The 277,102-nt window shown below is 38.1% G+C and overlaps 5 long non-coding RNA genes across 5 annotated transcripts; 3 read left to right on the top strand and 2 right to left on the bottom strand.

Moving 5' to 3' along the window:
* Positions 1-44,810: 44,810 nt before the first annotated feature.
* On the top strand, positions 44,811-151,382 carry LOC147369971 (uncharacterized). The gene is made up of 2 exons (XR_015168253.1): positions 44,811-44,865; positions 150,881-151,382. It is a non-coding gene; the product is annotated as an uncharacterized LOC147369971 (long non-coding RNA).
* On the bottom strand, positions 151,280-158,002 carry LOC147369970 (uncharacterized). The gene is made up of 3 exons (XR_015168250.1): positions 157,561-158,002; positions 156,792-157,048; positions 151,280-151,775 (listed from the first exon to the last, which is right to left on the bottom strand). It is a non-coding gene; the product is annotated as an uncharacterized LOC147369970 (long non-coding RNA).
* LOC147369969 (uncharacterized) lies at positions 156,803-182,982 on the top strand. The gene is made up of 3 exons (XR_015168252.1): positions 156,803-156,931; positions 164,828-164,963; positions 182,759-182,982. It is a non-coding gene; the product is annotated as an uncharacterized LOC147369969 (long non-coding RNA).
* On the bottom strand, positions 182,143-194,615 carry LOC147369968 (uncharacterized). Its single transcript, XR_015168251.1, has 3 exons — positions 194,398-194,615; positions 189,956-190,173; positions 182,143-184,713 (listed from the first exon to the last, which is right to left on the bottom strand). It is a non-coding gene; the product is annotated as an uncharacterized LOC147369968 (long non-coding RNA).
* A 5,087-nt stretch (positions 194,616-199,702) lies between these two features.
* Positions 199,703-266,319, top strand: LOC147369967 (uncharacterized). The gene is made up of 2 exons (XR_015168249.1): positions 199,703-200,006; positions 265,282-266,319. It is a non-coding gene; the product is annotated as an uncharacterized LOC147369967 (long non-coding RNA).
* The last annotated feature ends 10,783 nt before the right edge of the window (positions 266,320-277,102 follow it).

Raw genomic sequence — 277,102 nt, 5'->3', positions numbered from 1 at the left:
ATTATTGGACATGAGAAGTGTGTTACTTTTTCCATGTCTAAATGAGCAACGTCCAATAAGAGCATAAGATAGCGTTTTAATCACCAACATGTTCCAGGAAATTGTTCTTAAGCACAGAGCTTACCTACTTGAACAACTATCAAAGATATCAGAAATCTTTGAATATTCATTTGAAAATCAACAGCTTTTTTCTCCTTTGAAGTACAATACCAATATTTACATGACAATTCTTCAACAAGGCAAAATAATGATGTGCTATTTAAAAAATGAAGTGGGTTGAAATCCGAGGGAACCTCAACTATGCATAGAAAAGATTTAAATATTTATATTAACTTGACTATGCTTAAGTGCCTATTAAACTGTCTTTATAGAATTTATGGGTTGCTGTTGTTTTGTATGGTTGGGAAAAACACCCTATCCCTTTTACTAGACAGTGATTATTGGTTGAAGTCTTTTTAATCTTAGAAAATCAAAAGAATTTCTCTCTGTCTCTCTCTCTATTAACAGTGGCAAGTGACCCTATTGCTGAAGCATTTGGATGAATATGTTCTTTAAAAAAGAAAAATGCTCTGAGACTTTTGACCATAAGTGAGAAAACTCTGTATTTGCTTTGGTTTGGGGTTCAAGTTTAGAATTAAGAGGTCAAATTTAATCCAAAGCCACTTTAATGACTCTCTTGAAAGTTCAGCATCTTTATTTTCTTAAAAAGACTTGGTCTTTTCATTGAAGAAATCCGAACTGCAGAATTATAGAAAAGACCTCAAAAGCAGGAGTTTGTAGAGACAATTACATAATATATAATATTTATATATATGAATTCCTATTTTAATAAGTATATTCTTAACAGTGTTGCAAGATGAATATTCTAATTTATTACTGGTGACCCAGTTGCCACTTCTCTGGAAGGGCAATTTTATGGTATCTACCAAATGTGTTAAAATAACTGTACCTTAACAGAGCAATTCTCCTTTAACAAATTTTTTCTAAATGTAATTAAAGATACATGCCAAAATATCTTCAGTCATGCTCATAGTAGTGCTGCTCTAATAACACAAATTTGTATGCTACCCAGATTTTAAACAAAAAGGGATAAAAATCAGTCTAGCATATAAATCAAATTGTACCACACAACAGAATATTATATATAACATATTTTTGTGTAAAAGTATACTTATGTAGTGGAGAAGGCAATGGCAGCCCACTCCAGCCCACTTCTTACCTAGGAAATCCCATGGATGGAGGAGCCTGGTAGGCTACAGTCCATGGGGTCGCTAAGAGTCGGGCACAACTGAACGACCTCACTTTCACTTTTTTTCCACTTTCACTTTTCACTTTCATGCATTGGAGAAGGAAATGGCAACCCACTCCAGTGTTCTTGCCTGGAGAATCTCAGGGACAGAGGAGCCTGGTGGGCTGCCGTGTATGGGGTTGCACAGTCGGACACGACTGACATGACTTAGCAGTAGCAGCAGCATACTTATGTAGAAAGATGTTTATAATAAAATTTTCAGTGTAAGACAAAACTAAAAAACAAAGGGTTAAAATAGATATCCCTGGGTCCCTGAGTACATGGAACTAAGAAAATTCTTAATGTGATGCTTCTATAATAAGCATGTGTCAATTTTATATTGATATAAATAAACCAGATTATAATAAAAATGAGCTTTTAATTCCTAAATCTGAACATAATACAGTCAAGTTTCTATAGTTTAAACAAATCTTTTTGATGTTTAGAAAATGAAAAATATCCTAACAAAACATCACAGCAGATAAACTACAATCATAGTAGTCTTCTGATGTGGAATGTTTTCTCTGGCTTTCTCCTACATACCTAAGACTGACTCTGTATAGGAAATATTTGATGTTTGTTTGTTTTGTTTGTCTGAAGGGTAGTGGAATAATTAGGTGTAAATGTTTAGTTAGCGGTGTGCTGGTTAATGTTTAACAAGCTGCTCTGGGGTTGTCGGGTGGGGTGGGTGAAGGCTTTATTTATAGCGTTTGCCAAATGGTGTAAATACTCTCAGCATGGCCGATTTCAGGCTCTCTACGTGGCATCACTGAGTTGGGAAGAGATGGACACACTTGATTCTGAGATGCTGGGACCACTCAGCTTCAGCACACCACTGGGAAAGCCAGGTCTCCAGCTGGGAGGGTCTCTGTGAGGGTAGAATAGAACAAATTAGGTGCAGAAGCACTCTGGATTAAAAATTAAGCTTGGGAAGTTTAGGAAGTGGAAATTTTCCTAAGGTGTAGGAGAAAGAGGGTGTTTATAGACTAGTGATGTACTCAAAGATAGCCCATGAGACAAAACTAGAATTTTTGAGAGTGGCAATGATTGAACTTTTCTTGTTCAGAAGAATCAATTGCAGTACCTATTAAGCACAGGCATTTCCAAGATTCTCCCTAAGAGATATAGAATGTGGCCCAAGAATCTGCATTTTAGACTCTCAGAGGACTGCTGTCATTAGACAAGGAAGTCAGAATTAGACTGTACACACTGTGATCCCATATCATGCTTTGGGAGTACTAAACACTTGAGGATATCTTATAATTAGAGTGCATAATACAATTTATCTTCTAAAAGTAGGATAATTTTGAGTATGAGAGGGAGTATTAATTATTGCTTCAAATTAATAGATATAATTCAAGATGATCCTGGGAAAACTAAATAACTGACTCTACTCAAAAGTACTCCCAGAAGTCCTCAGGGTTACTGTAGAACATTAGCTGCAAAACCACGGGATGGGTGGATATGCAGCAATGATGCGGTGCTGTTCTTTTTTGCTCAGTCACGTCTGGCTCTTTGCGACTCCATGGACATGGCCCACCAGGCTCCTCTGTCCATGGGGATTCTCCAGGCAAGAATACTTGCAGTGGGTTGCCACGCCCTCCTCCAGGGGATTTTCCCAACCCAGGGATCGAATTCAGGTCTCCTGCGTTGCAGGCAAATTCTTTTCCATCTGAGCCACCGGGGAAGCCCTTGAATACTGGAGTGGGTAGCCTATCCTTTCTCCAGGGGATCTTCCCAACTCAGGAATCGAACCGGGGTCTCCTGTATTGCAGGTGGATTCTTTACCAGCTGAGTTACCTGGGAAGCCCGGATATGCAGCTACATGTATCTTATTTGGAGCAAACAAATTTCTGGTTCTTGCCTCAAACATGATGTGATGAGGATCACTGAGATTCTGGAGTTTAAGAACTCTTTTAGTACCACCTCATTCAGTGGAAGGGACTCTTTCCTACAATGAGTATAAATTCCTGTTAGTCTAAGGAATTCCTAATTCCTTAGACAAGAATTAGGAGAAGACAATGGCACCCCACTCCAGTACTCTTGTCTGGAAAATCCCATGGATGGAGGAGCCTGGTGGGCTGCAGTCCATGGGGTCGCTAACAGTCAGACACAACTGAACGATGTCACTTTCATTTTTCACTTTCATGCATTGGAGAAGGAAATGGCAACCCACTCCAGTGTTCTTACCTGGAGAATCCCAGGGACTGGGGAGCCTGGTGGGCTGCTGTCTATGGGGTCGCACAGAGTTGGACACGACTTAGCAACTTAGCAACTTAGCAGCAGCAGCAGCAGCAGACAAGAATTAAGGTCTATTTATACTTCTCTTGGTATTCAAATCTGCCTAATTTTAGGAAATAGCTCCTCCTAAAGAGACTTTGGTCAAACTTGCTAGTATGGAAAAATACTCACGTAAGACAATCTGAGATCTACTGAAAAGACTGTCTTCGCTGCCCTGCCTGGTATGATGCCTGATCTTCTCAGTATTGACCCATTATCAAATAAGTTTCAGTAGCTACAAAGAAAGGTCAGTAAAATGGTGGATAGGTGAGTGGACACCACAGTTGACAGGTGACATGGTTGGCTGAGATGACATTGAGAGCATTACCCTTGGGGAGGGTGAAATGCAGATTAAGCTATTGCCAGACCCCAGTTATTTCATAAAAACACCATGGTAGGTACTTCTGTTGGATGGAGATATTGATTTAGATCAGATTTTTATGGACTGGACTCATCAAATGCAGGAAGTACTAGTGCTAAAGAATCCTCCTGCCAATGCAGGAGACATTAGAGATGCAGGTTTGATCCCTGGGTCAGGAAGATCTCCTGGGGGAGGGCATGGCCACCTACTCCAGCATTCTTGCCTGGAGAATTGCATGGACAGAGAGGCTGGTGGGCAACAGTCCATGGGGTCTAAAGAGTTAGGCATGACTGAAGTGACTTAGCTCGCATGCATGTACCAAATGTAGGCTGATACCAAACGGTTAGTGCGAAAGATCTCTACTACTGTACACCGTGTGTTCTTGAGCAGTGATGTTGGAGACAGTTATTGCAAGTGGCTCAAATACATAAATACCAAAGTCTTATTTATAAAGGAAAATAATAAATCTATGCTGTCTTTAATCTATGTGTAGATGCTATTGTTATTACTGCAGTACTATTTTAAAAAAGACAACAAAAGTTTTACTGAATTCATGTACATGTTTATTTATGTGCACATATGGTTACACGTGGATTCACATTCACACATACAAGTGCATTTATATATATACACATACATATGTATAGTACTTTATACCTTTCTCAGGATAGTAATGTGAAATCAGTCATTCAAGGATAGATCAAGCTTTGGTAGGTTAAAACGTATCTTCTAATGTAAGATATTTAGGAACCACAGAACAAAAAAATATGATACAATCTAAATGATCTTGTCCAATCTCTGTGTGTACAATTGGCCTAGCAAACTTTGGTTTTTGGATTCTGGGGAAAGAGATATAAAACATGAATAAGACATGAGAATGATGGATAATGGAAGAGGTAATGGAGACAATGATTTTATTAGCTCAATGAAATGGAAATTATGGACTGGTCCAGGAGAAGGACCCTGGAGGTAAGTCCTGGGCCTTAGGAATTCAAGAGAGAATTGGTCAGGGGCAGACCTCAAAAGATTAACCTTTGGGGGCAATTTGCATTTAATAATCCTTTGGGCTATAGAACTATGCATTTTCCTTGCTGTGTATTTTCCTATAAATATCAGTGACATTGTAGTAATTCTGTATAATGAATCTATTATTCACTGTACCTTCTTTGATAGGACTGAATATTCCTACTGACCTCATTGTACAAAATGCCCGCAGCCTCTCCAAGCAACTGTCAGCGATAAAGGCAAACTTGTGTCCCTTTTCTTAGCCACTTACAAATTTGTGTCCCTTTTCTTAGCCACTTACTGAATTCAGACTCTTTGTCCATCTATATTGAGGATCAACAGCTAAATTTATTGCTAGCCTTGCTTACATCTTTACATTTACATTTTTACAATTTTTGCACATTTTTTTTCCCTAAGAAAGTTAGATTTCTGCCCTTGCAAAAAGGACACTATTTTCTCATCTCTTCTCGTATGGGTTTATGTAAGTTGACATTTGCTGTGCCTCGTCTCTCACTCTGAGCTATTTGAAAGTGCTTGCCCAGGGTCTCCTTGGGGACCTGGTTTCCAGACCGAGGGCTGGTGTTGCTTTCAGGGTGAAGCCTCCCAACCTCTTCAAAGAACAGACAGGTTTGACCCTAGAGCCCTTATTTATAACAGCTAGTCACAAGGTGGCCGTCTTACATGACCTATGGCATGTGCCTGGCACTACTCTCAGACTCCATAGACCATGCTCAAGGGCAAATGACACATTTCCTGATTAGGAATGAATTCCTGAAGCAACATTATTAAATATTAAGAGCCACAAATAGAGCCATAGAATGGTGATGTGACCCAGAAAGAATCTTTTAGCAGTACGTTTGCATACTTAAAATCAACAGCACTGGAAGTTACTGAGGAATTGAAACATTTCTTTAAAATGTTTGTTTTGCTTGTTTTTAACTATTTGAGACACCTGGAAAGGATAAATATGGAATCCTGAAAATGCAAAATATGTTTATTTAGGAGGTGAATAGCTGGGAGCTTTTTTTTAACCTTCTAAATCTCAGTTCAGTGTCTGCATCTGTTAACAAAGACAATTTTAAATCATGCAGTGAGACTGGAACAAGAACGGTAAACATGAGTGCTATAGATGTTTGGGTCATAGTTAGGTCTTTATTTTAAATGCATATTATCTCAACAGCATAATAATTTCAATGGGCTTCCCTGGTGGCTCAGTGGTAAAGAATCTACCTGCCAAGCAGTAGATGGGAGTTCAATCCCTGGGTTGTGAAAATCCCCTGGAGAAGGAAATGGTAACCCACTCCAGTATTCTTGCCTGGGAAATTCCATGGACAGAGGATCCTGGAGGGATTCAAGTCCATGGGGTTGCAAAAGAGTTGGACATGAGTTAGCAACTAAACAACAACATTCTAATTTAAAACACATTAATTGAATCATTTTGAATTTTTATAGCTCTGTAACGTAACAGCAAAGGGTAGAAAAAGTTGAGAAAAAAATTCCATCCAAATGCTATTTCATTTATACATTGTCAGACAACAGGTTTTTTAAATTTATTATTCAAGTGATTCAAGAAGTTAGTTTTGGAAATATTAATGTACTATATGTACATATGATATTTATGCTAGAAGGATTTACTGTATTTTCAAATATAAATTTGTGGAATTTGCCAATCAGCTATGAAAATGCACTTGAAAGATCAGTCCCCAAGATGCAAGGAACATGATTGATGTTTTCTTCCTGTAATCTGAGGATATTCTGTAAAACCTCAGTTTGGATATTTAACAGAAATCACATAATTCAAATTTTCTACATATTTTTTAAAAATAGGGATTCACAAACTTAAATTTTCTTAATTGAACCAGAGAGTTAATGTACCTAGATGTATTTAGTGGACCTACCAGTTCCACCAACTTGTTACTGTATGAGTAACAACTACAAGAGGTTCAGAGTCTTCTCTTTGAGTTTGAATCTGCCACTCCTTGTGTGGTAACTTCAGAGACTTCTCTGTATCTGTTTAATGTATCTGAAATAATCTGTCCATCAAATCAGATGAATTCTCCTGCTCCGCCTCTTCACTTCTTCTTCCTTTGGGCAAGGTAATGCTCAATGGCACCCCACTCCAGTACTCTTGCCTGGAAAATCCCATGGCTGGAGGAGCCTGGTAGGCTGCAGTCCATGGGGTCGCTGAGGGTTGGACACAACTGAGCAACTTTACTTTCACTTTTCACTTTCATGCATTGGAGAAGGAAATGGCAACCCACTCCAGTGTTCTTGCCTGGAGAATCCCAGGGACGGGGAGCCTGGTGGGCTGCCGTCTATGGGGTCACACAGAGTCGGACACGACTCAAGTGACTTAGCAAAAAAAAAAAAAAAAAAAGGTTATAGAAGAAAATGATGATTTAATCCTGTAAGTATTTGAATTCTAATTGCTGATTTTGGCTACAATACCATACACTGCTTTCACATTATGTTCTCAGTAATCATGTTCTCTGATATTGTGCATAGATTTATCTTGTTCTAAACCAAATTATTCTGTTATCTGCCCAGAAAAAAATTATTTTAAAGAATTATGCCTTCTGAGAATCCATGGAAACTTCAGGGAGGAGTTAAAGTATATCAGAGCAAAGATATATTTGGGAGCAAGAGGGTATATTGCAAAATATAGTCCATATTAAAAGACATGATGTAAACTAGGCACAACTTATCATGGAACTTCTACCTTTAAGAACATAAAAATTCATTTCCAAACAGGAAACAGAGACAGGTAGATGATCTTAGAAGATTCTAAATGCTCCATTATTTTATTTCAATTACTGTACATATGAAATTTGTTTTCTCCTATAGGTATATGGACATAATGTGTTCCGGATCAAAAAATGCTTTTTTTTATAAGGCAACATAGCTTTATTTAAATAATATGTTGAATAGCTTTGAATGATTTAAGAGCAATAAATTTTCATGACAATGTAATAATTCCTGTCATTATTTGATGCTGGCAGTTCTAGTTAACTCAGTTTGTCTCAAGACATTTCCATGACACTTCAGGAAAAAAATAACATCCAAATAGTATGTCAACCTTTCTTTCCCTCTGTTCCCTGACCCATTTCCACCCCCTGCCACCCATCACTGTAACTTTTTTCTGAAGGACCATTAAATCCTTGGTAGAATCCAGCCTGACCTCCGTCAGGCTCCTTTATCTGAAGTGTACACTTTAATATGATAGCTGCCTATACACCTTTTTTAGATGAATAATGCCAGGACTATTTGTGCCACTACAGTTAGGGGTCTCTTAACATTTCCATTCTAAACACCTATTTTCAAAGGTTTATAACTCAGCTATAAAAGTGTGCTCCAGGCTGAAATTTAGCTTACAGGGTCCTAGCCCAGGAGCAATCTTTTACTCTTTTATGTATTAATCTTGAAAAAAAAAATGGTGTGACTGTATTTTAAAGAACTGAAGAGTTCACAGTAATATAAGTTAAGGATCTAGGGTCTAAGGGAATATCACATGGCACCAAGTCCCCCTCATCTATAATAGGTTGATCTGAAATTCAGTTTCATAGCATCTCCTTCCTGCTTTTCATTCTCACTGCTCAGAAATAAATCTAATTTTATTGCTTTTATTATTTGTTTCAATAGTCTCATTTGTGGAACTTGTTTAGTAGTTATGCCACCTTGATCTATGGTCCTCGCCATAGGTTTGAATTGACCACTCCAGGGCAATATCAGATTTGGGAGGCCAGGGTGCCATGATTATTTGTGTTTGCTGTTGTTGCTGTTGGTGGTGGTGGTATTTAAATGTGAAAAAAAATGACAAAACATATATTAATTTTTGTTGACTGTAATTAAAAATGTATTGAAAGCTTAATAATAATAAAAATAACTAAGCCTTACTTTTCAAGATTGCTTCCCAAGACATTTACTTGGATATTCAAACTTTTCTTCTAAATCTTAGTGTTTCTTTCTAAATTATTAAGTAGATGGGCTTTTCCACTCTGCATATAGTTCATTAATAACAAATAAATGGAATTGGTGATGATGTGTTTTTCTAACCATCTGATAATTTGATTGCTTTATCCTGATTTCTATCTCTGAAAATAATCTTTGGGTTTTCATATCTAGATGACTTTAGATTTTTTGGTATCTCAATTACGTATTAAAAAATAATTGATGTAGTTATTTAGTCACTAAGTTGTGTCTGACTCTTTTGCGACCCCATGAACTGTAGCCTGCCAGTCTCTTCTGTCCATGGGATTTCCCAGGCAAGAATGCTGAAGTGGGTTGCCGTTTCCTTTTCCAGGGGATCTTCCCAACCCAGGGATCGAATCTGTGTCTCCTGCTTGGCAGGTGGATTCTTTACCACTTAGACAGCAGGGAAGCCCCCCAATCATTGAAGAGATCTTCTAATTATTATTAATAGTATTTTTTCCTAATGTATCTTATTCCTAGATAACAATATTGTTTCTTGGATGTTTTTATCATCTATAATAGCCATGATAACATTCATTATTTGACGAACAAAAAGGACTTTCTTTAAATTCAGATTATACAGAGTGCTACTGAAATATTTTCAAGGCATACGACTTTATATTCCGATCATTAGCAACTATTTTGTGAGTAATAAAGTATCACAGGTAGAAAAACTGACAGACAACAGACAAAAATGACCACTCTTTCCAAAGGTGTTAGAGGGAAAAACCAACATGCATGTAAGTCAAAGCAGGCAAAGACAAGATGGGAAATATGGAGTGCTTGTTTTTTTTCCTTGTGAAATTTGCTGCACGTCTTAATCTATGATTTGATCTTACAGATGAACATTGGGAAACTCATTAGCTGTCAGGATTGGTTAATAGGGGTGCTTTATAACATTTGCTTTTTAAAAACATATAGACCAGTGTACTTTCTAAGCCTTTGAGACTTCATGGCCCTTCTGTACTCCCTACCCTCTCCAATGGCACCCTTTCCAGTTTGCCTTCTCTGATCATGGGAATTGGCAGGGTGGGAAGATGAAAAGTGACAGGCTTGGTGGGGCCAGGAAGGCAGAAGCGAGGCAGAGAGGATGAAGGAAGATGTGTGAGCGCATATGTATCCTTCAGGATTCTCAGTTATTCTTTACCATCTGTCCATAGTGTGAATCCCTTAATAACTATTTCAGAATGTGTAACACTTACTAAGAAATTCACAGATGTATTAAATTACAAATATATTTTAAATCAAATATAATCAAATTTACTTTCATATTCAATGTATTATATATATGTATATATGTAAATAAATACATGTATGTATACACACATACACTCATTCATTCATCAAACATTCATTGAGCATCTAGTCTATATCCAGCACTGAGATAGAAGCCAAGAAGGCTTGTACAAAATGGGCTGGTTTTTAGAGAGTGAGGAGAAAGCCTTAGAAAGAAATAATTATAATGTGATCACTGTGAAATGATAATTAGAATACATTGTGATGGCATTCTATGAGTGAACAGAGAGGGAGAGACTCTTTCTGAAAAGGCAGGGAAACGGCTCAAAGAGATTGGGGTCTTTGTGTTGGGTCTTGAAACATGAGTAAAAGTTTTGTAAGAACATGTGCCGATGTCAAGGCAGAAAAGAACTTTGTAGATTTTGTAAGCAAAGACTAGTCTGATCTAGGATGGACAGTAAAGTATGTTGATGGACAGTAAACTATGTTGATGGAAAGTGATGGAAGATACTGCTAGAAAGATGAGTAGGAATCAAGTCTTGGAGCATCATCTATGTTATGTGAAGTTGTCTATTCTTGACTGTGTAGGTGATGAAGAGGAACTGACGATTTTAAGCAGTTCCATAATGTGATCTGCTCAGAAAGCTATCTCTGGTGGCATTGAGGATGTTAGGTTGGGAGGGGTGAAAACTGGGTGAAGAAGGACAGATTTCAAGGGTTTTTTGTCATAATCCAGGAGAGATGAGAATCATTTGTTAACCAGTTTTTCAATATATGTTAGGCACTGGAGGTAGAGTTGGAGAAGGCAATAGCAACCCACTCCAGTACTCTGGCCTGGAAAATCCCATGGGCGGAGGAGCCTGATGGGTTGCAGTCCATGGGGTCGCTAAGAGTCGGACACGACTGAGCGACTTCACTTTCACTTTTTGCTTTCATGCATTGGAGAAGGAAGTGGCAACCCACTCCAGTGTTCTTGCCTGGAGAATCCCAGGGATGGGGGAGCCTGGTGGGCTGCCGCCTATGGGGTCGCACAGAGTCGGACATGACTGAAGCGACTTAGCAGCAGCAGGAGGTAGAGTACTAAGCAAGATATAATCCTCATCCTCATTTATGAAGCTTAGGTGGAGAGAAAGACAATAAAGAATAAAATGCCTTTCAATGTGGTAAGTCCATAAAGGGATGCGTGTACAGTGACGTAAATTAGAAATGAAACAAGAAAAGGGTAGCTAACCCTTTCTTTCAAGGCCGGTGAGAAGGGTCTCAGAGTTGGCTTTCCCAAGGAAGCTATGACTGACCTGGGATCTGAAAGATGAATAATATTGATTAAGGTGATAAGTGACAAAATCAAGATTGATCAATAGTAGGTGCAAGTGGGAAGGTGGAAAAAATTGCTTGGGGTGAGCATGTAGAGTTAAAAAAAAAAATGAGACCAGGATACAGGGAGGATGGATTCCTGGGATGTCAAGGCAAGGTTCGAGGTACAGGGAAAGGAAAAATTACCCAGCGCAGGGTGATGCAGAATCCAGACTGGTGATGGCGTGAAAGTCAGGAAGGAGAGAGTTCTCAAAAGTGTCAGATGCTGCAGGAAAGTGAAAAAAGAAATTTCTAATAAACTTCAATTCAATAAATATTAAGCACCTACTTTCTACAAACTATGCTAGGTACTGAGACATAATGAGTGAACAAGACAGACACAGTTCCCACTTTGAAGAGACTTGGAGTCTAGTGTACTAAAGACACAAGAGGTGTTCCTAGGGATTTGGTGAGTAGGACAAAGTAGTAATTAGCTTCGATCCCTGGGTCGAGTAGGAAATAGCAAACCAGTCCAGCATTCTTGCTTGGAAAACCCCAGGGACAGAGGAGCTGGGCAGGCTACAGTCCGTGGGTCACAGAGTCGGACATGACTGAGTGACTCACTTTCACTTTCAGTGATTATTCCCGTTTTCCCTGCTTCCTGCTTTCCTTGGATCTGACACCACTTTTCTTTCTGTCTTTACGGACTTATCTATTCTGGATAATACATATACATAGAGTTATACACAATGTGTCTGACTTTTCACTTGGCATAATGTTTTTGAGGTTTATCTCATGTAGAGTGTATCAGCACTTTGTTCCTTTTTAGGGCTGAATAGTATTCCATTATATGGATATACAGCATTTTGTTTATCTGTTATATTAGTTGATGGACATGTGGGTTGTTTCTCCCTTTAGCTATTGTGAATAGAGCTGCTATAAACTTTTGTGGACAAATATTCATTTAAATACCTGTTTTCAGTGATTTTCTATTGAGGAAAGAAACTGGTTTTTATTTATAATCAATGGGGAACGAAGCAGTGGAGATGAAGAAGAAATCAACAAATAAGAGTAATTGATGGAGAAAAGTTCTGGAGACAGGAGAGAGATGAAGACTAGAGTGTTTCCTTGGAAAGTGATTTGAGTAATAAGAGGAAGAAACATATTTCTTGTAGCTATCAACTCTACTGAAGACCTTGCTGAATGTTGGATATTTTACTGAGTGGTGATATTTTGCTAAATGTCAGATGTTTTACTTTAAATGAGGACATTAGTTTTTCTAAGTGTGGTTTGTATTACGAATATGGAACAAATCTTGGAAAGATTTCTCTGTAAATGAGGCCCCCAAATACCAGAATATTTCAAAGTATTTCTAAAATCTTCATTAACAAGTTTAATAGAGATACACATTGGTCACTGTGTAATAGAGGCATTTAATTTGGATCAATTTCCTGCAATGCACTTAGCAGACTTTAAAATCCATTTTGTTGGGACACCTCTGAGACCCCATGCTAGATAATAAGGATGGCTGGAAGCTGATTTCATAATTTCTATGTGCAACTGAGGTAGAATTAAAGTGCAAATGCAATTTTTGAAGTGCTTGACACAAGAGAAGTTGTAAAATTGCTCTTTGCTCTGACTTGTTTTAATTTCTGTATAAATGTTTTATACAATAGTCTTTTTACTGTTTTTCAAGTCATGAGCAATTATATTTGATGACAGGGCAATTATCACACATAGAAACTCAGCATTCCAGAAGCTATTAAAATCCCACCACTAGACTCTACCTCTCCCTACCATTCCAATAGGCTGAAAAAATTGTAGAAACTTTTGATTTTGAGTTTTAACTCAAATGATTGGAGATGGCAAATTGGGATATTTTTCTAAATATAGGAATAATCTCATCTTGCAAAGTAATGATATAATTATGCTTTTGTTGATTAAATATTAATATTGCCATGGTTTTATAGTTCCAATCCCTGTAGCTTTACTTCCAGAGGTTCTATTTATTCTACTGGAGGACAAATGACGAAGCAACACGTTCTGCAGGTGTCAGCTCAAGCCTCACTGTGGTACTGATTAAATGCATGGGGTCCCAAATGTTCTTTTTTGAGTCTTGGACTCATTGAGTCACTCTCTGCCTCTGACTTGTTCTCTTCTCATTTAAAATTAAACATAGAACCATTGGCAGTTTCCAGGCTTGATTTTCATCCCAGGCATAATGGCTTACAGGTGGCAAATTTTTTTCCCCCAATGACAACAGCAGACTTTCCCAAGTCAATCCAGGGGTAGTGCCAATGAGAACATTATAGACAAAGGACAGGGAAAGGGCCATTTCAAAATAAATACATAAAACCCTTTGTACTTTTTTTTTTTGGTTCCGTAAAAGCTCTCCCTCACCCTCTGCTTTTTTATGTTTGATATATAGAAGTGATTCCATTTATAACTTGAGCTCGTTTGCTCTGGGCTCTCTGTACTTAAGCCTCACATCTTTTGATGTTGTTTAACTGTTACAAGGGCTTCCCGGGTGGTGCTAGTGGTAAAGAGCCCATCTGCCAATGCAGGAGAGGCCAGTTTGATTCCTGAGTCAGGAAGATCCCCTAGAGGGATGGCAACCCACTCCAGTATTCTTGCCTGGAGAATCCCATGGACAGAGGAGCCTGGCAGGCTACAGTCCATAGGGCAGAGAGTCAGACACAACTAAACTGACTTAGCACACACACATGCACAATTGTTATAAACTGACCAATATTCTGGAGAGACTTATCTGTGAAACACGTTCAGCTGCTTGCCTGTTTTGTTTCTCCCTCTTCCTCAGAACTTACACTCAGCAATAAGAAGATTGACTATGAGTTATTCTCAATGAGTTTCATGACATATAATGTGACCTCTGAGTAGGTAATAAAATTGTATTGTCAGTATGTTCCTGTTTTTTGAAACACTGCAGAGTGGTGGAAGTAGGTGAGATTCAGTGAAAAATATTGTGATACACATACTTTCAGTGCAGTTGTCACTAAGGAAACTGTTTCATATTTAACGTGATATCTCCCTAACACCTCCGTGTTTCAGAAGTCAGCGGTTTTGATGTGTTGAAATCCTTTACAGGAAATAGTAAAGAACGTTGAGACGATTAAAGCTTCAAAGTGATTTCAAACATTTTGAAATAAAAAGAAATGTTATTGAAGGTAGGCTGACATTAGTAGTTTATTAATATTAATAACATATTAATAAAATAAATCCATGAATGGTGCAATAGGTGTTTTTTTTTCCTAACAGAGAATTTATTGTTTATAAGTGAGTATCTGAGATACGATTTAAGAAAAAAATCACCAGTCAATAGTGTTTCCTGAGTATCTGTAATTGGATTTAAATGTTTTAAATCAGAATATATTCCTTGACTAACTCACCACCTTTTATAAAACTTGAGTTCATGTCAACAAGTACTGGCATATATATATTAATAACTGATTTCTTTCCAAAAGGCGAGAGAGCTAGGAATAAACTTGCGTGTTATTTTAGGAGAGAAATAGACTTGTTGGCCTATATAATGTGACTGTTATTTGCATATAAATTACTTCACAGGTATAATCAAGAAAGATATTTGCAAATAATAATCATGAAAATAAAAATATTGTGAAAGTACAAATATTCATGTGTTTCTTGTCTGAGTCATATATGTATATATCTAGATTGATGCATATGCAAAGAGAAAGAGAAAAAAACTTTACATAGTGACAGGACATAATATGAGGTGGATGGATTTGTTTTTCATGAATCATTGCCTCATTTTACTGTAGACTCCTTTTCCAATCTATAGTCAATTTGCACCCCGTGTGCTGAGCTACTGCACCCTCTCTTCAGTGAGGTGGCCACCCAAGCCCACAGTTCTTAGGAAAAATCTTTCTTTTGACCTTTCCCTAGCATACATGTCTTAATTCCATTTCCTCAGAACCATGCAACTAATAAACTAATTCACACCAAAGTGGAAATGAGTGACAGATTCCCCAGGGAACTTACATTTGAGTATCATCATTAACTCTCAAAAGATCACAGCTATAACCCTATAAAGTAAGTGGGGATTTTGCACTCCAGAACAGCCTCTTCCATGAAATATTTTGGTATAGTAGACAGATGTTTGATCCCTTTTCTATTTCATCTTATAGATTAATTTTTATTCATCTTAAATATTAGGACTGTCCGTCATAGGCGTGTAGTTCCACACATGCTTAGATAGAGAGGAGAAAAAAAAAACCAACAACCCATATTTGGTCAATATAAATTAATAAGATAACCATAATTAGTGATCTTTTTTCTATGTAGATTTTCCTGTATTTTGAGAAAGATCTGAAGTTGATTTCTATTTTTACAAGGAGACTTTTTAAAAAATTTGTCTGTAATGCTGACCCATGATTCTGTGTGTGTGGTAAATTCTAATCAGATCTAAGAAATTTATATTGTGTAAGTTAAACACAGAATCGAAGAATGAACCTGTCACTTGGGGTTTTGATCTGATGAAGGAGAATTGTCAGTGACTCTACCAGGAAAAATCCCCAAACTTTCTGAGATAAAGATCTTGACCTTCTTGTGAGAAGCTTGGAAAGGCTAATTTAAATCAGGTTTCAAACAAAGTGGAAGTTCCTTGGAAACACAACAGAACAAAATGTATTTAAAAGCGTTCTGCTTAACCGGTTAGAAGGAACCTTAGGGTTTTGATTCCATTATAAAATATAACACAACAATGGAAAAGTCTTGTCTCTTGGAAGTATGTTGACTTGGAGAGTGATCTGAGGCTCAGGACGTGGGTTGACACATTAAAGCTACCACAGCTTTAATTTGCATTTGTTTTTCTGAAATCTCCAAAATGTGGTGGGATGGGATGGGAAAGAGTTGGTGCTGTTAGGTATTTCTCCTTTTATTACTTGTTTTGGCCTCTGATTTGTTGAGATCATTTTATTTGAAAAAAATTTCCTGGCATGGGCGACTTAGTGGAAGAACTCAAAATATTCTCGGAAAGCTTCCTATGCTGCCATTTCCCTAGATCTCGATTCTAAAGCAGTCTGTATAAACCTTAATTAATTTATAGTTTAATTTTTGGCTGCACAGTGCAGCATGTGGGATCTTAGTTCCCTTACCAGGGATCGAACCCATACCCCCTGCATTGTTAGGTAGAGTCTTAACCACTGGATTGCCAAGGACGTCCTTGAACTTTTACTTAATTTAAATGAAGTTACATGTGGTGTCATTATTATTCATGAGAATTATGCTAAACTCTAGGATGCATGGATACATATACTTAAAAATAAATCTTCAGAAAAACAAAAGAAGAATCTTTCTTCAGAGCTTACTCACTGGCCTCCAAAAGATTCAACTGTTGTTATAAGAGGCTCATTGTTTCTTGCATGTATCTTAGATTTTATTTCCTGTCAGCTCTGGCAAGACCTACTAAGAATTAGTTTCACCACATAGTAAATAAATGCGTTAATGCCCTGCATTATTGTTTATACTAAGCTTTGTAGGCACTTAAGCCACAACAGATAATTGTCAAAATGATGAAGCACTAAAATCACACACAGCCAGCAGTTATAATGTTGATGTTGTTCTAGGAAACAGCTAATAAGACTTGGAGCTTACATTTTTTTAGTTGGTTAAGAAAAGCAGTGATTTATGAAACTGTATTTTAAAAAATGTAGGGAGAATAATTTTGGACTCCACGTACCTTATAAGATTTATTTATCTATGCTTTCGTATTTTCTCCCTTTATCTGGTTTATTTTGCTTAAATCAGAAATTGGTATAAAATCCTGCGTTAAAAGGACCTAGGAGAGAGAACTAGGTGATCAGGTATCTTGAACTAAGCCTGTATCTTTTGTGGTAATTCTTTTAATTTTAAAATTAGCACAAGTTAAGGACACAGTTTGCAATTTCTAATCTGAAAAAATAGTTTCACCACACAAACGCAATTTTCATTCTATTACTTTCAGAGTTTTATCAGCTTTTGATCCTGGGCGTGGGGAAAGAAAGTGAGATCTGTCTGCTCAGGCAGTTTGAACCACAGAATGTCTGGATTGCTCGTTTTCTTTAACAAGGGCGTCAGTGAAAGCTGCCTTCTGTCTGTGGTGATGTATCTGAGTGCAAACAGGACCCTGATAGCCATTATGTACCTATTAGTCCTGATTACCTTTTGATAGCTCCTCACCAGGTGGTTTCACTCACTTTGACAGATCTAGTACTTTGTTTAACCTTTAAACCAGTAGGGCAATAACACAGCTGACAGAAGGGGAGAAATAATTAAGGAAAACTTAGCTAGGACATTTAAAAAAAATCTCTAACAAGACAGATATTTCTGTTCAGTTTGAAAACTTGTCAAGAGATACATACAATTCCCCATAATTGCTATAGCAAAAATGTTTTAGAATTTTTGCTAGTTTCAAATTAATTTTAGCAATGTAGCTTAATCAAATTACTGTGTCTTCCTTTAAAAATATCTATGATTTACACTTGCAAGAAGCAAGTTTTAATATTTCAGTACGTCAATGAATAGGAGGAGAGTGCAATCCAAGAGAACTTCATTTCTGGAAAAATCAGAAAGGAAATGTACTTAAAAATATTATTTAAAATCTTCCAACAGTCTGAGTTCTACATTTTCTGAAATGACTGATATATGCTTTTGGAAAATATTATAAGTGATAAAGAATATCTGACTCCATAACATGAACAACTCTAGGCATTTAAATGTGGTCAACAGTGACTGGAAGAAGAAAAGACATCCTGAACTTCGTTGGCTTATATTTCCGAGTACTTTTTGTGAGCAACTTCAGAAAGTGTCTTGCTAGGGAAAGAGTCAGTACTGTGTCCTCTACTTTTTCTCCACATTCTATAGCAGTAACCCCCCCGCCCAAGGCCTCACCCCATCACCATACTTGTTTCCCTTTGGAGCCATCGTAGTCACTTCTGTAAAAGGGTGCATCCGAACTCTCTGGCTAACCCTCCCATTAATCCACAGGCACGAAGCAGAGAGCTAGAAAGAGTGCTTCACGGTTGCATGAAGACATTTAATTAAAGTCGGAACAACTTCTAAATGAGAAAGTGCAAATAGTCTCTCCAGGTCATTAATAATTTGGCAGTTTATAAGACATTAAAATGTAATGTGTTCATTATTTTCCTTAAATCTATTGAGAGCATTACATAATTCCTTTTGCTTAGCTAAATCCTTTTTGGCGAAGATGCTATCAACTAATATAGGTGTCTTATCCTTGTCAGAGATAAGATATTGACATGAAGAAACATCACAATTGTCTTCTAATTATGTCAGACAACAAGTCTAATTTAGCATTCTTTCATACATCATTTATCATAAGTCTTAGTGTTCCTTGTTATCCATTCTTATGTTAATTGATTACTATCATGTTTTCCACTTCATGGTTGCATAAATATTTCTTACAAAACAAGCCTGGCATTTCCAATAGTCGAAAAGTCCCAAATCACACGAAAACAACAAGATTCTCAGTCACGCAGCTATATACCATATTATCATCTAATTCTAAATAGGATTTCAACAAAACAAGTGAAATAGAATATTATTTTAAACCTTATTGTTATTGCTGATCACCTCAGTAGTATATATTTTATACTATAAAGTATATTAAAGGCAAGATCCCTTCTTTTAAGGAATTTCAGTGACAGAAGGAACCTCCACAAATTAAAGTAAATGTAATCGACCACATTTTATGTTACTGTCAGTGCTAAAATGATCAGCATGGCTTAATCTAAAAGCTTGTATGGGGGCAGTTTGGGGAGAAGTCTTAGAAACCATCAGAACAAGGTGAGTCTTTGAGGATGGGAGGGTGGGAGAAGATCTGAGATGCACATGTGACATCCTTGAAGATCCAGAAGTGAATGCATTTCAGTTATGCAAGGAGTAACATTTTTTTTTTTTTCCTGCTTGGGTCAGACAAATTTGGAAATATATAAAAGGAAATCTCTCAATTGAAAATGAGAGGTTTTTGACCTCTGTAAATCAAAATTTGTTCCTACTTTTGTGATAGAAATTAGAAACCACTAGAGGCTCCTAATATGTAGTCATCAACATAATATTAAGGTGAGATTTGGGGGTTTTTTGATGCAGGAAAGCTGAACTTAGGAAATCAGGCTAGGAAGAAATAACCCTTCAGGTCAGTGAGGTTAGGATCTCTGTCATAGACACAGCTATTAGTTTTCTAAAGGAAGTGACACATAAGCTGGGTCTCAAAGGATGAGTGTGAGTTAGGCAAGAGGAGAAACAGTCCAGGAAGAAGGAATGAAATATGAAAAGGCCATAAATTAAAAGGACATAGGACTTTGAAAGAAGTTTAAATAAAGTTCATGTGACTGGAATTTAAAGGGTGAGGTTGTGAAGGAGAGAAAAGAAGCCATGAGACTTCTATGCCATTTAAAGGAGTTTGAACTTTATTGTGTGAAAGGTGGGGAGGGTTTGGAGAGATTTAAGCCAAGGATATGCCTCATGATCAGGTTTGGAGTTTGGGAAGATTGCTCTGAGTGTGGACTGTCAATGGGAGGGGAGCAGGACTGAAAGAAGGAAGCTAAAGAGGGGGTCATGGAGTGTCCTTGACAAGGTGGCGTGTGGTCTGGTGTAGGCTGGTGGCTGTGGGAACAGTCATAGCTATAAAAGGTATTTAGGGAAAAGAATTGTTCACCTTGGCAACTGAATTAATACTGGAGAAGAGGAGAGGGAAGAGTCGAGAATGAGACTGAAGTAATGGACTTTGTGAGAAGCTAAATGGAAAAGACCGAGGGGGAAAGAAAGAGAAAGATGACAAGATTACAATGGCATTTTTTTTACAGAATTAGAACAAAAATGTCTACAATTTGTATGGAAACACAAAAGATCACGCATAGCCAAAGCAATCTTGAGAAAGAAAAACAGAGTTGGAGGACATGCTCCCTGACTTTAGACTGTACTGCAAAGCTACAGTAGTCAAGACCCTATGGTACTGGCACAAAAGCGGAAATATAAGTCATTGTAACAGGATAGAAAGCCCAGAGATAAACCCACACACCTATGGTCACCTAATCACAAAGGAGGCAACACAATACAATGGAGAAAAGACAGTCTCTTCAATAAATGGTGCTGGGAAAACTGGACAGCTACATGTGAAACAATGAAAGTAGAACATTCCCCGCCAACAGACACAAAAATAACTCAAAATCGATTAAAGACCTAAATGTAAGGCCAGGCACTATAAAGGTCTTAGAGGAAAACATAGGCAGAACACTCTTTGACATAAATCACAGCAAAATCTTTTTTGACCCACCTCCTAGAGTAATGAAAATAAAAACGAAAGTAAAGAAATGGGACCTAATTAAACTTAAAAACTTTTGCACAGCAAAGGAAACCATAAGCAAGATGAAAAGATAACCCTTGGAATGGGAGAAGATATTTGCAAATTAAGCAATTGACAAGGGATTGATCTCCAAAATCTACAAACAGTTCATGCAACTCAATATCAAAGAAAGAAAAAGCCCAATCAAAAATATGGGCAGAAGACCTATCTAGACCTTTACCCGAAAAAGTCATACAGATGGTCAACAAACACATGAAAAGATGCTCAATGACACTAAGTATTAGAGAAATGCAAATCAAAACTACAATGAGCTATCACTTTACACCAGTCAGCTTAGCCATCATCAAAAAAAATCTACAAACAACAAGTGCTGGACAGGGTGTGAAGAAAAGGGAACCTTCTTACACTGCTGATGGGAATGTAGGTTGGGGCAGCCACTATGGAGAATAGTATGGAGTTTCCTTAAAAAGCTAAACATAGAACTACTGTATGGCCCAGCAATCCCACTACTGGCCATATACGCAGAGAAAGCCGTAACTCAAAAAGACACAGATACCCCAGTGTTCACTGCAGCACTATTGACAATAGCCAAGACATGGAAGCAACCTAAATGTCCATCAACAGAGGAATGGATAAAGAAAACATGGCACATACAAGCAATGGAATATAATTCAGCCATAAAAGGGAATGAAACTGGGTTATTTGCAGAGACATGGATGGACCTAGAGACTGTCATACAGAGTAAAGTAAGTCAGAAAGAGAAAAACAAATGTCATGTGTTAACACATACATGTGGAATCTAGAAAAGTGGTATAGATGATCTTATTTGCAAAACAGAGACAGAGACATAGAGAACAAAGGTATGGATACGAAAGGGGAAAAGCAGTTGGGAAGAACTGGTAGATTGGAATCGATATATGTACACTGTTGATACTATGTATAAAATAGATACCTAATGAGAACACGCTGTATAACACAGGGAAGTCTACTCAGTGATCTCTGGTGACTTACTGCTGCTGCTGCTAAGTCGCTTCAGTCATGTCCGACTCTGTGCCACCCCATAGACGGCAGCCCACCAGGCTCCCCCGTCCCTGGGATTCTCCAGGCAAGGACACAGGAGTGGGTTGCCATTTCCTTCTCCAATGCGTGACAGTGAAAAGTGAAAGTGAAGTCGCTCAGTTGTGTCCAACTCTTCGCGACCCCATGGACTGCAGCCTACCAGGCTCCTCCGTCCATGGGATTTTCCAGGCAAGAGTACTGGAGTGGGGTGCCATTGGAAATCCAAAAAAGAGGAGATGCATTATTAATACACATATAGCTGATTCACTTTGCCACACTACAGAAACTAACACGACATTGTAAAGCAGCTATGTTTTTGTTGTTCAGTAGCTAAGTCGTTTCTGAGTCTTTGCAGCCGCATGGACTGCAGCATGCCAGGCTCCTCTGTCCTCCACTCTCTCCTGGAGTTTGCTCAAATTCATGCCCATTGAGTCAGTGATACTATCTAACCCTCTCAGTAACCATCCTCTGCTGCCCCCTTCTCCTATTGCCTTGTCTTTCCCAGCATCAGGGTCTTTTCCAATGAGTCAGCTGTTTGCATCAGGTGGCCAAAGTATTAGATCTTCAACTTCAGCGTCTATACTACAATTAAAGCAACTATACTCCAATTTAAAAAAAAGATAACAAGACTTAAACAATAAAAGGCCATGTTATATGCTTTAAGGAGGGAGTTGGTGATGATATACTGGTAGAAACAGTGTAATAAAAATGATCTTAAAGGAAGTCAAGAGGGAATATTTTACAAATGGTGACAAATATGAACCCAGGATCCGCAATGGGACACTGGATAACTAAAATTGTTCACAGAAATCCAGAGAGCCAGGATTGAACCTGGTACAACGTTATGCGTAGTTGCTCGGTCATGTCTGACTCTTTGCAACCCCATGGACTGTAGCCTGCCAGGCTTTTCTGTCCATGGGGATTCTCTGGGCAAGGATACTGGAGTGGGTTGCCATGCCCTCCTTCAGGGGATCTTCCCAACCCAGGGATCAAACTCAGGTTTCCCACAATGCAGGTGGACTCTCTGCCATACACTGTTAAGTGACCATTATGTTAATATTAGCAGGGTCCCTTGAAGGAGGTGGAACAATTAGCAAGGAAACCACAAAAAATATAGAAAATGATCTATCAGTGGTTAAAGAAAAGTCAAAGAAAAGAGTGTTACCTATGTGAGAAGATTGATTTTAAAGGAGCTATTCTAAACCAAAAAAAAAAAAAAGAAAGAATCTGGATGATTGCAAACAATTTGTTAAAGTAATTTCTTTGAGCTCGCTCTTTCTTAAAGTAACTGGTTTATCACTCAGCTTTGTTTTACTTTTACAATTCTACACCTGTTACTAGTGACACTTGTTTTTCTCTTAGACGAAATGTCATGACTGCATTTTAGCTCTATTTATTTTCTATAATTTATGGTAGGGAGTGCTATCCATACTTTCTCCAGATGCATGGTTGACTGGCTGGCCCTTGAGCGGGCCTGAGTGTTTCGATGCCCGTAAAGAGATGCTTTCTGGCTCCAGTTTCCTCCTTTGAAGAGACGGAGCTGAGAGGTCAGCATAGACATGGCCTGGGGTCAACTGTTGAAATGCTCTTGGCACCTTATGACTGCAGAATCTTTTTTTTTTTAAGTTGTGACCCGGTGAAATGTCATAGGGAACCTCAGGAATTTATGGCCCATTAAATAGGAACTTTTGCCCTCTTGAAGTATTTGGCAGAAAGCTTCCCTTCCATTCACCCTCTCCCACAGAGCCGGAGGAAAAAAAGATCACTGAGCACACGCACCTCCACCTTTGGTTTCCTCTTAGATCTCCTTCTGGCCAGAGATACAGTTTCTTCTTTCCTGTTTTACTGTTGGCAGAGCGAGCCTTCTCCAAGCGGGAGGTCAACAGTTGTGCAGCTGATCTTCCTGTGATTCCGTGAGATATCATGACACAGAGGCTTACAAGTAGGAAGCTCATTTATACGTAGTTCCAGACTATGTTTCCCAGCACATTTTTTCAGCAATAAAAATGAAACAAGTACCGTCTTTGGCTTCAACCTGCAAGATCGCAATTGTTTCTGAAAAGAGAGAGTTGATTAATTAGTATCAGAAACCCCAACAAGAGCAGGCTGAAAACTTTGTTGCACCTAAAATTTAATCTTTCATGATTTAAAATTTAGAAAGGCATCATTTATAAATTGCCTCACTTTTAATTGAAAAGCCTTAATAATACCTCCTTCGCTGCTCTCTCTCACTGTCTCTCACACACACAGTAGAAGCAGAGTAGATGAGTTGAATAATGTAGTTACTTTGCATATTAAGTTTGTTTCCATTATGATGACACCCTTGGGTCTCTAGGAATCCTAAGGAAGAAGCACTATGTGCCACTCATTCTAGTTCATTCATTTATGTAACAAATATTGAGCACCTACAATGCGGCAGAAACTATTCTAGGTGCTTGGAACATGCCAATAAACAAAAGAGAAAAATATGTCTGCCCTCCTGGAGCTTATATTTTTGCAAGGAGAGATAGGCCATGAACAATACACATAATGAATACATAATTTATTTGGTATGTTGCAAGGTGATCCTTGGACTACAAGGAGGTCCAACCAGTCCATCCTAAAGGAGATCAGTCCTAGGTGTTCATTGGAAGGCCTGATGCTAAAGCTGAAACTCCAGTACTTTGGCCACCTCATGCGAAGAGTTGACTCATTGAAAAAGACCCTGATTCTGGGACGGACTAGGGGCAGGAGGAGAAGGATGAGAAGGATGAGAGGATGAGAAGGCTGGATGGCATCACTGACTCGGACATGAGTTTGAGTGAACTCCAGGAGTTGGTGATGGACAGGGAGGCCTGGAGTGCTGCGATTCATGGGGTCGCAAAGAGTTGGACATGACTGAGCGACTGAACTGAACTGAAGGTGATAAATGCTGCAGAGCATAAGAAGAGCAAGGAGCAAGTTAAAGGGCGCAGGGCAATTTGTGGTATTCAGTAGGGTGCTAAGAAAGGTATGTTTGTGCATGTATACAGCATCAAGGGGAGGGAGGAAAGTGCTAATGAAAAGGAAGTCACATGGACGCAGGAGTTTATGGTGTTCCTTCATGGCAGAAAAGAGTGGGCAAGTCAGGAACTGATTGCCCTCACCAAACATGTACAGGACACATATCTTGCTGTTATTGTAGCCCCTCACTGCTTTTATTCTCATTGTGCTCAAAATGTCTGAAGGCCAGTTTGTATTGTGAAGGTCAGTGACGAAAGAGATTATGGGTGTAATGGAAAGAATCCAGGATTAGTTTTGAGAGTCTTACAATTTAGCCTTGGGGTTCTGCTTCAAACTGCTATGAGACGTTGGACAAGTTTTAATCTTAATCTTTTGGGCCTCAATCTCCTTCCTCTGTAAAATGAGTCAGCCATATGATCCCACTCAACTCTCTTCTAAGAGTCAATTGAGGTAAACAGGAAGATTGAGAAGGAGTAAGGAAAAAAAAGAGATGGGGAAGAAAAACAAAGGCAAATAAAACAGGAGTGGCATATTTGGGCAAAGGGAGAAAAGGAAAAATGATAAAGAAGGAAAAATAAGTAAGCCAAACCTAAAAGTGGGTAATAAGTATGCTGATATAATGCAGTTATAACTAGACATCTGGTCAATCACCTTTTCTCCACTGACACTTCTAGAAAGCTATGTTTGCTTAGGTGTAATAGAGGACATCCTGCTCATCTCCTTTGAGGGGCTATTAGCCCTACCTGTGGGTTTCTAGAGTCTCAGATGGTATTTGGAACTCCTTTTTAGGGCCTAGTTATTAATTTTTATATTTTAGATGTAAAGATTAAAAAAGCTTTATAGTACTTTGGTAATCTATCCACCTTAGATAACACTCTTCTAATGGAGAAATGGGATCCTAACAATGAGGAGCATATTTTTACAATCCTACTTGTTGTCTGTGTCATAATTAATTTTGACATCCTAGAGTACCGCTGTTTTCAAAGAGATGAACATTTACCATTTGCTTATGTGGATTGTGAAAGTGTTAGTCATTCAGTTGTGTCTGACTCTTTGGGACTCCATGGACTGTAGCCCACAAGGCTCCTCTGTCCATAGGGTTCTCCAGGCAAGAATACTGGAGGCGGTTGCCATTTCCTTCTCCAGGGGATCTTCCCAACCCAGGGACTGAGCCCAGTTCTCCTGTGTTGAAAACAGATTCTTTACTGTCTGAGCCACCTGGGAAGCTTATATTTCATTTTATAGGTTTCTCTTGATAAACTCCTCTCTCCCTTTCATTTTCCTCCCTCGTGGTCATTTCTCCATTTATTAGCACCAACTTCCAGAGAAAAGATATTTCCTTCTGTTTCTACAAACTGTTGGGAAAACTGGCAAATGGTAGATGTTGAAAACAAAGGCTGAGTGGTTTAAGTTCCAGAAGAGATAAGATAAGGCTTTACCTATTTTGTGCATTATAATTTTTATGAGTTCTACTTAGCAACTCTGCATAGACAGAGAATGGTGTAAATAACAGGTAGAAGAGTTAGCCTTGGAGAGGATTAGGGCACTATTTCTTAAAAAGTACAGCAAGGAAAGTGAAAAATGACAGATACACAGTTTACCTTGAACAACACATGTTTGAACTTTACAGGTCCACTTATATGTGGATTTTTTCCAATAGTCCCACAGACTATGGGACTTGAGAATTTATGGATTGGATTTTGGTGTCAAGGCAGCTCCTGGAACCAATCTCCCATGGATACTAGGGAACAGCTGTATGTTGAGATGGGGGTGGGTCAGATTTTGAGGTACTTTATGCTCATTGAACTCTCTTCTGAAAAAGAAGAGGCATAACCATCTTCTTAAAGAAAATTGGGCAGGGGAAGTCTGAAGAGAAGGGGAAAGAGTTGTATCAGCTGGTGTGAGGACTGGGAAAGGAAGTCAAAGATACAGTCACCATGGATAGTGTTGCAGAATTAGTGGGAGTTCCTAAGTTTCAAAGATTAACAGCACATAATAATAAAATATTATAATAACATGTATTATCCATTGATATTATATATATATATACTATTATATAATAGTATAATATTATGTTATTATAATACTTGGAATTATACTACTATTGGAATTATAACATTATATACTACAAACAAAGCTAGTGGAAGTGATGGAATTCCAGTTGAGCTATTTCAAATCCTGAAAGATGATGCTGTGAAAGTGCTGCACTCAATATGCCAGCAAATTTGGAAAACTCAGCAGTGGCCACAGGACTGGAAACGGTCAGTTTTCATTCCAATCCCAAAGAAAGGCAATGCAAAAGAATGCTCAAACTACCACACAATTGCACTCATCTCACACTCTAGTAAAGTAATGCTCAAAATTCTCCAAGCCATGCTTCAGCAATACGTGAACCGTGAACTTCCAGATGTTCAAGCTGGTTTTCGAAAAGGTGGAGGAACCAGAGATCAAATTGCCAACATCTGCTGGATAATCGAAAAGGCAAGAGAGTTCCAGAAAAAACATCTATTTCTGCTTTATTGACTATGCCAAAGCCTTTGACTGTGTGGATCACAATAAACTGTGGAAAATTCTTAAAGAGATGGGAATACCAGATCACCTGACCTGCCTCTTGAGAAACTATATGCAAGTCAGGAAGCAACAGTTAGAACTGGACATGGAACAACATACTGGTTCCAAATAGGAAAAGGAGTATGTCAAGGCTGTATATTGTCACCGGGCTGGAAGAAGCACAAGCTGGAATCAAGATTGCCAGAAGAAATATCAATAACCTTAGATATGCAGATGACACCACCCTTAAGGCAGAATGTGAAGAGGAACTAAAAAGCCTCTTGATGAAAGTGAAAGAAGAGAGTGAAAAAGTGGGCTTAAAGCTCAACATTCAAAAACTAAGATCATGGCATCTGGTCCCATCACTTCATGGGAAATAGATGGGGAAACAGTGGAAACAGTGTCAGACTTTATTTTTGGGGACTCCCAAATCACTGCAGATGGTGACTGCAGCCATGAAATTAAAAGACTCTTACTCCTTGGAAGAAAAGCTATGACCAAACTAGATAGCATATTGAAAAGCAGAGATATTACTTTGCCAACAAAGGTCCATCTAGTCAAGGCTATGGTTTTTCCAGTGGTCATGTATGGATGTGAGAGTTGGACTGTGAAAAAAGCTGAGAGCCTAAGAATTGATGCTTTTGAACTGTGGTGTTGGAGAAGACTCTTGAGAGTCCCTTGGACTGCAAGGAGATCCAACCAGTCCATTCTAAAGGAGATTAGCCCTGGGTGTTCTTTGGAAGGAATGATGCTAAAGCTGAAACTCCAGTACTTTGGCCACCTCATGCGAAGAGTTGACTCATTGGAAAAGACTCTGATGCTGGGAGGGATTGGGGGCAGGAGGAGAAGGGGACGACAGAGGATGAGATGGCTGGATGGCATCACTGACTTGAACATGAGTTTGAGTGAACTCAGGGAGATAGTGATGGACAGGGAGGCCTGGAGTGCTGCGATTCATGGAGTTGGAAAGAGTTGGACACGACTGAGTGACTGAACTGAACTGAACTGATACCACTATAATTATTATAATAGTATATAATTTAATATTATAATTCCGAGTACTGTCAGCAGCCTGTGAGCAGGAGCTGACAAAAATGGACAGAGGCCTTAGAACCTGATAAGGGTTTTGCATGAGGTTTGTAGCAGAAGAATAAGAGGATCTGGGGAGAAAGAAATTCATCTGAAGAAAATCTATCTGCATTACCTCATTAAATCAGCAGTATCCCCTGGAGGAGGGAATGGCAACCCACTCCAACATTCTTGCCTGGAGAATCTCACCAACAGAGGAGCCTGGTGGGCTATAGTCCATAAGGTCACAAAGAGTCGGACACGACTGAGTGTCTGAGCCACAGATATATTGTTTATCAAACAGAATATGTGTTACATGTTGAGTCCAATTTATAGGTGAATGAAGTGAGGAATAGCAGCTTTTCCAAAGTAAAGTCAGACTCTGAACCATGTTTCTCTGATTCCACAAAGGTGTTCTTTGCCACCATACTTTACATGTAGAGGGGGTCCCTGATGGCTCAGAAGGTAAAGCATCTGCCTGCAGTGCGGGAGACCCGGGTTTGATCCCTGGGTCAGAAAGATCCCTTGGAGAAGGCAATGGCAACCCACTCCAGTACTGTTGCCTGGAAAATCCCATGGACAGAGGAGCCTGGTGGGCTACAGTCCATGGGGTCGCAAAGAGTTGGACATGACTGAGCAACTTCATTTTCACTTACAGGCAGAGAGAGAGTGAATTGAGGGCTTTGGTAATACTGTCATTAAATTTATTAACAGAAAGTGAGGTAAATGGAGTTGGGAACTAAAATATGCATGGGTTGAAATATTGAAGAACTTACTAAAATAATCCACTCAGAGGATGGTTTCTCCAACTACTCCACAAATCTGTAATCTACCTCTCCTGTGACAGTGTCAAAACACTCTCTTTGAACTCAGTAAGTTCCTCACTTACCAACTGCTTCTTCCTGACAGGCACTTCTCTGATCCTTTCTCCACATTCAAACTCTTGTCTCTGTAATTCCATCCACCGTCCACCACTGGCCTAGATCTTGGCATTCCTTGTATTCAAAGCTCAGCTTTTTTCCTAATAAATTTTTACTGATGAGGCTGTATCTTTTGTAATCTTCCCTTGTATCTTGGGGGTAGAAATCCCAGCCCTACCTTTTACCTGAAACTAGACCCCTAATTGAGGGGTTGGTGGGCTTGGTGGTAAAGAATCTGCCTGTCAATGCAGGATATGTGGATTTTATCCCTGGGTTGGGAAGATTCCCTAGAGGAGGGCATGGCAACCTACTCCAGTATTCTTGCGTGGGAAATCCCGTGGACAGAGGAGGCTGGCAAGGCTACAGTCCATGGGGTTGCAAACAGTTGGACACAACGGAGCACCTGAACATGCACACAAACACACACACCCCCCTAATTATGAGGTAGAGAATGGTGTACCTGGAGGGTTGGAGCTTCCAAACAACTTCCTTTGAAGTGGCAAAACAAATTTGGGCTGATTCAGAACAAAGAGTGCCATCTATTGAAAGACCACTTAGCTCTCTAGTAAGTTATTCAGCAGTATGAGTTATCATGAAATAGGCTCAAAATAGCATTCTGGAAAATGGAGATGGGAGAAAAACACATGAAATGTTACAACAAGGTGACTGTAATATGTGTAGCTGGAGGTGGAAGGCAAGGTCCACCCTGAACCACAGAGAAGAGGGACTCTGAGATTGTTTTTCTTCCTATAAGAGTGTATGAGAAGTTTCCCACAGAGAGTCATCTACAAGGAGGAAATAGTTTTTTATTATTAAGGGTGAATATTTGATAATAATTGTTTGGAGGAATAAGATGGTTTAAAGTGACAAAATGGACCAGAGCGTACTGGGGATAAAATGGGAACGAGAGGTTCCATGAGAAGAGGCGAGCAATCCTGTTCCTGGACAGGATGGAGCCTGAATTCATAATGTACAGTGGTCCAAGCAGATTGGTTAGAGAGCAACAACCGCATGCATTTTGCAGAGAGTGTCTCTCACCCTGTTGCCACTTTTTTCAGTGCTCCATATGCTAGATTGCAACTACAGATTTAGCCCTTTTGCCCAAAGGCATCTGAACCTGTGAAAAGCCTAGCTGGGGCACTGTCTATTGTTCATTGACAACTTGTCAATTTACTTCCAGGCAAAATAACTCATAAACATGATAAGTAAGGCAGATAAAACAAGAATTCTTTCACACTTTGCAACTTTACTGCAAAAATGGCTTATTTTCCATAAATGTGTGAAATCTCCCCTCTGAATTGTGACTGTGCATTGAACTTTAAAACTGTTTAGAGAAAGCACAAGCATTTCACAATTCCTGTCTGTAATAAGATGAATGTTAAATATTAAACATGCATTAAAGGTGATAAAATAAAAGATTTTCAAAGGTTCACTGGCATCACCATATTTTTCTTTGAGTCCTCGAGTTAATAAAAGTTAAGTTTAACAGCACTCTCTAAAAGACAAATGTTTAAATATACCATCTTCTCAATTTGACATTTCATATATTTATATTTGTTGTTATCTAAATCCTAATGTCAGTTAAGAAAAAAAGAAACAAATATATAAACCATATCAGTATTAAATTCAAAAGCCAGTATGTGGTGTGTTAGCATATGTTTATAGTGTAATGAAGTGGCTTTTATTTCTGATATTTATAAACATTCCATTTCTAATGTACTGTTTAAATATTGAAAGCTAATTGTGAATTCTTTTAGGTAAAATATTTTAAGTAGATAATAATTTTGAAATGTATTAGTCTCCAAGGCAAAGCAGTCTGTTTATGTGTTATTTATAAAGTCATACTTTTTAATGAAGTCATGTTCCCTGGATTCAATTCCCTGGTAATGAATTTGATTTTAAGCTTCTTGCTTACTGTAATATCATCACAGAGTTATACTTGGTGCCCTACCGGTGTTCCCCAGGTGATCCTCCCCAAAGCATCCTGATTTTGAATAGACTGAAAATAGAGGGGAAAACAGGTTGGATGGATTCCAATGGTACAAGATGAGATTCAGCATCCCAAATGGGATGCTGCCTCTTATGACCTCTGCCTCAGACATAGAGTGTACTCCCAACATTTCCAGCTCAAGGGTTTGAGGGTCCTAGTCACCTCTCCCCATCACTTCCCCATATTTCCTTCACTTACTGTAGAATATCTATAAAGAGGAACACATGTGCATCTGTTATGTAACAAATGACTTTTGGGAACTAAGTGAGAGAACATGAGAAAAGACATTTAAAAGACTGTAAAATCAGGGAGTAAAACAAATCTGTGATAATCAGGAAGGGCTCAGAATAGGACCTGTTTTTCAGGAAGCAGTATAGTTCAGTGGTAAGTACCCCAAACTGGTGGACCAGAGACGTGGGTTCAAGTAGTGTTAGGGGCACTAAGTTCTGACCCTCAGGAAGGCCACCTTTATTCCTGACCTCAATTTGGGTCAGATTTTGTCTCACAGGGAAGAAGGCATATGCCGGCTTTGCTCCATACCTCCTACCAGTTTTTCTCCCTTTGAATACAGAGTTCCTATAAGATTTTAAATTAAAAAGTCTTCCAGGAAAAAAAAAAAAGGAAGGTACTCAAAGCCAGATCTAAAATCATATTTATTATGTGAATATTATAGTCAGGAGATATAATAATAAAATTATTCATAAAAACTTTCTCCAAAAGAAACCATATAGATTGCAAAGGACTGTTGTGTGCTTTAAAACAAGAAATGAATATAAGAACTCCATCACCTGATTTTTGGGTGAACACAGAGAGTATACATACCTGTACTTCTGAAAATTCATATTAAGCTCTTCATTTCTGTTTTTTTTCACCAGCAATCTTATCACATAAGCTGTGCATTTCTAATTTTCTTTAAAAGTTTCTAATTTTTCTTTAAAAAAAAATCTTAATAAGTCTAATGAGTTAGAGATTGTACTTTTTTCACATGGCCATACGATGTTCTAATTTCTACATCCTGGTATCTTGGGTTTTTCATAATGAATTTATCATCCTAGCTATTGGCTGCATGAAAGTTGGTCCCCTTCCACCTACTCCACACCCATGGTAGCTAACCATTACTCTATTTGTTCAATGTTCGTCTCCCTTTAGTGTGAATGAACATGTATTTTCTCCCATGAAACTAACTGTTTGTGTGCCCAGTTCCCTAAACTCTCAAGGTCATTTTGAATTTTGACTTTTTTGTTTTTTTAAACGCTGTTCATTCCACCCAATCGGCCATCCTTGGCATGTTAATGAGCACATCATCCATGATATGACTAAGACTGCTGAGCTGGGAAACCTAGGGAAGATGAAGAGCAGTAACCTAGGAGTAACTTGTTCAGGATTGTCAGAGGCACAGAGTATTTGTTGCAGAAGGTTCCCTACGGCCAAATATTGTAAGAAGTGAGAAGAAAAGCAGTGAGTTAAAATTAAGAGAAGGCAAATAATAGAAGCACGTTAAGTGTCAGGCATGTGAGAGAGGGAACAAAAAGGAGGACAAATAACAAAAGACACATTTATACCTTTAATATATACAATTTCTATTTGCCAATTATATCTCAATTAAGCTGGGAGAAAAAAGAGGGAGAAATAAAGACACGGACTATATTCTGATGACATGAAGATACAGAGTCTGATATTGAATAGGCAAGTTGAGAATGCATTTATTTAATTTGAAGCATGTTGTTTCATTCAAAATCACAGCAAAGGGGCTGCTTAGTGCTGGACGTCAATTAATATTCTTACAAAGGACTGGCAGGAAGCCACGGTGGACGTCTAGTCAGAGACAGTGTGTCACACTACTGTTGACTGTAAAATTAATTACCATTTCTAAACAATAACTCTGTGATGCATATTCTTCCAGGCATTCTATACTGCCCTCCTGGCGTTAAAGGTTATAAATAATTATACTTTTAAAAAATACGCCCTTTAGAGAAATCACAAGCAAAAATACCAACAATCCTAATAACAATGATGAAAAAGAACACCCGTGTGTGGTGGGGCAAGTCGACATTGTGAAGACAGGATTGAATATTAAGAAGTGTCACCTACCTAAAGTAAGTGTTAGACATTCGCATGATGGCATCAGCTGCTATCTTATGCATCTGGAGCGGCCCTGTCACTAAGGCATAGCTAACCAAGGCAGAGACACAGACAAAGCTGCTTCATCATTAATGTCAGTAAAAAGATCTGGAGGAAAAATAGAGGGTCTCTGGAGACCTTGTCTGGACTTCTTGGAGCCTGGACAACAGTTCTTTCCAACAACAGTCTTTCCCACCCCAATAGCAGCTGCAACAAAGGAAAAAAGGAAGGCATTGACTTGAGTTGTCATTAAGTTCAAAGAGGTGAGAATTGTAGCCCGTGATGAACCTTTATAGCCCGAGTTATTAATGGGGAGTTCTTTTTATGGCTTTTTGAAAATATCACATTTATGAACAGTGCTAAATTATCCTGGGTTATTGTTTGGCATATGTTGACCGGTCAGTTTTAAGCTGCTAAAATTAAAAAATCTTTTCTATCTCCGTGAGAGAGAAGAGTACAAAAAAATTCCTTCCTCGGGGTTGTAGCATATAGATTTAAAATAGCGCTATCAATCTAGGGAAATACAGCTCTGGCTCTTAGTTGGGTACAGACTGGTTCAAGGATCATATTCAATGAGAAGTTATTAATGTTCCAGAGGCAACCTAAAAGGACACATCAAATGATGTTCTGCAGGGTCTGTCCAGGGTGGTAATATTTAACATTTTATCAGTGACTTGGATGATAATATATGGAACATGATCATAAAGTTTCATGGAAGACTCTAAGTTGGGAGAGGTAACAAGAACCTTGGAAGATCTACTTATAATTCAGGATGACCTTGAAAAATCAGGGGAGGAGCTATTCATGATCAGGTTTATGTGGATTAGATAGCTTAACAAATGAGGTTTGAACAATGGGCAAAATGAGAGGAAAATGACATGGGAGGTCAAATATGAAATGCGCTAAATACAAGTAACCCAGTAAATACAGGTTCTGCTGGAAAGGATCACGTACGATATCGGCATGAGTAAATGACATCATACATAGGATTAGGGAGTAGTTTGATGCTCCATGGTTTAATTTAAGAACAATATAAACAGACCAGTAACTGTTCAATAGAAACAAAAACTAAGAACTATCATGATAATCGGAAAAGTGAATGCCTATGGTTTCTGAGCAATGGAAACTGAGATCAAAGTGTGGCCTGTTTATAGTTCATTGCCAATAACTCTTGCTTTGTCAAAATGATGCAGGCTTATTGTTTACTTTGGATGCAGTTCGTGAGTCTCCCTTCCTAATTGCTTTCCTTCTGATCATTCTTCGAGTTTCATTTTATTCAGGACTTATTCATATGGTTTATTCCACTTACCGTCCATTTGATTACATGTAATTTTGTTATTGTTACATTTATATCTTGTTGTTGAAAAGATTCACCAAACTAATATTGGTTGGTGCTGCCAGGGAGATGTTTGACTGGTCAGTGCAGAAAGTAACCTTTGGGCCATAACTGAGGCTCACTCTGAGATTCTTCAGAGGAATAATATTCAACTAACATGTTTTGTTTTCACCAAAGCACTGGCTTGCATATCTTATTCTTTCTGATGCTGCAGAAAAATGTGCAAAGTGAAAAAGAGTAAGACCCTGTTCTTAGACAACAGAGACAGGCAGGCATGGAAGAGTGTGCTTTGGAGGGGAATAAACATCTCCAAGTTTCAAGTAGCAGATTGAGAGTAATAGCAGAAGAGTCATAAAAACCCAGATGTTGAAGACTGTTCAATGTGTGAACTTAAAACAATCGCAGAAAGACTTGAGATTTTCTTTACGGCTTTTTAATTCCAAAGAAAGGAAAAAAAAAAAATCCACTTTGTATATGTCTTTATAACAATATTTCTCAACAATTGGATACACATTGGAATTGCCTTAGCTACTTTTAAAAAGACTGTCTGCCTGTGTCCTAAATCCGAGATTATGACATAGGAGTCTTGGGTGATACCTGGGAATGGGGATTTTAAAAGTTCCCCAGCTGATTCTAATGCTTAGCCAGTTATAAACTTCTGGGCTAAACCATGTCTCACCACACGTGGCCAGGGGCCAGTGACAGAAAGCTACTGGTGGCAATATTCAGAACTTCCTATAAAGCTCCTGCCCTCCCTGCGTGCTTCTAGATGTCTCCTTCTTGGTTTCTAAGCAGCTTAGATTTATTTACATGTGTGCTGCCCTGCTCTCACCTGAGTATAACATTTCACTTTACTTTTCCTGATTTTCAGCTTAGGTATTTCCTCTCATTTTATTCAGCTCTAAAACACTGGCACTAGACTTCTTCACCTGCACCTTAGCTTGGCTTATACATGGAGAGTGAGACCAAACAGTGTCAATATTCCAAAACAAGACAGTGTAGAATGATGTGGATTTAGAGCCACACGTCTGGGTATATTTACAACTGTTAGTGAAGGAAATGAAACAGGAGGGTGAAATGAGGAAAGTCTTTGGACAAAACCTCCATGGAGATGTATGGTGAAGATTTTTACTTCCTTAATTAATGCAAATAAACAACAATAGAATAATAATCTATATTATTTGGGGTTTTCTTACATAGCTATGCTTATGGAAACCCTTTAGCTAAGCACAGAATATTTATTTCATCGTATTTTATTTGTCGTTCTTAACCAACCTATTAAAAAAATCACTTAAAAATTCACATTTCATTGTCATTATGGTTTGTTGCTGCTGCTGCTAAGTCACTTCGGTTGTGTCCGACTCTGTGTGACCCCATAGAGGTCTGTGCAGCCCACCAGGCTCCCCCGTCCCTGGGATTCTCCAGGCAAGAACACTGGAGTGGGTTGCCATTTCCTTCTCTAATGCATGAAAGTGAAAAGTGAAAGTGAAGTCGCTCAGTCGTGGCTGACTCTTAGGTGGACACAAATGATAATTTAGGTCAAAGTTCCAGCATTTGGAGTTGCAGACCAGAATGAAACATTCATTAAACAATGACTTCTCATCAAGGTTTGTGCCTTCCTGGTTGTATCATGTGGCATACTTGCATTTTTGTTAATACATTTTAACAGAAACATTAATAACAGTCTCATATCACACCAATAAGTTTGTAGCTTCTTTGGTTCAAATATCAAATCAGCTAATACTTATTTGATGTCATCAACAATGCTTCATTCAATACAATCTACATAATAACTGCCCAGTAATATCTTAATTTCTTAACTTGATGGTTTCTCTGGCGGTTCAGGTGTTAAAAGAATCTGCCTGCAATGCAGGAGAATCAGATTCAACCCCTGAGTTGGGACGATCCCCTGGAGAAGGAAATGGCAACCCACTCCAGTATTCTTGCCTGGAGAATCCCATGGACAGAGGAGCCTGGTGGGTTGCTGTTCATGGGGTCGCAAAGAGTTGGACATGACTGAGCCACTAATACTAATAACATCTTAACATTTAAAAGTGCCTTAAAATTTGAGTTTCTCCTAAATTATTTCCATTCTACTTTCATCCTTTTTTCAATCTCTACTCTTTCTCCTTCCATGATATTGTCACCTATTGACTTATTTGTTTATACTCTTTCTGGTCGAAAGGGAGAAGTTTGACTGATATCCTTAACATTTCAAATAGTAACCTCGGGAGACAGGTTCAGCTTCTTATCTTCTTGAGTGAACCATGGTAGTTCAGTAAAATTATCTCCTTTATCTCCTTATATGATCAGTGTTCTAGATTGTTGGCTGCCTGCTTATCTTGCCCTAATTCATCATCAGGGAAGATTCATTATGTAGTAGATAAGTCAGCTCATTTATCTGGCACAAAATCTGGGATTCAAACCTTTTCAATTACTAACATAGCTAAGTGAGAATTGCTCTATTTTGATCTTTATATGCCGTATGAGTTTTTACCCACAAATTTTAGTCCTCCATTAGGCTATATTGTGACTGCAATAGATTTTAACATCAGCATCAGGGTTGTTATCTGTGACCAACCCTCAAAAAGTATCCAGTTTCTTCAAAGGATTGACCTTGGCAAAAAGTTAAGGTTAAGTATGAATAAGGTCTTTTGTTATCTCCTGGGCTAGTCCAGAGTGAAGGCAGAAAATTTCTGTTATGATTTTTCTCTTGTAATTTCTGTGACTTTTCTTTATTGTTATTATTATTATGGCTTAGTTTTTTTTTTTTTTTCTTTCCTTTGTGCAATAAGCCACTGTCTTCTGTTGACCCACACTTTCAACCTAGAAGATAGGAGTCTAAAAAATGATTTCTGTGAAGAAGTTCAGTTTAGGATAATATCATTCCACAGAGACATGCATCTTAAAGGATGTAGTTATCGCAGGCATCCTTATCACAAAATATGGAAACTCTAAAAGAAAGAATGTGAGCTACTGTGGTAAGGACTGTGCCCAGGGGTCACTGCTCAAGTAATACTGTCATTTCGTCCCTTCAGAAGGTGGAACCATCCTAACAAGAGTCTTACTTGGGCTTCCGGTGGTTTGGAGGACTCCAAGGTTGGCAAGAGCATGCAGGTGTAGAATTATTCTATTGCTCCTGGTTTCTGCTACAGCTTTGGAACTCTCTGGGGGGTGTTTTACACCTATTAATAAAAAGATAGGACAAGATTGAATAATGGTGTCTGTTTCCATAAAAAGGAAATAAGCCCCAATGGGCCCTGTTCCCAAAGTGCTTTCATAAATAATAAGAAATTAATGCCCACCACTAATTTTCTAGTCTTTCTTTTTTTTAAAGACTAGAATCATATTTTCCAGTTAATAGTGACCTATTTTTGAGAAAGATTCTCATCTTACTCGAAACCTTTAGGGAGATAATCAGCACACAACGGGATCTGTATTTTTAGCAAGCTGAGGAAGCTGTCCTCTGTGATCATGAGTTTGCTGCGCTGCCTGCATTTTTTGTTATCTCTCTGCACTCCTTGCAGCCCCTCTCTGGTGTGGCTGCTGAAGGTGCCCCACAGAGGATGAGAGTTTTTTTCTCTTGGCTGTATCAATAGCTTTGGTTCGTGCCTGTGTTGCTCCCTGAAGGTTCATCTGTAAGCAGTGCTTTACAAATGTACATACCCGCTGGTCATGGTGGACACACATAGATAGCATGCACAAAGAGGCTGCCATTGAACTTGAAAAAATTATAGGAAAAGCACCCTAAAAGTAAGATAGCCCAACTGTATAGATCTGCAGATCTATAGATCTGTAATTTTTGTATACAGTAAAACCTATTTTCCTTGATGATAAATAGGAAGTCTGCTTTATTTCATTTAATTTAAATCTCTGAAAGCAAAATAATCTGTACTGTTTCAGCTTATGAATGATGAGGTTTGTTTCTTTTAGGAGTAAACTTGGGTGAGAATTACCTAGGGATGTTATTTTTCTTGCAAAAGTGCTTAAAATACCTACTTCGTATGGTACAGGTTGGAATGTAGTGTAAATGCATAGACAATGGTAAATTGGAATGGTAGCGCTTGATCGTTATACAATTAAATCAGAATTCCCAAAGTGCAAAGGGCATGGGACTCAAAATAACAATGATTATAAAGCGAAAGCATTGTGCATTACTTGCCTGTTGCTGTTAATAACATTACTGCAAACAGCAGTTAGCAGAACAGTTTTAATCTCACAGTTTCTGTAGGTTAGGAAGTCTTCTCTCAAAATAGACATTATAGTCTATGCAATTTAACCACACATACATGATCATGTACCTCTTGACCATAAAAAAACAAAAGTCAGAATGAACTCAGCAGCAAGGTGAATAAAGTTATACACGTTAATGACTGTTCATCAAAAATGCTCAATAACTACTTAAACAGATAAAGATCTTGTTGCAGATGCATTTCTAAGTTAAATTCTTAAAAAATCAGCTGAGGCATATGTGGCCTATGAAACAAATGGATAAAGAGTGGATTAAATTAGTGGGTCTCAAACTTTTCTGATCCTAAGAACCTCCTAAATGTGTTTGTTAAACTACACATTTCTAGGTCCTATTCTTAGATATCATGATCAAGTAGTTATGATAGTAGTTGGTGATTATGATCAAACAACTTTGGGAAAAAACTAGTTTAAGTAAAATGGAACTTTATGTAAAGTTTTTAAAATTTAGAAGCTTTCTGCAAAGTTAAATGGGTAAAGAAAATTAGAATATAATTAACCACGATTGAAAATGAATTATTAAGTATGTTGATTTGTGGGTATCACTTGAAATCCGGAAGAAGTCTATATGGCAGAATGTGAGGTGAGATAACCTAGTTCCTTATCGGTTGGTAGGAAGATGAGGGGAAGAATGATGGGAATGATGGGTCCTCTCCTAAAGGAGGATGTAATTGTTTAATTATATATATATAAAAAATCAGCTGGGGGCAAAAGATTTAGCAGAGGAAATACAGAGAAGGAAAGCTGAGGCTTTATACACAGAAAGATGAATACAGGTATCTCGATGTAGTTAATAGAGGAAATGAGGCATGGATATGACAAGACTGAATATCAGGGAAGGGGTATCAGAACACTGATCCGTGTGATGGGACAGGCAAACTGAGGGGGCAGAAATGAAGCCACAAGTCCACTTGGGAAACTCCCGGTTGGCTTATTTTGAATTTCGGGAATATCCTCTCTGAAGAAGAAATTGAGCATGGGCTGAACAAAGATGATTGTAAAGGCTGTAACTTGGTGCTGGCAAAGAGCTGACTGTTTCATTCACTCAAAATGTTGAGAAATGAAATCAAGTGAGAACACTGCAGAAAAGACTTAGACGTCTTTAAATTCAAGACCACACTGAACACAATAGTATTTTATTATAGTCCTATTGTTTGTAAAGATAGGCTTTCTCTGTTGCATTTGAAAATAAGAAAAATATGTCCTTATTCTTCCAGACATTTCTTTCTTCTTCTTTTTTTAAATATACTGTATACGGCAGGTTAAAAGGGCTGAGCTGTGCTGATTAACTATCCAAATGTTTAATCAATACAGCAATAGCAAGATGCATTCTGGCCGTGAAAGACCTTGGAAAGGCCCCACTTGCCTTATTTCTACCCCCAAGCGGGACATCAGTGAACTATTACATGGTCCCTGCATATCAATGCAGTAGGGCTTAGACAAATACAATGTTAATGGATAATTGTGGGTCACCTTGTCAAAATATGTTAAATGCCCCTTGAGTAAGTTTTTTTTTTCCCCCTATTAAAAATGACAGTAAACTGTGACCTTGTTGATATCATAGATGCTTTCAGGAAGCAAATATTATTATTCAATCTGTAACAGGTTCATTGATTTATGAGTCAAAAAATTCATTAGGACTAAATTATAAAGCACACTTTCTATGTTGATACAACCCACGGTAATGCTGTGACAAAGTGCTCAACTGTCTTACTTTGGCTTAGGCGAAATCGTTTCATGAACATTCATTCAGAAAACACACATAGAGGCAGCTTCTAGCAGAATGACTCACAAGTGAGGCCGGTGTCCCTGGATGTCTGAGATGTCGACATAGCACAGAGTCAGGGGAAGTTCACTAGGTGACCAAGGTCCTGGGACTCTGGCCAAGTCCATGCCATCTGTCAGCATGGTGGTACGCGCCGGAAGCCTTAGCCTTTAGCCCCCGTCCCCCCACTTGGGCTATTCACAATGACACGAACACCCACTCGGATCCTCCACTGTTTCTGGTGCTGTCGGAGGACAGAGGCGTACTTGTCATCTGGTGTCATGAGTCACAGGGAGACGGATTGTGGCACTCGGTGCTTCTAGAGTCCAAGTGCGCTTCAGCAGCATGACACTCATAATGGAATGGGTTAGATTGGCAGTCATGTCTGAGGTTTTCTTTTTTCTCTTCTGAAAAACATTTCTTAAGAGGCTGGTAAAACGAAGATTCGATGGCCAAGAATGTAGATTATGCAGGGAATGTCAGAATTTATTTGTCATTTTATCATTTGTTACTACTAAGCCTAAGATAATGCTAAGTTGAAACTGAGATAAAAATGACATAATTGGCCACATTTTTTTCTTTACTACAAAACTCATTTTTTTCCCCTCTCCAAGAGAGAATGCAAAAAAATTTTAAAACTATAGGTTATGGACTAAGAGATGCATGAATATAGAAAGCATTATGCTACTTTAATGGGTCATGGAAAGAAAATATGTTGTACAAATATAACGCACACGTTCAGAATGTGTAATAAAGGCTAGTGTCATCTTTAAAAATGAAAGGAAACAGCATAAATAACTAAAATGAGAACCCTCTTAACATGTCAGTGATTTTATTAGAGAAATAGTTTCACTTTGTATACACATCTTCAATTTACCTCTGGTCACTCGAGTATAAAGAAACAATTTTACACATTATAATGAAATAGAATAAATGCCTCAATTTACAAATTCACTATGTGGTGGGAATTTATTTCAGCAGAGCACCAAGGTAAGCTACACCACTCTTTAGTGCATGTAATTTGTTAGTACGGATGCATAAGAACACACACATGCAGTTCTGAGAGTAGAAGAATCACACAACAGTCCCTTTAAGGACCTAATTTATTTCATTGCAATATTCCACCTTTCACATGTCTTTGGTTGCTTGTCTGACTCCTCTGAGAGAGAGAAATGAACACATAAAAAAGAGCCATTCTTATGAGATAAACTGTGCAATGACTACCAGATTATTCTTCCCTAAGTATCATAGACAAGTGTATGTTTAGAGTTAGAAGAGACCATAGAAGTCAGCAAATTGAAATCTGTTCCTTTCTAGATGAGAATAATGAGGGGCACAGATGTTAAATGACTTACCCAAGGCCACACAGCATGGTAATGGCAGAATTGACAGATGAAAACTCACATTTTTTCTGACTCCACTATATTACGCTGCTTTCTTCAAAGATAGCCTCCCTTCAACTAAATCATATCAAGTTCCATGAAAGTGGAAATTACGGCTGCTGCCACCACTGACCACTGTGTCTCCTGCTTTAATTTTGCTTTTGCTTTGTTAGCTATGATCTGTTGAGGAATTACCATTGGCCATTATTCTAAGGGTTCTATATATATAACTATTTAATCTTCAGATGAGGCTATTATTCATTTTTCATAGATGGAGACCTATCATCTACGTCTTATCCCTCCTCCTCTTTTTTTTTTCCTTTTTTTATGGAAGAGGTAACCAAGGCTAAGATAGTCCACAAATTGTGCAATGCCACAAACTAGTAGCCATGAAATGAAAAGATGTTTGCTCCTTGGAAGAAAAGCTATGACAAACCTAGACAGCATACTAAAAAGCAGAGACATCACTTTGCTGACAAAGGTCCATCTAGTCAAAGCTATGGTTTTTCCAATAGTCATGTATGGATGTGAGAGTTGGACCCTAAAGAAGGCTGAGCGCTGAAGAATTGATGCTTTCTGTGATCCTGGAGAAGACTCTTGAGAATCCCTTGGACTGCAAGGAGATCCAACCAGTCCATCCTAAAGGAAATCAGTCCTGAATGTTCATTGGAAGGACTGATGCTGAAGCTGAAACTCCAGTACTTTGGTCACCTGATGAGAGGAGCTGACTCATTTGTAAAGACCCTGATCCTGGGAAAGATTGAAGGCAGGAGGACAAGGGGAAAATAGAGGATGAGATAGTTGGATAGCATCACTGATTCAATGGGCATGAATTTGAGCAAACTCCAGGGGAGATAGTGAAGGACAGGGAAGCCTGGTGTGCTGCAGTCCATGGGGTTGCAAAGGTCAGACATGACTTAGCAACTGAACAACAATAACAACAAACTGGTAAGGGATGGCCCTGGAATTCTGACCCAAGACACTTGGCTTCAGAGACTATACTGTTCATCATCACATCAATGAAGTTTCCCTTCCTCCAGCAGATGGAGAAAGTTCAGTTCAGTTCAGTTGCTCAGTGGTGTGCGACTCTTTCTTGTAGTTGGTCTTGTAGTAACTATTACTCCCCAGCACTATTAGTCAAAAACAGCAGAAAGGAAAACATCAATAGCAGCAGCTAGTACTTCATCCCTAAGCCCCCTGCGTGAAGCTCTGTTGAATACATTCCCTTTTACAGAAGATCCCTGGCCCATTCTTCTCTGTTACTAAAAGTTACCTTTGGATGCAAGATGTGTGATATATTAATTGTCCCACCACTGGCTCCCAAACTCACTGGCCTTTTCAACAGATAATAGTGTAGCTGATGATATTTAAATGTTATTTTTATGGAGTATTAAGCATTCTAAATTAGTGCTGGTAAAGTATTAAAAGAAGTATTTTTTTTAGTTTCTCTAATTTTAATTCTTGCAGAAAAATACCTTCCTTAAGTGTGTCCTTAACTCTTTTAAGTAAGTTCAGTTCAGTTCAGTTCATTTCAGTCGCTCAGTCATGTCTGATTCTTTACAACCCCATGAATCGCAGCACGCCAGGCCTTCCTGTCCATCACCAACTCCCGGAGTTCACCCAAACTCACGTGCATCGAGTCCGTGATGCCATCCAGCCACCTCATCCTCCGTCGTCTCCTTTTCCTCCTGCCCCCAGTCCCTCCCAGCATCAGAGTCTTTTCCAATGAGTCAACTCTTTGCATGAGGTGGCCAAAGTACTGGAGTTAGTATGCTTAAATTTGAGAAGGTTGTGTGGTCACTTATATCATTCAGAGTTTTATCAGGAGCAATATTTTACTGTTACTGACAATTGTTATATTCTATCAATATATAGTTGGGTTGGGATTAAAACGATTAAATTGAGATACCTGAGAAGTTAGGTCTCCTGCTGGCAAAACCACTCAGAATAGTGGTATGAGAGTGGATTCCAGAATGGAAGAAAGAAGCTGTTTTTTTTAGAGGTGATTTTTAGAGTGTTCTTTACATTATATTTTTAAATAGATGAGATGTGATAATGTTATCCCTGATAAAATTATCAGTCTTTGTGGCTTTTTTATGGTATTTTAACCATTTCATTTAATTTTTTCCAGTACTCTCTATGCAGAATTTCTGTTTTCCTTTTGGTGAGTTCTTTCTCTTTTCTCACCTTCAGTTGGTCAGAGAATCATAATAAAATCTCCCAGAAATTTTAATTTCCCATCATTTCTATGTTAAATAATTCAGTTACTTAATTATTTGAGACTTATATGGTGCTTTTTGTTGATAAAGTACTCAACAATCATATCACTAAAATAAAATTATTCTCACTAATTTCATTACTTTTGAATATCAGTCAAATAAGAGGAGTGGCTTAGTGACTAAATAAGAACAACAACAAAGAGGAGTGGCGTTTATAATATATTAAAATTTAAATTGTTTATATTCATCAGAATTAAACAGAAAAGGCTACATGATTCAAGTTGTATAGTATTCAGTGTGAGTTTGCTGAGCAAGTTAATCACAAGTTAATCACATTGATTTATTAGTATGCATGCAATATTGATATATGTAACTATCATTCTCTGCTTTTTCTTGATAGAGGGAAACCACCAAGAAAGAAATATGGAAGAAAACGGACTGAGCATCTGTCTAGTATGTATTTGCAGACTTGACAACAGTTTAAGGAAAATAGATTTGCAAACTCACTACTTTAAAAAAAAAAAGAGAGAACCCTCAAGAATAGACAAACCCTGCACCCCCCCTACCCCCAACATGTCCTGGATTCCTACCTCAGCATAGATTTGAGCTGACTTCTTGCAGTTACTTAAGGCAGTGGTCCCCGGCCTTTTTTTGACACCAGGGACCAGTTTCATGGAAGACGATTTTTCCATGGGCTGCAGGTAGGAGAGATGGTTTTGGTATGATTCAAGGGCATCACATTTATTGTGTACTTTATTTCTATTATTATTACATCAACTCCACCTCAGATCATCAGGCATTAGATTCTGGATGGGGGGGACCACAGACCTAAGCTATGGAAAGCAAATGTACTGCTAGGAAGAGGATTTTTACTTTTTCAACAGCAACAACAACACAATCCATAAAACATTTGCTCTGTTCTGTTTAATTAGTATTATATTTAACACATAGATGCATGTGACTTTCTACGTAAAAATGTTACTACAGACGTGAACCAACAGTGAATTGGCTTTATACATTTGCATGGGTGACTTTCTGTATATTACTGACTTGCTCAGCTATGTTTTGTATGAAAAGAATCACAGAACTACTTGCAAAATATTTTTGCAATTCTTCATTTTTCTCTTTCCCAACTTTTTCTCAACAAAAAAGTAATTTGTGATGTTCTGCTTTCACCTTAATCAAAGCTTTCAGTGGAAGAAGCATAAGAAAGTAATGCTTTCAAAATACATTCCATTTATTTTCAAGAAAGCCAAATGCTTCTGTAGCCTGCGTTTTCCTCTGTCCTCTTAACAATACTCAAATGAGAGGGTAGTCACTTCTTAGTGTTTTATGATTGGGAGAATAGGGTAACAAGAATATAAGTGATCAGCAGCAGATACTGCCCAGAATGCATGGTTTCAGCTTTGTCTCCATCAAGCAACCTTTGTCATTCCCCAGGAAGGACCTGAGTGGTGATGTATCTGATATTGTCACTGTTACTATGAACCAGAGAAGGATACATGAGCCCCCTGTTTATCTTGAACTGAACTTTCGTCATAAGTAAAGCATGTGGGTTCTTCTAGACTTAGCCAGCCAGGGATTAATGTTAGAAAGTGATTCTTTCTTTCCCAATACTTCTGTTAGAATTAATAAGAGTACTACAAGAAGATGGGTAAGGGTTGCACTCAGGAGGGGCTTCCCTGGTGGCTCAGTGGTAAAGAATCTGCCTGCAATACAGGAGACACAGGTTCAAGCCCTGAGTCAGGAAGATTCCCTGGAGGACATGGCAACCCTTTCCAGTATTCTTGCCTGGAGAATCCCATGGACAGAGGAGCCTGGCGGGCTGCACTGAAGCTATTTAGCATGCATGTATGCAGTTAGGAGAAGTGGGGCGTCTTAGTTAAAATATTTGTTTGTTCCAGATGCTATGGAAATGTCCTCTTGTAAGTTTCTTGACTCTTTCCTTTTTCACCTTTCAAATGGTAGAGGAAATAAAACTCTCCAACTTGTGTCTATCCCATAGGCTTTCAGTGGGAAGTATGTAACCTGCAGTAATATTTCTTAAAAGTTGTATCAGTTTTACCAACCTGAATTCTTTCATGTTTCCCTTTATCCTACATGTGTAACTACTCTGTGTTATCAGTCCCCAGAATGAAAGATAATATCGAGTTGCTCTGTGAGGTGAAACATTGTTTTCCTCAGAAAAAATAATTTGGGTTAGAGCTGTAGAGAATAAATGTTGTGCTTTTAACATGGAAAAAAAAGATCATGGGATATGATTTCCTGTGCAAAGACCATTTTTTTCCAGCAATATATCATGCCCCTTTTCTTCTGTGTGTGCAAAAGGACCTTCCTTCGTTATATGTTAGAAGGTGCATAACTCCAAAAGAGATGGAGTTAGATGAAAAAGAGCTATTCTGAACTCCACTGATTAAAATAAATGTGCTCATAAAAAAGGCAGGAGAGTAAATTACTACATCCCCAGAACAGCAGTAACTTATACACCAACAAGTTATTTTCGAGTTTGCCAGAGGAAATAATCTGCTATCAACAAGGGGTAATTGCCTGAGCAAACTCATCTTTACATCTCACACACACTGTCACCTTGTATAAAAAAGGAGGAATGCGCTACATATCAATTCAGAAAAGATTTTCTGAAATATTTTTCTAAAGATTTCTTCCTTCTCCTAGGCAACTGAAAAGAGAGACTATGAATACAGTTCAGAACACGTCTAATCTCTGCTCCTGCCTTATCAACTGAACAGCATCAAGGGAACACATAGCAGATACCATATACCTCAGAGCCTAGGGGCAAGATGAGAAAGGATCCATTCAGATTGGAATAGAAATTCCAATCAGAGATTTACCTACCACAGGTGAAACATGTTAGCTGAGAAACCTCCAGGAATAAATGTTGCTATCATGAGGAAGAAATATCTATGTGATGTAATGTTCGGTTTTACACAGAATAGCAAAAGCAGAAAAACAGAGGCAGGAGAGAGGAGGGAGATGATGCTTAAGTAGGAAAAAAAGAGAAAAGTCTCCTTTTGAGAATAGTATTTGGGTTTGCAAAGGACAGGGGAAGATTTTGATGTGTATTTAATGTGGTTGACATTCTTCAATCCTGCCTTTGGTACATTCTATTGGATTTGGTATTTAAAATCGTAATATGTGAGCTATTTTAACATCTGTGCATGTGGGTTAAAATTGCTAAGTGTGTTAGTTGCTCAGTCATGACCGACTCTTTGTGACTCCATGGACTGTAGCCCACGTGGCTCTTCTATCTGCGGAATTCTCCAGGCAAGAATACTGGAGTGGATAGCCATTCCCTTCTCCAGGGGATCTTCCCAACCCAGGTCTCAGCATTATAGGTAGATTCTTTACAATCTGAGTCACCAGGGAAGGATAATGGGATGTGTGACCTTGTGTGAGTTGGTAGGAAACCAAAGACAATTGGCTCCAAGCATTTTTCCCCCCAATTCTCATTTTGTTGATAAGACACTTTGAGAAGAATGAGCTAAAGGTCTCTTACCTAGGGTGATTTCTACTCACTTGAGAAAAATTATTTGAATGTGGGATTTGAAAATATGCATACATTGGCTTGTATACCATGACTAGATTTTGGCTGACTAAAATCCACTTCACATGACCTACTATTATAAAGATTTACGTTGCATTTTAAAGAAAACATCAGTCTTCTCTTTAAATTACCAGATGTATATTGGAGAAAACAAAGTGTTACTATGTTTAGTATTCCTATAAAGTCTACATATTATTTTTGGTAAATATAAGGCTGTATCAATTTTTTTCCTCACAAGGGAGAACTTCCAGTCCATATACACTTCTCTGTAATGTTTCATGAGATTGTTTTCCAGGATAGGTGATAATACCATAAGTAAATGACATTTAAAGAATCAGTGTCGAAAGACATTTTACTCTTTTGGTATTTGTTTAAAACTTGACATCTTGGCCACACAGTCCTTGCAATCTTCTCTTGCCTTCTTGGACGTCACTATCTTATTTTCTCATCCTTTGACAATTTCTCCTCCATTTCAGTCATGGTTTTCTCTTCTTTGCCCCACCCTGAATGTTGACATGTCCCCTGAAAGGGTGAAAGTGATAAGTGTTAGTTGCTCAGTAGTGTCCGACTCTGCAACCCCATAGGTTGTAGTCCACCAGGCTCCTCTGTCCGTATGATTCTCCGGGCAATAATACTGAAGTGGATTGCCATTTCCTTCTCCAGGGGATCTTTCTCACCCACAGATCAAATGCGGGTCTCCCACACTGCAGGCAGATTCTTTACCGTCTGAGCCACAGACATGTCCCATGGCCTCCCTCTAAAACCTTAGCTCTACTTTCCCTCCATTAATGACTTTGTCTTCTCCCACAGTTTCAGTGATCCTTTCTTTAGTGATCCTGGTCTTTTATCAGTTCAGTTCAGTTCAGTTGCTCAGTCGTGTCCAACTCTTTGCAACCCCATGGACTGCAGCACACCAGGCTTCCCTGTCAATCACCAACTCCCGGAGCTTGCTCCAACTCATGTCCATTCAGTCGATGATACCATCCAACCATCTCATCCTCTGTCGTCCCCTTCTCCTCCTGCCTTCAATCTTTCCCAGCATCAGGGTCTTTTCAAATGAGTCAGTTCTTTGCATCAGGTGGCCAAATTATTGAAGTTTCAACTTCAGCATCAGTCCTTCCAATGGATATTCTGGACTGATTTCCTTTAGGATTGACAGGTTTGATCACCTTGCAGTCCAAGGAACTCTCAAGACTCTTCTCCAACACCACAGTTCAAAAGCATCAATTCTTCAGCACTCAGCTTTCTTCATAGTCCAACTCTCAAATCCATACACGACTACTGGAGACACTATAGCTTTGACTAGATGGACCTTTGTTGGCAAAGTAATGTCTCTGCTTTTTAATATGCTGCCTAGGTTGGTCATAACTTTTCTTCCAAGGGGCAAGCATCTTTTAATTTCATGGCTGCAGTCACCATCTGCAGTGATTTTGGAGCCCCTAAAATAAAGTCTCTCACTATTTCCATTGTTTCCCCTTCTATTTGCCATGAAATGGTGGGACCAGATGCCATGATCTTAGTTTTCTAAATGTTGAGTTTTAAGCCAACTTTTTCACTCTTCTCTTTCACTTTCATCAAGAGGCTCTTTAGATCTTCTTTGCTTTCTATCATAAGGGTGATGTCATCTGTGTATCTGAGGTTACTGATATTTCTCCCGGCAATCTTTATTCCAGCTTGTACTTCATCCAGCCTGGCATTTCACATGATGTACTCTGCATATAAGTAAAAAAGCAGGATGATAATATATAGCCTTGATGTACTCCTTTCCCAATTTGGAACCAGTCTGTTGTTCCATGTCCATTTCTAACTGTTACTTCCTGACCTGCATACAGATTTCACAGGAGGCAGGTCAGGTAGTCTGGTATTCCCATCTCTTGAAGAATTTTCCACAGTTTGTTGTGATCCACACAGTCAAAAGCTTTGGTAATCAATAAACAGAAGTAGATGTTTTTCTGGAACTCTCTTGCTTTTTTGATGATCCAACGGATATTGGCAATTTGATCTCTGGTTCCTCTGCCTTTTCTAAATCCAGCTTGAACATCTGAAAGTTCATGGTTCATGTACTTTTGAAGCCTGGCTTGGAGAATTTTGAGCATTATTTTGCTAGCATGTGAGATGAGTATAATTGTGGGGTAGTTTGAACATTCTTTGACATTTTCTTTTTTTGGGATTGGAATGAAAACTGACCTTTTCCAGTCCTGTGTCCACTGCTGAGTTTTCCACATTTGCTGGCATATTGAGTGCAGCACTTTCACGGCATCACTTTTGGGATTTGAAATAGCTCAACTGGAATTCCATCACCTCCACTGGCTTTGTTCGTAGTGATGCTTCCTAAGGCCCACTTGACTCCACATTCCAGGATGTCTGGCTCCAGGTGAGTGATCACACCATTGTGGTTATCTGCGTCATGAAGGCCTTTTATTGTCATTAGGAAATGCCATCTTGTGCCCCACACTCATAACTCTTGTTGCTTGTGAATTTTTCTCTTGAATATCATTCATGAAACAAAAACCAGCATCTTATTTCCTTGATGACTCCTACAGCCCACTGAAACAAGGCTACCCATGGCTTCCTCCTGCATGTTTTTATCTGCTCTTGAAATTTTGTGCTTTATTCAAACTTTGCCTAAAATACCACTGTATTTCTACTTATTGAAATACTTCTCATTAAGGTCCAACTTAATATTCACCTTGAGACTCTTCTTTGCAACTTAGTTATTGTGGGGCTTTGGAAAAATACTTAAACTATTTGAACACTTGTCTCTTCACCTGTAAAATGGAAATAATAATTTCAGTGCTTAACAAGTGAAAATGAACTACCATGTAAGCATGGTGCTATGGTATAAATGTTTGTATGCCCTCCTCAAACCCACACATTGAAAACCTAGTCTCCAAGATGATGGTAAGGCCTTTGGCAGAGCCCTCATAAATGGGACTGTTGTTGAATCACTAAGTCATGCCCAACTCTATTGCGACCCCATGAACTGTAGCTTGCCAGGCTCTTTTCTCCATGGAATTCTCTGGGCAAGAATACTAAAGTGGGTTGCCATTTCCTTCTTCAGGGGATCTTCCTGACCCTGGGATCGAACTCACATCTCCGGCATTGGCAGGTGGGTTCTTTACCACTGAGCCACCAGGGAAGCCCCATAAATGATATTAGTGCTCCTTTAAGAGAGGCCCCAAAGAGCTAGTCATGTGAGGGTACAATGAGAAGCCTGTGTTGACTAAGTATTAGTCACAACTTAAAAGTCGAGAGTTATTTTATTTGGTGGGAATGTTTAGAACTCTAAGACCAGGAGACTGTCTGAGTAGCTCTGAGAAACTGCTCCAAGGAGGTGGGAGGGGGAGCCCGGCTATATGCAAGTTTGCAACAAAGGGAGCAGGCAGTCTGAACATCAAAGATCAGTTATCAAGTTAAGGAATTTAGCCCTCTAATGTAGGGAAGATGCAAGCCTCTGGGCTCAGTGGATTCATTCCTTTCATATGCACCTCACTATCTGGCGCCAATCCTGTTTCAGTTCACCTTAAGGAGTGGCAGATGACTGCTTCTTGCATTTCCCTGAGCTCCTGAGCAACCACTGTGGGGGATGGTGCCATCTTCTGGATTGCAATTGTGGGGGCCCTCATTCACATTTGGAGCCCAGAAATCTCTTTTGGCTGTGACATTTCTTGTTTATTGATATGGCAGGAGGTATTTTCATTTTGCGCCTGCAATTAAGAGGAGAGCCAACCTCCAACACTCTCATCTCAGACCTCTGACTCCAGAACTGTGAGGAATAAATCTGTTGTATACGAGCCTTCCTTCCAGTCCCTGGGATTTGGGTTAGAGCAGCCCAAATGGGCTAAGACACATAGGATATAGTTGTTACTGTGACTGAGATGATCAAAATATAAGACCTTGACCAACAAGTATAAGGAAAAGCAAACTTAGGTGGGTCTTAGGCAAATTCCTGCTTCAGTGGAAATTAACCCACGTGAGATATGTTTATATGGGCCATTGATTGTTAGTTTTCTTTCTTAATTTTCATTTCATTCTTTCACTGTTATTTGACACTTGCAACATAGAATTTTTTTGACAGAGAGGAGGGGAATAGCAGTTCAGAGTATGGACTTGTGGACCAGACTGCTTGAGCTCAGCTTTGTTTCTATCATTAACCGTTCTATGGTTTCTAGACAAGACGTGTTAACCGAGTAGTGGTTCCTTCATAAGTGTGATGGGGATTAAATGTATTAATGTCAGTAAAGTGCATGAGGTATAGTCCTTAGTAGGCATTAGATATTATTGCTATAATAGTTATTTGTGGGTTTGTAATATTTTCTTCACTAGATTATGTGTTCCTTAAGAGAATGACATCAAGAATGATTTGTACATTGTTCAGTTCAGTTCAGTTCAGTCGCTCAGTCATGTCCGACTCTTTGTGACCCCATGAATCGCAGCACACCAGGCCTCCCTGTCCATCACCAACTCCCGGAGTTCACTCAGACTCACGTCCATCGAGTCAGTAATGCCATCCAGCCATTTCATCCTCTGTCGTCCCCTTCTCCTCCTGCCCCCAATCCCTCCCAGCATCAGAGTCTTTTCCAATGAGTCAACTCTTTGCATGAGGTGGCCAAAGTACTGGAGTTTCAGCTTTAGCATCATTCCATCCAAAGAAATCCCAGGGCTGATCTCCTTCTGAATGGACTGGTTGGGTCTCCTTGCAGTCCAAGGACTCTCAAGAGTCTTCTCCAACACCACAGTTCAAAAGCATCAATTCTTTGGTGCTCAGCCTTCTTCACAGTCCAACTCTCACATCCATACATGACCGCTGGAAAAACCATAGCCTTGACTAGACGGACCTTTTTTGGCAAAGTAGTGTCTCTGCTTTTGAATATGCTATCTAGGTTGGTCATTGTTGGACCTCCCCAAAGTCTAGTGCAGTGTCTAGAACAGTGACTTTTCCGTAGTTGGTGCTTAGTAAGCATTTGTTGAATCAAAACTAAGTTGTGCACTTCAAATTATTAGCTAAAATGTTAGCATTTTCATTTAATGACTTCATACAGAATATAGTAAGAAAAATTTTGTACACCTTCCTTGAGCTTCCCCTTAACTACAACTTAGACTATCTAGTTTCAGAATTTTATTCTGTGAGTTCCAAGTTTGGCAATTCAATCATGGATGGGTCATCTAGAACAAGGTCTTTTTGAAAACTGTTTACAGACTTGGTGGCTCAGATGGTAAAGCGTCTGCCTGCAATGCCAGAGACCTGGGTTTGATCCCTGGGTTGGGAAGATCCCCTGGAGAAGGAAATGGCAACCCACTCCAGTACTCTTGCCTGGAAAATTCCATGGACAGAGAAGCCTTGTAGGCTACAGTCCATGGGGTCGCAAACAGTTGGACACGACTGAGAGACTTCACTTCACTTATTAAAAAAATGCTGTTTTAGTACCTTAAAGTAGAAGGATTCATTGCTTTGAAAAGCTTCTGTCTTTATTTTTACCCCTTCAGTGAATAGGGAAAGTAGGAAGGTTTCTATTTGAAATACCCAGGATACTAGATGAATGCTCCCATTATAAAATTTTGAGGAATATAATTTTGGTGTGAGATCTCAGATTTTGACAGTTCATTGTGTGTTCTCCCATAGAACTTTGATTTCACTTATGAATGCCTCAATATCTCAGTTTTGTCGCCTAAACTGCTTTTGTCATTAAATGAAGGATCATTTGAGCAGCAGTTCCATCTACTCAAAATCATTTCAAAATACTAGGAACCCCTTAAGATAGCCCGATAAATAGAACAAATGCTCTTATTACAAAAGTGCAGGAAGAAAAGACAATTTGACATTTTTGGAAGTCAGGCGCCTGCCCTTGTTCTGGCCTTAGATCTGTAACTTTCACGATTTTTTTTTCTTTTGTGCTCATGTTTCTCTAGGTTCCTAACCACTAAGACATTTTTGATGCAAATTGTTTTATTTCTTCCTACTCATTCCAAAGAAAAAGATCCTTGGAATCGTCCTAAGAGTTAAACCAATGAGGATCTTAGTCCTCATTAAATGATATAAAGTCAACAAAACGTAGGAGAGAGAATTAAAAACAGAGGTGTCTCTGAAGGCCCAGGGCTGCTGCCATACTTAGCATGTTATAAATGTTCTGAAAATAGAGCAAGCAATGAAATCAGGTAGGTTTAGAGAGGATATTTAGCTCCTCAGTGTTCTGACAGACCAAACTGATGAGAACGAGCTCTACCATAGTGTGCCTGACAAGTGGCAGATGAGATTGCCGGGGGCCAGTGTGAGGGTGAAAGGAATCACAAATATCTTCCCACATAGAGCTGAGCCTCTGGACTTTTGGAAATGTCCATTTATGGAAAATGAAATTTCTGTGATGGGTTATTTCCTGAATGCTTCAACTCCACATTGGCTTAATGTGACCTTGGAAATAAAATGTGGACTAGTCTAAAAAATAAAATTAGTAACAAAATAGAAAATAATACTTTGGTCTTTTGTAAAACAACATGTTGCTTTTATACTAATAAAACTGTATCAGCTCTACTTAGGCATTTATTTTTGTATTTGACAAATGCTTTATTTACTGCTTATTGGTGCAAGGACTTTCTACTAAGTAAAAGTATATTTTATTGTGTTATATTATGCAGTTATATAATATAAATATGCTCATGTACTATTGAATAAATTATGTATTGTATTTAATTATATTCTATTAATTGTATTATAGTTAATTATATATTATGTTATTTATTATGTACTATTATTTATATAAAATATAGTACTACAGAAGTTAAGTACTGCTTTAATCCTCAATTTAAAAATGAGGGAAAAGAAGCAGAAAGAGGTTGAATAAAACATGAGATGAAATATCCAGAAAAATCATAACTAACTATGATGGTAGAGGAGTTTTCAAATGCTTATAGATTGAAATATATGGTACTCCATGTTAAAAGGGAAAACTTAGAAAAAATATGGTAAAAGAATAATGACAGAATAAGATGAAAATTAAGGCTAGTGGTTTCCAAACTATTCTTAGTAGGGTGCTAAGATTCTTTGGAGGCTCCTAGGGAGCTGGGAGAGCCTAGAGCGAGGGTCATTGTTGTCTGTCTACTTTATATATTGGGATCTGCTCAGAAAGAATGTACTCTGCTGTTAAAAGGTTTGAATGCTGTTGGTATGGATCAGACTCCCCTGTGTGTATTTGATCATGCTATTAACATTTTTCCAAAATGCTGCTATTTAGCGGGGGATGACACTTTGTGACATAGGACTAGAACACTAAGTAATATGAAGATGCATATTTACCAAAATCTCTCTCTTTTTTTGGATAACCAATATAAGCTACAACTGTACCCCGAGATATCTAGATACTCCAAGAAATAATGTATGCTAAGTATAGTAATAGGTGTAAGTGGAGCTTCCGTTTTTTAGATAAATGCATAGTCACGTTAGCTGACTGCTAAACAGCGCTACTGCAATGATAAAGCTGTCATTTATCATGTAATATTAATGTAAGTAATAGTAGTAGCTCACTATTCAGAAAACAAAGATAAAGCTGGGTGATAGCCAATAGCCAACAGGCAATCTTTCTCTCTATGTGAATATGCTCCAGATTTAAAGATGAGCTTAAATAGTCTATTTGTGGATCTATTCAGCTCCACATGTTTAAAAAATAAAGCAAAAACCAAGGACAAATGACAGAAACCTAGTGGAAAAAAAAGGAATGCCTTCCCCTCATGCTACCCATTTTCAAATGCTTTCTCAGCTTCAGAATACAAAAAAAAAAAAAAAAAAAAATCATAATATGATAAGCAATCATAGTTCGCAGTGGCTCCATTTGATAATTAAGTCATTTAAAAATAAACATTTGAAAAGAAGCTGAAGTAGGGGCTTTTGTCTCATAGGCAATAAGGCAGACTCACCAATACAGACAAGCGTTTAATTGAAAATACTTTTAATTACTGTGAATTATCTCTTTCTTTATGGGCATACCTCCAGGAAAGGCAGTTGAACCAAATTTTCATCTTATATTTTTGCTGAGGCAATCTATTCTTGACTTGTTCCACAGTTAAGGAAGGACCCCTAGATGTAGTAAAATGTTTTCCTAAATGTATTTTTACAATATGAACAAAATAACACCCCCCCTCAAATCAAATGCCTGTATTTATTTGTGAAAAACTTGTGAAGTTATCATTTCACCGAATATCCAGTTGCTAAAATCCTATCTCATATAAAAAGAGTTGGATGAATTTATAATTTTCTATAATCTGTAGATTTCAAGTCATCTTTCATCTTAATCTTTGTGTTTTCTTAGAAAAAATAATTTCTCTCTTTGACTCAGAAAGGATGCTGGTAATTTACATATGAGATGTATTTTATTAAGATGTTTTTATATTTGAAAACTCTATTACCTTGAGAAACACAGGTCAAGATTTATTGACTTTTGTCTCCTTATATGTGTTAATCAGTTTTAAAATGGTAGAAACATGCTTTTCAGCTTTCTATACACTGGGGAACAGTACTGACTGCTTAAAATCCTTAAAACGTTTAACCTAAATCCAGATCTAGATCTCAAAAAATATAGCATGAGAATCTGTCTCATATTTGATATGGTTACAAGAAAAACAAATTTAAAACTGACCAATTAATTCTGCACTAATTCCCTCAAGACTCTATCCCCTTGGGAAAATAATATGAGTATAATTTTACTTATTTGAAATAGGTTGTGTTAATATTCCTGAAAATTGTCCCATTTCTTGGATTCATTTAAAATTTTTTTGTTGGCATAGCAACAGATTAAAGATTTACCACAGTTGCCACCACTTGCTTCATTCTTAAGAAAACAAAGTATATGTTCATTTTGCATTTGATTACATCCTTTCTGTCCTCATCTATCAGCCTATGCTGCTGCTGCTAAGTCACTTCAGTCGTGTCCGACTCTGTGTGACCCCATAGATGTCAGCCCACCAGGCTCTCCTGCCCCTGGGATTCTCCAGGCAAGAACACTGGAGTGGGTTGCCATTTCCTTCTCCAATGCATGAAAGTGAAAAAGTGAAAGGGAAGTTGCTCAGTCATGTCCAACTCTTAGCGACCCCATGGGCTGCAGCCCACCAGGCTCTTCCATCCATGGGATTTTCCAGACAAAAGTACTGGAGTGGGGTGCCATTGCCTTCTCTGATTATGCATGTGACACTAATTTCCTCTCTCATTCCTCTAAGACATTCAGTCCTATAGTATAAGTTTATAATTCAAAATTATCATGCTAAAACAGCTATTTGGGAAAAAAAAATGTTTCACTGAGGTAGTTACTAGGTCATGTTTCTGTTGTGAAATGTTTATATGTAAGTCACCAAGCACTTTTAGTATCTGACCTGGAAAAAATATCTCATTGATTTTATTTACAATGTGTGTATGTGTGCTGTGCTCAGTCATATCGGACTCTGTGTGACCCCATGGACTGTAGCCCACCAGGCTCCTGTGTCCATGGAATTTTCTGGGAAAGAATGCTGGAATGTGTTGCCATGCCCTTCTCCAGTTGATCTTCCAGACCCAGGGATCAAACCTGCGTCTCTTGTGTCTCCTGAATTGCAGGTGGATTCTTTACCACTGTGCCACCAGGGAAGCTTTTTTATTTACAATACTGGATTTGAAAGTTTCTCTCCCCAGGTGGCTTAGTGGTAAAGAAGACACCTGCCAATGCAGGAGATGCAGGTGCCGTGGGTTTGATCCCTGGGTCAGGAAGATCCCCTGGAGTGGGAAATGGCAACCCACTCCAGTATTCTTGCCTGGGAAATCCCATGGACATGGGACCCTGGAGGGCTACAGCCTGTGGGGTTACAAAGTGCCAGACACGACTGAGTGACTTACACATTCTCTTTCAGAAGACACAAGACTCCTGGATCAGAGCTGAGGAACTGTATGTCAGAAATAGTATTTCCATAGAGCAATGGAAAGACGGCCATAGGACATCTGTGCATACAGTTGATTGTGTTATAGGAGAGGAACTCTAAACTTTGCAAGCCCAAATCCCTGTGCTTGGCAGTAAGCATGCTGCACCGTGTTTTGGATGGTGATTACGGTATTTATTACAGATCTTCCAAGGCAAGCTTCCAGAAAGAGACACTATCTCTGCTTTCTAAGGTTGTTACTATAAAAACAACCTGAAGAGAGAGTCTGAAATGAAGTGCAATCAATGACTTGCTCACTGAATATTCAGAATCTTGAGACCTAATGCAGAATTTTCTTCCAACATTTTCTATCTCCGAGGATTCTCAGAGACTGCCTCTGCTAGGGTCAGGTTTTCCCACTTAACATGTAAACTGGAGCTTTAGTTTCTTCTATTAGTTCTGCTGTTGGCATAGGTTATAGATGCTACTATTTGCTCTTTTCATCCCAAATGGTTTTTGGAAGATGATGGTAAATCAAATTTAGGTGGCAAGCCATTATCCTACAGAAATCTGGTAACTCTGTAATTATTCAATTTCACAGTAAAAAAGAAAAATCTACTTAATAACAATAATTATATAAATGTTATATATTGTTTTCAAATTTTTGAATCCATCTGTAGACAAAATGTGGAAATCAAAAATAAATACAGAATAAAATGTAAATATCATAGACTTCAGCAATATGAATAAATGTTCAGCCAGTAGAAGTTGGGAGGAAACAGGTGGCAGCGATGGAAATGTAGATGTGCTAATTTCCTCATCTTATACAGTGCCCTGTAAACAGCTGTTATCTAAGAATAGGGAAAAGACTAAGTAGAGGATTGAGGTTACTATTTCATGATAAAATGTAGCTACTAGAAAAATATGTAAAATGTGACCAACAAACCAAGAAGTGGAAGGAGAGTGGTGAGAGGTATATAATTGATTAAATTCTTTATTCTTCATATTGGGATGTTAGTAGAGACTAACATCTTTATTTATCAACATATTTATTAACATAAAGTAATAAAGACATAGAATAATAAATATTAAATTATGGTACTAATCACCATAAAATGAGCTAAGATAGAAATCATTGAAAGAAGCTGTCTCTGGTAATGGAATAGGAGACGGTTAGGGAATGGAACCTTTAACTTTTTATTTTTTACTCTTCTGTTGTACTCTGAATTTTTATTTTATCAAAGATATGTATGTTTTATAATTTAAAACTACTTTCTAAACTAAGAAATGAAGGGCTAAGGATTTACCTCTAACAAATAAAACAACCAATGGAAAAAGGTCACTAGGAGTTTAGAGCCTTCTCTGTAGAGACCTCTAGATTATAATTTGCTGTACTACAGAATCCACAAGTTGTTGGCTCAGAACACGTTGTCAAGGCCTGAATGAGACATTACATTTATGGCTTTAGGCTAGAGAATGAGCAATTGAATCAAAACCAAAGCACAGTGTACAAGCAGGTATGCCATTTCCTAGGCTCTTGTAAATGCTGCTCTGATTCAAAAGAAACTGACACTCTCACCTGCTTTGAGGATGTGTAAGGCTAGAGGCACCCAATATTGGTATCGTGCAGCTTAGATATGGAGAGAGAAGATAAAATACTATACTCAGTAGATCATATTTATTTTTAATTTCTGGAGTTTTATCTTCAGCCCCCACATGCTTTATCAAATGAAGCCTCATCTCTCTTTAGTAGAGCATTTTTAGAAAAGTGTAATAAGCAGACAAGGATATATGTCCTATTTATGTTTCCATTTCAGTCTATTCTCAATTCTTCTGCTACTTAAATACTCTTGGTGCTAAGTTACTTCAGTTGTGTCCAACTCTGTGCAATCCTATGGACTGTAGCCCACCAGGCTCCTCTGTCCATAGGATTCTCCAGGCAAGAATACTGGAGTGGGTTGCCACACCTTTCCAGGGGATCTTCCCTACCCAGGGTTCAAACCCGAGTCTCTCACTTCTCCTGCATTGGCAGGCAGTACTTTAGGCTTACCTTCTCCGCTACCAAATTGCAAATGATAACCTTAATTTTACAGGGCTGTTTTTAAAAGTTAAAAGAGACAGTAGACCCATGCCACTGCTTTCTTAGCCTGACTTTGGAGTAGGAGATTCTGTATTGTTAAAATTGGAATATTGTGAGAACATTCATTCATTTTTCTAATTAATATCTATTGCAGGATTCCTATGCCCTTCACTTGGCACTGTGTTAAGAGCTGGGATACAATTTTGAGAGAAACAGATAAGATGCCCACCCTCTAGTATCCCATAACAAATTGCAAACTGACATGAGTGCTATGAAGGAACTAAGTTCTATGACAGTGGGGAGCAAAGAGACAAGGTTTAAACTAAACAGGAAAACATTTCTGGAGAAAGGGATAGTTAAACTGAATAAGAGAAACTAATAAGAATTGTATAGAAAAATAAAGTTTTATGGGAGGTGGGACAGTATGAGGGAAGGTCACAGGCAGAGGAGCAAATTGTGACAATGTCACAGGAGCCTCAGTTCAGTTTAGTCACTCAGTCGTGTTTGACTCTTTGCAACCTCATGGACTGCAGAGCACCATGCCTCCCTGTCCATCACCAACTCCTGGAGCTTGCTCAAACTCATGTCCATTGAGTCGGTGATGCCAACCATCTCATCCTCTGTCACCCTCTTCTCTTCCTGCCCTCAACCTTTCCCAGCATCAGGGTCTTTTCCAGTGAGTCAGTTCTTTGCATCAGGTGGCCACAGTATTGGAGCTTCAGATTCAGCATCAGTCCTTCCAATGAACACCCAGGACTGATCTCCCTTAGGATGGACTGGTTGGATCTCCTTGCTGTCCAAGGGAGTCTCAAGAGTCTTCTCCAACATCACAGTTCAAAAGCATCAATTCTTTGGCACTCAGCTTTCTTTATAGTCTAGCTCTCACATCCATACATGACTACTGGAAAAACCAAAGCTTTGACTAGATGGACCTGAGCCTAGGAAGGTTATATGACTGGCTTGGAGTGTGAGGGGAGGACAGTGTGGCTGGAGAGAAGAGTACTCTTTTTGGTTTCCAAGACACCTAAGAACTTTGCTCTGTAAATGTTTGATATAAATGTGGTGAAAATAATAATCTCTGGATTTTTTACCTGTACCAAATCATATAAATTCATCAACTCTCAAAACACTCTTGTGAAGTAGCCTCCTCCCTGTTTGACTAGTGAGGGAGCTGCTAGTTATGTAGTGAAGCTTAGATTAGAAGCAAACAGTTGCTAGGGTCCATACTGTTAGTCACTATACTGTAATTGACACTTTTTAGGAATGAAGGCGTGAATGAATGAATGAAATCACTTTGATCTGAGATCCTGCAGACTGAAATGTGAGCATGATTTCTTTGGACTGTTGTCCATTAGCTTGATAACTTTTTGAATTTGGTGAGTGCTCTATTTACAGCTGAAATAAGGACCGCTACTTAGCACTTATATGCCGGGTAATATGCAAAGACTATTCATGCATCATTTCAGTTATCTGTTTACTTGCCCATAAACCAAGTTAGCCTGTGAACTCACTGAGGTGGGAGCCTTGGCTCATTCGTTTGGTACCAACCATGCTTGGCTTATTGTTTGTCTTCAGTGAATCTACTTTTCCCTTTCTGTCATTTCACTCCGTATTTAAGTGCAATTTTAATTGCTTAAGTGCAGGGAGAAGGAGTAGGTGACCTTTTAAGAACTTCCAGGAGCTGTAATTCTGAATGTCCAATCAAAGTGCTGTTGACTCAAACTACTTTTAGTATGTAGCAGCAGGCCCAGTTAATTGAAAGATTGTCCTTAAATTCAAAAAAAGCTGATGCAGAAAGATGCTTATAATTTTCAGCCAAATGTACTTTCCCTAAAATGTGCTTTCACATGCCTAATGAAGTTGTTTACTCTGATACTCTACCCGCATTGAAAAGAAATGGAAATATATATTTTTAAAGAGGAGATACTGTTGCAAGACTTTTATGATTATTTATCTGGGTTCTAATCCACCTTAAATGATTCTCTCCTCAGGCATGCCTCAGGCCAAAACAATGTGAGGAGAGCCAGGGCTGACCACAACTCCTAGCCCTCCATATCCTTCTATTTATAAAACTAACATCATAAAGAGATGTTACAAAATATTGAGGTTAAAAATTAGTTCCAACAAAATAAATTCTAAACATATAGTGGGTCATTATAAAAAGAGATTGCTACGAGTCAAATAACCTACAGTTAAATATATACGTATTATATATATTTGTAAAGCTATTAATCCAATTTAACAACATCCAGGGAATTTATGTTAAGAAATTGCCAACTAGCACTAAGTAAAATTTACAGAGATGGATAAAAAGCATAATTATGAAGTAGACTTGGGATATTCCAGTTGGTAAATGAGGCTGTGAAATTGCCTTTTGTTAAAAAGCAGTATTAATGACTGTGTTAGTACTTGACTAATATTTTATGATACTTAATCTGCTATTTTGTGAAATGTTTCATACATCATCCTATCTGATAGCTTAGAAATAGTTTTAATGCCATTATTTTATACATTGCTAGTGAATTAAAATCTGTTGATACTGAACATCAGTTAGACTGATTTAAAAATGCAATATGTTTGGTTAATGTTGATTGAGAAATTATTGAAGCTTGTACAATTTCTTTTAATCAGTGCACTCTGTGCAAGCTTTGGTGAATGTGTAATATCTGATCAGATGGAAAATTTTGTAACCTAGTAGTCACCAACACACACTTAACATGCCAAGATGCAATTTGATAATAACATGATGGAGAGGGCAAGAGAAACTTGATGTCTACCAATATTTGCTTTCAGAGAAGCTAAATTTCGAGTGTAAAAGAAGCACACACAATATTACTTGCAAAGAGAAACACTGTAAATAAATTTGCTTAAAATTAGACAAGAAGGTTATGTTACATTATTCCTTCTATGGTTCTCCACAAGGTAGTCTGTCTCCCTTTGCTTCCTCTGTGTGGGTTTATTCTACGATTTAGCTCGTAGACCTCTTTGGTCTCTTGTTATTTCAGCTGCTGTGAATTTAGGGATTACATCTATGCTCACATCTTTAACTTTCATCTTTATGTAAATAATACTTAGATCCCACATCTTCAGTCTTGGGCTTTAGAACTTCAATATCCTACCCCTTGACTCTAATGGAACATTTCAGCTTTACTCTTGGATATACCTTCAGCTTACCCAGTGTCTAAAATTGCATGCGTCTTTCTCCCTGGCTCCTCTTCTAGGCATCCCTATTTGTCAACAACTCCCAAGCTGTCATTCCAGCCCAGTCCTGGAGTGCCTATTTCTGTCAGAATGGCCCCCTCTCTCCCACATCCATGTCTTAGAATGTCAGGATATCTGCTTTGCCCAAGCAGTGAGTGATTCCCTGATGGCTCAGCTGGTAAAGAATCCGCCTACAATGGAGGTGGGGGGTGGTGGGGAGGAGGGAGCGGAGACCTGGGTTTGATCCCTGGGTTAGGAAGATCCCCTGGAGAAGGGAAAGGCTACCCACTCCAGTATCCTGGCCTGGAGAATCCCATGGACTGTATAGTCCATGGGGTCGTAAGGAGTCGGACATGACTGAGCAATTTTCACTCATAAGGACTTGATACTGTGGTAGATGCTGGAGATAAACAGTTGAATAAAACCTTTACTTTTCTCTCAAGGATCTCTCAAATGACCTACATGTTTGTTTTTTGCCTGATGTCATCAACCCTGTTAGACTCTAGTGTGGATACTAGGTGAGCATGTCCAAAGGGCTTCAAAGGTTTGGGGCCTGGAATTGCTGGAAGAATTCCATAAGAAGAGATCCCAGGAGAGTCTAGATTCATTCAAGTCTGGAAGGCTAAGATTCCCATAGAGGAGAAATAGATGGAAGATTTTACAGACAGAGAGAGATTTACGTAACAAGAATTATATTTTCTCTGTAATTCGTCTTGTATATTTTCTGTCCTCCCTATATACTGTGAAAAGTTATATGCTCATGACTGGTCTCAGCAATTAAAGTCCTTGTTTTAGGCTTAGTCTTCCTCATTCCAACCCATGCAACATGACAGATAAATCAATTTTGCAAAAACCTGTTTATATTCTATAATGTCTTATTAGAATAAGATTCAGAAACCTTACCCTGAAAAGCAGTGTCTTTACAGTCTGATACCGTGCTGTGCTGGGCTCAGTCATGTCTGACTGCTTATGACCCCATGGACTGAGTAGCCTGCCAGCCTCCTCTGTCCATGGAATTTTTCACGCAAGAATCCTGGAGTGGGTAGCTAGTTCCTACTGCAGGGGATCTTTCTGAACAAGGGATCTAATCCACATCTCTTGGATCTCCTGCCTTGGCAGGCAGATTCTTCTACCTCTGTGCCACCTGGGAAGCCCTTCTCTGACACTAAACATCCATTATAATTTTTTCCCCCTACTATTAGGATGCAGTGAACAACAAATTAAATAAATAAAATAATAACTCCAAGAAAATTTATATTTTCTCCAAAATGGACCTACTTATTATTTTCTAATGATGCATTGGGGATAGTGTAGCATGTACTTCTGAGTAAAGAGAGGCGAGTTCAAATCCTGACTGTGGGCACCGAACTAATTTGTCACCTCTCACTGAATTAGGGTTCTAATTTGCAGAAGGAGATGATACTCTTCATAAATACATGTTGTGTGTGACTCTGGACCAGCGATTGTTTCGGGCACTAGGGCTGGTCTGGTGGAACAAGTTTCAGCCTTCCGGTGGCTATCATTAAAGAAGTAAGTTATGTTTTGATAATGAAAGTGTCATGAAGAAAATGAATCAGAGTGATATGAGACAGAAAGAGAGAGCAAGAGGAAGGATGGCAGTGGTGGGAAGCTGCTTTAGGTACAGTGGTCTCATAGTGGCGCTAATCTCATAGAGTTTTGTGAAGATTACAGGCGCTAACAGTGCCAGGCACACAGTAAGCCCCCAGGGAATCTTAGCTATTATATTATCTTTGTTTTTAACTCCTCAGTATCTTGACTCATACTATTCTCCCCATCTGGAATGTACATCTTCTGATCGGTTCATATCTTGCAACTTCTTCAAGGCACGTTTGAAGCCCTGCCTCCTTCTCAGCTTTGTCTCCTTCATACGCTTGCATTATGCATGCCCACATCCCAGGAATCAACAATGCTCTGATTTAAAAGTATTTGAAGATATTTGGCATTCAATCACGTGCAGCTTTGTGACCTCTCTTGACACATTAATTTGAATTTTTGTATTGTGATTTAACTTCCCATAGATGAATATTTGTTCTTCCCAAGTAGTACATAAGCCCTCCAAGGACAAGGCAAGACCTGTGCTTGGGACTTTAAGAAAAGGGAAGATTGTGTATATTAAAGAGATTTCATAGATATTTGCTGATACATTAACAAAATACTTTATAACCTTGACTACCAGTTTCAATATAGAAGGAATTATTCTGCATATGGAGTTATATGGCCTGGAGACCTAAAGACTGGTATGGGCAGTTTAGGTCAATATTTAGATTGCCCTTCAAAGTTCAAGGATAACAGTTCACAAGAAGTCTAGATTGATGATTTGTTCTCCCTGTGAAAATGTTGCCTGTTTTGCAGCACTTCAATCAAACAATACTGCATAAGCTTATTAAAATATTGCATTACAACACAAAGATGATACCATATATTATGTGTTTAGGAAGATTAATATTTACAATCCTAATTTAAAATACAGTTTATTTAAAGAACATATATACAAATTAAAGAGATTGGGAGTTCAGGACTGTACATTATTGCTTTGCTGCATGTAATAGAAGCTGGAAAAAAATGGCAGCCACAGCACTTAGAGCTATCATCTAGATGAAGCGATGGTGTGTGGTTCATTTCCCAAATTGGGTAATTGCAGCCATGAAGAAACACGGAAGTTTCCTAATGTCAAGGCGTCAATAACATCATCTTTGTATACAAAGTGAAGCCCACAAATGCTAAAGTTTCTTTGTGTTTTTCTGTGTAACGCTCTTCACGAAATGAAATCTGAACCCCCAGAGCAAACAAACACTGCTTTTTCAGATACACAACCAGGGAAGGGCAAGCGGTTGTTCAGTTATAATCTGTTTTTTTTTTCAAGTATTTGTCCAGATTTTTTCTTTCTTCTTTCCTTAGTCTTTCTTAATAAGCAAAGCAAAAGCTTAAAAAAAGTAAAAGCAGTAAAATTTTATGGTAGAAAAGGAAACTAATGGAGAAACCAGAGGGTCTGAAATGAAAGCCCAATATCCAGAAATAACCATTAATCTGTTACTGTATGTTTGCTCACATTCATTTCTATACATGTATGTATATTGTTTTATAAAAGCTGCATTGTAGTCAAAGTGTTTGTGGCCTGCTTTTCCATTAATAATGTACTGTGAACATCTTCCATGTCACCAAGTACGCCTCAATACACTCATTTTTATGGCTACTTGCATCTCTTATGCAGTTGTACCTGAATATATTTAGCTGGAACTTTGTTTTGTTTATTTCTTATACTTTCAGTTTTGTTCTATACAATACAACATAGTTTAAAGTTTAACATATTCTTAATTTTGCTTCTGTTCTTGACTTTTTATTTCAGTTGTGTGTGTTCATGAACACACACACACACACACATATACACACACACACACATTAGGTGCAGCTCCTAAGTAAATACTAGCATTCAGTTTATAAAGTTATCAATCCATGATCCTTTATATGAAAACTTTGCTCCAAATGTGCTATCAAAATCTAGAATTTTTAACATTTAGGGAGTGCATGTGCCATGTATAATGCTCATAGCCAGTGAAAGCTTGGGCAACGTCAGGAAATCACACTTACAAATATTTCTGAAGTAAAATGCATGAGTATTCACGCTAAGTAGATAAATAACCTCATGTAATTTGAATCAGATTTTGCCACCAGATGAGTTTTGGAATTATCTTATGAAAAGTTTTTGTTTTTTAGATTAGTTTGGATTTATAATTGTGAATAAAGGATTGTGAACCTTTTATTACTGATAAAATGCATTTTAAATACAGACTGATATTTAGAGTCAAATGATGAAACTATACTGCATTTCACATTTTACACTTTTCTATTTCAATAAGGGCTTCCCTGGTGGAGAAGGAACTGGCAACTCACTCTAGTATTCTTGCCTAGAGAATTCCACGGACAGAGAAGCCTGGTGGGCTACAATCCATGGGGTCGCAAAGAATCGGATGCGATTGAGCAACTAACACACAATTTCGATAAAATATTAGCATTAACAATTCCTAGAAGGGTAAGCGACTTAATACCTCTTTTCTTTTTCTCTAAATTTGCTCTTAGGAAGGAGCCCAAATCCTTCTTGGTCTAAATCTAATTGAAATTACAAGAGCTTCTGAGCTTCTTAAGCACACTCTTTTGGCGCATGGGGGCTGGGAGTGGCAATTAGCCCTAATCTAGTATAATTGGATTCTGTATAGCACATAAACTTTTCAGAGTAGGAATTACGATATGTAAGCATACCATGCCAAATAAAGATGAATAGCAGGTAGGAGAACTGAACACCCAGTTGAGTGTTATCCTAGCTGCCTGAGTTGTCCTGAACAGGAGTTAGAGGGAGAGTACTACCCATCAGTACTGTGGATGGAGCCGCCGTCCTTAACAGGAGGCTCACACCAGTGGTCACACAATATTGTGTCTACTGGGGCACCCTACAGGATCTGAAGACAGGGATCCTCTAGCTGCTGGGGTAATGATCCCAAAGAAATGCCTATAACCACAACGTGAGACACCCAAGGTGCAGCTCTTTTGAGCATCTGCAGTAGCAGCAATAACGTGCGACGAGCAATAGGCTCTAAGATGCTACTTCATGGAGCATGTCCCCGGTCTAGCCTGCAGCAGCAGAATTAACTTTTTCAATCCCAACAGAAACAAATGGAGATCCTAATGCTCCTAGGGATAAAGAGAAGGAAGATCAAATGGGCAAACAAGGCATTTTATTTTATTTTTTATATATATATGGACTGGGAGGATTTGGTTACTACTTTGCACTTAGAAGTATACAGTGGAAATTCCATGGATTTGGAAGCAGCTTCACTGTTTCAAAATAACCAGTTTGGAACATCAGTACCTCTGTCTAAAAGCTTCTAATGTCTCATGAAAAAATAAAGAATATTGCAGCCCAAATATCTTAAATCTCCTCAAGGAGTGACCTGTTGCCCCCAAGCCAAGAATTATGAATTGTGGTTAATAAACATAAAAATCTTAAACCAAATGTCAATGAATAGATTGCATTTCTCAAAGGGAAAAATAATGATACAAATGCCATTATATTATTAAAATATGTTAATATGTTATATTATTATATAATTTCATCCATGCGTGCTCAGTCATGTCTGACTCTTTGCGACCCCATTGACTGCAGCCCACCCAGGCTCCTCTGTCCATGGGATTTCCCAGGCAAGAATACTGAGGTGGGTTGCTATTTCCTACTCCAGGGATCTTCCCAACCGAGGGATTGAACCCGAGTCACTTGCGGCTCCTGCATTGTCAGGCAGATTCTTTACCACTGAGGCATCTGGGGAGCCCCATATATTATAACTGTTAAAGTATAACCCTTTTTCCCTTGGCCAGGACTTTCGGTCCATAACCATGATCAGTTCTTAAAGCAGAAGGGACTGCAGCTTGATGACAGGTCAGGGGTCCTGTCCTGTCCATGTCCCAGGGGACATGCTCCATGAGGTTCTGGACAACAGACGTGAAATGAAAAAGAAAAGAAAATTCATTTCTTTTTGGCCTTTGTTCAGTCATGTACATTGAAGTCTGTAAGCTTTCCAGCGTGCACGTGTAACTTTCCTAATAAAATTTAGATGACGAATCAATATGTTTAGCACCTTTCTTCATAGGAAGTGTGTGGTCATTTTTGCAGAGGGAAAAAGGGGAAAAATAAACTCAATCAGTTAAAAATAATAGTAATATATGATTAGTATATAAGTACATAAGTTATAGCATGAGTAATGCTGCTGCTGCTGCTAAGTCGCTTCAGTCATGTCCGACTCTGTGAAACCCCATAGACGGCAGCCCACCAGGCTCCCCCGTCCCTGGGATTCTCCAGGCAAGAACAATGGGGTGGGTTGCCATTTCCTTCTCCAATGCATGCAAGTGAAAAGTGAAAGTGAAGTCGCTCAGTCGCGCCCGACTCTAGGCGACTCCATAGACTGAAGCCTACCAGGCTCCTCCGTCCATGGGATTTTCCAGGCAAGAGTACTGGAGTGGGTTGCCATTGACCTCTCCATGAGTAATGCTGATCCTAACTAATTATCTTTGAAATTCAGTCAGGGCAACTCTAGTTCATGATTTTCTTCTGGGACTGGGAATATGAAGAGAGTCTCAAGAGGAGTTCAGTTCTGTTCAGTCACTCAGTCGTGACCGACTCTTTGTGACCCCATGGACTGCGGCATGCCAGGCCTCCCTGTCCATCACCAACTCCCGGAGTTTACTCAGACTCATGTCCTTTGAGTTGGTGATGCCATCCAACCATCTCATCTTCTGTTGTCCCCTTCTCCTCCTGCCTTCAATCTTTCCCAGAATCAGGGGCTTTTCAAGTGAGTCAGCTCTTCACATCAGGTGGCCAAGGTATTGGAGTTTCAGCTTCAACACCAGTCCTTCCAATGGATATTCTGGACTGATTTCCTTTAGGATGGACTGGTTGGATCTCTTTGCAGTCCAAGGGACTCTCAAGAGTCTTCTCCAACACAATAGTTTAAAAGCATCAATTATTCAGTGCTCAGCTTTCTTTATAGTCCAATTCTCACATCCATACATGACTACTGGAAAAACCATAGCCTTGACTAGATGGACGTTTGTTGGCAAAGTATTGTCTCTGCTTTTTAATATGCTGTCTAGGTTGGTCATAATTTTTCTTCCAAGGAGTAAGCATCTTTTAATTTCATGGCTACCGTCACCATTTGCAGTGATTTTGGAGCCCAGAAAAATAAAGTCTGACATTGTTTCCACTGTTTCCCCATCTATTTCCCATGAAGTGATGGGACCGGATGTCATGATCTTTGTTTTCTGAATGTTGAGCTTTAAGCCAGATTTTTCACTCTCCTTTTTCACTTTCATCAAGAGGCTCTTTAGTTCCTCTTCACTTTCTGCCATAAGGGTGGTGTCATCTGCATATCTGAGGTTATTGATATTTCTCCTGGCAATCTTGATTCCAGCTTGTGCTTCATCCAGCCTGACATTTCACATGATGTGTTCTGCATATAATTGAAACAAGTAGAGTGACAATATATAGCCTTGACAAATTCCTTTTCCTATTTGGAACCAGTCTGTTGCTCCATGTCCAGTTCTAACTGTTGCTTCCTGACCTGCATACAGATTTCTCAAGAGGCAGGTCAGGTGGTCTGGTATTCCCATCTCTTTAAGAATTTTACACAGTTTATTGTGATCCACACAGTCAAAGGCTTTGGCATAGTCAGTAAAGCAGAAATAGATGTTTTTCTGGAACTCTCTTGCTTTTTCGATGATCCAGAAGATGTTGGCAATTTGATCTTTGGTTCCTCTGCATTTTCTAAAACAAGCTTGAACATCAAGGGAATGAGGACTGGATATTTTAAGGGTGTGGAGAGGAGAGAGAAGTCAGGCCAGGCATAAGGAAAGGAAAATGTTGGTTATCTAAGGCTAGTCTCATTCGACATGAGCTGCACACAGTTTACAAGACATCAATAATTTTATGCTTTCTACTGAAGCTGTAACTTTGTTGAACATGATTGGATTTGATTCCATCATTTTTGGAGACAAAGTATTTGTCAAAAGGCACACCAATAACTTCAAATAAGGTATTAAATTAACTGTGTATTGTTTACTGCAAGTGTATTCCTCTAGTATAAATCTGCCTAATTTATGCAGCAGGATGAGATAGAGTTTATTGCCTTTATATACTATTTAGGGTTGAGAGTTACAATCTGTCACAGTATCTCTTTGAGTCTAGATTCTGGCTAATTAATTCTTTTTGTGGTGATAAATTTTACTTTGTGCTTTACTTGTATTATATTTTATCTCATAAAATAGAAATTTAATGAATATAAAGGTAAATGAATGTAATAAATACATATGAACAAATTATGATTTAATTTCATTTTATGATTCAAATTTGAGTCACAGTTTTTCTGATAACATGTTAGCTCTTCTAATATTTATTTTTAATAAAAAATATGAGATTGTCAAGTTGATTATGATTAAGTCTTGGTACGGTATTTAAGAACATATCAGAATGGCTTGGTTTAAATACCAGATCCACCACTTTGAGCTTAGGCAAGTTATTTACCTTTCCAAGGCTTCAATTTTCTTTACACAATTAACAATAGTACACTACATAGGGTTACTATGAGGATTAAATAAGATATATATCGGCCTGCAATGCAGGAGTCTGCCTGCAGTGCAGGAGACCCGGCTTTGCTTCCTGGACCTGGAAGATCCCCTGGAGAAGGAAATGGCAACCCACTCCAGTATTCTTGCCTGGAAAATCCCATGGACAGAGGAGCCTGGCTTTAGTCCACGGGGTGGCAAGAGTCGGACACGACTTAGCAACTAAACCACCACAGAGCATTGCCTGCTGATAATGTATTTCTAATAAGTACTGACTATTTCTACTATTATTCTGAAGGTGTTGATAATGATAACTTTATTTTAACGCCTATAGAATCTAGTGACTGTATAAACTATTGGACTTCTTTGAGTCACGTTTTTTCCAGTTGTATGGTTTTACTAGTATGTCTCTTAGTTTCCTTAGCTGTAAAGGTCTATGAATACATTCTGAATATCCATAAGCCTTGAACAAAATGCTAAGTGAAAAGGAGAAATTACCCCTAAAAACATAACAAATATGTTTTGACTTTTGCTATTTTTTTTCTAGACTAAGAAACATGATTGGAAAATAATTAAAATCGGAGTAAAAGTAATAAAAATGTAAACTCTAAGTATGTGTGAAGAAATTGTTGTTAGCAATGTTCTTTGCAAGTTGTCCTAATTTGTTAAGAATCTAGACATTCAGAATTAACTATATAATATCTTGAAATGACTTAGTTCAACCAAATTACTCACTGCCATTTTTATTATAGAAAGAACTCTGTCCATGGAATTCTCTGTCTATGGAATTCTCCAGGCCAGAATACTGGAGTTGGGTTGCCATTTCCTTCTTTAGAAGATCTTCCTGACCCAAGCATCGAATCTGGGTCTCTTGCATTGCAGGCAGATTCTTTAGTATCTGAGCAACCAGGGAAGCCCCATAGAAAAAACTACCCGTATGTTAATACACAAAACTTTCATTGGGAGCTAGGTTGAGGAGTGGCTTTTTAAACAAAATCAGTCTTCACATTGAAGAGCAAAGCTTCCATCACCAGAGTCAATAAGCTTAATGGGTGTATGTTTGAACTCTGGAGCCACATTTCATAGGTTAAGTTCACAATCATCACTTACTATCACTTTGGTTGTGTACTTCCAACCAAAATACTTTGGAAAGGTACTTCTCTGTACCTGTCTAAGGAATATTGTACTTGTCAGTTTAATTCAGTCCAGTTCAGTCGCTCAGTAGTGTCTGATTCTTTGCAACCCCATGAGCTGCAGCACGCCAGCCCTCCCTGTCCAACACCAACTCCTGGAGCCCACCCAAACTCATGTTCATTGAGTCAGTGATGCCATCCAACCATCTCATCCTCTGTCGTCCCCGTCTCCCCTGCCCTCACTCTTACCCAGCATCAGGGTCTTTCCAAATGAGTCAGCTCTTCACATCAGGTGGCCAAAGTATTGGAGTTTCAGCTTCAACGTCAGACCTTCCAATGAACACCCAGGACTGATCTCCTTTAGGATGGACTGGCTGGCTCTCCTTGCAGTCCAAGGGACTCTAACGAGTCTTCTCCAACACTACAGTTCAAAACCATCAATTCTTTGGCACTCAGCTTTCTTTATGGCTCAACTCTCATATCCATACATGACTACTGGAAAAACCATACCCTTGACTAGACGTACCTTTGTCGGCAAAGTCATGTCTCTGCTTTTTAATATGCTGTTAGTTTGGTCATAACTTTCCTTCCAAGGAGTAAGCGTCTTTTAATTTCATGGCTGCAATCACCATCTGCAGTGATTTTGGAGCCTCCCAAAATAAAATCTCTCACTGTTTCTACTGTTTCCCTATCTATTTGCCATAAAGTAATGGGACCAGATGCCATGATCTTCATTTTCTGAATGTTGAGCTTTAAGCCAACTTTTTCATTCTCCTCTTTCACTATCATCAAGACAGTTAGTACTTTTATGGCTGTCTATACCTATACCTTTCTTGCAGAGAGGGAAGAGAAGAAGAAGAAAAAAAAAAAAAAAAAAACCACTCAAAACAGCTTTATTGAGATCGAGTTCACGTACCATACAACTTGCCCATTTAAAGTGTTCAAGTCAAGGGCTTCCCTGGTGGTCCTGTATTCCAGTGGTTAAGACTCAGTGCTCCCAAAATAGGGAGTGTGGGTTTGGTTGCTGGTTGAGGAATTAAGATCCCTCATGCTACAGTCAAGGTGTACAAGTCAGTGGTTTTTAAGTAAATTCATAAAGTTGTGCAATCATTACCACAACCAATTTTAGAATGTTTTCAACACCTGAAGAAGAAAACCCATACCCATTAGCTGTCATTGTCCATTCTCCAAAACTCGGCCGTGTTAGGCAACCACAACCTTACAGTTTTAATAGATTTGTCTATTCTGGATATTTCATATAAATGAAATCATGCAGTATGTCACTTTTTTGTGTGTGTCTATTTCTTTCACTAGCATATTATATATAAGATTCATCCATGGTATAACATGCAACATCAGATAATTCCTTGATATTGTTAAATAATGTTCCATTAAATGAATATACTATGTTTTACTTATTCATCAGTTAATAGAAATTTGGGTTGTTTCTACTCTTTGGCTATTTATGAACATCTGTATAAGTTTTTGTGTAAACCTCTTGTGTATATGATTCGGAGTTTAATTGTGAGACCATACAGTAACTTTGTTTTTCACCTTTTAAGGCAATGCCAAAATATTTTCTAAAGGAGTTGCACCATTTTGCATTCCTACTAGCAGTGTATGTGGGTTTTGATTTCTTCACATCCTTGCCAACACTTGCTAATATTTGTCTTTTTGATTATAATGATAATAGTGGTGTGAAGTGGTATCTCATTATCTTTCTAATCTGCATTTTCCTGATAGCGTGACCTTATTTTGACCTTATTTTTATATCTTGGCCTTATTTTGTGTTCTTATTGGCCGTTTGTATATCCTTGAAGAGATGACTATTCAGATCCTTTGTCCATTTTTTAGCTGGGTTGTTTCTTTATCAGTTCAGTTCAGTCGCTCAGTTGTGGTCTTTGTGACCCCATGAATCGCAGCACGCCAGGTCTCCCTGTCCATCACCAACTCCCGGAGTTTACCCAAACTCACGTCCACCGAGTCAGTGATGCCATCCAGCCATCTCATCCTCTGTCGTCCCCTTCTCCTCCTGCTCCCAATCCCTCCCAGCATCAGGGTCTTTTCCAATAGTCAACTCCTTGCATCAGGTGCCCAAAGTATTGGAGTTTCAGCTTCAGCATCAGTCCTTCCAATGAACACCCAGGACCGATGTCCTTTAGGATGGACTGATTGGATCTCCTTGCAGTCCAAGGGATTCTCAAGAGTCTTCTCCAACACCACAGTTCAAAAGCATCAATTCTTTGGTGCTCAGCTTTATATTATACCACAAATTTGGGGAAATTATGCAAGTACATTAAGTATTTAGAACACTGTCTGATATGCAGATGTGCAATAATATTAAGTAGTAGTATTATAACCTCATTTAAAATCATGCTATTTCACTGAAAAATCTACAAAACTTAAAGGGTTTATTTTGAGAAAAAGAGATGACTAAGGGAACTCAACTGCAAAGAGGAAATGAACTTGATTTTTTATTGTTTCTTAGTCAATGTTTAATTGTTTTCTCCCCAGGGATTATTGTAATGGCTTAATTCAAATAAATTAATAGGAATTTTTGTACTCTTTTTTCTCTAAAATAGATCCAACTTAGTAGTTGAAAGCCATCCTAAAAATAAACTGTTGCTATATAGAATAGAGAAAAGCAATTCAATGGATAGATTTGTTAATCATGATAAAAAGATTTTTAGTAATGGAGAGGAAATGCTCACTTTATGAATATATGTTAAAAAATATGAACTTTTCTGAGGGTAAAATGTTTCACTTTAATAATTTCAACAAGCCTTTTTCTTACTAACTATTCTAAGTTATAAAATGTTTTACTTCTATTTTATGAACTCTGAACAAGATTCTTTTTAAGAATGCTGACACATCATGGAAGGCATAGATTAAAGTCATGTTTACAGATGCAAGTTCTATCATTTTTAAAATAAAGTAGGATATTTTCATTTTTAGCAAAATCATTTCCTGTACAACCATGATGATCACAGAAAAGAAGATGGAATGAGCATTTGGAGTCATAGAAGGTAAACAGGAATAGCCATTAGCTACTAATGGAAAAAAGTTCAGCTGGGGCATTAAATCTGTATTACAAAGCCACCAATTTGTATTTTATCATATTGATAATGAATGCCAACATTACCGTTGAAATGAAACTAGGCTTTCTCCCTTTAATCCCAGTAGGGAATTTAAATCAATAATGCCCACATTATCCATCTACGTGGATATCTATATATGCACATGTACTTTCAAACTACAAAATCATATAATGTGTTTTACTTTCATTTCAGATCTTTAACACAGTGATGTACTTCTCTATTCTTCCAATCAATTTATTCTGTTAGTGTTTTTCAGCATTTTAAATCCCTGAGCTAAATCAATAATGTTGCTTGCTTACCATAAGCACTGTAAATGCTATTCTAATACAGGTTATTTGCAATTTGACATTCTCATCTATATGCATTATTCTGCTAGGAAAATTAAATGAAATCCTTGATTTAGAATCTGAAACACTTAGAAGTAATGATCCTGTTTACTGATTGACTGAAGTTGTGGTTTTTAAGCACTGCTTAATAGAGGAAACAAAAAGCAATATTCAAATAAAATGGAAGTACCTGAATTACTTTAGGAAGAATTCATAGTCAAGATATAATACGCTTTTACTTTTTTCCCTGTTTATGCTTTGGTGCTACTTAGCCAACATTGTTACTCAGCTCAATATTACCTGTTTTTTGAGATACATGTTCCTTCCAAATTTAAATTTAATGAATCCTGCTACTGCTAAGTCACTTCAGTTGTGTCCGACTCTGTGTCACCCCATAGACGGCAGCCCACCAGGCTCCCCCATCCCTGGGATTCTCCAGGCAAGAACACTGGAGTGGGTTGCCATTTCCTTCTCCAATGCATGAAGGTGAAAAGTGAAAATGAAGTCGCTCAGTCGTGTCCGACTCTTAGCGACCCCATGGACTGTGGCCTACCAGGCTCCTCCATCCATGGGATTTTCCAGGGCAAGAGTACTGGAGTGGGGTGCCATTGCCTTCTCTGTCTATCAGCAATTCCAAAATTAGACCATTATTTACATAAATCAAGTTTTCTGTTACATATTTGTTTAAAGTACATTATTAAAATCAACTTTAAAATATCTTTAATATATATATTGTAAAGGGTTAGGTTTATTTATAATCTATTTAATATATCTATTAAAATTTTATGTGTATGAGAGTACAGGGGCATTTATCACAGATAACCTTCTGAGTTAAGTGAAATACCATAAAATAATGTTTATGGATTTTTGTAGAAATTCTCAAAAAATAAAGTTGCTGAAAATCCTTCTATGAAAATTGAGGCAACATTTATAATGCTTTAGCCTACTTTATCTTTTATCTATTTAGTTGGTCTCAAGCTTCTATTTTAAATGGGAATATCCCATAAAGTCAATCACATTTAGCTGCTTCATGGATGGTTGGATATTTAGCATTAGATTTAATGTTATGCTTATATTTAAACCAGGAATGGGCAGACTTATTTCAGAGAAGAAAAAGAAAACTAGAGCTCCAAAGTGTAGTATTTTGAGTTGAGCAAAATGTATAAATGAATAACCGAAGAAATAATAAAATAACTGAGAAAATTTTTCTACTTGGTTCTAAATAATTTCTTTTATGAAGGATGAACCTGAACAGAGTTGAACATTTTTTACTGATCTTTCCAAATAGTAAAATATTTTTCATCTCTGAGATAAATATCCTCTAGTTGAAGTACATTAGACAAAAAAGAGTATTCTGCACTATTTTGGATATACACTGCCATAAAAAATAGGTAGACTATTGAACATTTGAAATAATTAAAATACTAAGAGTTTATTAAATGACAAATATAGAAGTCCTCATTTCCAGATACATGATATTTAGTTTATGAAGTTTTAATTATTTTGGCTATCAATTTTGTTAATTTTACTTCATTAAAATATATATATTTTTAATTAACAGCTTTATTGTCAGTAGAGCCAGGGTAGAGATAGTGTAGCATGGACCTGCAATCACAATCAAGCTTGCTGCCATTTGCCCTAAATCTAGACATATATCCATCTGCTGGTGGAATATTCTGCAAGGCAAATACTTAATCTACTTAGCTTCCTGGCTGAACAAGAAACCACTACCCTTCACTCGTCAAGAGTCGAGAGTAGGGACACAGTGAATGAAGCCACACATATACTTGGTAAATACATGTACACTCCTTTTAAATTATTTATTTATTTATTTTCATTTATTTATTTATTTAACTTTATAATATTGTATTGGTTTTGCCATACATTGACAGGAATCCACCATGGGTGTACATGTGTTCCCCATCCTGAAACTCCCTCCCGCCTCCCTCCCCATCCCATCCCTCTGGGTCATCCCAGTGCACCAGTCTCGAGCACCCTGTATCATGCATCGAACCTGGACTGGTGATTCATTTCACATGTGATAATTTACATGTTTCAATGCCATTCTCCCAAATCATCCCACCCTCTCCCTCTCCCACAGAGTCCAAAAGACTGTTCTATACATCTGTGTCTCTTTTGCTGTCTCGCATACAGGGTTATTGTTACCATCTTTCCAAATTCCATACATATGCGTTAGTATACTGTATTGGTTGTTTTCTTTCTGGCTTACTTCACTCTGTATAATAGGCTCCAGTTTCATCCACCTCATTAGAACTGATTCAAATGTATTCTTTTTAATGGCTGAGTAATACTCCATTGTGTATATGTACCACAGCTTTCTTATCCTTTTGTCTGCAGATGGACATCTAGGTTGCTTCCATGTCCTGGCTATTATAAACAGTGCTGTGATGAACATTGGGGTACACGTGTCTCTTTCAATTCTGGTTTCCTCAGTGTGTATGCCCAGCAGTAGGATTGCTGGGTCATATGACAGTTCACTTCCAGTTTTTTAAGGAATCTCCACATTGTTCTCCATAGTGGCTGTACTAGTTTTCATTCCCACCAACAGTGTAAGAGGGAAAGTAATTGCAATCTGTTATGGAGACATGGAAACAATTCATGTGACAAATATTTACATTTTGGCAAAAAAAAATAATTGTGTGTAGATTGTCCTTAGGAGGATATGTCATAGTGAAATCAAGGGTTTTAACTTAGAGCAGATAGATAGTAAACATACCTCCTCTTTGTCATTAGGCTGTGGGAAGGATTAAAGGACAAACTTTAATGTGAAAAAGTAGAAAATTAAGTCAAGGAGTGATCTACAAAAGTTGTCCTTGAACTTACCTGTAATGCATAACATTGGAAAGATCTGAAGAGTGATTTTGCTTTGTGTTTTAATGTACTACTTGTACATTTGGACAATCAAGCGATATATCATATTAGAGGGAGAAGCTAGAATTTAAAGCACAAGCTGTTAAAGCATATATATGTATGTGTGGATATATATTTAATATTGAAAATGTTAGGTCAGGGAAATAAAGACTTAGAATAAATTAGTCAAAGCTTTCTAAAATAAATCTAAAGTTGAACAGTGTATATTAGGACATACTTTACAGACATGTACATGGATAGTATTTTTCAGTTTCTAAAATGAAGGATTAGTATGAATAAGTCAAACCTTTCTAAAACAATTCAGAAGGTATAAACAGACTAAATTAGGACATGCTTAGGTCATGATGGCAAGTATTTCTTTTCAACACTATTAATGGGGAAAAAAAATAAGATTAGGAGACCCCTAACCACTGCACTTCAGGCTTTGAAGTGGAAATGCCTGTAGGGGTTCTGTATTATGTTAAGTACTTAAAGTTAGTCAACACCCTAGACAAGATAAGGAGATTAAGTCCTGATTAAACTCCTATCAGTAGAATTCTAATACATGAACTGGCAGGACAAGAGCCCTAATCAAGTGCTCTTGTCTGTCTGTCACTGGCTCAATATGAGATACAATCAGTCACCATTTCTTCTGTTCCAAACACAACAACTCCTTCAACTTTGGTTGTTTATAAATTAATTTCAAAAGTCCTCAGCTACAGTCAGGTATATGGATTCCATTCATCTGTACTTAGGTGAGATTATGGCACTGAATTATAAGGACTAACATTAGGCTAGGAGATGTCTATAAAGATTAAGCTATTTCCCCCCTTTCCCAACAATTAGCAGCACTAGACTGTTTAGCAGAGATCAATTGTAATTGAGGAACTGAGAAAGGGCAATAAACAAATTACTAGTGCTTTCACCGAAGTCTGAGCCTGTTGGTTTACAGAACCTCTGTTATTTAATCCAGAAGCCCTGTAGGTCGTAAATTATCCATTACAGTTGTCACCTTAAACAGAAGTTATGTACTAGTTTAAAGACACAGGAAAAGAGAGTCTCCTGGTCTTTGTCTCAGATGAAACAGACTACAGAGAGTTAGATCAATTTAAAATGTAATGCTAAGCTTTTTGAGTAATGTAAAAAAGTTTAGAGTGTTCTTGCCTGGAGAATCCCGGGGACAGGGGAGCCTGGTGGGCTGCCTTCTATGGGGTCGCACAGAGTCGGACAAAACGGAAGCGACTTAGCAGCAGCAGGATAAGAAAATATAACTGGGGCTGTTTAGTTCTTGTAACAAAAGATCTGATATAGAAGCTTCTAAAAAATGTTTGATTTTGACCGATTCCATGATTTTATGATTTCTATGCCCCTAGGAAGAAGATAAATATACATTTTAAATTGTTTAAAGATTGCAAAATCTCAAATTCTATATTAACTACAGGAAGGAGATAAAAGAGATATTAATAATACATATCAAAGAAAATATTTTACTTTTTGGCTTATTTGAGGAAGAAAATATATATAAGCATATGAAGAAATAGAATCTGAGGGTTTTTAATCTGAAAATTTGGTTACCTTGCTATTTAAGCTCTACAATGTGCAACTAAATACACAGGGCATAAAAAGAAAAGCAGATATGAGTGTGTTTTCAAATAACATTTTTAATAAACAACCTTCTAAAATATATTCAAACAAAGTAGGGTAACAATAATCAATTTTTCTTATGTTGGAATAGTGCCATCTAATTTGAAAATAGGTAAAATGTTTATCAAGTATGTGATTTTCATGACAAGCCTTCTTATAGAAACTATCCAGTAAAAGCATATGAATCCTAAATAGGAAGATTCAAAATTTTAGTAGAACAAATATGTGACTGTCACATATTGTGTGAACCAGAAACCACAAAATAATATCTGATTGCTTAACACTCAAAAACATCTAATGACCAAAATTAAGCATGAATAAGATTGAAGAGATAACTGAGAAGCTGGGGAAAAAAAATAATCACCAGTATTTTCATTATGGTTCAGTTCAGTTCAATTCAGTCACTCAGTCGTGTCTGACTCTTTGCAACCCCATGAACTGCAGCACGCCAGGCCTCCCTGTCCATCACAAACTCACATCCATCAAGTCGGTGATGCCATCCAGCCATCTCATGCTCTGTCATCCCCTTTTCCTCCTGCCCCCAATCCCTCCCAGCATCAGAGTCTTTTCCAATGAGTCAACTCTTCGCATGAGGTGGCCAAAATACTGGAGTTTCAGCTTTAGCATCATTCCTTCCAAAGAAATCCCAGGGCTGATCTCCTTCAGAATGGACTGGTTGGATCTCCTTGCAGTCCAAGGGACTCTCAAGAGTCTTCTCCAACACCACAGTTCAAAAGCATCAAATCTTTGGTGCTCAGCTTTCTTCTCAGTCCAACTCTTACATCCATACATGACCACTGGAAAAACAATAGTCTTGACTAAACGGGCATTTGTTGGCAAAGTAATGTCTGGTATTGGACTTTCTGGTGATTTTTTTTTTTTTGTAATAAATGTGTATCATTAAAAAAGAGTGATGTTATCTGTAGAAGGGATGAACAAGTTTTTTTTTCTTTTTCATTTTGTTTTAACCTGTAATTTCAGGGAGGTTTAATTTGATTATTGTTTAATTTTTCATACGAAATATTTCATAGAATAGCTGCCATAAAACAGCAAACTAAAGGCTCTTTATTCTTAATGGAAATTTGCTTTAGCTGAAGAAAACATATGACAACTAGTTCACTTAGTAGCCAATTTTCCCTTTTACTGACCAAAGCTTCATTTTAAGAATATTAATTCTTAATAATAATTTAGAAAGGAGAAAAGAACTTGGATTTGCATTTGCCTGATCTTTTCAAGATAAATAGGCATGCTCCTTAGAAATGTGTCCCTAATCATAATTGTCAAATGAGAAGATTTCCACAAATAAGCAAAATGGGCATGCTATTAAAATAGATGGAGAAGGCAATGGCACCCCACTCCAGTACTCTTGCCTGGAAAATCCCATGGATGGAGGAGCCTGGTGGACTGCAGTCCATGGGGTTGCTACGAGTCGGACACGACTGAGCGACTTCACTTTCACTTTTCACTTTCAGATAAGATCTGTAGCATTGCTCAGCATTCTCCTTCCGTGTTCCATAAAGTAAAACTTGGGATGTTGCCTTTCTAAGTCATCAAAGAGCTATCTGTCATCTCCAGCAAGTTTTGCCCTACCCTTTGCTTTTATTTCCCTGGCAGATCTTAATAGAAAAAACAATCCATGAAATGAGAGAAAACTTGGTGACAGAAACAGTCCTCTGGAATAGGAGGCAAAACTCCCATTCTCCAATTTGCACTGCGGACTTTTTTTTTTTTTTTTTAGAACCTGTGCTTTTTATTACATATCTTTTTCTCATCTAATATGCAGACTTGCCGTTTTATTGAAGTGTTAGTTTTATTTGTTGAATGGATATTGGCACAATTGAGAGCCACAACATAGTCTAAAAAGTTACCCTGGGAATAGACAATACAAAGTATTACCCACAGCTTGCAATATAGATTTTTTTTTTTCAATTGCAGCAGAATAGAATAAGCAGTAGAAAGTAATATTTAAAAAAAGAAATTTCTGTGCTGTGTAATGTTGACTATGTCTGGGGGAAACATGCAAATTGGAGGCCAGCATGGCAAAGAAGGCAGTTTAACCACCAGGGATTTCAATGCTTATAAGGGACTCTTAATGTTACATTTAGGTGAGGTGGTTGTGTGGATTATTAGGAAGATGGTTGCTTGGATTATGTGAACAGAGGGGGACACTTTTATTCTAATCATGTATGCATTTCTTCACTGGATCAGTGCAGGTAGCCCTTTAATTAAATTAACCACATAACTGCCATTTTCCACTTTGGTTGTACTATTTGTCCAAAATAATTAACAGATGGTTTCAATGAACTGAAGAGTCTTAGAAAGAGATAAGATGCATATGTCAATGGAACTACTGATGAAAATCCTTTATAATTCTGGACAAAAATGAAAGACATCTTTCTCTCCTTTTTTTCCCTCCTTGGTCTCATCATTCTCCTTTTCCTTTCTACAAAAGTAATAATAATGATAATAATAATAATAAACAATAGTAGTTTATCTTTTAAAATAACTGAGGTTCTATTTCCATTTAAAAGAGATAGATTATCTTCAATTGCATCTACTTTGGAAAATATTTTTCTTAGAAAAATGGCAATTTTGCCAAATAAATAGTTTACTTGGTAGAGTTCAAATAGCTGAAGAAGGAATTTTGAAAGCAAATGCTTGTTTTATTGGGACATGCTTTGAGTGGAAATAACATTTTTGATCATTGTGGCAAAAGACCATCTTGCTGCGAGAGTATGATAGATGGTCCCTTGCTGTTAAGGACTAGACACATGGTCCCTGTGAATTGTTCTTATGTGACAGGAATGTCTTATCCCTAGAAATTAGGCCCATGTCTAGTATGAGTTTGCCTGGTAGGAGTAAACAAATATTTAAAACACAGAAATCTTCAAGAACATGCTCTGCTTGTCCCTCCTGACAATGCTCTATTTGGCAGTGGCTAAAGATTGACAACATCATATCTTCTGAATAAAACAGCTTGACAGTGGATTCTCCCTGCCCCCTTTTTTTAAATTCTAAGAGAACTTCTGGGTGGTGTAGTGTATATACTAAATCATCAAGATGTCTGGATCACTTTGGTCTTGTGGGGAGACACCTGGATAGAATATCAGATACTGTATTGTTATCTGGTAATTTTGTGCTCTGTCTTCAGAAAGGAAAATATGAAGTACGTGGCTGTTACTTACATATAAAATAGAGATTTATGTGGGATATTATCTTCACAATTCAATCTTTCAGTTGAAACAGCTACAGTAATTAATAAATTCAAGGGAATTGAATTCACCCGGTTGTCATTCCACTAAACTATTAACAGTGGCTGATTGTCGAATTTAATTCTTAGTACTATTTTTAGAACTTATCCATAATTATCATTAACTGAAAATGACATAAATATCAACAAAGGAGAAAGGGATATGATTTCACTCATTTTACCATGATTTTCTCTCTCTCAAAAGGAGAGAATTGCTAGTGAAAACAGGACTTCCCTGATGGCTCAAATGCAAACAATCTGCCTGCAATGTGGTAGACCTGGGTTCGATCCATGGGTGGGGAAGATGCCCTGGAGAAGGAAATGGAAACCCACTCCAGTATTCTTGCCCGGAGAATCCCATGGGCAGAGGAGCCTGGTGGGCTTCAGTCCATCGGGTGGCAAAGAATCAAACACAACTGAACGACTGAAACACACACTTTAGTAAAAACAATCTGAGAACTGGGAAAATTTTGTGTCGATCTGTGAAGTACGTTTTAAATATTTATTTATTTTTTAGTTGGAGGATAGTTGCTTTACAGAAATTTGTTCTTTTTTGTCACTCCTCAACACGAATCAGCCACAGGGATTGTGAAGTGATTTTTAACGACTTTATTATATATCCCAAGTGCCTTCGGTTTTTGGTCAAGTCCATGATTTTTAGATTAACAATATGATTTCAAATTCCAGGAAAAGCTTCATATTGCATAAAAAGAAACTAAGGAGACTTTGTTAAGCTGTTTCTTTCAGATCAAGTGAGATAGAATCAATTATTTGCCTTAAGCTGGAGAAACTCTGGAATGTCACTTCTCACAATCTCATGACGCTGGAAGAAGGAGCTTTCCCTTGACATCTATGGTCTGAGAATCTTCTCATATATTACAGACTCTGATTTAAGAATTTAAGAATTCTTTCATTGTACTCTGATTAATATGAAGGGTGTCTCCTTGGGACGTTTTCAGTGAAGGGGTTCCAGAGAAGATGTGGATCTGACTACCTAGAAAAGAGCAGCCTAGACATGAACCCTGAGCAGCTTGAGGACATTTTCAACTATTGTGGCCTGATGTTAATGGGGAAATCCCTGTTGTTAGTTTACTAGGAAGAGATCAGAAGTGTTCTGGTGGATAGGGGATCCAGAGTTAGCCCTTGAAGAGCCAGAGTTATCTTTAACCCTCTAGGACTCAAATTCTCTCTCAAACAGAAGACACTGAACCCCTTGGAAGTATCATCTTTAGACTCCCCAGTCACCTCTTTGGAAGACTTTATGGATTGTGTTAGGCCTGGAGAATGTAGGGGGCTTCCCTGGTATCTCAGATGGTAAAGAATCTGCCTGCAGTGCAGGAGATCTGGGGTTGGGAAGATCTCCTGGAGAAGGGAATGACAACCCGCTCCAGTATTCTTGCCTGAAGAAGCCCATGGACAGAGAAGCCTGGTGGGCTACAGTCCATGGGTCACAGAGTCGGACATGACTGACTAACACTTTCACTTTCTTACGGAGAATGTAAGCACAATTTCTTCCATCTACTGACAAAGTCTCCAATGATACCTGTGCATCTAAATGAAAATGAACAGGCATTGAGATCTAAGATAGATGTTCCAGAGATTTTCTCTGACATTCTGGAGAAAGTGAGGGTTGGTACCTGAAACTTCTTTATTAACTTCTCAAACTACAGTCAAAATGTTGAGCTATTTAACTACGGTCCCCTAAAAGTCTATACCCCAGGCAGATGATGGCCCAGCTGCAGAGAAGACCAGAGAAAACTGGGTAAATCAATTAAAAGGTATTAAATATCTACTTGATGCCATCCACTCACTAGGCTAGGTAAATCTCACAACTCTGTCAAGTCTTCATTAAAGAGGGGAGGAAAAAATCAAGGCAGTTTATTACTGTAATAATAACAAACAACAAAAACACATTTGATGTTAAAGGAAATAAAAATAAGTATCTCACACTAAAACTCTTAAAACCTTTTCTGAACATGCATTGGTCAGGAATTTTTTAAACTCCTGTCATTTTCCTGCTTATAGTTACTTTAGCTCATAAGTTGAGCTTGAGACGGCCTATGCAATCCTGATTGCGCTGAAGTCCTCATGGAGCCTTTGCTCTCTTTACAGAAATAAGAGAGAGCTTGTTGAGCCTGGAGAAAAGTCAGTGGTATGTCAGAAGTCTGTAAGAACCCCAAGGGTGAAGATGCAGCATCTTACTTGGGGAACCTGGAGAGGCCGATTGGGTACCACTTCTAAAATTAAGATGGTATCAGACAAAGCTGAGTTGGGTGAAGCCTCCTCTGAGATTATTTAGTGGTATTTTTAGTATGAAATTGGCAACTAACCAAACTTGGATGAAACAACTCTCTCCTTAACAGTAAACCTTTGCACTTAGGAGTTGCTGTGTAAATAATGGATAAAGCAGTGCATTGGAAGATAGATTGGATCAGGAGCTGGGCAGAAGAGACACCCTCTCTTAGGGTTTTTGATTCTAGATGGGCTGCTAGTTTGAGCTAGGAAACAAATCACCAGAGATAAGGACTTCCACCCTCTACCTCGTCACAATTTCTGTTGTGATATTAGTGCAAAGCCTATTTGGCCACTGGGAGAGCAATGAGAGACTCTAACCTGTGGACTGTGAAAGGACAGTATGACAGCATTAATTCTTTACTGTCTTAATTTTGAACCAAAGAAGGGTTTATCTTCACATAAGAATACCTGAAATTATTAAAAATGAAGTCCATATTTTTTTCAGTGTTCTTCTGCTATAAGATAGTAGACCATTGGACCATGTTTATTGAAGAGAATGTCAAAATTAAGGCAGAATTAGTACAGAACAATCACTTATAAACATTGTGATCTAGGGAGTCAGCCATTTCTTCAGCCCATTTGATAGGGTTGAGTACATAATCACTCCCTACCTCCCTGATCACATTTTAGATTTGGGTATCATTTGCATAATTTATAAGCATGCAGAAAACCTCCCAGAGGGCAAATAAACACATCAAGAATGAAAGAGAAGAAATATTATTCTTTGCTTCATTTTACTCGTCTTTTTTCAGGTCTATTTTGAAATGCTAGTTAAGGAAACAAATAACTTTTCTCATAAGCACTTTAGTATACAGAGTGTGTTTTCTATTTTAATGTCTAATCCAGTTACTTTTATTCATCTATCATTTGTAAATTATTCCATGAATTCCAACTTCCAGAATATAATTTCTAGTGTTTTAAGGGAAGTTCCATGGGAGATGCTTCAAAATGAACATATTGTTTCAAAGCATTTATATCTACCAGTTTATAGAAAATGTAATCTGCTTAGTTTTTAACCATTCTTATTAAGAAGCACAAAAAGAATGCTTAATTAATCCTGACTGTTTTTGAAAATGTTACCACATTTTTCTTGCATATATTTCGAGTTTTCAATCCATAGCGTGGTATCACTTTTTTGTGTGTGACCAAAATTGTAAGTAAAAATTTCTTAACTTAAAGAACAAATAAAAATAAATAGTAGCAACCAGAGGTCTGTAGACTTTTTGCCAACTGGGGAAGGATAGAAGCCAGAGAAAAGAATATTTTAAGTGCAAATCCTTAGGCAAGTAGTGACAAAATCCTTGTCCTTGAAGCTTATATAAATAACTTTCCAGTGTTTTTTTAACCTTTTCTCTCCCCTCCCCAGTCCCCTCAGCAATGAGGCATGTCACTCCACTCGTTCACATCCATCTTTTTTTATTGATGTCCACTTTGGTGTCTGTACAGGTCATCAATTTTGCTGCCTCTTAGGCAGCCAGTGGGAATGTACAAGTTAAGTCACCGGACTTTGTGTGTTGAGCTTGAGGAGGAGGGAAGGGGAGGAAGTGTCAGCTTTCTTTAGCACTAACAGTCCCAATCAGATACTGGCTCTGGGCCTCATAAATCTTGCGGCTGACCCAGGTGAACCCTGAGCCTCCGCCGCACTGAAAGCTGATCAGGCCTCTGCTTAGTTTAACAGGCCATTCTCAGTGACAAGTGAGGGGTTCAACAAATGCACAAAACAGATATATATTAGTTGAAAAACTAATGGCTTCTAAAAGAATGTTTGACAATTGTTGGAGGCTGTCTGTAGATCCATTACACTGATAAACGACTGCCTTGGTGTATGCTAAAGTGGTGTTGGTAGGGAGGACACCGGCTTAAAGTTGGTTTTTACTTTCTCTTCTTTTCCCCTCCTCCTTTGGTCATCTAGGGGTGCACCCCCTGAGCAGCACTTCCAGAAAAACCTAGGAAAGTACCTGTGCTGTGGCAATTTAACCTTGCAGCCCAAGTGGAATTAAAAAGACTCGGAGACTGCCCTCAGTGACCTGCAATTGACCGCTTGAACTTCTAAGTTAGGGTCAGCTGAGGCTCAGAATAAGAGGTCAAAAGCTGGTCAGCTTTCCCTAGCCCTAACACGATGAATAGGAAGACTTTACTGCTGTGATTTACGCAGTTTGCCGAGACAGGTTAAGGAGACCTTAAAACACACCATAGGGCTCACTTGCATGGGGACACCCTCCTCTTGGAAAATAAATTCTGATTGTCCAGCTGGAAATCTCTTAGGGATACGCCTTGAAGTATTTTACCCTCTGTGTCTACAGATTCATTCCCACACTCGACCTCTGGACGTGACAGGGTTAGTGTTTCCAGATTTATTTAAACAATGCAAATGCACCAAATGAAGCACTTTCAAACCTGATTAATTGCAAAGGCAGAATAACCATTGGTAATGAATTATTTGGGGGGAGCAGTAAACTCCTACAAAAGTTAACTCTTAAATCAGTTGTTTCAGAGGTCCAACCATAGTAGAAACTACAATATTTAAACCTTTCTGAAAAAATGAATTTGCCATTTGTTTTTGTCTTTGAAGCTTGGTTCTTGTGAACTGTATCAAGTCTTTTTGGACAATATACTTGAAACTCATTCCATTTTTACTGAAGAGTAAATTTTAGAGGTCTGACAAATATGTTTCTGTTCCTAGTTTGTGCATAGTGAGTCAGAAACCAATCAGCACTCGTGATTTCCACTTTTACAGAAATTTGCAATATATAGCTACCATTCTTTGCTCGGCTTCCACGTTTCTAGTCAACCAACAGTGTGGCTTCTGTGCCTCAAGTCATGATATAGTCATGAATGTCAGTTTTACTATGGCTAAAAGCAAAGTATTGAACCCAGGTCTTTCACAGAGAAAAGGCTACATGGTACTATAAACCTTTAAGCTACCTTTCTGCTGTTTCACAGGGCATTTAGAGCTTCTGGGTGCATTTGCCTCTATAGCTCAAATTGGCTCTGATCTAATAAACGCAATTCTCAAGGTACTAGTCTGTACTGTAGTCTAATTTCATTTGGTAAATGAGAGAAAAAGGTAAAACTGAAAGATATTCACTTTAAGAAATGGCTAGTGTGTAATATTCAGCAGTTAATTGCCATAAAGTTTTAAGACACACTTTAAACAAAGGGGATGCATGCCCCAAATAAATGCATTTGTGTGGGATTGAAACGACTCAGTCAATGAGTAGTTCTATCAGTTTGTCAAGTAAATAACAGCCAACCAATCATGTGTATAATAAACTTATGCAGAACAAGCTCAAAGGTTATAAGTTAACAAATGTTGTGGAAAAAAAATTTTGTACAAATATTTAGCTGATTGATTCTGAGTCTTTTCTGTTTTGTCAAGGTCACACTGACTTTTCTTCCCCCTCTTTAATGTGGCCCAGTGACGTATTTCTGGAAAATAGGACCTAGCCATAAAAGATATATTTCTAAGTCTAGAAAAGATTTTTATATATTTTTTGAAAAGTATTCAAGATTCTATTGTGTGGGCCAGAGGGAAGGAAAGGACTCTCCCATCTTGCACACCTTATGATAATGCTTTCCTTCCGGTTGTAGAAAGTGGACTCTCATCCAGGTTAGAGCTCCTGTAGATATGAATGAGACCTGTTGAGAATCACCCAAAGAAAGTTAAGGAGAGGACTAGAAGCTTCAAGCAAGGCCTTTCTCCTCAAATCAGACTGTCATAGCCTTTGTATTCTCACCAGCTCAATTGACAAACCCAGCTTTTGCCAGTGGGTTCCCATGCTTTAGTGTGGTTAAAATGCTGTTTTCCTGCTGCATTTAATCTGTTGTAAAAAGGGTATCTTCATTCTTGAACAATAAAAATTAAAGCTAATGTTCCCAGTTCACTGTAAATAGCTTTTTGGAAACTCAGTTAATTAAATCTTCCATTATGAAGTATTTTCTATTACTAGAAGAAATTAAAAGTAGACAGGGAGCACAGGACAGCCATTAATGAGGTTGCTGAAGATCCAGAGGGATGGTGCATGATGAAACCGATTCCAGAAAAAAATCTGTGGTGTAGCAAATCCCTAAAGAAATGAAGGTTGGCTGCACCAATGATCACTATTGATCAGTAGGTATTTTTGAAAGTTCTTGCAGCAGTCAATGGGCTGTTTTGTCTTTTGCCCTTGGTACTCACTGTTGATTGATTTATGGATGATCTTGTTAAAAGAAATAAACTGATTAATATTGAAAACTTGTTAGTAAGTAATACATTAGGAATTTTTAGTGTTCTCTATAGCACAGCCCTTTTAGAACCCTTCAGTCTTTCTCATTCTGCATGGACAAAACCTCCTCAATGTTTTGTAATCCATGTATGTGGGATTTCATCATCACTTGTGCTCAAAACCATTTCTATGTTGATGAATATTTGGGAGAGTTGAATCCTTTTCAATTGCCTTTTCTGCCAACTCTGTGGGCTTCCCTGGTGGCTCAGAGGTTAAAGCATCTGCCTGCAATGTGGGAGACCTGGGCTTGATCCCTGGGTCGGGAAGATCCCCTGGAGAAGGAAATGGCAACCCACTCCAGTATTCTTGCCTGGAGAATCCCATGGACAGAGGAGCCTGGTGGGCTACAGTCCATGGGGTTGCAAAGAGTCGGACACGACTGAGCGACTTCACTTCACCAACTCTGTTGGGGTTTTCTCTCTTTGGGTTAAAACTAAAATATAAAAATATGATTTTGATTTCTTATCATCACCAATAATTTTTACAATCTTAAGAACATTACTTTAGGTATCAAGTCTAAATTTGGACTCAAACAACATTCCCTCTCCCCCCGCCCCCTGCCCCCAACCAGAATGCAGTCAATATAACTTTACTGACCTAGAATGGTCGTCTTCTCAGTGAGCCATTAGGCACTACAGGCAATAAATAATTGACAGTCATGTTCCAGACTGAGACACAGCAAGTTGCTTACCCCTGTGCGTGGCAGTTGGCTTTATTCAACAAGCTGCAGGTCCCCAACAGGGGCTCTAAGGATTGCCTCTCTTGATACCTTAAGAATAATTTCTCTTTTTGTGTATTTCTTAGCTCTGCAGTTTTAGGATTTTACATTTAACTTGTCTTGGGAAACCTTTGTCTATCAAAGGAAAAAGTCCTTAAACTGATAGGAAACTAATTTTGAAGGCCTATAATCACAAAGAAGATAACTCCACTCTTTCTTTATGGACAATAGGTTGATAAACCTTTCATCACTTAGTTTTACTAAATAATAAGAACTGACGTATTAAGGGTTCACTATGCTTACTGAGGGGCTCCTGGCTGGTGCTAGTGGTAAAGAACCCTCCTACCAATGCAGGAGATGTAAGAGACATGGATTTGATCCCTGGATCTGAAAGATCCCCTGGAGGAGGGCATGGCAACCCACTCCAGTATTCTTGCCTGGAGAATCCCATGGACAGAGGAGTCTGGAGGGCTACAGTCCATGGGGTTGCAAAGAGTTGGACACAACTGAAGTGACTTAGCATGCATACACACATGCTTACTGAACTGTTTTTATTTACATTAACTCTTATAACAACACTATTAGATAGGTTCCACTATTATCTTGATTGAACAGATGAAGGAACTGAGGCACAGAGATGGTAAAGCTTAAGGACAGATAGTAATTGGTGACAGGATTTCCACCCAAGAAATTTGCCCTTGGAACCTAGTTTATGAACAGGCTATACCGCCTCAAACAATTAAGGATGATTAGATAAAGTTGAAACTGGGCCAGCTCTAGGCAAGATCTTGCATCTTTGCATCTTAGTGTCCTCCTGAGAAAACTACTGGACATCTTTTCCAGAATCCTTCCCTTACATTCAGAAGCAGTCTTTTCCATATCTCCTTATTCTCTAGCACCATTCACACCTTATGTAGAAGAAAGATAGTATTCATTATTGATGCATTGACTAAATCCATTCACACTGTGACATCTTCTTTTAAGTACTTTATATTCATACATTTACTCCACGAATATGTATTGAGGCTTTATGGTATTCCCAAAACTTCTTTCTCTCTCTTTCCCTCTTCCTTCTTCCATCCCCTCCTCTCTCTTTTCTTTCTTTTTCTTCCACTGCCCTTAATGCCCTTCCTTCTCTCTTAAGGAAGTATAGCAACCAAGTGAAAGAGATGTAAGGTCTTTGTGCTCTTGAAATTTTGCTAAACCACAGACTGGCCTCAAGGTAAGCCTTCATTAACCATTTTGGAGAGAAGAAGACCAACAGGGTCAGAAAGTCACTCAGTCCTCCAAAACCAGAGAGTCCTAATCCCCTGGAGAAGCTTAAAAAATACACACAGACCATTCTGAAGCCTTTACTAATTCCTCTTGATTTTAGGGCTTAGGTTCATAGACTTAGCAGGCAAGCATTTCATTCGAAGTGCTCCAAGCACAGTGATCTCCCATTACAAACTGGCAGAGCATTTGCCCTAACTTCTTCAGGGAAAGGTGATGGGGCATTTTTGTTTAAGCGATGTAGTAGTTGAGTTTTGCTCTCAGCTGTGTGTTTTACATGCTCAATTTCAAATGAAAAGTTAATTGGGACTATCATATTTAACCTAAACTTTTATGGCAGCTATCCAGAGCATGAATCACATCATTTGAAATTGCAATAAGATTTGTACTTTTAATGAGCCTAAACCATGGGTTTAATGCAGAACCAATTCAGTTAAACTTCAAGCTTTTTCTGATTTTGCTGTAAATTTTTTTTAGCGTTCTAATGTTTAAGGGACTTTTGTCAAACTTTTTGGTGACAACTAGATCAAAAAACCCACAGTTATTTGGCTCTATATCTCTCCAGAGCTGGCAGAAGACAGGATTGCAGAATGCAATTGGCAGAGCCAAATACACACAAAGACAATGCAATAACATTTCAAAAGAACAATTCCATGGAGTTCTTTGTTGAAAGTATTATTTTGTCTGCTTTCAATGATTTACCGTGGTTTTTTTTTTTTTTTTTTCCTTCTAGATTTCATTCCAGAGCTTAGAAAATAACCGAATTAGAAATGAGAAAAGAAAAATATAATTCTCTATATGTTTCCTAGACCACAAGACACATTCTAGGATAAGACTAAAATACTAAAAAAACTAACACTGGAATTTGTTGAAATGCTACATTTATGTGACTTTATTTTGTATTTAATTTAACTTAGGCATTTTTACTTACACTTGTTCCAGAAATGTCTTAAGTTTCTTTAATAACAGAGGAAAAGCAGCATGATATCATAAATTTAAAAGAGGCCACACACACACAAAAAAGGAAAAGCAAAAGTGGACATGTAATAAGAGTTAAAATGACCAAAGAAAATATGTGCTTGAAAAGATGTGCAATATTCTTAGCCTTTAGGGAAATTCAGATTAAAATTTCACTGAGATATTACCACCCATCTATTAAAATGGCTTAACTAAAAATACAATACTGAGTGCTGGTGAGACTGTAATCCAAATGGAACTCTCACACATTGCTGGTGGGAATGCAAAATGGTATATCCACTCTGAAAAACAGTATAGCCATTTCTTGTGAAGTTAAATATATATCTATGGTAGGTGTATGAATTGGCAATATCACTCCTGATATTTATCTGTAGAAATTATACCTTATGTTGACATAAACGCCTATGGATGAAGTTGATAGTGACTCTCTTATGTTAGTGTCCCAAACTGAAAACCATCCAAAGTCTTCTAATGGATGAGTATACAAACTGATATACCCATCCATGCAATATTACTGAGCAATAACATGAAACACGATGTTGACATGCATAATACCTTAAATAAATCTTACAAACAATGCTATGCTGGCTGAAAGAAGCCAGTCTCAAAAGATAACATACTGTATGACTCCACGGCTTCCCTGGTGGCTTGGATAATAAAGAATTCACCTACAGTGCAGGAGAACTGGGTTCAATCCCTGGAGAAGGGAATGGCTACCCACTCAAGTATTCTTGCCTGGAGAATTTCATGGACAGAGGAGCCTGGGATTGCAAAAAATTGGACACCATTGAGTGACTAACCGGAGAAGGCAATGGCACCCCACTCGTACTCTTGCCTGGGAAATCCCATGGACGGAGGAGCCTGGTAGGCTGCAGTCCATTTGGTCACGAAGAGTTGGACATGACTGAGCGACTTCTCTTTCACTTTTCACTTTCATGCTTTGGAGAAGGAAATGGCAACCCACTCCAGTGTTCTTGCCTGGAGAATCCCAGGGACGGCGGAGCCTGGTGGGCTGCCGTCTATGGGGTCGCGCAGAGTCGGACATGACTGACACGACCTAGCAGCAGCAGCAGCAGAGTGACTAACACTTTTACTTTCAAATGACATTTTAGAAAAGACAAAAATAGTGGTGGAAAGCAGCAGAGGTTGCCACTGTTTAGGTAGAGAAAAGGTATAATTGTTCTGTAGGATGATTGTGCTGGTGGTCACAAAAATCTAGACATGTGTGAAAATGCATAGATTGTACAACAAATAGAAAAAAATAGTAAGTATTTAGGTATTCAAAGCTGGCTCCAGGTTTTATAATGGGAAAAAGAAAATTTGTTCAGTTACATAATTTGCAAGATACATAATGGAGAAAAAAATAGTGGGAACTCTGAGGAAGTTCAACTACTATTTATGTTGATACCAGATGAGTCTTCACAAAGGAGACAATGTGTTAATCACAGGATAAAGTCCTACATGAACAATGATGAGTTTCACTGAAATGTTTCATTTTGGGTGACTTGGTATAGGCAGATGGCATCATAGCAAAGCACAGCTAAGAAAATTTAATTTGAGGTATGTCAATTCCATGTAATCTAAGAAAAAAAAATCCTTATTTTGCTCAATCCAGAGGTAAATTTTAACATATCCTTTGAAGAATCTTATATAGAGCTTAGCTTTCAAATAATATTGATTTCTAAAGACTATACTTTTCATGATTACAAGCACAAACAATGTAAAGCAAGGGTAAAAGAGGTATGGACATAAAAAGACAATATTAATTTTGTTGCATCTGTATCATCTCATTGTAATCATACAATGTGTGTGCAGGTCTAAAATATCAATTTTCAATAGCATTTTAATGTCAGCAATTTTAAATCAAAGAATAATATTCTGTATGAGTCACAAATGTTCAATCCAATTAAATAATTTAATTCCCTATTCATTCATGTCACTTCAAAAAAGCTTAATTTACAAGCTTAATCTAGGAAAACACAATAAAATATATTTTAAAATTAACTGCTTTTTCTTGTGTTTTGGTTACACTGGACAGAAGAGAAAACCTCTCTGGCTAGTGTTTGAGATAATCTAAGTCTTGAATGCCATTGAAAGACATAAATATGTGTATATTCGTTGTCATGTCTGGGGAAATTCAGTACTTACTTTGGTAGAGGCAGTGTTGCTTAGACTAAAAATAAATTGAAAAAAATTACATAAGCCACACCAAGTCTCTTGGAATTATCAAAGAGATAATGAGACTATCAGAAGAGGTATATTATATTACTACAGTAAAACTCTAATATACATATGTACACATTTGAAAATCATATGACAATAGCTGAACAGTTTATGAGTATTATATTTAAGAAATGTTCAGTAAATATTCTTTCCTTTGAAAAATATCTTAAAATATTTATTTAAAATGCCATTCCCTGAATGCTTCAGTATATATCACTGCTATTTTACCTAATGCATTTGAAGTTATTTAAAGATCCTTCTTTCTTAAAAATGAGCTCTAACTCTGTCAACTGTGTTCAAGGTAGCAATTTTTCGACTCATAGATTATTCTGATTCTAATAGTTGAGAGATCTACATCTTCAATGCTATTTTGTTTAAGGCTTACTATTGCTAATTATGACATTCCTTAAAAAAAAAAAAGCTCAAACTTAAATATTATCATTTTTTTGAAGAGCCTAACCATAGGCACAGTTTGCCTACATGCACTAAACAGACACACAATGGTATTTTGTCTAATTGACATATTTTTTCAAGCAAATTCTTCCCTGGCAAGTGAATTGGACAATGCTTTCAGTTTACCTTAGTATCAATTGATAATGCTGAAGAAGTCATGTAATCTTGCAGGATAATATCAAGGTATTGTATGTTGGATATTTTTATGCGTTGGATCTAGTGTTGTTTAGTCACTAAGTTGTGTCTGACTCTCTGTGATCCCGTATATTGTAGCCCTCTAGGCTCCTTTGTCCATGGGATTTCCCAGGCAAGGATACTGGTGTGGGTTGTCATTTCCTTCTTCAGACCCAGGGATCAAACCCGAGTCTTCTGTTTGGCAGGCGGATTCTTTACCACTGAGCCACCTGGGTGATCTAGTGTGGGCCAGAATAAATTTAAAAATGGTTGCCTTACTAATTCTGGACAATGACAATTCAGAGTGAATGCCAATCTAGTTGGTGAAGTCAGTGAACACATTACCAGAAATATGTAAACCATTTAATAACTAAGCTGGGAATATAATATTTCCTAATCGTATCAAAGAGTCAAATCTTATCAGTTTCCCTATATCTTCCCTTACACCTTATTCAAAGCCTTATAACGGTATAAGATTTCCTCTAGAATCTATGTCCTGGTTACTTCTGTAGTCTAATCATGCCTTAGTTCCCCAACACTACCCCATGCTGTAGTTGCCCACACCATCTGAAGGGGCTGTTTCTTCATGCAGTTTTGTTTGCCTGAAATACTCCTTCTCTGTCTGCCTGGCAAACTCTTCCATCAGAACTAGCCACTTTTGTCATTTTTGTACAGCCTCTTCTATGGCAGAGTTAGATATGATATTTGTCTTGCTCCACGACATTCCGCGTCCAGCTCTATAGAGAAGCTGCGACCCTGTTTTCATCAAATCACTTACCTGCCAGTTGCTCTCATGCCACTGGATTTTTGGAGAATAAGGATTGAAGTTTTAAAAAATCTTTGTCTCTTATCAGACTCTCCGGTGTATAGTTGATACTCAATAAATATTTGCTGACTGAATTACGTGTGTGTGGCCATGCTAAAGAGGGAGGGAAATGAGCCGAAGATGAGGGAGAGGAAAGGATCACACGGAGCAGCTTTCCTTCTGAGCACCAGTTTGAGAAGACGCAAAACACAACGTGAGGAAGATACTGCAGACGAGACTACTGACTGCAATTTATGAACTGTGCCTGGAGAACAGCAGGATTTTAAAGGCTGTATGGACATAAGTGTTCCATAATGTTTTAGAAGTGAAAACAAAGAATGAGGAGTCATTAGCATGTCCGTATCTTCCGGTTTGAGTCTTAAATTAATTTGCCCATTTTCTTTCTTTTTTTTTTTTTAAAGCAATTTACCCTGGATGAACTGCTATGAAAGTTCTCTGTGACCTTGGGAAAGTCATTTAATATTGCTGGGCCTTGAAATGCTTATCAAAGAAATAAAAGGGATTAAGTATTCACACTAAAACAACATTTTGTTCTTCATTGACATCTTAATAGTTTAACGAAAACCATATTTTACAGGCTTACTACATAGAATCTGACTTCATTCCCTGACTTAATCGATGGGCTGCTCAATAATCTCCTGACCCAACTTGTTTTTTCTCAACAGCTTATTACAATATTTAAGGTTCCCACCCAGGTCTGTTTGGGTTCAAGTTTACCTCTATAAGGATCTCTTTAAAATGCCATCAAGCTGTCTGGAGGATAGACATGTAAACTCGTCAATACATATTCAATATGGATTAATGATCTTCATTTTTTTCATAGCCATATAATCTAACTTAAATCTGATTGGATCATTGCCTTACTTAAAATCTTTTGGCAGCTTCCCAGTGGGCTTAGGATAAAGAGAAACTTCTTATTGTGGTCTTTGAGCCCCATGAGTTCAATTTTCACCTTCCTAACACTGATTTTATTATCTTGGGCTCCAAAATCACTGTGCACAGTGACTGTAGTCATGAAATTAAAACTTTTCTTCAAGTTTCTCCTTGGAAGAAAATCTATAACAAACCTAGACAGTGTATTCAAAAAAGCAGAGATACCACTTTGCTGACAAAGGTCCATATAGTCAAACCTATGGTTTTTCTAGTAGTCAAGTATGGATGCGAGAGTTGGACCATTAAGAGGGCTGAATGCTGAAGAATTGATGCTTTCAAACTGTGGTGCTGGAGCAGACTCTTGAGAGTCCCTTGGACTACAAGGAGATCAAACCAGTTAATCCTAAAGGAAATCGGCCCTGAATATTCATTGGAAGGACTGATGCTGAAGCTGAAGCTCCAATACGTTGACCACCTGATGTCAAGAGGAGACTCATTGGAAAAAGCCCTGATGCTGGGAAAGATTGAGGGCAGGAGGACAAGGGGGTGACAGAGGATAAGATGGTTGGACGGCATCATCGACTCGATGGACATGAATTTGAGCAAACTCCAGGACATAGTGAAGCAAAGAGGAGACTGACCTGGTGTGCTGCAGTCCATGGGATCACAAAGAGTCAGATGCAACTTAGTGACTGAAAACAACAACCACCCTCTCCAGACTCATCCCTATTACTCTCCATCAGCTCTTTTAGTTTCGAAAATTACCCTGCTATTCCTTGCTCTTCCCCTGACCACTTTTCCCTGACAGCCGAGTTATTACCTACTTATCTGTGGCTTGTCAATGAATTGCTGCTCTGCTGGGATAGTGTTCCCTGACTGTCAGGACTCAGTCACCTCTTCCTGTTCCACACTCCCAGAGCACTTCTATGATGATCAGATTAGTGTCTGTCTTCCTTTCTAGATCATAAACTCCCTGAGGACAGGGATTACACCTGCTTTTGCTTACTGTTGCCTATTTACTATCATGATCCCTGATACAGTATTATACCCTCTGTTAGATATCTGTTGAATGAAAGAAGGGCTAAGGGATTAAATAAATAAGTAAATAAATATATCACCAAACAAATCAGCTCTGAGTCTTAACCAGGCACAGAAGTTTGTGGAATGAGATTAAAGGGAGATTAAAAACCCAAACTTCCCAGTGGCAGACTGGAATCCCCATTCCTGCCTCACTCAGCCTGTTTCTTTTCTCTCTCTCCTAGGCCTCCCCTTCTTGTTCATTCTGTTTCAGCCACAGTGGCCTTCCTGCGGTTCCTCAGATTCACTGGGGCCTTTGAGCATTGGCTTTTCCTCCTATGAACTCTACTCCAGACTTCCTCAGGGCTCATTGCAGGTTCCTGGAGAGCTTCAGTGAAGCCCATTTTGAAAGTACAATCTTCTTCCTGCACCCAGAACCCCTAAAGGCCTCATCTTCCTTACCATGCTTTACTTTTCTTTTCGGCATAGCCATATATCTATGTCCTATATAATTGACTCATTTATTTTTCTTTTTTGGTTTCCCTTCTTATAATGTAAGCTCCTTGGGGCTGGGGACCTCTGCTTGATTCATTGATATAACCCAAATACCTACTTGGAGCATTGCCTGATTACATGTGTTAGCTCCACAAATATCTGTTAAATGAGGGGAAGGACATGGGCAGGAACATGGTCTATGTGAAGTGTAGAATGAAAACTACCAGGCCATCAGTAGTCACTAGATTCTTGATGAAGGGCAACAAGAGGAAGGCAGGATTTTAAAGACAAAGTTATCCACTCCTCCATTTTGCATTAGGTCCAACTCTGCTTTTAAGTTAATGAACATTTATGGAGAAAGATTGTAATCTACTCCATGTTAATTTATATAATAGATAGGCTTATGGGAATGGCTATGATTTTGACAAATGAGAGATTTCTGCCTTTCAATTCTCCTATATAAACATGGCAGATGGTTATATAAACATAGTAACCAAGAACTGTATTTGGCAAAGAAACAAGAAATATTCTTACAGGGACATTCTGCTCTTTTCTTTATAAGAACTAGGGAATTGTATAAAGGCACGAAGTTCCTTCTCTCCAGTTTGTGAAAGGTATCTATTACCATGTTCACTCACCTCAACAAGATTTCCAAACTGATCAAGCTTTATTGCTTTTATTCTAGTTGGATAATATTGATAAATTTGATGTTTATTACCTTTATACTTAGGAGAAATATGTTTGTGCTTTATTCTTTAATATTGACAATGTACTTGATATTTAATACATGGAAATCTGAATTCTCACAAAGTATAGAGAGGAAAGAAAAAATAATGGGAAGGACTCCAAAGTGTTTTAAGTAATATAACACCTTTAAGAGGGAAATTTGCTGAAATTTTCTGTTTAGTGGAAAATCTTAACTAAGTTGGGTTTAAAAATCAGTTGTATCAGACTGAGAGGAGGTTAGATAATTTTTAAGGTCAAACTTGAAGTTATAAGGAAGATAATACAGACTTTATTCTCAAGAACAGCTGTGGGAATGTATTTAGCTCATTAATAAACAGATAAAGAAGGATCTTTTGTTTCTTCTCCTGTTGCTCTTGCTCTTTGAGTCCTTACATGATTTCTCTGCCCACACTTCCTCTAAGCTATTTTCTCCCAAAAGATGGTTTTACGTGGTGGTTTGCCTCCTACATCCCTCCCCCCTCAGGCTTTAGTCTTTTTAAAAGAATAGGAAGAGAATTAACCCTGTGATCTTAATGAAATTATTTAGGCTACTGAAGTTCTCTCAATTCATGTTGTAGTTGTTTTACATTACATTACATTTTACATTACGTTACGTTTTCTTATGACTTGTGTTATGTTGGCATTTATGTTCTTTATTTTATAGGAAGATTTCTAATTGAAGTCCAGTGGTCTAGATTTCAAGTATCTAGGCAACGACTCTTGTTATATAATGGATAGTTAAAGCATTACATCATAAAAAGACCAAACCAAACCAAACAAAGTTGCAGGTAGGTGGGGTCATAAGATATGTGCCTTGAATCCAAGAGCTGCAAAACATTGTTACTGACAATACTGGAGAGCTGGGAAAGCTTCATTCTCTCCGAGAATTTTAAAGAGTGAACGAGCTTAACCCACCAAACAAAACACTGAAATGTTTCTAATTCCCTTACTATCAATGAAGGTAGACCAGAGAATGCGGAGAGAATTTTCCCTTAGGGAAATGTACCGCTGTGCATTTGCAGTAACTGTGTAGTTCGTGTCTGCCTCTCTGCTTGGAAATTAACAGCACGTTAACGGGACTGTTGCCTACACTGTGGCACTGTCTGCTTAGGATTAGGCCATTAAATATTGATGAACATAATTGTTCCTGCACTTGAACATCAGAAAGATGGAACTAACAGTAGTTTAACTGGCATTTGCCTTTCTGCTTGGTAAATGGGCTGGATTTCAAAGTAGAAAATAGGCATTACCATGTACTCAGTTCCGTAGCCAAAGCATCATTGACCAGAAACTGTGGTTTGTAAAAATGTTATAGTAAAAGTTAAATGATACAATTTAGTTAAGCTTTGTTGGAATTTACTGAAATAGAATGTGACAGAGCTGTGCCTTCAAAAGACGCACGCAGGATTTCTCGTCACTTATCTAATAATTTTTAAATTTTATAGTGATATTCACAAGTGTTTTGGTAAGAACAGCTATAGTATTTAGTGTATTTTATAGTCTAAAGAATTTCTTATACTTTTACCAAGTAATACCTTAGACAGCCTCCTGCTGACCAAATAAAAGTCTCTAGGACTTTATTGCATTACAGTTTGTCCTGCGTCTGTCTTCCTGACCAGTCCGTGAATTTCTTGAAGGATTATTTCCTGTTTATCATCCTAAACTCAGTGCTCAGCGCAGTGCTAAATACATCCTATGTAAATCAATAAATACAAATTCAATTTAGTGTGCAGATTCGTCCTTCCTCTTGATATTATTACCTGGTTATAGAAATACCTTATCTAACAGAACTGAGGATAACTGGCTTTAGATACTCTACCAAGGTTTCAGGACGTAGTTTAGATTATTGTAAAAACATGGGCCTTCCTGACAGGCACGTTTGTGTTGGGACTGAGGCTCTATCACAAACTAGCCTGTGATTTTGGCAGAGTATTTAAAATTTTCAAAATATTTAAAATTCTCGTCTTTTCCATTAAGACAGAAACAAAAATTTCTACTTCTTAAGCTGTTCTGACAATAACTGAAATAATGTGTTTAAAAGATCTATCCACAGTGCTCAGATCACCAAAAATGTTTCAATGGCAATAATTTATTTTTGTATTACATATAAAAATAATTGGGGATACTTTAAAAATCTTTTCAATGAGTCTGTCTTTTTATTAAAATGCATCACACAGCAACAATGCTGGGAGATTATTTGTTTACTTATTAATAAAATGACTTTCAATATTGTCTCTTTTATGGCTACATTTTATGTATGTATTCTATCTATCTATCTATTTATTTACCTTTAATGATACTGGTCTGTGTGCCACTAATGGCTTGCTGGATAAATTGAGCCAACCCCATATCTCATGGTATGGTGAACACGGTTGTTAGGGACTGAACTAAGTTCCCTCAGAATTCATATATTGAAGCCCTGACCTCTGGACTTCAGAATGTATATTTGGAGCCAGGACCTTGAAGGGATAATTAAGTTTAAATATTAGGGTGTGTATGAATTAATTTGATTTTGGTGTCTTTTTGTGAGTAGCGGCGTAGGCCCCTCAGAAGAGACTCAAGGAATTCACATTCACAGCGTCAAGTCTACATGAAAGCCCAGTGAGAAGGGGGCCACCTGCAAGTCAAGAGCGAGGCCGCAGAAGAAATTAGCCTTGCTGACCCCTTGATGGTGGACTTCTGGCCTCCAGAACTATGAGAAAATAATTCCTGTTGAGTCACCCAGTTTGTGGTGTATTGCTCTGACAGCCTGAGCAAACTAATACAACTATACACATGAAACTCAATTCAATTCAAATTTAATTGGATAGAAACTGAATCAAACAAATAATTTAGAAAATTTACTGAAAGGAGCAAATTGATTAAGGCTGATTCTATGTGCATTCTGGCATATATGAGGTGGAGTATTACAGGCGCATTTCTTCTGGATTTTTAAAAAAAAATCTTATCTACTGGTTCTCCGGAAAGAGTCCCCATTGCTCGACATACGAGAGCATAAATATTGTGAATGAAGTCTATGAAAATGTTCCACATGTCCATCTTAATAGACCCTCATGGTGGAATGAGTCATATTCTCACTCATCTTTTTGTTACATTCATTGACTAAACTAAAACTGTTGCATAAAATATATTAAAGACAAATATTAAAAACTAGAAACCATTTTCTTTTAAACTTTTTTGAGAAATGCATAATGCCAATTCAATGTTATAATTGCTCTTTTTCCCCAAACGACCCCAAATTTCTACTGTCAAAGCTAGAAAACCTCTGTAGAATTAAGAGAGCTAAAATTTTACTTTGAACTTTCTCCTAAGTAGATAGAGTTTCATTCACAACCAGATAAAGATATCTTTGTATCCTACTTATTGCAATAATAGACCGGATGGATTCTTGGTAAAACCTGAATATTTTTAAATGCTCTATATGTTCTAGTTCTAAATTGCATGTTTTAAGCATATTGCTTTGAAATCCTGAAAAAAATGCATACTGAATTTTGATGTGTTCTAAAACAGTCATGAAAATTAACATCTTCCCTCAGCCCAGGGCCAAACAGATTTTTTTGTAGGGCCAAATTAGAATCTGCCTACAGGCTTCAGATAAAAAAAGGTAGCAAGCAGGCAACTTTTTAAAGTCAAAAAAGGCAAAGTAATCTTACATGGCTATCTTTTTTGGTAATCTAAGTAGTGGGGAAGGGAACAATCTTTTAACTTGGTCTTAACCCTTCAGAGTATGTGGATGGTAATAGATCTTTTACAGGACATAAGCAAGCATAATGATACTTTACATCCTATTGGCAATGAATTGTTTTAATATAGAAATATAAATTACTGGAAGTGAAACATATAGGGCATGTTAACTAGGTACTTGCCTTAAATGTTTTTGTTAGCATTTACATTTGAGCAGGTCTAACTTGTCATATGGAATTGGGAGGTCAGAAACCAGAATCATGGATTACTAACTGCAGATTGCTATTCTACTAGCTTGGAAATTCCCTAGGTAAAACTCCATAGATGATAGACATTTACTCTTCTATTAATATCTCCTGCAGATGGAAACCCTTCTGGTAGAAGTGATTTCCAGCATTATGTTCCACTGGGTCCTTTAGCGGGTCACTTCTTGGTACACTCTGATCAGCTCTTTCACAGTTTTACATTCCTTTTAAGTCTGTTGAAGAGTGTCTTACAAGGAAATTCTGGAAAGAAGTCAACCAGCCAGCCAGCCAGCCAGGATGTTTCCTATACAACAGTATTTTATGGTCCTTTACAAAGCTGCTAAAAGGAGAATCATCCTTTTGCAGTTCTCCCATCAGATTACAGTTTTAACACCTGGAGTGTTGGCATATCTGAATCCAGAGACCCTTAGAGTTATTAAGAATCTCTCACTTCTCTGGAGTCCCCATTGATACTGGCCTGCAGGATGGTCATTTACCTGGCTAAGTAAGAAGTACTGAAACCTCACTGCAGTTTTTTCAGCTTCCTTTGAATCCTTTTCCAGGGCAGTTACCTCTAGCAGGCTAAGTTCTAAGGGGTTGGTAAAATACCCTGCTTGTTCTCCAATAAACTCCTTGTATTTGATGTTCTGACACAGTCAAAGGACCCCTCAAAGACATCCTGTTGGCTGCAATTTCACCACCCCACACCCTGGCCCCAGTCTTTGTATTTTCCAAGTTGCTTTAAATCTTTGAGGAGTGAGTCCTAGGGGAAAATCAGAGTTCTTAAATCTAGTAGACTGAGATTACACAAAAAACTGTAATTATGTCATTCTTGGGTTGAAACTGGGCAAACATGAAATTCTTTGTCTAGGAGTACTCAGATTATGATTATAATGAGCTGTAGTAGAATCTCATGATCTGTCCATCAAGGCCAACATTCTAGGTGTGCCAGCTTCTGGAGGGATTTTATGAGTGCCCAGATCCAGTTTATCAGGAAAGGCGCAGCACACATCTTTGATTTACAGTCCACTTGTTAGAAGTTTGACTGTTTATTAACATCTGTGTTAATGTGTCTGATGAACACACTCCCTGGATTAAACGCTGAAGGAGGTGGGTTATATTTTGCTCAATTCAGCTGAGTCGCTAAGTCGTGTCTGATTCTTTGCCACCCCATGGCTTCCTTGTCCTTCACTGTCTCCTGGAGTTTGCTTAAACTCATGTCCATTGAGTTGGTGTTGCCATCCAGCCATCTCATCCTCTTTCATCCCTTTCTCATCCTGCCTTCAGTCTTTCCCAGCATCAGGGTCTTCTCCGATGAGTTGGCTCTTCACATCGGGTGGCCAAAGAATTGGAGTTTCAGCTTCAGCATTGTCCTTCCAAAGAATACTCAGGGTTGATTTCCTTTAGGGTCGACTGGTGTGATTTTCTTGCTGTCCAAGGAACTCAAGAATCTTCTCCAACACCACAGTTCAAAAGCATCAATTCTTCAGTGCTTAGCCTTATGTTGCTAGTTCTACAAAATAAAAGGATCTCTACGGACTGCCCTAACTCATCCCTGATCCACTGAATGCATTATGCTTGAGAGATGTTAAGGGAAAAAAATTCCTTTAAACTTCTTGAAAGTCTCTTTGGAAAACTCTACTTGACCTAACTTATAGTTCTATGTCTGACAGTGCTCAATGCTGAATACAAACAAACACACAAACCTTAGATAAATGCTTAGGACTGAAAAAAAAGGAGCACACATTCTCTCTTTCTCCCTCCACTACCCCCTTGGTCTCCTTTGTTGAATCCAGATTATGAAGAAAAAATATTTAAATGAATGAACATTTAACAGCAGTGCATATTAAGCTTATTCACTATGTGACATGAACTATGTAAGGAGCCAAAGAAAGAAAAGAAAGACACTGCTTTTGCCCAGAGTCTAATGGAATAGATAGAAAGAAAAAGAGAATGTACCAGAAAGGATATAATGTGATGAGTAAGAAAATGAATAAATCAGAAACCATAATGGAAATGTAACCATGTGGAAGGCAAGGAAGTTTTCACAAAATACTCTAAAAATATAGGGAAAAAAATTGATTTTTTAAAAGCTTAGAACAATTCATAATGAGGAAAATTGTATTTTTTGCCCTATAAAAAAGCTTGCAGTTCTAATCTATTATAGTAGGACATGTGTTGTTTGCTAGCTTTTGTTTTTATTTTTATAAGATAATGAATTGTACTCATCTCCCTTGTGATTTGGAGCATAAGGTTTTATATATGTGGGATGTAACAGTAGAGTAGAAATATTAGGTGTTCTAAACAGAGACCATCCTAGCAATGTTGGTCTTATTAGCTCAGAATAATAAATCCAAACTGTAGAAACAGTAAAAAAAAAAGAAAAAAAGAAAAAATTGAATTGAAATGAAGCTAAATAAAATTCCACTAAGACATGTTCTTTTTGACCACTGATGTTAACTTGCAGGCTGTAATCCACACTATCTTATTTCTACCCAGGGCCCCATTTTGAGTCGTTATTTTATATTATCTACAGACAGATAATCATGGGCAGAAATATGACAAAGTGTGACGCTTTCAAAATTTGGAAAAGAAAGATATGGTAAAGAGGCATTTTCTAAAGTATTCAAAGCAAAGATCTTTCAATTGCAACTCAGCAGAAAAATAGTTTCTAATAAATCTCTTACAAATACATTGTAAACACATATTAAATTTGGGTGGCAAATGTTATTAATTAGCTTGCCAATCACTTCCCACACCACTTCTTTGGAACTCAGAATACATAAAAAAGCACACACATATTCAAAATTCTGGGTGTATGATAGCATTCACAGTATAGTATTGATGATGCTCAACCCTTACCAATAACACATTCATTCATTCTTGTATTCATTGATGTATTTTATGTGGTACTATACTTGAGGATCCAGAGAGGAATATGGCACAGTTCCAGATCTGAAGAAGCCATAACCTTTTAGAGGAGATGACATCACCATGACTTTCCATGCGCTCATTCCCTTTCATTATATGTATACAAAATATGGAACAATGGATAAGAAGGTTTGGAGGTTGGAAGCCCTGTCTTTGAGTTCTTCTTCTTCTACTGGGTTAATAGCTATGTTCACAGCAGGGCAGATTCCCATCCATAAAATGAGATAGTAATTTGCTCATTGAGTTAAGGAGATTATATGAAATAGTCCCTGTGATTCACTTAGCACTAGCTCTGGCACATTCAAATCGATAAATATATATATATATATATTAGCTATTATTATCATATTACTTGACTCTGGACAAGAATGATTTTCTCTTTTTGCCCAGAAAAACACCAAGAACTTATCCATGAATCACAGATCATAGGTGAAAATACTGGGATTCAAACTCAGGTTTCAGTGCTGAACTATTTACATGCATAGCATTTTTTTCTTTCTACTACATTAGCTCTCTTCTGAAATAGCTTCATTTCCAAGACTTCCTTGAAAGGATAACACTTATAATTAATATGGAAAAATCTTCCATGTAGTTTTCTAAATCTTCTTTTCTGTAGCCTATTTTGCTAAATCTTCTGTAAGGGTTATTCTTTTTACTTTCTCACAGAAATATTTATAATATTGCAGCATGATACTCATTACTAAATAATGAATAATCATTATAAAAAGAGTTATTCACTGTTGCCCAAGAAAACATCACATATAGGCCTAGCAACTTCAGACCCTTGATTAACTCTTCTTTTGTAGCTACTAAAAGTAGTTTTTTAAAAACAAAATCTTAAAAAAAGATGTCAAGCATGTACTAAAGCTTTGTCAGTTCTGTTTTCAGGCAAGAGTTTTTTTTTAACTGCTAAGTTATACACCCCATTGGAATCCATTACCGTGGCAGGTTTTTCTAGGCAAATAGCACACCAGAGGGAAGTTTGGCTTTGAGTTTTCTTCTTTCTGATTTAGTTTATTCTTTGGTTGCTAATTTGCATTTTTCTCTGAAAAAGATTAGAATTATAATACATATGCAAAAGCATAAAGCGAAGAAAGACAACCCGTGGCACCCCAACAGTATGAGTTTGGGCAAATTAACATCACCAATTCCGGCTCGGTTTAAACATCTGTAACAGGGGGGTATTAATCTCTACTATAAAGGTCTGTTTTGAGGATAAAATGTGATGATGTGCTGGAGCTGGCCAATTGTTAATTATTCAGAAATTTTGTGAGATAGATGTTAAAATCTTGGTAGTTTAAAATTGGCATGGGGGAGTATTTACATAATGGAAATCAGCAAATTCTATAAATTAGAGCTTCCTTTTCCTTCCTGGAGAGCAGGTTTAATAGTACATCTCTGGGTCATCCTTGTAATCTGCCTACTAAAGTTCTAGACCCACATTCAGAATTCAATATTCTTAGTTCTTAAAAGTATGATTATGGTGTTAATTCAGAAATCTGCATAAAAGCATTTCTCTTCATTATCTCACCAAAGGCTTGTACCAATTTATACCTTCATGATAACAATAGAGATGTCAAGATGTTTGTATTTAAAAACCTACCTCTTAGTACCTATACATAGGAATCAATTAAATAAGAATATAAGGGATTCCCTGGTGGCTCAGATGGTAAAGAATCTGCCTGTAATGCAAGAAACCTGGGTTCAATCCCTAGGTCAGGAAGATCTCCTGGAGAAAGGAATTGCTAAACACTCCAGTATTCTTGCCTGGAGAATTCCATGTACAGAGGAGCCTGGTTCATGGGGGTCGCAAGAGTCAAACACAACTGAGTGACTAACCAACACTTTCTTATGAAATAAATAAATAAGAATATACTGAGTTGCATGAGAGAAAACTTCTCATTAGTTGATAACCAAGAGGCCTTAATGAATGGAAATGCAGAAATACTGCTGGTTGCCGGTCATTGTTAGCTTCTTATATTATTCCATCTTTTGGGTGGCAATACGCAAAATATTTCATGGATTAATTTGAGCTAACATTAGAAAACAAATATTTTCTAAGCATAGCCTGCCACCTCATCACTGTATTCATCTGTGAGCTCTATTACTTTTGTTTCTTCTACGCAAAGGATTTTGCTTACCTGAAAATAAAGTATTTGAAAAATCAAATACAAATTAAAAATGTGTTTTTAATGATAGGTCCATGGCTTAGTTCTGCAGAAGGTATCTGTATATCAAATACCATTATGGTTATGGCTTGCATTTTATCTGGACACAGGGAAAGCAAGATTCCAGACAGAAAAGAGCAGTTTCCCAAACCATTTGTGCAAGTGATTAGAGGTGGCTGTTTGAATTCACATTTCAGAGGGTAAGCTCAGAAATGGGCCACATTTTCAGTCCGATTGCTTCTATGAGAAAGGATGAGGGAATCTGCTACAGCTAGACAGCAGATGTTGGGGAGAGAAAACTCCCCATTTAGATATAGAAGAAGGGATACAAAGAATAAATAAAGTGTATCAAAGGATGTTGCTGCTGCTGCTGCTGCTGCTAAGTCGTGTCAGTCGTGTCCGACTCTGTGCGACCCCATAGATAGCAGCCTACCAGGCTCCCCTGTCCCTGGGATTCTCCAGGCAAGAACACTGGAGTGGGTTGCCATTTCCTTCTCCAGTGCCTGAAAGTGAAAAGTGAAAGTGAAGTCGCTCAGTTGTGTCTGACTCCTAGCGACCCCATGGACTGCAGGCCACCAGGCTTTCCCGTCCATGGGATTTTCCAGGCAAGAGTACTGGAGTGGGGTGCCATTGCCTTCTCCCAAAGGATGTTGAAGGAATATTTATAGTCAATATTGGCTGACAGAAAAAAAAATAATTGATCAAGGCAATTTTATTTTTGATTAAGTGTCTAAGAAAGTTGTTTCTCAGATTCTGTTACAATTCTTTTATCTTCCTGACATGCTATTGGCCTATGCAGTTTTATCCTATAAAAATATATAAATTGAATAAATGTATAACATACAAATGTATATCCTCACAGTGATTTTCACTGATTGTGAGTGTTTTATAATTTAATGTAAAATTTTAAGAAATGGAGAAGTGTGTAAAGTGTAGATAATTTCATCCTTCAGATGAAACTGTTAAAATTTTGATAATAATCTTTTAAACTTTTAAAATCAAACTCATATATTCAAACATATATATACTCATGTACATAAGCATACACATATATTATTGCTCATTTGCTTGTTTGTTTATTTTGAATATGGGACTATTCTATTCTAAAAACTTGCTTTTTCATCTAGTATAGGATATTCCATAGCATGTAGACCCTTTCCATTATTTTTATATTTGTATAGTATTCCACTGATTGTATATTCCATCATTTTTATAACTAACATAATGATAGAAACTTAGGAGTTTAACTTTAAACAATAAAACAATGGCCATTCCTATGTATATCTCTATCTTATATATAATTATATATTTATGGGTATGTTTGTAGAATAAATACTCCAAAATGTATTCCTAATTTCTGCTTTTAATTCTCAAAATAACCTGGCAAGGCAAGGTTGCTATTCTTATACTCATTTTACTGGTGGGTGAACTAAAGAATAAACAGGTTAAATAGCCTATCCAAAGTCACGCTGCTGGTAAGGTAAAGAGCTGGGTTGCATACTTGTGCGGTACTCGCACGGTCTGACTACAGAGCTCTATACACGTGTCATCATTTCTGATTCTTAGCGTTTCATTTATTCTCATATTTTAACATCTCTGAATCTAGAATCCATCCCCACACTGATGCCTTTTGTCACTGTCAGCTGGATAGCACATGATATAGATGTCATTGCTGACATATGTGCACCTAGATTGTTATTAGTTGTTCCTTGACTACACCTCTAACCCCCAAACAAGTCATTTAAGGACTTGACAGTATGGATATGAGACATGGTTGTTGTCTGAAAATCTTTTTAAATCTACATTTAAGTAAAAAACAATATCAGTAATAAAAGTTGCCCAATGGGTGTCAAAAGCCTGTAAGAAAACTCTAGAGGTTAGCAGAGAATTTTTATAAAGCTATATTGCATCACCAACAATCTTAATGGGATATTGGATAATATTTTGCAGAAAAATGCAGACATTGTTAACTCTAAGTCAAAAAGTATTTAAGAAGAATTGGACCACAAGTGTAAAGAATCTCAACCAATTGATTTAATTTATATATTCGATGTTATTCATGCCAAGGAGTGATATGTGATAAAGTACAGATCTAAATGTAAAAGAACTCTTTGAGTAAGTAAAAATAAAAATTATAGATGGCAAGAAAATGTTGTATTGTACATGTATATTGTATATGTACAATTTTGTACATATACAAAAACTGTATATGTACAATTCACAGTTATTTTTTTTTTGGATATACATAATGTAAAGGTACCCCTCATAATTAGTAGCTTTTTAGGATTTAGTGAAATATATTAATACCTTATGGAATTGTTTTAAGAATGACTATACATGCTTAGAACAGTGCCTAACATATAATGAGCATGTGATAAATGATAGTTATTAAACATTTTTAATAGAAATTGCAAACTTTTTCCCAAAAGAGTGAATCAACTTACAATATCAATTTAGCAATTTTATTATGGTACTTCATAACCTAAAACATAATTTGGTATAACTCTTTATTAAAAAAAAACCCAACTATTATCTCAAAGCTGTCATATGTGGCCATGTATCTTCTGTGCAAATAAAAGAAATAGTTAAGTTTGCTGAAAGTCTAAAAATACCCCCCAAATATACCATCTATAAAGTCCATAATCGTTTAATTCTTACCCATTATTTCCTCAAATAGAAGTTTAAGACTTCTGGGTTATATATGGAAATGAAGATTGAACTTTCACCAATGATTCTTTGATAATAATAATAATTGCTATTTTTCAAGAGATACCATTTAAACATTTTTTTAAAGGAAATTTCTTAGAGACTCATATTTTAAAAAAGCAGTAAGAACATACTGTATAACTGGACTCAGGAATATTTTTCATATATACTAAGTCAATTAGCTTTCCCATGCAATGAGGGTTTTTTGGGGTGGGGGAACCTTGATCCTTTATTGATTCAGTTTCCTGATCAGTGCAAACTTGACATTACACTTTGACCTTAAGATATTGGAGATGTTTTGCTCTACTCAGTTTATTTCAGAATGTAGAAGTGTTAAATTGCTCTAGGGGTAAATTAGAGAAATGAAGTTTCTAAATAATTATAACTGAAATCATTCTACCTGTTATTTGTTCATGGGGTCTCTCCTACTTGAGGTCACATTCCTATGATATTTTAGAACCAGGAGTTCCTGATTTCCTAACTTTAATTATTTTGAACCTAGGAATCATAGTCACAAGAAGATGTGGCAAGAAAGATTCTAAATCTCCTTAACTTTCTACGAATACTTTTCATCTCCACCTATTAATTTAGGATATAAAATATGGCTTCCATTTCTGATATAGAAAATTGATGGCTTTCTCTTTCCATCAGGGAACATTTGCGAACCTTTTGGGATCACCGAAAGGTTTGGTCTTTATCGTTCTTAGCAGACATCTGTTCAGGCTTTGTGTGAACCACGCCACAGGCACTATCAATAATCGCTTGGAAGGCCATGGCCCACTTGTAGGGCTGACACACTTTCACTTCAAGATCCTTGAGAGAATGAATGAAACTTAGTTCATCTATGTCCATTTGCCACACAGCTTCTGCAGGGCGCAAACAACAGTCTTACAGGCACAGGTGACTTTCTAGAAGAGTCAGAGCAACTCAGAAGGAAACTTCAGTTAGAGACAAAGTTTATTTTCTGTATAATTTGTCTTCCATAAATCTCATAAGAGAAGTTACATAAGCATTCATACTTACAAAACAATTAAAAAAAAAATCTGTACCTGTTGTCATCTCCAGGAAAGTCAGAATTCTGTTGGGAAGTACAGAAAGTATATTAAAATGTAGTGTTCACCTCTTAGATATTCACCACTTATTGCAAATATACACAGGAAACTTTATTTCACATCATGTGTTGAAGTCACTTGCTGACATAAGTCTTTCCATTCAGTCATCTCTTAAACCTCTCCTCTCAGAATTGTTAGTAAACTTCCTAAGTGATGGCCAGGTCTAATTCTAATTGCTGCAAAATTACTGCAGTGTGAAGCTTTTAGTTGTTTCTGGGGCTATCTGAGGAAGGAATTTAATGTATCTTCATGAGGCAGGCCAACAATTGGATTATCCTTAGATGCCCACATCAAGTCCAAGAAATTACCATACCTACACAGAGAAGTGTACTGCTTACCTGAGTAGGGATATTGAGGCTGAAAATGTTTATGCTGAAAATGTATCAGGCCTCATGCCAGCGTATCCAGTACAGTAGTTGTTAAGATAGGCGAACAATTGTAATTGAAAGTGGAGTCAAGCATTTAGAGGCAGAAACACTAATTAGAACTAATTGACAAGTGTTATAACACTCACCAGGGTAGCTCTTTACATAGGAAAATGATAGTTATGTAAATACAGTGATTAATTGTATTCGCTTAGCCATTATTTTTCTTCTTGGCATCAAGCATGACCAGAACTTGGCCATTGATTATACCTTCAAATTTATGGTAGATTTTTCAGGGAACATTTCTATTTCTCAAGCCAGTGTTTCTTCTGTCATTTATATACATGTGTGTGTGTGTGTTTCATCGCATTTCTATGTGTGTGTATTTTACAATAATATCTCTGTTGGGTATAGAAACATTTGTAACTATCTTTAATTTCTGTTGAAGAAGCTACTCTCAATCCATTAACATATTGAAAAATTGTTCAATGTGGGTAATCATAAATACAAGTATTTTATATACTTGTGATTTAAATATTCTGGTAATAATTTGAAAATAAGTTTTCAAGTCTGTCAATCTAACATCTGCTATACACACTATAATTCTCTTTAAAAAAATGTTACATTGAATGCATTGTTTATTTATTAGTACATTTTACCACATTTAAAATATAATTTGAAGATTCCTAAAATAGAGGTTTCGCTAAAAGCAAAATGAAAGAAAACACATTTGACTACTTCTTATAACACAAGAAATGGCAAGAAAAATTTGTTAATGTCTGATCAAAGCCAGACACCCCAGATGGGAGCTACGGTGGAAGGGCAGTATGGGTCAGAAAAGCTTAGAGACCTGGGTTCAAGCTATGATTCTACCGCTAATTATCTGTATAACCAAGGAAAGCCACTTGAGTTCTTTTGATCTTAGTTCTCTTGTCTTTAAAATGAGGAAGAATGAAGCAGATGTTTTCCAAGGTCCCTTCTTCCTTTGAAAAATTGGTCCATTTCAAGTTATTTATTTTGAAATATTTCCAAGGTAAGTTCAGTCAAGTAAATTTTAGCCCATTTTCATGGAGAGTGAAAGAGCTGCTGGTGATAATGATGGCTCAGACCTGGGATTGGGTTCCATCTGTTTTATGACCCTTATGGACTTTACCTATTTCCTTGGGGATAGGGGTGGGAATTGGGTAGAAGTAAGGGGATCTGATATCCTTGGATTGGATTACTTTATTGAGTTCGCCTGTTTCCATTACACAGGTATTCCAAACTATCTTCTGATTAAAAAAATAATTTTAGGGCAAGAATAAGGGCAAATTTGAGAGTTGATTCATCTATACATAAAATCATATTTTTAAACAAATCTTCTTTGGGAATACGTTTGACTTTTGCAACCAAAGTCATTACAACCTTTCTTACAACTCAATCTCAGAGGAATTTATTATAAAGAAGAATTTTATTGTTATATCAGTTTCCCAGGGCTGCCATAACAAATTATTATAAATTATGTAGCTTGAAACAGCAGAAAATTATTTTTCCATAGTCCTGGAGACTATATATCTGAAATCAAGTGATCAACTGAGCCATATTCTTCCTGATACCTCTAGGAAATGTCTGTTTCTTGCATCTCTCTTAGTTATGGTGGTAGCTGACACTCTTTGTCATTTCTTGGTTTATGGAACCAGTGTACTAATCTCTGTCTCTGTTGTCACAGGGTATTATCCTGTGTGTCTCTGTCCAAATCTCCCTCTCTTTACAGGGACACCAATCACTGAATTTAGGGCCCAGCCTAATTCACTTTGACTGCATCTCATGGGTCTTCCCTGGTGGCTCAGATAATAAAGAATTTACTTGCAATGCAAGAGACCCAGGTTCAATCCCTGAGTCAGAAGATCCCCTGGAGAAGGGAATGGCCTTGACTAGATGGACCTTTGTTTACAAAGTAACGTCTCTGCTTTTTAATATGCTATCTAGGTTGGTCATAACTTTCCTTCCAAGGAGTAAGCACCTTTTAATTTGATGGCTCCAGTCACCATCTGCAGTGATTTTGGAGCCCCAAAAAATAAAGTCAGCCACTGTTTCCACTGTTTCCCCACCTATTTGCCATGATGGGACCAGATGCCATGATCTTCGTTTTCTGACTGTTGAGCTTTAAGCCAACTTTTTCACTCTCCTCTTTCACTTTCATCAAGAGGCTCTTTAGTTCTTCTTCACTTTCTGTCATAAGGGTGGTGTCATCTGCATATCTGAGGTTATTGATATTTTTCCCGGGAATCTTGATTCCGGCTTGTGCTTCATCCAGCCCAGCGTTTCTCATTATGTATTCTGCATATAAATTAAATATATGATGATCAGGAGAATTTTAAATTTGATTTAATTTTCCCTCTTTTTTTCAAAAGAAAGTTTTTAGCAGTTTATGGATAACAAAATAAAATAAATTGAAAATAAGTAATAAAAAAGTATCAGAAAAAAATAAAGGTAGGAAAATTAGAGGAGGCCACAAGTGAAATTGGTTAACAAAATGTGCTGCTAGTAGGTTTCATTTGGTTGCATGAAGTGGAGTAGAAATAGTCTCTAAGCTTTCTAACAGCAATTATGAGGTGGGGAATACCTTCCCTTTTAACAGGGCATGGAGTTTCCTGTTTTGTTAATTGTCATATTCCTAGAACATTTGATGCATAGTAGCTATTTAATTAGTGTCTGTTGAATAAATGTGTGAAATTATTTATACATTTTAAGGGATTTTTATTGAGAATAATTATTTGCCTTAGGCAAAATTATTCAAATGTTTGGTATATATTCTTTTTTCTAAGGACATTGATATTTAGTGGATTCAGTTAGCTACAAAATGTTAATATCATCTTCATATCAGGGAAGGGAGGAAATCTAGGCTTTCTTGAAATAGTTTTTTTACACTTAAAACTGGCCTGTTCCTAGATCCTCCAAAATGGGTTTGTTCATGAGGCTCTCTTTTATGAATGGTCTTGGTCATAGCTGTCAAAGGAGGGTACTTATTCTTATCAGGTTCACAATTAAGGGAGATAAGAAAGAAGATAATTGGACTTTAGCTTCCTCTAGTTTTGAAGGCATACAGGAATGTAATTCTCTCAATCTTGGTAAAAGTTGCTTCCATTGTATCAATTTACTATTTTTTATGAGCATGCAGCCAACCTCTGTGTCCTTTGGGTTTCCTGAGAAATACAAAAGAAGCCAAATTCAACTGATACTAACTTCGGGCTGGTTAGACATGGAGCCCACTTAGAATAATGAAACAAATCATGACCACAGAATGACTTTGTAGTATCCTGATTTGTTTGAGAAGAGTGAAAACATAATCAGTTTGTGTTAAATGCCTAAAATTTTTCTGTGAAGATGAGTAAAAAGACAGCCAAGTTTTCACCTGTCAGAGACACAGAGATCTTTACCAGCTATTATAACTGCCCACGAGTCCTGGGACATTTCTTTGGCATCTTTTCTTGCATCCAATCTTCCCACCCTCACTCACCTGCCTTCCAATACAGAGACAATCTCTCTGCAGTTTCAAGTTTTTGTGAATTGATTTCCTCAGGAAACACCAAAATAGAGGCTTTAGCAACACCAGAGGAGGGAGTTTCCTCTTTGTTCTACTCCTATCAAACTTTGAATCTGTAGTCCTGAATAATTCCTAAAGGAATCAATCCTGAATGTTCATTGGAAGGAGTGATGTTCAAGCTGAAACTCCAATAGTTTGGCCACCTGATGCGAAGAACTGACTCATTTGAAAAGACCCTGATGCTGGGAAAGATTGAAGACCGGAGAAGAAGGGGATGACCGAGGATGAGATGGTTGGATGGCATCACTGACTCCATGGACATGAGTTTGAGTAAACTCCAGGAGTTGGTGATGGACAGGAAGGCCTGGTGTGCTGCAGTCCATGGGGTCGCAAAGAGTCGGACACAACTGAGCAACTGAACTAAAATAAACTAAATAGTCCTGAATATCTGCTATAATTCTTTCTTTCTACTATTCAGCTTCATGTCTTACCCTTGTCATTTGTTGGGCCCTTGAAAGAATAGGGTAGTGAAGAGAAGGCAACATTGAGCACCAAATGCTTTCCCAGGATTCTCACTGCACCTGGTCCATGGTAACACTCTTGTGGTCATCCCGTGTAATCATTTATTTGAAAGTACAAATAACTATGCTTCATTCTTTCACACAGTCCCATTGCTTCCTACTTTACATTGGTCTGTGTCATTCATTAGGCTTCACTGCTCCTTACTGGGAGACACAGCCCAGCTTTACAAGAGAGTTTCTAGATGCCTGTTCTCCTTTATGTAAGATGACTGATCAAGAGTCTGAATTATCACAAGTCTTGTGATTCTCTTCAACCTGGAAGGTGTGTTGAAGAAGATAAACTTCATAGCACTGTTATGTGTCTAAAAATCTTAGTTCAAACATAATATGGATAATATTTTAAAAATATTTTCAAATATTTTGCTGTATCTTATAGCTCTATTTTCTCTGAGACTTCCCTCCCACCCAACAATGCTTTGAGTTTTTGCACTGCAGGGGGATAAAGACTGTATATAGTCTCTGGAACAAGAAGATCTTTATTCAGAATGTACTGTCTGCTTAGATTTTCATTTGTGAACATATCGAGAAAGCCATTCTTTGGAGAAGAGGTATAATTCTGTAAATTTCTTTAGGAAATAAAATGGAGCCTTTAGAATCCAGATTATAAAGTCTATTCTATAGTATAGACATGATATTCTTTCTGGATAGAGCTTTCTATCATGAGATTGACAATGCTGCAGTGAAAAGAATAGGTGGAATGAGAGAACTGAAATGTGCACCTTGCAGCCTCCAGGGTTTATGGGCAACGGAAAGTAGAGAAGAAGAGAGAAAAGAAAAAAGGTGGTAGTTCAGGGTTCATTTGTAAGTGCTCTTCATCCTTACCTCAATCATCATTGAGTCTCAAGGGAGAAGGACATCTCTATGGGGAGCCCTAGAAATAGGAACTAGTGATATACTTTTATTGGCGTCCTAGCTGTATGCTTTTACAGTCATGATGCTGACTTTTAGGAGACACCTCAAGCCAGCCCAGTTCCAATATGGCACTGAAGGTGAAGGAAGGGGCAAGATTAATTGGCTTTGAATGGTTGCTCCCTCTCCATGCCTAGTTGCCTACTAGGCAGGTACAAGATGAAGAGGTCATCTTGTTTGGAGAATTTTGACTGCACAATGTCAGCACGTCACACTGAGAAGGCTGGATGACCCAGCAGCTTCTCAGGCATCACCGGTCCAGGGAACAGCTTGTCCATCCATTCTGCAGCCATAGACTTGCAAAGACACTGAGGGAGTCATGCACATTGAAAAATCCTTCTCATTCTCTACCCCAACACACGGGTGCATGCCGACGCTGCCCTATATACCAAGATGCCGTCTCAGAGAGGAGTAGGGGCGGAGAGTAAAACTTCACGAGACTGCACATTTTCTAGTGTTGCCCAGTCAGAAACAGTTACTTTAAAAGATTGTTTTAATTATTAGAGTTGGACTAAGATTACCTAATTGGACTAAATTATAGTCACTTCTAATCCTATCTTCATTATCCAGAAGGATGAAGAATTTTTAAGGTTAGTTGTTATAAAAAAATAAAGGCATTTTCTTTCCAGATAGGCATGTAAGTGTAGTTGAGACCCTGTTATAAATTATATCTTACCTTTGTCCAAATAATTAAGAAGTGGAAAAAATAGAGAGGGCAGTTTTTATTAATATTATGCTTGACCAGTGTTGCATACTACACAAAGGCCTTAGGATCATGGAGCAATTAGTGTGGTTGATACTATTCAAAAATTCTAGCCCATTCATTGTTTCAGAAGGTCTACAGTGAGAGTGGATTTGGCTTCTACTTTCAAAACAATTCCTCAAGGAAGCAAAAAAGACCTGGTATGACTGTGAGTATAAATTAGCCAAAAAAGACAGTTCTTCCTCTGGAAGAAAATACTATGTCAGGGTGTCCAACTCTCATCAGAACCACAGAAAGCTCCATCTTTATTTTGATGGACGAAATGAGAGATTAGTTTGAACAGCTGATTTTTATCTCAGTCATTCTACAAACTGTCAGAGTTTGTTTGAGATTTCTTCCGAGTAGGCTGTTTATCACTCTGACTTTCTTTGTTCTTGCTGGCTTTGATCTCCGTGGACCAGATTCTTGTCCTAAGTAACTGTAGGGGAATTCCAGGACAAGGGCAGCACTCTCTAATCTGATGCTTGGAAGCAGTGGTGTTACTTTCTCCATCATGTTTTCACCTCTCTGTGTGGCTCTTTTATTTTCTTTTTTCCCTTTAGTTCATTTCAGAGTGCAGTGTATCAGAGAAACAAGAAGAGGATGGGTCTTCTGCAGAGGTTCTCTTTTGGATTGATTTTTCAAAGAGCTTCAGAATAGCAATAAATGCCTTGCCCTAGTTCTGCCACATGGGAATCAATCCAAAGACAAGTGTTTATTTCCTCAGTGAAAAATAATATTTGAGCCTGTTTGTGAGCGGTGGTTACAAGTATAGAATTGCATTAGCTGATTATCGTTAAGGCCTAACTGTTTCTAGACATTTTGTTTGATTATTGTGAAATATTTTCAAGTCACAGTTCATTTTTGGCTCATTTGCTATTGTTTTTATATTACTTATGTATTTTGGTTGTTTCTGACATATATATATATGTACTTTCAGTACATACACATAAATATTAACCATAAATGTCATTTTTCCTTTGAAGAGTCTCCGTCCTTAGGAAAAGTATCCTTTGTACATACACTAGGGGTGCCTGTGAATCTGAATTTGTTCCAAAACAACTTGAAATCAGTATCCTTTAGAGAGTCTAAACACCTATTTTGCATATATATCACACATATATGTATATGGAAAGTGAAAGTGTTAGTCGCTCAATCGTGTCCAACTCTTTGAGACATCATGGACTGTAACCTGTCAGGCTCCGTTGTCCACTGAATTCTCTAGGCAAAAATACTGGAGTGGGTAGCCTTTCCCTTCTCCAGGGGATCTTCCCATCCAGGGAACAAACCTGGGTTGTGGGCAAATTCTTTACTGTCTGAGCCACCAGGGAAGCCCCTATATATGTATATATTTAAGGTCAAATAAAAATTGGTCATAGACTTAAGATGATTTGAGAAGGCTAAGTCGACATTTTAGATTGTTATCTTGGGTCAGTGCAGTACAATTATCAGAATTGCATAAAATGTATTTCTTTCTTTATATGATTATTAACAAAGGAAATGGGAATTCATAAAATTGAGTTTCACTTAATGCAGTATTTTAGAATTCAAAAATCTTCCAAATACGGAGAACAATAGAAAAAGAAATAAAAGGAGAGACCTTGTATTTGAAAAGGTGGAAAAACTAAGATTGAGTAACAGATGCCATCTGCTCTGAAAAGCCTTCCTCCAGGGCCCAGTGCATTCAAGCAGTGTTACTCTTTGGATGAAAACAATGACACTACTTTGATAATAACATTCCTACAACAGGGTATAACTCTTTTTAATTTGGTCTTAGGGCTTCCCTAGTGGCTCAGTGGTAAAGAGTCTGCTTGTAATGCTGCAGATGCAGGTTCCATTCTTGGGGAGGGAAGATCCCCTGGAGAAAGAAATGGTGACCCCCTCCAGGTATTCTTGCCTGGAGAAACTCATGGACAGAGGAGCCTGGAAGGCTATAGTCAATGGGGTCTCAAAAGAGTTGGACATGAGTTAGCCTCAAATAGCAACAAAAACTTGGCCTTAAGAAGACCCATACTTAGAGCCAAAGCTGCAAAATTTGTCATTACAGGACAAGTCAATGATGATAAAGAAACTGTAGAAGACGAAGTGTCTCTGAGTGTGGCAAGCAGCATTCACTTATTATCCATAATAAGCTATGTTTTTTTTCCCTATTGTCCTATATACAGAATTAATTACCTTTTATATAAATCCCTAAAACATGTGAGTCTAATTATTGTATGTGTGCGTGCTCAGTTGTTCAATGCTCAGTCGTGTCTGACTCTTTGTGACCCCATGGACTGTATCCCGCCAGGCTCCTCTGTCCATGTAATTTTGCAGGCAAGAATATTGGAGTGGGTTGCCATTTCCTGCTCCAGGGGATCTTCCCAATCCGGGGATTGAACTCGTGTCTCCTTGCACCTCTTGCATTGGCAGGCAGATTCTTTACCACTGTGCCACCAGGGAAGCCCCAATTATTGTATACATAAAACTTTATTCTTTATACGTTATGAGCTCTCTGCATCATTCCCTCCTCTTATGGCTCACATGAAAGAAAGATGTAGGAAACAGTTCAATTAGTTTGACTCCTTAGAGAATCACTAGTTGGAGGCATTTTCATAAAAAGGAGAATGAAAGGCAAGTCTGGGAATAAGTCTTCTCTGGAGATTAGACGTCTTAGCCCATAAGTGTACTCACTTCCCATTTGTGACATACAGGTCCTTGTCCTTCAAATTACCAATATAAATTACTAATTTTTTTCATGTAGGAATTTTCCTCAGCAAATAATCTTCTTGTAGTCTCATTAAATGTATTACATTCTTACTGAATTTTCAAATCAGATTTTACTAGTCAGTCAACTAAAATGTTGGTACAAGTGTATACTTTATGACCTTTATGTCTCAGCTTACAAGTTAACACAACACAACGTAACATATTGATGGCAAAATGTAAAGCTTCACATAAACAGAAACAAAGGCAAACAGATGGAAGTTCAACACACAGGAGAATAGCTGTGGGGGAGAGAAAGTGTATTTCTTTCTTACTTTCAATTAGCAGTCTACATTGTGAAAGATTTGGCAATTATATAAACGTGGGACCAAAGTTTTGAATGAAAAATAAGACTATTAAAACTAATTTTCATAAATTAAGAAAATATTGTAGGTACTTTACAATGTAAAATTGATGGATTTGGTTTCTTGACATTAGAGAAGCCATGCTGATAGTGCCCAAATTCCTGTCAGAAAGTTCAGCAAAACCACACACCAGAAGAATCTAGAAGTATGGCTTAGTTCTAAGAAGACTAGATCATCTCAAGGCAAAACCTGGATAATTTCAGGGTTTTAATATTTCTTAATTCACCCAAATATGGACCTGCTAAGCTAAGTCACGTCAGTCATGTCCGACTCTGTGTGACCCCATAGACGGCAGCCCACCAGGCTCCCCCGTGCCTGGGATTCTCCAGGCAAGAACACTGGAGTGGGTTGTCATTTCCTTCTCCAATGCATGAAAGTGAAAGTGAAATTGAAGTCGCTCAGTTGTGTCTGACCCTCAGCGACCCCATAGACGGCAGCCCACCAGGCTCCTCCATCCATGGGATTTTCCAGGCAAGAGTACTGGAGTGGGGTGCCATTGCCTTCTCCGAATATGGACCTGAGCCACATGGAAAAAAAAAATGATAAACCTGCCGTTCAGTTCAGTTCAGTTGCTCAGTCGTGTCCGACTCTTTGTGACCCCATGAATCACAGCATGCCAGGCCTCCCTGTCCATCACCAAACCCATGTCCATTAAGTCAGTGATGCCATCCAACCATCTCATCTTCTGTCATCCTCTTCTCCTCTTGCCCTCAATCTTTCCCAGCATCAGGGTCTTTTCAAATGAGTCAGCTCTTTGCATCAAGTGATTTCAGCTTCAACATCAGTCCTTCCAATGAACACCCAGGACTGATTTCCTTTAGGATGGCCTGGTTGGATCTCCTCGCAGTCCAAGCGACTCCAAAAATTTACTGAGCCCAGAACTACAACTAAAATGTGCTTCTTTTAGTATAACACGGATGAAAATCAATTCAAAATAGAGCCAAACTAAGATAATGAGTGAGCACCAAATATTCTTAAATTCTAAACCGACATTAATTTAGAACCATGACCTTCAGCCATGTGGCTTAAACAAGATTTATATGACTCCTCTAACCTCCTCTAAGGACAAATCTTTTTCAGTCTGGAGATTTGGTTACTGCATGTTGCCAACAACCATGCATTTGGAAGAGAATTTTAAAAGGCACTTTTCTGAATACTAATGCATTATTCAGAAACTTGGAGGAGTCTAGTGAAATCCTGTGCCTAAACAACTCTTCTTCCATCTACACATATTTTCCTTTTTTCTTTTGTATTAGTTGCATATTATTTTTTTCTCTTACCAAACTATGAGTCTCTTTGAGCCAGAAAAGTGGTGTACAATATCAGATTTATTTCTCTCCATGCTCTTTTTCCAGAATCTAATGCTGATATCCTTGCACACATTAGTTTCTTAACTCATGCTTGCACGTGGAGGACACGAGTAAATAGAACTACTGAGATCTAAATATTTTCTTCACTGTGTAATTTTATCTAACTTTTTTTCAGAAAAAAAAGTTAGCAACTTGAATAAACTGATTCATAGCTACTTATGTTTTATACTAATTTTATAAACTTAATGGAAAATATCAGCTAACTCTGTTGTACTGTATATTAAATATATTTGAAATACAGTCAACTTTGTAAGCTAAAATTTATTCGACTAACATTATTTATTCATTCAACTAACAGTTGTCAGCCAAAGTATCATTCAAAACTAAGGGGAACCTGAAGATTTCTTCAGGCAAATAAAACAGTGCATTTATTCCTGCAGACACTTTCTGAAAGAATTTTGGAACACATCTCAGTAAGAAGTATATCACACACAGAAAGATGGAATGAAAATAATAAAAACATTGATGAAGAAAATCATGAATAAACATATGATGACAATCATGTAAGAAGATAAACATTTTTGGAGGATGGGATAAACTAAATGAGAGACTTGGGTGATAAACAATAAAGTGGAAGATGGAAGTAAAAGCTTTAAGTTCTTGGTAATGTTAGTAAAGAGGTTAGATATATTGTCAAAGATGGATTTGGTGTCAAAAATGTAAGATAAATGTTTAAGGCTGTAATTAAAAAAAATTAACAACTGACATAGTCAGAAAACAGCCAGTCATAAAGGGACACTGAATAATTGGAAAGGACAGCCTCTGAAAGCAACCAGCACTGTCGTTCTGATGTCTAATAGTTAAATAACAGCTAATTCAAAGATAGTCATTAAAGTAATGAATGCATACTTTCAAAAAATGTAAATGGACAAAAAGGAATACAGAAACTTTTATCAATTCTGCCTGAATAAGATACTGTATAAGTCACTCAGTTGCGTCCGACTCTTTGCCACCCCATGGCCTGGAACCTGCCAAGCTCCTCTGTCCGTGGGATTTTCCAGGCAACAGTACTGAACTGTGTTGTCATTCCCTTCTCCAGGGGATCTTCCTGACCCAGGATCCAAGCCAGTTCTCCTGCATTGCAGGCAGATTCTTTACCATCTGAGAGTAAGATACTGAGGTCTAGAGAAGTAAAATGATTTTCCAGGATCACATCGTGATCTCGTAGACGAAGTTAAGACTTAACTTTTAATTATATCTGGTGTTGCCCTACTGTTTTTGTGCCCACAAATTTAATTTTCAAATCAATATTTTAAAAGCATTACTACATTTATTTTCTCATTTCAGTCATATACATGCTATTGTTATTGCTGGTTCATATTTTAGTGATTTTTAAACATCTTCATTTATGCTTTATGGAGACTTATCAACATGTGCTCCTCTAAACGACAATGTGCTTAAAAACATTACCTACAATTTAAACTTCAAAAAATGTATGTATTCTTTGTCAAAATTTATTGAATAGGAAAGTATTGCTACCTCTATTAAAGTCATGAGCAAATGGCTGTTGTTCAGAAAAGGAAGGATTTATTCTATGTATTTACAACAGTACTTTATTTCTGTGCATTTATAAAAGTACTTTACTTTCATCGCTTCAATTTTCCTGAGGGAAAGATACATTATTTAATTAAATATTTCTTTGCAACATGATTCTAAGGGTAAACTATGATCTTCTTGATTAATTGATTTGTAGTATCCAAAGCAACAAGTTGAAAGCTAAAAAGGAAAGAAATATGCAGCTAGAAGTGGTTCTCTTACGTTAGAAGCTTTTCCTTATCTTACATTTATTCTTTCACCCCCAAATACTCCAATAGCAGGATAATTTAGCCTTCTTTTTCAATAGAAAAAATAAAAATGAATCTTTAAGAATCCATGAAAATCTTTTGATAATACAATGGAGAATTGCTATTAAGGTTCAATAATGGTAAAACTCTGGTTCAGATGCTATTCAAGCAGATTTTAGCTACTGTCATTTAATAAAGTCCAGTTAAGTCACACCAAATCATTAACAATTGAATTCCTGTTATCTAACAGAACAACGATTTTGAGCCTACTGAAAGCTGACTTACTTTTTAACATTTTGTATTATAACAGATAGCTGATATAATATCTAATAGTATTTTCCTTAAACCTGGTGCCACCTGAACTTATATGGAAGTGAAGACAAAAGAGAACAAGTGGAGTTTTCTCAGACACAAAAAAGAACCTTCTGGATCAGAAATCCAGTTATCATGTTAGATCCAAGTTGGCCATTATCTGCAGAGGGCCCTGATAGAAAAATAGTTTTCTATTTGTGAGTCAACCCAGCTTTAGAGAAAAGAAAATATTGTAGGATGAATATTAATAGTGAGGGACCAGAGAGAAAGCTGCTAAATATCTTTGAGCACAAAAATAAAGGATTAGCTTGTGCAGGCATGAGGGATTAGACCTAGAGCTACTGAAATTAGGCTTAGTAAATTCCTGAAACCCTGTGAGCCAGGATTATTTCAATGCCTTCTCCCTTAGTTTCACACTCTGCTTTTCTTATGTGTGTGGGATGAGACATGTGTTTCTTCTGGAAAAATGAAGAGAAGTCTAGCCTCCTCAAAATGATTTCCAAGGGTGATGAGCCCCTACCTCTGGCCACCAGCACACATCTCTCCGTCACCCTGCACGTGTCCGACAAGACAATAGGCACAGCTGCAACCATCAACAATAATGTGCATCGGAGATGTAAGCTGGGATTGGCCCTGGGTCTTGGGTCACCTCTGAGGATGATGTCATGTCATCACGCTCCATCATGTCTCGTTATTAATCCTTCTCTTTAGACTTATCAAAGAGAGAGGCTGCAGGGCTTCTGTATGGCAGAGCCACCAGTTTTGGAAGAATGTTGTGTTAGTGATGCAGACGACATTGAAGCTATGACATTACAAAAATCAGCTTACAATAAAAATTGTACTTTGTCAGGAGTCTGGCTCAGTCAGAGGATGACTCATCTGTACACAGATCACCCTCAGCTGTAACGTAGAGTATATGGCTTTCCTGACACTAGGAAAAGTTTTATTCAAATGCATCATCGTGATTTTATTTCTGGATCTGGTCAGAGTCCTGTTAAATTTGAATTTTACAGTATCTTTATGTTCAATTTGATTTCCTCAATTATAGAGCTTTAACTCTGCTATCAGTAGTTCCATTACATCTTCACACTCCAAGTTTACCAGAAAAATTCATGCCAGTTATTATTCTTTTTATGAGTTTATACACTCAAATATGAAACATACAAAATAGGCTAGAATTTATTAACATGAAACATTTAATACAGAAAGAGATAGGGCATTATACAGTTATATGTCACAAACATATTGAATGTGCCCAATTGCTTTTAAATGTCTAAAGTATAACCATTATGTGCTATTAAAGGGATTATAAACTATATTGAAGTAATATATTCAAGCATCCAAAAATCAGAGTAAATAAAAATAATTCTGCTCATTGGCTCACAGTTAGGAAGGAATGAGAGTAATAACAATAAAATAATAATGTGCAGGGAAAGACAAATCCATCCCGTGGCAGCCTGAGCTGCAGCAAGCCCTGATTCAAGGGAGGGAGCCGGAGGCTTCCAACTCGTAAAAATGAATATTTGTCTGCCAAGGAAAGACGGCATACATCTCTTTCTCACTCCAACCCTCCAGGGGCCTGTTTTGACCTCCCTTTGTCCCTGTTGAGAGGAGAACAGAGGGTATGAAAACGGCTCAGAGCATTTCACTCCGGGAGCCTGTGACTCTGGCAACAGCACAGTCCCTGCATCTCAGGGGGGTGATTTAGCACCCGGCTCACACTGACCTTGTGGAGTGGAGTCTGTGATGAACATCTGACTTGAGCCATATCTTAGGGTTTGTTCTCATTAGGAGCTAAAGTGAGGGACCACTGCAAGTCTCATCATTTAGCAGATGGGAGAGCTGTGGAATAGATAGGTTAAGTGATAGCTTATTCCACTTTAGTTTTTTTTCCTGGACTTCCCTGGCTGAAACCCAAAGTGAAAGAGATTGTCCATGCTGGCAACTGGAGGCTCATTTTCTCAAGAGCATGGGATAGGCGTGGATGTTCAGTGTTGATGGTTATTTGCTCTTCTCATCCTGGCTGTCTTAACCTTGCTCGTTGTGAGGCTCACATGTACCACTAACCCTTGGAGCCTCACCTTAGGGGTGAGGAGGGAATCTGGGGGGAACAGGGGAGGCGGGGCAGAGAATGCTTCCTTGTCAGCCCTTGTTAGTCATGGTCAAGGCAGTACGGCAGATCAAGCTTATTACAAGGAAACTTTTTTTTCTTATGGAAAAATGTATGAAAATCTTAAAGGTCAAGCTGTATGCTAAGAACTGTTGAAAAGCATTGAAGCATTTGCTAACTGAATCATGAATTATAGTGTATGTTAAAAATGATTATGTTTAAATATAAGGCACATATGGAGTTGAAAGTGACTTTGAAATTCTCCTCTTCCATGTACACATGTGACCTCAGAAAAATATGGTTCAATTTTTATACGTATTTTTAATAAATTTGCTATTTTAGAATGGTTTCAGGCTTACGGAAAATTTGCAAAGCCGGTACAGAGAGTTTTTTCCCATACATCCCAGACATAATTTTCCCTATTTTAAAATATTAATATATTTGTCACAAAAATGAATCAATATGGATACACTAACCAAAGTACAAAATTTATGCAGATTCCCTTAGTTTTTACCTATCATTCTTGTCTTCTTTTTCAGGAATCCATCCAGGAAGTAATTTGCATTCTCCTAATGACAAATTGTGTGAATTGACCTTTCATATGCTTACCTGTGGCCTTCCCTGGTGACTCAGACGGTAAAGCGTCTGCCTACAATGCGGGAGACCCGGGTTCGATCCCTGGGTCAGGAAGATCCTCTGGAGAAGGAAATGGCAACCCACTCCAGTGTTCTTGCCTGGAAAATCCCATGGACGGAGGAGCTTGGTTGGCTAATGTCCATGGGGTCGCAAAGAGTTGGACACGACTAAGCGACTTCACTATCACTATTCTTACCTGTCATTATATGTCCTCTCTAGTGAGGAGTCTGGACCTTTTGCCCATTCTTAGATTCACTCTCTCTCCTATTGCTGAGCCTCAGGTGTCCTCTTCTGATACAATTCCCCTGCAGAAATGTGTTTTGTAAATATTTCTCTAAGATATGGCTATTCTCCCATACTCCCTATCCTATCCTTCAAAGGGCAGTTTTTAATTTTAGCAAAATACAATCCATTAATCTTCCTCTCATGGATGTGCTTTCCATGGTGTATCTAAAAACTCATCCAGATCCAATCACCTGGAGTTTCTCCCATGCTTTCTTCCAGAAGTTACATAACCTTGAATTTTGCATTCAAGGTTTTATGATCTACCATGAAGCAAGTTTTATGGAAGCTAAAGGTCTGCATCTAGGTTTATTCATCTAAGTCTGCATCAGTTGTTTACATGAATGCCCCTTGTTCCAGCACCATTTGGTGAAAAGACTCTCTGCGTTGAATAGCACCCTTGTCCAAGATCAGTTAAGCATGATGTAGCTCTGTTTCTGGGTTTTCTATTCTATTCCACTGGTCTTTAAATATTTCACTCCACTCTCTTCTTGCTTCCTTGAATTCTGGTGGGACGTCTACTATAATTGTTATCCTCATTCTTCTCTAGTTCAGTTCAGTTCAGTCGCTCAGTTATATTAGACTCTTTGTGATGCCATGGACTGCAGCATGCCAGACTTCCCTGTCCATCACCAAATCCCAGAGCTTGCTCAAACTAATGTCCATTGAGTTGGTGATGCCATCCAACCATTTCATCCTTTGTTGTCCCCTTCTCCTCCCACCTTCAATCTTTCCCAGCATCAGGGTCTTTTCCATTGAGTTAGATCTTTGCATCAGGTGGCCAAAGTATTGGAGCTTCAGCTTCAGCATCAGTCCTTCCAATGAATATTCAGAACTGATTTCCTTTAGGATGGACTGGTTAGATCTCCTTGCAGTCCAAGGGACTCTCAAGAATCTTCTCCAACATCACAGTTCAAAAGCATCCATTCTTTGGCACTTAGCTTTCTTTATAGTCCAACTCTCACATCCATACATGACTACTGGAAAACCATAGCTTTGACTGTATGGACCTTTGTTGGCAAAGTAATGTCTCTGCTTTTTAATAAACTGTCTAGGTTAGTCATAGCCTTTCTTCCAAGGAGGAAATGTCTTTTAATTTCATGGAGGCAATCACCATCTGCAGTGATTTAGGAGCCCAAGAAAATATAGATAGGGTGTCTTTTCCTCTAGTTTCTTAAAGATTTTCTCTTTGTCTTCAATTTACTGCAATTTGAATGCAATATGCCAGGTAGGCTTTTTTTTTGTTTGCTTTGTTTAAATCTGTGGTTTCAAGCCTATCATTAGTCTTGGCAAATGTATTTCTCTTGCTTTTTTCTGTCTTTCTTGTTTAGAGATATTCCATTAGATATATGTCACACTTTTTGAAAAATTTTCACAGATCTTGGATGTTTTATTTTAACTTACTTTTATCTTTGCATTTCAGCTTGGGAAGTTTCTCTTTATCTATCCTGAAGTTCACTGATTGTTTATTTGGCATATCCCATCTACTAATGAGTCTATTGAAGACATGCTTAATTTCTGTTACAATGTATTTAATTCTAGCATATTTTATTAATTCTTTCTTAAACTCTTTCTTAAGCAGAGTTTTCACCTCTCTGCTTACATAAGGCACCTGTTCTTGAATGCTGTTTATTTTTCAATTAAAGCTCTTAGCATATTAATCATAATTATTTTAAATTATTTGATAACTCCAACATCTGTATCATTTCTTTTTCTTTTAAAAAACATTTATTTATGTATTTGGCTACACGGGGTCTTAGTTGTGGCACGTGGGATCTAGTTGCCTGACCAGGGATTGAACCTGGGTCCCCTGCATTGGAAGCAGAGTCTTAGCCACTGGATGACCAAGGAAATCCATTTGAGTCATTTCTGATGATTGCTTTCTCTTTCCCAATTGTGCTTTTTTCTCGCCTTTTGTTGTGCCTTGTCATTTTTTTGAAAGCTGTATATACTGTGTTGGGTAATAGCAACTGTGGTAGATTGGCTTTCGTTGTGAAGATTTATGGCCACCTGACTAGAAATCGACTGTGTGTGACATGTGCTGTAGTTACAACTTCCAGAGGCTTTAAATTCCTCTACCACCCTTATTTTTTCTCCCTCCTTGATATTAGGCTTCTCTAATACTCTCTGGGGAATCTAATAAGATTCCATCGTAGCTCAAGTCAGTAAAGAATCTGCCTGCAATGCAGGAGACTCGGGTTTGATCCCTGGGTCAGGAAGATCCCCTGGAAAAGGAAATGGCAACCCAGGCCAGTATTCTTGCCTGGAGAATTCCATGGGCAGAGGAGCCTGGTGGGCTACAGTTCATAGGATCACAAGAGTTGGACACAAGTTAACAACTAAACCACCAACACTCTCTGAGGGAGAGAGCTTGTGTCTTGCAGCTCTTCCAGGTGGAATGCACTTTTATTTATACTGGCATCCTTTTGGTGTGGTAGTAAGATATACTATATGGAACAGTAAGATGTGGGAAAAGTGGAGTGTTTTATTTTTTCCAATTAAATCTTCATGTTTTAGTGGGTCTGTGTCTTCAACTGGCTGACTCCCTACTCTGTTGTCATTCCTGAGAGCAGAATTCCCAACTTGTCTACTGAGGCTCTAACTCCTGTTGAATATGATTTTTCCTCCTTAGATAAAACAGAGAGTCTATATGGAACAGAGAGTAGAATGATTGTCCTGTCCTCAACCGGGATAAGGTTTAGTAAAATCTATCTCCTTGGAGCCTCGGCCTTTTTACAGAGAAAGCTCTGGGACTACTTCACAATGATTCGTCTTCCCCTTTCAGAGGCAGGGGAGGCTCTTTCCTAGATCTTCCCTGTGAGAACCTAGTAGGTTCCTGGAAGTAAAGCTCATGAAAGTGTGAGGCCTTACTTGGGACTGTGGTTCCCAGGAGTAGCCTTATTTTCATGCAATACAAATTCAATTTGTAAAAATTAACCTTGAGTGATCCTAGCAGATTATGGCTCTAGCAACTTCTGCTCCACATAAGTGCATCTTGTTTGAAATATCTAAGGATGCTCCTGTTCTCCAGATTTCAAAGGGAGTGGTTTGCCCTGCAACCTCAGTTATTTTCAAAGTCCGAGAAAAGTCATCAATTTTCAGGTTAGCCAGCTTTTTCCTTGCTGTATGATGGGGTGATGACTTATAAGCTCTTCACATATTGGAGCTGAAACCAAAAGTCTGTATCTATTAATTTTATTTTTTTCTGTACATAGCTTCAGGTATACATTCTATATTTATATCATCATTATTATCTCTACTCTTGTGATTTCTCACTTTTTTTCCTTCCTCTTATTGGACACAGAATATCCAATCATGAGACTGTTCATAAGGCTCAATTCCTTTATATTGGAAGTCTCTTCAATTGGTAATATTAACCAAAAGCTAAATTAATTCAAGGCAATTGAAAGAAAAAAATTGGAGTAAAATTTCTACACTAGAAGAGCTCAAGGTCTATTGGTGTCAACAGACAAAAGCTAGGACAAATAAAAGGGCAGGATGCTGAGTGTGGAGAGGAATACGAAGCAGACCCCAGGTCAGAGAAGGGATCTGGGAGAAACTGATGGGATCAGGAATAGCACGTAGGTAAGTGGAATGGAGATTGAAGAGAAGGGAAAAAAAATCCAGCCATAGGAACACCATGTGAAACATGAAGGATTCATGGAGTAGCTTGCAAATCTCTAAGTAAAGTGTGAAGAAGAGTACTTTTTGTGGAGGAGTCAGGGACTCTGCTAAGGCATTTGATTTTGTTCTCAAATCTCTATGGGAGCTATTGAAGGATCCTGAGCTGCAGTATATTTGGATTTGCATTCTATATATATGACTTTGTCCGTAGAGGGAAGATAAGGTATAGCATCTGAGACAGATAGCAGAGAGGAAGGTTAAGGATCTAAAGCATTTGTGGAAGTGAGCACTTAGGAGACTCTCGATTATGGCAGTGATGATGGGGTGAAATAAGGAATAAATATGTAAGATGTTAAGGTGCATTTATTGTAAATATATGTGTATTGTGTATGTGAGCGGATTTAAACATTAAGGGAATTCTAAGTGTCTGTGATTTCAATAATGGGGGATATGATAGTGTCATACCCTGAAATGGAGGAGGAGGAGCAGGTAGTATTTGGAGAATGAGAGGGAAAACAACAGTATCTTTTTCTATGTATTTCAAAAGTATACTACGCATTTCTTTTTAAAGTATTCTAGGCTGTATGTTGTCACGCTGCTTGTTTAACTTATATGCAGAGGACATTCATGCGAAATGCTGGACTGGATGAACCACAACCTGGAATCAAGATTCCCAGGAGAAATATCAATAACCCCAGATATGCAGATGACATCACCCTTATGGCAGAAAGTGAAGAACTAAAGAGCCTCTTGATGAAAGTGAAAGACGAGAGTGAAAAAGTTGGCTTAAAACTCAACATACAGAAAACTAAATCATGGCATCTGGTCCCATTACTTCATGGCAAATAGATGGGGAAACAGTGGAAAGAGTGACAGACTTTATTTTTGGGGGCTCCCAAATCACTGCAGATGGTGACTGCAGCCATGAAATTAAAAGACGCTTCCTCCTTGGAAGAAAAGCTATGACCAACCTACATAGTATATTAAAAAGCAGAGGCATACTTTGCCAACAAAAGTCCATCTAGTCAAAGCTATGGTTTTCCAGTAGTCATTTACGGATGTGAGAGCTGGACTATTAAGAAAGCTAAGAGCTGAAGAATTGACGCTTTTGAACCATGATGTTGGAGAAGACTCTTGAGAGTCCCTTGGACTGCAAGGAGATCCAATCAGTCCATCCTAAAGGAAATCAGTCCTGACTATTCATTGGAAGGACTGATGCTGAAGCTGAAACTCTAATCCTTTGGCTAGCTGACTCATTGGAAAAGACCCTGATGATGGGAAAGATTGAAAGCAGAAGGAGAAGGGGATGACAGACGATGAGATGGTTGGATGGCATCACCGACTCAACGGACATGAGTTTGAGCAAGATCTGGGAGTTGGTGATGGACAGGGAACCCTGGTGTGCTGCAGTCCCTAGGATTGCAAAGAGTCAGACACAATTGATTGGCTGAACTGAACTGAAAACCTACTATAAGGAGAAGAATAGATATTAAAAGAAGTTGCTGCCATTATTTTGGTAAATCAGATTGTGTAATTTTTCATTTCTGAGCAGAATTTAGAAATAATTATGCTAGTTAAATTTCAAAATCAAATGCAGTCTTCTTTCAGGTCATACACTTTCATAAAGAGGTTATGTCATACTCAGCTATGATAACTCCAGCAAGAATGTTTTTTTGCTTTTTGGTCTATTATACAACTAATTACTGGGTAGAGAGACCCAGTTGAAAAGATAAGAAGAAATATGATAGAAACATAGCTACAGATTAAACATTTTCTTTAATCACTTCCTGAGTGATTAATGAGGAGTTATCCTTTTGAAATTAGGTAAAGAAAGTTCCAACTTCTATAAAAATTCTGTTATAGGTGCAACTACACAAGTAGTTGTTCATAATCATGAAAAGTTCAACTAGAATTCTGGAAGAGAATCAAATCTATAAAGACGGGAAAATTATTTCTTCTGATTAATGAATCAGATTAAATAAGTACATTTCTTCATGTGTGTGTGCTCAGTTGCTCAGCTGCGTCTGACTCTTTGTGACCCCATGGGCTATAGCCCCCAGGCTCTTCCGTCCATGGAATTCTCCAGGCAAGAATGCTAGAGTGGGTTGCCACGCCCTCCTTCATGGGATCTCCCCAGCCCGATATCAAACCCTGATCTCCTGCATTGCAGGAGGATTCTTTAATGTCTGAGCCACCAGTGAAGCCCACATTTCTCCATAGTCAATGACAGATACGTTTTCTACTCACTGATTTCTCTGATAACCAACATTGTAAGCAGTCTTTCAACTCCTTTGAAGGTCTATGGCATTGCCCATATAGCACTTGAGCTTTCTTCTTTATTTTATGGTTATTGTAACATTATTTTTATTTTTAGATTGTGAGCTCCTTAGGAGCTGAAGTGAATAACAGAGTAGCTGCTCAATAAAAATTAATCTTTCAACAAACATTTACTGAGTGTTTATGATATGCCTAAGAAATAGGATAGTATCTGCCTTTAGGAAATGGTGTGTTAGTGAGTAAATATAGACTGCAACTTTTCTGAATAATTCAGATCTTTTCTGAAAGAAATTACATTAAGTAAAGAATTAAACAAGACTTTTGTTCTTGGAAATTAAAAGAGAAAATCATCACTTGGTTGAGTATGATTCATCAGAAAAAGCAGATAATTTTGGTTTAAAAATAAAGATATGTTTTGGTGACAAAAGTCAAACGGAAGCATATAACGCATTGCTATAAATATGTAGACCAAACTTAAAACTTGAGTGTACTGATACTGAAACACATAACATTTAGTCAAAGGAGAAGTCCCTGAAATCGTTAGAAGTCTTCACATAGCGACACAATACAGTTTCAGTTAGAGATATACTTACACTTAAAGTTCTAGATATTTTGCTACCATAACGAGAACTTACATGTCTAATATTACTTCATATTTGTCAATGATATGAGCTCCCTTTCACGTTAAGCTATGCTCCTCCCGAAACCCTGGATCTGTAAGGTTTTCCTGATATTCCTTTTCAGTTATGCATTGGCGAGTTCACCTCTGCTCTGTTCTATTCACAGAATAAATGGAAACCAGGAGCCAAGCATATACTGTGTTAGTTAAAGGTTTACCAAAAGAGTTCCCATGGTTTCCTTTTCTCACTAAATGCATTCCCGCATGCTGGAAAAGATCTCTGAAGCGGAATGCATCCTGGCCTTTAGGCCTGAGGGGACATTATTTCAAGCATATCAGGCTGCCTGGTCTAGTGCCTTTTACATGGGAAACATCTAAAGACCCTGTTCCCTCACAAAGATCTCAATAAAAATCCAAATGAAATTGATTCCTCCTTTGGCTTTGTTTTGATTTTGGAGATAGACACTCTGGCATGTTTATTCACTTACATTGTTTTAGCTCCCACAGCTAAACACAAGGAAGAGGAAGCAACCACAAATAGTTTGCTTACACAAATTGACATTGGCTTTTTAAAATCGTGTGCCAGATTTCATTTTATTAAAAAAAATGTTATTGCAAGTCCATTAGTAGGGGCTATTTGTAAGCTCTATTGATTCCTAAAATTAATATAAAATAAAAGGAATGCTTTCTTGCAAATATTGAAAGTGTCATAATTTCACAGGATTAACTTAAGTGAGTCTAAAGGTGGTGCTCCATAAATCAGGTAAAAATCACATGCCAACTTCTAATCGGTAGAAAGGCAGGCTTGTTGCTTTATTAATCCAAGTGTGATATCAGGCCATAGAAGTGATTTGCCCCCTTTGGGAATGTCATTTGGTGATTTTCTAATTAATGCACTACCGTGAGCGAAGGTGACGGGTTAACCATAGCAAGAACGAGAACACGCTCAGTTTTCACTGAAACTCTCAAACGCTGAGTCACATGCAGTTTCATTTATTTTGCATGTTTGGCAATCTTTCCTCCCCAATGGAACAATAAACATTAACTCGTTACTCTGAGAGAAGCTTATAAAAACATAGTTGACACAAAGTTACTATTAATTTTTTTTTCCTTTTACAAAGCCTGTTTCCCCTTTTGCAACATGATAAGAGTTGTGTTTTATTTTGAAAAGAGCATGTTCAAACTTCCCCACAAATATTTCAAATTTGTGATGGGCCACTAAAATGCCAGATCTTGGATAGTTCTGTTAATTCATTTTTTTTCCCCCAGGATGATAGATGAGACATACTGGGGAGTGGGATATATTATAATCTGGAATTTATTACTTGAAAGGAGACTTTTTAATGGTACTAAGATGACTTAAGACAATCACAGTGTGTTTTGTTCCAAATTTGTTTTCCGACACCAAACTTTCTCAGAAACACTTAAATTATAAATTCGGTGTCCTTGTATTTACAACCATGATAATTTTAATATGGGTAGTTCATGCTACATTTTCCCTTTTCCAGTTGACTGAAAATACAGATAAGATCAGTGGACACTCTCTGCAGGCTTTTTAGAGGCAAAGCTGACGTCCGGGAAGGCTTTGGTGGGCGGGTTCTGCTGTCGAGTCCCCCTTGTGAAGGAACCTTCTGTCCTGCAGTGGGACTGCAGCTTCTTGGAAAGGGGAGCCATTTATCACAGTCCTAAATGAAAGCATTCTTTAAACACAAATGTCTTTTTCTCCCTTTGTCTAATTACTGAGAGGAAAAGTGAGAAGGAAATGTCAAAACAGAGAAACAGTGGTGTATAGAGAGAGCAGCCACTCTGGAGCTCAACCGGCTTTTGTGAGGGTCTGGGCGATTTGTCAAATGGTTGTGGCATAAGTCAAACTCTGAGGTTGAAAGGTCTTGACCTAAGGAGTCCTGGAATCAGACAGTGTAAGCAAGGGGTCTGCTAGAATTTTCAGCTGTAGTGGAGATGAACAATGATGGGAGCTGGACATCACAAAACCTCATTTGCATAATTCAGGTAAGTAATTTTATTGAAACTGACAAGGATGTGACAGGCTAAGAAAGAGAAGAGAACACAGTCTTGCTGGGAACCACTAAGGCTCCTCAGTTAGGTATGTGAAAATAAATGACAGCTAATCTCTTCACTAAAAATCTGTAAACAATGCTTTTTTACCCAGGACTCACCCATGACCTTTTGTAGAGCCGGCTATAGATTCTTTAGTCTAGTTTTCCTGAATATAGAAAGCAGAAGGGACTAAATTCAAATCATGTTTTAGATTTTAACTAATAATAATTACTTCCCTCGATAGAGGCTCCTTCCAAGGCCTCTACATTAAGAAATAAGGTCTATATTAAGAAATAAAGAGTAGAGAATTTTTAAAGTGGATAATCATCAAAGGTTTGAGATCAATGCTAAATAAAATCTTATTTCTTAAGAATGTATTTTGGGGGGGAAGATTTTACCTTGAGTAAATTGTACTAAGAACCTAAAAAGTGAAATGCCTTTAGCACTTGAGGTTGCCAATATGTGTATAAGAGATCATATTAATATTTGCTGGTTAATTTTTTTTAGCTTTTTTTTTCTCTTTATATTTCAGAATGTGGATTTAAACAAGGCATACATTTAATATTGTTGCATATATTTTAAAAATGAAAATATTCAATTCCTAACAAGTATATGTTGTTTTGAATTCTGATAAAATCTTATAGCATCAGCAAAATCTCCAGATTAGATTTTATATGGCTTGAATATACCTGTCCCTAAAAAAGCAACAAAAATGATAAGATTATCAGTAAAAAGATTTCCTTATTAAGAAACTAAATTCTTAAAAGCACTCTCCATGTCCTTTATATTTGGCTTCACTTGTATGTGTGGCTCACCAGGAGACAGCTACATATCTTTTACAAATCCAGGCTGCTCACCAGTCATTGGTGACTTTTACAGGCAAGGGCAGTAATGGATGGAAACAGTAATCAGCCTAGAGAAGAATGCTACTCAAACCTAGTTTGCCAGAAGAGAACCATGTCTGCTGTGCCCTTCAAACATGCAAAAAATATGAAAGTGACTTAGTCAGACACAAGTTGCAAAATCTCCCAAGCATTTTTGGGTAGCAAATACACAATTACTCCTTCTGCAGTGTATGGAACACATATATAGTTTGGTCGACAAAATGTGGATCATTCCATCGAATGGGAAGCAGTTGAGAGTTCTGGCTAGATCAAATGTGGATCTCAGTATTATAAGCAGTCTAATGCATAATTCATGAGGCTTAATGAATATTCCAATTCATGACAGCCAACTGGCTCCATAGGTCACACCTCCTAGTCTCATATAAATAAAGAATGAGATACTGGAAAGCATACCAGCTGAACCAAACTGAGTGCCAAAAACATGCATATTAATGAGGCACTATAATAGATACTTGACTCTTTGGAAGTGCCTATATTGGTTTCCAGCTACAGAGGGAAAGAAAGTTCACAATGTACCTTTAAACACACCATACTGTGTACCATAAAATACAGCTCTTTCTATGAAATATGGAATCAAATTATACTGATGTGATTTCAGATTCAGTCATTAACTCCATAACATCCTCTGACACTTCCAACAACATTGAAACATTCTGGAAAGAACCCCACCCCCTGCTCCCATATTCCCTTGCAAGTCTCAACTTGGTAACTAGGGAGAGGAAGTCCTTCAACAGTGCTGTTCTTTTATGTGTTCTGCTTAGACCTTGGATCAGGATGAATGGTAGCTCAGATGAATGCATTTGTGCCATTTTTCTTGGCCCCAGACTATGTTTCCTCACTACCATGACATCTGAACAGAAGGAGAAAACATCTCCCCTTTGTAGCAGGCTAATTTAATTTGTACCTTCCACCTAGGGGTAAATATGTTTGTCTGTCTGTCTGAGCTTTTTGCCTACTTTCTTTTCTCACGGGAAACCCTACTGAGTCGAAAGCAGGAAATTGCTTAGTGCTCTAACTTTATTTTAAAGTAATTTAATTTTAAACCTTCTCACACCCACCCTAAAGTGAAGCAACTGTTGGAAGCCCCTCGGGATACCCTTAATGACTTCTGCATGTCTCCTGTGTCACAGATGTCAAAGGCTTCTTGTTTGGAGGTATTGTATCTTTCGGAATAGATGATTTAAAAGAGACTGCTTTGGGCTGTTTTACCCACAGAAGATGTGCATTCGTTTTAAAATAATGAACAAAATCTTGCAGCTTTTACATTGACCCACATCCTTTCAAATCCGTATTATAAATCATTGATTTTTATTTCATCTTAACTTGATTTGGGGCATTATTTGTGGCTTGACCTTGTTTGATATAGAGAGTTCATCGAAGATTCAAAAATAACAGCAAACATATTTTCTCCTAAGTAAAATAACGGTAATTCATTACACAAAAGCTTAGAAATATCTAGGCATGTGATCTAGATATTGGTACCATTTCTCAGGGCACTGCAGACATCTCAGTCCATTTCAGAGTGGACATCATAAATTAAAATTTCAATGAGTAGTAGTCTACTTATTAATAAAGGCCTATATAGAGGGGAACTTCTCTTTTACCTGAGATGCACTTATCAAAATGTAAATTTGTTTTTCCAAATTGTTTTAATAATTTTCAGATGAACTTTAAGAAAAGAAATTGTTTCTTTTTTCTCAGGTTTGTGAAAACATTCAAATTAAATTCTCTTTTGTGGTACTTACATTTCCCTACATCACTTTTATTATTCTGAGATAGGGAGCTTCATTAATGCACATTACAAAAAATACACATGACTTGTTTAAAAGAAAAAAATAATTTTATTAGAATTATTTTATTAATTCCTATTTAATGTAAAAGACTATTCTAGAATATATTATTGGCTGATAATATGGAAATCTTTAACTGCTTATGGCCAGATTGATTCTATTTTTTAGTATAGTGCTGTCATAGATTTCCATGCATACAATTTGAAAAGAGAATCAATCATAGTAATAGTGTTAATGATGAAGTTTATTAACTGAACCTGAATTCTGAACAATGTAGTTAGTTCACAAACAAGCTTATTAAAAGAATTTTATGTTACTGGGTAAATACATTTACAAATTTCTTAGCTTAAAATACCCACATATTCTCATGCGAAGCCACATATTCAAAAACCTATGGAGAGAGATAGTTTTTTTTCTGAAGAAGAATAATAGGAAAGAATATTACAGTTGGGTATAAGAATTTTTCAGTACTTCCACTTCAAATCGATGTTCCTCCAAAATATGCCAAAAGATTGCTCAATACTAAAAGTATCATCAGACGACTTCACTCCTAAAGCATTTCTGTTGATAAGGAAGCCGAATCTAGTTAGTGTGATTTAAATTAACTAGAAATTTGAGCATTTGACTTGTTGCTAGGGAAATTTTCCATCTTTTCAGTCTCTAAATTGACACAAATTGACTGCTGCAGAAGACGAGACCTATCTTTAGTGTAATAATGTGGCATTTCCAACTGAATCCAAAATTGCACATTAAACCTCACCATTAGTACGCTAGAATCTAAACCTGGGATTGGCAAAGTATTTCTGTAAATGGCCAGATAATAAATATTTTAGGCTTTGGGAGCTACATATGGTCTCTCTCATATATTGCTCTTTGTTTTGTTTTACAACCCTTTAAAATTTTAAAAACCATCCTTAGCTTGAGGGCCATACAGAAACAAGTCATGGGCCGGATTTGGATCACTGACCCTAGTTTATTAACCCCTAATGTAAGCTTTTAAGACATTGTTTAATGTAGCAAAACATCTGCTTATCCTCAGTCACATTGTTATATAGATGATCATTTTAAATTCAGAATGTCTTTATTTTGTATTGTGCTATGATTCATGAAAGAATATCTGGCCTTAGAGATATTTGTGTGTGTGTGTGTATATATATATATGTATTCTAAGTGGTGTTAAAATTTTTAATTTACAATACTTACTCACAATATCCCAAGAACTGTTATCTTATATCCTACTCTACATGATACTCTTATTGGAAATTGAATTTGTGATAATGATTGTAGTGGGGGTTTAGACAACTTTCCACAAAGTATTAGCTTTTCCACATTGCTGCAAAGTGAATGATCCTATGTAAACATTTCTTCTTTTAGGTAAAATACTACAAAATGTATTATACTCTTGGAATTTTTGTTCAACACACATTTAAAGCCAAAGTCTCTTAATTCTAAACAACACAAGACTTCAAAGAATTCAGGGTATTATTTCAGTAATTTCTTCAAATATATCAGTAAAATACAGTGAATCTAAACTTTAGACTAAAATGACATAGATTTTCTCTGACATACCCCGAATAGGATGTCTGAAAAGGCAAAACTCTCCTCTTTGTAAGAATGGCATTCTTTAAATCAAAATATTTGGATGAAGAGAGGATTATCTTTAAAATATCAAAATGTATTATTCAGTCCTCTTTCCTCAACTTATTCATCAATGCAGTATATATTTAATGACAGTGCTTTGAGCCAAATTTTCTTTGCACCCACAGCCACAGATTGTTCCTGCACTGTCCATTTTTCCTAGGTTCTGCCCTCATTATCTTCTCTGGGTTTTTGTTCACAGTGCCTGGGGACGGGGCTACTCACCCAACAAGTGCAGAATGTGAAATAGAGATTTATCACTGCGTGATGAGGGGAAGAGAATTTTGCCTTTAGGCAGGTTGTTATTTTAAAGCTGTGCCAAAGATATGATTTCATTTTACAGCAATACTTAAGGTCTAACATTTTGTCTTAAAACAAGAGATCATAATCTAATGGCCCCAGGATTGATCCCTACCACCAGTAGGAATGCAAAGGCTACTCAGACTCTGCCAGAGGCAGTTGGTAATGCAGGGGCGCCTTTACCTTGGAAGTGTTGTAAGAACCATTTAGCATCAGACAAAGAACTGGAAGGATGAATATTTGGTGGCTTATTCATGATCTTTGCTTTTTTTACAACAAAGGCTATTTTACATCTAACATGTACAAGCCAGGGATTGCTTCTGGCCCTAGGGATATAACATGAAGACTGGCTTGATTCTTAAGTGGGCTTCCCTAATGGCTCAGGTGGTAAAGAATTTGCCTGCAATGCTGGAGACCTCGGTTTGATCCCTGGGTGGGGAAGATCTCACTCTTATCTCAGAATCATCTTTTCCTTCTTTGATTGGCCTTTTTTTTTTTTTTTTAATTTTCAGATCATTTTTCTAAAGTCATCACAAAGCAGTCAAAATCTTTAAAATATGAGTAATTTGCTTCAAGTCCTGTAAATATCCTGGTCTTGCAGGTAACAGCACTTGGGGTAATATCATATGTGAACTTGATTGTCCACTAAACTACCACAGGATTGAAAAATCCCTGATCTATATTTAAAAATGTGTGTAGGTCCACATGTGCACTATTCTGTAGAAAGATATGTAGCTTCTTTCCGTGTCTCAGAATTCCATAATCCAAAAGAAATTAAGAAAGACTGCATTAGACTCTGCATTTCTCAAAGCAGGGGCTCTTCCACAAAAACTGGAATGCCAGTTTACTTATTCATCATGAGAGGTATTCTTATAGAGAATACAAGTTTACTGCATTCTTATACTGTATGCATATCAACTAAGAAAGTCTAATTATAATCATTCTCTCTCTAAACTTTTGTGTCCTCGGCAGTCTCATTTCAGTCTTTTCTTAGTGACTTAGTGAGATTTCTGATGTTTTGTAGGCTCATCTCAAATTGTATTTTACTACAGAAGTGAAAAAATAGTATAAAATTCAAATTGTCTTTGAAAGGTGATCCTTTTTTTTAAAATTTTATTTATTTATTTGGCCATGCAACTTGTGGGATCTTAGTTCCCTAATGATCCTTTTTTAAGGCCCAAGAAATATTTGTCAGTATGATGAGAATAGAATTAAAAAAAAAACAACCATGGCACATCATCAACTTTTAGCATTAGTCAGAGCATAGTTTCCCTGGAGAAAGAAATGGAAACCCACTGCAGTACTTTTGCCTGGAAAATTCCATGGTTACAATCCATGGGGTTGCAGAGTCAGACCCCAACTGAGCGACTTCACTTTCACTTTCTAAGGATCAACACTACATACATCTCTGTAATGAAACAGAATTTGGACAGGATCCTACCTGAAAACGGAGAAGGCAATGGCAGCCCACTCCAGTACTCTTGCCTGGAACATCCCATGGATGGAGAAGCCTGGTAGGCTGCAGTCCCTGGGGTCGCTAAGAGTTGGACACGACTGAGCTATTTCCCTTTCACTTTTCACTTTCATGCATTGGAGAAGGAAATGACAACCCACTCCAGTGTTCTTGCCTGGAGAATCCTGGGGACGGGGCAGCCTGGTGGGCTGCTGTCTATGGGGTCGTACAGAGTCGGACATGACTGAAGCAACTTAGTGGCAGCAGCAGAGCATAGTTTTAGACATTAACGCTTTTTAGAAAGTGATGCTTATGAGCCCAACATGCATTGGAAAGAAAGAGAGCAAGCCCTTTCATTGAAGGGTAAGCTCTATTGCAGGGTGGGGGACAGTATTCTCCTCATTTTTGTAAGCTCGGTATCTAGCACTGTATTTGACACGCAGTAGAAACAAAACTTTTTTTTTTTTTGACTTACAGAATGAAATAATAAATGAAGAACTTTTGAACAAAAAATAAAGGAAGGAATGGAGAGTTTGGGTGAATTTTAAGTTCCTACAGTGAAATCTGGGTCTTCATTTGAAGGAGAATAAATTTTCTAGGATGTTATTATACTCCATGACCTCCGAATGTAAAATTTACCTTTTATTGACACTTTTTATCTACAACCTTCTTAGAGTTGTAGCAGTTTCTCAATAATATCTCACATGGATATAACACTCTGAGTTCATCAAGTATTTTTAAATTTACTTCTAGTTTGATTCCTCAAAATAAATAATTGATGAGAGAGATCCTACTTTAAAGCAGAAATAACTAATCCAACTGGTTAAGTGAATTTTTTTTAACACAGTCATAATAAACACTCTTAATAACACACTCTTAATAAACAAGAGTGAAGATTTGAACCCAAATCTTTGAACGTCAAGTGCAAAGTGCATTTTTCTTATATGAAGCCAAAATTAATGTTAGCTAGATCAATGAATATTTAAATACAGTCACCACAATACATCTATAATTAATGGATGTGGTACTGAAACCAAACATTTGATAAGTCTTCTACACAATGGGGTGGAATGGGAGTGGAGCAGAGACAAGACCGAATATTATACAGACAACATAACATCCCACCCTAAAAGACAAAACTGTCTTCTTACATTATCAAAATAACATTACCATATCTAATAAAACTGAAAATTATTCCTGAATATCATCTCATGTCAGATCCATTTTCAGTTCTCAAATGTACACAAACTGTGTTATGCAAATCTAAGTTGTTGCTCAGTAGCTTTTTGGTGATATCGACTTGCTGAATGGCCTTCAATAGTAGAGACTTCCTGCGTTGGTGGCGAAAATTCTGCTTTCCCCTCAGTCCTTGTGTGAAAGGATTATTTTGAATTAATGAAACGATCTTTCAATAACAGGATCAGCCAACTTTTTTTTTTGTCAGATAAAGCATCAAATTCATCTGTGGTAGGAGTGGGTCACTGAACCAAACAGATCTTTGGGACTACAAGGCCACCTATCCTGAATTCTTACATTTTTTGTCCGCAAGATGTTTGTCCAAAGTGACTGAGGGTAGAGTTTGCGGACTTCTCTGAGATTACCAAAGACAGGACATATGACTGTTTTTGTGCCTCCTTTTAAATAATTATTTGATATATGATAGATACTGATTTAAACTTGCTTTCCCTACAGCATTCTACTTAGCAGAGAGGCTATGAAGGGAAAAAATGAAATAAAGATTTGATTTATTCATTTTATCTCAACCTTCTTTTAGTGTAGATAATAAATATTTGACTACATCAATACCAAAATCCATGTACAGAGCATGAAAGAAGCACATAAGTGAATATAAAATTACTCTCAGACTTTCTTTTCAATGCCAATGAGTACTGGAATTATTTGGTCAGACTAATAGAGCCTCACACAAACAGTGTGTAGAGACTGATAGATTTTTAGATATTGGCATGTGTACATTTATAGCTATTGACAAAGCTTAACTCTTTTCAAGAACATTCCAACTATTATTGGCATTCTGTTTTATCCGTTGACACTCAACATGATGTACTGTGGAAGACTTTAAGACTTGCAGTGTTTGACTAAGCTTTACAGTCATTAATGTTTAATCACTTACAATTCAGTAAGCATTGTGCTTTCATTTTTTATGTGGCTTGTTTATCTATGTAAAGTAAATCAACAGTGCCTTTCTGATAGTCTCCCAGTACATTTATAATCAGTTCCATTCAGTGGTAAGTGATGAATATGAATACAGTGACTATTTGGAATTACTTTATCACTTATATAGGTTCTAAGTTCAATCTCCCCTTCACAAAATTATGATAAAAGTAAATATCAGTCAAACTCTCCAAAGCTATGAACATTCTGGAGTAGAGGTTGGGAAGAGACAAAGATAATATTATCTTTTTTTCCTAATGTACTGTTTAACGTGTGTAGTATGACATGGACCATGTCTATACTAGAAATAAGAAAAATGGCTATATTAGGCATTGAGAGGGTCAAAAGTCTGTAGTGTCCATCCTTAAGGACAAGTGGAACTCACTCCCTCGAATAGTTGCCCCAAGGAAACAATGAGCGGACCTTGACCCATAGTTCTGCATATGCCACCACCGTGAATGCACCATTGTATCATCATCTTCAGGGCCCTGGTGAGCAAGAAAATGCACTTGGCCAAGGCTGGGGGAAATGAGGACACAAAGAACCCAATTCAAGCAAAGAAGAGTGGGTAGAGGACACATTTGTTGAATTTTAAGAGACTCCTGGCGTTTGTATTTACTTTTCGTTTACATTTGGGCTTTTACAGAAATGCTGAAGTGACTTTGCAAGTCCTCTTTGTATATTGAAAGGCTGAAAATACAGATAAAAGCACAATTTGTTACTTAAGAAAATTTATGAACATTTTCAGAAATATTTTTTTTAAACACACTAAGAAACAGTTGAAAACTATTCATATAACAAATAAAAATGTCATTTCCTTTTTAAAACAGCTCTTCAAATGGAAAAATACTGTCTTTTCTCCTTTCGTTAAACTGGCCCAGAGTGTGAACGAACAGGTCATGATCAGGTTGATAGACCTTTATTGCTGTCAGAGTCCCCTTTTGTGTCACAATCACCATTCACCTATGACAGCAAGAAAAAGAATTCTCATGTGTAGCTGTTTTAAAGTCGGAATTTGCTCTTTATTCTGTAGAGTTTGAATATTGACATACTATTTGAATATTGACAATGCATTTCATGATCACTGAGGACGACAGAAAGACGTAGCAGTAAGCAGAGGTTCAGAAAATTGGATCCATTGTAACTTTTAATAGAAAAAGGCAAAAGGCATATTTTTGAGGCCAAAGCATGTCTATGCTGACCTGAAGGGTAGCCCTGATGGAAATGCCCGCAGGAGAATGGCATAGCTGGTCTCCTGCTGCCCTGATTAAGTTTGGCTGGTGACTATTCTCCCCCTGGAATTTGTCCTATTGTGTCCACTTCAGCCTCAGTGCATAGACCTGCCTGGGCAGTCAGCTTTCAAGGTTTAACATATAGTCCATTCTTGGAGACCATTCTAGGGCTGATTTTCCAAGGGCCTTGATAAGTGGCAATCCCTTACTTCACATGCTTGCTTCTTTGCAGATTGTATTTCTGAAGCACATCTATGACTCCTGATGTGTTGGCATGGATTAATTTTTCTTTTTGCTTCTGCTGGGTCAATGAGTCTCCAACTTATGTGTATCAGCAAATCTTTGGAGCTTGTTACAGATTCAGATTTTTAGGCTCAAATATGTCTGGATGGAAATCCAGATTGTCTCTGGGCTCCATATTTAGAAATCACCACTATAGTAATTGAAGTAAAGAAATAGAGATTTCTTTTAGATTTTTCTTTTTGAATTAATCAGTAAAAGTAGTATCAGTTATCTAAAATATTGGAAAATGACCCAGATAATAATTAAAGTTTTATCCAATACAGATTAAAACATTGATAATCACATTAAATTAATTTTGTTCTACATAATGGTAAAGTTGTGGAGCAACTCACTTTATTATTCAGAGAACCCTGATTTGGTAAGACATGTACATTTAAGACGGAGAAGGCAATGGCACCCCACTCCAGTACTTTTGCCTGGAAAATCCCATGGACGGAGGAGCCTGGTGGGCTGCAGTCCATGGGGTCGCTAAGAGTCAGACACGACTGAGCGACTTCACTTTCACTTTTCACTTGCATGCATTGGAGAAGGAAATGGCAACCCACTACAGTGTTCTTGCCTGGAGAATCCCAGGGACGGGGGAGCCTGGTGGGCTGCCATCTCTGGGGTCGCAGAGAGTTAGACACGACTGAAGCGACTTAGCAGCAGCAGCATACATTTATGAGAGATCTGAAACTTTCTAAGAAAATACTTTGTATGTCACCAGGTCATGGCTGTTTCTCTAATCACTCATTAGCACTGATGATGAGCGGTTTTTTTCCTTATTTTTTTGTTCAGTTGTTAAGCTATTACAGAGCTTCATGGTTGATTTATTATTTTTTTTCCTTTTACTACTAGAGAAAGTAAATATTTCTTATGTCAACTGGTCACATATTTTTGCTTCTTTAGATTTTCATTGTACAGAATTTTCCCTTTTTTTTTTCTTTCCCATAAGAGGTTTTGACTCTTACTTTGAAAGAGGTCTCCATATATTAATTACATTAACCCTTTATTATATTGAAACTTTTTTTACGTTAAAAAATTTTTAAATGGCATAACAGATGTTGCTAAATAAACCAAAATGAAGGTTTGGAATCATTTTTAGCACATCAATCAGGCTGCAACTTCAAGAGAAGACTTTTTACACAGGCTGAGACCAACCATTTACAATTCCTGTGTATAGTTGAAATTTTTGTGTGTTTTTTTAAAATTGGATTTGTAATTAAGTAGTACTTTTTAAAAATGTGCTTTAAAACTGTTGCTAGTTTTGAAATTATTTCTTTAAAGAACTCTCTGAAAAATCACTCTGACCCTGGAGTCTTGTGGGATATAAACATTCTGTATCCGGTAACTGCAAGCCGCTTAGACGCTGCAGGTGTACTTCTTAGTTTGCTGTGTCTGTTGACAATTGTTTGCTTCTGCTTTTAACAGTACCACGTTCCTGGTGTTACATCCCTGGGCCTACTTTAAATTAATTTGATTGTCTTCTGTGTTTAGATGGGACACAGTTAGTGGTAGTTTCTGGAGACATAAAACTAAGTTAATCGTATATAGACATAAAAATTAAAATTCTCAGCTTCAAAACTTAAGAGTAGAATTTTATTAGACATCTCTGTCCATCTAGACATACTGGCCTCTTTGCTGTTCTTAAAATAACCTGAATCCACTTCAGCATCAAGGCCTTACAGTTCCTATTCCCCGCTCTTAGAATGACCTGACCCTCAACTTTGCATGCATTGTTCACCATATCATTTCACTGAAGCTTCTGCTCAAAGTTGACCTCCTTAGAGAGTTTAAAAAAGAATCTCTCTCCCCGTAGTATTCTGCTTCATTTTTCTTAATGCTATTTTTCATTACCTAGAAACTCTTATATAATATGCAATTTATAATATTATATGTGTAGATTTATCTCTATATATGTTTCATGAATATTACAGCTCCTAAAATACTTGTTAAGGTAATATACAAGTAAATCTAAAGTAATAAAATTAAATTCTATATAGATTTCTTTTCAAATAGCTTTTATTTTCAAATCTCACCAGTGCGAGATAACACCAACAAAATAGAGAACTGGGCAGTAGGAATGGACATTTTGAATATAAATTTATCTTTGTGCCCTGAAACTCAACCAAATTTTGTATAGTAAAAAAAGTTAATATTGTCTCAATAATTTGTTAAGTCTACTTAATGTGATCTATTGGCCAATGATTTTTTTTACTCTTCATATGCATAAACTCCTCCTCAGTTTGATGTTCTGATGCTCTGGGCACTAAAAGAGGCTATTGGTTATATAATTATAGCCCAACTGTTGCTTCTGTTTAAAAAGAACTCCACTTCCCCTATTTCTTATTGGTATCAGCTTCATTGGCTTGATTAATTTCCCAGAAGCAAACGGAAATGTAATACTCGACACTGGGCTTCTGAGGCTACTCAAAGTCTTGCTTTATGATTTTTATGATTGACTTTTTAAGCTCATCAAATAGAAATTTATTTCCTATAATTCCTTAGTATTTATTTATTTTTTAAATTTTAATTGGAGGCTAATTACTTTAAATATTGTGGTGGTTTTTGCCATACAGTGACATGAATCAGCCACGGATGTACATGTGTTCCCCAGTCCCAAACCCCCTTCCCACCTCCCTCCCCACCCCATCCCTCAGGGTCGTCCCAGTGCACTGGCTTTGAGTGCCCTGTTTCATGCATCGAACTTGGACTGGTGATCCATTTCACATATGATAATATACATGTTTCAGTGCTGTTCTATCAAATCATCCCACCCTCAGCTTTTCCCACAGAGTCCAAAAGTCTTTTCTTTATTATCTGCTTAGTATTTAGATAATGGTGAAATGGCTGTGTTTTCAGACAGCTTATTGTTTATCTTTGTTGTATGGGTGTGAAGTTGTAGATAAAAATATTGAAGAAATTATCTCTCTCTCTAAATATATGATTGTGTGTGTGTGTGTATATATATATATATATATATATGCATGTATATCTCCTAGTTCTGCCTTTTTATCAGATAATGAATGCTATAACTATTCTATTCTATGAACTCTCCTTTAAACCCCCTATTTGATTGCCTTTATTATTCATTTGATACTTAATTGTCTTGTGTTAAATATATTCCCCATGTATCATTTTAACGAGATAGTTAGTTCTTTAGGGCAGACACCATACCTTATTCTTCTAAATTGGTATCCCCCAGTGCCTAGTACAACAGCTAAGACAGTGCTGACCATGTGCTAGGCAGTAAACAATTTTCTTAAGAGTCTGACTTCTTTGAGTTTGATCTATAGTTTTGTGTGACTGTGACTCTACCCTTTCTGCTACTGATTAGTTACTGTTCGTCATATTAAGGACTTACTTTTGACTGCTTACTCTCTTCCCAGGTTGTACCAAATGCTTTCGATACATTTTTTTTTTTAAAGTCTGAATGTCACACTGACTTTATGACAAAAGGTCATTTTACAGGTGGGAAGATCAGCACTGATAACTTAACCTGCAAGTCTTGGTCCAGCTCTGATTTGAATTCAAAGGCTAACTGGCTTCCCCGGACTGAACATCCAGGTCATCTATCTGAGCAGTGAACCCTGTACCTCTAACAAGAGACTAGACCAGTGAATAAGGACCTTGACATGTTCCTTCTTTTCATGACAGCCACCAACTGTTCCTTTATCTTCTCTCTTTGTCTTTCTTGTGAAACAGAAAAATATTATTTCATATCTTGAGACTAATCTGATATATAAATTAGAAAAATGAATAAAAGGTAAAGATACAAATCATAGTGTGATCATGAACATTAATAAAAGCTGATTTGAAAGTTAAGCCTTTTCCCCAAACCCTTACAGTGGACTGGGTAAAATTCTTTTAAAAAGGATTCTGTTTAAACTTTTACCCTGTTGGCCTTTTTCATGAAATACCCACAAAATGAGATAGAACAAAAACAAATATAAACAAAACAAGTGGGCTTCTTTATATCAGTTAACTTATTTAAAATGTTGCCTTTATTGTTGAATGCAGTGAAATATCTTTGCATTTTTCCAACTGTGTTTTTCCTACCCCAAGGGAAAATTGCTTTGAAGAATGCAGCAAATTATTTTGTATACTACATCCAAGGCTACTGAACCAGAAGAATAAGGACATACTGCTTGTGAGTTCAGCTGGATCAATAGCTCAACCCTGGGATTTGCTCGTCTGCTGGATACTGAATGAAAAGCACTAAGCTGCCAGTTTGTTCCATGGATATAGAAGACCTCAATGCAGCCAAGAGACATTTTTCATAAGACAGAAAGCAGCTTACCTGTAAAAATGTTTAGATATATGAGCACACAACATACAGAGACTATGAAATGTACTTGCAGATATTGTACGAAATTCTCCCTTCCTGCCTATTACTCAAGAGAAAGAACGTGTAAACACACACACGCACGCACGCACACACACACACAACCATATACAGAAATATGTATTTGTAGAATGCCTTTATTCCAAAGACCTCAAAGCACTCCACGACATGATCAAATCCATTCCTGCGTCTCTGTGAGTAAAAAGTAAGTGTTTGTGATTACCAATTGATATTTTTTCCTGCTGGGGCGCATCCCATAGCTGGCCAACCAAGTTCAGGAGGCAGTTTTCTCTCTCTCTCACTTCTCTCAACTGCACTCTTCACCATCATAGGTTGTCTGGTTGCATAATGTATGTGAAATTTGATGAGATATCAAACCGGAGTTCTGATAAGGAATTGTTTTTGTCTGCTTTTCTGCCAGTCCTAGTTTTTCCTCAATAAGCATCTGTATTGTTCCTGGTATCATAGCAGCAAGATAAGCAAGCAGATCTATTAGATGGGAGGAAATCGGGGAGAAGATATTCGGTCCAGGCTTTCATGCTCAGCTTGAAATCTCTGCAGTTCTGTCAGTGTTGTGAACATAAAGGCTCTCTGAAGTGGTATTTAGAGACTGCCCTGAGAAAAAGGGTAATACAAACAAAGCAATTAAAAAATGGAAAAATAAAAGTCATCCAGCTAAAAAATGGATCTGCACCAAGGCAGTAAAAAGTTTCTGGCAATTGGCTGTACTTATTATTCGTTCCCTCTTGTCCATATTTAGAGTAGAAACATGCAACCCAGAATCATGGGATAAGAGAAAGCTTTCAAAATCCCATTAGGCTCAATTGTCATCCTGCGACTCTAGGACAGCCCACCAGGCTCTGGTTGGGGCCCCACGAGGAACTGCAAGAGAAGTCATCTCTTTGTCCTTGCCTTTGGCATCTCCCCTGACTTCAGCTTCTGCTTTAAGCAGTGGTACAGTGACTAAAACTATAGAAATCATGGCAAACAAAAGTGTAAATAGTTTGATAAGACAAATCCTCCCACTGTAGTAAAAAGGTAAATTCTGCTTTGATTTCATAATTTATCTGCTCATTTGGCTCAGGACTTTGAGTCTGATCATCAACCCAGGAAGTGAGGAGGAATTTTATTTTTTCCTTTCTTCTCTCCTTCCTTCCTTTTATCCTCCCTTCTTTCCTTCCCCCTTCTTTCTCCTCTCATCTTTCAAAATAATGTTTCTTTGACTTTTTTAAAGAAGTGAGTAGTGAAAATTTGCTATACCTGTGCTGAGAATGTGATCTAGGGTCAGCTAAGTGTTGATCTCTCTCTTTACTCAAAGTATTCTTTCTAGAAGAAGCACAACCAAGTGGTCTAAAGTGCAGTTTAACTAATGGCTAATATACCACAATCTTTGCAATTAGTCAAATGTAGGTCCAAATTTCTGCTTAACCTGCTAAATTGTATGTCCTTGGGTAAACTGCATAATGTCTCCAGGCCTCAAATTTCTCCACAGTAAATTACTAGTAATAATGTTTATGTTGTAAGGTTGTGCTAGGGATTGCATTAGATATTATATATAAATGGCTAATTTCAGTGCCAAGCATTAACTAAATCCTTAATGATGGGTGTGTGACTGGTAATTCTTGATGGTCCCAACTTTTCCTTTTTTCTTACCACCAATAAAAACTTTCAAATAAGTGGACTGTCAAAAATTGGTTTGCTTATGGCAAGGACACATTGATATGGGTACTATGGTTATTTGCATGGATTTCTTCTCACATCTATGATTTATGTTGACATTTGCATGCTAATTCTGAACAGCATAGTCTATTTTGTTAGGAAGCAAAGAAAGATACAAAGACAGACCAGAATTGAGATGGAAAAGGCCAAATTGAAAGACAGAATAGGAAAGAGGAAGGCCACAGTGTAATAGGTGTATTGAAGCATAAGGTGTAGAGGTTAAAAACTTCTGTATTTAGTGTTAAGGGTCTCTGTATTTAAGCTCAACTAGTTTCAAATTTTCCTCTGCCACTTACTATTATTGTGGCCATGGGTAAAGCATTTAACTTCTCTAAGTTTTTTCTTTTTTATATTAGAAATATAAATTTTAGAATATTAACTACTTCAGGGAGCACTGGACGTATTAAACAAGGATAATATATCTCAATAAAACCAAGAGCTTTTTTCATCTTCTCTATTGGAATAACACAATTGGAAAAATACAAGCTGGAATCAAGACTGCCGGGAGAAATATCAATAACCTCAGATATGCAGATGACAGCACCCTTATGGCAGAAAGTGAAGAGGAACTCAAAAGCCTCTTTATGAAAGTGAAAGTGGAGAGTGAAAAAATTGGCTTAAAGCTCAACATTCAGAAAACGAAGATCATGGCATCCGGTCCCATCACTGCATGGGAAATAGATGGGGAAACAGTGGAAACAGTGTCAGACTTTATTTTTCTGGGCTCCAAAATCACTACAGATGGTGACTGCAGCCATGAAATTAAAAGATGCTTACTCCTTGGAAGGAAAGTTATGACCAACCTAGACAGCATATTCAAAAGCAGAGACATTACTTTGCCAACAAAGGTTCGTCTAGTCAAGGCTATGGTTTTTCCTGTGGTCATGTATGGATGTGAGAGCTGGACTGTGAAGAAGGCTGAGCGCCGAAGAATTGATGCTTTTGAACTGTGGTGTTGGAGAAGACTCTTGAGAGTCCCTTGGACTGCAAGGAGATCCAACCAGTCCATTCTGAAGGAGATCAGCCCTGGGATTCTTTGGAAGGAATGATGCTAAAGCTGAAACTCCAGTACTTTGGCCACCTCATGCGAAGAGTTGACTCATTGGAAAAGACTCTGATGCTGGGAGGGATTGGGGGCAAGAGGAGAAGGGGACGACAGGATGAGATGGCTGGATGGCATCACTGACTCAATGGACATGAGTCTCAGTGAACTCCGGGAGTTGGTGATGGACAGGGAGGCCTGGTGTGCTGCGATTCATGGGGTTGCAAAGAGTCGGACACGACTAAGCGACTGATCTGATCTGATCTGATTGGAATAACGTTACTAAACACCCTGTGTAATCACATCATTCACACCATCCAATATTATAGAAAGAGATATACATAACACAAACAAATAATGGGCTAAAGAAAAAAGTTAGACACTCTTAGTGAAAACTAAATTATTTAAATAAAATCTTAACGTCTTGTGCTCTATCACTTACACAAATTCTCCCAAACAACTGAAGCGTTCAGTTCAGCACCAGATCTGAGGGCGCCTTTCCAGTCCTAACCATGAGCACATTGTAGTTTTACTAATAGAATTTAAAGTCTATTCAAAACAACTAAGGTATTTGTACCAACACCCACATCAACCACCTTTGTTGGCTAATGATGGACTCCTGACTGATTCTATTGAGACCTTCAGGAACAACCACTTCTATCAATACTACATAACACTATTCAAGTGGACAGCAAATTGTGCTGAGCTCAAATACTATTTAGACCAGTAAACGTTCTATAAAACAAAGCCTTCTTGTCATCTTTTCAAATATCTGAGGGGAAAATACTATAGATAATAAAATATTTTAAATGGGATTGAAAATGTTTACCTCAGCCCATGCTTAAAGAATGAACCCTAGAAATAAGAGTGTTACAAATAGACTTTATTGTTTGGCTTTATGGATAGCACAGCAGTTTTTTTTTGATATATATATATATATGATATATATATAAAATGTATATATATATATATTGATATATATATAAAATGTATATATATAGATATATATATATAAAATGTAAAACTACAGAAAATGGCCACTAGCATTCTAGTGATCTCTGTTACCTGTTGTTTCTGGAAGTGCAAAAACTTTTCATAAAACTGCTGATGTAGGTATAGCTTTCAGGCATAGGAAAATGATTAGGAAGGATTATAAAAATCAAATTGCTTTATTCCAGTAAAATATTTCTTGGATCTTACACTAAATAAAAAAACTTCTTAAAAAATAATTTTAGGTTGATATGGGAAAAAAATTTTTCTGCTTTTCTTTTGTCTCCTTAATTAAACTTTGAATTGATAAGACATTTTTTAAACAACTAGCAAAATAACACAGGAATATTACATAAAGCCTTCCCGTATAGTTTAGTGGTAAAGAATCCACCTACAATAGCAGGAGATGCAGGTTCGATCCCTGGATCAGAAAGATTCCCTGGAGGAATAAATGGCAACCCACTCCAGTATTCTTGCTGGGAAAATCCCATGGACAGAGGAGCCTGGTGGGCTATAGTCCATGGGGTTAGAAAGAGTAGGACACAACTGAGCATTATTATCCATTACATAAAAAAGCTCTTTTTTTAATTAGTAGAAAACATTGTAATACTATAGAATTTATTTTGGAAATTTTAAAGCAAATGTCCTGGTTTGGTTTAAATTGGCATCGGATATACCTTCATTGGGTGGAGATTGGGAGTATTTGTTTAGATCAGTTGATATTTAAAATAGATAGGGAAATCCAAAAATAAGCCATAAATATTTTATAACATAAAGAAACTAGCTTTTCCCAATTCTTTTAGGTATATTGCTAGTTCATAGGAAAGTGATTAATTGTAAGTATAAATGACTCAAGCATACATGAGGTTTCTATAGCCATTAAAGTACAAGCCTTTTCAAAATGTCAGGATCTTGGAATTCAAGCACGTATTATGGCTAAAAAAGGTGACTGGAAGTTTTCAACTGGAAACTTACCCATGTGTCAGGAGAGTTTCTATGACCTCATATCCCTGTTCTCATGCTTTACGTATTTTATAAGAAAACCTTCTAAGGTTCGTCTCCCACATCTCTTGTATTTCTACTGCTACAGGAATCCTAGTCTGTTACTGTCACTCTATAAAGATGATGTATTTCAATATAAATATTTAATGAGCCATTTTAGAGTCATCTAGTGAGACCTTTCCTTCCACCAGTGATGTTCCGTCCTTGATACCGTGGGTAATCATTAGTTAAATTCATTTCACCTGTAGCCTGCCTTGACTAATCAAGGTCGTTTTAATTGTTGCTACAGAAGACTTGTAGGCTTCCCTGGTGGCTCAATGGTAAAGAACCTACCTTCCAAAGTAGGAGACATGGGTTAGATCCCTGGGTCGGGAAGATGCCCTGGAGAAGGAAATGAAAACCCACTCCAGTATTCTTGCCTGGAGAATCCCCACGGACAGAGGAGCCTGGCGGGCTCTAATCCATGGGGTTGTAAAGAGTCAAACATGACTTAGCATGAGCACAAGAGTATTGCATGTCCTCAAGTGGCACAAAACCTAAACAAGATGTTTTCCAGAATTATTTTCCAGGAACTGTAGCCAGCTATGTCTAGTTCAAGCTGAGCTGGTTAAGACTGGATAGGATCACCAACTCACCTTCCAACTGGGCATGTGTGAATGTCCTGTCTGTGACCTTTAGACATCAGAGGGCTGAACACTCCACCCTCAGATCATACTAAGGCCCTCCACGTTTGACCTAGCAGAGGCCTGTAGCCTATTACACCTGCACAGGTGATTACCACATGTTCTTTCCAATTATCCATCTGGAGGCCCCCATATGCTCCCCATATCCGCCATGCCTCAGGGGGCCCTGCCCGTTTATTCATTATCCATACATACCCGAGCCTCTTGCATGGAGGGAGGGGTTGGGTCCTTGAGTTTTCCTCCTTTCTCTGCTTGGCTGCTTTGTTGATCAGTCCTGTCTTTGCTGCCAGGCTTGGCGCCTCACATTTTGGCTTGGTGCCTCACATTTTGGCTTGGTGAGCTTCAGATCAGTGAAGCTGGTTCTGCTTCCTGGCCCTTGTTGTTGTTCAGTCCTGTCTGACATTTTGAGACCTCATGGACAGCAGCAGGCCAGCCTTGGTCCTGGTGGGATACTAAAGAAAGGGAGAGCCTTATCCTTCAGAATATCTGGGGTTTCTGTAGTGCCCTATCACAGTGAACCCCCCACCTCCTCATTTTATCTAGATATTTCTATAAGCCCCTGAGTGGGGAGCCTAACTTTTAATCTTGATCTCATAATTTTTCTTCTCTCTCTAGAACAGAAGTAACTATTCCTTTTGCCTTCTCTTTGGAGAGGACCTTATCTCTTTCTTCTCCTTTCCCTTTCTTTGGAACCACCTTTCTTTGAAACCACTCATTTCTTTGAAACCACTTTTCAGTTTAGTCACTCAGTCATGTCTGACTCTTTGCAACCCCATGAATCGCAGCACACCAAGCCTAGGGATAAATAATTCTCAAAGCTTATTAGTAGCAGAACGTGAACTGATTTCATGTTTTCAAAATCTTATTCCCAGAATATTCTAATTGTCAGGTATTGGGCTAGATTCTGGGAAACCAGGATGAAGAAGCACATTTCCTGCCTTCAAAAAGCAGACAGTTTACTGACCAGACAAGATGGGTTGAGAACAGAAGAGAAGCCCGGGGTGGGGAGGGGTGGCAGGGGAACCTTTTCAAGAGTATCATCTGAAGTAAAACCTAAAGGAGTTTTCCCTAAGTTTGCATTCTCGGTAGAGTAGAAAACAGGTTCAAGAGTTCAGAAGATTTTAAAAGAGCATAGGGTGTATAGGAAATGAGTCTACTATGGCTGGAGCCTAAAAGGGTGAGGGAGAAATAATTGGAAATGAGTTTGTATAGTTGGACAGGGTCATTTCATTGTTACTATGTCGTGGAGCCTTTTGTCATTGGAAGCCACCAAAGCTTTTAGGGCAGCCTGTATTTTCACACTGGAAAGATCACTCTGATAGTAGAGGAAAAGAAATTGAAGTGAAGGTTGGGGTTCAGTGGAAAGAAAAGGCAGGAGGCTACTGAATAGCCAGTTATATGCTGATGGCTATCAAAGGCAGAGCACATGTTGAAATTTTGGGGAAGTGGAATTGATAGATTTAGGGGTTGATGAGATGTAGAGGTTAGTCAAAAATTAAGGAATAAGGCTGATTTCTGAGTTTCTGGCTCAGCAACTGAGTAAATGTCTTATTTTCCCCTTAAGATTTTGAATAAGAAGGGAGTTTTGGGGCAGATTTGGTGGAAGAGAAGAATGAAATCGAATGAATTTGGCCTTGGATCTGCAGAATTTGATATGCATGTGGGAGAACCCAGTGGAAATCACTAAAGTATTAAGTTAAATGGGCTTCCCAGGTGGCACAGTGGTAAAGAATCAGGAGATGCAAGAGAAGTGGGTTCAATCCCTAGGTCGGGAAGAACGGATAAAGCTGGACTCAAAAGTATTTAAAAGTTGTGTGTAATGGACTGCAAAAGCAGTTCACCCTGGGTTAAGGTAATAAAAGGAGCATTGTAGAATTAAAAATGAAAACAAAGCTAATTTAAAGTCAGTCTGCACTGATACTGCAGAATAATGCCAATGAAAAAAAGTTCCTCCTTGAAAACATCTTTTGTCTCAGCTCCAAGCAATTTCTGTGGTTACTGTCTGCTTTATAAATCATGGTGCCCATGCACCAGGAAACTACAATATTACCCTCAGTTTGGGTTGTGGAAATTCAAAATAGAATAAAATTTCTGAAATTGGAAATTTAATTAAGGGTGTTACTAGGATAATAAAACAGTATTAGAACACAAGTATGGGAAGATGTATGCTGAACTGGGGTATAATGGAAATATATAAAAATCGTATCTATAGATAAATTTGAATTCCATATATTACAGTACTATACAAAGGTCTACACAACCTGATAGCAGGTCATCTCTCTGACTTCATGGCCCCCCACTCTCTCCACCACCATTGATCACTTCACTCACATTGGCTTTTCAGTGTTCCTCATAGCCTGTCACCTCAGGGTTTCTGCCTTTGATCTTCCCTTTGCCTGGAATGCTCTTCCCTCATATACTTGCAGTTTATTCCTCAGTTTTCTTCGGGTGAGCCAAGTCTCACCTCCTTTTAGTATCTGTTAGACCAGAAATTTTACATAAATCATATAATCTCTCTGAACCTTAGTTCGCTGTAATGGATCTAATTCCTACTTCACAGGATTGCCACAATGTCGGTACATGTTAGGTACACAAAACATAGCTGTTAACAAAATGAAACAGATTGGGAAAAGATGCTTTTTTCTTTTTACCTGATGATTTTGATATGTAAAGCTTAATTTTTTTTTCTGTGTTTATACATTCTTCCTGTGATACTCTTCAGAACTCTTCAAATGCATGTGACAGAAACCATTGAAAAGTGATTTTAGGAAAAATACATAGGCTGGTGTGACCAGTTAACTCACGGGTGGATTGGAATTCACACATCCTTCTCTGGGTCTCTCACTCTCCAGCTCCAGCTCTCACTCTACCCGGATCTGTTTCTTGCCAAGTGACATTCTCTCCTGTGCAGACAGACATCCTCCATTTGGCTAAGGAACTCGCTCACCACTGGTTCCAGGCTTCCTCTTTCCAACCTAACACAGTGGAAAGAGCTTCTGTCTCCCAATACCCATCATGAAATATTCTGGGATTTATCCCTCACTCCCAATCCAGCCAGTTTTCCCAGGACGACTCCTAAACCCAAAGGCATCCATTGATGTAATGAAATGAACTTGTCTTTTTTGTTTCCAGAAAGGTGCTCATTTTGTTGCTTGAATTATTTTCTGAGTCCTACAGCTCAGAGGAGGAACTTTGGTTGAGAAAGTCTGGATGCACGTGCGTGCTTAGTCGCTCAGTCACATCTGACTCTGCAACCTCATGGACTGTACCCCACCAGGCTCCTCTGTCTATGGGATTCTCTAGACAAAAATACTGGAGTGGGTTGCCATTTCCTTCTCCATTAGATCTTCCCATTCCAGGGATTGAACTTGCATATCCTGTGTTTAAACTGCATTGCAGGCAAATTCTTTACTCACTGAGCCACTGGGAAAACCTAGAAAGTCTGGATGTAAGGTTTGTAAATGCTCAGGCCAAGATTAGAGAGGTGATCAGAAATACAGGGTTGGGAAATTGTGGTTACTCCCAGAAGCTATACCAACCACCTCTGCTTAGCTGATGACTTTAAGGGGAACACTGTCTGTGTGCTTGGAAGCACATTGCTAAGCCTGTTTCTGTGGTGAAGATCCCTGTCTCCCAGGGCCCTCCCCGAGGCTCTGGAGTGAAGCTGTTATCATTGCCACCTTCGGGGGCCCAGAGGAAGCAGGATTGTGCCAAGTGTATTCTTCTGGCTGGCTTCCCGGGTCGTCTTCTTGAGCTCTTTATTGAAGCGCCTCAGAAAGTGGGGGGGAGAACTTTCTGAAGTGAAAAAGTGGTAAATATTCTCTTGGTTGCTAGAGTAACATTCAAGCACTGCCTCAAGATGTCCCTCGGTGCCACTGTCAGAGCCATAATAAGGCTCGTTTGTCAGTTCCAGTGTGACATTGCATATGTTTCTATATAATGCTTCTTAGATTACAATCCTTAGACAATAATCATTGTCAGCGGGATAGTCTTGGAAAACAAAGGCGAACAGGAGCATCCGGAGCCCCCGAGTCTGAACGGAGCCTTTGGCTCTCAGCAGCGTGCGCCTGCTGGGGTCTAAGATGGCTGCCGCCGTGTCAGTTTAGTGAGTGACGCTTGACTCGCCTCCTGCTATGAAAAAGGCCCAAATTTCCCTTCCCCTCCTACGACTCTTTGATTTGGTCTTGGTTTTTTCCTGTGTGTGCAATTTTTTGCCCAGAAAGCTATTTCTCCTTTGACTTTTGTATTAAAGGTTACAGGACACATTCATCTGTGAGGATTTTGTTGGTTCTTCAGTGAAGAACAGTCATGGCTGTTTGGTTCCCTTCATGGATGGTCACATGCGTTTTGACAAATAAGATGCTTTAGCTCAAATTATGTTGTCTTCCTTAAGTTTTTATCTTATTCTTTAAAAATCTCAATTTTAGGGTTGTGAAAATCCTAGTAGAAACTGAGGTCCTCTCTGTCAGCTAGCAATTTCTAGTTTATGTCTAAATAAGTTTTCAGTCTGTGAAGACTGAGAAAAGCAGAAAAAATGAATCCAGCACTAGACTCTCTCATATATACAGAGCCTCTTTTTATGTAAAATATCCAGCCAAGTTGGACTAATGCTTTTGTGTGGATATTAATTATTCAGATAATTTCCTTAATTTGCGTATGGAAATACAGCTACACCTAAACGGGGTTGAAAGTTGGGAATATAGCTCAGTGCTCTCGGTTTTGTTTCATTGCTTTTACAGAATATTAGTTTCTTCAGTCCTCTATTGTTCTCAGTACATTTTTATTCCAGTCTAATTCATTTTTATGCCCCAAATTGCACCTCTGTGTCAATAAAGTCTAAATTGTGGATAATTTGAATTGTCTTCTCACACATCTATTCTTATCTTTCTAGTTGACTAATTGCCATTCCCATTTGACCCTTCACAATCTCAACTGCTGCATACCTAAAATGAAGATGTTCATCTAAAATCACATTACATTTTTTTGACCCTAAAACATCCAGCCTGCCTGCCCTCTCAGTGGTACCAACACTTTCCTTTCCAACTACTATCCCTGTCTCCTCCGCCCCTCACAGCAAAATTCTCCAGAGCTGTTTATACTTGTAGTTTCCTGGTCCTCTCCTCTCTTTCTATCTTGAATCAAGTCTAACCAGGCATTTGCCTCTCCCTGGCTCAGACGGTAAAAGGTAAAAGGTAAAAGGTAAAAGCGTCTGCTTGCAATGCGGGAGACCCAGGTTTGACCCCCTGGGTTGCGAAGATTTTTTTTTTTTCCCCTGGAGAAGGAAATGGAACCCACTCCAGTATTCCTGCCTGGAAAATTCCATGGATGGAGGAAACTTGTAGGCTACAGTCCCTGGGGTTGCAAAGAGTCGGACACAACTGAGCGACTTCACTTTTACTTTTCCACAGAAACAGCTGTTATCACTGGTAACCTCTGTAAACTCAGTCCTCAAATCCCAACTCTCATTTTACTTGAATTGTCATCAACATTTTCTTGTTTGTTTTTCAGTGCAACGCATTCTTCTCCGTGCTCTGGTGTTTTTCTGGCTGATCCTGCTCCATCATTTTTTGCTGGTGCCTTGTCACCTGCTGTCTACAGTGTAGAACTGTCTTGCGGCTCAGTGCTTACACTTCTTTTCTATTTTTGCACCATTTGAAAATATTCTCTTTCAGTTTTATGGCTTCAAATACTATCCAAATGTTGGTTACTGTAGACCTGTATCTCCAGCCTGAAACCCTTCTTTGAACTCCAGACATCTCTACTTGGATGATTAATAAACATCTCAAATTTTATGTGTTCAAAACTGAGCCTCTCTGACTTTCCTCTATAATTCTATGCCTTCCACAGTCTTCTGCATCTCAAAAAACCCATTCTTCTAACTATTCAGCCCAAACACCTCAGAGTAATCATTGACTTTTTCTTTTCTCTCATAGCCCCAGCTCCAGTGCATAAATAAATCCTGTTATATTTACATTCACAATCAGGACTGCCTACATAACTTGGGAGGCTTTACTGTAAAATTAAAAAATGTGAGACCATTTATTCAACAATTATTAAGAGTGTTAAGACCACAACAGTAGAGCATTCAACCAAGAGTAGTGTCCCATGAGACTGCCTAAGATGCCACCTATGAAACCTGTTCACAATATATTTATTCTAGCTACTTCTCACCTCTTCCATTCACATTAAACCCAAGCCACCATCGATTTTTCTTGAAGTATTTAAATGGGGTCCTACCAGGCCTTCCAGTTCTCCCCTTTGACCCTCTCAAAGTATTTTCAAATGAGCAGTCAGAGACCTGTGGATAAATCAGATAATGTCACTTCTTTGCTCAAAACCTTCCAGTGACAGCCATTTCACTCACAGTAAAAATCTCCATTTTTCTTTCCCCATCTCTCTTTTCCACACCTGGGTTATTGCAATAGCTTCTAAGTTGTCTTATACTTCTCTCCTGATTTTTATCCCCCTGCATACTTTAACAAGGTCAATCTTTATGAAACACAGTTTTTTTACCACCTCACCTCATAACACACTATCTTCATCTCCTATAGTTTCAAGTAGAAACTCCTCTGGCTCTTAAAACCCTCTGCAGTCTATTCCAACTCTATTTTTAAAAAACCAAAACTACAACAAAAACCAAAGACAAACAAAAAAAATCCATTGTCTATTTTTTTTCCTCTAAAAAGCTCCAATCACTTTAGTCAAGTCGGGCTAAGATATTCTTTATATTCACCCATAATACTGCTGGCATCATTTCCTTTAGTAGGAAGCACAATTTTTTGTTGTTGTTGTTCTATGCCTGTCTTGATCCTCCCAGGCTTACATTATTTTCTCCTTCCTCCCTAAAGCTTTCTCCAACTATCCCAGTTCTCACTGATTTACCTTGAATTCTAACATCTGTTGAAATTAGTTTTTCTACTACTCATTTTTACAGAAAGATATGCTCCCTGGCCTTGGTAGCAGGTTTTTTCACCTAAAAGCACCTTTTGGACAGGGTCCATATCTTTTTCGTTACCCACTGCAATGCCGAGCCCTGGGAGAATGTTCAGCACACATTTATCTATTGACTGTAGTTTCCCAGGTGGTACAGTGGTAAAGAATCTGCCTGCCATTGCAGGAGACGCAAGAGATGTGGGTTTGATTCTTGGGTGGGGAACATCATCTGGAATTCCTGTATTCTTGCCTGCAAAATTCCATGGCCAGAGGAGCCTGATGAGGCTGCAGTCTATGGGGTCGAAAAGAGTTGGACACAACTGACCAACTGAGCACACACACGCATAGACATCTTAGTATTTAATAGTTACTGACTTATGGAACATATGTGTTAACAGGCACTAAATGTTAAATCAAAGACTTTTTTGGAGTGTACCAGAGACAGCACCCATGATACCCAGAATAATGAGAGTTACCATGTATTGAGCACTTGGCAAGCATTCTACTAAGGGTTTTGCATAGTCCTCACAAAGCCCTATGAGTTAGATATCATTGTTATTCTCATATTAACTGTAAGTAACTTGAAGTTCAAAGGGATTGAAGGCAGGAGGAGAAGGGGACGACAGGATGAGATGGTTGGATGGCTTCACCAACTCAATGGACATGAGTTTGAGCAAGCTCTGGGAGTTGGTGATGGACAGGGAAGCGTGGCGTGCTGCAGTCCATGGGGTCTCAAAGATTCACATATAACTGATCGACTGAACTGAAGGACTTAAGGACGCAAAGCTAGAATATACAAAACTGTTTCAAATACAGGTAGTTGAAGAGCTGAGCTAAATTGCCTCTTGTAGGTCTGCTTATTGGAAAATTTTAAGGCCCTGGACCACAGTAATTTCAATACAGTTTCCAATATACTTTGCTAAAATGCAAATAATGTTTTCTGTGTCAGAGAACTATATAGACTTTGTATTTTTTGTCGGATATCAGAGAAAAATAGCCAAATATACACCTATTTTCTCAGTTATGCCTACTTTGTAAATAGCTCTTGGCAACCTGGGGGCCTACACTATGAGTGCATAGCACTATCTTTCAGTCATTCCATCACTGGGGCAAGAATTCCAAGGGTCTGCCAGTCTTACAAATTCGTCTTGGAAAGATTTGTTTTTCAATAGTTGAGTTTAAAAACATTCTAAATTATATTTGCTACAGTTTGTCTGAAGTGTTTTATTTTCCCCCCAGCCTTTCTGAGTTGCAGCTTAATTTTTCACTGTCTCATTTTAATTTCTCTTTCTTTCTAGATTTCATCCTCTCATTCATTATTCTTTGTCTCCTCTCTGTTGCTGGCTTTTCTTCCTGCAGCTGGGCTCTGGTTAGAAGGGATGGACGCAGCTGCCCAACCGTTTCCACATTCTTCACTGATATGATTTCCTTGAGGTAAAACATCATTTAAGAAGTATTACTCAACAATTAAATGTGTCTGTCCTCCTCAAATTCCGTGTCTGAAAGTCTGCCAGTAAGGCCCTTTGCAGTTGTTTGTATTGGTTTGGATCCCTTCCTGTTATGTTCTATTTTATTTATTCTGTGGTGCTTTGCCTTTTATGTCATATTTTGTTATAGCTCTAATTTCCTCTTTCTATCTAATCACAACCACTGTCTTAGTTCCTCTGTTAGCTGTCTTTTTTTCAGGGGGAGAGGGTTCATTGACCACTTTTCAGTGCTTTTTAGACTAAATGTTTCATCAGTTTGATGGGCCAGAGTTCACAGGGCATAGGAGTAATTTTAAAGGCAGGGGTTAGATTCTTGCTAAGCCTTGGAAGATTCTAACTTGTCCACTATGCTCCTGGCTTGAAACAGGAATAATGTATATGATATCACTAGTTAAGGACACAAAGTTATACCCATAAGACAGTGATTTTGGGGTAAAACCTGAGACTATCTGATTTGAATGTTATTTCTGAAAAGAAGTATCTTTTAATCTTTCAGCTGTTATCACAGACTTTTTCAAAGTAGCACTCTAGAGCTGAGTTTTCAATGGAATCATTAAGTATTTAAAAATGCAATTCTTATTAGTTCATTGGATATACCTTATTCATTATACCTCATTTATCTTCAAATAAATAAAGATTTATCAGGGTACCTGAATCAAATGCTGCTCTTTAACATTTATAGAGGGAAAAGGGAAAAGTGGATCCAGGGATAATGTTAATATATTTAACAACCATGAACATCAGTGATCAGGATGGAAGCCAATCTTAAGAAGGGGTTGGGTCTTGGAGACTACTGACAGTCTAGTACTTAAGCCTTGGTTGCTGAATTATTGGGAGACTGGGGTCCCAACACAGGGCACCAGGAAGTGCATGTGGGGGACTTGAGCTAGTATGGAATTACTTTAATACTTTAATTAGTAGATTACATCTCAATCTGGGGTTAGAATGTACTCACAGTTGATTTATTTTCATTCAGTTAAAGTCATCCCTTTCCAACATATACAATATGACAGGTAGACTCAGAGAGAGAATTGGGATGACATGTGATTTTTTTTTCATTGTGGTTGCTAGTGAAATGTGTCCTGGTAAATTTTAGATCTTTTAAAGTTGAGGCTTTCAGCTCTATCAGAAGCAAAGCCTATCTTTGTCTATGTTTCAAAATACACTAAACTTGGGATTGAGTTTTGACTATACCAGTTATTAAATGTATTTTTGGGAAGATCATTTAGTAACTTTGATCTTCACCCTCCTCCCTTATATGTAAAAAGATGGGAATTGCATAAGATGAACTCTAAGTTCCCCAGGTCAGTAGGTGCCCAATATGCTACTGGAGATCAGTGGAGAAATAACTCCGGAAAGAATGAAGGGATGGAGCCAAAGCAAAAACAATACCCAGCTGTGGATGTGACTGGTGATGGAAGCAAGATCTGATGCTGTAAAGAGCAGTATTGCATAGGAACCTGGAATGTCAGGTCCATGAATCAAGGCAAATTGGAAGTGGTCAAACAAGAGATGGCAAGAGTGAATGTCGACATTCTAGGAATCAGCGAACTAAAATGGACTGGAATGGGTGAATTTAACTCAGATGACCATTATATCTACTACTGCGGGCAGGAATCCCTCAGAAGAAATGGAGTAGCCATCATGGTCAACAAAAGAGTCTGAAATGCAGTACTTGGATGCAGTCTCAAAAATGACAGAATGATCTCTGTTCGTTTCCAAGGCAAACCATTCAACATCACAGTAATCCAAGACTATGCCCCAACCAGTAATGCTGAAGAAGCTGAAATTGAACGGTTCTATGAAGACCTACAAGACCTGCTAGAACTAACACCCAAAAAAGATGTCTTTTTCATTATAGGGGACTGGAATGCAAAAGTAGGAAGTCAAGAAACACCTGGAGTGACAGGCAAATTTGGCCTTGGAATACACAGTGAAGCAGGGCAAAGACTAATAGAGTTTTGCTAAGAAAATGCACTGGTCATAGCAAACACCCTCTTCCAACAACACAAGAGACGACTCTACACGTGGACATCACCAGAGGGTCAACACCGAAATCAGATTGATTATATTCTTTGCAGCCAAAGATGGAGAAGCTCTATACAGTCAACAAAAACAAGACCAGGAGCTGACTGTGGCTCAGATCATGAACTCCTTATTGCCAAATTCAGACTTAAATTGAAGAAAGTAAGGAAAACCACTAGACCATTTAGGAATGACCTAAATCAAATCCCTTATGATTATACAGTGGAAGTGAGAAATAGATTTAAGGTCCTAGATCTGATAGATAGAGTGCCTGATGAACTATGGAATGAGGTTCGTGACATTGTACAGGAGACAGGGATCAAGACCATCCCCATGGAAAAGAAATGCATAAAAGCAAATGGCTGTCTGGGGAGGCCTTACAAATAGCTGTGAAAAGAAGAGGAGTGAAAAGCAAAGGAGAAAAGGAAAGATATAAGCATCTGAATGCAGAGTTCCAAAGACTAGCAAGAAGAGATAAGAAAGCCTTCCTCAGTGATCAATGCAAAGAAATAGAGGAAAATAATAGAATGGGAAAAACTAGAGATCTCTTCAAGAAAATTAGAGATACCAAGGGAATATTTCATGAAAAGATGGGCTCAATAAAGGACAGAAATGGTATGGACCTAACAGAAGCAGAAGATATTAAGAAGAGGTGGCAAGAATACACAGAAGAACTGTACAAAAAAGATCTTCATGACCCAGATAATCACGATGGTGTGATCACTGACCTAGAGCCAGACATCCTGGAATGTGAAGTCAAATGGGCCTTAGAAAGCATCACTACGAACAAAGCTAGTGGAGGTGATGGAATTCCAGTGGAGCTATTTCAAATTCTGAAAGATGATCCTGTGAAGGTGCTGCACTCAATATGCCAGCAAATTTGGAAAACTCAGCAATAGCCACAGGACTGGAAAAGGTCAGTTTTCATTCCAATCCCAAAGAAAGGCAATGCCAAAGAATGCTCAAACTACCGCACAATTGCACTCATCTCACATGCTAGTAAAGTAATGCTCAAAATTCTCCAAGCCAGGCTTCAGCAATACGTGAACTGTGAACTTCCTGATGTTCAAACTGGTTTTAGAAAAGGCAGAGGAACCAGAGATCAAATTGCCAACATCCGCTGGATCATGGAAAAAGCAAGAGAGTTCCAGAAAAACATCTATTTCTGCCTTATTGACTATGCCAAAGCCTTTGACTGTGTGGATCACAATAAACTGTGGAAAATTCTGAAAGACATGGGAATACCAGGCCACCTGACCTGCCTCTTGAGAAATCTGTATGCAGATCAGGAAGCAACAGTTAGAACTGGACATGGAACAACAGACTAGTCCTAAATAGGAAAAGGAGTTCGTCAAGGCTGTATATTATCACCCTACTTATTTAACTTATATGCAGAGTACATCATGAGAAACGCTGGACTGGAAGAAACATAAACTGGAATCAAGATTGCTGGGAGAAATATCAATTACCTCAGATATGCAGATGACACCACCCTTATGGCAGAAAGTGAAGAGGAACTAAAAAGCCTCTTGATGAAAGTGGAGAGTGAAAAAGTTGGTTTAAAGCTCAACATTCAGAAAACAAAGATCATGGCATCTGGTCCCATCACTTCATGGGAAATAGACAGGGAAACAGTGGAAACAGTGTCAGACTTTATTTTTTTGGGCTCCAAAATCACTGCAGATGGTGACTTCAGCCATGAAATTAAAAGACGCTTACTCCTTGGAAGGAAAGTTATGACCAACCTAGATAGCATATTCAAAAGCAGAGACATTACTTTGCCAACAAAGGTCCGTCTAGTCAAGGCTATGGTTTTTCCTGTGGTCATGTATGGATGTGAGAGCTGGACTGTGAAGAAAGCCGAGCGCCTAAGAACTGATGCTTTTGAACTGTGGTGCTGGAGAAGACTTTTGAGAGTCCCTTGGACTGCAAGTGGATCCAACCAGTCCATTCTGAAGGAGATCAGCCCTGGGATTTCTTTGGAGGGAATGATGCTGAAACTGAAACCCCAGTACTTTGGCCACCTCATGCGAAGAGTTGACTCATTGGAAAAGACTCTGATGCTGAGAGGGATTGGGGGCAGGAGGAGAAGGGGACGACAGAGGATGAGATGGCTGGATGGCATCATTGACTCGATGGACGTGAGTCTGAGTGAACTCCGGGAGTTGGTAATGGACAGGGAGGCCTGGCGTGCTGGGATTCATGGGGTCGCGAAGAGTCGGACTCGCCTGAGTGACTGAACTGAACTGAACTAAACTGAAGTTCCCTGGAGATCTAACACTCTTTAATTCTATGTAAATATCAACAAGAAAGCTTCTTTGGCCTGATGTTTAATAGAGGATTAAACAAAAATTAACTCCTCTTCTAGGATGTATAAGAAAGACACATTATGACTAAATTCAGGGTGCACAAGCCACTCCAAATAATCACTTATTTACATCTTTCCACATGTATTTCCAACAATGTTTAAAGACTATCTGGTTGAAATCTTTTTTCTTCTTTGATTTTAATACAAAAGAATATGATAACTATGACTTATAAAATGGCCTTTTCTCTATAGTATTCAATTATACTCTGAAACATTACCATATCCTTTTTGCTTTGAGAGCACAGAATTCTTCTTTTTGCCTTACATGGAAGACATAATTATTAATTGCTTATTTCAATTGATATGAAGAAGACATGTTAGTCGCTCAGTTGTGTCCAAGTCTTCGCAACCTGATGGACTGTAGCCTACCAGGCTCCTCCATCCATGAGATTCTCCAGGCAAGAATACTGGCGTGGATGGCCATTTCCTTCTCCAGGGGATCTTCCCGACTCAGGGACCGAACCCAGGTCTCCTTCATTGCACCAGGGAAACAATTGAAAATCTCAATTGAAAATGGGTTGAATTTTATGAAAAGTGTTTTCGAGATAGCATTTGTTATTTTTGGAAACTTGCAGAATGATCTGTGTTTTACATGAATGACACATATGTGGTAAGTCAGAACTAATAATATGTGTTATAAACAGTCTTTACCACAAATCGAAGAAGGAAACCAGAAAAGGTAATTTCTTCTTAAACCTTAAAAGCTAATCAGCAATAACCGGAATCACACACCAGGATTATGTTAGCTTTTGATGTGTCCGCGGGTCTCTGAAGGTCAAAAGCAAAATTGTTTAGGTCATGTGGTTCAATATCTACACTGATGACCTGTTCTACAGACAGTAGCTTTCATCCCTAATGGTCACATTTTGACAATGTTCTTATTTAGAAGCTAAATCATGATCTTTCACACAAAACTAAACATAGTCCCCTTAAGGTGAAGACTAATATTTTGCCTGTTCTAATTATAGTATCTGTTGTCATGCTATAGGTTTAACTGGAATGTATGTGCTTATTAAAGATTGTAAAATTAAATAAAGAGTGAAACTAAGAATTACAACTAGAAATCAGAAAGGGGAATTATGGCAGGAAAGATTCAGCCTGATGATATGGCCATCTACTTAACCATTCATCTTTAAAGAAATGTTTATTCAGGATCTCACTTTCTAGACAACGTGTTCATTTTTTGATAGTAAAGGTGAACAGACCTTTATCTCAACAAATTTACCTTTTTCTGGATACAGTAAAGATATAAACTATTGTACTCAAGTTGTGAAACTATAGAAACTTACAGAAAGTACAGTGATAACAGTAAAAAAAGTTATATGTCAATCTATATCAGGCAATCATCTAAGCAATTCATATTTAATCTTTATGATACTAATTATGAGGTAAGCATTGCAATTATCATTCTTATCTTACAAATTGGAAACTAACATACAGGAGGTTATTTATCCAAAGTCACTCAGTGATTCTGGGTCCACTGAGAGGAATCACTTCTCAGATGGGAGACTGAGTTTTTTTAAAGAGATTTTATTAGCTCCAGGGAACAATTGCAAAGAACCCTGTATACGGCAGTTACTGAGCCATGTAGGTCCTTCTAAAACCATGCTCTATAGAGAGAGAGTGCTATCCAGAATACCTGGAATATTTTATCCAGAGCGTGTATTACACTGCTGAACAAGGCTGCAGTGGGCACGAGTCTTGACATCAACATTTCTTCTTCCAGTTCCATGTATGTCACAATGAGTCATCATAGCATGAAATTCTATTTATTGAAGACTTCACCAGCTGACAAATTTCCTCACTTTCTCATCTTAATCAATACTGTGGTAGGGGTATTAGGCAGTTTGTATGTATATATACAACATGATATCTATATCAATATTTATTTATTGTGAAGAATTAGTGAGGCTTGGAAGCTCACAACCCGCCCCCTGTCAGCTGGACAGCCAGTGGTACCGTTCCAGCCCCAGATGGAAGGCATAGAACCAGAGCGCTAATAGTGTGAGTGCCAGTCCCAAAGCAGGAGCAGCCCCAAGTCCTACCTCAGTAGTCAGGCAGGGAATAACTTCTCCCTCTCTGGCTTTTTTGTTCTTCAGGCCTTTCAGAGACTTGCTGACACCCACCCACACTGGGGAGGGCAATCTGCTTACCCCAGACAATTGGTTCAAATGTTAGTCTCTTCTGGAAACATCAAAGACAAACCTGAAAATAGCATTAAATCAAATATCTGGATGCCCTGTGACCCAGTCAAGTTGACATAAATTCACCATGCATGCATATAAGTCACTTCAGTCATGTCCGACTCTTTCTGACCCCATGGACTGTAGCCTGCCAGACTTCTCTGTCCATGGGATTCTCCAGGCTAGAATACAGGAATGGGTTGCCATGCCCTCCTCGAGGGGATTTTCCAGGCCCAGAGGTCGAACCCGAGACTCTTTTAACTCCTACGTTGGCAGGCAGGTTCTTTACCACTAGCGCCAGCCGGGAGGCCCCAAATTAACCATCATGAAGTCTCTGATTAGCATAAAAGTATCAGAGGCCCACGGAAAGAGTCCCATTGCTGCTGGTTGGGATTCAAATACTTCAACTGACAGACCACATGTCTCTCCCTTTGCCCATGTTACAGTTTACTGGCTCCAAGGAGGACTAACTAGATAAACCCACTCTGCCAGTCAGTCGTGAGAAAACATATTAGGGAAAAAGCAATTCATCCAGTATATGTGAAACCCTTTTTTTTATAATGTTTGAAATATTACATAATCTATTTTCCACCTAAAGTAATTAGAGAGATTATACCCAGTTTTGTTGAGAATGTAGGGAAATGAATTCACTTATCACAGTTACAGGATTGTAAATTGGCACAATCTTTTGGGAGGAAACTATGCATATATTTTGACACGATGAGATATAATAGAGGTTCAAAGATAAATGAACAGTTGTTGTCAATTGTGGACACTTTATTGTAAAAAAAATTGGGAAAATTTACCTGGTGTTGGGAGATTGGCCAGATAAATTATATCTAAACCATGGGATACTATGTAGTCATTTAAATATCACATTGTGGGAAGATTATTTATGGAAATAGGGAACACCTGATACCAAATTTAGTCTTAAGTGAAAAAAACAGACTAATAATCCAGTAATATATTGTTCAGTTCAGTCGCTCAGTCATGTCCAACTCTTTGTGATCCATGGACTGCAGCATGTCAGGCCTCCCTGTCCGTCACCAACTCCCAGAGTTTACTCAAACTCCTGTCCATTGAGTTGATGCTGCCATCCAGCCATCTCATCCTCTGTCATCCCTTTCTCCTTCCGCCTTCAATCTTTCCCAGCATCAGGGTCTTTTCCAATGAGTCAGCTCTTCACAACAGGTGACCGAAGTATTGGAGTTTCAGCTTCAGCATCAGTCCTTCCAATGAATATTCAGGACTGATTTACATTAGGATGGACTGGTTGGACCTCTTTGCAGTCCAAGGGACTCTCAAGAGTCTTCTCCAACACCATAGTTCAAAAGCATCAATTCTTCGGCGCTCAGCTTTCTTTATAGTCCACTCTCACATCCACGTGACTATTGGAAAAAACATAGCTTTGACTAAATGGACCTTTGTTGGCAAAGTAATGTCTCTGCTTTTTAATATGCTGTTTAGGTTGGTCATAACTTTTCTTCCAAGGAGCAAGCGTCTTTTAATTTCATGGCTGCAGTCACCATCTGTAGTGATTTTGAAGCCCCTCAAAATAAAGTCTGTCACTGTTTCCACTGTTTTCCCATCTATTTGCCATGAAGTGATGGGACCAGATGCCATGATCTTAGTTTTCTGAGTGTTGAGTTTTAAGCCAACTTTTTCACTCTCGTCTTTCATTTCATCAAGAGGCTCTTTAGTTCTTCTTCACTTTCTGCCATAAGTGTGGTGTCATCTGCATATCTGAGGTTTTTGATATTTCTCCCAGCAAACTTGCTATCAGCTTGTGCTTCATCCAGTCCAGCATTTTTCATGATGTACTCTGCATATAAGTTAAATAAGCAGGGTGACAATATACAGCCTTGACATACTCCTTTTCTTATTTGGAACCAATCTGTTGTTCCATGTCCAGTTCTGACTGTTGCTTCCTGACCTGCATACAGATTTCTCAGAAGGATGGTCAGATGGTCTGGTATTCCCATCTCTTTCAGAATTTTCCACAGTTTGTTGTGATCCACACAATCAAAGGCTTTGGCATAGTCAATAAAGCAGAAATAGATGTTTTTCTGGAACTCTCTTGCTTTTTCCATGATCCAGGAGATGTTGGCAATTTGATCTCTGGTTTCTCTGCCTTTTCTAAAACCAGCTTGAACATCTGGAAGTTCATGGTTCACATATTGCTGAAGCCTGGCTTGGAGAATTTTGAGCATTACTTTGCTAGCGTGTGAGATGAGTGCAATTGTGTGGTATTATATTCATTGTGCAGTATTATATTGTTAGTAGTATATGTCAAGTATGTTCAATACACAATTTTTATAAAGGTCAGTATTTATTTATGTATATGGGCTTCCCTGATAGCTCAGCTGATAAAATAATCTGCCTGCCATGCTGGAGACCTCAGTTCGATTTCTGGGTTTGGAAGAATCCCTGGAGAAGGGATAAGCTACCTACTCCAGTATTCTTGACTGAAGAATTCCATGGGCAGAAGAGCCTGGCAGGCTACTCTGGGGTTCCATGAGTTTGGCAGTCCATGGGGTTGCAAAGAGCTGGACATGACTGAGGCACTTTCACGGTTGCTCTATATGTATATAATATAAAATATATGTATGTAATAGTATTTATATAAATGTATACTTTATAATTTATAAAAGTATAAATGTATATATAGACACATTCTAGAAGATTATAAACTAATATTTCATTAGTAGTGAAATTAGAATTTAAAAAAATATATATTTTTTGCACTTAGCATGAGTTGTGTAATTAGGAAAAAACTAGTACCTATTATATAGGATAGTGTTATAAAGAAATCCAGATATAATACAATTTATCACTTTCTCATTAAATTGATTTTTAATTATTTTTTTAAAATAAACCTGGTCCTTCTCCAGACTTGAACTGTACCTTGCTCACACCATTTCCCTGTTTTGGGCTATGAACCTTCCTAACATCTTTAATAAGGATTATTATAAGCGTTTTCTTACTTGACTTAACCAGTCTACATTTTTATCATCATTTTCACATATAAGAAAAGAGCTCATAGTTAATAAGGGGCAGTGTTTTGGTGTTTGCACTAGTTTTATTTCAGTGTATTCTAGGTTAGAAGTCAGCCTAAGGCTTGGTCATAGGTGTTTGAGCTTAGTTACCATAGTTTCCTCTAAGATGTAAAAGACATAAGCTTTTTCACATGCAAAAAGTCAGATATGGGAATTTTCTTGAAAACTAGCTCTCATAACTCAGAGTTTGAATTCCTATCAGATAGTAATGAGCCGGAGATGAACAGCTACTGTCCTTTGAAAATGGCACACAGCATGCAGCTTGCCATGGTTCCCACCACTCCACGCTTATTCCTGGCTGAAATTCCTTACCTGGATGTATAGACATTTTGGTTTGCTATCTATTTTTAAGTCATCCTTATTTTCATTGTTTTTAAGGATAAGGATGAAAGAACTGAGAAATGAATAGTATAATTTTTTTAACTCTCTTAAGTAACATCTCAATAGTAATTGAATCTATAATTTCAGGTTAGGTTTCCTTTATTTTTCCAAAAAGATGAAAGGTGTGGGCATGGAGAGAGAGGGTCAGAGGAAGAGAGGGAGAGAGAGGGAGAGAGAGAAAACAAACTACATAAAAGGTATTTGTCAGAGGAAAGCATGAAATGTCAAGAAAGTTGGTATTTGTAAGATTTTGTTTCTTTTGGTTTATAACTTTATCAATGGCCATACAAAATTACTTTTTGTATTTGAACAGTTCAATATTTATTCACTTTGTGCTTTAAAGTAAAGGCCTTTTTTCCAACTGCCTTTGTGTGTATGAGCAGAAAAATAATGGAACATTAAAAGGAAACTAGCTTTGCAAATTTATTGAAATGGAAAGCAAGAGAAGCAGATTATCTGGGAGTACTCCAAGGGGGCAATGATTCTCTGGCCTGTTAGGACACTGGGGCATCAACCAATGTGCAATTAAAAAAATAAAACCTGTGAAGATGCGATACGGGAGAATAAAAGCCTATTAAAGCGCTCCTAAAAGTTGAGACTCTTGCCAGCAGAGCCATCTGTCAAGAGATTATGGAGAAGAAAATTTCTGCAGCAATTTTCCCTTGGGACCAGAGGAAGTGCCAAGAAAAGGTGTGTGGCATCAGGAGTGAGCACAAACTCTGAGTCTTCCGCAGTGCCTATCACAGACAGAGCGGGAACCATCAGCCCACTGGGTCTCAGAGAAGAGAATAGAGGGCAGTCTTTGTATTGCTTTTGACCAGAGAACCTAGGTCATTTTGGCAAGAGTTCATGAAAACCAGTCTCTTTTAAGGTAAGTTAAACTTCGTTGCATTGATTCCTAAGAGTTCTCTCTGATTCAAAGACTGTAAAGTACTACATTGCACTTTGCCTACTAAGGATTCTAATACAAAAATGAATGTGAAATTTATGTCAAAATGCAGAAGGTGATCCAAAATACTTGAGCCAAAATTAGAATGTCATTATTTTTTAACTTGGATCTTTGGAGTTTGTGAAAATATCCAAGACATTTACTTATATGAAATGCTGAACCAAAATGCTGTTTTCACTTATTTCTTTCAAGTAAATGCTGGGTAACATGTAATCAAAATGGACTCATGAGTATTTGCCTCTAGAGAATTCAGTTCATACCGTGCTGTGAAATAATTAAAAACCATACAACCATGAAAGTTATAAGAGTTTATAATAGGGACAAATATTTTGCAAAGTTCCTGGAATCATTTCAGGAAAAGATACTTTAAATTTTAATTCTAAGTAAATCTCAGTTCAGTCCCTGACCTATGTTCCCATATAGTACTATTTTGTGGTTTTAACAATAATTATTCCCCAATTTGCTTTGTGGTTGACTTTATTTTTCATTCTTTTTTAAGGTAAGAAAATATGTTGATTATAAAGTTGGAATAAAAATTACAGATTTATGACCTAGATCACAAAGATAAACATGCATTTTTTCCTTTCAAATTTTTCAAGTCAGAAAAAGAGTTTCCTCCTTAAATGACAAGAAAATAAACATGTAAGAAGTTAAGTCTCATGCTAATTTAGCAAGTATTTTTAAACCTATGAGAAATTGTTAATCAGAAATTAGGACTAACTGTAGCTTAATTCAATTTTATTTTATCTTGATCAAAATAGAGACATTTTGTTTAACATATTGGTGACTTAGAGAAACGGATATGAGCAGACATAAGTATAAGTGCTAAACAGTGGTAAGAAATAATCTTATCTTCTGGGAAAGAACACAAAGTCCAAGAAAACAGTGCTAATTTTGAAGGCTTCAGTGCTCATGCTGGCATGGTGCCCATTTCAGATTCTTGTGCCTGTAACTGGAGAGACATTATCTTGTGATTTTTAAGTCAAGTTATCCTGTGAGTTCAATTATAGTGGACAATGAATTTTAATAACCCAGGCCTTTGAATCTTCCTTTCTCTCTTACTAAAGAACGGTTTGCCTGCATCACCAGGATAGTGTTTACATTCCTTTATATTTCATTCATTCTTCCATTCACTCATTCATTTAACCAATATTTAGTGAGCAGTGTTCAAGTGGATAGCATACCCGGGCTTGGCATTAACTAATGAATGGATGTGGTCTCTCCATACTCTCAAAGGCCCTACAGTCCAACACGTGGCACAGAACTTCTCTTTTCAGCTTCAAATAATTTGAAAACCAAAACTTAAATATTATTCCAACAACATGTATTTAAGGCTAACAGAAGTTCAGTGATAGCCTTTGGAAGTGCTTGTGCTAATTGCGTCATTCAAGACTTCCAGTGCATTGATTTTATTTGTACTTCAGAATTTACATTAAAAAAATTATTCAGTAGTAGGTACTGAACACATTATTTGCTCTTGGTTTTTCATTAAATATAGTTTGAGATTCTTTAAAAAATGTGGAACAGGTTCATTTTGGATGTAGAAAATGGTAAAAATTCCTGTTCAATAAATGTAGACAAATTATTCTGGGAGATTGACAGATACTGCATCTCATTTGTGGTCAGTCTTATTTAATGTATATATCTCTGTATGTTAAGTGTATTTGAAATTAAAGGACAGATTCTTACCTGCTATATCCATTGTTCCTAAGATTGATTGTGGGGGGAGGGAGGTGAGCATTTCAAGCATTTTTGGCGGTATTACCATAATTGGTCCTGAACAAAAATGATATTTAAGTTCTGAGTTATGGAGATCCTTCCTGGGATCCGTGCCAGAGATAATGAAGCTCTTGCTTGGATGAATGGGTCTGGAAACTGTCACCTCAAATAAAATGGGTTTTATACTAGAGTACTACTGCCATATCTTTTCAAAATAATGAAATGCTAAGTTCAAGAGTCAATATTTTGATAATGCAACATTTTAAACAGTAATATGAATATAACTTTTTCTTTTTCATAGAGAAGGTGTTAGTCAAAAGGAAGCAATTTGGGAACAAAATCTGGGGTATTAAAATCATAGTTCAAATGCCCATGAGCAAAGAAAGCAACTGATTGATTTGACTTTTTTTTTTTTTTTCCTTCAGATAAAACCTATAGTAGATTTCTAGTGAGGAGTTTGATGTTTCAAACCTTTGTTTACTGGTCACAAATCATGTTCTTATATCATATATTTAAAAACGTGTGTCCCCTTCTGTCTCTGCTGAGCACCTAGGGATGGAGTACTCATCATTTTGGGGGCTGCGTGATTTCTGAGCGAGTCCTTCCCTGTCTCACTAGAACTGGTGTGTGCTTTGTCGCTTCAGTCATATTCAACTCTTTGTGACCCCATGGACTGTAGCCCACTGGGCTCCTCTGTCCATGGGATTCTCCAGGCAAGAATACTGGAGTGTGTTGCCATGCCCTCCTCCAGGGGATCTTCTCGGCCCAGGGATCGAACCCACATGTCAGGTCTCCTGCTTTGGCAGGTGGGTTCTTCACCATAGCACCACCTGGGAAGTGCTGTCGCCTGCTTGCTTTATACCTGGAATGTAGTAGATGAACTTCTCTTCAGATGCAGTGACTCATGTGAAGACGCGTGAAGTTATGATTAAGTATGAGGGTCTAATAGCAAACATCCTGGGTTTCAGTCTTGCTTTTCTAGTTACTACTCTGTGAGGGCAAGTCTTCTATCTACTTATCCCAGCTGTAAAATGGGGCATAAGAAGGACACTGTTGTTATTGTGTGGATCAAGTAAGATAATGTGTGTACTGAGCGTGCCATATTGTATATTCTCACAGATGATGATGGTGATAAGAGTCTGAAGAAATTCAGACCTTCCTGGTGCCATGTTTGAATTTTTGCATTAGCCTCTGTGTCCAGTTTGGCATATCTTTATTGCATCCTATGCAAGTTGCCAGATAACTTTCTCAAAAGTACAAATCTGATACTGTTACTTGCCCAGGTGACTCTCCACACTTTGGCTAAAGATCCACACGTCCTAATGTGGACTTTGGGCTTCCTCTCTCTCTCCCTGCAGTTTCTCACACCTCTGAGTCTTGGCATGTGTTGGTCTTCCTGCCTGGAACACTTATTCCTCTTCCTTACCTGGCTAATTTGAACTTAACCTTCAACATTAAGCTCAAGCTGTCAGAAAGACTTTTCTGCCCCCACCTTCACCCACCCCTCTTTATCCTCAGGATTGTGCAAGGTGGGTCTGTTGTTGTGGTTTTTCAGTTGCTAAGTTGAACAACAATTGTTGTTCAGTTGTCCAACTCTCTGCGACCCCTTGGACTGCAGCACGCCAGGCTTCCCTGTTCTTCACTATCTCTTGGAGGTTGCTCAAATTTATGTCCACTGAGTCAGTGATGCCTTCCAACCATCTCATCCTCTGTCATCCCCTTCTCCTGCCTTCAATCTTTCCCAGCATCAGGGTCTTTTCCAATGAGTAGGCCCTCTGTTTTAGGTCACTAAAGTATTGGAGCTTCAGCTTCTGTCCTTCCAATGAATATTAAGGGTAGATTTCCTTTAGAATTGACTGGTTTGATCTCCTTGCTGTTCAAGGGACTCTGAAGAGTCTTCTTCAGCCCCACAATTCAAAAGCATCAATTCTTTGGTGTTCAGCCTCCTTCATGGTCCACCTCTCACATTTGTACATGACTACTGGAAAACCCATAGCTTTGACTATATGGGACTAAGTTGGCAAAGTGATGTCTCTGCTTTTTAATATGCTGTCTAGATTGGTCATAGCTTTTCTTACAAGGAGCAAGGGTCTCTTAATTTCGTGGCTGCAGTCACCATCCACAGCAATTTTGGAGCTCAAGAAAATAAATCTGCCACTGCTTCCACTTTTTCCTCATCTATTTGCCATGATGTACTTGAATCTAATGTGGCTCTAATTTTCTTGTCTGTCAGCTTGTCATTTCCTTCAAAAGACTGTGAATAATTGGAAAACAGGGGCTATATCTTTTTTTTCATCAACCCAGAATTTAGTACAATCTCTGTCACCTAGAAGGTGTATAATGAATGTCAATAGGTTGAATGAATGTTCTGGTGGACACGTAAGGAGCAGCGATACTACTTTTATGACTGTGTTTATCTTCTAAGTACTGATGTCATGCAGAGATGCTGAAGTAAACACAGGGCTCCATGAAAGGGAAGGCGAGCATGGCATAAGTACACTCTGAACATACTTCTGCGTCTCTCAAAAGAACCTTATTTTATCCTTTTTGCTGCAGAGCTGGAATAAAAGGGCACGCTATTGTGCTTTTAATTTGAAATACAATTTTTCAACTGTACACTGACAGTAAAGAATGAATTTTGTTGAAATTTTTGATCAAATGATTTGGGCTAGTGTATCACCAAAGTATTGGTCGGAAATGTCTGGATCTTTACTCACTCTTCTCTTTAGCTTTTGTTGAATCTTGTATTTGGAAGTCGAGATTGCAATAGTTCTTAGACTGATTCTATCTGTCTAGATGTGAAGATGTGGCCTTAGAAAACAAGATTCATATCCAAAAATACTATATAATGCTATTAGTGTTATTAGGAATGCATTCAAAATATTTACAGAAGCACTTGAGCTGTTTTATGAGACTCACTCAAGTTCTGTTATTCTGACATCTTGACAATGAATTCGGATTTTTACTGTGATTTGTGCATTTTTGAGTAAGCAAATAGAGGAGACTCAGGTACAATCGCTCTTCCTTCTTCAAAGAATGAGCTGCTTCTAGAAACTCCAAATTTGCATTTCCTGCACTTTGAAATGAACTGTCTTCCATCTAGAGCAAGAGCCTCCATCCCCAGGTTCTTTCCGGCCCTTTCCTCTGGCACCTGTTGGGGGTCTCTGCCACTGCTGACATGACTAGAAAAGCAGAAGAAGGAAGGTTTCTCATCACAGGCACGTGCTCACGGCTGCATCGCTCACTCTGCTGCTAGCTTCCACTCATCGGCCCCTTCTCTCTCTTGGCACTGCTGTGGATGTGACCCTGTTGGGAACCTTGCTTTCAAGGCTCCATATCCTTAGCACAGTGCAGTGAACCAAGACTCAGCCCCAGTTGGTTGCATAGGTCTTGTCCTAACGTGAAACTTGGCAGGTAGCTGTGCTATCTCCGGGGTTTTCTTTGTGGGTCCTTAATAGGAAAGCAAGTTGTGGCCAAACTGGTTTGGACTGAGAATATCACAGCCTCAAACCTAACTGCTCTGAAAATGACTTACACCAGAGTAATGATGAGTTATAATCAAACTGTACTACCTTCTGATGTAAGCACTTCATTTTCCTTCTGTTCCTTTTGCTTTATGATCTACTCAGAAAGGGGCCATGGACCATTTTATATTTTTATTTTTTTCTTTCAACATTAGGGACTGAAGGTCTACCATGCAGACTAATACTTTAACATTTTACTCTTTGGGTAAATGAGTCCACATCTGAATTCTCTAATTGCTTCTTTGTGTTTCCAGGACCTGGCATAATCCTTGGCACAGAGTAGATATTTACCTTTTGTGAATACTTGAATGGGACACTCACCACAATTAGAGTACCTGGTATATGGAGGCAACTTGGAGAAACCATGTAGATTCTCCTTAACTTTTAGGAAGACTGGCATTGAACTGGCATCAGAAAATAGCTGAGAGACCATTCTCAGATCACTGGATTTCTCTGAGAAGTTTGTACAAAAGGACAGTCATAGGAAGGAGCCCTTAAGGCCCATTCTGGGACCTCTCAACCATTACTTTTTAAACTTTGATTCTAAGGTTATACATAAACATAACTGTAAGGGGAGACCACGAAATTCCATGGACTACAAGTCAATATGCCTAGGCAAAATACCTAATGTTTAGTAAAATAATAATTTTGAAACTGTTTTATGAAGTTGAAGCCCAGATTAAGAGAAAGAACAATCAAATGAAAACCGAATCAATTGACAAAATTTCATCTTTGTATGTAACTCAGTTCCTATTTCCATTTTTGCTTCAATAGCAGTTTCCTTGGTGACATTCTTCACAACAGCGCTGCAATAAACACCTTCTTGTCTGAGATCTCCAAAGTTCTGTACAATATGATTTCTGGTGCATGTATGTACGGAATTTTTTGTTGTTACTAACAATGAACACAATAGAAGTCACATTTATGTAATAGTTTATATTTTATTAATCATAAATGTTAACAATGTAAGGGGGCTTAACAGATCTAAACAAATTCACTCATTTCACAGATGAGGGAACTGAGTCATAAAGTGATTAACTTATTTTTCCCCCAGGGAAAAATTAACCAAAATTGTCATTCAAAGTTATGTTTTCTATTATACGAAAAAGTGATTGTCAATGAGACGCTCAAGGTCAAGGTTGATATCTGGCTTCATCTTCTTTTAAAAATGAATTTAATGACTTCATTAAAATCTAGGGACGTATAAAAGGCAGGAATACTATCACTCTGTTAACAGAGATTTACTTATCAGAATTTCAAACAAGGAATTCATCAAGCTAAAATTCTTTCCAAAGAATAGAACTGTCCTATATTCAAAGAGCGGGAGGCCCATATCTCCTGTCATGCCCTTGAAAATCCTGACAGCTTACTCTAACGTGGCTGCAAGAGGCTGCTTCCTGTCTCAGCTGGCTCAAGGAACAGGAGCTCTTCAGAGGGCCAGTATGCTCAGAGCATCCTGGCATGTCTATTGTGAATCAAACTTCTATATTCCCAGGTTAGCCTATCTAAATATTCTTACGGCTGTTTATCCTTCTAGGGGTCCTGACGGCGGAGAACTGGCCTTTAGAGTAAAGTCCTCTCCCACAGTGGCTCAAGACCCAAGGCTATTCAAGAGGAAAAGCAGAGACAAGTACAGGAGAATAGTGACTAAGACTTCAGCACACACATACATACACACTCACATGCAGCAATTTACAGAGAGACATACCCTGGCAGTGACTTCTTTATCTTGAATAAAGAATTGAGTTCTTTAAAGAAAAACGGCATAATTAGAATCTATTGTTCTGTCAAATTGGTCTTTCTGAGCCTCCAACTTGCCAAACTTGTCTTCGTCTCCAGACCTTTGCACCAATTATTCTGCTATTTGGAATGCTCTCCCTCTATTTTCATATGACTGACTTGTCATTATTTGTATTTTTCAGCTTAAATCTAAACCTCAGAGAGGCTTTTCCTGACCAGTCTAAGAAAGGCAGCCAATTACTCATCTGTCTTCATTCTTTGCATTGCATCATGCTCATCGATACCTTATATTTTTGTTGTTCGTGTTAAAATGTATATTAGATCTTCACCCGCACCTTGGCAGAATAGAAGACCCTATGAGTGCAGGGTCTTGCTTGTTCCCTCATATCCCTTTGTTGACACATAATAGATATTCAATAAATATTTACTCAGTGGATAGCTTTGTCATCACCAGAGATTAAAAAGTTGCTTGAATTATAACTAGCGTTTAATAAAAAGTTGTTTAACTGAGTTTGAGGACTAATAATAGTAGGGGAAGCAATTCCAATAAAGTTATCGCTAACTTTCACAATTTTCTTTGACACTTTCTTTCCATTTACTAATTTGGGATAAAATGTCCTTGATAGTTTGTCTTAGCTATGAAAATAATTAAAATACTTGATATGAATTTGGGCGAGATTTAGCATTACACTGAAGCTTGATTTTAAGGCTGAGATGGTTTCTACATGTCTCACAATTGATTAAACAATCAACCAGAATACACTGAAGGATCAAGTTTATAAGATTCCTTTACGTTTTATCTGTTATGTAAGCTTTTAGATGAAGAATATGGTTAGACTAAAAATGTCATGCTGTTATTTTTTCATCGTGTGGCACATTGCTGTTCTCTTTAGTTTTGTTATTTATATTATTTACTTCTATTGTTAGACAATGACAAGAGGTACATCACTATTTTAAAAGAGTTTAGTTATGAAGGTTTTGTGGTGATAAGCAGGATCAACAACAAGCAAACTAACTTATTTTCATGTTAAACTGAATTACAATTGCCAAATATTTGTTTTATTTTTGGGGGGCAAGTCTAGTAATCTTCTAAAATAATGTCAGTTTGATTATATTCTATTAAGAGCACATCAAGAGCACGTTGTGACAACTGATTTGAAAAAGCACTGAGTAATTCACTTTACTGAATGCTGACAGCAAATCTGCACCAGTTTATGAGAACACTGGATGCAGACGCAAGCCAGGAAATGAATAGGGCGTTTTTCAGTAACTGTAACAGACCCCATGCTCAAACCTGAGACTGAGATTGGCACATAGTAAAAACTGTTGCTAACTTTTAATCTACCACTCCAGCAGGTTTCAAAAACTTCCATAACCAACAACCTGGTCCCCCCAAACATACTTCCCAGTCTGTTCCCTGTCTTCCTAAAACATGCAATGTGTCTGTGACGTGGTCCTGATGCGTGGTTTTGTTTGAGCTTGACGAAAAACTGTGTGAGATGCGTCTGTCCTCCACTGCATCCCGGATCCTGTTGTCTTGCCGGATTTCGCTGACATTAAACAGAGTCTTTAGGGTTCAGAAAGGCTGGCCAGGTGCATCAGACACATCAGAGGCAAATGTGTAACAACGCGGGGCATTTCTGCTTGGCCTGTTGGGTCTGACGTGCCAAAAGAGTCCAGAAGGAATACAGTGCCTTTTGAAGTAGCTGAGATGCTTCCCTGATGTCACTTCTCTGAGCTGTAGATCAATGCCTGGAAGATGAATCGGAACATGTGAGAAGAGTCACCGAGGGGAAATGTGTTGGAAAGGTTGCAGGAGTGAAGCACCCAAGCCCAGAGAAAAGATGGGGTGAGATGTGCAAGCAGGAAAAACAAAGGGCTGAGTCATTGGAGGCCTAATTGACAATGGCACAGCTGTGACAACAATTTGCCGGCGGCCTGACCTATGTGATGAAAGGGCCTCCGCTTTCCTTGGAACCTCAGAGTTGCCGCGGCTCACAGGAACACACCACTCATGTTTCCAGCTGGCTCAGCCTCATAAATACCTAAACTCACAAGATGACGTTTTTAATGCTCGATTCCGCATTTATATTTATTGCAATTCAACATATCCATTAGTGCATCTATCACTGATGAGTTTGTCACTGTTTCAGGAAAACAGTCTATCAGGCTGCATCAATTTCACTTTACAAGCTATTAATGTGCTATAATGCAGTAAACAATACCATGTGGATATATTTGATCAGAGAGGTGCCCGAGTCAGATTGAACTGAGGCTTGCAAAAGGACCCAAAATCTTAATTTATTTATTGTGAAGAGGAACAGGCTTGGAGCACAGTGAACGTGCTAATATAACAGGTGTATCTTTTTCACTTTCTCAAAACAGGCACGGAGAAGAACAAATTTAAGCCATCTATTTTGACTCAGTTTGAAGCACAGCAGACTTACAATATCTTGTTGACACTTGACATGTTTATTCTTTTAGCAGAGTCATGATCATGTTTTAATATTTTCTGCATGCAATTAGCAGCTTTATTCAAGAGACAATGATGGGGAGTATGAGGCCAGGAGATAGAACCAATTATGGCCTTCTGAACTGGGGTAAATAAGAACATTAAAACAGTAAATAAAGCACAGATTTTCAATATACGATGAGATATTTCTGGATGCTGCAACAGTTTCTGTTAAAAATAAAAACAAAAGGCACCTGCACAACAAAAAATGTAAAATTGTGTAGAAATGAACAGTGCTGATGAGAACGGACAATATGCTTTCATTCTACAACTAGACTCTGGCAAATCACTGGTATCTGTGGCCTCCAGAGGCTGAACTAGCTCAGGACAGGGAACATTTCTGGCCATAGCAAAATGCGTGAGCCGCTTTCTAAGTCTTATAGTATCAATTACAAAATATAAAGGGAAAGACATTATGTACTTGAAAATCTGTTTGTGAAATATTATGAAATCCCTCCATGAAAATTTTCTAGAGGGGTTATACATAGATAAACACTGGAGTCAGGCAGATACGCCCTTGAACCCTTACAGAGTTACTTTACAACTTGTGGCATTGAGAAAGGTAATAGTGTCTTTAAACCTCAGTGTTCCGTAGGTTTAATGAGGAAGACTCATGCATAGCATTGTTGTTAGAATTAAATGAGATTCAAACCGTGGTACATCCACTCAATGAAATACATGTAGCTGTTGGAAAGATTTAGATGACCCTGTATGGAATGTTATGAAATAATTTCTAAGAACTGGTTAGATCTAGATTGAAACTAAGACTGAGTATTATAGATATTATGTAAAAACATGATATATAATATATACACACAGAAAAATTTTGGTGGGATATATGAAACATGGAAATGTGTGATAAGAGTAAGATTTGCCTTTTATATTATGTCCTTTTGTACTGATGTCTTTCTATCTGTTCATATTTTATGATTAAACACATAGTTTAATTTTGTGAAAGGATATAATTCATTAAAATGATTATCTGGCATATACAAGAGCTCAATAGATGCTGGCTGTTTCAGTAATGCTAGTAACTAGTGTGCCTTTTCCCCATGAGGTGTAACAGACATCTTTGTTCCTGCTTTAAGAAGTACAGTTTGACTCTGAGGCTACATGAGGAGTTGGCATGAGAATAGATGGATTTTCAAGGTCCATGTGATAAATGTCTCCACGTGTGGCTATGTAGTAAACTCAGGAGGCACCAACAGGATGAGGGGCTGCTTAGAAAGACCGCCAGCCCCTTCGAGGACATCTTTATAAACACAGTGCACAGGATGAGGAAGGAAGCTGTCCCTGGCTCCTCTTCCCAGGAACCCGGTGCTCCGTGTGGGCTTCCTATTTTAGGAGAGATGTGACAAGTTCGAGGATGTGCCGAGGAAGAGGCCCAGGACAGCGCAGGGAGCAGAGTGCACACCAACAGGAATGGTTCATGGAGCTGAGGACCTGGGGAAGTACATGAAAGGGGCCCCTCTAGTGACAGTTCAAGGGCTGCCACACAGAAGAGGGATTCAACTTCATCTCTGTTCGTTCCTGAGGGCAGAACTGGGACCACGGAGTAGAAGTTAAAAGGAGATGTATTTCAGCTTTCAGCCGCAGCTAAAACCCAGCATGTCATGATTTATAGTAGCAAATGCCACCCTAGGCAGGGATAGATTTCTCTGTTATTCTGAAGCTAAAATGTACCAACGCATCTGGATTCTCCCAAGGATAATGCCCCAAACTTCAACTAAATAAATAATCCCCGCAGATACAGCTTTGCAAAGGTTAGATACATCCAGGGGATGAACTTGTGTCTGGGGTGGAGCTCCCCGCCCTCCTTGGCTCCAGCGCCTCACTGCCCCCAGCAGTGGTCAGTAACTCACACTATCTTCTTGATTCTGCTTCTAGCCCCCCTTCACTGCATTCTGATATCATAGCCTACAGGGTTCAGATACTGGACATCACTGCTTGGTGAGGCTGGATTTGTCTCTTTGCCTTTAAACAGTGCCTCCCCCCGCCCTTTTTTTTTATCCTCTGTGATCTCCTGGTCTTCAATTTATACTTCTGTTGTATTTTGCTTTTGCCTCACATTAACATTAGTTGAGGGATACTTGTTTCTTCTCATTAAAATGTAAGCTTCTTAAGGGTTGACACAATAAATTTTTGTGCCCTGCTATCTGAGAAGAAAGCAAGCCTTGTTAGATTGAAACATACCCCTTTAGGAAGAGTAAATGGGGTATGTGGGGTATTTACAGATTTAAATGTAAATTTAAATGTTTTTAGCAAGCCATCCATCACCTCTTTCTGGCCCTTAGTTTTGCTAGAGATCATCTGTCTCTGGTCATTAGCAATGAGGAAATATAAAGCACAAAATCAGAAGAGGACTTTTAGATAATGGAGTGTATGAAACCTGTATCACAAATCAAGGAAATCCATAATAAAGATGTATACTCTTCTTCAAAGTTTTTGGGCTTCAGCTTATGGATACTTTCATATTTGTCTATGGATGAGTCTTTAAATATTTTGCAATTACAGTTGCATAGGGATGGACGACTCCCTGGTAGCTCAGCTGGTAAAGAATCCACCTGCAATGCAGGAGACCCCAATTCGATTCCTGCGTTGGGAAAACCCCCTGGAGAAGATACAGGTTACCCACTCAAGTATTCTTGGGCTTCCCTGGTGGCTCAAATGGTACAGAATCTGCCTGCAATGTGGGAAACCTGGGTTCAGTCCCTGGGTTGGGAAGATCCTCTGGAGGAGGGCATGGCAACCCACTCCAGTGTTCTTTCCTGGAGAATCCCCATGGACAGAAGAGTCTGGTGGGCTACAGTCCATGGGGTCACAAAGAGTCTGACACAACTGAGCAATTAAGCACAGCACAGAATGGGGATGGACGAATATTGTCTTTAAGGCTGGAGTAGAGTTCAGACGTCCACTGTTGCACTAGGCATTAACTCTTTGTAGAAAACTCATTTGCAGCCCTGGAAGCTCCAGAGAGCAGAGGCAAGCCTCTGGACAGCATGGGGATATAGCACTAGCTTACATTGTGTAGTCAAACTATTTAGCTAAGAGTAACTGCTTCTTGTAGACACATCACTCACTCTTTCAGGCCAGTGGAATCTTATAGGTGTCAGACTTTTCAACAGGCAGATTAATTTTTCTCCCTGACTTCCTGTACCCTGTTCAGAAGTGTGTTCAAGAGTTTTAAATAACAAACACAGGTTTCATAAGTACTTCACTTAAAGTGAAGAAAGCAGGATAAGATTGTAGCCTAAGCCTCAAAAAGAGTGGGGCCTCTGAATCAGGTTCATATGTTAGAGTGAACTACACTAAATGTTTGCCCTAGATTTCCAAAAATACACCTCAAGACTGAAAAACTAGCACATTAAAAATAGTCTGTATGTCTTAGAAATATTAGGTTTTCTTTTTTTAATAAACTTTTAAATATTTACAATTCAAGGAATGAAAAGCAAATATCCTGATGGGAAAGAAAAGATATCACTTCTAAAATGTCTCTAAAATGTAAATTTTTCTTCCAATTATTCATGCAATCTTATTGTTGTTCTGATACTCATTAGATCAATTTAGTAAACTATTTAGTAAGTATCTGTTCTGTGCCAGCCAGAGTCCCAACTACTGCTGAACATTATATAGTCAGTCTAGATTGAGGGGCTACAACCTAAGCACCTGATATTGCTTCAAGACACCTAGATGGGTTGTAGTTTTCACAAAAGTTTAATTTTTAAAATATCTGTCATCTGAGCTTTGACTCCAGGAAGGCAGAGGCTTTCCCATCTTGTTCTTTAACAAGACAATGCCTAGCACAGTGAAGGCACATGATAGGCATTCAAGAAAACTTTGCTGAATAGGTGAATTAAAGAGTGATTATCCTATTTCAAAATAGAGTAATAAAAGTATTGTGAGAAAAGGACCCACAAAGCCCTGGGATCCAAAGATACATCTTTGGTGAGATGTGAATGAATGAATATGAAATTTGTGTTACTTGTGTAGAAATTTGATCAGATGGAGATACTGCATCCACCTCCATCCCAATACATTCGAAATGAAGGTTTTACATTCCAGTCCCTAAAATGTCCCGTAGGGTGGGGGAGGGATATATAAAAGACAATGCTTTTTTGTTACCCCAACTTGCACCTGCCTGCATGAGCATGTTTGGGTATCGTCCCTGTCCTTCCTAACTTTGGGGAGAGGGAGCAACCTTTGCTAGTATTTGCAGATGACAGAGCTGAAGGTATTTCAAGCCCTGTGCATGAGTGCAGACCGCAAGATCAATGGAGCCCTGTGGAGAGTTCACAGGCACCTCGTAATGACTTAGTCCTTCCTGTCCTGGGAGCTGCTGGTGGGGAATCCTTTTGCTGTTAGAGTCCCACTTGCATGCTCACTCTTGAGCAGTGTGACATGGTTTCTGTGGTGTTAGCCACCCCCATTCTGCCCACGGGCACTCCTGTCGCTACCCAGAAAATGACAGGTTTTCCACATTACCTCCGGTGGTGCCTCACAGCATCCCGATCACCTGTGATCAGCAGCTTTAGCTCCGCTTTCTGCAGTCCCTTTGGCGTCTGTCTCTGTTGGTTCTCTGCACACTGTTAGCCTGGCAGTCTTTGGTGCCAATGGGCCGGGTTTTGAAGTCGGCGGGCTTGCAGAGTAGGAACTCAGCACTGATGACTCCTTCTTGTCACTGGAGGTTACACACAGTTTATCTGAGAAAATGAACACAGGAGATTCCGGGCTGGGGTATGACTCTGGAAGCGTGCCATTCTTTGCAGGGCTGGTCCAATCAAGAAATTTAGGGCAATTCTATTTGCTAAGAGTTAGTATGGTACCCTGTGTATGGAGGCATCCTTTGAAAGAATTTCATTAGGTCCGAATGGCCTATAGATAGGCTGAATACAGGGCTTCCTTGGTGGATCAGCTGGTAAAGAATCTGCATGCAATGCGGGAAATCTGGGTTCAATCCCTGGGTTGGGAAAATCCCCTGGAGAAGGGAAAGGCAGCCCACTCCAGCATTCTGGCCTGGATAATTCCATGGACTACACAGTCCATGGGATTGCAAAGAGTCAGACATGACAGAGCGACTTTCACTTCTCATGGTGGCCCAGACAATAAAGAATCTGCCTACAGTGCTACAATGTGGGAGACCTGGGTTTGATCCTTGGGTCAGGGAAGATCCCCTGGAGAAGGGAATGTCTACCCACTCCAATATTCTTGCCTGGAGAATTCCATGGACAAAGGAGCCTGTTGGGCTGCAGTCCATGGTGTCACAACGAATTGGACAAAACTGAGTGGCTAACACTTTCACTTTTTTTTTTTCATGCTGAATATATGTTAATTCTCTCATGCATGTAGGTTTCTGATTTAGGGATCATCAATGTCATGTAGAGGTCATTATTCATGATTACAGATTAATTCTTCTTTTTGAAGGTTGATCAATATATATTGATGGCCATTGAACTTTAGAAATTCACAACCTAATGATATGAAAGAACACCTGATGAATTTTCAAGTGGCAATTCTATATTCTTTATTATATCTTCTAGCATAATCAACTAAAAGCATACTTCATTTTCTCGTGTCGTTTTCATATCAAACTTAGGGACCACACTATATCTAAGTCAGAAACACAATACCATTAACAGCCGGAGTGTCTAATAATATTGGCTGGACTTATACATAGATACGTATATGTGTTTTATATTTACATTTTTCTTGAGAATATAATTCTCATTTTATAATTCCTAATGACCTCTTATTGATTAAATCCCCTTTCAATCATAATAAGCAGTTAATAATTATTAAAAAGTGAAGACTGATTATAAAGATCAGGTCTACACACTTTTCCAGAGAATGTTAAAATTTTCTCAACTTTCTTCTTTTCTACCTGAATGCAATAAACTATGCAGTCGTTTGGCGGCTGACCATTACAGTTGCTTTGCCTGTTAAGAGATGTTCAGCTTGGGAAAGAGTCAGTATTCATTCCAAAGGCCAGCTTTTGATTTATTTCACTGAGCCACACTTTCTCTTTAGTATCTAACTATTAACATAAGTAAAATTGTGGAAAAGGCTAAATGTACAGTATTTTCATCTACTTAAAGTTCTTCCTTTGATCTCGATGTCTTATATTGACCTTGCATGTCTTATATTAGTTAGGTGTCTTTTGGCTTTAAGTCTAGTGGGTGCTCTTTTAATATATCTCCACTTAACCACTGCTCTAGATTAATAGATGCCTTCCAATTGCTCTATAAAATGCACTAATGCCTGCATCATGCTAAATGCAAGAGTTATTGCAAAAATGGTTATTCTCTATCATGCTTGAGCACTTTTTCCTCTTACTGGTGAACTTAATGCTTAATAAGAGCAAGGTATGTTTGTTTTGTTTCCAAACTGTTATAGTATTATAATCATGTAATTTAATATTTCCTGATGACATAGTGAAAGAACTGTTGTGGGTGCAGTAATTAAATTAAATACTTGGGAAAACTTGATAAGGGCAATCTATTAAAGCAACATTGCTCAGCGATCACATGTTTTTAGACAAGTATGAATCAGGAAAAAAAAATCGGTAGAATTTGAAGTAATTGTGTACCCAGATTGCTTTACTACTAGCTTAAAACTCCTATTTTACTTTGAAGAAGCTTAAATTAGAACTCACAGTTATTGATTTTGGCTGTGGTTTTTACAAGAATAACAGTAGAAACTCCAATCAGCAGATCTAAAAATAATTGGAAAACATCTATACATTTTATATCTTAAAGAATCTGAAGTATCATCACTTTTATGGTTTCCCACCTGAAGAGCTTTTTTCAACTAAGCAACCATCTCTTGGTCTAGATCCTTTTGGAAAATAGTTTCCTCCAGTAACAACAACAAAAAAAAGGCTCTAGCTCGTGACTTACTGGGCTGTTACTGGGATGATAGTGGGGAATTCATCACCTCCCAGGGTGAGCTTCCCCAGGACCTCAGGGGAGGGGGCAGCAGTAGGATCTCGGATCTCAGAGGCAGAAGTGTGGTTTTCGCCTGCATCCCCCGCCTCGTCTCTGTTTGCATCAGCTCTGGCACATCTCAGTCTGTGTCTCTAGATTTTAAATTTCAAGTTTCTGGGAAAGAGAAGCTGATGCTACCAGCTTGGATTAGCTACCCTTGAAGTAATCACCTCTCCTGAATCAATCATCTGTATTCCAGAGAAAGAGCCTGGGTTTATGGTCATGCAAGGCTATGGTTTTTCCAGTGGTCATGTATGGATGTGAGAGTTGGACTGTGAGGAAAGCTGAGCACTGAAGAATTGATGCTTTTGAACTGTGGTGTTGGAAAAGACTCTTGAGAGTCCCTTGAACTTCAAGGAGATCCAACCTCCATTCTAAAGGAGATCAGTCCTGGGTGTTCTTTGGAAGGAATGATGCTAAAGCTGAAACTCCAGTACTTTGGCCACGTCATGCGAAGAGTTGACTCATTGGAAAAGACTCTGATGCTGGGAGGGGTTGGGGGCAGGAGGAGAAGGGGACAGCAGAGGATGAGATGGCTACATGGCATCACTGACTCGATGGACATGAGTTTGGGTGAACTTCGGGAGTTGGTGATGGACAGGGAGGCCTGGCGTGCTGCAGTTCATGGGGTTGCAAAGAGTCGGACATGACTGAGGGACTGAACTGAACTGAACAAAAGAAAAAAAAATTTTTTTTAGAAAGAGAGAACCATTGTGAATCATGGACCTGCCCCCAAGAAGGATGTATTTTTCCCTTGAAATTGTTTGAGAATTAGAAAAAAATCCAAAGAAGTTTAGTGATTAAATATATAATGAGGATGAGGAGTTTTATCCAGAAGAATTCTGCGCAAATGCTCCTAGAATTATGAGAGCTAAGAGCTGTGGGTCAGTATATAATTCCTGAAGACACGACAGGCAGAGAGGTCTACATATAGGAACGATGGGACTTTCCAAGAGGAATGGTATAAGCAGCAAGGCTAAAAGGAGGAAACAAAAGGGAGAGCAATATGAAGCTAAATGGTTAGCACGCGGGGGGCGGCGGTGAAGGGGTTGGAGGGGAGAGGGGATGGGATGGGAAGGTAAAGACCAAGGGAGTGAAGAAGAGAGGAAAGGAGGGGAGAAGAGAGGGAAGGAGGGGAGAAGAGAGGGAGATTTTGACACCTGATTCCTATATGGGATTTGGTTACAGAAAAGATCTAAAGGAGTTTACAGAACTTTTGCACAGTGAAAGTGAAAGTGAAAGTGAAAGCCACTCGGTTGTGTCCGACTCTTTGCAACCCCATGGACTGTATAGTCCATGGAATTCTCCAGGCCAGAATACTGGAGTGGGTAGCCTTTCCCTTCTCCAGGGGATCTTCCCAACCCAGGGATTGAATCCAGGTCTCCTGCATTGCAGGTGGATTCTTTACCAGCTGAGCCACAAGGAAAACACCACATAAATACCTACACTCTTCATTTAGAGAAAACCAAAACAAATGTCAGCTTTATTTTTTAAAGATTTAGTTGTTGGAATGGACAAGCAAAACAAGTCTCAGCAAGGCATCCAATAATTATTCACACTAAAATATCAGCTCAGTTTTGCTTCTGGAAAGCATTCCTATTCTCTCTTTGGAGGAAAAGAGTTGTATCTAAACTCATTCATTCCATGTATAGCAAAACAGACAACTAGAAACTCAGGTTCTAGTCTTTGTTTCTCAAATTAATAGGCCTAGTATTTCTAATCCTCATTTTTTCTGACTCATAAAATGTGGTTGATGGATATGAATATCAAGTAATTTGACATGTACAAATGTGTGCAGTACAAAAGCCAAGTATTATTCCAGCATGAAATTATTAATGGCTCATTGCTCATATACTCTTATTCATTATGAAACCTAGAATCCTAGAAAGGTAGAGACAGAATAAAGCAAGTGTCAATAAATATTATTGGTAAAGGAACCTTTACCTTTGCTCTTCTTTGCTTTATTATTTCTTCTGAAAGACCACAAAGATCACTCCTCTTTCTTTTTTCTCCAGCTGCCCCAGCACATTTTGATCTTCTGAAGTCCTTCCCCATCAGCTTGCCAGGTCTGTGAAATATGACATAGTCTCCCAGTTCTCCTCCTTCATGACCCTGAAACCAACGTGAAGGCCTTTTGGTTTTGAGGGATTTCCTAATAAAGGCTACCTGGAAATAAATACCAAATCAAAACCCACACACATTAGAGAAGTTCCCAGTTCTCCAGATACATCAGTATATTTTCCGCGTATTTGGCCCTGCACCATGTGGGGGCATCCGTGTGGCTGGCCCTTCATGAGTGCCCATTACCTCCTCCTTTATTTTATAAGGTTTAGGGTATGGTGTGTTTTATGCCTTTGTTTCAGGTTGAACTGCCTAAGATCTTCCAGTTCTTGGTTTAAGTAACCTCTGGCTGTCTTCCTCTCTCTGTCCCCATGCGCTTTCTGTCTACAGTAGAGAACCCTCACATTATGGACCATGATCTGAAACACCGATGCAGACAAATTAAGACATCCCCAGGCACTCAGTGTCAAGTAGATCATTTGTAAATTAAGGAAACTCTTGACAAGTACCTGCAATTTTAATATTCTTCTGCTTCTCAAAGGAAGAAAAAATCACCTTAGGTCATTTCCGGCAGATAAAATTTGGATCTCCTGTATATACTGGATGAAAAGGGACATGTATGAATTAGCTTTTACTGCACTCTATATTGCAAAAAGATTATAGCTTGCCATAAACTTAACTCATAAAATGACATTCAGTGTAAGTTATTTCTTTTCAGAGAGATTCCCATGGAATGCCTGTAGTTTTAAAATAGTTCTCATTGTTTATTGAACTACTTGAAAGAAATCAAAAGTGATTATGCTTATGTTTTCTTAAAGAAGAAAAAAAGTTAGATTTTAATCTCTTCATGCTCCCTCTATGAGAGTATGTTCCAGCTGAGAAATGGGACAAAACAGGAAATACTTTATGATTTTTTTTTATGTGAAAGGGGGACCATAGCATCACTTCTGTTTAGTTTATAATTTTTCAAGTGTTGCCAGCCTTTCATCCCCTCCTGATGGGGTACTTCTTAACTTTCATCATACACAGTTATACAAATGGGTACTAACAGAGGAAAAATTACATGAATTATTTAGGAAAGCCAAGTTCTTTAAGCATTACTGTGAAAAATAACATTCTTATCATTTGTGTATAAAAAGCCAACATTTACTTATTCTGGATAAAAATGAAATATGTTCTTATGCCAGTTATTGAAAAATTTGTATATAGACATGATACCATGTATATATAATATATTATATTTAGTGAATAAAATAACTTTCTGAAAATATTGTGTCTCTAAATGGATGTCTGAGTGATATTTACAGATAATTTCTTTAATTTCTCCATAGAATTTCTTTTCATATGATACAAATCATTTGAATCACAATTACTAAAGTGTTTTTGAATAGTAAGGTTCTATACCAGTAGGCGGAGAAGGCAATGGCAACCCACTCCAGTGCTCTTGCCTGGAAAATCCCATGGATGGAGGAGCCTGGCGGACTGCAGTCCATGGGGTCGCTAAGAGTCAGACACGACTGAACGACTTCACTTTCACTTTTCACTTGCATGCATTGGAGAAGGAAATGGCACCCCACTCCAGTGTTCTTGCCTGGAGAATCCCAGGGACGGGGGAGCCTGGTGGGCTGCTGTCTATGGGGTCACATAGAGTTGGACACGACTGAAGTGACTTAGCAGCAGCAGCAGCATACCAGCAGGCAGTGTTGTTATTACTTCTGTGGTTTATTCGTACCCTTATAGACTGCACTCTACATTTTTTGTATTCTTTTATTTGTGAAAATCATTGACAATACAATGAACTCTCCAAATACCACAAATGATGCTGTTCACAAACACTCTGAGAGACTCATTTAGAATTTTTGAATAATAAAAAATGAAATCAATCTCTTTGTGCAAGTTCCTAGTGTGTTATGAATGCAATGTGATCTTGGTATTTGCTTATCAAAGGAATGTACTAAAGTACTGCAGAAAAGGCCATGGGTCACGGAGAACTCCATTTTATTACTTCACTTGACTTTGACTATTAATTCCACATTCCTCTCTCTTCTGTTGGTCTTCATGGTGAGATAAAAGCCTTTGTCTTGTATTTAACAAAAAATTGTAGAATTTAAACATGAATGTGGCTTTATTTTATAGAAGATATTGTGGTTAGTGAATAGTTTCCATTATGATGTTTTTAGATTTTACTAGGAAAAGTATAACTCAAGGAATAGTTTGCTTACTTGATGATTACTTACTTTTGTACTCTTCTCATTGAAAATTAATTCAGCAATATGAATTGAATTCCTATCAATGCTTTTAAAGTTCCTTTAAATTGACCTTTTATAGTCATTTCTTTAGTTCTTGTATTTTGTTTCTGTATTACTTTGCTCAAGATTCAAATTCCCAATAAAGAGGATACACTTGGCCAAACTTAAGTGAAGAGCTATAATGGGGTGGTGAGAAGAAAGCTTTGAAAGAAGAAGCCAGAAATCCTTCTATTTTTTTACAAGCACTGGGTTTAACCCCATAAGACTAAACTCCTTAGGTACAAAGTAATGCCCCAAATTAATGTGGAGTGTGGAAAGCAAAGGGAGATAGAAAATGGTCTCAGTAGTCAGGAACCCTATGTGGAATGGGTGGAAACTGAGCAAAGCCTTGAACAAAGTGTGAGTTCCAAATGGGCATAGAAAAGGAATCAAAATCAATTCATGAATGAATTGACTTGAATTACCACTATTTAGTTGTTCATTTTTAATAATCTCATGAGAGAGGTACAGATGAATTAAACAATCACAGAGACAATAACATAACAAATTATGAGGTATGTTTGGGTTCCATAAATAAAGTCACTTTGTAACGTAAGTCCTGGTAAAGGTTTTTATTTTTACCTGTATTTCACTTGGTCATTATTAGCCTTATTGTGAAATACTAATTGATATACAATTACTGTGAGTTGGGCTTCCCTGGTGGCTCAGAGGTTAAAGCATCTGCCCGCAATGCGGGAGACCTGGGTTCGATCCCTGGGTCAGGAAAATCCCCTGGAGAAGGAAATGGCAACCCACTCCAGTATTCTTGCCTGGAGAATCCCATGGACGGAGGAGCCTGGTGGGCTACAGTCCACAGGGTCGCAAAGAGTTGGACACGACTGAGCAACTTCACTTTCACTTTCACGATGAGTTTCATTAGTGACTCTACTGTCCTCAGAGGAAGGTTCAAAATATCGCAAAAAAGAGATGTGGGAAAATTATTTTCCTAATTATTTCTCAACTCAAGTCTTAGTTATGCCCTTTACTTGTTAGATAATCTTGAGCAATGATCTTAAACACTTTGACTCTTCAGTTCCACACATGAATACATAATATTTGTATCATTAATTGATATATATAGAAAATATAATAGATTTAAATGATTTATAGAATTAAATATATTGCCAATTACATCGACCCCATGGACTGCAGCCTACCAGGCTCCTCCATCCATGGGATTTTCCAGGCAAGAGTACTGGAGTGGGGTACCATTGCCTTCTCCTGTCTTATATTAAGAAAACTATATTCTAGAATTAAAGAAAACATGTTTCAAATAAAAATTTGATGCCATTTTCTAGGAAAAATATAACAAAATAGTTCAATATGACATATATATACACACAGAACAAGAATGAGTTTGAAGCATTAATGTCTCAAAAAATAGCACTAGTCATCTCTTAAAACTAAAACTTTATTCTTAAGAATTTGTATAGATGCTGCCTCTACTTTTCCGTGTGTTGGTAGGCCAATAGAAATACAGCTCAATTTCCATCATCAATAAAATCAGATTTCCTAGCTTAAAAAAAAAAAACAGTAAGAACAAATATATAGGTCTTTCTCAACTTTCTGCACCAGAGAAGCAAAGATGTAATAGATACTCTAGAACAGCATGTAATGTAATCCATGCTTATGTTACTGGCTTGCCAAACCTTGTTTGGAGTACATTTTACTTTGGTTATTTCTGATCTTTGAAAAGCAGCTTTGCATAAGTTAGATCAGTAGCTGATAGATTGGTTATGTGATATGATTTGAAGGGGTAAACCCTAAAATATCTCTCTTGTATCCAGAGTACCTGAAAATCTTACCAAACTTATTGAAAGACTTGGATAAGAGTAAAAACTTGACCTGAGAAGAACAGAAAATTAATTAACAAATCCCAATATACTCATATATGTCCTTCTTCCTGAACCCAGCTCCGTTTCCCTTGTTCCTTGCCTGAAAAAAGCCCTCTTCATTCTTTGCCAAACATTTGTACGTAATTACTGATTTCCATTTCTTCCTATTCTGGATTGGGCTTCCCCTTTCTCTCCATTTGTTTTAATTCTGTACCAGCCTCTAAGTTCCAGTTTAAACTGTCTTCTGATAAAACCTTCATTATTAACTCAAGTAGAAAGGCATTGTCCTTTCTCTGAACACATGAACTTTCTGGTCTGTATGACTCATTTGCCATTTAATCATTTGGTTTTGCCTTGTGACATCTACTCTATTGTATATTTAGCTTTTTTTTTTTTTTTTTAATGCTCCTTTTCCTTTTTTTTCTCCCAGTTTTCTTGTTCAGTTCATTCTTCACACAGCATCTGTAAGCTTCTTCCAAATGTCACTCTCCTATTTAAAACCCATTGCACAACCAATTAGGTCTAAATTCCTACCTTGACTTATGAAAACCACATGAGTATTCTTTCAAGTCACAGAGTACAGACAGCTCTTTCCTACACCAGGACCATTGCCAATACTATTCTTTTTGCCTAGAATTCTCTCTGCTTATCTCTTTATGTGTTTGACTCCTCATTCTTCAGAGCACCATCTATGTGTTACCTCCTCCGTAGTCTTGCTCTGACCTGATTCTTTCTGGGTTCTCTATTTTAGGACTGTATTGCTTTCTTTCATAGGTACATTGACTTTTTCCTTATCTCTCATCATCTACTCTTCACCACTCTCCACCCTGCCTCTGCCCTGGAGGCTTTCCCTGTGAATTGCGTCAGTGAACTCCTGTCTTCTGGATTCTGAAAATCCTGCTGAAAAAAGTTAAAGTGTTAGTTGCTCATTCGTGTCTGACTCTTTGCAACCCCATGGACTGTAGTCTGCCAGGCTCCTCTGTCCATGGGATTCTCCAGGCAAGAATACTGGAGTGGGTTGCCATTGCCTTCTTCCGGGGATGTTTCCAACTAAAGGATCAAACCCAGATCTCCTGCACTGCAGACAGATTTTTTACTGTCTGAGCCAGGGAAGTCAGGGATTCACATTGGGTTTAGCCAATGAGAGAGGAGATTGAGAAAGTGAGGACTGGGAGCTGTGTACTTATTCTTCTGGCTTCTTCTTTTCCAGGTCATCCAATGGTGGCTATTTCTTAGAAAGTAGATATTGTGTGTTTCCATTTTACAGATGAAGAAACAACTCAGAATGGTTAAGAGATACACACAATTACACAACTATGACCCTATGGACTGTGGCCCGCCAGGCTCCTCTGTCCATGGTATTTTCCAGGTAAGAATACCAGAGTGGGTTGCCATTTCCTCCTCAAATGAGTTGGTAGTGTCAGGATTTAAATTTAAGTACTTTATCTACATCACCCTGCCTCATTTAACAATTGAAACAATCATAGTCGATCCAACTTTTTATGTCTCAGACCAGTTGAAAACAACAGTCTGTCTGCTTCATTTCTCTACCTCTTTGCCTCTAAAATCACTGTCTCTGTGACTTTAGCTCACAACAGAGTATTGGAGGGAAAGTCACCACAGTGTTAATATCATGTGTGTTGACCTGTAGAATGCCTATGGAGTTTGTTATCAAATGTGCTCAGGATCATCTAGACCTGTGACAAATAACAAAGAGTGACTACATTAAAAAAAAAAAAAAAAGCAGTAATAATCATCTTGAACTATTTCTGAAGATAAGTCTAAGATATAATAATAACTTAATTTTCAGAATTGAACTTAATTTTTAGCTAAGTTAAAAAAAAATCACTAAAGATCTTACTATTGAGCTGTATATTTTTATATCATATGATTGACCAAACTCTCAATGGGAGACTATTTTTGAAATCATCATGTGACAAAACCCTTTCACAGTAATATTTCTATATTATATTTTGTTAACTGGAAAAAATTAGTATTTGGAATTTATTGAGAAAACAAACCCAAAAACTAGAACATAAATTCAGGGAGAATGCAAAATCCTTACAGTTTTTAAATCTTAGAGGTGGTCTTATGCAGAAAATTGTGTGGGGCTTGAAGGAATAGATGATTTACGCTAAAACATTATATGTCCAATACCTCCACCCTTCCCTCTGTATTGAAGAGTTGTAAGAAAAGGCTCTCATTCTTTTAAGAAGATCTGTTAATTTCCTTAAACATAGAAAAGCCAAAAAAATATGAAGGATGAGAATGAACCCTAATGTAAATACAGATAAATATGGCGACAGCTGTAGCTGAACAGTTACAGAATTGACTTGAGAAATGAAACCTCTGTAGTATACACACACACACACACACACACACTTTGGGTTTATTTATGAAACAGCGTCTTCTAAACATAGAACCTTGCATTGCAGAAAAGGCAATTAAATAGAACAGCATGAGGTTGTCAATCACTTCAACAACTAACAAAAGCATCTACTATCAAAGCAAATAATGTAAATGTGCAAAAAGGTACCTTGCTATCAAAGCGAATAATGTAAACATGCAAAGGCAAAGAATTCCCTGTATCAAATGTCACTCTTTTAATGGCGCACCATTTTTGTGTATGTTTTTGCATATGCTTGATCCTAGTATATCAGTTATTTTGAAATGTGATAGAGGATTGGCCATTATCATTTCTTAGAGGGTTTGGTCAGAGTGTGAAGCTTTTGAAAGAGGTTGGGACTTTTTTTTTCCTTCTTTTTTTTGTTGCTAGTGTTGTACAAATAAATGGACAGTCACAGCTTATCATCACTTAAAGATGCATGTGCATGCTGCAGTTTACTGAAACATGATTGGCTGCTACATAAATCAATCTGATAGAGATCGGTTCCATGAAGAAGAGATAAATCATTAGCCAGAGCTTTTGGAATGTAATTCATTTTAGATAGTGATTATTGATGATTTAATTTTAGCAGTACATGTACATGTCTAGACCATGATGTTATATAAAATGTTAATGCAGAAGAATATATTCATTTTTAAAAGTGAGTATAAAGAAACCAATTAGAAGTTTACACGCAAACCATGCTAATGAAATAGAAGTGTCGAGAAGTCCAAAGTACTGTTTTACTAAATAAGTTAGAATGTAGCCTTATTTTTGGGGGGCAGAATTCTTAAATCTTTTCTTTAGACGGCAGCACAAAGCAGTGGCTCCAAACTTCATTCAACGTGTCATATCCAGATGACCGTAGGAACATTTTGGATACATATCTTCTACATCTTGGCCTCCATCTCTACTATTGTTTATACCTTTAGATCCACCATTTCTGTTCACAGCGTTTAGAGGGAGTCCTCCTGACAAGAGATCTTGTGTTCGGAAATGCACTGTTTTTATCATGTGGGTAAGTGGGGAAAGAGGGACATATGTTCGGTGGTCCTGACACCAGGAACCCAAGTAAGTGACAGGAGTATAAGACTGGCAGAGACGTGTTGAGAGGTAGATCAGCTAGATGGTGTCCAGGGCTTCCATCTGCAGGAGACACCAGGACATCATTGGGCAATCAATAAGATGGAAGAATTACATTTATTAGAAAATTTCCAAGGAAAGTTATATACCTTGTTGGGACCTAAACTTTGAGAGGCTAGCTTGGAGTGGAAATCAGCTGGTCAAGTAGCAATAGCTGGTCATCAAAATATCTCCTCAGAAAAGTCTTTGATTTATTCAGCGAAGTCTTGAAGTTTGGGTCAGAGATAAAAGCTGCCACCAACAGGAGTCTTCCGTCTTTCCCTCATGAGGTCCTGCTCTGAATAAGTGTGAACAAACATTTAGACTGTGCTGGCTTGCAGGGACACAGAATTAGTACCCTGCCCAAATGCCTGGTTCAAGTCTCCTGAGAGTAGGGCAAATGAAAGGACAATGGCAGTCCTCAGTGAAACTTTCATTTCATGTCTCTGGTCTTTGCTTTTGTCTAATCCAGAGTGAATCACTCTGGGTTTTTCTAATCAATCTCTAGCCTTTAACAGGGAAATTCACTTCATTGAGGAAATAAAGTATATTACATTTGGTATTTTTTTGTTTTTTGTTTTAAATTAATTATTTATTGAAGTATAGTTGTTTGATAATGTTGTGTTAGTTTCTACTGTACAGCAAAGTGAATCAGCTATATGTATACATAGAGCCCCTCTTTTTTGGATTTCCTTCTCATTTAGGTCACCATAGAGCCCTGACTAGGGTTCCCTGAGCTATCCAGTATATTCTCATTACTTATCTATTTCGTATATAGTATCAGTATTGGATGTATGTCGATCCCAATCTCCCAATTCATCTCACCTCCTCCTTCCCGCATTGGTATCCATACATTTTTTCCCTCTACATCTGTGTCTCTATTTCTGTTTCGCAATGGATCATTTCTGCAGTTTTCTTTTCCATCTCTTGCTTCTCTGTATATAATTCCTCTCTTTGCTTTTGCTTTGGAAGTGTCATCATCTAACTCTTAATAGTTCCTCAGTTTACACAGCCTAAGATCTGAGCTGATTAACCTCCCGGTCTCAGAATCCAGTTCTTGCCTTCTCCTTTTATACCTGTGACTCTGTAATTGACTATTTTCCTTTATTCTGAGTGATCCCAGGATCCCCTCCTTAAGTCACACTGGGTACTTTCTTTAGTCATGGACTCCCCAGTAGAACAGCGTATCTAGATGGATGTCAGTATCTATATGAAAATGAAGGCTTCGAATCCAGAAACATCTTGCCTTTTAAATTGCACAGCTGTCCCCTGTCCACCCCTCCACATCTTGATTAAAATAAGGTAGGGCAAAGACTTGTAGTCTGAGAAAGTTTGATACACTAGGGAAAGAAGCTGCATAGATAACATAAAGGGTTGTCTTCTTTTCAGATCACATCAGATTTCCTCTTAGGAAAATAAACTTTCCTGTGTGTGGTAGTCACACAGGACATGTGAGACTCTTGATTCCAGACAAGACAGAAGGACGCTGGCCAGTGCCACATAGTGTAAGACGTGTGTGTGTGTGTAAGGGAGAGACATTTAGCAGGGAACCCCTGGGAGATGTATGCATTTGAAGAGGAGTTGCATAAATCTAGTGTCCTGTCCCGTATTTCTTTTCTTTCTGCTATCTGTAAGCCTCCAGCAAAGTTTTGTGAAATTCCTCAGCCTGCCGCAGGCTGTAGGGAGTAATGATACAGACCCACGTCCACGCTTTGGATTGAGGGGAGCAGAAACAGCACTCGAGAAGGCAGGCTCTGGCAGGAAGAGGTGGCCAGCAGAAGGGTGTGGCAGCAGATCGAGACAGATGGCTGGCTGAGGGGCAAAGTGACAACCCGCACACGTTCTGAAACATTTAAGCAACATCTGGGCTTCTCAGAGTTTTGAGGGCACAAGAAATTGCTGCAAGACCCAGGTCCCTCAGGGTGGGGTCTCAGACTTTTACTATACAGTCATTAAAGGGAAGGGTGACCCCTGGAGGCCAGAGCAGCCTACAGCGCCAGCTGCCTTCATTCACCACTGCTTTCCAGATGCATTCCTTGGTAAATAATAAAAATGCCCACCCCTCCTGAAATGCCAGCTAAGCATTTTGAAAAATGCATTATTTTATTAGACCATCTTATAGGATTAATGTACAGTTAGAGCTCAAGGAATAAATGCAGACTTAGCAGTGCTGATCCTCTCAGGCACCTGCTACCTGATTCTCCTGAGCCCGAGATTCAAGTATCCTTACTCTTCCTGAAGAAACCCCAGTGTTCCCAGTGGCATGGGTGTTTCCTCTCACCCCCTATCCAACCCTTATCCACCACCAAAAAGATGTCTGTTTGCTCTTGTAGTGCATTCTGACCTAGCAGCGCATTTGCTAGAGTTAAAATGTTTTCTTCTCACAGTCTAGTGAATGAACTTTTTCTTAATAAGATTTGAACACATTACATACTTTGGCTTCACCGTCAATTCTATTAGAGGGGAATTCCATGTGTCGGGGAGGCATGTTCTGTGATGAAACCGCCCGGCTAGAAAGTAATGTTTTCAGCTTGATCCCAGGGGCTGCTGGGCTCTGAGGTGTTCACGCTGAAGCAGAGGCGTTGGCAGTCACTCCAGTCAATGGAGAACTGTATCCAGGCCTGGCGGATTATCTTTGAACCTTTAACAAATACGTTAGTCTCTTTTCAAATAACATTCTCAATTTCACCAGTTCAGAAACAGCTTTTGTCTCCTTAAACACAAGTTATGAGCCCCAGCTGACTCACAACTTACATACTGATCAAAAGTAGATTTGTTCTGCGGCTTGACTACTGAAAAGGTCTGCCTTCTCTCTGTATCCTAATTCATGACTTACAATAACTAATGTATTGTATCATGCAATTTTGCAGGGAAATATTTTCTGAAGAAGACAGAATTGTCTGGTTTTTGATTCAAGTTGGAAGCACATCATACTGAAGTGAAATAAATATTTAGATCATTTAGATTATTTTATAGTTATAATTTCATTTAAAATTTTTGGTTAGCAGCTACTTAGGCACCAGATACTCAAATTGTGATGATTGTCTTAGAGTTCAGAAATCAGAGTAAGAAATTGTCTTTTATTGTGAGCTGACTTTATAGAAGTCTCTATGAATGCTACAAACTTTTTCCAAGTGATGTTTTACAGAATTGCTTTTAAAAACCCCAGAGGGTAAATAGTATTCTCAGAATAAACAGAAAAATGCTGACCTTGTCAGATTCAGCTGCTGAAAGCCAAGCTGTTTTAAGACTTGGAGGATCAAGGGTCATGGCTATAAACAACGCAGATTTTTTTTTTTAAATGAAGAAAGAAATCTAGAAGAAGAAAAAAAAAAGGATAGTCAGCTGCACCATGAATACAAGTAATAGATCCGTTGACCTTGGAAAGAAAGGAAGGAGTATTTATGTAAAAATATAAAACGAAAGCAAAAACACAACCAAAAAAATGAAAAAAACCAAAAACCTTCAGGCCCAAAACTACTTGAGAAAATGTTTCTTAGAGCATATTTAAAGCCGGAAATGAGTCACTTTAACTTCATCTGTTTTTGGTTTCAGAAGGGGAGAAAGGTCAAAGCTTCTTTGTTTTAAGTAAGCTGGTCACTACTTCTGAAGTGTAATCTGATAGGGTTCAGCAGCCTTAATGAAACAGGCATTTCCCAGACACCCCGAGCTGTGTGAGCCCTCAGCAGCAGCAGGCCAAGAACTGGGCTGAAAAAACGTGTCATCAACAAAGGCAAGGTGGAGCGTGACCCTCTCTTGACTTTTGTATCTGGGTGGGTGTTTCTCAGCCACCTCTAAGGACAAGAGAACGCAGAAATCATCCATTCCTTCCTCCATTCTCAGACATTACCACGCATTACAGCCCCACAACCAGACCATAACAGTTCCAGGCACTAGATATAAATCTATTCATTTTACATATTTCTTTAGTGATGCTTTCCATTAAGCCTAGGCAAATTAGAGAAATAAGTTAGGAAACAATACTGCTGAGAACACAAGTACTAACTTCAAACAAATTCTACAGTCCTAGTGAACTCAGCATCCTTCCAGTGTGAACGTTAGGGTGTAAGATGTCTAAAAAAGTACTGAGGCTGAAGCTAACTGAGGAGCTGGGTTTCAAGAAGTGAGTCCAGTTCCAGCTGTGGGCCTGGGAGGCAAAACAAACTGCCTTCTTCAGCAGGAAGGTATCCTTTTCCAGCTTCCCTGGTGTCTCAGACAATAAAGAGCCTGCCTTCAATACAGGAGACCCAGGTTCGATCCCTGGACCAGGAAGATCCCCTGGAGAAGGGAATGGCAACCCACTCCAGGATTCTTGCCTGGAGAATTCCATGGACAGAGGAAACTGGCAGGCTACAAGTTGGACATGACTGAGTGACTAACACTTTCCCTTCACTTTCCATGTCTTCACAGGACCTATGGAGATACAGATGTCTTTTTTTAAAAATTATTTTTTTACTGGAGTACCATCGCTTTACATTGTTGTGTTAGTTTCACCTGTATAGCGAAATGAATCAGCCTTACATACACACATATCTCCTCCTTTTTGGACTTCCTTCCCATCCAGTACATTACGTAGAGTTCCCTGTACTATACAGTATGTTCTCATTAGTTATCTATTTTAGGCAGAGTATCAAGGAAAGAAGAAGCTGGTGGAGGAAAGAAACAAACCCTGAACATACAGTCCACCCGTGAAGGGTTTCCATAACCTTTCCTGTTGGTGGTTACCTCCCCTTTGCTGTTCTCTACTCCATCTTGAACATTCTGTTCCATATACATCTCTGGACTACGGCCTGGTTGTTCCTGACCTTGACTTGCCATCCTTTGCAGGCCACTGTATTCCTACCCTTGCTTCTCATGAGCAATACGTTCACTTTGGGTCATCACTACCGGGCCTGTCACCATTTTGCTTAATGGTTGAGGTTTCATGTTTTTGACCTGAGGTTGAACCCAGAAATGAATAACTTCTCCATACTGGCCCAGCGGCTGAATTATCAGTGCCTTTCTCTGATGATATGCATGTTTTCAATGATTAGAAACGCAGCCTCCAAGTAAGGCAAGAGGGTGATACTTGTGTGGGCTGCGCTCAGTAGCAGGATCCGGGGCTAGAGCTACTCCAACATAGACGTCATTCAAAGAAGTGCTCCAAAGCTGTGTTTAGTACAAGGACAGATTCTATCTTAAATCCTGTAGGACTTTCCACCATCCCTTTAGGAAGGCAGAGAACTGTTTCCCAGTCATGACACACAACTCTTTATAGTTGATCAAGATTTTTCGTATCTATTATCTCACACAAGTCACTACAGTCTTGGGCACTTTGGAGAATAGTAATTTCTCTAGTAATTTACATCATCAACAGGGGGCAGGTCTGGAACCAAACTCCACGTTCTATTGCCCCCAGAGCAGTGCTGTTTCTTCCGATCCATGCTGCTCTCCAGTGGTTATTATAACAAGAGTAAACCACAGTTGCAGAGTTTTAGAGTTGTATGAAACTTTAAATATTACCTAACTTAATATTAATGTTAAAATTATTATTATTAAAAAGATGAAATTTGGCTCTGAAGAAAAGAAGTGGCTTCCGCAGTATTATTGGTAGAAAACACCATATTTCTGACTTCAGATCTTACACACACAGGAGAAAGAGAGAAAGAAGGGATAGGTGGCAGTAATAAGGACATTTTCAATATGGGCATGGTTTCATGGTAGTAAAATTTAAGAAGACTAGATTCTGATATGAAAAACATCAATAATTAGTTTGATTTCTCTTCATATAGAATACAAAGGCATATTTGTAATCAAATTTTAAAAGACGTTTATAGCTTATAGTTAGTTATCTTTATTGAATATCTCCTGACCTATAAGACACTGTTGGTAATGTAAATATAACCAGGACATAGTCTCTGCTCTCAAAGTACACTTTATATCAGAGACATTTTTGGCAGTTTTAAACCATGGCTGCAAACTGTTTGACATTCCTGCCATTAAAGGGTGGGATATATGATGTCTCTTCCTTATGAACCTGGTAGGCTTGTGACTGTGTCCCCCAATAATGGTGATGCTACATGACTTCTTAGTTATTTAAGGCCATGTATTTGGTGGCCTCAGCTGACATGTAAGAAGTCCAACGATAGCTATGAGCCCACCTTGCTGGGTAAAGGACATGCATATGCCTCCTGTAGGCATTGGCATACCTGCTGAGCCCAATTTTACCAACAGCCTCACCAAGGCACTGGAATGTGAATAAAGACATCTTGGATCCTCCATAGCAGTCCAGCTGCCAGCTGAATACCACCAATTACTTTCTCAATGCTTTTCAAAATAATAGACCCTCCTGACCAACCACTGACCAAATTCCTGACCTGCAAAAATCATGAGACATAATACGATGGTTGCTGTTTTAAGCTACTGAGTCTCAGGGTTTGTTATATCACAATAAATAACTAAGACATGGAGATGATGAATAAAATTCTTTAAGAAATTCTGAAACAACAGGAGGCATTTTCCTGATCTCTAGGAGTTTATAGTTTATTTGTGTTAAGGGGTACGAATCAGTTATGAAACATTTACAGAGATCAATAAAAGCCAGAAAAATCAAGGAAATCTTAGAAAAAAGTTAAAATTGAAATGGATCTTGGAGAAATTTCCCTGAAGACTTTGCCTTCCAATGCAGGGGACACAAGCTCAGTCCCTGGTTAGGGGTCTAAGATCCCACAAGCCTTGAGCTAAAAAACCAAAACATAAAAAGAAGCAATATTGTAAGAAATTCAATCAAGGCTTTAAAAATGGTCCACATAAAAAAATCTTTAAATAAATAAAAAGAAAAAGAAATGGATCTTGGAGATGCAACCTAAGTGAGGAGACAATTCGGAAAAGGAGAACAGCATGAAATTTAATGAGCATCAAAACTGGTGTTAGCCATGATAATGGAGACTACTGTTTATTTAGTGCTTATTATGAGCCAAGAACTCTGCAATGTCTTTCATGTATGATTTCATTTCATTTACAAGGCTTATCTTGTAATTTTTAAGACATGCATTATTATGCCTTCAGTATGTGGGAGGAAATAAAACAGTTTGCCCAAGGTGAGACAGGTAGCTTCTGGCAGGACCACATGGGTTATGTCTGACCACGTGGTTATGTCTATGGTTTTAAGCCTCATTTCTACACTGCTTTTCTGAAATCACCTTCACAAAATGAGAAATACAATTGTATTATACACATATCTTAGAGCATTACTCATATTAATACAATTCTAAATGAATTCTTTAATTTTCTGGGGCTTTAGTAACTAAGTCAAATATAGCATATGTTCTACCTCCTCTTGAGTCCACAATATATATTTGATGATTAAACTTATTTTATCAACATTTGTGACAAGTTTTTCAAATATGACTTTTTAATATGACTATAAAAAAAAAATCCCCAGTTTTTCAGTATCATCCCTTTGTCAATAGCCTCTTTTCAGATTAAAAAATTTCTTTGTTCTAGTTGGGACATACCAACACTTCTAAAAGATCTTATTTTGGGGTTTTCTTTGCAAGGACTGAGAAAGTGCCCTCTGCTATGTAACCAAATGCAGTGTTGGTTATTTCGTTGATGGTATTTTAACCCCTATAAGCTATTAAACAAACCTGAAATATGATGAAGGAGCTCAAGTTTTAACACACTGAAATAAATGAATAATCCAAATCATATTCTTAGCTTTAACTAAAAGAAAACACATGTGAAAAGGTGCAAAGATCTGCAGGAAGATAGAGTTTAAGTGGTCATCTGGTATAGAAAGGATATCAGGAGATTGAGCAGTGTTGTTCTCTGTGATTTAAATTGTCATTAAAAACAGACTCAATCCTGAAGTGATAATCACAAGCTTTAAATCACCTACTCTGAATGTCTCAGAAAGTAGAAACCTCAGCTCTCAGGAGGAAAAAGTAAATCAGTGCAATGTGCCCACCAAAGCAGGCAGTTCTGTGCGGGTGGCAAAGACGGTTCCCATGTATCCTCATGGCTTAGGCAGAACAGACTGTGTGGTGTTGCTGTGAGAAAATGTCCATGAACAGAAGCAATGCTTTATCCAGAATGAAGAGCTTTTACAACATCGCCAGCAGAGGAGTGTTTTAAAAGTAACAATTTAACACACACACACATGCACGCACACACACACACACACAATGCCAAAAGTCTGTTTTTCATTAAACTGAATTAAGAATATTTGAAAATAGATTAATTGACTGTTTAAAGAAGTAAAATGACTGCAATGGTGTTCTTGCTTGACAACTTGTATATTATAAACATTTTCCTGTTTTTAATTATCCTACTATATGGAAATATCAAGATTGACTAATTTAATCCTCTGTAGTTGGGCATCAGATTTTCTTCTCCTTCGCTACTATGAAGAACTTACTTGAATATGTCTTTGTGCACATTCAAAATTTCTTTCAAACACATTCTTAAAATTTAACTTACTGTGTCAAAAAGTGTACATGTTTTTCAGACATTTTGTACATAGCACCAATTTGTCCTGGAGGAACATCATGCCAAATTATATTTTGTAAGCTAGGAGAATGGTTCTTTTCTTTTACTGAGTCTAACAATTTAAGTTTTTTTCATTTCAAAGATGTATAAATTTACTAAGTCTCTTTTTTTCCCGTGTATTGTCTTTTAATCTTCTATGTGCATTTTTTTTCTGATGTACTTTTTTAAACCATCAATTGTACCAATATCAATATATTCTTTAAAGGTTCCCACTTTGTTGTTATGATGTTTAGCTAATCGCCTGTAATTTCTTCCAGATTTTTATTGTTTAATTTAAAGAGGGCATTTTTAATTCACCTAGAAATCATTTTGATGTTTGAGAATAAAAAGTAATTTATTCCTTCTACTTTAAAATAAAACAAGTATATTAAAAGCTATATGCCCAAATTTAATTTTTGTTCAAAATCATCATCTTAGGAAGTAGTTACACATTCTAATGATATTCAGAACAAATTTATAGCTTTCATCTAAAATTGTCTTCAATGACAGTAGAAACTTTATAAAACCACATAAACACACCACTGTGGAGTTTGCAGGCGGCTTTGATTCTGATCAGAAGTGGAACGACTCAGCTTGATCACTTACCTTATGCAGCAGACTTGGCTTTGATTGGCTTTTTGCTCTCTCTAAAAATACAATTTGACCTCAATTGATGAAGATTCAACATCACTAAGAATATTTCAAAAGATTTGGACCAATGGTACCTAAAAATTCCCCAAAGAGGACTTCCAAAAATATTCTGGGTAGTGCAATAAATGTTTGTCTTCTTAAAGTAACTAATTTGAAACTGGCAACACTAATTTTGTTGTATCCTTCTGGTTTGGTTGTTTGAATTTTGGTCTTCATTATTTAAGAATTGTACTCTCAATATTTTCTTTAAAAATCAGCTTTGTAAGTTACTAATGTTGTGTATCAAACATGTCTTGTGTGATTCCAAAATGTTCATGTATTTGTGGGAAAAACCATTCATATCAAAGCAAAGAAGTGTGTGTGTGTGTGTGTACACGCACGTGCGTGCGTGCCTGTTTTAACCTGACTAATTCTAGGGTATATGTAGCAAAGTATCTCACAGAGATAAAATTATGAACAATATTCTTATTAAACACAGATTCTTCTTCTAGTGGACTTAATAATGAGAAGCACAGCAAACTATGAACACAAATAATATGTTATCCTAATTAATAAAAGTGTATTTTCTAATAACACACATTTTGGACAGAGACTTTATTTCCAGAAATACCAAAAAGAGCACAGGAATATGTTCCATGGAGTCATGAAGGGGAAGAAGTTTTATTTAGAGGTGGTAAGGGCTTCCCTTGTAGCTCAGTCAGTAAAGAATCTGCCTGCAGTGCAGGAGACCAGGGTTTGATCCCTGGGTTGGGCAGATCCCCTGGAGAAGGAAATGGCAACCCACTCCAGTATCCTTGCCTGGAAAATCTCATGGACAGAGGAGCCTGGTGGGCTGCAGTCCATGGGGTCGCAAAGAGTCGGGCATGACTGAGTGACTAACACTTACTTACTTACTTAAGGTAGTGTACCTAAATTCTTCCTGTTCACTTTTTTTTTTCCTTCACTGTGAGTGTCGGTGGAGCACTGTAAGCTACGGTACCCTGAAGCTACCACAGTCTCTTCCCACTCCTGGGCTCTAAGATATTTGATTTTGTAATTCCCAAATTGGAATTGTTCAGAAACATTAAGCACTAATTAAACAAGCAAAACCCTATACATCTGAGAATTCTGGTTAGTCTTCTGAGAAAGGACTATAATTAGAAAAGAAAGGGGGGGCGGGTAGGGGATTTAGCCTTCAAGTATGAAAGGAAGAGTAATGAAATGATTGATTAATTCTTTACCTTTGGAGTCTACTTAACTTTGTGACTGTAGCCTCTTAATTCTTACCTGGAAGGCTTTGGGGTCAGGTTTTGTTTTGTTTAATCTTCTTGCTCACGCAAGTTTAAGGAGCACCAGGCTAAGAACACAAACGGAAGCCCCCTGGCCGTCCCTCGTCTCTTCCCAGCCCAACTTTATTCTGCACTTTGAAAGGTCTTGTGTGCACGTGGCTGGATGTCATAGTCACACGTCCACATTCGAGCTCTGTCCATCTTCCCCTTTCCCTCAACAGCCACTTCATATCCATAGCTCAGGCCCGAAAGTACCCACATAGGTGGTCTGCCTATTACTGAAAGAATGGACAGGAAGAAGCCTCTTCAGGCCCCAGACGCAAGTTCATGGCCATAAGAGCAGAGTATAGAGGGCTGGGCTCAGGATCCATGCCGTCTTAGCACAGGGTCCTCCTCGTTGCATGGCAAGGAGGATGGCTGCAAGAGCCTAGGGAGTCTCTAAAGCACAGAGCTTGGGACACTTTGGGCTCAGTCCCTGGCTGTTTACAGGGACTGGAATCTTGGTTACTTATCCAGTCTTGGTTCCCAAACCAGCACTTTCATTCTGCCATGTTCTTTCCAAAGACCACAGCTTTGCCTGAGACCTTGATCTTAAATTTGACTCCACTTTCTTCTGCTGATGACTTGAATTTCTGTTTGTCTGCTCCAGGCTCCTGGAGCATCTTATTAATCCAGAGAACTAGAATCTCTGCTCAGCATCTTTCGAGTACAATCATGATGCTGATTGCTATTCTTAGCTCACACCACAGCCCGCCTTCTGACACCTACTGTGCTCTAGTGGGCTTGCCCTCTGCTTTCATGGTCTGGTCTGATCTGGAATCAAGTGAAGCCTCTGTAGAAGAGATTCCAACAAACATACTTGTCCTGGGAAGGATGGCTCCAGGCCTACAGAGAAGTCAGGAAAGAGAGCAATCAGGCACCCAGGGACAGGCCTCCAACAGACTGTTTCTAATTCATTACCTTTAAGGTAGTAAGAGGCCATCTCAAAGGGAGGTCTCATGTCCCTTCTGAGCATATGTACAATTATCCTAAAAGGAGTCAAGCAAATTTACCTTTAGTGCAGGCCTTACCTTGTAGAAGCATTCTTGCCTTTCATTTTACAGATGCTTGAAATTACTTTAATGGGTTACAATCTTTCATTCCATAATTAGAGACAAAAGGCTTAAAATACACAGGCCTGACTATGGTTAGGCATTTACAGAAACTCATTCACACTCAAGTGTCATCAGTCAATCAATCAGTTAGCATCTATAAATGGCAGACATTAGATCTCTTCCTTTTTGATGAGCATGTGTAGGGGGAAAGATAGTAGAAAGACACTTCAAAAAATCGATGCTTCTGCATATGTGGGTGGAATTACCATTGAGACAAAGAAAGAGGAACATAAATGGAAGGTTGAGAACCTCGAAGACAACACTGAAGTCTTCACAGATTCACTCACTTTCTCATTGCCAGACTGAAGGCAGAATTCAGTCCAGTTCAATTCCACCTTTAGGACATAGGTTTCAAAGAATATAATCTATAGATGCTTAATCAGTGATTTACGTTTGAAGAACAGAGTGTCACACTACAGATTTTGTGTAGAAGAGACAACAGGCATCTTTAGCTTACTCTTTGACATCTGAATGCACAGGTGGGAGGCAGCTTTTCATGTGGTATGGAGTCTGAGGGTGTCATGCACTGAAGAATGGGGTTGGACCTATGGTTACCAGGATCTTTGAATTGCTACCTTCATACATCATTTCCTGCTCTCATCTTTACTTTTAATCTTAGGGCAAGCAAATTTCATAGCAATAAATGTAATCATAGCTAACATTTTTTGTTGTTGTTGTTTGTTTGTTTGAACAAAGTAGTGGGCTAAATAAGCTACTTGGATTGCAGTACTGAATCCTCATAGCAACCCTAGGAGACAAGTTTGAGGATCGAGGTTAGGGGATTTTACTAAACTTCCAAAAGTTATGGAGGCTGATAGTACCGGGGTTCTAATTTCATTCCATCATTGCTCATGGATATTTTCATTGTCCAGTGCTAAGTAAGAGCTCCACTTCATGGTTTCTTCTGTATGTTTTGTGTTCATGTCACTCTTTGCCTCAGGACTTTGGGTTAGAGGAAATGTTTTGCAACAGTAAAGGGATGACTAAACGTCATAATCACCTATGATTTAACTGTTCCCAGGATAACATGTTTCCAGCTGATGTAACCGCTCAATAAGTGAAATAAAAATAAGTGGCATAAAGCTATCCTTAAAGATGGCTAACAATAAACTAATATGGTGAGAAATGGATTTGGCTTTCTCATAGTAATTTAAGTAGGGCAACATGCTTGAAATGCTACTTTGAAACATGCAAATAAGTTTGATGTCCATCTGCTTCTCAGAACTTCTCTGCTTACAGGATTTTCTTCTTCCTGAAGTAAACAAGCTAGAATGCTCTGATTAAAGTAGTTTAGACACATGCTAGAATGTTTGAGAGAAGCAGCATTTTTGCTACAAGATCCTTTACTCCTAGAAGGTGACACTAGAGTCACAGAGGGAATTATAGGATTATTGAAACTACATAGCAATTGATTTACTGATTAATTAGATATTAGTTGCAGAAACATTTATTGAGCATCAATGAGAGATAATGGATTAAGATTACCATGGTTTATTCTGTGGAGGACATGAATATTACACCTATACAGGCTCAGGGTTCTTGGTTTGTATCAATAAAAGCCCACTGGAGCTAGCATTGAATCAAGAGATTTATTTGAAGGAGATACAGGATTCTAAGAAAGGGAATATAGCAAGGGATGCTCCAAGAGGCGATGGAACTTACTCCTTTATCACTGTGGCCATGCCTACTGTTGGCACAGGGAAGAACTTGATTAACAGTTGCAGCATAAATTAAGGGCTGAATCAAGAACAGAACTGTCCATACTAGGAAACCCAGAAAGTGGTCAGTTTCCATGTTTCTTGGTTTTCATGTCGCCCATACTCACTTGCTAGAGAATATGGCTGCTCTACCACCCTGAAGTTCAGGTAGCATAATCCAGTTGTACTTCTGCATCATGTGTGATTCAACTGGCTCAAAGTGAATGCCCAGCCATAAGACTCGGCTTAGCCTTCATGGCTAGAGGTGGGATTATATGGGAAAATATGACTGCTGGGTCCGCCTAGAGAGAGCAGTTCTGAGGTCGATGTTTACTGCAGCCTCAGCACATAACTCAAGAAGTGTTTATGCCCAGCTAAAAATGAACTGTGCGGTACCAGGCCCTTTAGATATGTGTGTAAATATATGTTGTTGCTCAGTGTGCTACACTCGAGCCCTCTCACTCTACTCACTCTCCCTGCAAACATGCTACTTACACCCATGTTTTCAAAAAATCTGATAAACTGATGGCCAAATCTACATTTTAGCACAGAGCCCTCTCCTGAACTCCAGATTCACATACCCAGTTTCTTAAATTCCCACACATGTCTACTAGACACCTCAATTTTGATATGCTCAAAGCTGAAATCTTCCCTCCAAAATGTATACCTTCTCCAGTGTTTTTTAGCACGTAAGAATGAACACAGTTTTTGAACGTGTAGTAAAGACTGTGGTGAATGTTGGCAAGCCTCTCTCATTAGAGGCAAAAAATAAAGATACAAAAAGGACATCTTGGAATTTGGAACAGAAAATTACAATCTAAAAACTGCCAGCAATATCACACATTAATAAAATGTGTGCCCGCACATAGTCTGAAAACAATGTGTCATTTGGGAATTCAAATCAATTTATTTGGCCACTGGAGTAAACCTCAGTAGTAGGGTGACAATACATCCCAGTTTTCCTGAAAGAGTTCCAACTTATTGCTGTTGGTCCAACCGCCTATCTAGTTTTATATCTGTTTCCAGAGTTTTGCTCTTGGTGAAGTATTATTAATAGATGAATTAAAATAGTCTTGGATGGGCTTAGTAGAAAGAATTCCACTTTTTAATTCTAGTTTCTGCCATGGGCTCATCTAGTAACATGGGAGATGTATTCTCAGTGAACAGAGTTCTCATTGTAATACTAGTGACAGTAACTAGTGATAATCCATTTCTCTGTTCCTAGCTTTTTTCAGACACAATATGGCTAAACTCCCATTTCATCTAAAGACAGCTAACTGCATGTGGTATCCATATGGTAATGGGAGGGGAATCACACACTCTGATACCCCTGATGGTACTTGTTAAACTAATTACTTGTGCCAGGGTCCATACAGTGCTCTATGAGATTCATGAAGTCGTCAATCAGTGGAGTCAATGAGAAACATGGGAAAAGATAAGTTGGGTATGCATGAAGAATAAGTAGGTAATAAAGGCTGAGCAGCATTGCCCTGGAAGACATACACAGTAATTTAAATACTCTTGCTACAATAAGTTTGGTATTTATTATATGGTGCAAATCTATTCAATTGTTTGATTTGGAGGAATGCTTTTAAAATTTCCTGCAGAATGAAGTTCAAGTTTCTTGTCCTAGAAGCTTTCTACCTAACCTTCACATCTTACTTCTTGCCTCTTTGCTCCATGTACCCTTCAGTTCTGCTGCACCTATACATCAAATATGGGCTTCCCAGGGGAAATTAAAAGATGCTTGCTCCTTGGAAGAAAAGTTATGACCAACCTAGACAGCTTATTAAAAAGCAGAGACTTTACTTTGCCAACAAAGGTCCGTCTAGTCAAAGCTATGGTTTTTCTAGTAGTCATGTATGGATGTAAAAAGAAAGCTGAGTGCTGAAGAACTGATGCGTTTGAACTGTGGTGTTGGAGAAGACTCTTGAGAATCCCTTGGATAGCAAGGATTTCCAACCTGTCCATCCTAAAGGAAATCAGTCCTGAATATTTATTGGATGGACTGATGCTGAAACTGAAGCTCTAACACTTTGGCCACCTGATGCAAAGAACTGACTCATTTGAAAACACTCTGATGCGGGGAAAGATTGAAAGTGGGAGGAGAAGGGGACAGAGGATAAGATGGTTGCATGGCATCACAGACTCAATGGACATGAGTTTGGGTAAACTCTGGGAGTTGGTGATGGACAGGGAGGCCTGGCGTGCTGCAGTCCATGGGCTCACAAAGAGTCGGACATGACTGAGCGACTGAACTGAACTGAACTGAGGTGGCACTAGTGGTAAAGAATTTATCTTCTAGGGCAGGAGATGTAAGGGTCTTGGGGTTGGTTCCTGGGCTGAGAAGGTCTCCTGGACAAGAGAATGGCAACACACTCCAGCATTCTGCCTGGAGAAGCCCATGGACAGAGGAGGCTGGCAGGCTACAGTCCATAGGGTCTCAAAGAGTTGGACACAACTGAAGTGGCTTAGCTTGCATGCAGGGTAAATTATAACATGAAGTTGAGTGGTGAAAAATATTTACAAGGTCCAGATCAAGATTCCTGAATGGTAGACTGTCTGAAGTTCAGACTTCATTCTGTGGTTCTCAGTGTTTGAGCAGGAGTTAAGCATCCTCATGTAGTCTGAAAGCTGTATGTGAGATGGTTTCACAGGAGGAGAAAAAAAAAAAAAAGGAAAACCAGAAGGGATTAGCAGAAAACCACTGTACCAACTAGATGAATGATAAGCAAAACTAGGTAAGTGGTAAGCAGTGCTGTCCTGCAGCCAGATTGTACTGGCTTGTAAGAGCCAATTGCTAAGGTTTCAGGATTTTTGTGGGTTAGTTTTTATATACAATCATAATAAAAAATGGAATTATGTAAACTTAGAACTAAATAATTTATATAAAAATAAAAGTAATAAACACAAAACTATTCACTTCATACTCATTTTACCCTAGTTATCTATGCATTTGAGGCACATGTATCTGTATGGTTCAAATAAGATAAATTATGTATTACTCCACATCTCTTCCCAACTGTGTTTAGTGGCATTAAGATGGTAACTTGAAGCTCATGATGGGAGTGTTTATTCTACAGCAGCTGGTAAATGCTCCGATCATGACTTTCCCCTACAAAATTAGAACTGGTTTGCAATTATTAATATTTTTGCTATTACTATAACTTTATGCTTTATCCCCTATGTTTATCAAGGACACTTAATATATAAAGTAATACATTTAATACATTTCTTTGGCCAAACTAGAAGTGGAATTATTATAAGAGTATGTACACATTGCATAGTAGCCTTTTTTTAAGAATCCATAAAAATATTTCCCTGTGTGAGTTCAGAAACAAAAAGAGTGTTATGTACAGGAGTGGGGAAAAATCAGATAGTATTGTATTTTTGGTAAATTCCAACAACAAAAAATATATATAAACACATATTTTCAAATAAGGTCACATTCTGAGGTTCTGGGTGGATGTGAATTTTGGGGGGATTCTGTTCAACCCACAACAGCTCATAACTGAGTTCAAGATTCCAGGAAATATTACAATAACTTAAAAATTACAGATATGGTTTTTCTAAGTAATAGGATTATATTCTGGTTTATTTCATATTACATCCTCACTCATTTTTCACATGGTTTAATGTCTCCTTCTGTCACTGCTCTAGTTTCGGAAGGCTGTGGCTTACCCATAAGAAACGGTAAACTCTCCCCTGTGGTTGATCTTTATGGGAATACAAGATGACAGGTAAACTGATGCACTCTTTCTAAATATCTGACCCACAAATGTAGCCAGACACGTAAAAATAAAATCTGTGTTTCCTAGCTGTGTGGTTATGTTAATATCAGACAAAGTAGACCTCAGACAAGGGTACTGCCAGAAATAAAGAGGGCATTTCATAATGATAAAAGGGTCGATTCATCAGGAAGACATATTTTAAATGTGCATTCACCTAATAAAAAGAGGCTCAAAATCTGTAAAGCAAAGATATAGTCAAATCCGCAATCATAATTGAGCATTTTTAATATTCCACTCTCAATGATTGATAGAACATATAGACAAAATTATCAACAAGAATAAGAAGAATTTGAACTGTATTATCAAGATTCTTGGACAAAATAGTATTTATAGAACACCCCCCCCTCCGCCACCCAAGACTATAAAATATACATTCTTTTCAAGTTTATACTGAAAGTTCTCCAAGGTAGATAATGCTGCTGCTGCTATTGCTGCTAAGTCACTTCAGTTGTGTCTGACTCTGTGCGATTCCATGGACTGCAGCCCACCAGGCTTCTCAGTCCATGGGATTTTCCAGGCAAGAGTACTGGAGTGGGTTGCCATTGCCTTCTCCGAAGGTAGATAATAAGATAGACCAAAGGATATTTTTAAAGAGTATATATTCTCTAACTATAATAGAATTACATTAGAAAGCAATGATACATTAAAAAATCTCCAAATATTTTGAAATTAAAAAAAGAGTTGTTTAATGACTCAATTCTTAAAAAGGATGTCAGTTAAACAACTTGGTCAACTCTATGAATTCCTGGTAGCCAAAGAAAAATTTTGATCTAGAAAATTAAAAAAACTCAAAATCAAAAGTCATTTTGAAATGTATGGGTAATGGGGCTCTTAAAGTTTTTATATATTGCTGTTAATCACTGGCTTGCTGCATCTATAAAGATATATTCAGCAATATAAATAATCCTTTCAGATATGCTGATTATTTACAAAAATACAATATATTGCTTTTCATGGTTCTATCTTTTAAAATTTCTAGGACCTCCAAACCTTTCTTGAGCAGTGGAGGGACTTACCAATTGTCTTGGAAATGTAAAATAAACACTTTTTTCTATATATGTTGATGCCATTGTTTACCGACTATTTACTCCGCTCCAATGTAATTGGGGTCATTAGCAAAGTAAAAGCAGCTCAGATGCTGTCAATACTTGACCTTTAAAATAGTTGTACATTCTGGGTTCCAATGCAATCTTAGATGTTGTTGCAGTACAAGTACAAGGAGAGGTGCCATTCCTTGTTGAAAACTTTCTGAGGAAAAAAAAATCTTCGGCTGTAGACATGGTGTTTCAAAATTCAGACAAAATGTATTTCATGGAAAATCTATTTTGAGATCAACATTCATTTGAAAAGCTAAAACTAGCATCCGGATAAAAAAAGGAAGGGATGAAACATCAAACTGAAAATATCTTCCTATATTGTGACATTTTCTCAAATGTAAATGAGACCACCTTTAAGGCTGTCACAAGCAAAGAAATTCAACTGGGGTCTTGATGACTGAAGGGATGTTGAAGAATCTCTCATCAGCGGACCATAAAGGATAAAGCAAAAGCTATCAGTAATGTGCAGATGTTATCAGGATGTGACTTCAGCACAACCCCACATCCCAGTGGAGAGACAAAACTGCAGATGTTTAATGTATTACAGGCACCAACCGCAAGTTCTGTTTGGCTTCTCCTACTTTATAATGTTTAATTTTTTTTAAGACATGAGTTGCACTTTTAGAAGCGCTTCATCCAACCTTCATCACTTTGTAAGTCTAACTGATTACTACTAAGATGCTGGGAGCTCTGGGTAAAGGGGCAGATCAGTTATTCCTTGGATGTGGGACACTGCGGAGTATGCAGGGCTGAGATGCATTTCAGCATTCAAACCAAAGTGATAGGAAGACAGTTCTCACTGTTGTGTGATAGAAACCCTAAGGGCCCGGTAGACCTGTGTACTGATTTGATAATAAATGTGCTCAAGTCCTGACAATCAAAGGAATTCATAGAGGTTAGGATTTGTTAAGTACAAAATGTTTGGAAATGTGAAGCCAACAGTTCTGCGCAGATGATTCTTTTATTTAAGTCAAAAAATGACAGGGTTAATGATTTAGTAGATTGTTAACACAGCTTTGAAGGAAATTATTTGCCTTGGTGAGAATTCAATTTCAGAGAACGGCTGGGTTTTGATTTTTACGTTTTTGAAACAGCCAGTTGCAAAGTCATGAACTAGATTTCTCTCATATTGACTAGTTTGAGATCATTTTCCAAGAAAGTTTTGTTTTTCAATTAAAAGCGGCCTCCCTCTGCTCTGTTTGGAAGCAGCTGCACTCCTCCACCCAGCACAGGTCTCCCATGGTCCTCTTTGCTCTCCACCCTGGTGGTGCTTCTCTCCCTCCCGGAGTCAGTAGGACCTGCCCTTCAGGGTCTTTAGATCTAATAAGCCTAAATCTTCTGGATCCCATGGACTGAAGGTTATAGAGCAAATCATAGAAAAGCAGGGGCAAGGGGGTGGTGATTAAAAAAAAAGATGACCTCTTAGAGAATAAAAACAAAAACCACTCTAATTTGGGAGATGGGCTTGTGTTTCAGAAAAAAAAAAATTGCATTCTAAAGAGTAAATATTAGGAAGCATACTAAAGAATTACATTTTAGTCATTACATTTGGTAGAAATGATTAAGTCTGGTATTTAAAAAGATAAAAAAATCAGAGGCGGATATCACCTGGAATAATGGACATATATATGAGCTATTAAAATCATTTTCTGGAGATTATGGAAGAGTAAAGCCAGGAAATGGGGATAATATACTGCACTTGATTCCAAAAGGAAGACAGAAGAGAGGCACAAAATAAAAAGGAGAGCCGTGCTTTATCCTAGAAGGTTCAAGTAAGTACAGAAATTCTAATCTGATCATGAGAAAGAAACCAAATCAATGACAAAGCAATTCCTGATCTTAAACCAAAGAAAAAACAATCCCTGGGTTTTAAGCATATTTACCTATTTATATCCACATGGACTCAGTGTAATGGAAAGTGAACACAATTCATCTTTAAAGGATAGTTTCTTGTGGGCCTTCATTCTCTTCATAATTTTTTCTCCCCTAGTGCCCAATACAGTGCCTGGTACTTTGATATTGTCCAATAATGTCTATTTAATCATCGACCAAGAGGAAAGAACCCTATTCTGAATACTGGATGAAGTAAAAGGCTCAAATATTTGAAGACTTCAACGTTCTTTGTCTAAAGGACCACCAGAAATTTGTAATAAAATTTTATGTAATTTTTATGTCAGGATAGGTAACTACAGAAGGAATGAAAGAAGATTCTTTAGTGTAAGATGGTTCCACCCTTGCTAAGATGTGACCGACTGAAAAACTCAAAATATTTTGAGGAGATGTTATCTGCCAAAGGGATTACCACAATACATGGAGGATCAAAGAAAATTCCACATTTTACCCTGGTGATTAGCTGTAATTAAATAAAGTAAGTCTTTTTAAACTTCATTAGCAGCAAGATGTTCGCTACAGCAGAGTGGGCACTAATCACCCATTCTTAATTAAAAGATAATCCACAGGATGGCCATAATCTTCTTCAAAAAAATACACCATTTCCCCCTGAAAGATTTTCTCATCAAATAAGGATAAATAACAGTTTCTATGAGTTTAAGCCATGAAGGAATGGATGCTCTTCCCGTTTGCCTGAGTGAGTGCTGCGTGTGGCTGATAACATCACTTTGGCATGCTATTATCTAAAATGGTAGAATACCTCACTTCAGCAAAGTCTGACATAAATCTTTGAAAACAAAGACATTGCATATGTATGAGCTGAAATAGATATGACAGTGTTGGCACATTAATATTCCTGTCACTAGGGGGTTTCAAACTTTTAAGGAGAGGATGAGAATGAATTCAGACTGTAGCTGGTAAAATAGGGCAACCTACAGTAGAACAATTAGGCATTGCTAACCAGAATAAAATATGTACAAAGAAAGGTTCCCCGGCTCCCTGCCTTGGGTTAAAAAATGACTATAGGGTTATCTCTTGGGAATGCCAAGAATAATTAATTTGGCTTAGAGATTTGCATGGTTGTTCTAAGCATACTAATAAGAATGTTCCGTGAAGACCAGTCCCAATCAACAGAAGCAAGAACAGATTTTTTTTTTTCTTGTGTAGCCACTGTGGTGGTTCATGGCTAACAGATGTTTCCACTTATTCCTCAACAGCCCTCATTAAAAGTAACCACGGCACCTAATTGAATAGTTCTCCACCTAGTTGGATCTGCATAGAAAATAGTCCTATGACTGGTTTTACAATGATTTCTTTTTCCATATTTGGTTGCTGATATGAAAAGCTTTACCATAACCATAGCCTTTTCAATTAACTTTTCAGAAGAAGTAAACGGTTGAAAAATAAACTCTTTCCTACATCCTACTCTGGATGGACTTACTGTGTGTTGGGAAGTCCCTACTTGGACATGCTAACCATTTTAGAAAAGCCTTGTAAATCATCAAATTCTAGAAAATCATCACTTACTAGGGAAAATGACATAGGAGTTGTATGAAATTTCATTCTGGAGAGGAGTGGGCAGGAGTTGTTCAACACCAAGGTCACAGTGAAAAAATCGTCACTAAGTTACAGTTTGATGTTTGAAGCTGATGTTGAAATGTTAGAATGTTTCTTTTGGTAAAACATATATGTTGACCTGGTGAGTGGATAGGAGGAGCTGCTTAGGAGAATTTTTTTTTTTTTAACCAAAAGCTGTGTGGACATTTTGCTGTAGCCCTGGGAGCCTTGGTCTGAGCCTGGGCGGCAGCCACCGCATGCAGAAAAAAACACTTCGAAACCTCTGCTTTGCCAAAGAGACGAGAAATAATATCTGACAAAGGCATCATGAGCAAACATGATGGCAAATCAGCAATTATGCAGGCTGTAAAGGAGAGCACATCTCACTTCCAAATGTCTTTTTTCTTCTTCTTCATATTTTACTAATAACATCTCATAGAGGTGCTTAGGTCAGTATTTTTAAAAACAATTTAATATATGACTGTGCTTTGGGTTTGGTTTAACTCCTTTATTGCACTAATGCTATCTGTCATTTCATGCATGTGTCAGCATTGTTTTTGAATGGCAAAAGGGTTGGGACAAACCAAGCACAAAGAGACTCTTGCAGCTTACTACATGTAACTTTGTTTTAGAAAGGAATAAATATGCCACAAAGATAGGTTATTTGCCACTTGCAGAATATTGCTGTCTCTTAAATGGAGTCATATGTTGAAAGAAAGACTTACAATGAATCTTACAATAAATCTTACTTACTTAATAATATATTAGTGAAAAAAATCACATCAAATTTGACCAGATCCAAGTTGCATAGCTTCACTTTTTAATCTCAGACTCTCTTGGAAGGTACTGTTCTTGATTTTGGAAAATAAGAGAAAGGCTTTTTAAAAGGAGTTACAAAATTAAATCTAAATGTCAAAATAATCACTTTGTTTTTTATCAAACAGTATAGCATGAAAAACTTAGATGTACAAAATGAATTTTCACCCCATTTTATAAATAAATCATCATTAAAAGTATGTATTGGGCTTCTTAGGTGGTGCTAGTGGTAAAGAACCTGCCTGCCGATGCAGTAGGCGCAGGAGACATGGGTTCGATCCCTGGGTTGAGAAGATCCCCTGGAGGAGGAAAAGGCAACTCACTCCAGCATTGTTGTCTGGAGAATCCCAAGAACAGAGGAGCCTGGCAGGCTACAGTCCATAGTGTCGCAAAGGATCGAACACGACTGAAGTGACTTTGCACGCAAAAACATGTATGTTGAATGAAACTTCAGTCCAAGTTTCAATCAGGATTGATATGAAGAAAACAACAATACTAATATGATAAGTGGAATGGGATAATTACCTCAGAAATATAAAATACAACTTACACTTTCTCAAAATCTTTGCCTCCTCATTTCATAATAATCAGTTACTAATCAAAGATATGCTATATCTCAAATAAGCGAGATGTTTATGGTATAAAATTATTAATATGAACTATAAATGAAATAAAGCTACTTGGGCCTTGAAAATGTTCACTTTCATGTTGATTCATTACAGATAACTAATGAATTGCAGCCTCTTCTTCTTCCCCTGACATATTTGGGATGGTTTACATGACTTTGAAATGGTTTAAATATTTTACCACCCACTAAAGAATGTTCTGAAGAGGGGAAGAAAAACATGTATTTATTTTTTTGGTGGTCATTTTTTGTCATCTCATTCAGTATCCAGGAATCTAGGAATCTAGTATCTAGAAATACCAAAGATATTCTGTTTAAAGGAGAAAGGAAGGAAAATTTGGTCAAATATATTAAAATACAAGAATATATTTTAAAGATTATGTTAGAAGATTTTGATAATTAGCAATCAGTCTACTTAATACATGGTCTCCAGTATGAAACTGTTGTTAAGATCTCTGATAACTGTATGTGCTAATCAAGCTACCTATAAAGTGACCTTAGATGAGGGTGCCACTAAAATTATGTCTAAAAACATCAGTTACGATTTTAGAAAGCACTAGAAAGATGTATTTTTTCCCAACCACATTCACATAAATTTATTTATACCCTTACAATTTCCTTCTTAGGATAATCTCTTTTATTCTATAAGATCATATATATTGAATTTACTATGGCATTATGATTTGCTCATGACCATGAAAGTCAGAATTTCAGCATACCACTCTTAAAGCTATTATACCCCCTTATTTATTATGTAAAATGCACCTATTGTGGTTTAGACACTTGCTAAAGCTAAAAGCTTTTATTAAAACACTTCAGACATATAATCATATTTGATTTCAAAGATGTAGGATACTATATATTGTTTACTTGAATTAAGCATTTGTCTCACGTGTTAGTACACTATACACATTTCATGGTTTACATTGAACAAAAATGGCCCCAGTTTGTTTCTATATGGAGTTGAAACATTTAACACATAATCATTTCATATGAAATGTAGAGAACATATCTACAAACAAATGTGAATTGGGTATTATCAATGAAGAATACACCCTGAGACATTGATACCATTTCACGTTACATGTTATGGCACTTCATTATCTGGCAAAATAAATCTTCCATATTTTGCTACCACTTTACATAAAATAAAGACCAACTTCTTTTTTTATCCTTGCACTGCTTACTCCTGAAAAAAACAGATATGTTTTGTAAGAGAAGTTGTTCTATTAAGATGTATGTCTGCTTTCCTTCGGAAGACAGATTAGAGTACTTCAGCTGCCACTAAAGTTGTCGCTCTTTGTAACAAAATGTAGCGCTGCAAATATAAAAATGCGAAGTGTAATGTAGAGTCAAATGTCTCTCAGCACAAGAGTTGTTCGTTTTAGCACCCATTTTGTTGGTATTTATCAACTTACTAATTATAGGCAAATTGCTTCCAACACGAAAACTGTGATGATTAGCAGTTTTTTCTGCTAACTCTAGTCTACTGTAGTTCCGGTAAAGAATGTCAATAATCCAAATTCCTTTCTTTTTCCTGGCTTAGACTATGTAAAAATAAATTCATCAGGCTAGCATTTCTAAATGTTTGGGAAACGTGATTTGGAAGGATGGGGGTGGAAAGAGGAAAAGAAGGGATGGATTAAATATATCAAATCAAGAAAAAGTCTACTTGCTACTTCCCGGCAATTGGACAATCTTGAGGGCTCGCTGGAGACTGGTCTAGCACAAAATGGAATTAGGTAACCCCAGTTTAGTAACAGAGCAACTGCATGTGATTGCAGAGTAATTGCATAGGAAATGCATCGATTGCTAGATACCAGCATAAAATCTCTATGTTAAATGACGGAAAAAGATTCTTAAGAATTACTTCACATATCAATGATGGTACGTGTATACCAGCAAATGCTGGTGTATAGTGTGTAAACCTCACATGTAACTATTCAGCAGAGCCGTACAATATTGCTTGGTCAGACATAAAAACAGTTTGTAACCTTCAGCCTTCCATTACAATCCCTTAAAGTGAGCTCAGATGAAAATGGGAGTGACATGCCCATCTAGGAAACATTCTCATAACATGCAGTACAATAAAAGGTTGAATTTTCTATCACCATTGCTAATTTCACCATTTGTTTCTCATTACAATACGTAAACAAGATTAAACGGAAAATCTTACAGTTCACAGAGTACATTACACAGCAGAAATGCCTGTAACGAATAGTGACTTAGTGTCTTAACCAACTTATATACCTCTAAATGACTATTTCTCCCTGCTATGAAGTTTTTGCAATCTTAAAGTTATATTGGCAGGTTCCAGTCAACAATGATGTCTGCGATGGCCTTCTTTCTCTGATATGTTGCTTTTAGTGTAATTGCTTATTTGCAGTCTCAGCAAGCAGAGAGAAGAATTTTATCCTCTTTGCCTTGCCTCTGAATACTAACTAGCTGGCCCAGCCAAGGCTCTCTAAAGAGAGAGACTGCATGAGAGACACAGTGCATTTGACACAGTCAAGAGGTAAAAGAAAGAGCAAAACAAAAGTCTATTCAAGACTGAATCCTCTGATATTCTCTCCCATCCCCCAATGCCTTTAAAAATAAAGCGAAAGGGGGGAAAACCCATAAATCCATGCCTGAATGCCTGAGGTTGTCAGAATAAAGGACAATGAAGGACAGGTGACTGTCAGCATAATTCTCAGTCTCCAAGTTATCACTTTGAGCATTGTTGAAGAAAAAACTGTATACATAACAAGGGGATATGTCATAAGTTCTCTATGTGTGTACAGTCAAGCTCAGTCAAGCTTTTCCACACAGGCACATGGGTTTCCTTTCAGTTCAATGTATTGTTGCTGGAAAATGTTCTCAAATTATGTGTTTTTCTAGTGACAACAATGCTAAAAACTTTGGGGAAAGTAGTGAAGGGCTAGGAACCTACTTTCCTCTTACGACTTTTTAAAAATGTATTTACAGAATGGTTGATCTGACTTGATAAATAAAACTCCTTGCACACACTGCTAAAATGTTTTAAAAAGAAAACCAGAAAAACAAGGAATAAGAGCCAACTGATGAGAGTTTTCCTGTTTGATTTTTAAAAGGCTTCTCTCCAGCTATTTTCCCCCAAGATTTCTTTACACTTTCATTTTCACAGACTGCCTTAATCTTCCTGTCTTTGTTGTTCCAATGTCTGATCAGTTTGTTTTAAAGTCTCCTCTACCCCCACCATTTGCTGGAACCGAAACTTGACTTCAGGCACTCGCAGTTATAAATGCCGACAAACATGTAGGCATTTCCAGAGAAAGGTGGAAAGTGCTGAAGCAGGAAAGGTTTTGATGGTTATTTAAATCATGTGAATTAAGTTGCCTGAACTCCAGGTACAGAGGGAGAACCCACAGGAAGTGAACGGAGTGGTTGGTAATTAAAAGAAGCCTGGCTTCCTCTCAGATTACTGGTGCACTCCAGTTTGCTAAGCTTCTGTAGTGGAAGGACAGGGCTTCCAGCCTCAGTTCCCCTGGTCTGGGAAAGAGACAAAACTGCTCAGAGCCCCAAGCTCCTAGGTCCTGCCATGGTGGACATGAAGACCGTTCACTTTGGCCAAGTCTGATGCCGAGCGCAACCAAGTGACGAGCAGAAGGAACACAGAGACTGTGAAAGTGTCACTCTAAGTACTCACAGGGCACCGTGAAGGCACAGCTCTGCTGCGGTTGCTATCCCAGCAGGTCTTCCCACACGGTCTAACTCTTCTGAAAGAAACGAAGGAAGAAGGGAGAGAGCACAAACAAAATAAAAGGAGAAAATTAGGAGGAAGTTACTTTCCTGGTTATACCTCTTTTCTTTCACTTGCTATAAAGAAATAAAAAATTTTAAAGGATAAGCATGATGGAATCCTGTGTATTTATTTCACTATCAAGAAGGCTGAGTGCCGAAGAATTGATGCTTTTGAAGTGTGGTGTTGGAGAAGACTCTTGAGAGTCCCTTGGACTGCAAGGAGATCCAACCAGTCCATTCTGAAGGAGATCAGCCCTGGGATTTCTTTGGAAGGAATGATGCCAAAGCTGAAACTCCAGTACTTTGGCCACCTCATGCGAAGAGTTGACTCATTGGAAAAGACTCTGATGCTGGGAGGGATTGGGGGCAGGAGGAGAAGGGGACGACAGAGGATGAGATGGCTGGATGGCATCACTGACTCGATGGACGTGAGTCTGAATGAACTTCGGGAGTTGGTGACGGACAGGGAGGCCTGGCGTTCTGCGATTCATGAGGTCACAAAGAGTCAGACACGACTGAGCGACTGATCTGATCTGATCTGATCTGATCAAATATGGTCAAGAATTTGTTTTGCTTTTAAAGTTTGGAAGTTGGAAGTCCTTGAGAAGAAGCAGTCACTTTATACAGACTTGAACTCAGTCTTCAAGAAGTTAATTTGCAGTTAACTTAGCAAACTGATCAGATGAGGACTTTCTTCAACTGCATGGGAAATATGTCTTTGCACAGAGAAATGAACAAGATTGCTGGGTTCTGTTTCTGGTTTTCACTTACAGTGGCTGTAACTGAAGCAGCCACATTTGAGTCTTTATTTCAGAAACCCAAGTAGAAACAGTTATATCCAGCACTTGAAAATGTTTTCATATAGTCCTTATTTGTAGTAACGTTTCTACTACTTTTTTTGGTGTGATGGTCCTCATGGAAAAACTAAAGAAAACAGTAAGTTTAAAAATCTTCTTGTCCTCATTGAGATTGATAAGCTTAGAGCTGTTAAACTTACAAGTCACAGATAAAATTGTTTCAAAATTCAGGCTTAGTCTAATATTGCTTCTGGTTATTAGGAAAGCCTGGGCATGTGAGTATTTTAGGACAGTGGTACAAGACAAAGATTTGAGAGGTAATAGGAGGCCAAATTTCAACTTTCAACAATTGAAATTAAATGCTTGCACATTTCAAGAACCAATTTCTGTTTTTATAGGGAAAGGAGGGCTCAAATGAACTGAAATTAAAGATGACTACTCAGTAGGTACATGACAATTTTTTCATAATGATAATAGAATAATTATTTTAAATGAAGGGTTTATTTGTGGATGATGTGTCTGTATGTCTATATGATGAGAAAGTAGAAAGAATTATGTTGGGGATGACAACTACTTTATACTAGAGCCTTTCCAAATGAAGATATTTAATTCTTTGTTTCATTACATTTAAAAGGATTCCTCCTCTACAGTTGAGAAATTTCAATTATTTGAAAAATAATGACTTTTGCGTGAGTCATATCTTGACAATTCCTTGTGAAAATTTAAGAAAAATTTCAAGGTCTTAAAAGCATGGAAATCTACATGGTCACCATCATCATGAAATAACAGAAAATTTCATCTATTTAATGACTCAGATGATTATTTTCTGAGCTATTTATTTTTATTAAGACTTCTCTTTTCCCTAATGACAAAGAGTGAGGTGGTCAAGGGAAGGGATGAACTACTCAGTTGACAGTCATTTTTCAAGAGTAGGTGATAAATGCTTTCCTTCTGGAATCTACTCAGCCATAATACGTTAGTAACTGTATTTTACTCAGTATGGGGATCCTCTGGTTTGCCAGGGTGCAGTGAGAGGTCTGAGGAGTGGAACAAGTGGCAACCAGGGCTGGTAGTCAGAGAGGCAGTGAGGTGGGTGGGTGGGGAGGCTTGCACTCTATACGGAAGGGGGATGGATTGAGAAGAGGCTGGGAAGAGAAGAAAGACCCTTGCCGGACCAAGAATAACATGAGCAAAGACACAGATGCAGTAATGAAGCTGGGTGGAAACTGTCTAAATTCTGACTTTCCCTTTGCGTAGACAGACAAGATAGAAGGATCCATAGTTGCTGAAATGCAGAACCTCATGTTGGGAAGTGAAATTCTGTGATGATAGTTTTAGGAAAATTTATTACTTTCTCTTACTATAATTTAAAATACATAAAGGAGAAGGTTTATCCTGATAATATAACAAAGTTCAAAAGCCTATTTAGCAGTGACTTACACAGTGCTGTTTAAGGTTTTTTTTTTTTTTTTTTTTCTTTTTCTGAAGAAAAGAAGCAAGCAAATGCCCTATAGGTCAAAAACCTTGAAAGTGTGTATATATTGTACTCGCAATGCTACTGCTTGGAATTTATCCAAAATAAATAATCAGATAATCCAGGTAATTAAAATGGAATCCACCATTTTCAATGTGAACTGTAAAAGATTGATTAAATAAACTATGTTATATCCAGATGGCCATCATTGCTTAATTCCAACCATGAGAAAACATCACTATTGACAATTGCTCTAAGTTAAGGTGAAATGGAGCTGCTATTCTTGATCAGGACCCCTTGGGGGGCTGTGCACAGGTATCTATGTGGGCAGTCTATGCTTCATGCTTGATGAGATGCTTAAACATACGCATCTCCTTGAGTCCCAAGAGAGAAATGGTTCCACTATGTTACTCCTGGCTATTTGCCACCTATGTTCCTCCAGTGAGAAGATTCAGTTTGGTTACCAAGTAAGAAGTTTTCCTTTACACTTACTGGAATTTTAAATACCGATGATACAGCAAGACACAGACAGAGATATAAACTGGGTTCACCATAAGATGGCCTGTAGAAATCCTTTTTGCTTTACCTATTCCCCAAAGACAAAAAAACAGAAAACTAGCTAACATCTGTCAGAAAAAAGCAAAGGTATGAGTAAGGCTTTTTCAGAGATTTATATAAAGCAATCACAATTGTGAAATTACATTTTTCTTCACATATAGGTTATATATATTTTTTATGAATGCTTTTACACTTACTCCAAGTGCTAAAGTGAGAATCAATTAAAGCTAGAAATTCTCACGATTTTCATGGAGCGCTACACTTGAAGATTTCAAACGTCTGCTCATTACCGGTTTCAATGCATTTATTTAAATCTAGCATTTACTTTGCTTTTTCTACCTGTAAATAATGCATTGGTAACATCAAAAATTTACTTTGGAGAAGATGGTATTTTTCTCACAGAATAGCTTTGGGGCAGTAGTCTAGAATTTTTGTTAACCCACTGGAAGAATTCCCTTCTCTGCTTGAGATGTTTGACCTTGTGCTCCACAGGGGCCAGTAACTGAACACTCCATATTCCATCAGAGCCTGGCAGTGTGTGTGTGTGTGTGTGTGTGTGTTAGTCCCTCAGTCATGCCCTACTCTTTGTGACTCACGGACTCTAGCCCACCAGACTCCTCTGTCCATGGACTATTCCAGGCAAGAATACTGGAGTGTGTTGCCATTCCCTTCTCTAGGGGATCTTCCCAACCCAGGGATTGAACCTGGGTCTCTGGCATTACAGACAGATTCTTTACGGTCTGAGCCACCAGCGAAGCACAGAGCCTGACAGAAGAGGATTAAACAAATGTTTGTGGCAGTAAGAGCACTCTGAGGCAATCCTCACTATGTCAAAGTTCTCTATACATTCTATACATTGTCTCCTGTGTACATTTTGCCCCGTCTTCCTGCCTGGAAAATCCCATGGACGGAGGAGCCTGGTAGGCTACAGTTCATGGGGTCGCAAAGAGTTGGACACAACTGAGCGACTTCACGTTCACTTTCCTGCCTACAAGGTTGTCACCCCGCCTACTCCACTCTACTGAAACCCTGCTCTTCCCTGAGTGTCTCTCTCTCCATTATCCTCTCCTGATGAACTGAGGCTACTGCCATGTCCCATTTCTTTTTTTTTTTTTTTTAAAGTATTGTGATTTTTATCTATTTGGCTCCCAATATCACATATGTTATCTTGCCTTATACACAATCTTTCGTAATTACATGTATTATATATCAGTAATGGTACTTCCTTGTAGGCCATAGACACCAGTGCTGGTTAACAGAAGTGAAAGGGTACTCACTGGAAGAATATCCAGGTGGGGGTCGGGGATCACACAATTAACAGAAAGCTGGTAGGCCAGGCTTTGTCCATGACTCAAGAACATCAGGAAGGTCAGGATTAGGAAGTAGGAACCACAGTAACTTGTAACAGCAGGAACAGAGTGGTCAGAGCACCATTAGGACGACAACTGTTCAAAAGTCATAGGAGCCCCCCCAACCCCACTCCCCAACAATGTCTTAGAAACAAACATCCAATTGACACATTTAGGCCATAGACAGAACTTCCTATTCTGCTAATGGTCCAGGAAAAAAAAGTATAATTTGATCCTCATCATCTTTCTAGAAGGGAAGGAACAGGCATGAAATTGACATGCCAGGAGAAGGAGGGGATTTTCAAAAAGGAACTTGGGGGATCCTTAGGAAGAAGCATGAGTGCCAAACAGCCACCCACTTACCAACTTAACAGACAATTAATTCCTGAAGCACAGGGAACAGGCTTTATACCACTTCATCTATAAAGGGGGCCAGTAATGCCTTGGAAAAGTAGATGGCCAGACATGTGCTGATAGAAAGGAAAATTGGGATAGAAAGAGGTGATATTAATATTTATTGAAATTCTATGACTGGGCTACACATGTTTATGAATGCAGGCATTACTCTGTTGCTCACGTGAGTCAAAACCATGTAAGCAGCCCCCATCCAGAAAGCTGTCTTGTGAGACATCTGTTGTGTGTGCACTGAAGTTGTGCACAATCTAGAAATAACAGTAGAGATTGTATATCATACGGTTCTTAGTGCTGCTGCTGCTGCCGCCAAGTCACTTCAGTCATGTCCAACCCTCAGCGACCCCACGAACTGCAGCCCTCCAGGCTCCTCTGTCCATGGGATTTTCCAGGCAGGAGTACTGGAATGGGGTGCCATTGCCTTCTCCATTCTTAGTGCAGTATCTATTAAAGGTATTCAGTCAATTGCAATTATAGTTAAAATGGTGGTTTATTATCAGAGTTAAGATTCTTCAGTCTCATGCAGGGGGCGATTTTTAAAATTTTCTCTTGACCAATCATTCAGCTTGTCCAAAAACTCCACAGAGGAAAGAAGAAACCCTGTATTTAAATCTCTCATCATTGTTAAAGTAAGACTCTTTGGGGGTTCTTGGGTGACCTGCTGCTGCTGCTGCTGCTGAGTTGCTTCAGTTGTGTCCGACTCTATGTGACCCCATAGACGGCAGCCCACCAGGCTCCCCCGTCCCTGGGATTCTCCAGGTAAGAACACTGGAGTGGGTTGCCATTTCCTCTCCAATGCATGAAAGTGAAAAGTGAAAGTGAAGTCGCTCAGTCGTGTCTGACTCTTAGCGACCCCATGGACTGCAGCCCACCAGGCTTCTCTGTCCATGGGATTTTCCAGGCAAGAGCACTGGAGTGGGGTGCCATTGCCTTCTCCACTTGGGTGACCTAGCAGATATCAAACAGGCTGAATTAAGTGTTAGCAACCACGTAAAAAAAATTATACAATGAATAACCCTTTCCAGCTGCTAAATTTGAAAACAAATAAGTAAAATGAGTTAACAAAAACAAAAACCTCGGCCCTCCCCAAACCCAGAAAACGTGATGGGAAATAAACACGCTCGCCTGCCCCATTTTGCATACGGAATATTTTCAGTGTTCTGCTTTACCTAGTGATTTCCTCATTTCGGAGTTAAGCCGTACAAATAAAGGAAGATGACAGTGTCAGGAAACTCACGTCCATCCCCTTTCCTATGAGTTTGCCAGCTGCCAAAGTGCTGACCAGAGTTGGAAGGTCAGCAGTCATCTGTGGCCAGATGTGCTTCATTATGATAAACACTTGGATGCTGAAAACGGTTCTGTTCACAGATAGTTTACAATTTAGGTGAGAGATAGAAATGTGAGAAAGTGTCACTGCTGGGAATCTTATTTCATGTTTGAACACAATTAACCAGCTGATAAACAGGCTTTTGTTTTCCATATGAATGGCCAATGTCCATTCATTTGGGACACTGTCTTATCCAATGGGCAACAATACCAATAAAGTTTATGAATCTTGGCTCTCTTCTGCTCTAAAGCCTGTAGTAATCTCCTGCATTGGAATCAAGAACCTTAATTGAGCATGCAAAATAATTATCTTCCAGAATCCACCTGATGGTGATGCCATGGAAGATTATCTTGTTTTGAACTGGAAATAAGACTAAAAATCTCTCTTAATTTCAGTAACTCTTAATTTTGGTAAAATCAGAACTCTTAAATTTAGTATAATCAGAATATGCTTGCAAGTGCCCGTGTTCTATATTTCACGTTTATGTGGGTTAAACTTGAAGAAATATACTTTATCACATTTCTAAAGATATTCTAAAATTTTAAAAAGCATATGACAGCATTTTATTATCCAGATTATCTTGTAGCCATTTTCTAAGCGCTTAGTATTGATAAAATGCTGAGGACTTTTCATTGTCACAATATTTAACCACAAACTATAAATTTTGCATCTTCTCTTTCCTTTTATCTGCTCACCATACATTTTCCCACTGTTCCATGTTCACCCCTTTTTTTGTAAATAATAAGGTCACCTGTTCCTGTTTTGGCTTCATAAATGAAGATGACACATGATTGCATTGTTTTGTTTTTTTTTTCCTCACAGTGGTGATTGAAAAGAAAAGCCACCTATATCCTCTTGCTTAGATTCCCTTGAGAAGTGAGAGGAAAGCGAGCTGTGTAGCCTAGTAACTGTGGAACATATTTCCTGTATAATGTTCAGAACTTTGGCAAGGTAATTATTATTGCTATGAAACTTCTGGTAAAATTTGTGAAAGAAAGGAAATAACATTATCAGCTTTCCCATGTTGACTCAGATATGACTAGATCAGTTTAAGAAGGCCAATCAGTAGAGTTTTTCATTTATTCCCCCAATAAATAGGTGTTGAGTACTACTACTATATTCTATTTACTTGAGGATAGAATTATAAATAATGTATGCTTCAGTTCCCAAGGAATTAATAGCCAGTGTGTTAGGTTGTCCTGGTAGTAGCAGTGATGCATACTGATGATGACTTTGGTTTGTGTTGAGGAAGAAATGTTAGGAAGCAGGTATATTCCCTGGGAAATCCACACTAACTTAAATTTTTAACCGGTTACATCTATTACCACAGAATTGCTTAAATGTGATATTTCTTATTGATTCCTATCAGTCTTAAATCTCATTTATATTTTAATGAGCATCAAGGTTCTTAAAAAATTTCAAAGACCAGACATCCAATGGTGCGATCAAACTTCAATCAAATACAGAAACTTTTCTTAGCTCCTCTGACTGGAAAAGTGCTTCATACTCTGTAAGAAATGTGTTCATTAACATAAAGGATTTCATCTCCTTGTGGAGATGGCGTATATATATACACACACGTACGTATATATAATATACAGTGTACATATGTGTATACAGTGCTCTTGCATATTCATTTACATATAGTTGTGAATCAATGTGGTATGGACCACATATAAAAAGTGGCGAAAAAGAAGTGAAATACAAGTGTTAGTCGCTCAGTCGTGTCTGACTCTGTGACTCCATGGACTGTAGCTCATCGGGCTCCTCTGTCCGTGGAATCTTGAGGTAAGGATACTGGAGTGAGTAGCCGTTTCCTTCTCCAGGGGAATCTTCCCAACTCAGGGATTGAACCCATTGCCTATAAAATGGCATTTTATTCTAAATATTAGATCATTGTGGGGTGAGGGTTAGTCATAGAGAAGGGTTATTATTAAATTTGACATAAAATGATGTACTATATTTTAATAAAGAATAAAACATATATGTTCTCATCATGGAAATAGAGAAAGGATAAGAGAAACCATATCAAGGACTTAATGTGGTGAATTATTTCAGGAAATGGAGTATCTTGGCCCTTTCACTCCAGCCAAAGAGTTGGTATATGGCACTGTTTTCTTTAGGTTGCAATCTTGCTGATGAAGAATGGCTTACAGTGAATTATTTTCCAGGAGCAATCACTTTATAGTATCAATGACTCTTGAGCTCTCTTGCTTAGCAGTTTTATTATTTACCTATTAACTGTATGTGTTACATAATTATCATGAACTGAGAAGTATTTGTTGACTTTTATCTGACCAGCCTTGGGCCAGGTTTTAGAGAGCAGAGCAAAACTGTAAACCATGATCCTTTCCTGTAAGGGGATTCTGGAATTATTGGATAGCCTACTCTCTGGCCATATATTTGAAAATACAATTACTGGTAATACGGAAAGGGACGTGTGTTCCTGCTATAGAAAGACAGGGCTTGTATCTAAGGGCTTTTTAGAAACTGCAGAAAACACAATACCAGCAAGCAGAGGCTTCTGATCTGTACCTTAGGGAATTCTGCACTTTGGAATGCCTTCCGCTACATTTTTTATGATTCCTATTGGGGGCTAGGACCTACAGGATCCAAGAGTGCCATCCAGGTCAGGCACCTGAGTTCAGACCACAGTGTTTCTTTCTCAGGATCACATGAGACTGAGCTTCCAAAATAAGGCTGATGCGTTGATTTGCGGTGAATCTCACTAATTTTGAACAAAGGAGGAGTTTAGGGCCCGAGGTTTCTTGGGCCACAGGGACAGTTCTCAGCTCTCTGAGTCCAGGTCATATGGCTTCTCTGATCTACAGCATCAGATTGTGGCAGGGACAGAAGCAGGCACCCTTCACTTTGTGCCCGTCCCTACCCCTGCCCTGCCCCGGTTGTAACCTAGACCAGTTACCCTGCTCCTTCCACAGGCTTTTACCATGTCAGGCAGATTTCTGGCACTGGCTGTGCCTCTCTCCTTTGAGGGATTTCTAGAATGTTGCTCCTTGATGTTCATCAGCCCTTCTGATCACGTTCTCTGTTGCCTGTGATTGACGTGTTGATACTTTCCTGGGTTAGTCTTAGGCTTTGCTAGGAATGGATGGATGTTCCTTGTGTGAATAGGACCATTCTTCTTGCTCAGATCATGGGGCCGTCACCAATCCTCCTCACTGGTGGCCACAGATGGTCAACACTGAAAGGTAGTAAATTCTAGAAATGCAATGACTTTAGCTAAAGATTTCAAGGGAATACATATTTAGAAGATATTTTATTCTCTGTTAAACTAAAAAATTCCATGTGATAAAATTATAACAACAGAAAATGATAGATCTATATTGTCTCAATGCAAATGCATTCTGAAGAGCTATAGCTTTATGAATAAGAATGGCATCGCTGTCTTGTTCAGATATTTCAAGCCATGAAATAATTTAGGAAATGACACACTAGAAAATGAATAACATGAAAAGGTTGTTCTTCAACCTGAACAGGAAGAGAGGGAGCCTGGATACTAAGATCTCCATATGCACTGACTAGACAATAGACAAATATGGAACTATTACTTCTCTACCCATTATTCTGAACTAAGTCTTTATTTCTACCTTCTATGAGCCCATGAATTTTGTAGTATATTTGAAACTTAATTATGTATATAGACATAATTCAGGCATTCACAATAGTCATTAATCACCCACTGGGTGCTAATTACACATATTTTAAAATTGTTCAAATGAATGGAATGTATACCTTGGTCTTGTTCCTGTGCTAGCATCTACTGTAAAAAGCACAACTTTTTTTTTTTTTTTTGAGTAATTGTTACATTATACCTTAATTAATACTTAATATTACTGCAAAAGGGGCTTCCCTGATAGCTCAGTTGGTAAAGAGTCTGCCTACAATGTATGAGACCCCAGTTAGATTCCTGGGTCATTAAGATCCACTGGAGAAGGGATAGGCTACCCAATCCAGTATTCTTGGGCTTCCCTTGTGGCTCAACTAGTAAAGAATCCGCCTACAATGCAAGTAGACCTGGGTTCAATTCCTGGGTTGGGAAGATCCCCTAGAGAAGGGAAAGACTACCCACTCCAGTATTCTGGCCTACATAGACTATAGTCTGTGGGGTCCCAAAGAGTTGGACACAACTGAGTGACTTACACCTTCATTTTACTGCAAATGTTAGATTTTAAAATTTTGTATGTCCTAAATAAGAGAGTGTTTTCCCATAAATTATTTAGACAGTTAAAATGCTACTGCAAGGGGAAATCATAATCTACAGTTTTATTATCTAATGTATTCAAATTTATATGTTTTCTGCATGTTTTGTGATCCTGTCTTAATAGTCAACGAACACTATGATAACACTAATAGACCAAAAATTAGTATAATAACTCTAAATTTCAGTTTCTTATAATTAATATTTCAATTTGCTTATGAAATTTTTAAAAAGTTTCCTTGTTTTCTTTCACTTCCCTTTTTAAAAAAGCTTTTCTTTTTTGAAAGAAAACATAAGAAATTGTGATGATTTCAGTTAGGCAAATTTCATATTTTAATGGTAAACTAAATTATTTAAAACCACAGATAGCTTTTCTTCCATCATAAAGAAAATAATTTTTTTTTAAGATACCAGCTGCTCCAATGATTATTTATAAATTTTAAACAGCTATTTCATACATTCTAACTTTGGTTCATGGGCCACACAAAGATGGATAGACTCTTGTAAATGACCAAGAAAAATTCTCCGATCATACTTGATGCTTGTAAGTCATCAAAGAGTGCTTGCTTTCAAAAGAATTATTATACTTCCAGCTTGCTTGCCTTAGGGAATGTCAATTAAATCCAAATTATTTTATGACAGAGATTTTGCCATTTTTAGAGACAGGGTAAGTGAACTAGAAATGACAAAAATCAAATGAGAAATGGAAAAATAAAGTTTGATATTTACCTGTAAATTGCTTATCTTTCAATTAAGCAATGGTTTACTCTTGCCAAGTGTCCCCATTTGCAGATGTCTATTAAAAATAAGCTGTTTTCATTTCCTGCTAGTATACAATTTAGCTTCTTTTAATGCATGCTTGTGCTCAGGGTTTTCTGAAGAGCCTTGTATTATCTTTGCATCTAGTCCTTATAAAGAATCACTTTCAGTGTGTGTGGCCTGGTTCCTAACAGTCTATCGATTCATTGAATTTCCTGAATTTCAGAAAGACACCAATTGATTCTTTATGCTGCCTGGCAGAGCAGTTCTCAATTTTTGTCTGTTTCTTCCCAACAACAGTCTTAAGAAGAAAAGGTTTTCCTTACAATGCCTTGAAGGGTTTACTGAATCATACATCACCAAGAACATTTTAAAGCATTATTTTGTCTGTTATTTAAAGTGGAAAATGCTGTCCCTTAAGACACTGGCATTCTGCCATTTGCCTCCAGAATATTTCATGGTTCACTGTCAGGACTGCTGCTTTTCCTAGAAGAACATATGGGCCATTTTGGAGAATTTTCTGAAACATTCAGATGCTGAACATATAACTGTATATACTTGGTTTCCAACAAATACTTTTTTCCTGAAATTTTAATGCCTAATGGAGTTTTTGAAACTTACTGAAAAGTGCATGAAAGCATGGTAACACCAAAGGAGGATTGTGAGCTGGAGGTAGACAAGATGAAATACAATCAATGCAGAGTTTAGCATCATTAGAATATATTTTTGTGGTTTTATTATTTTTCATTGGAGTATTTCTCCTTTTTTCTTATCCTTCTTTTTCTCTCAAACTTCTCCTCCTCCTGTTTCTTCTTCAGTTCAGTTCAGTTCAGTTCAGTCGCTCAGTCGTGTCCAACTCTTTGCGACCCCATGAATCGCAGCACGCCAGGCCTCCCTGTCCATCACCAACTCCCGGAGTTCACTCAAACTCATGTCCATTGAGTTGGTGATACCATCCAGCCATCTCATCCTCTGTCGTCCCCTTCTCCTCCTGCCCCCAATCCCTCCCAGCATCAGAGTCTTTTCCAATGAGTCAAGTTTTGGCATGAGGTGGCCAAAGTACTGGAGTTTCTTCTTAGTGACTTCAAATTGTCACTACAAAATATGTTAAATGTGGGAGAATCCTCTTGTATTCTGTGATGTAGATAAATAAGTCATTGGAATGTGGTAGGAGTTGGCACACTTGAGGATGATTATGTCATTAAAACTGCATCCAGACAATCTGAGAATATGTCACCTGAAATGTTCTGTAAACACCTTTCTTACTAAAACACCTGTTTGTTCGATGTTGTATATTTTCAACAAAACATTTAAAACAAGCAATTAAAATTAAAGTACAACTGCATTCTGAACAGAAGAGCCAATCACAGCTCCAATAAAGGCTTGTTTCCCCCTTTGTACAGTCTATTGTATCAGTGACTAGAACTGAGCAGATTCTAGTGAGAAGACACTAGAATATGTATATAACTATTATACCAGATTGATTCTTCGTTGGTAATTTGCTGAACAATTCATTGATTTGCAAAATTATGGAGCAAGGTGTCTCTTAAATGAGGGATAATCTGCAAATGGGTCTATGATGATTAAGGAAGAATGGGGGAGAACAAGAAAATAAAACAATATAATAATTATGTTTTAAATCTTGAAATCACTAGTGACTCCATAGTCAGGGACCTCTGCATAGAAAGTCTTTTACTCAAGCAAACGTTGGCTCTTTCCATATCCTGAAGAGCTGAGAAGTTGGAGAAGACAGAGGTGATGATGGTCAGAGAAAGATAAAAAGGGAAAATGAAAATACATACATGATAGATTCTCTGTAACATCACAGAAGGGATGAAATCAGAGATAGATTATAGACGCTGTGCCCTTTGGGGAAATCAAAAGTAAGTATGGCCACGTGTCTTACCATTTCAATTATTTCATTTTCCCTCTCATGTTTCAAATATATAGAGATAGGATCTGGTTGTCATCTCATTCTCACTCTATGTGTTATTTTTGTGGCTTGGCTGTGACACCAACCAGTGTGAGAATAAGAAGTCATGGCCATCTCTGGACTAATGTATGGTTAGTGGCATCCACTTGCTCCCTAAAGATTTCTTTAAAGGACAGGGATAAGGAAAGCTTGTGAAAGATCCTGTTAGGCAACAGTCTGGGGAACAGTGGACTCCCTAATCACCCAGGCCACGCTGGCGGAGGAAAACAATGATTCCTTTACTCTGATGGCAATAGAGCAACCAGGAGAAACAATGGAGGAATGATTTGTTTACTCTTACCTTCTAGAGGCCAAGTCAAGAGAAAAGAATCCACACTTCTTGAGAAATGTTGAGAGTAGTTGTTTTTCTGCTTGATGACTGGTTAGTATATTTCATTTATCCATAACCACAATATGATTATTTACATATGACTCACATAATATTGGGCTTCCCTGGTGGCTCACTGGTAAAGAACCCATCTGCCAATGCAGGGGAAGCAGGTTTGATCCCTGGGTCAGGAAGATTCCCTGGAGAAGGAAATGGCAGCCCACTCCAGTATCCATGTCTGGGAAATCCTATGGACAGAGTAGATGGAGAAGCCTGGTGGATGCAGTCAATGGGGTTGCAAAGAGTTGACTAGGACTTAGCGACTGAATAACAATAATACATTCTATTAAAATGGTGTTTGTCTTTTGATTAGGATATTTTCATTAAAATTTGGTGAATGAAAGTATAAATGTGGTTTTAGGCAATCTCTTTAACAAATGGTGCTGGGAAAACTGGTCAACCACCTGTAAAAGAATAAAACTAGAATACTTTCTAACACCATACCCCACAATAAACTCAAAATGGATTAAAGATCTAAATGTAACACCAGAAGCTATAAAACTCCTAGAGGAAAACATAGGCAGAACACTCTGACATAAATCACAGCAAGATTCTCTATGATCCACCTCCCAGAGTAATGGAAATAAAAGCAAAAATAAACAAATGGGACCTAATTAAACTTAAAAGCTTTGCACAATGAAGGAAACTATAAGCAAGGTGAAAAGACAGCCTTCATAATGGGAGAAAATAATAGCAAATGAAGCAACTGACAAAGAAATAATCTCAACAATATACAAGCAGCTCATGTAGCTCAATACCAGGAAAATAAATGACCCAATCAAAAAATAGGCCAAAGAACTAAACAGACATTTCTCCAAAGAAGACATACAGATAGCTAACAAACATATGAAAAGATGTTCAACATCACTCATTATCAGAGAAGTGCAAATCAAGACCACAATGAGGTACCATGGCATGCTGGTCAGAATGGCTGCTCTCAAAAAGTCTACAAACAATAAATGCTGGAGACGATGTGGAGAAAAGGGAACCCTCTTACATTGTTGGTGGGAATGCAAACTAGTAGAACCACTATGGAGAACAGTGGAGATTCCTTAAAAAACTGGAAACAGAACTGCCATATGACACAGAAATCCCACTGCTGGGCAGACACACTGAGGAAACCAGAATTGAAAGAGGCACATGTACCCCAATGTTCATCGCAGCACTGTTATAGCCAGGACATGGAAAAAACCTAGATGTCCATAGACAGACGAAGCGATAAGAAAGTTGTGGTACATATACACAATGGAATTCTACTCAGCTATTAAAAAGAACTCATTTGAGTCAGTTCTAATGAGGTGGATGAAACTGGAGCCTATTATACTGAGTGAAGTAAGTCAGAAAGGAAAGCACCAATACAATATATTGACACATATATGTGGAATTTAGAAAGAGGATAACGATGACCCTATATGTGAGACAGCAAAAGAGACACAGAGATAAAGAACAGACTTTTGGACTCTGTGGGAGAAGGTGAGGGTGGCATGATTTGAGAGAATAACATTGAAACATGTATACTGCCATATGTGAAAGATGACCAGTCCAAGTTCAATGTATGAAACAGGGCACTCAAAGCCAGTGCACTGAGACAGCCCTGAGGGATGGGATGGGGAGGGCGGGGGTGCTGGGGACTGGGGGACACATGTACAGCCATGGCTGATTCATGTCAATGTATGGCAAAAACCAACACAATATGGTAAAGTAATTAGCCTCCAATTTAAATAAATAAATACACTAAAAAAAAAAAGAAAAAGTAAATGCATCTTTACGAAATTCCCAAATAGATAAATCCTAAAAAGGAACTTTGGAGGAGGATGATGTTCTACTGTGGCCTTTTAGTACATCTAACCTTATCTACCCCTCAGCCATCACCCTCACAGTCCTGATTTCTCTGACCATTTGCTGCTTTTGCTTTTACTTACCCTGAGACATATAACTTGGAGCTAGGGCTCACAGTACAGCACAAGATAGTGTTTTACTAGAATGCTTACCAGATGCGGACAATCGTTTAAATATTTCTATTCCAGAGACACACCTTTGATTTCTGTGTTTGAATATTTATTACAAACAACATGTTCCGTGTTTATTCAAAGGTTCCCAAATCCTGAAATCTATTGCATAGTAGAACTGAACCAATTTTAAGTCCTACCACCCCAGGAAGCCCAAGATATTTGGAAGATCTAAAAAGCCTGTAATGTACACACATGTCAGTACCCCACACCCAGAGGCAGAATGATTCTCAAAATGTATATTTTAAGAGAGTGGTATGGGGTGTGGGGAGGGCTGCGTACGCTGCTGTATTCAAGTCAGTAAAGCATATCATTATCCTAGATTTTCTCAAAGGGAGTTTAGCTTCCGAAAATACTGCTAAGACCTTGATAGAGTGAAGTCTCACCTGTGAAATGATCCTTTGGACTTCCCTACATTTTTTTGCCCTTCACATTCAAAAGTGGTGCTTCAGATGGTGTCAGCGTATTTGTCAGATCTCCATCCATCAGTAGGCCTCCTGCTTGACTTGTTTATGCAAGCCCTGACTAGCAGGGAACAAGGGCAGCTGCAGAGCACAGGGAGAAGGGCTATGATAATTGCAGGGAGAGAATGCCACTGTGCCTTCTCTCATGCCCAGGATGCATGACCTCTGTTCTCATAGAGACAGGCATGACATGAGGGAAATAGCATTTGTGACATCTTTTATAGGATATTAAGTCTAAAAAAGCCTTTTAAAACTCCAGTGACTTAAAAATCTCTACTCTTGAGAGTACAAGTTGAGTACAAATGATGAGGCAGTTGACTCTAGATAATCACCAATGCTTCTTTTTACATAGTTTATGATGACAGTCATTTGCTCACCTTCACTTTATGCTAGAAAGACACAACTCATGCTCCTCCATTCACCAGGGGCTTGTGGAAGAAAGGATGAATCCCACTCTGACTCCAGGGTTGAGACGATTTCTTTCTGTGACATGCACAAGCCTCGTGGTGCTAGGCCCTAGAAGAATGACATGTAGTGTATCACGAAGAAGCTGGTTGTCTTATGTGCTATGAAAATGCCACAAGCTCTGGATCACTGGCGAGAAATTAACAAAGACCAGCTCTGTAGGTTGCTTGTTATTGTCCTTTGATATCACCACTAGAATAATTCTGTCTTCAAGTTTTGTCAGTCTTGTTGCATTAGTGAACAATTTAATAGGGCCCTATCCCATCACTTCATGGGAAATAGATGGGGAAACAGTGGAAACAGTGTCAGACTTTATTTTGGGGGGCTCCAAAATCACTGCAGATGGTGATTGCAGCCATGAAATTAAAAGACGCTTCCTCCTTGGAAGGAAAGTTATGACCAACCTAGATAGCATATTCAAAAGCAGAGACATTACTTTGCCAACAAAGGTCCATCTAGTCAAGGCTATGGTTTTTCCAGTGGTCATGTATGGATGTGAGAGTTGGACTGTGAAGAAAGCTGAGCACAGAAGAATTGATGCTTTTGAACTGTGGTGTTGGAGAAGACTCTTGAGAGTCCCTTGGACTGCAAGGAAATCCAAGCAGACCATCCTAAAGGAGATCAGTCCTGGGTGTTCACTGGAAGGACTGATGCTAAAGCTGAAACTCCAGTACTTTGGCCACCTCATGCAAAGAGTTGACTCATTGGAAAAGACCCTGATGCTGGGAGGGATTGCAGGCAGAAGGAGAAGGGGACGACAGAGGATGAGATGGCTGGATGGCATCACCAACTCTATGGACATGAGTTTGAGTGAACTCTGGAAGTTGGTGATGGACAGGGAGGCCTGGAGTGCTGCGATTCATGGTGTCGCAAAGAGTCGGACACAACTGAGTGACTGAATTGACTGATACATACTTTGGTATGAATGCTGACCATTTTATAGCCATACTTTATGCAAATTTGCAACTTCCCACTGGAACTTCCAATCTAAAGGGTATACAGTAAATCTTAGTTGTATTGAAATGTATAGTCCAAATGGCACAATACACAAGTACCATCTTTTTTATCCACTTATCTCTTTCATACGCTTAGTATTTAGCTACTAAAAGAGAAAATGTTGATGTTTACTTGGTGGTAATTAATAATATTAGCTCATTTTCAGTATCCTATAGAACATACAATTTCTCTACATCCACTCATATTTCAAAATTCACTCAGATATTTCAAGTGGCTAAACCAGCTTCCTCTTTGACATGCTTAGAGGAGACCCTAGGTTTGACATTTTATGCTTTTAAATGCACTATGAATCATTCTGCCAAACTCCTGCCCTTCATGTGAATGATATATTTTATTTACACTCTTAGAAAAAAATCTATGCATAGCCATTATTAATCACTCACAGCTTTAAGAATGATCTTACCTTTTGGCTATTCATCAAGATCGGTATCCTTCCTGTTAGAAAGAGACACATCATAACTGATGTACAATCAAACTGTAGATGGACCCAAGTACATGGCTATTACCAGAATAGATGTCTCTCCACTTGAGGATTACCACATGTGTAAATGTACACACACACACACACACACACACACCTACCTCTGTATCCATTCTGACAAGTCTCTTTAAAATGCCAAACTGCCCAGACAATGTCATCTCTCAGATAATACACCACTATGATATTGAAGAGCAGCACATCATTTCCCAAAGCTGTATCCACCGCTGAGCAAGGCTAATAAGACATTGAACAACTGGAAACAGCAAGAATTCAAAGACCATAATCTGATATGTTTTATCAAAAGCAGGAGGGGAGGAAAACTGTTAAATGAATTCTCTCTGATGAGAGAGAAAACTATTTATAATTGAGTCATATCTCTATTTAAAAATTAAAATAATTTTTCTGCCTTTGACAGTAATTGTAATGCATGCTTTTCATTGGTAAAAACTATTAACTGGATTCAAAAATGGATTTAAATCCATTTTTTGGTAGACATTCTCATGTAGCTCTAAAATGTTGACTGAAAATCACGTAAGTGATGTTTTTACCAGTCCCAAGGGAAAAACGAAAAAACAAACAAGCAACCAAAACAACCCAGAACTTAAAATATCTTTGATTTTTCTTTTCTCTTTAGCTACTACTCTAAATTTGTATTGGGATGAGAATTAGAAAAGGCCAAACATTTAGCTAGCTTCTAAAAATTTTTAGATAACAGAACAAAATGAGGTATAAAATGTTTCAGAGTAAGATTCTTATTACAAAACAACTGTCTTCAAATATGTACAACCTTTAAAATATTGCTGAAATAAATATACCATGAGATAGACATTTAGCTAAACAGGTAGCATTTTAAAATCACAAGATCAAGGAAAACATTGCAGTAAGGCTTTGAGTCTTAGAAGATGCTAAGAACTCTCTTTTCAACAGAATGTTTAACTCCCTGGGCATTAAGGAATTACTTAATAGAAAAGGAAATAACCCATGGGAGAAAATGTAGCCAGCAGTAAAGCCGCTTACAATTTTTGATAGGCCCCTAGTATAGTACAGTAGAAAGGCAAATGATTCTCTGCTCACTCCAAAACTCTATTTCTTAAGAGTTTCTCATTCATTAATTTTTCTTTGCTGGCATTAAAGTCTTCTAAAGAGACCGGCTGGGATATTGAGCTTGTTATGAATATCCTTCTTACTGATTTCCTCACTTCATGGAAGGCACATCTGCAAGACACAGGATCTAATCCCAATTTAGACTTTTATAACTAAACCCTAAAGTAAAGAAAGGCAGAAGTTGGAAGAAGTTGCTGCAGGTAACAGGGGTATATTGCTTGCCATTAAGTGTCTTAAGCGCAGAGTAGTCAATCTTTCTTAAGGTAGATTTAGTGAATGCTTACAGAGTGCCTGGAACTGTGTGAAATGCTGATGAGAAGACAAACATGGCAAGCAGAGATTCCTTTTTTTCAAGGAGCTCACATTCTAATATGTGAAACTCATGTGAAAATATTAATAACAACATTATAATATGACATGGACCACAGAATAGCTGAGGATACAATTCCATAGAAACAAATACTCCAGAATTATACCTTATGTGAGCTTTAGACACATTGTGGAAAAGCCATCCTTTATATTTAAAAAATAATTTTCTGAAGCAATAATTTTGTGATCTCATATACCACACTCCTTTAAAGAGAGCACCCCACTTTTTCTCATATCAAGCTAGCAGTCTCGGTCAGTGGTTCCTCTAAGGCATGATAATTTGAAGCAGCAGCGTTCATTATCTCCAGGTTTCAGGAAAGCAAAGTCAGAGACAAAGGGATACCCCTTTAGGGTCTGGATCCCTTTAGCCTGTTACATTTCAACCATCAAACCTACACAAGATGTGCCCAGATTAGTCAACAAGCAGATGATTAGAGATAAAACCTCTCATCTTGGGATAAATTTAATCCAGGCAGCATGCGCTCTTTGGTCATTTTATAAATATAGCATTTTAGAACAGCATTCTCAGAGATCCAGCAGTGCATCTCCAGCATTGTAGCTAAAATATTAAAATAGAAATAAAAATAACTCCCCAGAAAGTCGCTGGCATTCATGTTTTTGTTGGAGAATAATTACAGAAGTCAATTGAAAAGCTAACTTTAAGAGATGTCCAAACACTACCTCTCACCCCCGCAGAAATGCTAATGACTAGTGGTATTATGGTCCTAAAGCCAAGGTTCCAAAACCTTCTCTTTCCCAGACTGATGGTGTCACAATCACTGGCCAGAACCAGGCGCTCGGGAAGGAAGCAGCAACTCCCCCTGGACAGAAAGGAGATCCAACCCTACATCTCTGGGGGCAGCAGAATTTAGCCCTGAAGGCTTAATGTTTCTAACCCTGTTATTTTCTAATCCTATTACTACAATGTTGAGGTGAATTGAATACATTTCCTTCTTTATCTCTGTGCGATCTCACCTGTTTCCTTTGATAATGACTTTTGACTGACCCTGCAATCAGTTTTGCTTCTTTAATTCTTAAAAAGAATATATACACCATCTAAACGATATCTGTGTATCCTAACGTGCAGAGCGGTGTTTCCTCGCGGCGCCTCACAATAAAGCTGGTATTACAGTTGACTACACACCCAGTCTGTGATTTCTTGCCTTTTATTAACCCAACTTATTATATCAAAAATCATGGTTTCCACTGATGACAGATTCAGCATACACATATTCACACTAATGTGTGTGTTTATGTGTGTGTGGAATAGCTACACAATGAGTTATTGAGTTGTATATAGAAAAAGTGCTAGCAACTGCAAATTACAAGGATATAATGCCATCAAGGGGTTTAATGGTGACATCATAAATCACAAGAGCAAGGTATAAATGGCCTGGGCTTCCCCACTCTCAGATGCTGCTAGTGCTATGATTTTAAAAGTTGTCTACTCTCCCCCGATCATGATTCCCTGATACATGGATAATTCATGTAATGATTTTCATCTTCTCCAATTCTCTCCACTTATTCTCATCAACTTCAAACCTTCTCTCTAACACCCAGAAAGAATCTGTCTTCCCCGCCTCTGCTCTTATATTAGAGCAGCTATATTTAAATGGAACCCTGGATTGTCCCAAGTTGAAATATAATAATTCTAAAAATCTTGCCATTCTGGGCTAGGTGTCACACTCAGGCAATATGACAGACAGGTGACAACACACCCAAGAATTAAGAGATTTCTCCCCTTGGATAACAGTGCACTTCATGCACTATTCTCTTTTCCTTGGAGACTAGGAAATCTAATTACTCGACTACCCCTATTAGGACTGCAAACATATAAATGTGTTTTATAGTTTTGCTTTTTTATTCACATCTAAAGTTCAGTGAATCCGAGTACTTTATTACTTATGTCCTAAATGATTCCCTTTTCTCTGATGCTGTCTTACAGAGGAATATATTAACATAAAATAATAACTCGCCCAAACTTTTGTCCAAATTTAAATATGTCCTCGCAAAGCCAGCCCCATTCTAATTGCTTTTATGTGTCACTTTAGAGCTAAGAGACCCAACCTCCTGGCAGCTTTGCTTTGGGTCTTAATTAGCCACTTAACTGCAAATTGGTTGGCACCCTAGTCCTTTCATCAGTTATTATCCAAATAGCATCACCGACTCTAGATAAAGAAAAGAAAAGATCCCACATGTAGCAGGTCTTTCCATCATTATTGCCCTTTAATACAAAGAGGGGGTTCCCAACTCTAATTAAGGCTACGCTTTTAATAGGCAATTGGCATCTTATTTAATTCATTCTCAGTGCGGCGTCTTAAAGGAAAAACAATCACAGTAATGTGTGGATAGTGCTATAGAATTTACAAAATATTTCCATCTACTTTACTACTCTTACATAAATACACGTTTTAGCCATGTATTAATCAATATGTTTTTATTGGTTGTAGTGATTTAAGATGTGGATGTTATTTCAGTATGTATCCACTTGCCTGCATATCCACTAAGCTGTCTAATAAAATTAATTAAGTCAATCCCCAGTATATAAAGGGAGTCGGCATCTTTATTTTTTGTTGCACTTCTGAGAATGATGCACACACTACATGGAGAGGTACTTCTTTGCCGAGCAAACCTAAGAGGTTAGTAGGCAGAAGAAACAGTTAGCTACAAGCGAAAAGAGAAGAATGGAGAAAGAGCAAGAAGACTTGGTTCTGTGAATATAAAAAGAAGCACGGGAGGGAGAAAGAGCCACAGATATAGGGTGGATCCAAAACCTTGCCAAATGAACATGATAATTCAGAGTGTGACTTAATTAGTTTAGTGTTTTAGCAGAAGACCCTCAGTTGATGCTTTGCATGCAATATGATATAACATCCTTTGTTTCTACTAGAAAGAAAATTAATAATTATGGTGTCTTTTTTATAAGCAACACAGTGGTTTTTTTAAACCTATCTTTTCAAACTGGTTTTTATTAATTTCTACTACAGCATCTTTTTATAAATTCTAAATGCAGGTATTCTTTATAGTCTATTAAGTCACTAGAAATTATATATGGTCATTAAACTCAAACTTCCTATCTTTCTGAAAGGCAGTAGCTGAGACTCTGCACACCCCAAATTTCCTCTGCCCATCACAGCTCCTGGAACCGATAGCCAAACCCACAGGCTGACCCAGAGTGAGAGCCTTTCAGGCTATGTGTTTTTGAAAACTTGGAAATACTGAATTATGTTTATGAGATTCATTTCCCAACTGCTCCAAAGCTTATAAAATATTAGTATTTACAATACCCCGGAACAACAAACACAGCATGAAGGCAGCTGCCTCATCAGAGACTGAGCCACAATGATCTCAGACATTTGTCTATTTATCATGGGTTGGATTTCCTTGGCAAAGAGTTCAATAAGGATGATGAGCAAACCCATCCAACACTTTGTTCAGCCTTGCAATGAAAATTGTCCCTCACCTCACCCCAAACACTTAGACCTTCTATTTGGTACGCCCGTTGTCTCTAAGTGGAAGTGTGAAAAATAGCGATGTGGAGCTGAGATCAAATGAAGTCAGGCCTTTGATTGAATGCAAACTGAGAGATGTTTTGAAGGGAACAGAGATATTTTTCCTTTGGCCAATGTAAGCAGTATCTACAATTAAATCTCAAAAGGAGCAGATGTATGCTTACAAGAGAGATTTGAAAGAAAAATCATTAGGAATTATTATGCTTTAGCTATCTAAAAACAAACTTGTTCCTGTGAAATATATGAGTTATTAACTCTGGCAACACTTAAGCTTTTTTCCTCCCATATGTGATTATACAGTATCCTGTTTTTAAGTATATTATGCATTTGAATTTATCCAACAAGTTCTCTTCCCTAAATAAAAATTCAGTAATCCAGAAGCAGCTTGATGATAATGCAATCACTGTGAATTACTCAGCTAGCAAAGGATTTTATTTTTCTTTATCAAACAAACAAATGAAGCACTTCACTTTGTGCCTTTCACCTAGTAAGTACTGAATAAAATGTCTGAATGAATGAAATAGATGAGAAGATAGAACTAGTCTAATAAGAGACTATTTCTAGCTAATGCTACATGGTTCCTTCTTTGATATCTAAAGAATCATGTTTTAACCACTTCAAAAGGAACATTTTATTTTTGTTTTAACCACTAAAGTAATTCCACAGTGCAACTGCTTGCCCACAAAGAACCCTGGATAAAAGAGTGTCCACCTGAAATGAATGTACAGCCAAAAATGTAATAAAAAATAAAAAATCCTGGTGTGTCTGAGAGTTCATTAAGTCCTCCGTGTGATAGACATTACCCTGAAAAATAAAATGGAGTGTCTCTCTCCTCTCTCTAGATTGAGTTTATTCTGGCCAAAAAACACATACCAGAGGTTTTCTAATTTCCTTATTGGTGAGTTCATTGTGAGTGGCCACAACAGTTGGCCGAGGTCAGCAAGTCAGGACCGCAATGCTTTAAGACTCTTGGGGGTTGTAATTTTTATATCAAAATGCATGTTATTCAGGGTGGTTTCCCCCCCAAGCTGTTGTTAAGCAGACAGTATGCTGACCACCCACTGAATGAGACCAGGGTGGGTAGAAGTAGAGAAACTATTTGATGTGATTCAAAAGGAAAAAAATGTAAGATTCTTGGGGAAGATTCTATTCTGGCAGAAGGCCATGAAATACTTGTCTTAAACAACTAATCTTATTTTGTACTCTAGATTATAAACCTACCTCCTATGAGCAGTTTTTAAAAGTTGAGACAGAATAGAAGATAGCACTGACGTGCTGTAGGAAGAAGATATGTATTAAAGTCAAGTTCATAAGGTAAACAAAATAGATGACTCTAATCTCTTAGTTATTTTTAACTATCCTGTTTTTATATCCTGTTTTGACTAATACCAAAAAGTCCATGAAGAATTTAATATTAATTGAATAAACCTTAAGTGAGCTATTCTACCCTAATAATTTTATGAAACTGGAGTTATAGAACTGATTTGTGTAAATAGACTATCAAATAGAATTACCATTTCTAAATATTAGAAGTAATAAAAGGGTGGAATAATACTATGATTTTATGGTTTTGTTTTACTCACAGCTGAATCAGTAGGTCTTTTCTCTGTGATTAATTTAAATCTTAATTAATCCTTGACTAATAAGTAAATATAATTTAGTTTATTAGAGTGCCACTGATAATAGAAATATTATGTTATGTTAGAATGTAAGAGTAAGGAGATTAGGAAAACAGGCTTATTTATAACTATATTCCTAGTATCTACTACAGTACTCGCAAACTAAACATTAGATAAACCATTTGCTGAATAAATGCACCTAAATCAGTAATTTGCTTGACCAAAGAGACAAACAATCTACAACAAAGCAAACTACAACAAATCATAGAAAAACAAGACTCTTAAGACAGAACCTAGAAATATGAATGTTTTAGTAAATTTCCCAGTGAGTCTGATGATTGTTTAATTTTGGTAACCACCAACTGTATACAGGTTGACACCATGTATTAGAAATGACTAAATGATCGTATAGACATGGAATTCAATTTTTTAAAAAAGAATTTGAATGTCTTTAAAAGAGGTGCACTCAATCTGGTTAATTAAAATTTCTGTATTCCTCTCTACCATTGCACGCAAATTCCATTTTACTCATTTTCTTTACCTTTCTGGCAACTGAAGACATATGAGTTACCAATCTCTAGATTATAGATTCTTGTGACTCAGTCTTCATCGACTCTCAATCTATATTAAGTGAATGATGCAGCGTACTGCTCTTATTTCTGCCTGCTGGTAAGATTTTCCTGAACACCGTCCTTTAGACAAGTTCCAAGTGGGAATGGAGTGGAATGGTAGTCCATTTTTGGCTACCACCAAGGTATAGAGATCTCTTCAAGAAAATTATTGATACCAAGAGAACATTTCATGCAAAGATGGGCTCGATAAAGGACAGAAATGGTATGGACCTAACAGAAGCAGAAGATATTAAGAAGAGGTGGCAAGAATACACAGAAAAACTGTACAAAAAAGATCTTCACAACCCAGATAATCATGATGGTGTGATCACTCACCTAGAGCCAGACATCCTGGAATATGAAGTCAAGTGGGCCTTAGAAAGCATCACTACAAACAAAGCTAGTGGAGGTGATGGAATTCCAGTGGAGCTATTTCAAATCCTGAAAGATGATGCTGTGAAAGTGCTGCACTCAATATGCCAGCAAATTTGGAAAACTCAGCAATGGCTACAGGGCTAGAAAAGGTCAGTTTTCATTCCAATCCCAAAGAAAGGCAATGCCAAAGAATGCTCAAACTACCTCACAATTGCACTCATCTCACATGCTAGTAAAGTAATGCTCAAAATTCTCCAAGCCAGGCTTCAGCAATATGTGAACCGTGAACTTCCAGATGTTCAAGCTGGTTTTAGAAAAGGCAGAGAAACCAGAGATCAAATTGCCAACATCTGCTGGATCATGGAAAAAGCAAGAGAGTTCCAGAAAAACATCTAGTTCTGCTTTATTGACTATGCCAAAGTCTTTGACTGTGTGGGTCACAATAAATTGTGGAAAATTCTGAAAGAGATGGGAATACCAGACCACCTGACCTGCCTCTTGAGAAACCTATATGCAGGTCAGGAAGCAACAGTTAGAACTGGACATGGAACAACAGACTGGTTCCAAATAGGAAAAGGAGTATGTCAAGGCTGTATATTGTCACCCGGCTTATTTAACTTATATACACAGTACATCATGAGAAACGCTGGACTGGAAGAAGCACAAGCTGGAATCAAGATTGCTTGGAGAAATATTAATAACCTCAGATATGCAGATGACACCACCCTTAAGGCAGAAAGTGAAGAGGAACTAAGGACCCTCTTGATGAAAGTGAAAGTGGAGAGTGAAAAAGTTGGCTTAAAACTCAACATTCAGAAAACGAAGATCATGGCATCTGGTCCCATCACTTCATGGGAAATAGATGGGGAAACAGTGGAAACAGTGTCAGACTTTAGTTTTTTGGGCTCCAAAATCACTGCAGATGGTGATTGCAGCCATGAAATTAAAAGATGCTTACTCCTTGAAAGGAAAGTTGTGACCCACCTAGATAGCATATTAAAAAGCAGAGACATTACTTTACCAACAAAGATCCGTCTAGTCAAGGCTACGGTTTTTCCAGTGGTCATGTATGCATGTGAGAGTTGGACTGTGAAGAAGGCTGAGTGCTGAAGAATTGATGCTTTTGAACTGTGGTGTTGGAGAAGACTCTTGGGAGTCCCTTGGACTGCAAGGAGATCCAACCAGTCCATTCTAAGGGAGATCAGTCCTGGGTGTTCATTGGAAGGACTGATGCTAAAGATGAAAGTCCAATACTTTGGCCACCTCATACGAAGAGTTGACTCATTGGAAAAGACCCTGATGCTGGGAGGGATTGCGGGCAGGAGGAGAAGGGGATGACAGAGAATGAGATGGCTGGATGGAATCACCAACTCGAAAGACATGAATTTGAGTAAACTCCGGGAGTTGGTGATGGACAGGGAGACCTGGCGTGCTGCGATTCATGGGGTCACAAAAAGTCGGACACGACTGAGTGACTGAACTGAACTGAAGGTATCTGAAAAGGCTCAAGTTCGTTTCTCAGTTATGGGGTTGTAGAGACCTCCCCATCCCTCCAACAGGCCATAGTTACTTGAGTGAGAATTGATAGTATGATACAGAATAAAGTGCTCAGGCATAAAGTTGGCCAGAGCCCACCCATAGCCAGTCATGCAATGGGTGCTGGGACAAGACAGAGGTGAGGCAAAGAGGACCTGTAGTGGTGCATACGAGGTGCCAGATATATCCTGTGTTTCTACAGTGACTGATTCATAGCAAATACAATAGGATACTTGTGGATTTATCACCTGAGGCATGAAACCACCAACACTGATGAAGAAAGCTGACTATTCTGAGAAGTTAAGGGAGGTGAATCTTAGAAACCTTTTAAATGGAAAGAGATGAAATTAAAATTGGTGTAGTAGATCAGAAGGGATTGCTTAAAGGATGGGTTTTAGGCAAAAGCAGACTTAAGAGCTATAGTGAGAGTGAGCAAGTATGCCTGAGAGAATAAAGAGGGATGGTGACTGCAGCCATGAAATTAAAAGATGCTTACTCCTTGGAAGGAAAGTTATGTCCAACCTAGATAGCATATTCAAAAGCAGAGACATTACTTTGCCAACAAAGGTCTGTTTAGTCAAGGCTATGGTTTTTCCTGTGGTCACGTATGGATGTGAGAGTTGGACTGTGAAGAAAGCTGAGCGCCGAAGAATTGATGCTTTTGAACTGTGGTGTTGGAGAAGACTCTTGAGAGTCCCTCAGACTGCAAGGAGATCCAACCAGTCTGTTCTGAAGGAGATCAGCCCTGGGATTTCTTTGGAAGGAATGATGCTAAGGCTGAAACTCCAGTACTTTGGCCACCTCATGTGAAGAGTTGACTCATTGGAAAAGACCGTGATGCTGGGAGGGATTGGGGGCAGGAGGAGAAGGGGACGACAGATGATGAGATGGCTGGATGGCATCACTGACTCAATGGACATGAGTCTGAGTGAACTCCGGGAGTTGGTGAGGGACAGGGAGGTCTGGCGTGCTGCGATTCATGGGGTCGAAAAGAGTCAGACACGACTGAGCGACTGAACTGAACTGAACTTAACTGAATGGAGTAAAAGATAAGTCAGGAAACTGACAAGGTTTGAAGCATCATGTGAACAGTTATAATAGCTGGGAGCCTAAAGGCCACCCACTCCAGTATTCTGACCTGGAGAATTCCATGGGACTGTAGTCCATGCAGTCACAAAGAGTTGGACATGACTGAACGACTTTCACTTTCACTTCTTTTTTTGGAAGATGTGTGCCGTTGGGTTGGTTAATTTTTTCTGTCAAATGGACTTGGCTAAGGGATACTCAGGTGACCAATAAAATACTATTTCTGGGTGTGCCTGTGAGAATGTTTTCAGAAGAGATGAGCACTGGAATCAGAGCCTGAGTAAGGAAGATTCCCCTTCCCAATGTGGGTGGGCATCATTCAATTGGTTAAGGACCCAAACAGAACAAAGCTGGAGGAAGGGCAGATTCTCTGTCTTTAATTCACCTGAATGTCCATTGTCTCCTGTCCTTAGACATTGGAGCTCCTTGTTCTCAGGATCTCCTGATCCTGAAACTTAGAAGAGTAGACCGCTTTTAGACCAGGAATTACATCATCAGTTCTGCTGGTCCTCAGGGCTTCCAACTTGGACCAAATTACACCACCAGCTTTCCTAGTTGTCCAGCTTGCTGACAGCAGATTGTGGGTTCTTAGCATCCATAAACATGTGAGCCCATTTCTATAATAAAGACCTTCTTATATGTATCTATCTATCTATCTATCTATCTATTGTATTGATTCTGTTTTTCTGGAGAACCCTAATATAGGAGTGCAGAGAGTACTGACATTTTTAAGACTGCTAATTTGAAGAGGACTAATTTGCAGCAGTTCTTATGGGGTGCAAGTGCAAGCTGTTGCAGTATGAGCTGTGAACTTGAAATATAGTGATGGGTGTTTTAATCCTATCTTTGCCACCTACAGCATTTTTCCTTAGCTGCAAATGTGAGAGATGAAATAGGTCTTTGAGGCTCTTTCAGGCTTGAACATTATACAATTATGATTGCAAATTGGAGCCCTAAGATTCTGTGACTATCAGAGAGAGGCATCCCCAAATCCTGACAAAGAGATAGTCTCACAAGGTGTGGGGGTGTGGGCAGTGCTATGTAAACCATAAAGCAAGATGATTGAACATGCAGAGGATGTCATAGCTAAATGATCAGCTAGCAAAGATATGATGGAGAAGATCTTACAGGGTGTAGGGAAGAACCATAAGATGTGATATTTAATATGGTCTAGATAGGGATGTCAGTGAGGCTTTCCATTGGACAGGAATGAAAGAGAAAGTGAAGAACAGCAGGTGGATTTTGGTGATACATGTAGATGTATCTGGTAGCTAGATATGTATCAGTAGATAAAATTGTCTAAAATTTTAATCCAAGTATCTTAAGTTGGAGTCACATGAAATTCCTTTACAGATGAGTTGTATGATGTGAAGTTACAGGAAATTCTGGAAAGATAGTTGAGTAGTGAAATGTAAACAATAACAACAAAAGCCTCCAAGCCCTTGGGTGATTGAGGGAATTGTACTATGTTACTGAAGAGAGAAAGAACACGGAAGAGTAAGAGTTACTCTTGCTAATGTTGAAATGACTTGGCAAAAATCATTGTTTCGTAAAGAGATTTTTATTATTGACATAAAATATGATACAGGGAAAAATTTAGGCAGGTTTTAATTAAACATTTCAACATGCAAATTAAAAATAGCACAACTAGACCCTTGCTTTTACTATTTCCCAAACTCCTATTATATTGACAGCAGGAGAAATTCTAACTATTCTATCGTGGAACTGACCTATTTATCACCAGAAACGGTCTTTACTTTGTGTTTAATAGAGCGACTAGCTTTCCTGTCACATTATCTAGTCTAAGTCCTTTCCTTTGTTATATTTTTTTGAGCAATACGGTGTTTGTGTATGAATTCAGGTTAGATCGGATTAAATCAGAGGATGATTTAAAAATTGTTTTGTTCAAAAAATGTGTCGATGGTGGGTTAGCAGGTATCTTCAGTATGCAAATATTCTGAGTTTTATCAAGATAAGGTGGATTCCAGCACACACGTGCTTCTACCTATAGAATATTATTAATAAAAATACAGTCATGTTGTCTTAGGTCCACTCTCTTTATCAAGACACTCAATTTTCTTTACTTCACTATAATGGCCCTGAAATACTTTCTCTAAGACTAAGGTTAAGGTGAAGGATACCGATGTGACACCACACTATAATGCTGTAGGTTTAATAATATGGATCAACTTCCATGCTACTATTATCCATATGGGAAATTGCAAAGAAAATAGAAATATGACTTTCATTAGATTTGTAAAATATACTGAAATAAAACAGGATAGTTTATCTATCACTTTATTTATCATTCTGGAGAAAGAAATGTGCCAATCATTCCACTATATATATTTCCATATAAAACTGAATACTCCTAAGAAATTCACATCTACAGTTTGTTGGACAATGGAAAAATTTCTCAAAGTGATCTATTGTTTTTAACTGGCTCTTCTCTTCCTACAATTATGGCATATTATAAATAGTCTCAAAGAGTCTAGTTACAATGTTTATTTGTTTAATCGCATGTCAAATTGAAGGTTAGTTTGACCCATATTAAAAAATAGTAGAAAAATAGAAAAGAAGGTATTGGTGATATGCAGCATTTAATTCGATTTTGGAGAAAACAGTCAACTCTCTTTCTGTAGGATACAGCTGAAAATGGCAAAAGGTCACATAAATATACAGTGCCGTATCATGCTCAGGTTAATAAAAACATTTATATGCAGGGTAGTGAACACGAGGAAAGTTATAGAAAACATTTCTCACCCAAGGACAGTGTACCAGATGTGCTAAGACTTAGGGGAGCAATCAGAGGTGACCAAGTCTCTGTAGCAGGTCTTATTAAGTTAGACTGTGACCCAGCTCCTTCAACTTATTAAGCTGTCGAGGACTTCAGTGATTAAAACCAAAGAAAGGTCAGAAACCAACCTTCAGAATGTCCCTGAACTGAAATTTTCTTACAGGCACTAGTCCCTCATGGAGATACTTCTCTTAATACATGGATTTGTAAAAATTAAATATTTTAACTGGATTTACCCAGAGCTTGAGGGAAATTTAGTAGATGATTCTTCTTCAAGATGTAACATACCAGTTCCAAAGCTTTAACTAACATCTCAAGGAATATCCTTAGAGGGTAATTTTGCATGTCATCAGAACTGAGAACTGAGGAAGGATTTCATGGGGACCTTCACATGTTCAGTTAGATCCTAGAAGACAAGTAAGAATTGTGATTATAGACAGAGATGTTTTAAAATCTTACAATGAATATATAGAATTTAAAATTAAAGTTAGCATTTATTGATAGTTTAACGCTGCCCAAAGTCATATGTGACATATTAGTAAAGAATCTGCCTGTCAGTTCAGGGGATGTAAGAGATGGGATTTGATCCCTGGGTTTGGAAGGTCCCTTGGAGTAAGAAATGGCAACCCGCTCCAATATTCTTGCCTGGAAAATTCAATGGACAGAGAGCTTGGTGGGTTACAGTCCATGGGGTGGAAAAGAGTCCAGCATGACTGAGTGACTGAGCACACACACACACACACCCGTAAGTCATATTCTAGGCTTTAAATATTGTTTGAATTTAGATAACTTTTCTTTGTCCTGGGCCCTTCCTCTCTTTCTCCAAATGCATCTCTCCATTATATGCAGATAAACCAACCCTGAATCTAGTCATATGTAAATGTAGAGGAACAGGGGTGTCAGGTATCCAAGATGTTAAACTTCACCCTTCCTGTTGTGTTGGAGTTTAAGCAGAAGTCTCAATTCGATAAGCCCCAAAACACTTCATCAGGAAGCAAACTGCTGTACTCTCTCTGTAGCAGATGCTGAACCGGTTCTACAAGCTGTAGCCTATTGCTTGGCTCATCAATTTCCCTGATGATGACTCATGGTATTAACAATGGTGGTATAACTAGCTGAGCACATCAGAAATTCCAAATTCAATGTAGCTTATTCCACAAGCTCCAAATCTTACTTTAAAACTATACTTCGATATGAACAATACAATTTTCATGAAGGTGAAGGATTTAATAGATAAAACTATGGATTTACTACTGTTTCTTAAAATATTTTTGAGCACTTTTGTTTTCTATTCAAAAAAGAAAATTTTTTTTTTTTACTGGTATAATCTATACTTTTCTTTTTCAATGAGATTTTACATATTAAAAATTTGATTCATATTCTATTTCCTACACTTCTTAATTTCCTGCCTTTCTAATATGCTTAACATAAAGAATAGTCTAGAGTTGAATACAAATACTTGAACGTTAACTCTTACAGCTTGTGCATGTGAGAAAACTACATAGACGGCAATGCCCATGTCTTTGTAGAGACATAAATCACAGGTCACTTTTCAGATTCCTACATGTTCTTTCTTGATCAACATGCTGCCTTCTCTGTAGTGTTTTCTCCTCTACTTTCTGACTTCATTGAAAATCCTGCAAGTTTGAAGAGTTGACTCTCTGGGAGGGGAATCTCGACCAGTGGGAAAAGAAAGGAGTCAGGTACATCAATTCCTTCTGTTTTCTTTCTCTTCCCCATGGACTCTTCAAGACTCATTTCCTTTTTGCAAAACTTACAGTTCTGAGTGGGCTTCCCTGGTGACTCAGCAGTAAAGAATTTGCCTGCCAATGTAGGAGATGTAGGAAACACAGGTTCAATCCTTTGGTTGGGAAGATCCCCTGGAGGAGGGCATAGCAATCCACTCCAGTATTCTTCCCTGGGAAATCCCCTGAACAGAGGAGCCTGGCAGGCTTTAGTCTGTGGGGTTGCAAAGAATTGGACACAACTTCGTGAGCAAACAACAACAGTAATGGTTCTGAGTGCCAGGTGAGACAAGGACAGGGCAACCCATCATGTGTTTTTATGGCTCCTTGTTAAGCAGAAACTATGTAATACATCTTAGCACACAGTTTTCACCTTTCTTAGCTTTGTTTCACTTTTTTTTCTCACCTTCACCATCAGGGTTAACACCTCTGTTAACACCTTAACCTTGCCCCATTCTCTGCTTCCTAGAAGAATCTGTTAAGACACTGCATTGGGGGTGAATTGTTTCAGTATGTGTAGACTTGGGCAATCAGCATTCTGGGAAAAAGCTTTGGTAATAAATCTGCCCCTGTGACTGTTTCGATAAACTATATATACATATGGATCTGCAGTTTAGGAAATCATTGGAAATTATTTCTTCACAGACCTAAAATTGTAATAGGAAAGATGACTGTCAAAGCTAAGTGTAATGTTGTAGTGGTAATCCCAAAAACTCTGTCAATGAGTTAACCTCTGTCTGGTCCAAAGAAAAGTTCCTGGCTTCAATTCTTTGTATCTAAGATTGTGTAGCACAGTCCAGATTGCATCAGCATTGTTTCTGACCCAGTGGATGATCTTACATATATTATCTGAGACTCAGTGAGCAACCCAAGCCTTGTGTGATTAAAAGTGGGTTTAATCTGGATATTACTAGATTGGGCTATGTTATGTCTGAAAATCTTGGCATTCATTTCAGCAGCTGTCATAGATGGACTTGACAGGACCATGGTGACTCAAGTGTGGCTATGTAGAGTGAAGGGAATGTGGTGAGAACTTGGCCTTTTATACTGAATTCAGAAATGAAAATGGACATTGACAGTGAGATTTGGAAGAAAGTCTATACTTTGGTTGATGAAAGTGCCTATGAGGTGTTAGAAGAGAAAGGATACATAAACTTTACCACTGATGTTATATGTCACTTATTCAATCGAATCCATATTTAAAACAACATCCATGTTCATTTACTATCAATAATAGTGAAAGATACATGACATTGAGAATAAATTCTTCTGAGCCTTTCTTGTTCTCTGAGCTCAAGGATTCAGTTCAGTTCAGTTCAGTAGCTCAGTCATGTCTGACTCTGCCATGCCATGGACTGCAGCAGGCCAGGCTTCCCTGTCCTTCACCAACTCCCGGAGCTTGCTCAAACTCATGCCCATCAAGTTGGTGATGCCATCCAACCATCTCATCCTCTGTTGTCCCCTTTTCCTCCTGCCTTCAATCTTTTCCAGCATCGGGGTCTTTTCAAATGAGTCAGTTCTTTGCATCAGGTGGCCAAAGTTTTGGAACTTTAGCCTCAGCATCAGTCCTTCCAAAGGATATTCAGGACTGATTTCCTTTAGGATTGACTGGTTGGATGTTCTTGCAGATCCAGACTCTCTCAAGAGTCTTCTCCAACACCACAGTTCAAAAGCATCAATTCAGCACTCAGCTTTCTTTATGGTCCAACTCTCACATCCATACATGACTACTGGAAAAACTATAGCTCTAACTGTATGTACTTTTTCATCAAAATAATGTTTCTGCTTTTTTTTCTTTGCTCAAGGATTACCTTTTGTTATTATCAAGAGCCTGAGAGTAAATACATTTTGATATGCAGAAATATCTATAAACAACTATGATATCTGACTCTAAGCTGAGGAAATGTCACAGCTCTACTAATGTGACTGAACATTCAGTTTTTATCCATATTGATGGACATAGTTTACTGTTTCATGCTGAAGCAAGAATTTGGGCCCACAGTAACCAAGGACATGAATAAAATACTTGTATTTTAACCTATGAAAAAATTAAAGCAACCCAACGTGCCAAAAAAGAAATAAAACAGTATAAAAATTATATGGTTTAACCTAAAACTAAACAGAAATAAGTATGATAATGGATTTTTTCTAATGAAACAATTAGACTACACATATCAGACAGCATTCCCATTCATAATACATCCTTTGTAGTCTTAATAGCTAAATTCTGGCTTTTAAAAAAAAAAATAAATCAATTGGCAATTAAAAATATTATCGACTTTGAAAATTATAAAATTAATTTTCACTGTAGATCTTATAAGTATAAAGAAAACAATTTGCAGCATCCAGGGAGGGTCATTGCTAACTTGAGTATGTTTGTGCCCCTATATATTTTATATATATTTATATAAATACATACTTCCAAATTAAGATAATGCTATGTAGGCAGTATTTTTTTGTCATCAATTTTCTGTATATTTCTTCAAATCTTTTCAAATTCTTTGAAAACACAGTTTTTAGTGGTTTCATATCATTATCCTATATGGATGAAGCATACCTTACTTATTAGCCCATTGGTGTTCACTTTACTATTAATATTACGGAGAACTCTGTACTGAGGATCCATATACATGCTCTTTTTTTGTGACTCTTCTATTCCTTCCTAAGAAGTAGAATTATTGGGTCAAAGAGCATACACAATTAAAATTCTTTCAATCAGATCAGTCGCTAAGTCGTGATGGACTCTTTGCGACCCCATGAATCGCAGCACGCCAGGCCTCCCTGTCCATCACCAACTCCCAGAGTTCACTGAGACTCACGTCCATCGAGTCAGTGATGCCATCCAGCCATCTCATCCTCTGTCGTCCCCTTCTCCTCCTGCCCCTATTCCCTCCCAGCATCATTCTTTCAATACTTATTACCAAATTTATAAAAACTGGAGGTCAAAATGCTATCCTATGTATTTCTATTTATGTTTTTGACTATTCAATGAAGTTTAATTTTTTATGATCAGTTTGTATATATTATTTATATCTTACTCTTTCACTATTTTCTATAGCAAGATTTTGTGCACTGGGTTATAAGATCTCTTTACATATTAAGGATTCTTAAAATGTGTGTTCCAGACACAAGGTAAAGATGAAAAACAAATGACTTACTTTCACAAACTTATTTTAGAACTCTAAGACAGAAAATACATAGACAAGGAAACAGACATTTGTTTGTTTCACCAAAGATATTTCTTTGCATCTGATATTTTAGATAGAAATAAGGGTAGTGGAATAGAATGACACCTTAGCTAAAGTGATCAGAGCATGGTAAGGTTCTCCAGTTTCCCAAATCTTTAAGCACATATTATTTTACAGTTTTCCTTACTTAGTCTTGTCCACTTCTTGTCTAATTTCCTCCTTTGTATTCTACATTTTTGTTGTTATAATGCAAAAGTGAACTCATCCATAATGTTTCCTAACTGACTATAGCTGGTGACTGTTTTAATTATGATGTCTGTGAGTTGAGCCATGCTGCCAATGTTAGCATCAAAGTGAGCTAATTACTACAGATGCTACTCAAAATTTCCTGGGATTGAGCCCCTAGAATTCTCTTCCTCTAACAACCTGAGCTCACATTCAGTGTATAAGTGTCAGAGTTAGAATATATGGTGATGACCAAAAAATTTAGCCTTTTAAAAAATATGTATGTCTCTTGGTAGCTTGTCTTTAAGTTATATTATAAAATTTACCATTTATCAAACACCTTAATTTGTGTGTATTTCATGTAATCAAGATTCAGAAATTTTAAAAAAGTATTTATACATTCTAAAAGCCCACTTAATATTTCTCAAGTTGTATTATAATTTTTGAATTTATTTTCTTACAGATTTTCATTTGAAGAAGAAGACAAAGCTGACTATTATGACTGGATAATGTTGAATGAGACTGGGATGCTCTCTCTGTTTCCTGACTCCACACTTGACCAGGGACATTGTGAATGAACGCATGAAGAGGGTTGAGTGACTGTTCTGGTGGGAACAATTCTTAGCAATGATCTATCTTCCTATCTTGCTTAGTTTGACCTGTGTATTTCCATGGCACTAATTACCAAGTAGGAGTCTTGACAGATCACATTAGTCCAGGGAGAATATGAGTCAAGGAGAAGCTTTCTCATATGATTCTCCTAAAGGTCTGCCTAGGGTTTGTCTGCAGGTAAAAGTTTTGAACTTTTTTTCTCCTAGGTATTCAAAATCTCAGCTACAAATTTACATGAGTATTACTCACTGATACTGCTTCATGTAATTATTGTTGCCTACTAAATTTGGAGACTTTTTGAGTGCTTTGTGTTTTGGGATCAATCCCATAGGCTTGTTATATTTTTCTAAGGGCTTCACTGAAAAAAAGTTTAAGTTATGAGGGCAAAAGAATATTATATATTAATTTCTTCTTTCCTTATACACAGAGATACCAGTTCAGGGTGGGAATGAATGCTTACCTTCCAATAACCATCCCCAAATCATCACTACATCCTCCCCCACTCTTTGCCTCATCCTTATATAAGTTACTTCCTTCTATATGTTCCTACATCAGCTCACACTTGACTATCATTGTGCTGAGCACCATTACTTAAAATTATTTATTTATTGATATATGACTTTTCTTTACTGAATTATAACTCCACAAAGTAGGAAACTGGTCTTATTTTTCTTTGCATCTTCTTAAAACTTCCGGAAGGACAGGTATATGGTAATTGCCTATTGAATGAACCAATAATCCATTGAATGATCATTTCATTTTGTTCACACATTACTTTTGAAGTTGATCAACACCAGTGTCTGCCAAATGCTTTTGTAAACTATTTTAATTCTATATCGAGTTACTAAAACTTCAACAATATTTGGTTAAAAAATAAAATTGGTGTTTTCCCTCTGTGTCTCTTCAACTTACAGAGTAAATTCCTGTTTGGTTTGATGAGTAAGTGTATTTAGACATTTATCTGGCACACTTGAATAAGTTCTTCTGAGATGATAGATCAGTGTACTGTTTTTAAAGTAATAATATAGCATGTGGAATTTAGTCTGACAGTTTCTAGCAGTAGCAACAGCTAACACTTATATAGTGTTTTACATGCCAGGCTAGTAGCTAACTTAAAAGCACTTGCCAGGCATGATTTAAGAATTTACATGTATTAATTTGTTTATCCCTCTTGATAGTAGTATGGGGTTGATATTAAAATTGAAAAGTATTCCCATTTTACATATAATAAAACTGAAGCCAGGGAGAAGTTAAATGAAGTGTCCAAGATTATGTAGGTAGTAAGTGGTAGAGTTAATATTAGAACCTAGACCCTCTGGTTCCACAGACTATGACCCTGACCATTATAAAAAGACTCTATTTTAGATCATATTTAGAACATGACTCTGAGGATGAAAAATATTAACTGGTGAAGACAAAATTACACAAATGTAAGCTACCCTGAATTCAATAACACCAACATTAGACAGAAAGAATTTTATTGACGGCAATAAATTCCTAGATTCTGAATCATATGCTTACTTCCTAAACAAAAATCGTGAAACAAAAAAGTGGCACACAGAATGCCCACTGCAGTATGTAATGGCCAAACTTAATTCAAAACCTACGAACTAACAATACTGTAGGATCTTCAGGGTTCTTTTTGCAAAAGTGTTTTTTTTTTTTTTTTTTTTTTTAAGCCAAGATTAATTAATTAGTGCTAGTTAAGAAAGCTTGTCCACCTGGGTTTTCACGCTTCACACCCCTATATCTCTCTGAATCTTGGCTAAGCAAAAGGGGTACCTGAGGCTGCCAACCCATCCTTCGTGCCTCTCAGCTTGTCCCCTGCCATCTGTCCAACAACACGGCCACCTCTCACCCAAGACCCACCCCCTTCAGCTCTCAGATGACCTCATCAGCATGGGTATGCTTTTGAAGCCTCTTCCATTTCTGATTGCATCAGGCCAAAAAATGATTTTTCAAAGCATTTACATACACAAATTAGAACATAGCATAATATTCACACTACCTTGGAAATGATAAAGAATGAAACAAAGTAGGAATTATTTTAAAGTGATGTGGGAAGAGTCTTCTTACCTGTCACTGTGTTCACCAGAAATATACCCTCACTGTGGTATTGTCTGCAAAACCATATTGCTACTCTTGAAGGGATACGTTCAAGTATTGCCAGATAGCAAATAACTAAATATCACAGAATATTCCTACAAAGTTTCAGAGTCAGAAAGTTGCAGAGATGGGATTTGATATTTTTCCATTCTGACTCCAAATTTCAAACTTCTTTCATAAAACTGTCACGCAAATGTACGTTCCTCGGTTCTTTGTCTCATCACAACAAAGATTTGGAGTGACGGACATTAAAGCCCCCTCGGCGTGTCACAGCTCTCGGGTCTTGGATAGACCGTGTTATAGCTCTTAGGTCTTGAAAGGACCATGTTCTAGCTCTTAGACAAATCAGTGTTATAGCTCAGTGTTACAGCTCTATTTTATTTAGAAGATAGCAGGAAACTCCGTCTCAGGTGTGAGGGCACATCTATCCAAAGACGCAAAGAGAAGAGCGCCCCAGCGCATGGGGGAGAGAGAGAGAGCTAGCTTTGGCTCCTCTTTTTATATGTTTATCTCTCCCTGTGCCTGTCCTATGTAAATTGGGCCAGCCAGGAGTGTTGTTTGTTTTTTGAGGTCCTCACTCATGTCCTCGGACCTTCCTTTGTTCTATTTTCGTGGGCTTTTCCCTTCTTTGTCTTTTAGCCACTGCCATTTTAGACTCCTTTTCCCCATTCTACCTACCTAACATTGGTTGCAGAGATGGGATTTGATATTTTTCCATTCTGACTCCAAATCTCAAACTTCTTTCATAGAACAATGATACAAAAAATTAAAAAAGATGAATTTTAAAGAGGGACTAGAGAAGCAGCTTCCTTGGTGGCTCAGATATTAAAGAATCTGCCTGCAATGTGGGAGACCAGGGTTGGAACCCTCAGTTGGGGAGATCCCCTGGAGAAGGGAATGGTTACCCACTCTAGTATTCTTGCCTGGAGAATCCCATGGTCAGAGGAGTTACCTGGTGGGCTACAGGCCACGGGGTCACAAAGAGGCAGATGCAACTGGATGCATTTCACTCACTCACTCAGATAAGCAGCAAGGGTTGATGCCAAGAGAGGGCAGGTGTGGCTGGGAGATTCTGGAAGTCGAGGAGTAACTGAAAATCTAACTGAAAATCTGAGTCTCTGAATGTTGATAATTGGGTGAAGAATAAAAGGTTCCTGAAATTTCAAGGATGTTCTCTCCTTTGCAATATTCCTGAAAGCATGATGTCTATGGCAGGCTACACTGAGAGACTAGAAAGGGATTCAAAGTGAATGCTGGAGTGAGCAAACCCCAGCTTTATGGATTTATTTGCCATGTTTATTTTCACTAGATTCCAAATTTTATATTTATCTCCCAACTTTTAAGGGTATTGTTTAAAAGGTATTATATGCCACCAGATGAAACATGGTGAAGAGAGTGGCAATAAAAACAGAGAAGAAGTGACTGAGATATTAGTGATTTTGAATCCATATGACTTAGATGCTATTTGAATTTGAGGAAAAGAGGGGAAATTACAATCAGAGAGGCCCAGAACTTTGAAACTAGACGATCTGAAAGGGTGTTGTGTTCATTCTGAGGTGGAGTTGAACAGAAGGGAGTTTGGATCAGAAGTGAGACACAGTTTGTGATGTAGGTCAACATATATATTTGCTTAGAAGTGATAGTTAAAGCCAGGCCACTACAGGGAGTTTTTCAGGGAAAAAAGAGATTAGGACAGGGGATGAAGGATAGAAACTTTGGAAGCTTCTGTGTAGGGAGCAGAATGAGAACTGACGGTCCAGAATGAAGTTCTAGAAAGAGCTGTGGGAGAGGGCCGCCTTGCGGAAGGCACTGGCAGAGAGCTATGATGAAGTTAAAGAGCGGTTAAAGATGAGGATGGAAGAAAATAAGCTTAGATATGGCAGATTATTGTCACACCTCTGAGAGAGCAAGTCACTGGATCAATTGTGCAAATGGGGAAAGAAAAAGTGAAAAGAGGGAGATTCGTCTTCTGAGAACGATCTTGGAGAAAACCAGCAGGAAAAGGAAGCAAGCAGGCAGGGTAGGGGTGTGATGCAAACACAAATGTTGGCATGTATGTGGTCCTACAGCCGGAGGGGGAAGGATCCAGGGAAGATAGGGAAGGAGACAGAGAGAAGATGTGTGTGAGAAGAGAAAAGGTATGTGGTTACTGGGACAAACTCTCAGAAGATGCAGAAGGAATGGAATGAGGTCATAACTGAACAAGCCCTGCAATTACTCCTGTGATGGGAGGGAGAGAGAGGAGAAGTTGGAAGGAGAAGCTGAGGGTTTTGGAGAGAAACGGGGAAGGCAATGAGGAAGTTCATGGCCACTAGTCTTGATCTCTCACTCAAGTTAAATGTGAGATGGCAGATTACCATGTGGGAGTTGGGGCTCTGCTGTTAATGGAATGAAACGACTTTATGCAAAGTCAGTCAATTTAGAGACAAATTAAAGCAGTGATTAGTTCACAGTGAGTGGCTGATTTCTGCTGAGTTTATGATGACCAGTGGTTTTCTTGCAGAGTTCTCCCTAGGAGAACTTGAGAGTTCAAGAGCAGAAATATGGCCTTCGGGCTAGCATATCCCTTGTTTCCTAATGCTGCTCGGAACTTTTCAGCACCTTAAAAAACTCAGCACACCATTTATTTATTTATTTATTTTTATTGCTTTTACCTACCAACTTCAGGGCCCGTATCTGCTTCTGTGATGTCAATACTTGGGTCATCATCTTTCTCTCTTACCTCTTGACATCATCCTCTCATTGTCTCTCTAGCCATGTTAATAACATCATTTCAAAGTCCCTTGACCTCCTCAGCTCTAGTTAACTATATCTTATTCCACCTAAGCAACCCATAAACACACCTATATTTCACACACTATAGTCATTTTTCATAGCTTCTTTTCCACTGTCATTTTGAGCTGTGGCTTCAGATTAAAGACTCTAAATTAGGGAATAAAAATATACTTTAATGTGAAGGTACATGGCACATATTTTAAGCTGAAAAAATAATGATTATTCTGCAAAACGGATTCTCCTGCATCCAAAATTCTACTATGTTCTTTTTCTCTGAAGGAAAAATATGTAAGAAAGCTGATTAATGAATATAAACAAATGCATCCAGCTATTTTCGGTGCTCAATCAGAAAGACTTGGGCCTCAGAATGCAACCATATTTTAAAATGACCCCATGAGTTTTCGTATGAAATTATATAAACCATTAAATAATGGTCACCATTTAGTGAATATACATGTGGCATTGGTATTAGACACACATTCTGTCATCTCCTCACACAATTTTAGAAATCCCAAGTCTTCTAACTAATTATTGCCATAATTATTATTTAAACCAGGGTCTTACTCTAAAACCTAGGATTTATCCCATAGTTTTCATATATGTAACATTCTTCATGTTACTTTGAAAGTGTATTTAAAAAGCAATGTAAATATTTCTAGAATTTTACTGATCTTTGAGAATTTAAAGTTGTTATATATCAAATGGTATAGAATGATTTTTTTTTTTTTTTTACCAGAAATATAGGATCTGTAGTTCAGCTAAAATTCCAACTCTGCTACTTACCAGCTATGGGATCTTGAGAGTTAAAAATCAAAGCTTTGCTAAAGTCTCAGTTTCTTCATTTGTAAAATAGGAAAAAAATTAAGATCACACATATAACATCGAATTATTGTTAAAACAATTAGGCAATATAAGCATAGTGCTCAGCACATCTGTTAACAGAGTAATTACTCAATATGTTCTAGATAATACCAGTGGTCATGTATGGATGTGAGAGTTGGACTATAAAGAAACCTGAGCACCGAAGAATTGATGCTTTTGAACTGTGGTGTTGGAGAAGACTCTTGAGAGTCCCTTGGACTACAAGGAGATCCAACCAGTCCATCCTAAAGGAGATCAGTCCTGGGTGTTCATTGGAAGGACTGATATTGAAGCTGAAACTCTAGTACTTTGGCCACCTGATGCGAAGAGCTGACTCATTTGAAAAGACCCTGGTGCTGGGAAAGATTGAGGGTAGGAGGAGAAGGGGCCAACAGAGGATGAGATAATTGGATGGCATCACCAACTCAACAGACCTGGGTTTGGGTAGAAACCGGGAGTTGGTGATAGACAGGGAGGCCTGGCGTGCTGCGGTTCATGGGGTCGCAAAAAGTCAGACACAACTGAGCAACTGAACTACTACAATAATATTATTACTAGTATAACTACTTTTGTATCCTGCTAGTATTTTTTGAAAAGATTTTTTACGTATTTCTGAACACCAGTTAATTTTAAAGGCCTTGAGAATAGCCCACTGAGATGACATCCCTGATGAGAATATGTTTACTAAAATATGTGCTCAGTTATTCAGTCATGTCTGACTCTTTGCAGCCCTATGGACTGTAACCCACCAGGCTCCACTGTCTGTGCAATTTTCCAGGCAAGAATACTGGAGTAGTTTGCCATGCCCTTTTCCAGGGGATCTTCCTGACCCAGGGATCCAACCCATGCCTCTTGTGTCTCCTACATTGGCAGGTGGGTTCTTCACCACTAACACCACCTGGGAAGCTTGGTTTAATAAAATACAATGTATTTTATTGGTGCATCAGTTATCACAAGGGGAAGCCACTTCTCTGATAGCATAGATTCTATTTTCCTTAAGTTAGAGAAAATTCCCTACATCTTTTTCCTTCTGGCTAGTTGGCAAAAAGGAGAAAGAAAATACTCTGAAATTCGGATATCAAAGTCACACAGCTCCAAATCCCATCCTGGATATTTCCTCAATGAACCGGTTTGCAGGGCCATGGTTGAGAGGTTGGCTGCTTCCACTCTCACACATGTGGCCCACCATATCTGTTCCTATTCCCCCCCGACCTCATAATGTGTCCCCAAGGGGGGACTCTGTTAGCATCCGAGCTGTCAGCCTTCATGGTGGCACTGGTGGATGTCAGCAGCACTGCTTCTGATGATGTGTTTGTTAGGGAGGCCATTTGCTAATACCTGATGAAGTATCACCAACATTAAGCTTCTTGAAAATGAGCTTGCTTTGCTAATGTGAAGGCTGTGGAACCTCTGGGATTCGGGCGCATTGTAATGACGAAGTTTGGTTCCAGACCGCCTATCTGTGACAAAGGGCTGGGAGACTGAGACATCCCTGAGCTGCATTCTACACAGGAAAAGAAGACGGGAAGGGATGTGCCTCTCCAGTGCAGATTTCCTTCTGATTCAGTGACAGTTCACCCCTAAGGGGCTCACTGCCTGGCGGTTTTTATTTTTTTGCAGTGAGTGTTTTGTTTGTCTCATGTTATCTCCAGATTAAAGCTAAACCCCTTAACTAAGGGGTAGAGTTGATCAGGAAGGTTAAAACCAGTGTAAAGTGAAGAAGTGGAGAAATCTGCCTGCAGTTTTCAGAAGTTTGTAATTCTGTAAAGCTTCAGATGAGTAATTCTGAAAGGAAGGAAGGAAGGAGGGAAGGAGGAAAAGAAGGGTCAAAGTCACTTGGGGTACTTGGGAATACCTGTTAATAACAAATTCTGGGCAGTATCCCTAGAGATTCTGATTCACTAGGCCTGACACAGCTCCTGGAAATCTGTGTTATAGTCAATTCTGATGCAGGCAGTCTTAAGAAAACACTTCATGAAACACTGACAGTGAGTTTCTAGAGAGCTGGAATTTAATTTTTAGAAACCATTTTGGCTCTCTTGTAGTCAGGCAGTAAGATCCACGTGAACTCTGAGTATCTATTCTCTTTCCATGTATAGATTCTCACTCATGTTGCCATCTGTTAATCCAATCACTCATTTAGTTTCCATGTATTGAACGCTGGAGGCTTTGCATTTACCTTCAGGGCCACTGTTCCCCTCTCAGACCTCCCTGTGTCCTGGAGGCCAGCCTCTAAGTGTTGCATCAACCAGTGTTCTTGCCTTCAGAGGCCAGTGGAGACTAAAGTCAAGGTATTTATTTTCCTGTGCTCCTGTAGAGAAAAATTTGTCAGTGGCCAAGTCAGCTTCAAGTCTGGCAGTGGCTTAACTCCTCTATAAGCATTTAGTAGGAGATGCTACAGTTATAGCTCCGGTAACTCCCCTGTTCCAACCCCCTTTTGGTTCCTTCAGGCTTAGAAGACTAACAGTTTCTTAAGCTTGTCTAATCTGGGGAGCTCCACTGTCTCTTGCTGATTTCATGTAACTTTCCTCATACCTTATAAGAGTTCTGTGGTTCAGTTACTCCTCTTGAGTGTGGCATGCTTTCTGCCAAGGTGCCCTGACAGCATATTAAGAAGCTCTATATGGGTTTTTGAGAGGGTCTTGGAAAATAAAATAAGGTAACAAATAAATATTCTGAATTGGGATAGGTTTTATGATAGAAGCATGTACAGAATGATAAAAGAGCGTAGTGGAGGGAAAAAATATATCTGTCCTGTCAGTTGAGAAATACTAATAAAGAAGGTGACATCGCTGTAGGGTCCTGAATATTATTTAGGAACACTTAGGTGGAAAATCAGGGGAGAAACAGTCTGAAGAGAGTTCCCCTGAACCCTGACTGCCATCACATGACCACCAGTCACTATCATGTCACAAGCATTAATGCTACAGTTTTCCTTTATTCTTTCTACCCTTTTCCAATCCAGTCCCCACACAATAGAGAAGTGATCTTTATAAACTATAAGAGAATGTCAATACACACCTGTTGAAAAATAAAGAAATATTTCTAAAATGTTTCTAAGTTCTTTTTTTCTAGCTAAAACTTAGAATGCATTGGAGGTAGTGGTATGAATATATTCTAAATAGCTACTTAAACACTGCAAAATCATAGGAGGCTTTAGAATAGAAGGTAGACATAACCCAATCTTTATTTCAGAAACCCTGGAAGCAATATGAAAGATAAACCAGGGGAAGAAGAGACTAGAGTAAGAAAAACCTGATTAGGAACATCTTCTCACATGATAGGATTCTCTCTGATCTGGTAGAAGTGATTCTATTATCCATCGGAAATGTTCTCTGAAATATTATCTTCTGGTAAAGAAGATGAAAATCACCAGTGACAATTCACACCTAAAATTTTACAATTGCCTAGGCATATTGTCCTGAGGTAATGTAAAATTCTAAATTGATTTAATGCTGTACAATAGAGAAAAATGTGTCATAAAAGAATATTCAAACTTCAAAATTTTTTTAGCAATCTGATAATTATATGTTAAATCCAATTTTTTGACTTTTTTTTTCTCAAATGTATTTCATTAAATCAGGCTACTTATTTTTCCAATATTCTGGCGCAGATATTAAGTACATATTTTGATCATGTAAATTTAGGTGATTGTATTCTGATGGGAAACCCTGAAAATAAAATATTGAGCAAGAAGTACGCCTGAGCACATTTTATTATTTACTTAAAAATAATTGGCTATCATCAAAAAGTTTACAAATCATAAATACTAGCAAAGGTATGGAGAGAAGGGAACCTTCCAACACAGTTGGTGGCAATATAAATTGGTACAACCGCTATGGAGAACAGTGTGGAGGTCCCTTAAAAAACTAAAAATAGAGCTACCATATGATCCAGCACTTCCACCCTTTGGGTATATATCCAGAAAAAAATGAAAACTCTAATTTGAAAAAAAGTACATGCACCCCAGTGTTCATAGCAGCGCTATTTACATAGTCAAAATGTGGAAGCAACCTCAGAGCCTATCAACAGCTGACTGTTTCAAGAAGATGTAGTAAATGTATACACTGGAACATTATTCAGCCATACAGAAGGATGAAATATTGCCATCTGCAGCAACATGGATGGGCTTAGAAATTATCATACTAAGTAAAGTAAGTCAGATAAAGAAAATCACTATATGATATCACTTATACATGGAGTCTAAAAATAACACAAATGAATCTAATATAAAACAGAAACAGACTCACGGATATAGAAAACAAACTAATGGTTACCAAACGGAAGAGAAGGGGGAGGGACAACATCCAAGTGTGGGATTGGCAAGCATAAACTATTACACACAAAACAGATAAGCCACAAGGATTTCTTATATAGCATAGGAAATTATATTCAATATCTTGTAATAACCTATAATGGAATATAATCTGAGAAAATATAAGTGAGTCACTTTGCTGTACACATGAAGCTAATAGAATATTTTAAATCAACTATACTTCAATAAAAAATAAAATAAATAGGGAGCAAGGTCCTATAAATTTATGTTCATGGAAAATATCACACTTTCTGTCAAAAATTTCCGTAAAAGAATATGATTTTCTATGATTAATGATTTCAGTACTTCCTCACTTCCTCTGCTCTTAGAGGAAGAAGTGAAAGGCAAAATAAAATTTCATTGCCCTCATCACGTGCTGTCCAATCGTATTATAAAAGCCTTCTTCTCTCATGTGAAACTATTTCTTTCATTCTTATGTGTGTTCTTTAAAAGCAGCTTTATTTATGCATAACTGACATACAGTAAACCGAATACATTTAAGTTAAACAACTTGAAAGGTTTTCACACATGTATATACTCATGAAACTACCATCATAATCAAGATGATGAACATACCCATTGCCCCTATTTCTCCTGCCTCCTTGTAATCCCTTCCTCCAACCCTCCCTCATCCCCAGATTGACCCCAGCAAACCACTGATTTATTTTTTGTCACTAAAGATTAGTTTACATTTCCTAGAGTTTAATATAAACAGAATCACATGTATATTTTGGTCTAGCTTCTTTTATTAGTATAATTATTTTGAAATTCAACCATGTTATGCGATCTCAGTCGCTCAGTCATGTCCAACTCTTTGCAACCCCCTGCACAGTAGCCTGCCAGGCTCTTCTGTCCAGGGGATTTTCTAGGCAAGAACACTGAAGCAGGTTGCCATTTCCTTCTCCGGGGGATCTTCCAGACCCAGGGATTGAACCCACATCTCTTGTGTCTCCTGCATTCACAGACAGATTGTTTACACTGAGCCACCTCTTGTTGCTGTTCAGTCACTAAGTCGGCTACCTGGGAAGCCCCTATATCTGAGTAGAGTATCGGAATACTTCATATTGATATACTAGAGTTTCTTTTAGGAACATTTGTGCACAAGTCTTTGTGTGGACATACACTTGCATTTCTCTCAGATTAATACTTAAGAGTGGAATGACTTGATCATACGATCAATATTTTTTCAAACTTTTTATTGCATTATCAAATTGTCTTCAGAGTGATTGTATCATTAAAATTCTCACCAACTGTGTATGAGAATTCCATTTCTTACACATTATTATCAAGATGATGTAATCAATCTCCTTCCTCTTCTTTGGGAGCTCCCAATAAATATATATTAGATGACTTGAAGCTGCCCATAGCTTACTGATATTCTATTCATTATTTTTAATATTTTTCATCTCTATATGGTTAATTCAGGTTTTTTAAAAATATCTTCATATACCTGACTTATTGAATATATGTGTTATAATAAGCTGTCTTAATGCCTTACCTGCTAATTTTGACATCTGAGTCAGCTCTAGGTTGATTTCAATTGATTGAATATTTTTCTCTTTATAGGTCTTCCTTCCTTCTTTGCATGACTAGTATTTTTTTTTTAATTAGGTGC

This window comes from Bos grunniens, chromosome 7 (assembly GCF_055505025.1).
Source record: "Bos grunniens cultivar Pamir isolate PY7600 chromosome 7, Bosgru_T2T1.0, whole genome shotgun sequence".
In the NCBI taxonomy this organism is placed as follows: Eukaryota; Metazoa; Chordata; class Mammalia; order Artiodactyla; family Bovidae; genus Bos; species Bos grunniens.
This window is presented reverse-complemented; position numbering and strand designations above follow the sequence as displayed.